General features: G+C 40.8%; 1 protein-coding gene and 1 pseudogene across 3 annotated transcripts; one reads left to right on the forward strand and one right to left on the reverse strand.

The window, feature by feature from the left end:
* Positions 1-3,970: 3,970 nt before the first annotated feature.
* On the forward strand, positions 3,971-234,515 carry STARD13 (StAR related lipid transfer domain containing 13). 3 transcript variants are annotated; one of them, XM_040979791.1, is made up of 14 exons: positions 3,971-4,192; positions 174,190-174,261; positions 176,167-176,248; positions 192,210-192,273; positions 203,326-204,689; positions 206,177-206,350; positions 207,499-207,658; positions 215,108-215,306; positions 222,677-222,887; positions 223,448-223,562; positions 224,430-224,651; positions 226,433-226,650; positions 230,193-230,369; positions 232,078-234,515. In XM_040979791.1, exons 1-14 carry the CDS (start codon positions 4,069-4,071, stop codon positions 232,193-232,195), a joined length of 3,300 nt encoding a protein of 1,099 aa, XP_040835725.1. In that variant the 5' UTR covers positions 3,971-4,068; the 3' UTR covers positions 232,196-234,515. The 3 variants fall into 3 exon arrangements, with proteins under 3 accessions (XP_040835725.1, XP_040835723.1, XP_040835724.1); XM_040979789.1 differs by lacking the exon at positions 3,971-4,192 and adding an exon at positions 60,826-61,372 and having other exon boundaries at positions 207,442-207,658; XM_040979790.1 differs by lacking the exon at positions 3,971-4,192 and adding an exon at positions 60,826-61,372.
* Positions 234,516-237,251: 2,736 nt separating this feature from the next.
* Positions 237,252-237,949, reverse strand: LOC121156267 (annotated as a pseudogene).
* Positions 237,950-259,671: the final 21,722 nt, after the last annotated feature.

Genomic DNA, 259,671 nt, shown 5'->3' on the forward strand with positions numbered 1-259,671 from the left:
GAGTTCTGCAGGGTATAGGTAATGACTCTAATATCTGGGCCCCTGACATCCACATGGGAGACTTGGACTGAGAAAGGAAAGAAGCAGGGTAGGAAGGAGAAATGAGAGAGAGGAAAGGATATTTCAGGAACTTAGAGGAAATTACCTAAAATCATGAAATTTTCTATGTAAAGTATGAATTGTCTATTGAATATGATTTTACATATTTATCAAAAATTGTACTTTAAATATAAGAATAAATTGAGAAGTTATTCATAATAGATTGCTAAGTGAAAAAAACAAATTTTTTTTATGAAAATGATTCCTTTCTCTAAAAATAGGCATAAAAGACATCACAAAGAAAGGTTTAAAATGTTACCAGCTCTCTTGTCCTGATGATATGTCACAGGCAATTTTGATGTTTTATGTATGTAAAAGTGTAGAAAGAGTAAATGAAGTGAACAGAAATGATAATTGCCCTGCTTTAACCCTCACGCAGTGCATACCTGTTTCAAATCACTATATTGGACTTTCAGGATCTATTCTAGATGCTGAGGATCCCCAAGTGAATATGACAGCTCTTACACGGAGTTCCAGATCTGCCTGGGAGACTCTCCACAGCAGGTCAGAGTGTCCAGAAGTGGTAAATGTTATAGAGACATTTAACCTGGGCGCCATGAGAGAAAGTGGTAGAGTTACTGAGGTTAGATGGTATGAGAGGCATCTCGGATGAATTCAGGAAAGATTTAGGCTGGGACAGTGATGTAACAATCACACTATTATTGAAGCTGGCAGCGATCAAATCCTTTCCAGGTTCCTGGGGAATTTTAATGTACAATTTGGTCCTCTAGGAGGAACTATTGAGGGACAGAAACATGCTCAGAATCAAAAGGGATCTTTCTCCAGCCACATCCTTATACATGTACATGTTTTGTCTGTACCAAGTTTGACCTTGGGGACAATCACACGCAAGCTTGAATGAAAAAGAGGAACTCAGGCTAGCTGTCCCCTGGTTGACCATGTCAAGAGGAAGAGAATGATCAGCAGTGTCCAGAAACAGAGGACAGAGAATAGACTGAGTTTGCCTTATTCTGTGCCAAACTGCCAGCAATGGCTTTTTGCAGCCAGAGCCCAGAACATATTCCAGGTCTCCATGTAGCTGACTGGAACCTGGATACCTGAGCTGTCAATGAATGCCTCCCAGGGGCTGCATTAGCAAGAAGCAGGAGGACATGCATGGTTGGCTCCGATAGTCAGAGAATCTGCAGAACCCAGAACCCACTGCTGGGAGCCAAATGAGGGTATCACTGTATGACACACTAGTATCTTAAACAGTACGTCGAATAGCCAGCCTAAGATATTTTCTGTTCCAGGTGAAGGTTTCAGAGGTGAGGGGAAAGGAGAGGTACTAACTACCTAAGGTTCAGCTTTGAGACAGATCATACAGAAAATACAACTAGATGCTAAGATACTTTGTGAAAAATTGCATGCTGTCCCGAGATTTCCATTTCATATAGAGCTCTTGCTTTTGTCACAGCTCCATGTGTACAGCTGTGAGCTGCCCTCCAAGAGGGCCAACAGCCAGGGCTGCAGATCGGGGCCAGCCTGCTTGGGTACCACCTGTTCAGGGCAGATCACTTCGGTCTTTCATCTGGCCTTCCTTGGACAGGCTTCAGTCCACAGGCCATTCAACAGCCAGAACGAAATACATTTGCAATGCCATTTTTTTTTTACTTGAGTCATTTAAGAAAAAAAAAAAAAACCTAATCCAGGGCATCTGAGTATAAAATATGTATCAGAATAGAAAGTATCAGTGATCAGGATTTTCAGAATTAAATGTCCCCTGAAGTAAGCTGAATGCTTCTAATTCTGTGTAGTGTTACAATTTCCATCTGATGCAATTAGAGATGGCTTTTAAAAGTCCAATACAAGGCTTCCCTGGGAATATACTTGTTAAACATGTGTTGTACTGTAGAGAAGCCACTCAAGATAACACGTCTTGCAGAGCAGCACTAACACCACTTGCATACAAAACAGAGGATGTAGTGGGTGGGGTGTCTGGCAGGAGTCCAGAAGCCAGTCTGCATTAGTCTCTAACCCAAAGCCATCATTTCAAGTTCCTTTCTGATCCAGGCCTTGTTGGCCGGGAGCTGATGATTTCTGAAAAGTCACTAGAATAGCACAGACAAAGCATATCATGGCTCTCTGCTCTCCCTTCAAACAAGAAATGCCATGCCTAAGGCAACAACATAAGGGAATAAAGACTATTTCTGTGATCAGATCTCCGCACCTCATTTTATTCCAATAATATGAAACTAAATAATCATAGACAGTGTAGGATTGTAAAAGGAATGCTGTAAATAACCATTAGTTTCCACTCCTTAAATCACTGGCAATTTATCATATCCAGGCAAGGAGGACTGAATAATTTTCTTTAAGTGCCAGATTTCCCATGGAGCAGCTGAAATTAAACAGTTGGCTACATCTTGCCTCTTCTTTGGCAATTTGGTAAACAGAGGTGTAAAAAGAAACAGGATTTAAGTAAGTCTACTATTTTCAAAAATTAGAAATTTCCTTTTGAAATATTTGTATTCCCTTCATCAAAGGTGGATGTGAATTAATTACATCATTGACTAATTACAATGGTGTCAACGTTGTCTCCACTACTTTCTCTAAGGTCCTCATTCATGCCCTTCAAAAATCAAACTTTGGGAAGCACTGTACTGACTGAGCAGTTGTGGGTATTGTCCTGTCCTTGCAAGGAAGGGTTGAGACCCAGGAAAATGATGGACACCACCCACTGCTACACCATTAGTCTTATTTTTAAACAAGATTTACTTATTTTTATTTGAAAGTTAGATTTACAGAGAGAAAGAGAGACAGAGAAAAAGATCTTCCACCTGCTAGTTCACTCCCAAAGTGGCCACAACAGACAGCTGAGTTTATCTGAAACCAGGAGCCAGGAGATTCTCTTAAGTCTCCCATGCAGGTGCAGGGTCCCAATGTTTATGGCCGTCCTCGACTGCTTTCCCAGGCCACAAGCAAGGAGCTGGATGGGAAGCGGGGCTGCCGGGATAAGAACCAGTGCTCATATGGGATCCTGATGCTTGCAAAGTGAGGACTTAAGCCACTAGGCTACTGGACTGGGCATGCCCTATTCTTAAAGAACAATATCAGAGTCAATTTGTAATTAAATAACCACTTTATGTTTTGCTAAAATATCTGAAATATCTGTTAATATCGGTTAATGCTTCCTTAGAGGACTTATGTGTGTTTTATATAAGGTTCCTCACACTTTGGCCTATTTATTTATTTATTTATTGACAATCTTGACATAATTAGGGTAAAAAGATTCAAGCACTACTGTGTTTTCCTCCTGTGCAGTGGCTAGGCAATGGCAGCCTGATTTAGATTGCAGCCAGATCATTATTCCACTGATGAAACCCGGCAGGATTACAATGAGAGGCAGCAGCAGCAGTGTCTGACTCTTCAAGAATGCTAGCCAAGTCGAGTAGCTTTTTTCAAGTTCCTTGGGTTCAGGAAAACGGATGATGGCACTAACCCTGTGGCATATTTAAAATGTTTTATCACAGCTGTGATAATGGCAGTGTCTGCGACTGGAAAATAGAAGGATTCGGGAAATTGGAGTGATATGGGACGGCCCCTAGTCTCCGGGTGAATCTGGGGAAGAGTTTGGCAGCTGTGGCGCCCAAGGGGACTGGGCTGCCAGGCTAGGCGCGCAAGGAGGGAGAGCGCGGGGCTCTGGGCAGTTCCTGTGACAGCAGAGAGGGAGGAGGGGAGGGAGGGAGGAGGAAGGGGTGGAAAGCTCGGAGCCCAGGACAGGGTTGCGCAGGGAAAGTGGGGACGGAGCAAGGAGTCCAGTGGAGCGCGGAGGGCAGCCTTGCACCCCGGAGCGCGTGCACGGTGCAGCCTGCCCGCACGGGACAGATCCATGTGGCGCCAGTGCTTGGTACCGGGACCCGGGCGGGAGCGCCGCGTGTGGCCTCTGCCATCACCAGCAGTGTGAACCTGGAGCCACGCGGGGGTGGCGGCGGCGAACCCGCTGGGTAGTTATGAGGACGATCTAAAATGACCAGCAAACGGAAACCTTTGCAAACGCAGCTCAGGAGATCCATCAGCGAGCAGTTACGCGACTCCACGGCCAGAGCCTGGGATCTGCTGTGGAAAAACGTCCGGGAGAGACGGCTGGCAGGTCTGTGACCCTGGGGATTCCTGAACCTGCGGGGGTTGGTGGAGGGGCCGACTGCGCCTCAGGCTTGAATCTTCCACCCAGTGTGGACCAGGGCTCGAGGACCCGGCAAGGGTTTCATACCCAGGGCTGGGCCAAGCAAGCTGCTTGCACAACGCCTGCTGGGCGGCCTGTTTGCCTCGCCCCCAGACCCCAGCAACCCTCCTCCGCCCCCCAGCGAGTATGGGCTCCTGGCTCAGAGGTGTGCTGACAGCCACGCCAGGCTCTCCACGCGGTAGCGAGCGTGGGCAAAGGGTAACCTGGAGTGTCTTTCTCCAAGTGGCCACTTGGCCACCGCACCTGGCCCGCCCCACCGCAGAGGTGCGGACATTCTCATCTGTATTAGTGCTCCATGAGAACTTTCCTGTCTCCCAGGGTCCCCTTTCCTCTTTTCTCAAGCCGGGCATGCCCACTGAGTGAGTGGGAGCGGTAGTTAGGGCAAGGCCAGGAAATTTGTGCAAAGCTCTGAGTGACCAGACGTTTTGGAGTAGAAGGGGAGAATTTGAAAATACGTGAGTGGACAATTGTTAGTGCCCACAATCCTGACTAGGTATTGATGAGGCTCCAAACTTCGTGGTTCCAAAGGAAGGGCATTTCTTTGGAAATCAGACAGAGAGAAGAGGTGATTATTCTGAGCCAAAGGCCCCTTAAGAATCTATGCTTAAGTCAGAAGGCCAGCTCTTTCCCCAGTACCTCCACTTTCTGTCACCCCACCTACCTCCTGCCACCTGCCTCCCTGCCAGTCTGTGGCTTCATTTCTGCAGGGTTCCTGGGGCAAGGAAAGGTAAACAGCTGTAGATCCCTTTAGTCATTGCATCATACCTGCTCCAACCAGGGAAAGTGGCTTAACTTCCAGCATAGTGTCCCCGCCCCGGGGTCTGGGGAGGAGGTGGCTAGGGCAGTGGGAGGCTAAGGGCTTCTTTTGCCCAAGGGTGAACTGCAGGAAGATGATTTGGGATTTGGAGCAGGTGTGTTCATGACCCACCCACGCTATCCCCGCACGGCCATGCATCAGGTCTCTGGATCTTCTCCCCCATTTCTGTCATGTCCCCCATAAGCTCCCAAGTTGAGAGGATGTTCCATAGGGGTGGAAGAAGAAAGTTTGAGAGAAAAAGGTGTGAAGCCTGGGCAGAAGGACAGAATGCCAATATCAGAAAGAAGTAGAAAATTTGACTTTTTCTTGGGTTTCTGTTCCTTCTCCTAATTCATCTTAGAAAAAGGTACAAAAGTTGGGGAAGTTGAGATGAAGGAAGCTCCTTTGGGTGCCAAGAATTTTGAAAGCTATACTTTTTTTTTTAAATATAGCATCAGTTTGCCACAGACTTCTTGCTTATTCCTTATATGATTTCAATTTTTTTTTTTTTTGCACCAGGCAATTTATCTTGTATATGCACTTTTCCATGAACTTTCTGAAGTATTCCTTTGTGAAACAAAGAATTTGCTGATATTCTCCCATTAACCTGTCCAGCCACATTTCCCTCTGGGAATGTTCTGGAGGTAGTGTGAGGGTGCCTATCACCCAGAGTAGCAGGTCTTTATCAAACTGAGTCAGAAGCAGGATTAAGAAGGAGTCCAACACTCAATGTTACAAGCAAAAAAATGTTCATGCCACGTTTTCCCTCCAACACAGTGATTCCATTTAGTAAGCACCCAAGAAATAAACAGACTTTTCAGTCTCCACCCAGAAATAAATTGTGGTCACCCAGTAGTTTTGACTGTTGATTTTTAAATACCTGTATGTACATTACAGTCCTCAGTTAAACAACAATTATTAGGTTTCTTTGTTATCATGCTGCTTGGTATATTCTACATGGTGGATAGGATTGGAGACATTTTTGTGGTCTAGTAAACGTTCAATGCTCCATAACTTCAGAAGGCTTATTGCACATGTCTCCTTCATAGTTTTTGTCAGTAAGTTTGTTAAGTTTGTAAAATCAGTGGATCCTCAGGAAACAAGAAATCTTTCCAGGAGGGCTGCCAAGGCTGTGCTGAGTGTTTAATAGAAGTTGGGACCAACGATGACTGCAGCCCTGTCTTTTTTTTCAAAAGGAGATCTAAGAAGGAAGAGAGTAAAATGTAAAGCCTTGGAACTATTAAGATTGTTGTGTATTTCCATGAATTTTATACACAGCAGGTAGGGCAACAGAGGGAAAAGTGTTTCAATTCTGTGAAATAAACTATAGGTAGATTAAGGCAGTTAACATACAGAAATGAAGGCTAAAAGTGGCTTCAGAATGGCAAGTGTGAGGGTTCTCTCAGAGTAATGCAATTGTTTTTAAAAATAGCGGTATGGGGTTTCAAAATGTTTAATCAGAATATTAATATCTGCTTTCCCATAATCTGCTTACCACTCTGCAAGCAGCAAATGCCAGCAGGTTATTCAGTTGGGACCAAACAGTCTTCTGCTCTGAGTGAGCTGGGATGCTTGCCACACAACCAAGCCAACTCCATGAAGGAGCTTTTAGATGCAAATTGATTTTCTTGGGTTTTCTTGCTAAGGTAGCTAAAATATGGAACTTTGGCCACAAGACACTGAAATGCTTAGGTTATTAGTGTTGGCTTCAGCTGGAGGTGAAAGTGTTCTTCATTTGTAAATGTGCTCTTTATATGGTTCATTTGAGAATATCAGAAGAGCCAACCGTATGAATGTATTTTCAGAGGGCATCTGCCCTGCTCAGGGAGCCAGTGAGGCCGCTGTCTTTTGTTTTTGTTATATCTTTTTCTATCAGATAAAAGTTTTGCACTGAAGTCTTCTTACTGGGCCCAAGTTTTCTTCTTACTACACTTGGTCCATGAAAGAGTATTTGGGGTGTTTTATAACAACAAACTCTTGCTTGTTCTTTAGAGAGTTCTGGAAGCATTGGATTCTCCCCTTGACTTTTTTTTTTTACATTCTCAGAAAGGAAATTTTTATTCCAACTCATTCTTACTTCTTTTTGTGAGAGAGAGTTGTAAAAGCCATAGTTTTGTGGGAGTGCAGTGGAGAAGGAGAGGATCATATACAAAGCAAAAAGCCTTTTTTTTTCAGCATAGGTCACAATGACATAAATAAGGAAGCCAATGAGAGGATAAAATGAAAATGGTATTCAGATGTATTCATGTCACTGATGAATTGCAAAATAGTTGTTGTTAAAGAAGGACTGAAAGTCAAGAAACCCTTCTTGAGCTTTCCAATTCCGTGGCAGCTGCTAACTTCCTACTAGATTGTCACAATTTTCCAATGCCTTCGTATTTTTCGGGATTCTAATCCCATAGGGTTGAATAGGAGTTTGCCTCATCTGTCATCTCAATTTTTCAATATTGTTTATTTCCAAAATGACTAAGTTGGTTAATATTCAAAATGGTATTTAAATTGAGATCATCAGAAGTCAAAGGCCATATGTGCTTGTATGCTATCATATCGCACTGCCTTCTTCCTAGTGCTTGGGATGACACATGGCCATGCAGATTCTTCCTGAGGCTCTCTTTCACTAGCATTTGGACAACAGAATAACAAGAATTGGAAACATTATTCTTTCTTCACCCCTGTAGCGACAAGGGTAATCCCCCTGTACCTAAAATAGTTTGTTCCCCTGACCTCTCACTGGGATGGTTAGTGCATGGGCCAACAGACTGGAAGCAGACATATCTAGCCTGTGGGGGATATATGTGGCTCACCTTGCCCACCACCATTGCTACAGCTTCAAGTCTGCAATGCTATTGTGAACTGTGAATGCACAATTTGAAGCAGTCGTAAATCCAGCTTGTCAGGGGACCTCTATCACTGACGTTGCTTACCACCATTGCCAGGGCTATAAGAACAGTGCTGTTGCACAGCAGGTTTCTTCATGAAGGATGAGTGACAGGTTGCTTTGTCTTGCATTCCCCAGCTCCCCAGTCAACCACTGATGAAGAAAACTCCCAACTCTTGTACCATCATCAACATTTCTAGGTACAGGCGTATGCTTTAGCTTTTAGTATTGGTAAACAACTCCAGGGATGCTGGCTCAGTTTACATGGGGACTGGGGACAGCACTGTCTTATCTAGATTAACTTCTACATGATAACCAAAATTCTGAGTCTAATGCAAGGCAAACAAGTTGAACATTCATAATCTGAAAATACAAGATGGTCCAAAATTTGAAACTTTTGGAGTGCTGATTGAAGCAACTGAAACATTTCACATCTGACGTCAAAAGACATGTCAAAGTAAGTGCAGGTGCACAACACACAATTTATTCAGCATCTGCAAGTGAAAAAAATTGCCTCCTCAGTTCGTTTCTGCACTGACAGGCAGTCTTTCTTTCATGTACAATAGGCACTTGGTCTATTAAGTTGCCAGTTAAGATGTCTTCATCCTATATTGGATCACCTGGGTTTGAGTCCCAGCTCCACTCTCTAAAAGAGACCCTGAGAGGCAACAGCAAGCAATGTTCAAGTAGTTGGGTCTCTGCCATTCATGTGGGAGACCTAGACTGGATTCCAACCATGGCCATTGAGGGTCATAGTTGTACCTGGATTCAGGAGAGGGTAGGGTTCTCTCCCCATCCATATCTTCTCTGCTTTTCTCTTGCCTTCCCAAATAAATAAACATACAATCTTTACAATTACCCTCAGGCTCTGTGTAATTAAAATGTCCAGAGTTCCTAGATGCAAAGGCTAGCTTCACTCGGATTCCAGCTTCGTTAATGTAGATCCTAGGAAGCAGCAGGTGACAGCCTCAGTGGTTGTGTCGCCGTCATTCATATGGGAGTCCTGCAGTGAGATCCAACTGCAGGTGCTGTGATCACTTGAGGAATGAACCAAAGGATGGGCTTACTATCCTCTGTCTTTTTACTTCTTCTGGACCTTCTGTCTCTCTGCCTGTGAAATACATACATACATAAAATATAATTTAAAAGAAGAGTCATGGGATCTGAATAAATTATTTCCTGCAGTGATTCAGGTCAGATGGGAGACACAGATCAGAATATTCATCATGGAGATGAAGAGAAAAGGACAGACTTAAAATATGTCTTGAAAGTGGAGACAATAACACTGGTAGATTTGTCATTGGTGGTGAGGGAAAGGAACTTCTAGGTTTGGAATATGAGAGGATATTTGGAGCATCATTCCGTTGGGTCCAACAGGAACAATGGATAGCTTTACAAAGGAGAGAGAAAGAACGAAGAGTTCTGTTTTGACCACTTTGGCTTTGTAATGCCAAAGTGAAATAGGTAATATAATACATATATACATATAATTATATCCCAAAAGAAGTATTGAAGAATTAATTTGCAAGTGGCAATTAGGAAGGAACATCAAAGCCAGAGATAAAAATTTGACTACTGTATGAAATTTTAGAGCTAGAAGAGGATGTGAAGAAAGAGAACATAGACAAAGGACAAGGAGAAGAGACCAAAGATGAAGTTGTGGAACATCTTTTGTTTAGAGCATAACATTTGTATGTAAATAGATACATATATTATACGTATGCTAAATTTCTGGGAATTAGAAGAGTGCAATACTGTAAGTTCAGCTTTGATACTAGTAATACTTTAAATAGTACTTCATGATAGATTCAGTCCTCTGGAGCCAGAACTATTGATGAAAATTTAAAAATCATAACTTATTTTTCACTAATAAAAATGTTTTTAATTTAAAACTTGTATGACAAAATTAAAGTAGAAAATTTTAAGTCACATTGGAAAGAAAGACTCCCAAAATTATTCCCTACATGCTTAAATATATTTTATATAAAATGCAAACATTGTTAATTAAATATATGTGTATTTTAATTTAAATATACCAGCATGAATACTCCAATTGCTATAACTTGTGAGGACCATGTATACTGGGGTAAGAACTATTTGTAAGACATGTGGCTTGCCAAGATAATCAGAAAAGTGTCACAAGGAAAACTTCACAGGACAGGATCTGTGCCTTGATTTACCCAACAGCGCATGTAATTACTGACCTTTATCTGTATGCTGTGCCTACGTTACAATTGATTGAGGTGAGATTTCTCAGGAAAGGGGCCTGTGTTGTAGTATAGTGGGTAAAGTAGCTATCCCATGAAGATGCCAGTTCATGCACTAGCTGCTCTGCTTAGATCCAGCTTACTGCTAACATGCCTGTGAAAGGGAGTGGAAGATGGCTCAAGTATTTGGGCCCCTGCTACCAATGTGGGAGACTCAGATGAGCTTACTGGCTCCTGCCTTTAGCCTGGTAGTTGGGACCATCTGGGGAGTGAACCAACAGATGGAAGACCTCTCTCTCTCAAGGTGACTTTAACAAAAAAGAAATTTCTCAGCCAGTGTTTTAAATGTTAGTGTTTTTAAGGACAAATAATATTTCTTAAAGGATTTATTTGTTTATGTGATAGGCAAAGTGACAGAGAGAAAGTGAAAGAAATAGAAATCTTCCATCTGCTAGTTCAGACCTGGACCAAATCTTCCATCTGCTAGTTCAAATCCTGGCCAGGAGCCAGGAACTCCCTCCAGTTGTCTCACACGGGTGGCAGGGGCCCGAATGCTTGGGTCACCATCTGCTGTGTTCTCAGTCCCATTAGCAGGAAGTTGGGTCAGATGTGAAGCGCTCTGTACTCCAACTGGAACTCTAAATCGGATGTGGGGTGCTGACACGGCAAGCCATGGCCCAGACTGCTATGCCACAATGCTGACCTCTGTAAGCAAAATAGTATAAACTAAGCATAACCTAATTGCGATATTTTGGGTAATTCTTAGGGTCAACATAGTTTCTCTTGGAATTGGAACAAAGAAAGATCATGGTCATTCATTTCTAGTGGTTGTTCTGAGTAACAAGTCTAACTAATTGGCTGAAATTTCTTGAGACCATTTGATTTGGTTTTCTGTGAATCACAAATCTTTTAGCCATGCATTGCACTTGTCATTAATGTCTACTTCTTTGTGCTTTCCAATTGTTACATTGAACAAAATGACTTATAAGGAAAATTCCTCTAAAGACCTTGTAGCTTTCTGGAGGTTTATCCAACAGCACATTTCCATCCTGTCATTATGCAAGTTTAGTGATATTGCAAAATGAAAACCAAAGTGTCTGAAAAGTATTACAACATTTTTTTTCAGAGCTCTTGAATGCTTAGTCCAAAATAGCCAATTTGAAGGACAAACATTTTTGTCATGTTTGTAGTTAGTCAATAAGTATTTATTGAACCATGAAATAGCATCCTTGTCAAAGCATGTTAAAACAGTAGTGCAGGATATTAATTTTGTACTGTGGCTATGTCCTGGCAAAGTACATAGATTTTATTACACTGCTAAAATCACTTAACTCATCTCTTTGACCAGAAATAGAGCAAGCTTCTAGATTGCGAAAGGACAGTGTGGAATGTGCCATGACTACACAATATTGTATTGGCAAACCTGCTGAGTCAAAGCATCTTAAATTCACAGGCACACTACTTCCTTTGTACCTTTTTTACTCAATTGGAAATTTCAGGATGTTATGGACCTGTTATATTTGAATAGTAGAGCATGCGTTATTTATATTTCATCATGGCATATTGTGTTTGTTGAATATCCTTTCACTTTTTCATACAGGAAATTAAATAAATAGAGATAACTACACAGTTCCATAAAGATTTATACATGTACTAGCGATGATCTTGAGTTGTGTGTGTGTGTTTGATGTGTGTGTGGGAGGGTCCTATAATGCCCTTCTTTTCCTCTGTCCATCTGGATAAAGTGGATGCATTTTATAATTCTATCAATAACTTTTGGGAGTTTTTCTACTGAAATTTAATAAGAAGGTACTTCACAAAGTTTGCAGGAAGTGGACTAAAAATTAGCTTGTTTTGGTGCAAAAATATTGAAATCCATGCATATGAAGAAGCTTCAGAAAGCTCATGGGAAATACATATTATGAAATAATCATACATTGATTCTAATATGTTTTTGCATGAAAATAAATTTACCTTTTCACTTCATTTTTCCATACATTTTTGAAAGACACCTATATTCATGATTACAACAACATGAAAAGTGCAAATGTTTGAATATCTGGAAGATATACCAAGAATAAGCTACACTGATCTGCCTCTTCATGATAATGTGTGGTTGGCACTATAATATCACCATGATGATGGGCTGGTGCTTCCCTCGCTTGCCTAACGTTGAGTTACATTCATCTAAAAACAATGATAGGTTTTACCTTTGTTAGCCACAACAATCTGTCCCCATAGTCTTGGAAATGAACTCCACCTTCCTTTCAGTGCTAAGAGATACTTCCTAAGCAGTAGACCCACAGGAAGAACAATTGTCAAAATGAAAGAGAGTTTTAAAGTTTGTCCAAACTGTGATCCTATAGTCTATTTTTATTCTTTCCAGAAACAGAGAAAAACTCTGCTCCGTGTTGGTTTCTAGCTCTTAAATACAGATTAAAGAAATAAAACCACATGAAAAGTATTCTCTTACCCCTTTATAATGACATCATTAAACTAAGAAAAGGATTGAAGTTTTTTGACATATCATACATATAACATTTTTACTGTATAAATAGTGATTGGCATCTGAGAATTAGTGTAAACTCAGACATAATGTGATCATGGCTCTGGCTGCAGTGCTGAGAGCACCAATTGCCTGGGGTCGTAACTGCATGAGGTTTGTCTTTCAATGCATGCAACTGTGTGGCAGAGGGTGGAGTTAGAGATGTTGTGATGTAATGAGAGATTACTGGCACAGGATCCTGTCACGCTGTAGTAGTTCAAAGCAGCCGCTGAAACCAAAACTACATGGGTTTGAATCTGGCCTCCAGTAAAGTGTGGCCTAGGGCAAGAAACTGGATTTCTATATTTTTAGTTTCGTAGTCTTTTAAAAGGAGGTTAGCATGGTACTTAATCGTAGGGTCATTATGTGAAATAAATGAATTCACATCCGCAAAGCACTTGGCATGCCCTACTTATAAAACTCTGAGTTGATTTAGGAAAAACATACAGCTCGCTTTCTATACCAATCAATCCTGCATGCTTGAGGTCTGCATTCATGGATTCTAACAGCCAAAGGCTGAAAATATTCTTTAAAAAGTATTGGTTGTGCTGAGCATGTGTAAGGTATTCCTTTTGTCACTATTTCCAACCAACGAATAGTAACATTTACATAGCATTTGCATCGTATTAGATACTCTAGGTTATCCAGAAATGATAATATAAAACAAAATATACATAGATTATATGCCAATACTACATCATTTTATAAAGGGAACATCTTATATATAAAATATCTGTACATTTTGTTATTTATGAGAGTCCTGGGACCAATGCTCCAGTTGTATCGAAGGACAGTTGTATATATAAACGGGGAAGAGAGAAGTAGTGACATGTTTAGAAGATCCTTATGATTTTAGGGATCCCAGTCTCTTTACTTCTGGGCTCATTTGCCTAACTTACGTATCTGTTCTAGATTCCATTTTGAGGATTTTCCAAGCTAAGACATTCACTTCACTCTTTTTCCCCTGCTGGGAATTTTGAAAAATACTTTCTGTATTGTTAGCATGGTTGGCAGCATCTAGTATGGATCTGTTAGTGTTATAGCATCATTATGCTAGCATTTTTTCTTAAAATCAGTTAAAGGATGTTCAGAATCACTATCAGCTTTAGATTTATTCAACCAAGAATTCATTCAGATGTTCTTGACCTAAGGAAACGTAATAGTTTTAATTAAAATGAGACAAGTTAGAGCAGGTAATCACTAAGATCCCATCTAATTGTAAATAGACGAAGCTGTAAAACAAGACTTTGTGTCTGAAAAATCCCTAAATGTCCTGAAACTTTAAGGCTTCTCTCTGTGTGGGTTTTGTGGGACTTTGGATGAAGGAGAGGGCAGGGATATGGAAATGTGACCTGGAACACCTACCAAGAGGGTGTCGGTTGCCTGGACTAGGTCAAAAGCAGCAGATTATTTCTGTACCTTCTGCTGTTGGTCCTTCATTTGCCATAAATGGAGAAGGGACAAGGAGAGGCCAAGTTGGAAGTCCAGGGTCTTCAAACACCTCTAAAATACCAACAGTTCCTGCACACCGGTTATAAAGGACTCCCCACAGGGACACGTGACCCAGGCAGTCACCAAGGCCCCATGCTTCATGCTCTGCAGTGACCTTTTTGAAATCCTTATTCTTTGTAAAGCAAAGGATCCACATTTTCACTTTGCAATAGGCCTGATGAATGATGCAGCTGGCCATGCGCCCTGAGGGAGCTAGCACCTTATGAAATGGTGTCTCGACACTCATGCCTTGTCTGAGAGTTCACCTTCACTGCTGATTGGGTGTTATCACAATGAGATAAAAGTCCCCAGGGGGAAGAAGATCACAGATTGCTAAGTCTGGAAGATCCTTTGAGAGCCAATCCTTGAACATTTTCAATCTACAATTTACGTCCTATGTGTCCCTTCTCCAGGAAGCTAAGCTGCCAGGAAGAAAGGGTGCTTTGTTTTACTGTTGATTGATTATGACAACATCACTATGAAGTAAAACACCAACATTACCTGCTTATGTTTGCTGAGTTCTAATGATTGTGTTTTAGTTATTAAATTTATTAAGGCAAATGTTTTAATTTTTTTTGAAGTATTGTGATATACTGAGGTGTAATAGGAAATTGGAACAGGATACAATTCTTGATATGGCTTTCAGGTCCTTGCCTTGCAAATTTCTTAATTAAGCTGTCCTACAGTTAAATATTTATTCATAATGCCTATAATGGATTAATTCATCAAGGAGCTTTTATTAAAATTGGTAAAGCTATTTCCTGAGCAGGTTTCACTTAGTGTACTTGTTCAGAAAAGGAAATTTTGAGAGGGAGGAATAAAACCCATCATTTGTCACCAGGGACTTACAGTATGTGTCTGCCAGCATTTTGTGTTGTCTTTATATCCATTTGTCCTTGAGGAGAATAGTAAAACTGAGTGGTCTAGTCTCATAAAGTCACAGGGGTTAAGCCTTCCTTTACTAACAAATTATGGACACACCTCTCAATTTTATGATATTTCCTTCATTTGAAAGTTCGTTGTTTAAAGCCAACAATTTCTGAGCAATGGATGATGGATGGAGTGTATGTGTTTTCATCTGCTCTTAGAGTTCTTCACCCAAGAATATGGAGCATGGCTTTACAAGTTGGCTCAAAAATGAACTAAGAGGTATGTTACATGATAGGCATTTTGTCCAGCTTAGTAATTGAATTGAACCACCAGCTTGGGGCCCTGTCTCATTCCTGCTTATGCAGATCCTTGGATATAACAGATAGTAGCCCTTCCTGCCTCACCTTCCTGCCACCTACGTGTGAAAACTGTATTGAGTTCCTAGCTCTTACTTCAGTCCTGACTCAGTCCTCCTTGCTGCATATGTTTTAAGAATGAGCTGTTTGCTGTATCTCCTAACCCCCCTCCAAGTAACTCAAGTAATTTTAGAATAGATAAGTTTATTTTGGTGCAAAAGTGAAATCCATGCATTTTTTATTATACATAATTTTCCTGTGAAGCTTTTGAAGACTTCTTCTAGGTGAGTGGCTCTAAGTGGTAACATAAATAAATAAATAAATAAATAAATAAATAAATAAATAAATAGCTAGTTTCTTTTTAGCTGATTCTGGACCATGTCCGGAATCAGGCCCCAGGGTCTTCAAAGAGAATCAAATGACAGTGGCTAGATAGATGTTTTATGTATTTAGTTTGGATGTAAGAGAGGTATGAGATGTGCAAGAAGAGTAACTGGGAAGCTGTGGCAAGTATTACTTTGCAGATAAGAAATGCTGAATTTGTAGGAGTACATTAAAGTTTCATATCACAATCTTGAATGTTCATTAATTCAAACTAATATCACTGTGGAAAAAGGCTCCTGTATTGATATTTAAATCTGATGCTTTACTCAAGTGTCCATATTTTCCCCTTGGCCACATGCTGCTCCAGGCAATAAGTGTCTTACTCATTGTGAACATGCCACCTGCCCTAGCGTACTACCAGGGCATGCATAGTGAATGCTTGTTGAGTGAAATAATTAGTAGTATGACATTTACATCTGAACGTGCTGTATGCCACACATTGTGTTTATGGCTTCACAGATTTTCTTATCGAATGTCTAGGCTTCTCTGCATGTACTACTAGAATCACTATCTGCACCCAACAGCAACTTGTTGTAATTTGGAAAAATTGTTTCCTGTGTGGGCTGAGGAAGTAGAGGAGGGGGCTTATGCTGGGAAAATCCAGCTTCATGGGCCTGTGGTTCTGGACTTAATTTCAATTTTCTTAGTCCCTCTTAGCTACTTGCTACTCAGTTGTACACAGTGATCCTGCCCAGAATGTGCTGTGCATTTGATGGCTGGGGCAGTCAAAGCTTAGAGAGGATAAGGGGCATGTTCAAGGTGCATACCTTGTAGCTGTGTGCTTTGTGACTTCAGAAATGCATCCTAATCACATTCTACTGCTCATGTCCCACATAAGTGCCATCCTGGCAATGATACCCCCACCTCAGAGGAAACTCTCATGTCACGCCTGACGATTTCATAGGGGCAGCAGAGATGACACGAGGCCCGGCTCCAGGGAGAGCCTGCTTTGTGACAGATCCCACACTCAGTGCTTTTCCAAATGGCATTCTGAAGTCATGGTCCCACTCCCGTTTTAATAAACAAGAGGCAAGTGAAGATTCTTGGCTGAGGTAACCATAGATGCTGAAGTAGGTTGTATCTTTTCTGGCATCAGGCTTTCTTCACTTGTCAGGATACAGGCTGCTCCATGCCTGGCCAGAAAAATTCCTTTTTAACCAGATCAGAGAAATTCTATCTGAACTGTTTTTAAAAGATTTATTGATTGATGTAAAAGTCAGAATGACAGACCAAAGACAAAGACCGAAAAAAAAAAAAAGTCAAACACACATGCCCAGGGAGGGAGAGAAGAAAGGAAGGAAATAGAGAGATAACTACATAGAGCATTAGCGAGGGTGGTCCAGGCTGAAACCAGGAGCACAAAGCTCGATCTGAGTCTCCCATGTGACTGACAGGAGCATGCTTTACTCGAGCTGTCTTCCACTGGTTTGCGAGCTGTGTTAGAAGGGAATTAGATCACAAGCAGAGCACTTGAGACTCAAACCCACAGTCCTATATCAGATAAACAAATGGCATCACAAAAGATGGCTTAATCCACTACATCACAATTTTTAAAAAAGATCTTCACCTCCCACTATATAATGCATACTATAAAACAACTAGTTTGTTTTTTTTTTAAGAAATAGAGTAATGAATATTTACTTCTTTTGTGAATCTTGCCTAGGAAACTTTCAGAGGGTGCACTGATATTGGTAAAGTTATTATATTACCTAGGTTCTTTCATATTTAAGGGAATTTCAGTCACCATTCCATCCTCTTTGTTTTCACTAAGAACTACCAGATGTGGGAGCAAACAGAAGAGTTGTGAATTATCTTATCATAACCATTTGTTTTACAGACAGTGATATAACCTGAGAGAGATGGAATTAACTTGTTCCAGGCCATTTATCTCCTTAGGGATAAATTTGAAATTAGAACCTAACTCCAAGTCACAGAAGGTTATTAGTTGATTACTGGTAAGCAGGTACTTGGCTATCCATTTGTAACTGACATTTCCATTTCTAAAATTTGCCCGCCACGTGGCAGACTTTCTGAAATGCCTGCTGGTACCTTCATTGCCATCCAGAGCAAAGCCTTTGCCACAAGATGGGTTTTATGCAGGTTTCTTGGCAGCCAGATGCTCTGACTCAGTGACTGATGAAAGGAGTGACTTTCTGACCAAAGGATGTTGAAGACATCTGTGCGTGCTTCGTCCTAGGTGTTATGTTCACCTACAGCAACCCCTAGTTCTGCCTGTACTACCATGACCCCACCCCAGGTGTCTGGTACACCTGTAAGCTCTGTGGGATTAAACACAATAATCCGTTTCCACTAACCAGCCTCCTTCTAGGGCACAATGGGAATTTTTCATTTTACAGCTAAAGGAAGTGAAGACTACTGTTGCAATACATGTTAGGGTGGGGAAAATGGATAAGCCTTAGTTGAAATTTAAACATTTACTTGCCATCTGTGTAAGATGAAAGTTCCCTTCTAACCATTCTTAAGAAATATTAGAAAGCTAGAGGAAAAATAATTCCCCAAATCTTATGACTGCTTTTATAGAGACTCCAAGGTCCTCACTCAATTTGTTCAAAAATTACTTATTAAGCATCTGTTATGAACATTGTCCCAGCTCCTGGAGTTCCCCCAACATCATGCCTGAATCACATCTTAAAATTCTCCAATCCTGTATCAGGGGTTAAGGTTTCAATGACTGAATTTTGGGAGTCATCCACATTCTACAGCAGAAGGTCTTTCTTTGGGGAAGTGGAATCGACATCATGAGAGGTCTGGAGATAAGTGTGTTGTGCACAAAAGGACCAGGAAGGACATCAGTGCTGACACAGGCACATGTGGATGTGTTTGAGGAAAGGAGGATGGAAGTCAGGAGAAATGGATACCACTACTGTTATTCCATGTTAATGTTGGGAAAATGGGCAAGGCATAGTTGAAATGTAAACTGGAGCAAATAGGTGAGAGCACTAGGGGATGGGATTCAGGTCCTTGATAACTTAATGTGTGGGCAAGAGTCTGGAAATGATCTTGGGTGTGATTTCCTGTGAGCCGGGAGCTAGTTTATGAGGTTAAGAGTAGGAACAAAAGATAATCGAGGCCATGAGTTCAGGCAAGGAGACCTTTCAGATGCCTACCTAAGATGTCAAATTCAATTCATTTTTTACTCAGTCATACAAAAAAGATTTAGTTGCTAGTCACCTAAGGACCCATCATTTAGTTAGGAAGAGGGAGGAGATAACCTTTAATACTCATGTCTTTACACAAATAGGAGAAATTGGTTTGGCTCAATCATGCACCCACCAGCATTTATGGAGTGAATATCATATGCCAGTTCCTCTGCTGTGCTCTGCACTGAGGGAAAGAAAGATGAATAAGAGGAAATAGAATCCTCAAGTGACTTGTAGAATAGTAGAAGGAAGAGCAATGTTGAGGAAGTTTTGCATAGGAGTTGGGCGTTAAAAGGGAGAGGTTACACTCTGAGGAGAGAGCAGAGCAGGGCACATGCGATGATGCAGAAGCTTGAGGCCAAGTAGAAACTTATCTGATATCATGAGGTCTTGGGGTGTAAGGGGAGCAGACCAAGAGTGGAGCAGAAGGCAGAGTGAAAAGATGAGCTTGCAGAAGTCTTCTTCTCTTCGTAGCCTGCAGGAGAGTCTGCCCATCTTCTATTTAGGCAAGGATTACAAATGGTTCCCAATTTAATGACTGTTCAGCTTTACAACTGTGCAAAAACCCATTCACCTTCAGTAGAAGCTGCACTTGGACTTTTGAATTTGAATCTTTCCCCAGGCTCTCAACATTCAGCCCTTCCTCTCTCCTGCTGCGCAGCATCAACAGCCACAGCTCCCAGTCAGCTCTGTGGCCATGAGGGGCCGTCACTGAAACCCTTGGTGCATTGTGCTACCAACAGGTTTTGGAGATTGTATTTTGTGTGTGCACATCACATCATGCCTGCACGACACTATCTCTTGTGTGTACATGAAGCATTCAACATTTTAGTGGAACACAGGCTTCGTGTTGGAGGATTGTGCCCAAGTGCAGTCAAGTGTAAGCATTCTGAGCAGACTTAGGGCAGCTATGGTGTCTGACAAGGCACATGTTAGCAGTGGATTTCTAAGTTACTATGGGCTTTTCTGGACATGGCCTCATCATAAGCAAGGAACATCTGCATGTAAATATGTGAATTCCTATTTCTTTTCTCTATTATAAGCTTCATAAGCCCCTGTTAATTTTCATGCCCCTGTTTTTAAAATTACTTGGCTCTACAATTTAGTAGAATATCCTTTTTTTTTGGTAAAGAACTTGAAACATTCCTCGGTTCTTAATGATGCTTTTGCTGAATTGGCAGAATCTATGGGACATGGTAGAAATTCCTTGTTTCCAACCTCTTGGGGACTTCTTCATTCTTCCCAGCCTGGGTTTGCAGTTGCCTGGGTTTGCAGATTTGAAGTGAATATCAGACTTGCATATGCTGTATTTCAGAAGCTTGGTAGTCTAATGTTTCCACAAATGAGTTGGTGTTTCAGGGAGCTTTTGGGTGACAGCTATTTTAAAAGGACCCTTTTGAAAGGAGAAAGGAAATTGCAATCAAATTTTGTATTTATTCATTCAGAAGCACTTACTGATCTTTATGTAAGATTGTGTAGTAAGTATTACAGACACAACAGTGTATCAGATAAAATGTTTTCTTCAAAGGATTTTATAGCAATGACTTCTTACAATTCTTATGAGGAAATGTAATTTTATGATTAGGATATTTGCAGAGTGATTTTTAAGCCAACTTTTTTTTAAAAAAAAGTTTATGAAAATGTATTAATTTTCAAAATGTCTTGGGATGTGCATAAATTTAGCCTGTCCTAGAAAGCTGAAGGTATTACCTGATCTGTTGACTGGGACCAGAAAGAGCATCCAGATGAAAGCACTAATTCATGCTGCCCAATTTGAGAAAATGCACTCAACAGCTGCATTGTAACACTTGGCCTTTTTTGTTCAAGTGAAGTTGCTCTCTGGAATCCTCAGATACCCATAGTCACCCTGAGGGCTCTTCAAATGTCACCAGTGCAACAACAAAGCCACACACATGAAGCGGGCCCTCTATGGCATTCTTTATGAAAAGCATTGAATTAAATTATTGCATCACAATTCATCTACATATGAAAGGCCATGAACTGCTAGAGAACCCAGCTGCAAACAATGCTAAGCTTGATTCCTCCCTCCACTGACACACTTGGAAATCTTGCTGTGACCCAAGTCCCTTATTGGAATGTGGGGAATATTAACTGTACTCATGACCTTAAGGGAATTATGAGCTAAATTAAGGAGACTGTTGAGAGGGTAAGAAAAAAAAACCCATCTGTCCGTTAACACCCATGCCTCTGATCTTTTCTTCATCAACCGTTCAAAAAGATGAATGAATTTCCCGACTCTAGTTGAAATCATTGCTCTCCGCCATGGACTCTCCAGCAAAACTGATAGTAGTTGGCATTGACTGAGTCCTTGCTTTGTGCCAAAGATGATGGCAAGCACTTTTAATACATATTTTCATATTCTCCTAGTGACATAAAGGGTCAATGCTGTCGATATTGCCATTTTATGAAGCCCCATAGACTCTAAAATATGAAGTGACTGCTGGCGTAGGTTCTCAGAGGGGAAAAAATACTCTGAGACAAAGGATAGAACCAAGTGATGTGTCTGGGAAGCCCTCAAACACCAGCCCAATGTTTTCAGGCAAACTACTTCATTTCACATCCTCTATCACCATTATTCCTAGGTCTTGCTTTATTTATGAACCATAGATAAAAATCTTTGCTGTAGGAAAAGAACTTCTACAGAGTTTCTTAAGTTTATGATTTCAATAATCTCATCAAACAATAATATATTATTGGTTTTGGTTATTAGCTTAGGTGATTCCCAAAGACCCATGTATTAAAGTGTTGGTCCCCTAAGTCTTAGGTTCATGGCTAATGAATTCACATTCATGGTGCTCCAAACGAGATCCGGGCTTCCCAGGCAGCATCTTAACCCCTGTGCCCAGTGCCCTCTCCCAAAAGCAAATCCATTCTTAAAATGTAGATATTTGGCAGCATGCCAAATATATATATTAAGGGCAGACTGTTCTTTCAAATTCTAATTATTCATTAATTTATAATAAGAAATAGTAGCATAAATAAAAACAATAAAAACCCTTATTGATTATAAAAATTGCCCCAACATGTTTACTATGTACTTCTAAAGCATAATCAAAGAGCATTCTGAAAAGAAAATTTCAATCAGAGCAGCATTTTGTAAAAAATAAATGTAATTTCCCCAGAGAATTCATTCAAAGAAGTCAGCAGATATGTAGCCATTAAATATATTTTTAGAATATGAGCTTTGAAGTATCATTTACACAGCACAGCATGGTGTTCCATTGTTGCAAACAATTACACAACTATTTCTTAGATGGCCCTTTAAAAAAAAAAGTAAGGAAAACCATCATAGTTACACCTTTCTGCATATTAAGCATGTACAGGCATACACCTTACTGAATTCCGTACTTAAAACAGCACTCCTTGATCAGCATTATACTCATTCTTCATATGTCACAACATTTACAAAGACTTAGGAATTTGGGTGAAGACATGTGACTAGAGCACTTATCTCTAAAAGGGTGTGTGAATCCCTCCCCCCCTTTTTTTTCTTAAAAAAAAAATCATTGTTTAGGAAAAAAGACAAGTGTTTGATGCAACAGTAAATATGCCACTTGGATTGCCTGAATCCCCTACCACAGTGCCTGAAGTCAAGTCTTGGCTCCTCTTCCCGTTCTAGCTTCTTGCTAATGCACACCCTAAGAGGCAGCAGAGGTTTGCTGAAGTTGTAGAATACCTGCTGTTTGCATGGGATGCCAGGTTGCAACTTCCAGCTCCTGGCTTCAGCCTGACGCACCCCTGGCTGTTGCAAGGCTTTTGATCATTGAACCTGTAGATCTTTCAGTTCTTCCCATCTCTCTTTCATTCTCACTGCCCTTCAAATAAGAAAAAATAAGTACATGAACATTTATGAATACTCATGTATTTAGCCAAGAAATAGTCAAGACAGAATAGCACAGTTACTTCTACCTGAAATGAGAATAAACATATACATTGTGATACAAATTATAATAGCACCACTTGCCTGTTAAGAAAGTATTTCAGGGCCCGGCGCGGTGGCGCAAGTGGTTAAGGTCCTCTCCTTGCACGCCCGGGATCCCATATGGGCGCCGGTTCTATCCCGGCAGCCCTGCTTCCCTTCCAGCTCCCTGCCTGTGGCCCAGGAAAGCAGTCTAGGACGGCCCAAAGCTTTGGGACCCTGCACCCGCGTGGGAGACCCGGAAAAGGCTCCTGGCTTCGGATCGGCATAGTATCGGCCGTTGGGCTCACTTGGGGAGTGAATCATCGGATGGAAGATCTTCCTCTCTGTCTCTCCTCTCTGTATATCTGCCTTTCCAATAAAAAAATAATAAAAATAAATCTTTAAAAAAAAAAAAAGTATTACAACTGAGGTGAGACATGCAGTCAGCTCTCCTGTCCTCAGCTGGGCAGACTTAACTCACCCAAGATCGAAACTGTTTGAGAAAAAAAAATTGCAGGAAATCTTAAAAACTAAATCTTGAAATTGCCACATGCAGAGCACTGTGCTGTGTGGCACACCTGTTGGAACCTCTGGCCACTCACACATCCTCTCTTTCTGCATCACTGCATGAACATTGCTTACTTCCCCGTCGCTGTGCCCAGGGTCAACTTGCAACATACTTTTTGGGGTCATCGTTTCCTAAACAATAGTGCCTAATAATTACAGTATTACATTGTATTAGAAGAATCAGTAATCTAGAGATGAGCTTAAATGTAAATGTACAACAGGATATATATACATTCTATGCAAACACTATGCCATTTTATACAGGGAGCTTGACATCCACTTGGTTTGGCATTTCAGGGCATCCTGAAAATGGTCTCCCACAGATACTGACGGATGAATGTGTTTTTAAGATAATAAATAAGATAACTTCCAAGAAAACTTTTGCAGTCATTTTAAAAATTCCCACATCTCAGAGTCATTTTTTGGTACTTTTGTTTATAAAACAAGAAACAAAAAGATAGAGATCTTCTATCCCCTAGTTCATTTCAAAAATAGCCACAGAGGTTGGGGCTAGCCCAGGCTAAAGCCAGGAGACAGGGACTCCAATTGGATCTCCTTCATGGGAGGCAGCGGCTAACTACTGCGGCCATCATTTGCTGCCTTCCCACACACATCGGTAGGGAGTAGGGTTGGAAGCAGAGCAGAAGGAACTCGAATGGGCCTTCTAGTATGGGATGCAGGCATAGCAAATCATGGCTTAACGTGCTGCACTGCAACACCAGCCCCTGGTGTTTTAAATGTCAGTAATCTGGGTTCTACCCATTAAAAAGTCTGATTGAATAGATAAAAGGCAAGGTGAATTTAAAAAATTATTTTACTTGAAAGAGCTAGAGAAAGGGAGAATGACACAGAGAGAGGCAGAGAGAAAAACTTTCCATGCACTGGCTCATTCCTCAAATGGTGTTCTGAAGCTGGGAACCAGGAGCTTCTGCTCCCATGTGAGTTCAAGCACCCAAGGACTGAGCCATCCTCAGCTGTTTTCCCAAGTCATAAGCAGGGAGGGAGCTGGATTGGAAGTGGAGCAGCTGGAACTCAAACTAACCCCCATATGAGATGCAGACACTACAGATGGAGGTTTAACTTAATACACCATGGCCCGGGCCCCACAAGCTGGGATTTTAGGACCCATACCTCAGAGCTATGAGCGCTGTGTTGGAAACACCACTGTGCCATGCCACAGACTCCTGCAGTGTGGTTTTCTTTCCTGTCCCTGAATGACTGAGTACAGAAGGAAAACCAGAGTTTAAACAAGCAAACTCAGTGGATTGTGTCTGGTTGACATTCTTTTACCAAAGTACCTCAAAATGAAATTTCATTTCAAATAGAGCTTCTAAGCATGGTGGCCTTAATGCAATAATGTGTTTTAACTAAGGGAATGAAGCTTCCACGAAAGGCTCCAGTAAATCAGTTTCTTTAGGGCTGAGTACAAGTAAAGTAATGCCAGGTTGTGATGAAGGGGATTTCCTGTTTATTTGTGTTACCCATTTAAATGATGTTCTACATCCTGTGAGTCTTACAATTGTTCTGAAAGGAAGCTGATATTTAACTCCACAGAAATGTGGTGCTTGTGTTTTGGGAGGAAGGGAAGATGGACATGAGACTCTCCTGCACGTTTTAAAAATCAGCTAATATAATAGTGAGTTTCCAGTTTTAAAGTTATCTGGCTGACAGTTTTCCCAGGACGCAGTGTATGTGTTTGCTTTTATTTTTTTTCTTTTCTTTTTTAAGTAAAATTTGGATAGCTTAATTTACTACATAAAAAAATCTAGGGAAGGGATTAAAATTTTCCATGTTTTAAGGATTATTTGAAAGACAGAGATTGAGAGAGAACAAGAATCTTCTGCCTACTGGTTGACGTCCTATATGGCCACAACAGTTGAGTATAAGTCAGGCCAAACTCAGAGGTCTAAAATTCCATCCAGGTCCCCCACTTGCTAAAGATGGTCCGAATTCCTGCACCATCTTCCACTTCTTTCCTAGGTAGATTAGCTGGGATTTGGATCAGAAGTGAAAGAAGCAAGACTTGAATCTGCACTCATAAGAGAAACTAGCAGCTCAGGTAGGAGCTTAAAAAATGCACCACAACACTAACCCCCAAAGAGATTTTTTTTTTAAATAGTTCAGATAAAAAGGTTTGTAAAGAAAGGGATTCAGAATCCTTGGATGTACCAGGTTCATATTTTAACAATTAATTTGCAGTTTATATTCTTTTTCTCTCTATTTAAAGATTAGTGGGCACTCTGAGCAGAACTATTGGCTGGTGACAACAGAAAGTCCAGTGTGTGGGAAAGGCCTTCTTGCTATTTTCATATGAAGCTACGAAGGCCCAATTTATCAGCAGTTTAGGTTTTGGTAAAGGATAGAGATAAGAGCTACCTTGAACCCTAACTTTCTCTGCATCAGTAGGAAGTAACACGATTGTGCTCATGAGATGTGAATTAAGAAAAACAAGCCTTATGATACTTGGGCAAACGGTGGTGAGTTGTTTAATGTATAATTACAGAATCCTTTCACTTTCCTTCTTCGGTATACATATTAGATAGATATAAACTTATATAAATATATATACTTCCATATGTGTGTGTACATATATATTTGTACGCATATATATAACATAAAACATTCGTTTTTGATGCACCAGAAAGAAATAAATAGCAAGAAACAGATTTGGGGCTCCGCAAACATAGGGCATGTAAGAATGATATTTATTCTGTAACTTGGAGAACTGGAACATATTTTTAAAAGGGAACATTCAAGGGAAAAATGTGAAGTGAATGTAGAAGATCAATATATTAACAACCAATGCAGGTATGTGTTGAAACTTTCATTATACTCAAAGGATGCATAACATCTTTTTATAGATGATGGAAGTAGAGCTTTTATTTTTGGGTACAGGTCACCCAAATATTTTAAGCCCTCAAGAAAATAGAAATTACAGAAATTGCATATAATGTCTCTTTATTAACACTGAGTAAAAAATAGAAAGCTGTGAGGCACATGCTGGGAATATGAAGGAGAAGAAACTCTAAACATCCCTTTCACTGAAGAATTTACACAAAGATTTTCAGGTTGTTTTTATGCATAATTTGTGGACTTTTTTTAAAGTAGAAAAGGACTCATGAGTTTGAAACTCAAAGTCTAATTTACTTTTTGAAATCATCTGTCCATTTAGAGTTCAGTACAGTTGAGTGATAAAAATATACATTTATAAAATCTGTGCAGAACCTTTAATCCTGGAGAAAATGACCCATTTTCTTAGTTAAGTATCAAACCTCACCCTAGGCATAAAGTGTTTTTGTGATGTCAACATGAGGAATGTCTTAGCTGGGGAAATGCCAGTTAACAGATTCAGACAGATGGATTTTGATGAGCATCTGCACAGTTCACACCCCTTTAGCAAATGTTTTCGAATATTCTCAAATCACACGCTTAACTTGAAAACAAATATGGTTGTGCTTACTTTACAGCCAATACTAATTATTAGCATTAAGAATATGTAAAAATAACTATTCTGGAGTTGTGTCTTTACAGTGCTACATTCTTATGTCACATTATATCTCTAGACCTTGTACCTAAAGAAAAAAATGCACTTTGAATTTGAAACCAGGCTTTGGCAGAAAATTATTTCAGCTGTTGTGAAATATGGCACTTTTTTTTTTCATTCATTGCTCTGCCCAGAATGATCATCAGCTGTGGAAATAGTCTTTTGAAATCCCCAAGAGAAATGCAGGGTCTGTGGTTTTTGTATTTATCCATTTCTTAGTGGAGTCAATGCAACCAGACTAAAGGGGACAAAGAGTAAGTTGGAAATAAGCCTAGCAGAGGAGATGGCTGTTTGATGGAGTCTGGGGAGGACTGGGCACTTCGTGAAGTTGTCACATGTCCCTGGACTGATGGATGCAACGAGAGAGAGAAGGAGAGAGAGAGGGAGAGAGAAACTAAAGTCCATGTATTTATAATACTAAGATAATTGAAGACCAAATAATCAAGTTGAAAACAGTGGAAACTGGAAGGCAAGAGATTGGAGTTAATGTTTTGAGGTGGTATAGTTAGAACCTAAGCTTATGTATCAATGTGTTGAAATTTGCTTTCGGCTAAGGCACTTCCATTTTGGGGCCGGAAATACAGCTGAAAATCAGGACTCTTCATCCAGCCCCTGGTCTTGGGGTTAGATTGCTCTTATGCAACAGATTGTACATTTATTTATTTAAACTTTTGTTTTAAGGTTTATTTATTTTCACTTGAAAGGCAGATTATACAGAGAGAAAAAGAGACAGAGATCTTCCATCCCCTAATTCACTCCCCCAATTGGCCACAATGGATGGAGCTGGGCCAGTTTGAAACCAGGAGCCAGGAGCTTCTTTCAGGTCTGTCATTTGGTTTCAGGGGACCAAGAATCTGGGCCATCCTCCATTGTTTCCCAAGCCATAGGCAGGGAGCTAGATCAGAAGTAGAGCAGCTGGGATTCAAACCAGAACCCATATGGGATGCCAAAGTCACAGGATTAGCTTGTTGTGCTGCCATGTCAGTCCCTATAGTTTGTTTGTTTGTTTGTTTTAATAACAATTGTAGCAGTGATGTTGAGGAGAAGTATGCAATGTAAGTTCAACAAAGATAGTGTCTCTGGACTTGGAGAACACAACCCGAGGAACACGCTTGAGCTAGGTTCAGGAGGCCAGCGTACATTCTTTAGGAGCAAAGCTTAGCACTTACAAGGAAATGGGAACCACGTGTGCAATGTCTCAGAGTCAGGAAAGCACTTGGTCCAGAGCAGTGACGGGAAGACGACATTGGGGCCGGAGCACAGAGAATCATCGGAGACAAGGTCAGTGGGCACCGGAAACATGGTGTTGCTCGTCTTTCGTGGGGGCCCCTTCCTGGTCTTTTCTGTGGTGCCCTAAATATGGCTGTAGATGAGTCACACATGTTAGGGCAAGAAGAAAAAATACCACGATTTCAAATTTCGTCTACTCTGTTAGCATCCTTATCTATGTAATGTGAAGCTTTTAATTTTTCTCCACCCCCATTCCCAGTGTTTGATGTTTTCTGTCCCTTAGAAGAACCAAACTACTGCTTGTTCACTCCAGTAAGGCAATTTTAACTGGTTCAGTATCTTCAGGGACCTAGTTTAGGGTGACATGTCTTTCAAAACTGGGTAACTCATTTCAAATTAATAGAAGCATATACTATCTTTTGTGACTAGCACACATTGATTTAGATTTTGAAAAAAGACAGTTCTTTTTAATTCTGAGAAGTCTGACTTACAAAGAAGACAATATACCAATTCTTGTCTGTTGAAACACAGGGCTTTCCAGCTCCCCTTCCTGAGTAGCTCATCAGTGTTGCTCTGGCATTTACGTCACATCTGTGTGTGCAGCAGCTGTTAGGTCATTCCTCTATCTGTACCACTTGTTCCTACTTTCAGATGTTTAGCATTTTTTTATGAGCAGATGTACATTTTTCAATTTTAGCTGAAGGCTGCATGCCTTCCCAAGTGGCAAAATGTGATTTCTACTTCATTTCTTGGGAAATGAGATATTAGATTTTCTGAAAGGTAGTTACGGTTGTTTAATGTCACAGCTGAACTATGTATGAAGAATAGCTTAAACATGGACAAGAACACAGGGCTCTCTCAGCCTGTGGGACAAGATTTTAGGGATTGCCCTGTTTTTAGGCTAGCGATACTAACACATTGGGCTGTTTATTTGTACTATGTGTGTATTATGAAGAAATGTAAACTTCTCTTGTTCCTTGTTGTCATTGAATCTGACAAGTTATATCAGTGAAGACATTAACTGCAGTGGGGAGAAGTTCTGCAACATTGGTAAATGAAGTGGATTATGAAATGAGATGCAATATTTCCTAGGTGGTTACTTGTATGCTAATCTCAACATCATGATTAATAAGTAGTGAATTGATAATGTTTGCTGAACCTACTTTTTAGAACATTTTTTTTTTTGCACACAAGTTGTAGCAGAAGAATTTTAAAAATAGACAGTCTTTCACTCGTGATTCAGTTAAAAGCACAACATAGGCATCCTTGATGACACTTAAGCATTAACAAAATTTACCAAAAATTCCAAAGAAGTGCTCTACAGAATAAGCCATAAAATCTCTTATCGGGATGATTTCCTATAGCATGACTCTCAGAAAGGCTGAATTGTTAGCATGGTTAGAGAGGAAAAACAATTCCCTAGGCTGATGCCTAGTCATAAGGTTTAGAGCAGGAAAGCGCAGCCCTATGATGCTACCATCTCTGTTGGAATCAGCCTTATCACCTGTAAATTGGGACTACAAGGTCGTTGGTTTTGATGGGTAAGATAATATGTATATAAATGAGACTAGGATTGACTCAAAATAAGTCTTGATGTGTCAGCTTTTATTATTTATCATTATTCATCGATTAAAAAGTAAGGGTTTCAGGAATAGAGAATGCAACACACAGAAAAAAGAAAGCAGCAACTTCAGAGACATTTAGTCTCAAAAATACTCCATGTAGGTGGCATTGCAGTGGCTCAATTGGCTAATCTTCAGCCTATAAGCACCAGGATCCCATTTGGGTGCTGGAACATGTCTCAGTTGCTCTATTTCCTATCCAGATCCCTGTTTGTGATCTGGGAAAGCAGCAGTGGAGGACACGCCCAAAACCAGGGGCTCCTACACTTGCGTGGGAGACCTAGAAGAAGCTCCTGGCTCCTGGTTTCCTATCCATTCAGCTCTGGACATTGCAGTCATTAAGTTTATTGTGTAATTTTTTCATGTCCCCAAAATGTAAAAATTATTCTATGTGCATAATTCTAACTAGTCCATAGTCAACTTTTACCAAATTTTTGTAATAAAAGAATTGGTGTGTGTACACTTGCATAAATGATGAAAGTATGGCAATTCCTTTTGAAAGTTTGCTAATTTAGTTTTCCACTTGGAGTAGCATCTGTGGGCAAGTGATTGAAGGTTTAAAAATGCCTGTCAGTAAAAATGTAATGTAGAGAAAAATAACATATGTTCAACCATTGATGAGCCATGTGTGTATAAAAAAAAACCTATACATGGATTCCAAAGGTTTTTTCAACAAATACATTTATATTTTATTTCCGTTTTCCCATGAACATTCTGAAGTACTCTCATATATAAAGCAGTTACTATAAATCTACTGGGGGAAATTTTAGGTCTGAGGCAGTCATGTGAATTGAAGTTACAGAGGACACCAGCATCACATCTTGTTCTGTTTTTTGGTAATGTTAAGGAACACCCAGGATAGAGTGATGGCTGAGAGAGCTACCCCATCCTGCAGATAAGCATTAATCCATTCATGTGTGTTCTTCTGGAACATGCCAATGTGGCTGGTCATGCTTGGCTCAATGTCAAACAGTTGTGTTCTGTGTCATTTTCTAAGACTAGTTCGCTAATTCCTACATACACTACTCCAGGAAATCTTGGAATACCCTGGAATCCTGGTACGGGGTCCTGGAGGAACAGCAAAGAGCACCAGGCTTGCAGCTGGGCGCCCTCAGCTCCTGGTACAAGTCCTTTGTTAGATCCAAGTTTGGCTCACTAAAAATGGATGCACATTGGCCACAAAGAAATCACACTTGCAAAATTCACTGCACACACCTTTGGCTGCAATCTAACCTTTAACAGTTACTCTTTCATTCTGGCTGCAACAAAAAATCTATAATTGCCTTATTTTGTTGGAAGCCTTTATTCATATGTTTTATGACTGGTGTTTTCCATATAAAAGTTATCTAATATTTATATTAGCAGGCACAGTTTTATCTTAACAGAAACAAAGGCCAACTGAGGTGAGGTGATTTGTCTCTGGTCAGGCATTTAGCGAGCAGCTGAACAAGCCTTTGAGAGAGCTTGGAGGTTCTGATTCTTCCCAAATTGTACTGTCTTTCTGCATATACGGAGCCTCAACTAGGTTAGACATAGAAAAAGGTGTTCACAAGCATGTACTTGATCCTGTGTGGTTATGGAAAAATACAAGGTTTGTACACACACATATATACATCATGAGTTATGAAATTGATTGGGCACGGTATGGTAGCCCAGCAGCTGAAGTCCTAACCTTGTACGCTCCAGGATCCTATGTGGGCACCGGTTTGTGTCACAGCTTTCCATCCAGCTCCCTGTTTGTGGCCTGGGAAAACAGTTGAGGACAGACCAAAGCCATGGGACCCTGCACCTACATGGGAAACCCGGAGTAAGCTACTGGTTTCTGGCTTCAGATCAGCGCATCTCCAGCCGTGGCGGCTGCTTGGGGAGTGAGTCAATGGACAGAAGCTCTTCCTCTCTGTCTCTCATCCTCTCTGTATATCTGACTTTTGAATTAAAAAAAAAAAGACTCCTACATCATGTGAGCTTAAAAGCAAACTGATAACCTTCGAGCATAACCCCTTGTTTTGCAAGTACTCCTTACTGACCAGAGAGGATAAATAACTGACCCCCTTCCCCAATAGCAGTAATTTGGGTACAAGGTTGTGGCAGTTACGTAGGTCTTCTGAGTCAGTACTCTTCCCATCCTACTGTGCTGTTTCTGCAGCTGTCTAAGAGATCATTTGCCCTGTTGCTGAAACCACATTGATGTCATTTTAAAAAATTGGAGTCAAAGACACACAGAGGAGCTCCTATATGCTGGTTCATTCCCCACATGTCTGCAGTGGCCATGGCTGGTCAGAGGCAAGGGCTACGAACTCGATGCTTGTTTGTGATGTGAGTGGCAGGGATCCAATTTTTGAGTCATCACTTGCTGCCACTCAGGGATTACATGGTTGGGATGCTTTGGCTGGAAGCTGGAGCTAGAAATCAAACACTGACACTGAGAGGTGAGGCTAGAGCATGGTCACTGGGTCTTATCTGCAAGGCAAAATGCTTACTCCTACGTTCAATTTTCAAAAACGTTGTTGACATAAAATTCACATAAAAAGCACCATTATAAATTATATACTTATATGAAGGTTATGTATGTTCACAGGGTGTGTAGTATGTTCACAAAGTTGTGAAACTATGGCAAAATGTTATTCCAGAATAGCTCATCACCTCAAAAAGAATACCCATGCCTTTTAACATTCTCATTGTGCTGTCTGCTCCCCCAGCTCTTGGCAAACGCATAGCTCATTCACGTCTTTGTGAATATGTCTACTCTCACCACTTCATATAATTGGAATCATACAGTAGGTGGTCTTTTGTCACCGACTTCTTTCACTTAGCATCATGATTTCAAAGTTGATTTATGTTTTCCCATATATCCAGTCCTTTGTTTCTTTTTATGATTGAGTAATATTTCACTGTGTGGCTATGCTACATCCTTCCTTATCCATTCATCAGTTGGTGGACGTTGAGGTTGCCTCCACGCTTGAGCTGTAACAAATAAGGCTGCTCTGAATCTTCCTATGAAGAATGTTTTTGTAAACATACAAAGGATTCTTGCAGAAATTCAAGGGAAACAAATACCATAGAAAAACATAGATATTTACACCAATAATACATTTTTTACACCAAAATATGCTTATTCTTAATTCAGTTTTTCATTGCACCTTTGAAAAACTCTCACATGACTTTACTTTTCTTGAGCATAGATCTATAAATGAAGTTTGTTAGGTTATGATTCTGTGTGGAATATCTTGGGGAACCGAGAGGAGTTACACCCATTTTACATACTGCCGTAATACATTAGTCACATTTCATTCTGACAGATAAAAATGTGGGGGGAAGGAGGGTTCAGTGTCTGTGGGTGGTGCCCGTATCATGTATGGGCACCTAGCTGCTTCACATTCAATCCAGTTACCAGTTGGATCTCCTTGAACCCACGTGGGAGAAACAGAAGAACCTGCTGGCTTCCAATTTTGGATTAGCCCAGCTCTGGCCATTGTGGACATTTGGAGGAGTGAACCAATGCACAGAATCAATCTCTCTCTGTCTCTCTCTCTTTCTCTGCCCCTCCTCCATCTGGAAGTTTCAAGTAAAAACAGTAAAAAGCTGTAAAGATTTATTTTTTCATTAGAATGTTATACATACAGAGATGAGGAGAAACAGAGAAGCCTTCCATCCAATGATTCACTCCCCAAGTGGCTGCAACAGCTGGAGCTGAGCCAATCTGAAGCCAGAAACCTGGAGCCTCTTTTGGGTCTCCCACGCAGGTGTAGGGTGCCAAGGCTTTGGGCCGTCCTCGACTGTTTTCTCAGGCCACAACAAGGAGCTGGATGGGAAGCGGGGGTAGGGGACTGGGATTAGAACTGGCACCCATATGGGATCCTGGTGTGTGCAAGCGAGGACTTTAGCTGCTAGGCTATGGGGCTGGGCCCAATAAATAAAGTTTTAAAAACTTTGGGAGAAGCTACTAACAAAGGAAGAAGATATATTTCAGTTCATGTGTTTGGAGGTTTGAAGTTCAAGATTGAAAGATTCTACTAGTCTGGTGTCTGGTAAAAGAGTGGATGGTGGAATATGTGCAGACGAAGAATTACAAAGTAAGCCAGAATCCTGCTTTTTGTACCATTCCAAATGATTGTGAAATGGTATGACATAATGATTTTTATTTGCATATTTTTAATGACTTATGATGTTGAGCATTCATTAAATCTTCAATTTCCTGTCTTCTTTAGAAAAGTAGGTTAATATTCTTTGGCAGTTTTAAAATTGGACTATTTTGCCACTTCATTGTGAGAAGTCTTCAGATTTCTGGATACTTAGTCTCTTTTCAGATTTATGAAAAGATTTATGCAAATATTTCCTTCCATCCCAAGGGTTATATTTTCATTTTCTTGGTTATATTCTGAAAATACAACTTTTTAAAATTGTAATGAAGTCAGATTCATCCAATTTTCTTCTATTGCTTATGCTGTAGCTATCTATTCAAGGTCATGAGATCGATGCATAGATTTTCTTCTAAATTTTTTTTTTGGTTTTGATTCTTATATATCATCCATTTTGTATTAATTTGTAAATATGCTGTGAACTCCAGCTTCAGTCTTTTGCACTTATATATACAGTTCTCACAGCAGGAGTCTTCAAAAAGACTGTTATTTCTCTATTCAGTTATCTCAGCATCCTGTTGATACATCAATTCTTATTTTAAAATAAATACCTGTTTTATATATGTCAGAATGTATCCATTGTTATTTGGCTGAGTTGCTTCCAAATTGATTGAGCCATAACAATATCTGTGTTGTTTCATCTATAAAATGAGAGTACTAATACTTCAGTGTCATGTTAAGAGTGTGGTATCTTGCTAAAGACCTAGGCCTAAATCATACAATTACCCAATAAATCACTAGTTTTGAACCTTTCATTGACATTGATGCTGTTGAAAATCCTTTCATTCTGATTCATGTAGGTTCAAAGAATTCCTCAATTACTTACTAATTGTGTGACCTTGGACAAGACAGTTCTTCCGAATTGAATAAAATCACATATTAAAATGTTTAATGAAATATCATACATATTCACTCATTTATTCATTCATTCATCCACTCAGCAAAAAAAAATTATCAATGCTATGATATTATAAAATAAATGTATTAAATAGACAAATTCTTTGCTTTTATTGAAGTTTGCACTCAAGGACAAGGACAATAGACATATCAACAAATGTAACCATGTCAAGTAGGGAGAAATACATCAGAAAAAGCTTTACAGTACAAGGAATGAGTATGTGTGAGTGTCAGTGTTTTTTCAGTACAGTAGTAAAATTTCTCAGGAAAGGTGATATTTGAGAACAGATTCAGGTAAGGTAGAGGAATGAACTTTTAGATTAGAAGGATGAATGTTCTAGACAAGGAGAGTAAGAAATGAAAATAGATTCAGGATCATTAGATAGTCAACAGGTAAATGTGTTCATGGCTTGGACCAGGAGTAAGGAGAGGAAGTATGATTGGAGAGTTCTTGGAAGATTGTGTTTAGTGTTTAAAGCCATATCTGAATGGGATTACCTGGTAAATGAGTGCCCATGGAGAAGAGAAGAGGGCAGGCAATTATCCCAGGGGCATTGCAACCTCAAAGGTCAACAAGGGAGAGCTCTCACAGTGCAAACTGGAAGAACAGGAAAATCAGAACATGAGGATATACCAGTAGACAGGTCAAGAAAGAATTTAAGATGGAGAGTCTGATCACAAGTTGCAGAAACCTCTGACTGGTGAAGAAAGATAAGACCCAAGAAGCTGCTGTTGGATTGGCGTGTTGGAGATCACTGGGGATTTGGACAAATGCAACTGTGCTAGTGTCATGGGAACAAATGCCTGACAGAGTCAATTTGGGCTAAAGAGAGGGGTGAAGAAATAAACACAGTAGATGTCAGTTTTATGCAAGTTCTGTAGCGTTGCTCCATAAATATCATTAAAACTTCTCATTTGAGAGCCAGTTCAGAGGCAGCACAGTAGAATAGAAAGAGTACAAGCTTTGCAATGAGAACGTTTGAATTCAGACTTAGGAATACCATCCATTTGCTGTATGAAATTAGGCAAATAAGATTTTGGGCTTTATTTTCCCTCATGTATAAAATAGATTTTATAATACTAATCATACAACTTTGCTGTGAAGATGGTAGATAATGAACAACTCGTACTGGGACAGCTTTCACATAACAGTCACAGTTGAAAGTGTAAATCTTGTGTTACTCATTTTATTAATTTTTGTTTTTTGCTGGATTACTGGAATTCTATGTTGTTTATTGTAGAGAAATCCATAGGCAGTGCAGCCAAATGACTGGGAAGATCTTACCAAAGAAAGGAAGAATCACTTTTGTGTTTTGATAGATTACTGGAAATACTGTTGGATAAGAAGATACAGGGAAATATTTCTGATGGAAATTTGTATGTGAAAGGTGGCAGGCAATTCTGGATGCTTGTCTGGGGGAATGAAGGAAGATGAGGCTGGAGAGGAAGGCAAATGGTAGAACGTGAAGATTGTTATAAACCATGCAAAAGCAAATAGAGTCTTTACATAACATTTGAAAAAGAAGTCGAATGCCATACTAATTATTTCCATTTTATTATTAGCTATCAGTGCTCCTATAGATATGAATTTCAACTTTTTGTTTACTTCCCTTTGACAGCCACTGAGAAAGGAATAGATCAACAGAATTCTATCTTGTGATTCAAAGCCCAAATATACACAAGAGTCAGGATGTGAACAGGTCAAAGACAGAAGCCTAGAACCCAACCTGGATCTCCCATGTGGGTAGAAAGAACCCAAGTACTTAATCCATCATCTACCACCTACCAGGGTGCACATTAGCAGGAACCTGGATCAGAAGCACAACCAATTGGCCTGGCAGGATGGCTCAATGGCTAAAACATCACTTTCCAAACATTGGATCCCATATGGACACTAGTTTGTGTCTTGGCTGCTCCACTTCCCATCCAGCTCCCTGCTAATGCGCCTTGGAAAACAATAGCAAATGGTCCTAAGCCTTGGAACCCTGAACCCCTTGGAAGACCTAGAGAAGCTCCTGGCTACTGGCTTTGAATCGGCTCAGCTCCAGCCGTTGCATCCACATAGGCAGTGAACCAGTTGTTGGAAGATGTTTCTCTGTCTCTCCTCTGTGCAAATCTGATCTGCCTTTCCAATCAAAATATATTTTAAAGAAAAAATAAGTAGAAGAAGTAGAGCCAAGACTTGAACCAAGGGATGCAGGTCTCCCAAAATCTCTCCTCATAGATCTGGATTTAAAGCAGCCACATGTACTAGCTCAAAGATCCAAGTGGCAAAGAGAATTCTGGACAATATAACCAATTTACAAACATTTGGAAACATCAACCATGGCCCCCAAAATTGTGGCTGCTGAATAGCAGTCTGATGAAACATGATTCCACAGGGTAGATGTTGCATAGGGTTTCACAATTGGTATCTTTTTCTTTATTGTGACATGTTCAAAACATTTTGCTCCACAACTTTCTTTCAAAATTGTTACCAGTCTACAAAAATCTCAAAGTCTTTGATCCTCTATCTTAGACTATCCCTGACATCTGTAAATGTTGACTCAATTTCGAAGGTACCACAAAAAGTTTCCAATGACTGATGCTTTATTAGATGATGATTCTACTTATGCCTTAGGCAGACAAAGTAAGTTTCTGCATACACACAAAATGTGAAGTGTGATTATACAAATAAATTTACAGCTGTGTTGTTTAATTTTTATTTCTAAGTGCTATTGAAAGAGGTTGACCAGATGCTCACGCCATAAGGTCAATTAAGCCCCTGAAGTTTTTCCTTTATATTTGTGCTATCAAAAAGGCATCCAAAGGGAAATGCATTTTAACTAGAATAAGCTCACTTTAATTTACAGCAATGAAGATGATTACATATCTGTTCATTGATAATAATATTTTTAATGCATTGCACATTATTTCTTTCCAAGAGTGTTGGAGAACACATATGTCATTCTGAACTACATAATCCTAGGTAACCGTCAGTGAAGAAGGGTTGATCCTCCTAAATTTAAAAACGTATACATCTTTTCTTTGACTTCTGTCTAGTTCTGTGATTTAAACAATTCTTAACCAATTATGTACATTCTACACAGAGCATATAAACAGGTACTATGATTTGAAAAAACTTTGAAAAACAAGAACTTGATGATTCTATAGTAATCATATATAATGTAGTAATAAATGACTAATACAAGGTTTTCCCAGAGAAGCGCAATGGTTTGGGTGTCCTGACGGATCTAGGTTTGAATTCTGACTCTACCACATAATTTTATGATCCTCTGTTTATATACAAGCAGAGAGATAATACCAATCTTAGAAGATCCTTGGCTGTATTATTAGTTATTATAAGAATTAAATGACATGTTGTCTTTCTTTTCTTGGCAAATCTTTATTAAATGTCCGCTATTTTCATAAGCAGAAGCATTCAGCAAAGAGCTTAGAATATACTCGGTACTTAACCATGGTTATTTCAGTGCTCATTCTATGCCTTGCTTAGGTAACTGGCCTGATGCCATAATCTCATATAACAGTTCCTGCCTTGGTAATCTGTCTCGTCATTTCACCCTGACCCGTGGTACCCCCACCAATCAAATCACTGCTGACTGTGCTCTGTTGGTTGCCTTGGTGTCTGCCCTCATGGGATTCTGCCAGTTGTGGAGTTTCCCTGGCTATGCTGGACTCACATGGATACTTTTCCAGTTTTTATTTTTCAGCTTAGACTTGGCCTAACATCTCTCACAATTAGATTTTCAATCATTTGATTCCCTGAAAATGGGTATCTGCCAGCTCCTGTTGGCATTCCTTCTACTATCAGAGTTGACTTTGTCATCACTAACCCTCTGGACTGATAAACTGATGGCAGTGCCAACTTACACAAGGCAGTTATGGCTAGCGTATAGCCACAGTCAGGAAGAAAAGATGAAGCGTACAAGGGAGATTAGCATACTGGAAAGTAAGTGATCTATATAGGATGTGTCTCTACTCCTGAATAAAAACAGGACTTCCAATGAAACTTTATATTTATATTTACATTACACTACTAGGTTTCCTGCCTTTTCCTATGTTTACCATGTTGTGGTACATTTAAATGTCACAAAGCGAAGCTTGTAACTAGCACTGAAAGACTATGCTATCATAATATGGGAACAAATGGTAAGATGGGGGAGATGTAGGACAAAGTAGGGGGTGGGATGGATGAACCACTGTGACCAAAATACTATGTTGTGGAAAATAATAAGTAAAAAGCACATAGCTGTCATATCAAAAATATAATTTTAGAAAAGACAAAGCTTTCTCCAAAGAAAGTTAAAAAGTATTCTAGTATAAACAAAGTGGTTTTTGTAAATACTTGGGAAAAGGGGATAATGGATTGTTTTGCTAGACAGAAGTGAAAAGATTCAATAGAGTTCAAATAGGTTATGAAGCCAGTCAATTAAGGAAAGTCTAATGATTTCTCTAGAGTAAAAAGACTAGGGTTAGAGTCCTGGCTATGCCTTTAATTGGAAGGATAGGCTCAGTCATTTATAATCCCTTAATGTCAGTTTCATTAATAACACAGCACGACATTATAGAATTGGACTCCATTATAGCTGAGAAAAAAAAAAATCAGCCTAAGGTTCTTTGGGATTCTTGGGGGAGCCAGTAAGTTTGAGAAAGATGGCATTTGGACAGGTAAATTGTGGTATGCTCTCTGGAACAGATGGTTTCCAGATCACTTTTGAAATAGAAATAGAAATTCACAGAGAATGGTGAAAAGAGACGATGCCCAGGCAAACATCAGAAGCATGTGCGAAGACACATGGACGTGAAAGGACAGCAAGCTGTAAGTGAAGGGTTTAGGGATCCTGTTCAGCCTAGGAATTAAGACGCTACCAAGCATCCAAGTGCCTGAATGATCCTTGGATCTGGCTCCTGTCTCCAGCTTCATGCTAATGCAGACCTTGGAAAGTAGCAATGACGGCTCAAGTCATCAGGTTTCTGCTCCCAATGTGGGAATCAGTTTCTGGGCAGCCCTACCCACCACCCCCACCGCCTTTAGTGACATTTGAGAAATAAACCAATGAATGGGAGGTCTCACTTTTTCTCCATCTCTGCCTTGGAAATAAATAGAAAATAATAAATGACCATTGGATTTTTAGAAAGGACAGCTTACTCCAACTTAGAGTGCCTGAAGGATGTGCATACTAGAAAAAGTCAATGAGGCTGGTGAATTCCTATGGAATTCACATGCATTTTTAATTAAGGAATCAAGCATTTATACGTGCTATGTTATAGTGAAATTTACCCCAGATGGTAACACATTCTTCAGTCCAGATGTCCTTTTTTATTTCCAAACACATATCCATGGGAATGTACATATGATAAATTGTTTTTAATCCCCAACAATAACGTTATAAATTTAACCTCTTTTTATGGTACACGTACACAGTTCCTCTTTATGAATGTTCCCAGATAATCTGCACTGTCTTGAAAATGTATACCAACAGAGTTGGACCTGTTATGAAGAGATTAAAAGCAAATTATGAGCATGGGTTCAGAACTGCAGTTCCGCTAACTAGGATCTAAACATTTTGGAACTTATGATGCTTGGCTTAAAATGGCTGCAACCTAGGAAGAATGTTATTCCTTAGGATAATGATTTGAAAAGAACAACAACAACCAAAAAAAAAAAAAAAAAAACTCCTGATGAAACTAGCTCCACAACTGGATCTTTCTTTCTTCCTGGGGTTTTATTTTTCTAGTTATTATTACAAAATTTGTTGTTGCTTTGATCTGAATGAAATGTTCCAAAATAAAAATTTGTCTCCAGGTCCAACAACAGATATTCAAATACGATTCCAGAGGAGTTTGTGTTTGTTTTGATTGGCAGAGGAAAGCCATGTTGCCACATGTCTGCTCCAACAAATTACCACCACCATCCAAAGTGATTCATTTGGAAGTCCACAGAGCCAAAAGAATAACATATACAGAAAGTATTCTTGCAAAAAAACATTGTGAAGTGACAGATTTCTCATTTGCTCCTTGTTTTGGTGAAGTCATCTCTTGACTTTACCTGCATCCTGAATCAAAATCAAAAGCTGAAAGAACCACGGAAAATGAGACAGTGAGGTAGGCTGGTGGAAGAGGCAGAAAGGGGGAAAGGAGCAGGAAAGACATGCTTTAGTGTCTCAAGATAGATATTCAGACACAAAGTAACCCTGGTGAGAGAGAACTTCAACTTGAAAGAATTCCTTCCCCAGCTAGGCACCATTGAGAAACTAGGATTGCTAATCAGTGAAAAGGAAAAAAAGGAAAATAGCATCTTATCCCTAAAAATGGGTTGTTTATGTTTTAGAACTGTAGGCATAAATATGGAGCCTTGGATTTGAAATTGTAAGACAAATAGTGAAGTGCAGTGTTGACTAAATGTTATTGCAGCTTGTATATGTGGATTTGTGCAGAAAAAAAACACACGGGTATTTTATACAATGCGTTTGAGCGTAAGTTTCAAGAAAAAAAAAAGCCATTTACTTTGATGGAACTGCGTAATAAGTAGTGGACAAACCCTGTGACTTTGTTTTTCATAGTAATAGCATTAAATGTTTCTCAGTATTTGAATGAATCATATCCTTTTCCCTTAGTATAAAACTTCACAAGATGATTTACATAAGATAGAATAGAAACAGCATCTCTCACCTACCAAATTGCTTCCAGTTCTATTGAGAACATAACATGGCCATACTCTTGGCCTCATCTCCTGTTGTGGGGCTGTCTGCTTTCTATAAGCCTTCCATGGCCTCTGGAATCTTAGAACTTTTCATTTCATTTGTGTGTCTCACAGCCTACAGGGAATCAATTTTTTTTTCACTGAGATGAGCAAACAAATGAATAACTTCAGACTAAAAATGATAGAGCATGTGAGAATATAATTCCAATTTATAGTTGAAAGAGCAACTCTTTTATCTGATTTAATACTTAAAACCATAGTATGAGTTACGTGTTTCCTATCTCCATTTTATAAAAAAAGGACACAGGAACCCAGGGCAGTTAAATTGGCTGTCCATGGGCCGGGAGGCTGGCATTGAGGTCTCCTCTTCTGGCACCGCCATCTCATACGGGTTTCAGTTGGAGTCCTGGCTACTCCACTTCCACTACAGCTCCCTGCAAATGACCTGGGAAAGCAGTGGAAGTTGGCTCAGGTCCTTGTGCTCTAAAATCCACAGAGAACCCTAGGAAACTCCTGGATTCTGGCTTTGTATTAACTTGGTCCTGGTTGTTGCTTTCACTTGGGACATAAGCCAGCAGATGTAAGACTTCTGTGTGTGTGTGTCCCTCCTTCTCGCTCTCTCTGTAACTCTACTTTTCAAATAACAAAATAATAAATCTTTAAGAAGTTGGCTATCCAAAAGCACAACTCATGAAATGAAGTCCCTGAGTTGGGATGGGATTTGAACCCATTTCTTTTCCAAATCCCTTATACTCTCCTACCTCTGAAAAGTTGTTATGAGATTGAAAAGACTTTATCTCATATGCTGACTTTTATTCAGGGTGATATAAAGCATTCTGTTCCCAAAAGTTCAGAATATTAATGACATTTCATGAATGGTCACATTCATTGGCTTCGTTATTTTTTATAAACCTGAAAGAAGAAGAACCAGCAATGCAAGTTTAATATCACAAGGGGCTTGGCAGTATTTTACTAACCTGCTCTGCTATGCTGCCTTCAGTGATGTAATAACTGCTGTTCATCAGTCTAAGCAGATATACTGAATTACAACCTCTAGATGTACAGCTTTCACCTTGAAGAAGGAGGCTGCAGGTAGCAAATATTCTATCACAAACCTAGGAAACTATTATTTAATGTATGTTCCTTGAAATATCATAATAATTTCCTTTGTTGCAATCTTACCTTTAACTGATTTATCCCTGGACAAATCACTGCATCTTTGTTAGCAAAGAGACAATTGTAGCCAGCAGTAGCTCTGGCAAAGTGTGGATCCCGTCTTCTAAGAACTGAGGGAGGCATGGCTGCCTGCTGCCACTTAGACTTGCAGTTGAAAAGAGCAACCACCAAGAGCTGTGCTCACTCTGGTCCTGAATGTCTAACTGTCCAAAAACTGAAATCCAGAGGCCTTTCCTGCCCTCGAGGGAGCATAAAGTCAGTAGACCCTACACAAAGGTTATAAAAAATGAGTCAGAAGCAGTCATGTAGAACACTTGCCAATCTCTAAAATTGTGATTCTCTATGCTGGAGAAACAAGAGCAGATTTCTCAGGGCTTAGGAACACTTATTGTTCACATCCCCAACCTTCCTTCAGGAGGTAAAAGAGACTCCTCCATTTCCAGTTTGGAAAATCAGTGTCTCATTTGTAGTCTAACATAGAAAATTGAAAATCATTAGGAAACTGTGACAAATGTCCTGAGCTGAAATATGAGATCCTAAAGCACAGGGTGGTTGTCACAGAGTAGCACAGGTTACGTGTTAGTGTTTTAGCATCTCTCTTCAGTGTGGAATTGACCATTCTTGTCTATTCTTTCTCTTCTTTTCCTCATTCTGTTTCCAAGGCTCACTTTGTGCTTCATAAATGGGAATGTTGCAGCAGCTCATCTCCTCAGCCTTCTCTTGGCCTTGATCTGTCTCCTGACACAGTGATCAGGTGTCTTGATAGGGAGCTGAGAGCCGGTGCACAACTCCAGACCACACTGTCACCCGTGTTGTGATGTTGCAGCCATACTGGTTTCCAATTCAGCAGCTTGCTTCGGGCCCCGAATACATCTCTTGAAGCCCCAAATCTCTAGCTGCACTTCAGATTCATGAAGGACCTAGGAAAAGAAGAGGGGAGAGAGTATGTCATCTGAGGTCTTGTACAAAAGGCAAGGCCTGAAGTCAGGCAGTGCTAGGTTTTCCTGTATCAGACGTGCCTAGCTAGAGCTTTTATATTTAGCAAATTTATTGAATTCTTGGAGTTCAGTATCATGCCTAATACACCTTCATTATATCAGAATTGCTCATCTAAGATCAGTGTTACACATTCAGAAAGCTGTGCTTATTGTAGAATCACAGAGTTAATACTTCATTAAAGAGCCCAGTAAGAGGCAAAGTGACCAACATGTCTGTCAGACTCTTGCTGACTTGTTGTAGATAGTGACCAGGTATCATATGGAAGGAACTGGGTCTTCCTGTGAAACAAGACATCAACATGCCAGGAAATTTGACTGAAAATTGGAAACCAAAAATAAGCAAGTCAATAGAAGGTTCATTTCCAGCACTACCAAGATATGCAGACATGTATTAACAAATGCTTTTCCAACACTTTAAAAATACAGACAGTGAACGCTAGTGTGTATTTCAGTCATGTTTGTTTTAGTACGGCCTCCTGCTCTAGCTTTTCCACACGTTGTCTGTATCATTTAAATATTAGTTAGAAGAAATAGTCAAAGGAAGCAATAAATAACAGCTAATTGGGAAATAGACTCATTCTAGAGCTATAATGAAGATCATTGTCAGAGAAGATGGCTTTGATTTAATTGTTCTGCCTCTGGAGACTGTCAGTAGTGTGGTTTTGCCAGGTCTCTTGAAGCAAATGCTACTTTAAAGCTCTGTGTTGAACAAGATTATTGTCCTTCCAAATGCAGCCTGTTTGTGTTGGGGTCCAAGAAATCTGACCAAAGAATGAAACAATGAAATTCTAACCAGAAACTTTTGTAAATAACTATCCTTTTGATAAAAACTGGGAAGAAAATACTACAATCAATTTTGTTACAAGTAAATGTTGAAAATATGTGATTAGAAACAAAATAATATGTGGCAGATGTGTGGCCAACAAGCTTCACATTTTGAGATATACTTTCCAAAAAACTAAATGGTGTAATATAATCGCAGAAAGGTTAGCATAAAACCTGAGCCTCTATTGCATGTCCCAAACTGCAGGAGGTACAGTGTCTGACTCCGGGATGCAGATGGGGAAGACGTGTCAGCCTTTAAACTGTATAGAAACATTCTCATGTGAGTGGACAAAATTTGCCCTGGTTTTTCCACAGACCCCTGGACTTTAAGAAATCATGACTCCTACACAAGAGTTATAACATTATGGCGAGGGTCTGTGCCCTTCATCTCTTTGCACTCAGCATTTAGCATAGTTCAAGGCACTGATTCGGTACTCACTAATAAATAAATAAAGAAATAAATGAATAGCTGTGAAATGAGTTGCTTAAGAGTATGTAATCTACATGATCAAGCTTACCGATGGGAGCATTGATTGCATGATTTGTATTTAATCCACAAGGTAAATTTTATCATTTTTCATTAAGTTCAATGTTTATTCTCTTTGAAATGTTCTGCTGCTCACCGTGGGACATACGGAGAGGTAAAAGATATGACACTGCACCCAACCGTAGTCCCATGTTTATACAGAGAACTTCTCTCTTGACAACTATTTGAGGGTTTAGTGGCTGAGAATAGCTAGAAATTTGCTAAATTACTAGTAAAGGCTAGACAAAGAAATTTCTCTGGCACTTCTGGTCAGTTTGACATCAAAGTACTAGAATAATAGCTGCTGTTACGAAGGAAACCCTTCAAGATCCCAGAGGCTATTACCCTCAGCGATTTGTGGTCAGAATTGTTAGTACTCAGCTTCAGTGTAGGACCCATGAGGACAGATACTAAACTTGTCCATTTTGCTCACCATTGTATTCTGACTCTCCAACGCATAGTAGTTGGAAAGCAAATGCTTGCGGGATGAATGAAGTTTTTGAGGTTTCCCTTTTAGTCTATGGATTCTAAAAGCAAAACAACAGTTGCGATGGAAAAATGTAGAGTCAGGGAGAAGAAAAGCAAAGCATTTTATGGGACTCACTTGTGGTCAAGATAGTGTTCTTTTGTGAGTGTGTGTTATTCCTAAAAATAAAACTTAACAATGTGAATAATGTCTTTGGTGGATCTTAAGCAGATACAGTTTCAACAGGTGTGTGTCTTAGGGAGGGCACTGACTCTTAATTTTTTCCTAAACTCGTATTTCAGAGTTACAGAATTCCTTCACTCAGAGATTTGGGGTTTAATAATTACATGGAATTTGTTCTGTATGTCTGCAGTAAAAATCAAACACAAGATGAATTTTGATTTAGTACATGAAATGTTGATGCATGCTTCCCTTTAGGATGAAAATGGAGGGGCATCAGAATTTGATAACAGGACATTAACGTGAAGCACCAAAACACAAATGTTCAAACATCTGAAGTATTTGGTCCATGATAATAAACCTTGCTTCTTTTCTGATCCAAAGGCTGTCTGAATCAATAACATGTTCAGGAAACATATTTATGTTAATTATGTTTTTAATGACATAAATAAAAACAGCCAAAACAATGCCTAAAACATTCACTTAATCACACACAAGATCTGTGACTCTGGATCAAGGACAAAATTCTCAAAATTAAGGGTCCTCAGCCTATACTGTGGAGTTAGCCAACTTTATAATCTGGGTAAAGCCTGTACAGTTATTTTCTCTGTTAACAATAAAAAGGAGTCTTACTTTAGAATATTAACTATTTTTTAAAAGATTTATTTATTGTTATTGCAAAGTCAGATATGCAGAGAGAAACAGAGACAGAGAGGAAGATCTTCTATCTGAAGATTCCCTCCCAAGTGTCTACACTGCCTGGAGCTGTGCCAATCCAAAGCCAGGAGACTCTTCTGGGTCTCCCACTTTGGTGCAGGGTCCCAAGGGTTTGGGCCGTCCTTGACTGCTTTCCCAGGCCACAGGCAGGGAGCTGGATGGGAAGCGGGGCTGCCAGAATTAGAACTGGTGCCCATCTGGGATCCCGATGTGTGCAAGACGAGCACTTTAGCCACTGGGCTACAGCGCCAAGCCCGAATATTAAACCTCTTAAACCTCTTTCTGCTCACCAATCACCTGCAAAGCCTAGTAAAGAGCAGGTTCTGATTGGCTAGGTTGAGGGCAGGGTCTGAGATTCTGTATTTCATAGCAAGCTCCTGGGTGATGCTGTAATGCTGATGGCTGACTCAATTTAGCTCAGTAGCTAAATCCCTGCCTTGCAAGCACCAGGATACCATCTGAGCATTGGTTCATGCCACAGGCATTCTGCTTCCCATTCAGCTCCCTGCTTGTGGCTTGGGAAAGCAGTAAAGCATGGCCCAAACTCTTGGGACCCTACACCTATGTGGGAAGCCTGGAAGAAGCTCCTGGCTCCTGGCTTTGGATCAACTCAGCTCTGGCTGTTGCAATCACTTGGGGGCATAAACAAGAGGATGAAAGATCTTTATCTTTGTCTATCCTCCTCTCTGTAAACCTACCTTTCCAATGAAAAAATAACGAATTTTTTAAGTCAAATCCAGAAGAGGAGAATAAATAGAGATGATACAGCCTAGAAGAGAAGGTATTAAGTACCACCAGCAGATTCAGTTTACAATTTCTCCTCACTGAGATGTCCTGTGAGAATCGCTGAATGAGTCATCTGAATTGGCAGATATTAATCAGTTTAGCTCCCACCTAGTAACACAATGCAGGTCGAAGACTGACACATATACCTTGCTGCTTAAGGAGACAGGGATAACTTCCTTGAGGATGGTCCATGAGGGTTGAAGGGGAGCTGGTTATGCCACTGTGGGGTTGCTCAATGCTACAGTCCAGCCAGAGAGAACTCCAAGTTCAAAGGCCTTGGAAGGAAAGGCCAATGTTCATGCAACCCAGATACCAATAAAGGGCATGAGATTTTGAGGTGCCAGAAAAAATAGGCACAAAACCAACCAGGGACATGTTGGCTCTTTTAATGGAATGTTGTGAAGGATCCTACAGTCAATGAAGCGAGAGGTTTATACTTATAATGTTTGAATCTTTGAAAACTATAAAATGCTGACCAAGTAGAAGGTGACAGTTACCATCTTGAGAGTTGGCTTTCTGAGTTATACTAAAAAATTCTGATATGATCATATAGCTTTAAAGTAAGCACTTTAAAGAAAATAAACATTTATTCCACCCAAGGAATCAAAGAACAAAGTTTGACTGTGTTCTGGAGTCATAAAACCCTCTCCAGAGGAAAAAATGTCAGCACTCACCTGTGGGATATCCTATAAAAATTGGTTATGTGGCAGAACTGTAAATGTGTAGTTTGGAAGGGCCTTCCCCAGTAGTCTGTGGCATTACTGATATGGCTGAAAGGCTCTGGGGGGAGGCGCCTCCTCTCCTGACCAAGGGCATCTGTTAGATCTCTGTACTTTGGAGCTGCTGCAGTGTGCTTGCTCCTTTCTCAGTCAGGACCTGCAGGACAGGAGCAGAATAGAGCACTAGTCTTCGAGTGTTGTAAGTGATCCACCAACAGAATCTGCTTGAAGCGTCACAAGAGATTTAGGAGGTCTGCACTAACTTTTTAGGTTTTTTTTTAATTGACTTATTGATTTTAAAGGCAAATAGAAAATCAGAGAACTCCCAATTACTGGGTCACTGGCCAAATAACCAGGAGCTTAGAAATCAATCCATGTCTCCCATGTGGCTAGCAGCGGACCAGCTTACCCGGCTGTTAACTTGCTACTTCTCTGAGTACATAATAGCATGCTGGTATCAGGAACAGAGCTGAGGTTCACACCTAGGGCATTCTGTTATGGCGTGCAGATGTCCCAAACGACATTTTGACCATGGTGCCAAATGCCTACACTATTTTAACTTTTATGGTGAAGAAAACTGCAGTGGAGAAAAATGAACTAATTTTACTTATCTAAGCATCTAATGTTAAAAAGTAGCACACTTTGGCTCTGAATACATCAATTTGAGTCCAAAGACATCATTCTAGAATTATAATTTAGAGATTTAGAAATTATTGCAAGCAGTATAACATCATTTCAAGATCTGAAGTAGTCCAAAGAGCCAGGCACCAGAGAGTGAATGCATTCATAGCCTTTTGCAGGCAGTTCAGGGGTTGCGAAAGGCAAGCAAGCGATCACAAGTTGAGAACTTAGATGAGTGAATGTTCATCAGTTGGAACATAAGCTTCATGAACACAGAGTGTGTCTTCTGTTTTATTTACTGATGCAGTTCAGTCACCCAACTTCCCCTATTCAATGATTGCTTGTTAAACGGCATGAAACAGGGTGCCCTGGATGTCAGTATGCTTGCATCCCATATGAGAATGCCTGAGTTTAAATCCACACTCCACTTCTGATTTCAGTTTCCCATGAATGCACATCCCATGAGATAGCTGGTGATGGCTCAAGTTGTTGGGTCTCTGCCATTGCATGGGAAATCTAACTTGCCAACTTCCAATGGCCCAGCCCCAGCCCCAGCCCCAGGCATTGCATACTTTTAATGAGCAAACCAGCACGTGGGATTTCTGTCGTCTGTCTGTCTCTATAAGAATGGGAAACTATCTCTGCTAATAAAGAATATGATTGCTAAGTGAGAGTAATCCCTAGATTCTTAGAATAGGATGTTGGAAGAATGGTATGGAGGGGTTACCTCTGTAGTATTTAGCAGGACCACAGAATGACTGTTTAACCCCGACTACAGAGAACTTCAAGTGATTGCTGAAGCCCAGGTTTCAGAAATTAAGTCCCATGCTTTTATTTTTCGTTGTTTTGAATACATTACTTTAAAATCAGTTTCTTCTATCCTTGGAAGACTAATGATTTTTGACATTTCCTTTTCAAATTAGAATTTGAAGTACACTAGAAATAGTGCTTATGAGTAGATTTTAGGAAGTGGTTATATAAACAGTGTTGAAAACACTTTGTCTAGATGGTTCCTAATGTCACCAGTGTTTTATTGGTTTAAACTGATTTTTTTTATCATTGTAAAACTAGAATATGCACGAGTGTGTGTGTGTGTGTGTGTGTGTGAGAGAGAGAGAGAGAGTGTGAGAGAGAGAGAGAGAGAGAGAGAGAGAGAGATTCTGGTGTAAATATCAGCTCCTAGGAAATGATTATGAGGACATTATATATTATCAATCCTAGGTCTTAAATCCTGGAATAGCTAAAAGGATGGTTTCCTGTCTAGAGATTTCCTATGACAGCTTTTGTCATATGCATTCAATATTTCTCCAGCTGCAAACGTTTAGGAAGTGATATAAAACCATCAGCTACTAACTTGCTTCTTGTTGGCTTAGATTCTGATCAGCCCTGAAAGAATAGAAGCAGAACCTGATAATCATTTGTACTAAATCTGCTTGTACATTTACATATACAAGGGAGGTATTTGTGTGTGCACATATACACATGAGGAAACCTCCAAAGTTCATGTAAAATGGAATAAAAAGCTGAGTGTTTTGGGTTAAAAAAGAAAAATAATAGGACCTACCACGGTAGCCTAATGGATAAATCCTCACCTTGCATCTGCCAGGATAACATATAGGTGCTGGTTCTTATCTCAGCTACTCCATTCCCATCCAGCTCACTGCTTGTGTCCTGAGAAGGCAGTAGAAGATGGCCCTTGTGACCCTGCATCCAAGTTGGAGACCCAAAAGAAGCTCCTGGCTCCTGAGTTTGGATTGGTTCAGCAATGATCATTGCTGCCTCTTGGGCAGTGAACCAGCAGATGAAAGATATTTCTCTCTGTCTCTCCATCTCTCTGTATATCTGCCTTTCCAATAAAAAATAAAATAAAATAAATCCTTAAAAATTAAAAAAATATATTTCTAAAGCCTACCTATACAAGTGATATTCAAAAAGTTCACAAAAATACAAATAAAAGGGGCTGCAGCCACTCCAAATCTGCTGTCCTGGATGCTCCACTTTCGAGCCAGCTCTCTGCCTGTGGCCAGGAGAAGTGACAGAGGATATCCAAGTCCCTGGACTCTGCACCCTTGTGGGAGACTCAAAAGAGGCTCCTGGCTTCTGGCTTCACATCAGCTGAGCTCTTGCTATTGTTGCTACTTGAGGAGTGAACCAGCAGATGGAAGACTTTCTTCTCTCTGTCTTTCCTTCTCTGTATATCTCCCTGTCAAATTAATTAATTAATTAATTAATTAATTCTTCTTAAAATGATGTAATGAAACCTTTGAAAGGATTACTATCAAAAAAGAGATTTTGAAAACATGTTTATGAAAAGCTATACATGGATGTGAGAAGGGATTGTGTGTGTATGCCAAAAGAAACTTACATTTCAATTTTCAAAATGTACCTTCATACATACAAACCATGGGTAGAGATGAAAGAGGAGCCCCTAAAGAAGCTAAGCAATTTGCACATCTGGTAAGTGGTAACGGCAGATTCGCTGGTGTTGGTAAACGGAGGAGCATCGTGTCTGGGCACATGAGAAGACAGGAGCAAATAAGACAAGAGACATGGACAGGACAGTCCTGAGTTCTTCAGGCAGGAGGCCAGACCTTGTGTGCTAGAAGCAGCAATTCAAGAAGGAATGAGTATGGAAGCATTTTGAAAGACAAATTGATAGGTCTTTGTTTTTCATTTTATCTTTCCTAGTTTTTACTCTTTTTAATACCAGGGTGTAATTTTATTACAATAGTGTAAGACAATAGCGGTCATCTTTGGGCAGACTTTCTCTATCTCTTGCATATGCCATTCACAGGGGCATCTGGAAATGAGCTGGGACAATGCTGCTTCTCCACTTCCCCTGATAAAAACTATTGCTTAGGCTCAACCTTCTCATCAGATAAGGAGTAATAATTAGTCATGCCACAGAATCTTCAGAAAATAGGAATTTAAGGAATGTCACCCATAATTCCACCATCCTGTTAATGGTCGTGATTATCTTTTGCATGTATTTCTTTTTTTTTTTCTTGCAACTTTTGGATTCTTTAAAAAATTCAACCCAAATATATACTATTTCATTTTGTGTTACTTGCTTACTCCCTTACAACACTATGTTGATTGATGAATGGAATGTCAAGAATTGATTTTAGAAGAAAATCATCTTGAAAACAATCCTAGGCCAAGAACAACCTTTGAAGCTCCCTCCCCCGATGCCCATCCTCGAATCTGAAAAGAATGAGAAGGGGTTTTGCTTGTTCGATGAAGATTGAGAGTAGCTTCTGATATGATCTGTCTTTCTGTGTAGCAAGTGCATTTTTTGGTGCCCAGGAAGAATTCTCCTGTGATTGATTGGTGTTGAGTCATCTTGGTGGGGCAGCGTCAGGAGAAGTAACCACGCCTGGCTATCTGCATTGTGCTTGTCTGTTGAAACAGGTCTGGGCTACAGATATGTGTGATTATGGTGGTGCTCTGGGAGGCTGGATGAAGGCCACTGCATGCTTTGATAAGCATCAAGCTCTGTTGATAAAGGGTAAGAAAGCCCAGGAGAGTCTCTACGTGTATTTATACACACACATATATTCTCTGAGAAAGGAGTCCCCACCCCCGAAAGACAACACAAAACAGGCACAAAGGTAGATGAAGCTGAAGGACAAATGCTATACAATGTAAACCAGAGAAAGGAAAAAAGGTACTACATGATCTCACTTATGTAAGAAATATTCATAGAATCAGAGAGTAGACTATGGCTTAAGAAGGGTATGTTAAATCCCTTGTATCATGAAGTTTTAAAATACAAATCTCCCTTATTAGCTGAAAAAAATGTCATAGGAAATTATTGATGTGCCTGCCTGGGGCTGTATAAGAGAAACCAGTGATGGAAAGGGCTGCACAAAAAAAGCATTCCAGACCCAAGGAATAGCAGGTGCAGAAATAAGATGGAGGCAGCAAAGCAGAGGAGAGCAGAAGACTAGGGCATGATAGAGGAGTAGTAAGCAAGTTCAGTGTGTAGCACCTGGTGGACTAGATAAGGAGTTAGGATTTTGTTCTAAGTACAGAAAACTCTTCAAATGATATATTCAGGAAAAGTTTAACATGTTCCAGAACATTCTAGAGAATAACACCTTTAAGCCATATTTTCAGAGGCCCTCATAGGACTACTTTTCCTAAATACTACTTTGTTATGTATGCTTTTGTTGATACTGAAGGATGTAGTTAAGAAGCCATGAACTAGGTTTACCAGCAAATGCAACATCTTTGAGGATGGTGATATTATATGAACTTGACATAATAGTGTGCAGCAATATTTGTGCATTGAGTCACTGTTTTGCTTTTCATCTTGATGATATGCTGGTTTTTGTAATCAATCATCTTTTTTAAAAGAAGATTTATTTATTGTTATTGCAAAGTCAGATATACAGAGAGGAATCTTCCATACGTTGATTCACTGCCTAAGCGGCCACAACAGCTGGAGCTGGAGCTGCACTGATCCAAAGCTAGGAGCCCAGAGACTCTTCTGGGTCTTTCATGTAGGTACAGGGTCTCTAGGCTTTGGGCCATCATCGACTGCTTTCCCAGGCCAGAAGAAGGGAGCAGGATGGGAAGTGGGGCTGCCAGGATTAGAACTGGTGCCCATATGGGATCCTGATGTGTGCAAGGCAAGGACTTTAGCACTCAGCTATCATGCTGGGGCCAATCATGCTTCCTTTTACTTTTATAAGAACACTTTTTTTTAAAAAAGATCTTATTTTTTTTTTTATTGGAAAGGCGGATATACAGAGAGAAGGAGAGACAGAGAGGAAGAACTTCTGTCCGATGGTTCACTCCCCAAGCTGCAATGACTGGAGCTGAGCTAATCTGAAGCCAGGAGCTTCTTCCGGGTCTCCCACGTGGGTGCAGGTTTCCAAGGCTTTCAGCCATCCTTGACTGCTTTTCCAGGCCACAATCAGGGACCTGGATGGGAAGGGGGGCCGCCAGGATTAGAACTGGAGCCTGTATGGGATCCTGGCACTTTCAAGGCGAGGACTTTAGCTGTATGCTACTGCGCTGGGCTCCTATAAGAACACTTTTTTTTTTTAAAGATTTATTTTTATTATTATTATTTTTTTCATTGGAAAGGCAGATATACAGAGAGGAGAGACAGAGAGGAAGATCTTCCATCCGATGTTTCACTCCCCAAGTGAGCGCAACGGTCGATGCTATGCCAATCCGAAGCCAGGAGACTCTTCCGGGTCTCCCACGCGGGTGCAGGGTCCCAAAGCTTTGGGCCGTCCTCGACTGCTTTCCCAGGCCACAAGCAGGGAGCTGGAAGGGAAGTGGGGCTGCTGGGATTAGAACCGGCACCCATATGGGATCCCGGGCATGCTAGGCGAGGACCTTAACCACTTGCGCCACTGCGCCGGGCCCAAGAACACTTTTAAGTCACATTTTTATCCAACTCCAGTAAAGGTACAAGCTTCTACAAATTTAAATTGCTTTCGCCTCTAGCTTTGTTACTTTCCTAGTGTTACTTTATCTTTCCCCCATCTTTCGTAGTGTTGTTTTTCACTTTCATAATACAAGTATTTTTGTTAGTCATCAGAAATAATAGGGCAAAAAGAAATAATTGGAGGACAAAGTTATGAATTGAAAATATTTCGATGATTTCAGTAAGTTTAGGGACCTATTTTTAAGTTCAAAAAGTCACATTTGTAGTGTGCAGAATAGAGATCACTTATCTAAGAGCAGATATTATGACTACACACAGAGATCATATAGCTTAAACATTTAATTTGACCATGGAAAGTAGGACAGAAAAGATAACTTCCTATGTGGTGTTAGGGTGAGTTTCTTTTCTGCCTTTCTTTGCAGATAATGCCTGGAGGACAGGGAGCACATGGTATTATATCTTTCTTACTTACTGTACAGCTTTTCAGGCATTCAGGCAATGCTGAATTCATAAATAAGCAAATGCAGATTAAAAATGGAACTTTACATATTGTCAGACTGGATAAACAGGAGCACACAGACCTTAAGGAGTGTGTACAGTGTACCCTCTCCCTTTACAGGTGGCTGTGTCTGGAACGCTGTGTAGGTGAGTTGCCATATTCTTAGAGAGGAGGTTACTGAGAGATGGACAAGATCCAAAGAAGAACCATCAGTTTAAATGAAGTTGTGTGATTTAATGAAGGAAATGTTTAACCCACAAAAGAAGATTCTTTTAAGGCATATGTTGGCTTTCTACCAACATCAGAAGTACAGTTTTGGCTTTTCCAGAGGACTAGATTTATTCTAACTCCAAATTGATATAATTAGAGCCAGTGAACGGAACTTGTAACAAAGAACATCCTCAAACACTTTGGGGTCCTCTCTAAGATTATACACTCTGTCTACACAAGTGAAGCAGTGAATGATCTCGCAGAAATACGGTAGTAGTTGATTAGCTGGATTACAAGATGCTTACTATCCTTTTCAAATTCAACATGTAAAAACTTTATACCCATAGTTTTTGTAATAATCGAATTCCATATGAACATGTAAGAGCTTAATCTAATTAATGTGCCACATAATGACTATTCACAGGTAATAACATGACTAGTGATATGAAAGGGTTTTGTATGAGTCACGAAATGCTTCAGAAGGCAGTAAGTTTTAATTGAGGTTCATGGGTGAAAAAGTAGAGGATAGCAGTGGCAGATCTGTGGAACACCCGGGCAAAAATGGTAGCATTTTGGTCTGGTTGGCACAGTTGGATATATGCAATGGTTCCAGTACAACCCAGGAAAGAATATCGGTAATAAGAGCTGGAACTCACTCTTGTGTCCCTGGAGTTGGGATGAGTGCAGTGTGCAATATCCAAGACATTCCCCAAAGGGAAATGAACCTAAAATGAAAGGATTGGCAAAGGGGAAAAATAAAGGGAATCTTTTACTACCACAGGTCCTTGCTGTAGTCTAGACTCCAGGTTGGGACCATAGCCTGGAATTGGGAAGCTGATCAGAAGAAAATCTGATCTGAACTCTCTGATAGAGGGTTTTAGTCATGCCTTCAAGTGTTAATGTCACTGGCTGGCCTGCCCTGGGCATCGAGCCTGTAGTACATATCTTTGGGGAAAGGCTATTGGCCAGAACTGAGCACACAGGGAAAATGAATTGGTGGAAATCCTCCAAAACCGAGCTCCAGAGACCACAGGAAGGCTTTGACATCAACCCACAACCTTTGGGTTCACATAATTTCAAAAGCAGCCCTCCAAATCAGTGCTGCATTCTTCTGCCCGCCACTTGTATCTGAAACATTTTCCTACTTGGCAGAACTACCTTGGCTCCCTCCAAAGAAACTGTTGAGGAGGCTGGAATGTGTGTGAAGGAGTAGAAGGAGCTGTACACAGATGAAAGCACGGTGAGGCAATCCTGGCTTCTGTAACAACAACTCCAGCTTTCTGCCATGTGTATACAGGATTCCATTGAACACTAATCTGAGATCATCTGTCAAAAGATCTGAACATTTTAAATGCTCAAAAGTTTTGTGGAGAGGTTGCACTTCAGGGTTTTGATTTTATCAGGGATGGCTACGTGGGGAATGAATGGCATGGGAAAGGCAAGGTGTATGCGGCTAACCTGGAGGATAAGCATAAAGCAGAAAAGCACAAGCCATCTGTGCTGCAAAGGGATCTTTCAAAAGAGGAATGAAGCTGTGCTTAGGCAGATTTGCTTCTTTCCTTCAGAACTGGGATCTTGGGTCAATCTCTGGTCCTCCTGAAAGGGCCAGTGGCTCTTTCTGATTCATGATGAACTCTGATTCTGTGCTTTTTATTTTAAGACACCCAGATCTCAATCGCTTTGGGATTCTAGTAATCCTATACCTCTGTTTCCATTAAGAGATTTCTGATATCACATGTAATCAAATGAGATTTAGATAATTTTCAGGCCATTCCTTCAAAATCCTCTCTCCTTATCCAGTTTCTCCAGCACTTGTTCAGTGACACCTTCCTCTTTCCTGTCTCTCATGTGATCTGCCTGTCTTTGGAAATAGAAACTATCAGCAGCTTTGGGATCACAGTGACTCTAAGCTGGCCACATGCACAGGGCCATTGTCTCACCTCTGAGCTGCCTCTCTTTTTGTGAAGTAGTAAACCTAAAGGAGGTGCGGTAAAAGTTCACAAAAAGCATGAAATAACAGTAGCATCTGCTTTGGCACACAGTAGGTGCTCAGCATTGCTAACTCATTTCTCTTCTTGCTTCTTCCTTTCATTTTTGTTCACTTTGGTTCCCAATATTTCTGTTTCTCTTGTCCCTGAAATAGTCTGAATGTTGCTCTTGATGAGCAAATTAGGAGAGAGGAAAAGTGAATGCCAATGAAGAAGCAGTGCCATCCATTTCTCTCATTAGAAAAGGAATCAGAAAGGAAAGAGGACAGCCGCTCTTGGGAGATGCACTGTGTCACTGGCACCGGGGCCCTACATTTAATTCTCTAGGCCTTACTTTCTCGCCCAAGGAAAACTACTGTTCTCTCAGTGGCATGCACAGACACAAGCCCAGGAAGATACTTAATGATTTTTGGCTTCCAGTAGAGCAGGAGTGCCCATTGCAAAGGCAATCCTCCTACCAATGGCATTACATGATAAAGTAATGCACTAAAATACTCAGGTCTTATGACAATAACAATCTATTTTCATAGAACAAGATATTAATGACATACTAATGATAAAATAGTGTTATCTATCTGCTTTAAATGTAGTGCTTTGAAAATACAAAATAGGGCCCAGTGTTATGGCTCAATGGTTAAATCCTCACCTTACAGGCACAGGGATCCCATACAGCCACTGGTTTAGGGTTCAGATGCCTACTGCTCCACTTCCCATCTAGCTCCCTGCTTGTGGCCTGGGTAAACAGTTGAGGATGGCCAAAAATAGCCTTGGGATCCTGCATCCACATGGAAGACTCGGAGGAAAATCCTAGCTCCAGGCTTCATATTGGCTTAGCTCAGGCCATTGAAGCCATTTGGGGGGTGGGCCAGTGGATGCAAGATCTTTCTGTGTCTCCTCTCTCCGTAAATCTCATCTGTCTTTCCAATAAAAATAAATAAAATCTTAAAAAAAAAGAAAAGAAAAAAGAAAATCAAACTGGTAAAAATATGGTGTTCAGGAACATGGCTTTATGGATGATAATTGGACCATAAAATGTAACTTTAGGGATCCTATGTTTGACATAGGAAAGGCTGAATTCTTTTTAGTTTTAAATTTTTTACTTTTCTATTTTTCAAGATGATTACATGGTTAATCGGGGTGGGAAGGATCGAGGGTTAGGGAAAAGTGGGTGTAATCATTGTTTCCAAATTTGCTATTTCTTCTTGTTTCTGAGAGAAGGGGAGAGAAAAAGGGGGAAAACTAACCTGGCCTCCCGAATGTCCCAGTACCCAGGGATGGGGAACCATCACCAGATGCCCGATGTGGTGCATGATCCAAGGGGTCTGAACAAGCAAGGGGTCTGATCCAAGGGTTCTGAAATGCTGTTCATTTCACTGATCCAAGGATGAGGCAGCCCTTCCAATATCCATTGGCTGACATAGTCGACCTTCAGTCTCCATTCACCCAAATTTTTGCTGTCATTATTTGACTGTTCTGCTTCTTCTGCTACAGTACCAAATGGGCTGCCATATTCTCCATTTGCATCAGGGTCTGTGTCCGTTGTTCCTTCTTCCAAGATCAGAAGAGATCGGGCACGTTCAGGATGGTATGGCCATAGACCATTGTTCCTTCTTTTTCACCAAGAAGGACATATTCTTGCAAGCAGGCCCAAAGACCTGGGTCAGGCAACTCGAGTCCCACCAAATCCCCCATCCCAGGTGCTCACAAACCCAGCACCCACCATGCAGATAGGCCAAGAGACCCAAGCCAGGCAACCTGAGCCCCACTGGGTCCCCCGTCCCCAGGGCTCATGAACCCAGCACCCACCTCACAGGTGGGCACAGAGATCTGGACCAGGCAACCTGAGCCCTACTAGACTCCAAGCCCTTGCAGCTCACAACCCCAGCACCTACCTCATGGGCTGGCCCAAGGACCTGATAGGCTGAATTCCTGATACATTACCTTTTCTGAATCCCCTTATTAAAACACTGAATTAGTGTTTCAAAAGTTTAAGCTTTATTCTAGTTGGTTGGTTTTTTAATTTTTTTTTTGGTCAGGAAATAAAAATGCTTTTTTATTTTCTTACTTTAAAATCAATTCTTGGTCTGCATTGTCGGTTGGCCATGAAATGTTTCATGTTGTTGTGACCATTTACTTGTTTAAGAACACAGGCCTATGATTTAGTGTTTTCAACAATGTACATTAGGATTCTCAACAAATTCATTATTATGAAAACAGGGAGGCAGTGTAATCTTTTTTTGTAACCTAGGCATAATAGACTGTGATATTTCCTGAGGGGGGGGGAATCATTGCATTTGGTTTTTAAATGCAGTCAAGAAATCAATGAATAACAAAATTGGCATTGGGAATGGCCAGTCCTTCCTTAAGTGTTATTCACAGTTAAATGACTGCACATTATTTTCTGCTTTTTCCTTGCCTCAATTTGGTTTTCCAGAATACATCCAATGTTCCCAGATTCCATGCTCTTCATTCTTTCTTTGTACTCTGTGGTGCTATCTTCCTGGAAGAGTCATAACTGCCAACTGTCTGACTTAAACAAAATGTTTATGATCGGAATCTCTTCCAAAATGATGTGCACAGGGACTGATAACAGCGTTCCAATCAGATGGCAACTTCTCCTGACAGTATGAGCTTGCTTAATGGCATTCACTAGTGCTGAATGCTCTGTTATCCATGTGTATACTTCTGGCATACCAGGCACTAGATCTTTGAGCTCTCTTACCTTCTATAAAGGGTGCCGGGAAACAGAAACCCTTCTAATTAAATCCTAAATAAAATAGGAAGTATGCAACATTGCTTAGTGAAATATTTCTCTCCTTTTCTCCTATGATGCCAATCTGCAAATGAGCACTGTCCAGTCTGGTGTCATCATTAGAAAGGACTCACAGTTGCTGTGAGGGATTGTATTCTGGTGCTTCACTAACATGTTCCTTTGTATAATGTATGGGACGACTACACACAGGAGCCATTTCTCAAAGCCAGACCACAGAACATTTCCCTAGGGAAAGGTGTAAAAGCTGACCACCAATAGAAACCAAAGTAGCAAGAACTGAGGCCCTAACTGAAGTCCCATTGAACATTTTATAAAATTTTAAGTTTATTTGTTTTTTTTTATATTGTTATTAACATTGTGTTATGTGATACAGTTATATAGGCACTGGGGATTCCCCCCACCCTTCCCCCCCCCATAGTGGATTCCTCCACCTTGCTGCCTGCAGATAAATGGCAGGAAAGGAGAAAGAGTGGATCAGAGATGTAGTGAGATCTTCTGCCTACTGCTACGTTCCTCAAACACTTGCAACAGCCCCAAGCCCAGAATTTGATCATGCATTCTCTTCATGTGAACAATATTAAAGAGGCAAAAATCCCAGTGACTCCCATATGTATACATTGCAATGGCCAAATTGAATTTTTACAGTTTCTTATGCTCAGCTTGGCTCCCAGTTGGCCTGCAAAGCTTCCCCGAGGTGCGACCTGTTAGAACCCTTCCTTTTTTTTTTTTCCAAAAAGAATTATCCCACTGTCTCTTCGATCTAGCTTGCTAGCTAGCACCAGCCCAAGCTAAAGTAACAGTGCTCGTCCAGCATTGCCTTTGTGTTTTGTTTTGTTTTCGAGGCACCTTTCACACATGTCCCCTTGTGTGACGTATTCGCCTTCACTTAGCTTCCTAATTGAACCTTGGTTGGTATGACATTCTCTTCACCTCTTCTGCAAGGATTCCTGGTAGTGTCCTCCATGCAACAGGCACTTGGTATGTGTTTTACTTCTCAGTGACTGAAAATTGGGGAAGCTGAAGAATTTCAAGGGAGTGGATGCTTAGTAAATAATACTGGTGCACTTTGCCTCCCAAGTCTTATCTGTAAGAGCCCTTCATTTCTCACTCTGTGAGGGTCAGGAATCTGTACTGTATGTATTCCTGGCCAAACGTCCGTTTCTCACTGGAAGAACTTCGGTTCGTTTCTCAGATACATATGCTGGCTTATTTGAATAGGTATTCTCCCTCCCCTCCCCCTCCTCCCCAACCTTTTATTTAAAGACTCTTAGCTCATATTTGTAGCTGGCGGCAGCTGTCTCAGGAAAAAACAAGCCTCCCCTAACTTCTATAGCCTGACAGATTTCCTGTGCCCAGGGCTGGTTTGGTCTCTTCTCACGGGTGCAGCCAGCGCCGGGTGCTCGCGCTCCCTCCCTCAGCTCCAGGCACTTGGAGCACTCGCACTTGCTCTCCGCGCCGTGTGGGGGATCCGCGCTACGGGAACGGCCTCTGTGGGACTCTGACTGGGAACGTTACCATTTTTTCTCCCGTCCGCGGATTGGCTCCCCGGGGTCACGTGGAATTGGAATCCTGAGTTGTGGCTTTTGGCACTCCTTTTTCTTTTTAAAAATCGCTTGGTCTGTTGAGTTCTCCTGGGCTTGGTTGCCTCTGGACTGAGACTGGAGACTGACGGCAACTGCCCCCGGGCAGGCTGAGGTGGCAGTAGACAATCTGCCGGGATGTTCACTCAGGTGCCCCGGACCCCAGCTTCAAGCTGCTACTATCTAAATTCCATGACACCTGAGGGCCAGGAGATGTACTTGCGATTTGATCAGACTGCAAGACGCTCTCCTTACAGGATGAGCCGGATTCTAGCACGTCAGCAGCTAGTGACTAAAATCCAACAAGGTGAGTTGCCGGCAGTGGAAGGGTGTTGGCGAATTCGGATTTCTCTTGGCTGGATTTCATGCTAACCTGGTTTTTGTCAATGATTGTTTTCATTTTACAGTTTCTGGATTTCGGTGCCTTACTGCACGTAACTTTTTTTTTTAAATGACATTAGACTGCCGATTGAGGCAGTGACAATGCTCAGCTGCCACACAGCTCAGCATGAAGTACACAGAGAACTTCCCGGGAGGCAGGGTCATAAATTCCTAAACTTACGTGTGCCTCCAGAAGGAGAAAAGTTTACGCAGTGTATATTTTAACAAGTAGTTTCCTCACCCTCTGTCCCATATGGAAGGAGAGCATTTGTTTGTTTAATGTGATAGAGGGTGGGGGACAGATGTCCACCCCACCCTGAGTATTTACAATGTCCTGACTGAGGAGGGGAGAGGCAGAATTCCAGTCTGAAGGCCACTGGGCTGACAACCTAGAAGCACATTCTCTTCCTGTTTGTATGTGTGTGTCACTAGTTGCCACTGATTTGTTGATGCTGTTTTTCTGGCACAGGATAAATATGTCTGAGCTCATCAACATAAACACCATTTGTGTGCACAGAAATTCTGGTTTCTTTGGGCAAGAGAATATTGATGGAGACTGGATGTTCTCTTTGGTCTTAAACCATATCATTTAAAAAAAAGACAGGGAGGAAGAAATCCAGCCTAGAATCCTGGAGATATTCCTAAAACTATGCTATAAATGTTTAAAAACACGCTTCTTATAGTGTAGGTCCATAGATAGAAAGATGAACATTCCTAAGAAGCCTGTGACTGATGCCCAGTTAACTAACACACACACACACACACACACACAGACACAGCTTCATACCCCTCCTGTACTAAAAAAAGAACTAAATTATTATCTTGGCAGTGCACAAGTTGACTAGGAATTTCTAGAGCCATTATAAAAGCGCAATTGCCACTTAAATCAAGGAATTGGAGGTTATAGTGAATTGCAGAGGGGAAGTTGAAGTTGGTAATCGCGAAAATCTTGTAATGTTTTAAAAAGGAACAATACGTATTCTAGTGAGCAGCGTTTGATGAGATTGTTTCCTTGGAAATTAGGATTTGTTTGTGAAGGTTCAGGAACTGGGCATGTGTGAAGGATACTGGTCCTACATACCGGCCTGATTTCAGGAAGGATGTTAGGTCATTCCATAAACTCTGTGCGCAGGTCTTGATTGAATAGAAACAAAAGTAATTATTTCCCTGTGAGTTGATTTAAAAATACATTAGGCAAAGACAAAAAAAAAAAAGCTCCATTTTGTTTTTAGAAATTTCTGACAATGGTGCTTTAGCAGTTGCCATCGTCTCTGTGGACACAGGGACTTGAAGATGTTGGGTAATCGCCTACAGCCTGTGGATGCTCCGCAGCATGTGCGTCAGGTACATGCTATGTGGGAAACACTGTGCAGATCCAGTCGGAATCACGTTACACATCTCCTCAGATGTATTTCCAAGCATTTGTTTCATTTAAAACTTTTTGTTTGGTAAGGGAGGTTATTTTCTGCAGATGATCTGAAGTAGTAAACGCATGTGCTAACATCAGAAGCCTCTGTCAGGTGCGAGAGTATTGTAAATCTGTGTATCGCTTTAGCTAATCAGACAGTTCGAGGACTCGTCATTGTGTACAGTGAAATGTTTGAGGCCAACGAATGCCTAACGATTAGAAGTGACAGTTGAGGTCTTAAGAAGCATGAATGAATGCCAGCAGTCCAACGATTCAGATCATTATTTGTGACTATCATCCAGTGATATAGTAAGACATTAGAAAAGCATATACGAAGCAATGTTACTGGGTTTATTGTCAGTGTACTGGTTCACTGTGTCGGTAGCATTTATGATAGTACCTTAGGCATGTCTCTGAGAGTACTCTAAAACTTATATTTACCCCCCCGCCCAAATTCTTAGTGCTAAGCTATATTATTATACCAACTTTAAAGATGAAGGCATGGAGGTATATAGAGTTCAAGTAGTTTACCCAGAGTCAAGTGGTAAGATCTGGCATTTGAATACAACTCTAGAACTGGTGCTCTATAATACACTAGACTGCATTTTAGTTTTTATGAGTACTAAGGACTGGAGCTATAACTCCAGTTAATTTATACAGCATGGCGAAAAGTTTTAAGCATGCTGTACCCTCTGGAGGAGGGTTTGGCTTGTATGGCTTCATCAAAACTGGTCACTCAATATGAAATTTCCCATCAGGTTGTATTTCTCTAGAGGAAGCAAAAGACTATGTATTTTGCTCCTTTTGAATAGTTAGGGCCCAATAGTGCAAGATGAAAGGATACCTTATTCACAGCCTTTAAGTATTAAATTTAAGTTTATCAAGTGCAAATTAAATTAATGGCTGTTATTTTTGTAGTTCATTCATTAGTATCTTGAAATGACAGCAGCATCAGTAAAATTGCTTGTATTACTCTGCTTTAGATCTTTCCAGGAAGATTTAGCATGGTATTAATATAATTTGGGGCATCATTATTTATAATCATAATTTCTCATGGCTGTTGGGAACAATGCAAATGAGTGAGTTGCTCCCCACTGACCTCATTATAGTGAGATAATCATTGAATGGCATGAACATGATTCAACAGCAGATACACTTGTGAGGAGAAAAACAAGGAGGAGAAATAAAGGAATCTTTGATGATGCATAGGATCAGAATTAGTTACTCAAACCCAGGATGAATCTAAACTTGCTCATCTTAGAGTGCACTCCAAAATATACATACATCATTTCTCCAGCCCTTTTTCTTTTTCAGTTCTGCAGTTGTAAGTCCAATTAAAAAGAGATGTTTCAAACAGAGGGTTATTTTGCAGAGTGAAAGTTGATCAGAAGTCATACTGCCCATAATCCCTACTCCACATTCTTGCTTGAATCAATAGGGAAATTGTTGTAGAGGAGGAGAAGAATGGAAATAATAATGGTCCTTTTTGCCCTCGCTGGTATGTACTTGAGAGTGAAAAGGAGAAGGCCTGGAGGATGAAGAGCATGGTAGGATGGGGAAAGGATGATGAGCTATCTTTCCCCATTTCTTATTGCACTAGAATACATGAAATCGGTTCTCTTTACGTTAATAAAAACAAATTTGCCATCTTACCCATTTTTCCGTGACCAGTTCAGTGCTATTAAATACACTTGTGATCTATAATATTGTGCAATCATCATCCATTCCCAGAATTCTTTCTTGCACAATTGAAATTCTGTAATCAGTACCTCTGCATTCTGTCCACATCCCAGCCATTGGAATTCACCCTTCTACTGTTTCTGTGATTTTGACTCCTCTATGTACCATATGTAGGTAGAATCTGTGTGTGTGTGGGTGTGTGTGTGTGTGTGTGTGTGTGTGTGTGTGTGTGTGTGTGTATGACTGGCATAATGTTCTCAAGATTAGACCATGTGGTAAAAAATGTCAAAATGTTCTTTTCCTGGGCTGAATAATATTCCACTGTGTGTTTATAATGTCTATACTGATAGTGTCTGCGTTTTGGAAAGCAGTCATCCTAATGGCTATGAGATGTGGAGAATTGAACTTCTTTGTCATTATTTGATGGCTGTGATTACTTTGGTACAGGTGCACCATATTTAAAGTCAACACACATGCACAGGCTATTTGGAAAATCCAAATCCAGGAGAACGTAGTTACTTGTTTTGTAAAATATTATTTAATTTTATTTTAAATGCTAAGAAAACAATATCATATAGCTAAGATTGCAGTGAAATCAAGTAAAATGGAGACAGAGATCCAGGCTTTGCTTAGATACCCCCTTTGTTACAGAACTTCACATGACCTCCTTTGCCTGATAGATGAATGCTATGGGTAGACAATGATTGTTTAGATTTATTATTGTTTTCCATTCTAGAATCCCCTCTGTACATAAGTCACTCAGTTACTCTTGAACAAAAGTGTCAAAAGCAGGGAAATGAAAACTCAACTTAATAGAATCTGAAAGGGAAATAGCAGTTTTGTTATGTGGATTAAGTAAATGGCTTATAATTTTTTTTCTGAAGTTTGTCATGGAAAAAAATGGTGAAGTAGAAATCTGGTTTTTGTTCTGTCTGTGCTATTAATTCATTATATGATCTGATCTGAAGTCACAACTTCTATGGACCTTCTTTATGTCTTGCTTGTGCTAAAGAATCTAGTTTAAATAATCTTTAAAATTTTCATCATCTCTAAAATTCCTAGAGTTTTCTAATGACAGCTATTGCATTGAGAGACAGTCCTTGTCTATATTGTCCTTACTATGCTATTCAGTGTTTATCCAGGCATCTGACACCTATGGGACACTCTCATTATCAATTTACTGGGAATGTTAGGGAGTCCAGCCTGGTGGACTATTTAAATATCAGCAAGACTATAATTATAAAGAAACTTTCTTGGGCCTCCAGGGCTCTTGGGACTCCTTCAAGTGGAGTTGTTAGGATGTCTGAACCATCACAATGGTCACAGAAATGTGCATATGCCCCATCCTCACCGCAAGACTTATTTGCTTGATAGAAAATATAAAATGTTGAAAATTTCACCACTGTAAAGGCAACACAAAGTTGGACTTTCACTGTCAATGCCTGTATGAGATTATCTTTAATTAGATAGAGCACCTGAGCTGAACCTCACTTGTGTGGAATCCGCTGGCTTTTGTTTTTAATGTCCCAGCAAATGGAAGTGGGCATGAGTGATGGGTTTTTCCTTCACGACTTCCTCATGTAATATCTTGGGAATTTGCCCAGCCTAAGTGGTGAACAGTGCCTATCAGGGTTGAATGATACCCTCACCAACTGGGTAACATCAGCCTAAATTAGCCAGTCATTTGTTCTTTTGAAACTGCCCTTTCTCTATGTTTAGAAATTTTTAACCAATTGCTTTCAAAACTGGCAGGAAAACAAATGGAACACAGAAAAGAGGCTGTGAATGTATTCGTCATATGTTACTCACATTCTTTTCTATTTTTTTTATAAAAAGGAAGACATGTCATGAATTCACATTTTATGAATCACAATTTCTTTCTGCTCAGAAATGTTAACTGAAAGGTCCAGTACAGAAGGAATACTGTTGAAACAAAGCTACAGGAAAATTAGTGAAGTGAATTCAGTCAACTAACTTTGAATAACATTTTTGAAAGTATTGCATAGTTAAAACTGTGATCTCTCAAGGAATGTATTCTAGAAGGAATATAGCAAAAGGGAAATTTCTTCGTAAAAGTGAAATTTGATTTCATTCTAACCAAATTGTTGATAAGATGGCTACCCATCCTTCCCTTTATTAACTCTGACTTTATAGACACTTTATTTTGGATGTGGGCATTTGCAAGTTTGAATTTTGTGACTTTAAGTGGATGGAGATTCATTTTTCCCTGTCTATTCTACTCCTGAAAAACGATCAACTCTTACAATGCGAGATTCCACGTTTCCTTAGCAGCTTAAGTATGGACAGAGATAGAAACATAAGTTAGGAAAAAATATTTATCAAAGTCACTATCAGAGAAGCCAGTAGAACCTGACCTTGAATTGCACACTAGACATTTGAATGAAATAAGAAGCATATAACGATCACTTGCTGTCTCCTCAGGGGCAATGAGGCAAAGACATTATACTTTAATTTATATTCTACCTCATTACCTAAATAACCTGAGATAGTTTATAGAATATGCGATTTAATAAAACAAAAATGATTAATCTGATTAGAAGAAAAATGCTGCCCAATTAAGATAAAATTAGGAAAAGCTATTACATACAAATATAAGGCTCCAAATAATTATTTTAAATGGGCTACAAATTTGATTGGAGCTTCTATAAGCTAAGCAAAGACGAACACACAATCAAGGGAAGGTAACACACCAGCAAAGCTTTCCCAAGAGTGAATATTTGGCAGTGTTTTCTCACAAGAATTTCATATATGAGAGCAATTTCTCAAACAAATCTTGTAAAAGTGACATTATAAACTACAATGGATGGTGTGTCCATCCATCGCTACAACAGATTTATAGCAAGTCTCACTTGAGTATTTCTTCTAACATTCTGCAGTGGAAGTGAGGGCATAACAGCAAATTAAAATCAGTGAAAATATCTTGGAGTGGGATGGCTAAAAATAGGAACATTCGGTTCTGCAATCCCCTGATTCGCTACCTTTATCTGATAAAAGCATGAGACAGCCAACAAGCAAATTTTCACTCTATTTCACAGAACATTAGCCCCATTACATAGACACTGAAGGAGAAAATACTTCTAAGCTTAAATAATTTTGAGAACTGTGTATTCTCTTTGCTTTGTTGGAGTTTCACATTTAAGAAAGTCTGCAAGAAGTCCTCAACAAAGACTCTAATGCTATTTAAACTGAAGTCTTTCACTACAGAATCACTTTTCATCAAAACCCCAGAAATGACATTTTGTAAAGCCATGTTTCCTTGAGAATACATTTTAGAAATATAGTCTGTGGCTTTTTAGATAATTCTGTTTAAATGTATTTGTTTCTTTTACTGAGCAGTACAAAGTGGGAAGTCGTTTGTTGGAAAGTAACATTGCAAATACTATATTTTCAAAGATCATCCCCATAGAGTTTAAAAGTCAACAAAGATGAACATCTTCAATAAAAACTAACTGGACGATGATTCCAGCCTGATTTGGTGTCCCATGTATATTTGGAGGCAGAAAACTGAAGGAATCAACATATGGATTGAGTTAATAATTATAACATCAACAATACAGCCAGCCCTCAAATAATCCTGCAAGGTGAATAACTATTGGACCCAAAGGAAGAAATGAAAAGTTTTTAGATCTGGATTTATCCAACCCACAATAGTTAAGTGCATGGTGATTTCTTAGGGGTCTAACATTAATGCTAGGAAGTGCACAGTCACCTCCCCATAGGAAAACAGCAAGAAACTTGTCAGGAGTCTCAGACGCCATTTCTGACCCCATGGTCTAAAAATATCACTGGTTGTACTATCTCAGTATGACAGCATCAAGTGATCTGGTGGAATAAAATCCTTTAAATTAGTAAAACCCATTGGGTTTCACATAAACAGCTTATCACATCCTCAGAAGGCCTACAGATATAATATTAGGATATTTTCTTCCTCTTGGAAAAGAGATACTACATTCACTATGCATTGTAAATAGTGCTGTTTGAGAGAACTCATAGACTAGCAAGAAGAAAGAATGAGGGGTTAGCCATTCTGTGTCATTCAGACCTCTGCGTTGTAAAGTCACACAAGACCACAGCATCACAAGAGATTGGGCCAGTCAATAGCAAGTCAGATAATCATCAAGACATGTATCAAAGTTTGGAAAAATGTGAATTCCCATTCTCTCTGTCTCTCTCTTGAAGTTTTATATGTCAGGGAATTTAAATGACAAACTTGGATAATACCTTTGAAAGTAGAGCATACTAACGCTGCTAGAACAAGGAAATGAATAGAAAATAAATTCAAAGTGTCTTGTCATATTGCTGGGTGATTTCCCTCTTATATCAGAAGAATCCTGACAGTTTTAAAGTACCAGCAGAAGCAGAGGTGACTAAATTATAGTTGAGTTATGTTTCTGCCTCTCTAACAATCTGATAGTAGACAGTGGTAAAACACTGCAGAAAAATAGCAAAAGGAACCCAATTACACATCAGTATTTTGAGCTGAAACAAGCCTTCTTTTCCAGCTTTCCAACTCTCTTCCTGGCATAATTTTGAAAATCATAAGCATGATGAAAGCCCTCAATCAGAATATAGTCATTGTAAGTGAATGATAGCATTTCACATATATTGATATTCACAAAATGGCACACTTGGGAAAAAAAAGTATATACAGTCTTGCAATACTTTTTACTGAGGCTATCTGTAATATGTAAAAGTTATACAAGAAATGAGTCATCCCTACCCAAAGACCAGAGTTTTTAACAGAGAAATTTAGGAATTTTGACCCTTTTGAGTCATGCATCTTGAATTTGAACTCTAACTCTACTTTTTAGCAGGGTAACCTTGTCCAAGTTACTTAACATTACCAAAATTTTTGTTTCCCCATGAGCAACACAGAGCCAATAATAGCAACCATTTCGAAGTTCTTACAAGGATTAAATACTTGCGTATGCTGAGTATTCAATATAAAAATAATATAAACATTTTCATAAACTTTATGGAAAATAAAATTAAAAATAAGTTTACTTAGGTGCCAAAAAAGTATTGAGATCCATACATAAATTTTCATAGCATACATTTTCCATGAAGTTTTTAAAGGTTCTTCAAATATATTAAGCAGCAAGTGTGTGTAACCCTTCAAAGTAATGCATCGTCAAAAGAAGTCATTTATATGCTTTGTTTCATAATTATTGTTATTTGAATGGAAGACTTACAGAGAGAAGTACAGATATAAAGAGAAGGTCTTCCATGCACTGGTTCCTTCCCCAAATGGCTTCAATGGCAGAGCTAAGCTTATCCAAAACTGGGAGTCAGGAGTTTCTCCAAGGTCTCCCACGTAGATTCAGGATCCCAGGGGTTTAGGCCATCCTCCACTGCTTTCCCAAACAATGAACAGAGAGCTGAATCAAAAGTAGAGCTGCCAGGACACAAACGGGTACCCATATGGAATGCTGGCACCACAGGGTAAAGGATTAGCTTGTTGTGCCATGGTGCCAGCCTTTATTTCATCTTTTTAATGCATACATACCTAATTGTACGTTTTTGGTTTATCTTCAAAAAGTACCTATCACGAGAATCCAAAAAAGATTCAACTGTTTCTTTCTTTCTTTCATCCTTCCTTCCTTCCTTCCCTCCTTCCAATCCTTCCTTCCCTCCTTTTATTCCTTCCTTCCTTCCTTCCTTCCTTCCCTCCTTCCAGTCCTTCCTTCCTTCCTTCCTTCCTTCCTTCCTTCCTTCCTTCCCTCCTTCCAGTCCTTCCTTCCTTCCTTCCTTCCCTCCTTTCCTCCTTTCTTCCTTCCCTCCCTCCTTCCAATCCTTCCTTCCTTCCTTCCCTCCTTCCAATCCTTCCCTCCTTCCCTCCTTTCTTCCTTCCTTCCTTCCAATCCATCCTGCCTTCCTTCCTTCCCTCCTTTCCTCCTTTCTTCCTTCCTTCCCTCCCTCCTTCCAATCCTTCCTTCCTTCCCTCCTTTCCTCCTTTCTTCCTTCCTTCCCTCCTTCCTTCCTTCCTTCCTTCCCTCCTTTCCTCCTTTCCTCCTTCCTTCCTTCCTTCCAATCCATCCTGCCTTCCTTCCCTCCTTTCCTCCTTTCTTCCTTCCTTCCCTCCCTCCTTCCAATCCTTCCTTCCTTCCCTCCTTTCCTCCTTTCTTCCTTCCTTCCCTCCTTCCTTCCTTCCTTCTTTCTTTCCTTCCTTCTTTCCTTCCTTCCTTCCTTCCTTCCTTCCTTCCCTCCTTTCCTCCTTTCTTCTTTCCTTCTTTTCTTCCTTCCCTCCCTTCTTCCTTGCCTGCCTCCCTCCATCCTTCCCACCCTCCCTTTCTGCTTCATTCCTTCCTTTCTCTTTCTTGCTTTCCTAATCTTTAATTCTAATGAAAGCCATTGCCTTTCCCAATTGTGGTTTCCTAATGATAGTAACTCTCTCAGTTGCCCTGAAATAGCCTTTAAATGGTGGACTTGGTACACATTTCAAAGGGATGATTGACCCTCCCTTTCCTGCTAACAGAGACAATCCTTAGCAGGAAATGATCTGGGTTCTTGGAAACATGAGGTGGTGGAGGCTAAAACAGTAGGGTGCTAGAAGCATCAGTTGTGCTCTTGCTGCCAGAGCAACAGACAAGGAAATACCAATAGGCTGCAGAACAGGTGTTGGGAATGGGATAAGAGGGAAGATGCCAGGTTAGAACCAAGGCTGAGACATGCATATTCAACCAGTAATAGGTGGAATTTGACTGATGGGACACTCACCTTCAAATTATAGTATTCCATAGAAGTTGAATAACTGCAGGGATCTCTTAGACGCAGTCCAATAACCATCTACCCCTTCCAATGATAGTAGCATATGCAGTAGGAAGATCGTCAGACTCAGATTTGGAGTGACCTTGAAGAAATCACCTGTGCCTTTTGGACCTAAACTTCCTTTTCATAATATGAGTTGTAAACAGATCAATCTAATACTGAAATTCTGGAAAGCCAGTTCCACAAGATTGGTGCTACACTAGTCATAGAAAATAACTTCAAAATTACAGAACATGCTAATGTTGAGTGGTCTGCAATGGTTTGTTAGGGCTGCCTAACAAAGTACAAGACTGGCTGTCTTCAGCAATTGAAATGTGTTAGTTCACGGGTCTGGCAGATGCCAATCTGACGGATGTGGTCCCTTCAGAGACCTCTCTCTTTGGCTTGCAGGTCAACATCTTCCTCCTCTGTACTCACATGGTCTCCCTTTTGTGTCTTGTCCTGATCTTGCCTCCTTCATCAGTCGTGTGGGAGAAGGACCCACCCATATAGCATTTTATCTTAATATCCTCTTTAGAGTCCCTAGCTCCAAATAAAGTCAACACTCTAAGATATTTGGACATTAAGACTTAAATATATATGCTCTAAGGAGACACAGTCCAACCTATTACATACAGCAAATACATAATTTGTTACATCAAAAAAGATGAAAGGAAAATCATTTACATGATGTGTTTATGCTTGCCATGTACTGTGTTGGTTGCCTCCATGTTTTAGCTCATTTATGTTATAGAATATGTGCACACTAACATTCCTCATCATTTAGGCACTCCACCACATAGAAACAACATATATGACATAGATAGTCATATATGTCGAAACTAGAATGTTAATCTTGAGCCTTGTGAATGGTTCAATAGGCTGACATATCTGATGTCTGCAAATAGTATATTTAAAATCCTGAAAAGCTACTGGAACATTAATTCTTTCACTAGTGCTGCAGATGATGGGTTGTGGGGAAAGTCCACATGTATTGTCTCTTTGTGTATGTTTGTGAGATGGTGTTGAAATCTCGGACCAGGCAGCTCCATTCCCTAAAACTCTGTTTTGTCTGATACCTGACAGATGTTTTGAAATGTTTGTGATCAGGATTTTGTGTTCCACACTCAATTCTATGCTAGCAGAATTTTGTCCTGTGGTAGGACGTGATTCTCTCAGTGGGCTCCAAGGGTAGGAGCAAACTCTGTGTGCCATAATAAGGAAACTTGGCAGCAAGCAGCTGTGATTGTAAAACATTAACTACAGGTGGAAGAGACATTGTTTCAGAGTTCAATATTTCCTCCCCCGCCCCCATTTGGAGTAATATGACTTCCTCACCCCCAGCTCACCAATGACACTTCTAATAAAGTTCCTCTATTTTTGGTTATTTCATAGGAGCTTTCTCCTGCCATTTTTGGTCTTCTTCATCTCTGGACACCTTGGCAAAGTAGTTCTCAACACTGCAAATTCTGTTTCATGAAGCTCATTGCTTTGTTCCATCATGTCAGCAATGATGTGTCATTGAGTCAAATGCTTTTCAGCTCATTAACTGTCAGTCATGCTTCCTTAGGGCTGTTTGGGTCTGTGTAGCCTCCCTGCGGTTGGGACAAGCTCTGCGTACTGGACCATGGGACAAGCAAGAGAAAAGTTTTAAAGTTTCTCTTGAAAAGACAGATTGTGAGTTGAGTTGATGAGCATTTAGATGCACTAAGATTGGATATTTAGGCCTGGGTTAGGCCATTTAACTTCGTATTTGACACAAATTTTAATTTTGGAACTTTGGCAACATGAGATAGTAACAGCAGGTGGATAGTTAGTCTTACTGAAGTCTCCCTGTGATGTGCCTGGAAGTGTTTTCAGAACTACATAGATTTCTCTTTCTTTTAATTTTCATGAAGCACTGTGAGTTGCATATTTTTTTTCATCTGAAAAACAAAGGTAGGCAAGCCCAAGGCACAGATCTTACTTACTATGTTCATTTTCCAAATGAGTAAACAAGGTCTCCGAGATTTAAATAAACTTCCCTGAAGTCACACAGCAAGTTAGGGGTGGAAGTGAGCCTTGAATTTGTGATGGGCAGATCTAGGAGCCCACGTTACTGTGAAATCTCACCAACCTCTAATTATGAGGCTGCTAACTTGGACCCAATTATGAACCTAGTCACTTGGGCCCAAAGAAGGTTTTGATTTTGTTTTTCCTCCTGATAGACTCCTTCCACCACCAGAATCTCCAGTTGTTTGAGGACCTCATTATGCCACCAAAACCAACAGCAGCAGCACCACTCACCAACTGTACTGACTAACCTCCCACTGCCCTTGTGAACGCCACCTGCTCTTTATCAAGAACACTATGTCCAAAGTCTATGTCAGGGCAGCAGAATTCCCTGCCAAGGGCAAGAATCCAGCCTGACTAGGCAGTACCAGGCATAACAGAGACAGAAAAGATCCTTGTGCCCCCAGCCTCCGTACTCTCCTGACCCTTTAGAATGCTGCTCTTCTCCTTCTTCCTCCTCCTCCTCCTCTTCTTCTCCTTTAACGACTTATTTATTTTTATTGGAAAGGTGGATATACAAAGAGGAGAGACGGAGAGGAAGATCTTCTGTCTGATGTTTCATTCCCCAAGCAGCCGCAATGGCTGCAGTTGAGCCAACCTGAAGCCAGGAGCCAGGAGCTTCCTCCAGGTCTCCCACATGGGTGCAGGGTCCCAAAGCTTTGGGCCGTCCTTGACTGCATTCCCAAGCCACAAGCAGGGAGCTGGATGGGAAGTAGGGCCTCCAGGATTAGAACCAGTAACCCTATGGGATCCCGGAGCATTCAAGGTGAGGACCTTAACCACTATGCTATCACACCGGGCTGATGCTGCTTTTCTTCTTAAAAAGTACAGGCAAGCCCTGCCCATCCTCTGCCAAGTTCTTCCAGAGCTCCAGGAATCCACAGTGCTCAGGGCCTCCACTGCTTCCACAGTAGGCCTTTTCAGAGAGCCGTGAGGATGAGACATGAGGTGGGAATTGAGTCATTGTTCTGTGCACTGTGGATCTTGAACTCACCAGCTTTATAGTTCGCAGAAAGCACTTCTTAAACAAAGGTCCTCATTTCCGGAGAGAAGGCCTGCATGGAGATTTCTCCCTCTCCTCCACTCCCCACAGCCTTGATTTTGCAATTCTGACCTCAGTCTTAGCTGAGGCCTACAGAGTCGTCACAGTTGTACTCCTCATTTGTAGCTAGAGAACAGTAGCCAGTCAGAAGAAACTATCAATGTTCTGCCAACTTCTGCTGTTTGTGAAATTTTGCCAGAAGCAAAACAGGATAAAAAATAATAAACAGACCTCCTCCCTTGCTGCATGACTGCTATTTACATAAAAAGACTGATGAACTGACTTGGCTGGTGGCTGTGCAGGGAAGGGAATTTTTCAGGAGGAAAGGTTAATTTGGGGGTGCTTACTTACATGTGCTTTTAAGTTTTCTCAAATAACTTAGCTTTCAAAGAAAGAACCGATGCTGTAGCTATTGCTGCTTCTCCAGTATAAGCAACCTGAATTGTAGACAAGACAACTTGACATGTGAATTACATGGGGCCTTAAAACTTCCGCAGGAGGGAACTGAATCTTGAAAACAAAGGAGTAATATGAGCTTTAAGTGCAATATCTATGTTTCCACTGGAAGGAGAGACCTAACCTGTACAGCAGGTTCAGGAAACGTTAAAGGCACCTTAGTCCTGACCTAGTGAACATGAATATTTTTAATCTCATGACACCTCAGGATTTTCACCTATAAAATGGGGATAGCATTATCCCATGCTATTAAGTAGTACTTCTCAAAAAATTTTGAGAAGCCTCAAAACTGAGAGAGGCTAAGCTATTGAAAGGAAGAACGCCCATCCACTGCACACCAAAGATCCATGGTGGCCAAAGCTGGGAGCCAGGAGCCCCGCTGAGATCTCCCAGTTGGATGGCAGGAACTGCCTTTCCTGAAACATCACCGCTGCCTCTTGCATTGCCAAAACACTGGATATGGATTAGCAGTGGAGTGAGGAGCCTGCGTCAGTTGTCAAACCCAGGTCCTCTGCAGTGGGATATAGGCATCTTAACTGGCAATCCAACCACTAGTCCCCAACAATATTATTGAAAATTAGCCTATGTGATATCAGTTCAGATAGAAGGAATGGGCTCAATTCTAGAGGCGCTTAGGGATTTCAGCACCTATAAGGGCTCTTGGGTCTCACCTGCATACCTCCGCTCTTCTGCATCCCCACACTTGCTTCCATTCCTTAGGTGGTAATTCATATCATTCCTCAAAGGCATGGACATCATGTGCCACTCTGGTTTGAGTTTCGCTTCAATCAGTTCCCAACTGAACAAAGTCTACTTATTTTAGGTTCATTTTAAATCTCCTTTTTATATATTTGATGTCCTATGAGTAAATCTATATAATTAATAATGGTCATTCCAATCATAGTTTTCTTTCTACTTTTTTCCATTCTAAGAGGTTTCAAGAATTTGTTTTGTGTTGTTTCATAAAACAACATAATGTTGTTTCAGTTTGAATGAAATATTTCCTGTAATTAAGGGCAAAATAAAACCTTTTAAAGTGAAAGATACCATGTCATAGCTTCAGGGGGTTGTGACGCACCCAAATGTCATAAGTCATAGACCTGACAGCTGTGGGCTGAGTGCCTAAGGCTGATATTTTGTAGGAACAGCGACTCCTTTAGGCAGGAAAAGCTGGTATGGCTGGCTGGCTACAGGCCTCCAAGAACTTCTTGTGCTCTCCGTGGGTTGTCTGGCTCCTGAAGATGGAAGGAATCTGAACTCAACATGCCTGGAAGGTCTGATGAGAGAATCAGGTTTATGTCTTAACCAGCCCAATGTATGCCAGAACATCTTAGGAAACTAAGGATAAAGTTATGAGGAACATGCATACTTTAGAAACATGCTCCTTAAAGTGCTTGGCTTTTGTTCGATGGACTTAGTATCAGTTTTATTTAGTTTATTTTGAATTTTGAGTGTGCCAATGATGCTAGATTTCAGGGTATGGGATGGTTCCTAAGCTGTAACTTGTATGGAATGTCTTCAAAAAATTGTTCCATGCCCTATACACATGGCTGTTATTTAGAAAGGCAGAGTAACTTGAATTAAGTTGGACATGAATGAAGAGGGAAGGAGCTAGTTGGGCGGAGGAGTAGCTATGCACATGGAATGGCTTGCCAAAACCTTCTCCTCTGGCAGACACTGAACCCTAGGACTTCCATGTGAGGGAGAGTCTGACTCCTCTCCACCCCCACACAGATATGGTGCCTCGAGCTTCCCTGCAGACTTTGAGTAAAACATTATTTTTGTTTATAATTGGCCTTGCTCAGTGAGTAGGCAGTTAAATTAATTACCATGATAGGTGATTGCTGATAATTCTTTGACATGGGAGTTCCGAAGCCTGCAGATCCTAAATTTATCAGAGAGAGAATCTTCCAGGCATTTTTTCTTTGTTTCCAGGAGATTGTATATTTTCTGAAACTTGTTTGTATAGGCAGCATGCAATTGCTTGAAAGAATGGACTTTGATGTTAAGTATATGGACCTCAGTTCAAACCCTAGGTCTAGCACTGATCCTGAGCCAACCCCAAAATTCCTGTAAGCCCACTCCTCAGCTAAAGAATGAATAGTAATAGTAATAATAATTCCAATGACAATAGTAATGATGATGATACTATCTGTTATCAGAGTTTGTGAATGCTAAATGTTTACCACAGAGCCTGACTCCTATGTCAGGTCCAGTGCGTTCCATTCTAAATGCAAGAAAGGCCAGCAAAATCAACAATCCTACCCATTCTGCCAGGGGCAAACTACATTTAGGCAAGATGATCACAACTCAAGCCTGGATAATTGTATAAATTTAAGTAAAGGCCAAAATCATGGACCTGAAATTAAAGTGTTTAAGCTCTCTGCAGAGGAGAAAAAGTGTAACGAGGGCAACTTAGAAACTATATAGTTTAAACAAGTCTTGTCCTAATCAAGTATATTTATCTGATGGCTGACAATCTCTGTATATAATAGATAATAGTTTTAGTCCTCAAGCTCCTGGAACTTCAGCATATGAACTTCAGCTTTGGCTTGAGGTTGGTAGGAACATGACTAACCTTTGAGAATGTCCACTTTTAACAAAGAGTCTGCAAAATCCATGGCAAATGCATGTCATGAAAAACTATGCATGGATTTCAGAAAAGTTTTTGCATCAGAATAAATTCATTCTCAATTCAATTTTCCATGAACCTTTTGAAATGCTTTCAATTTTAGGGCTAACAATAGATGCCAAATCTCTAAAGCATTTACTTTAGCAGTGTAGTTAATTAGGAAGTGATTATACCTACTCCTAACTCTGCATAAGAGGAGACAGAACAAGTTGAGAGGAGGCCTGTTTTAACTCCCCTCAACCTATCCTTAAGCTGGTAGCCTGTTCCAAAATGTCTAAGGAACAGGGACAACTTATCTTAAAAGCCTAGAATCCCCTTGGCTTGTTTTCAAAGAAGGCCCTTTAAATCTTATGGTTTTATTAAGTGTTGCTAAATCCAAAACATTGAATCTGGAATTTGTTGTAAGCAACTCCACTGTCTCACTGAAAAAATAAGTGCACTTATTATCTTTCCATTTTTATCTGTCGGACAAGTCATTCACTCATTCAAAAAAATAGTTATTCTGTGCCAAGTATTGGGAGATCCTTGGGACATAAACACATTAAAACACCATTCATACCACAAATGAACGGATATACTTTAAACAAGTGCCACAGGGTGTCACAGGTGCAAGTTGGACACCAAGGAAAGAATGCAGACATGTTAGAAGGGCACAATTTCTAATCACAGTTGTTGGCTTGTTGTTATTGTGTTTCACTGTTCCGTTGCTTCAGCTTTCATCTCTTGTTCAGAAAATATCTGACCCTGTTCTTACCAGGGATTGGGATGGGATAGCCCTACAAACCATTTGAAAAAATTAGGCTAATAATCTACAAACATGGAGCCCTCTCCTTTCCATAAAAAGCATAGGCCAGTGGTTTGTAGACACAACAGCTCTGTGCTCAGACTATTCTTTTAGCATTTACTTTTCCCTGAGAAGGATGAGGATAGTGTAGTTGAGAATAGCTCATGAAACCAACTTTGATAACACAGTTATCTCTGGAAAAACTGTCAGGAAGGGCTGCATTTTAGGGACAGAGATCGCTTTTTCTGTATCAGCGTTACTAACGTTATACCTATACTAATCAGGATTTTAACAAATATTTGTTCAAAACTGATTGTGTGCAAGATCTTTTCCAATATGTGTATGATGCAAAAATCACATGGCGTGTGATCACCGCACTCAGACTATCGTTAAGTGAGATGAGACATAAATAGCCACAGTTCAAGGAAGTACTTGGTTTGGTGACTAACAAGCTGTCCAAACAGGCACTAAAGGGTGCATTGTCAGCAAGACAGAAACTTGAACAATGGAGATCAGTGAACTTGGGCTATGAGAAACTTACATTTCCAGTGGACAAAACACACAGGGAGCTGCCTTAAACAGAACAACAGAATAAATTGAAAAGTATGATTTGAGAAAGTAAAAATGTAGTTCAAATCCAGTACAATGTCAGGGTTATAGGAAACCTTAGGGTAATTTAAAAGGTTAATGGTAAACGTATATTGCCAGAAGGCTACTCATGGGACTCAAAATTGTTTGCACAACAGTAAATTTAACTTTTCAATAGTTATTTCTTTATTTTTACCTATCTGATAGCCAGACAGATAGCCAGACAGAGTGAGCTATAATCTGCTGAGTAACTTCTCAGTGTCCTCAATATCCAGGATTGGTTCAATCCAAAGTCAAGAACCTCGAACTCAATCTGGGTCTTCCACATAGGTGGCATGTATGTGAGACATTTTGACATGAATGTAGACTAATCAAGAACTTGAACCCAGTCATTGTGATATGAAATGCACAGAGCCCAACTACTATGCCATATGCCAGCCCCAAACTTATTTTTAGTTCTATTTTTTTCAGAAACTTTGAAATACTGGAGTTTAGATAGTAAAGTTGGAAAAAAAAAATTGAAGCCAGATTGCAGTGAATTTGAAATCTATTTGATGAAAAGTAGTAGAGAACTACTCAGAGCTTTTGAGTAGAAAAAAGAATGGGATGAGACAGTAAAGAAAGACAAATACATGCATGTCAGTTTGAATTGCTCAGACTAAATATAAAGAGATAGTAGTAGTTATGGAGTATGTTTAAATATAAAACATAATTACCTTATTTAATCTAAAATGTAACAGGTGCCAGTTATTTATCCCCATTTGAAAGATTAAGAAACTAAAATCTAGAGAGTAATTTGTTGAAGTTAAACAGAAATTACTAGCACAATCAGGGGTTAAACCCAAGGATATCTGATGCTAAGTCTGTGTTCTCCCATGATTCAGGTCTTGTTAGAGTTGCCATTGTTTGTTGCCATGATTGTTAACTGTGACTGTCCCCAAAATATCATCAGGGAAGAACATTTCAGCTGTGATGATAAAAGAAAAAAAAATAAAGATAGGATACAGGAACTTAATTTTTCAGAAGGGTAAAATATTTACTACCATATAAAATTTTAGTTTCTCCAATCCCTGACTTATCTCCTCATGCTTTGTCCCCAGTCATTATGATAGGAATCCTTCAATGTGAATTTATTACTATGCCTTTCCATTGAAGCTTTAAATCTCTGCGGAAACACCTGTTCAGTAATTTGTGCTGTCAGTAATTCTTCCTCAGTGTGGTCTCAACAGCCACACGCCGAAAGCTTCATTGGAGTATGTGTGTTGGGAAGGATGGATGTTGGCATAGCCTCTAAGCTGTAGGCCGGGGACATGCACATTCCACATCAGCATGCCAAGATTTGCGTTTCGTGCTAGTATAGTTCCTAGAGACGGTAGGTGATGACTCAGGTATTCAAGATGACTGCCTACCATCCACATAGGAGCCCTGGATTTAAATTCCAGTCTCCTAGCATCAGCCTGGCCCTCACCCAGCTCTTATGCACGTTTGGGGAGTGACTCGGTGAATGAGAAACTCTTCTATCTCTCTGAATCTCAAACAGAATATATAAATTTTTAAAAAGCCAAGGAGTCTTACTGATTATAATTAAATTAAATTGAATTTATTCCTTACCGATAAATATATAAATGATTGAGGCATGAAATGAAATCAAACTAAAATATAATAAATTGAATGCATAGACATTTCAAAAAGTTCATGATAAATGGGAATTAAATGATGTGTATATTTTGGTGCAAAAAAAAATTTAAATCCATGCGTTTTTTTCCACAAAACACATTTTTCATGAATGTTTTAAAGAACCCTTATGTAGCTGGTAAGGAGACTGAGATTTTAAATCCTCTAACATTACAAATGAGCTGAAGCCACCATGCTTCAAAATTTTAAAAAAAGGTTTCTCTAAGAATAAAATGGAAACAAACATGATTTAATGCCTGGTCTCAAAAATTTGGATAAACCAGATATGAGTTAAATTGAGTCAACTTTGCTAACACAGCTGAAAAACCACAAGATAATTTTATTAAAAAAAAAAAAACTCTATAAACAAATGTCTCTATAGGCTGCCTGTTCACATTGTTTATATCAAATTCTTAAGCAACCAGTCAGCATGTTATCAAAGAAGGGAATTTGAAATGAGAACTCTTACAGAAGTAATTTAAATATGTTTAAATATTTAATGAAGTATGAAACCACACAGAGTTACCTCAGGCAGACACCTCAGTGATTTGGAATAAAAAATGTTGAAATAGGATTTCATAAGAACTATTAATATAAGGTTTTGCTTCTCTAACTGACTTAGAGCTCATATCTGAATCTAGCCGCAGGCTAAATCCAAAATTAAATGAGATGACTAAAGTACCTTTGAGGACTACTGCTTGTGTGCTTCCAGGAAGAAGAAACCATGTTGGAAACTGTGTGACTTAAACATGCATAAATGACACTGAATTATCCACTGTGCTCATCAGCCGCTGCCTCCACCCCCGCGGACATTCTTCTATTTGCTTCGAACACTCCGTTTCTTCACTTTTGTTTGAAAGCAACTTTTCAGCATTACTCTCTTCTTTTTTTTTTTGTAAGATGCATTTTTAAATTGGAAAAGCACACATGTGCGCGTGTGCGCACACACACATACACAGAGGGAGCCTTCCGAAAGAGAGAGGTCTTCCATCAACTGGTTCATTCACCAAGTAGCTGCAGTGGCCAGAGCTAAGCCAGGCCAGTGTCAGGAGCTGGGTGCTTCTTACAGACCTTCCACTTGGGTGCAGAGACCCAAGCTCTCAGACCGTATTTTACCCAGGAGCATTAGCAGGAAGCTGTGGCAGAAATGGAGCAGCTGGAATTCAAACCAGCACTCATATGGATGCCAGCACTATAGTCAGCAGCTTAACTGGCTATGCCAGAGCTCTAGTTCATTCCCTCTTCTTTTGAATTTTTTTTTTAATCTGCAATGCACATGTGCGTGCACATGAAAAAAAAAAAAAAGAGCTCCTATCCAGTGGTTCACTGACTCAGTGTCTGCCAAGGTTGGGCCTGGCCAGAGCCACAGACCAAGAACTCAGCCAGGGTTTCTCATGTTGGGGTCAGAAACCCAATTACTTGTGTCATCTCCACTGTGTCGCAGGATCTGTATTGACAGGAAACTGGAGTCAGGAGCCAGAGTTGAGCACAGCACTCCCATGTGGGATGTAGTTCTGACTGCTAAGATAAGTACCCACTTCTGCTTTCATATTTCCTTATCAGGACAGTTCAGTTTGCGGTTCAAGACACGCAAACCTTCTAGTGAGTCAGACATGGACTTTCTCCTTGTAGATCACAGTCACCATCCTTCCCGTGACCCTTCCAAAATGAGAGAGCTAGAAGTCACTGCCCAGCTTCTGGATCAATGCCAAGTTGTTCTCAGAACAGGCTGCCACTGATCCAATAACCATCTGCTGGAAAATAACAGCTTCCCCAGCTCTTGCAATATCTGTATGCAAATGAAGTTCCCTCGTTGCTGGTCACCCTGCTTTGTAGTAGCATGAGAGAAATCACAAACACTGTAATTCATATGCATCAAAAATCACCTCCAGACCCCCGAGTGAAATGCGTGGCCACATGCAGTGACAGACCCATCACTCCGGGACTGCTTCTGATATAACCTCCAGCCAAACGTATCCAACAGGACCCACATACTCCATGGAACAAATTGTTTGGACAGCAGTGTTGGGACTTCATGGAGGTGTGTCCCATTCTGGTGCTGTTGAGCAAGCAGCCTTAATTTCAGTGACATTAAACATTCATGTTATAATGCTGTGTGATTCTGCGAGCCAGAAATTTAGGGTAAACACAGGGCAAATGTTTTGTCTCTATGACGTAACCTGAAAAGACACATGTGGGAGATTATCCCTGGATCTCTGCCTGCTTGGTTTACGTAGGAAGTCATAGGGATGCGGTACACAGTGTGTCATGGGGAGACCTCTGACAATGGATTCAGCTAACCAAGACCTCATCCTGGTCTGACACTGGCCATACAGGCGAGGATGGTGGGCTATACCCTAATATTTCTTCTCTGTCCTTGGATGAGCTATGCTGATAGTTAGAAATCAGGTGTGGTCTACACTACCTGCCAGCCTACCTGGTATACATGAACCACAGCCTAACTGCCAGCCATGAGTGTTGTACGTGACCCATGATATAGTTGGAGGGTCTAGAGAGATAGACATGCCTTGTAGCCAACTGCAGTGCATTGTTGTCTGCGAGGACTGTCCGGAGATGCTCCCTGCCTCCCCCTTTCTTAGTCCATACAAGTTTGTGCTTGCATTACAGTAAATGGATATGCTTGATGAGACTGTCTCCAGTGGTTCTTGCTGCTGCTAAACACTGTCAGCCCCCCAGTGGTCATGGGGGCCTGATGGTCAGCCCCATTCACTCACGGGATGGACAGTTGTTCTTCCTGTCAGGCAGGCACTCATCCGAGGCTGCCACCTGACATATGCACATGTATGCCCTTTCTTTGTAGTGGCTTACATGCTTGCTCTGTCTTCTTTGACCTACCTTTCCACATTGCACAGTTTTACTTTTCCTGTGTTCTACTAGTCGCCAGAGTCACAAAGTTTTGCACAGTTCAGGGGAAGGGATATTAACCCACCACCCAATAGAAAGAGTTGCCCCAAAATTTGAATATATGCAGTATTCTCTTTGTTGCCTTACTTTCACTTTGCAGTTTTCATTACCTGTGGTCAACTGCAATCTGAAATTATTAAATGGAAAATTCCAGGGAAAAAACAGTCAATAAGTTTTCAACTGCATACTGATCTGGGTACTGTGACAAAAATCTCACACTTTTCTGCTCCATCTTGTCCAGAATATAACTTGTTAATTTCTCTGACATATCAACACTTTATATGCTACCCACCCATTTGTCACTTAGTAAGTACAGCATATTGACTGTAGTATTATGGTATTCCAGTGCCTGTGTTCAAGGAGCCTTTACTTTTCTTAATAACGGACCCATAACACGATATTGGCCTTTCAGATATGACCAAAAGAATCTTTACATGCAAAGATATTTCAAGAGTGAAAGCTACATCATATTCACATAGTTTTTATTATAGTATCTTTTTATGGTGTAATTACTGTTACTCTACCATTATGCCTGATATATAAGGATGCATATATAGGGGGAAAAATGATACATGTAGAGTCTGATACTACCGACACGATACTTTTAAGTACTCACTGGGGCTATTGAAATATATCCTCAGGAAATAAAAGGGCACCATGGAAGTTGGTAACAGATATAATGTGCATGTGGCACATAAAATAATTCTGAGGTTTTGTCACATATACTGACATATAGCTGGTATGGCTGATTCAGTTGACTGATTGCTACCACTAGCACCATCATGCCATGATTAACCTAACGCAGAAATTCCATGTGCCTTGGCTACATTGCACTCATTCTTTGGTTGTGGTTGCATGGATGGCTACAGACTCCTCTCTTTGCATTCTCATTTGCATTCTTTTTTTGAAGCCCTCCCAGCCCTAGGACATAGAAAAGGAAAGCTTACTCCTGTAAATGACCAAGATAAAACAAAGGGTCTCCAGGTTTAGAATTGGAGAGCTTCCTGCAGAGGAGGCTAAGTAGTTCTCAATTTTATCATAAACTGTGCTTCCATCCTGAGTTGTCCCAGCTCACTAAAAGCTATTATTTCCTCATGCTCCTCTGAATTCTTAGGAGATTTAAGATTTCTGGTGATTTAATGAAAAGGAGAGAGAGAGAGACAGCAAAAGACCAAGAGATAAAGAGAGACCAAGAGTTTCAATTCATTGGTTCATTCCCTAAATACCCATAGGGGCCAGGACTTGGCCCAGGGCCAGAGGTAGGAGCCAGAAATTCAATCCAGAGCTCTTCTGCAGGTGGCAGAACCCAATTGTTAATCTACTATCCTCTGCTTCCCAGGATCTTCAGGAGGAAGGCTGAGACTTGAATCCTGTACTCTAAAATACTATGTGGACAACGTTGTCTATGTCTTCATAGCTAGTCTGAATTCCCAGCCCCAGAGGTATTTTTGATGATCACAACTGGGAGAGGAGATAGTACTGACTTCTGGAGATAGAGCCCTGGGATCCTGCTCAACTTCCTACTCTGTACAGACCAGACCGGTCCACTGAAAACTATCCAGAATGAAATCTCAGTCGTGCCCCTGTTGAGCAACTATGCTTTACAGGGAGCTTGTAATGCTTAAAAAAGTAAGGAAATGGTGCTTAAAGAGGCTATGGCTTGTTCAGGATTCAACAGCCACCAAGTGATGGATCCCAAATTTCTACCTCATCTGAAGATCCATAATCTCACATCTTTATGTCATTGGGATATTGTTGCTAGCCTTCCCAGCTACCCATGATGGATAGACTCAGACAAGAAGCTGAGGTTTTTCTCCTTTTGTTTTGTGTTGGGTCCTAGTAGATGGGTAAGGTCCATCTAATCTCTAGAACAGACATTTTCTTTACTCTGTAGTAGGCAGGTGCATTGCCCATGTGGGTATAGTGACAGCTTACATTAGTGCTTACAATATGAGTGCCATATAATTTATTTTTCTAAATGGATGCTGCCTTTATTCTGGAACCTCTTAGGGAATTTTTGTGGATACTATATATGTAAGTCAAGGGTGGGAATTGGACTCCAACCTCCCAGATTGAGTATTATTTATAAATAAACAATGAAAAACTGCAGCAGAAGATGTGTGTGTGTGTGTGTGTGTGTGTGTGTGTGTGTGGTCTGCGTGATGTGGGAGGGCAGTATGATCTTATCCTGCAATAACAAGCCAACAGCTAATTACTTGTAATTTTGGAGATAATTGTCTTCTCATTCGGCAAACATGCGGAACAGGGAATTAATCTAAACTCCACAGTTTGTCTCATGTGCAAGTTGTCAGAAAAACTTTCATTCTTCTCTTAGAATCTCTATCACCTCTAATAGGCAAGGTGAAAACTATAGCATGGGGCACAGGCTTGAGTCCTGCCCCTGCTGTGGTAGAGCTTCCTACCCCATACACTTTGATCACTAAAGAGCAAAGGCTGTTTCACGATTGCCAATGCCAAGCTCCAGGCAGGTGAGGTCCAGTCCCCGGTCAGCCCTGATTAATGCCCACCCATTGGAAAGTGTCTCCCTGCATTTCATCCTTTTTGATGGGCCCATTCATCATTTTTGCATCCCAGGTCAGTACAAGAGCTGTTTTCCTTCATCTTTGTACAAATGAGTTTTCAGGTAATAGAAGACAGTTAAAATGTCAAGCAAATGTCATCCCCAGTGAAGACTTGGCTGTCCCTGCTCATCTTTCCTCCCAGTTTTAAGTCTCATTTCACTTGTGAAAGGGAGGTCCTCTGCTCTCCAGACTGTTCTCTTTTGATAAGACGTCTTCCGCTCCTGTCTTCTCACCGCTCATGGCCCTCCGTTCACCAGGGAAAGCCTCCTAGGCTTGGGCAACAGAACAAAAGGGAAGCCTGCCCCGCCCTCTGCACTGGGGCAGCCCGCACATACAGTGTTTTAACTGTTCTGGAAAGAATGAAGCATTCATGAGCCATTCCATTTTTCAAGAAAAAAATTTCCTGTGACATTTTAATCCCCTTTTGTACTGGAACATTTTTAGAGTTTTCTCCTGCCAGTCATCTCAAATGTTTTGTATCTTTCCCTTTTAGCTGAATTGCATATTATGAGCCACGACCCACAATAAATAACTATGACGCTGTGACTGAATGAAAGTCTCGTTCTTTGGGTTATTCTGGCCCATGGGTCAGGCTATAAATGCTGACCTCTGAAAGTCCAAAGATGTTATCTAGTTGAGACTTATGCTGCGAGAACAAAAATGAGCTATGCATTAAAAATGACCGCCTGGGATCTCTAATTTATGTTTCTGTGAATGAGTGCCTAGAATTTATTTTTCTAAATGAATGCTGTCTTAATTCTGGAACCTCTTTTCTGCTTATGGAATTTTTGTAGATACTGGATATGTAAATAAAGTATCTCAACCTTGTCATTGTTAATGTTTGGGGGCCAAAGCTATCTATATATCTATAGGTATTTAGATAAATATTTCCAAGCAGCAAGAAAAAAAATGGCTTTTTTTTTCTCATGAGAACTAGATCATGCCCAGTTGAAAACTGCTGGTCTAGAAAAAAGCAAACAAACAAAAATCAGCTTGATAAAAATGAATTCATTCCTTTGTTCAATTCTTTTTTGTTTGTTTTTTAAAGATTTATTTATTTTTATTGGAAAGGTGGATATATAGAGGGGAGGAGAGACAGAGAGGAAGATTTTCCATCAGATGGTTCACTCCCCAAGCAGCTGCAGTGGTGGAGCTGGGCCAATCCGAAGCCAGGAGCCAGGAGCTCTTCGGGGTCTCCCACGCGGGTGCAGGGTCCTAGGGTTTTGGGCCATCCTCGACTGCTTTCTGAGGCCACAAGCAGGGAGCTGGATGGGAAGCAGGGCTTCCAGGATTAGAACCGGCATCCATATGGCATCCCGGTGCATGCAAGTCAAGGACTTTAACCACTATGCTATCACACTGGGCCCCCTTTGTTCAATTCTTTAACATACATTTTTGGATGCCTATTGTGTGCCAGAATCTTGCTTGGAAATTTTAAGTTGAGAGATGAATAGTTCATCATTATTGCCCTACAGTGACTTTCAGGGAAGGCAGACATGAATATTAGTAATGATTCTAGCGATACCTTCCAATAAAGATGGGAAGGATTTGGCATAGAAGTTAAGCGAAAGAAGTCTCCAATTTGCCTCAATTAGCAGATATCCTGGAAATCCTGATTCTCTATTTACTCAAAAATACTTTTGTTTTCAGGCAAAAAAAAATATTGAGTTTACCAGAATAGCACATTAGAATTTCACAAATGAACTTGTAAACACTTCTAGTGTTTTGATGTGGTAAAATCTGATTCTTCAATGTGGATCCCAATCAAGGCACGAATACACGAAGACATCCATATAAACTGATTGGGCCTGATGCTTCAAAAGGCACCGTCAGTGCTGAGCCTTGGATGCTGTCCAACTTAGGTCTCAGGAAGATAGCTGCCATGCTTTGAAGTCAAGGCGTGTAACCTTTGTTCCACCGCAACAGACAAAAGTGGATGTTTACACTCCCCTGGGCCTCAGGTTTGATAACATCCCCATAAAAAGTGGAGGTCGATAAAAGGAAATTACAGTAAACCTGCCTCAACTGTTGAAGCAGCATTGATGATGGTGACCCACCACAAGCTGCAGCAAAAATCATAGTTTTCAGCCTATTCTTGCAGTGAAACTCTTCTCTTCCATTGCATGTAAGTGTGAAAGAAGATGCTGTTATACATGAGGGCTTTTAATCTATGCAAATTTATACTTATATGATTTGTATGTTTTAATAATGTGAAGGACAATGTGATTTTATCATGAAGAACCTGGATAGCTAGAGATACCAGGGATTAAAAATCTGGGTCTTACCAGGTCTGGCTGTCTGACCATGGACAAGTTATCTAAGTCCAGGTTTTCTATAGAAACTGGAGTGGTAGTAGGCTACCTCAAAAAGTTATTATGAAGATTATATGAAATGTTAACAAATTTCCTGGTCTAAGTGTTAGGCACTTGGGATAGCAGCAATATTGTCAGTAAAATATTATTTTGCCACATACCTGACATGGGTGTTCTCCTGATCCTGTGGCTGAAAACTGTTGTTTTCGATATAGAAGGAAACAAAATCAGGGAGCATTGTAGATCTGCAGAGCAATGGTGCTTCTAAAATTGAAGATCAAAATCTGTTGTATTTGCTTCTAATGTTAAGGAACTGGTAACCTTTCTTCAGCAGAGTAAGCCAAGATTGAGAAGGGTGAGCTGACATTCACTTAAGAGCTGTCACATTTAAGATGACCTGTGAGAAGAGAAGGGATTGCAGAAGAGGAGGTCTAAGTGTGTCAAAGCAGAGAAAAAGCGCTGTTCACATAGGCATAAATCAGATCTCTCACTTTTTTTCAGTTCAGATGTCATCTGAAATATGAAGAGTAAGTTTGACTTCAGCAAAAGTGCTAATTTGGGGTAAATAATTGAGCCTCACTTCACAAGAAATAGAATGATCCTTTGCCCTTGACATTTATAAGAATGCAACCATTTCGGTGCTCTCTTTGGGTGACTGTTGCAATGACTGCTATGGGGATGTCAGGTGACACATTATTCTCTAAGGTGGAGATTGTGTCAGATCATGGGAAATGGAACCAAACCAAGTATGAAATTTATAGTTAAGATGTTGATGAGAGTCTGATTTTTTCAATACACCATTTTTTGTGAGTATTCTTTCTGGATATCATCCTTATGAATATTTTTTTTAATTCCTGAAAGAGGACAGCCTCTGTGAACACGAGGCTCCTATAATTTGTTACGCCCTATTCACACTCCCATTTATTCATTCAATGTTTACCCTCATCAGGCTGTTTGGAGATGAGCAGCCCAAGATGGGTCTTTTATGAGCTTCCATTTCAGTGGAGACAGGGAGGAGGGGGCAGGTGTAAGAAGTAAAGGCAATGAAAGATGAGTACAGTTGTAGGTATAAATGCATAATGCAGTAGGTACCCAAAGCCCACACCAAATGGCTTGGGAAGATTGCCAAGTTAAGGGAATATTCTACGTGACTTATACCAAGTAAAGATGGGACGGAAGTTTTGTCTTTTTGCTTGTTTGTCTGTTTGTTTTTCAGTAGTATAGCATGACATTCAAAGAACAGAAAGATGCTTATAAGAGAAATTGCTCTTGTACTATAGTCAAGTGGCATGAGAAAGCAGTTTGTTCTAGAAAGCAAAAATTAAGAACTTTTCTTTATGGAAGGGGAGACCTAGTTAGGTCACTGCATCTCTGTGATAACCATGTGTATGTAATCCCTTCAGTCATACCACTTCAGCCCTGTCTACATCATGCTGACCATACAAGTATATGTGGCTCAATTTGGTTCTATATAAAAAACTATGAACAATGATTTAATTGAATGTCTTTAATTGAAATTTGTAAAAATCATATTCAGGATATTATGCCATTCTTCATTTAGAAACTGGTTGTGGTGTTTTGTCATCCATGAAGTAACTTCTAGGGTTTGCAATCTTTTTTTCTACCAAGGGTGATCTGGATGTGTACAACACCATTGACAAATCATGCAAAATTATCACCTTAAAAATTAGCCCGATGAAGTGGCAACATCAGGCTAAACCACCTGCAATACCAGCATCCCAAATGGTCAGTGGTTCCTGTCCAAACTGCTCCACTTCTGATCCAGCTTCCTGCTAATGTGCCTGAGAAGGCAGCTGAATATGGCCAAGTCCTTGGGCCCCTGGTACTCACATGGGAAACCTGAAGGAAACTCCTGGCTTCTGAATTTCACTTGATCGAGCCCCACCTGTAGTTGCCTTAGTAGATGATTTCTAGGGTTTGAAATTCCCTATCCCTGAAAAAATACAAAAGGAAAAAGCCATCATTCACTAATTTCCTTCATGTTCATTTTCCTCTTTTTTTTCCTTCTTAATCTCTAGAATGGATGATTATTTGGTCTCTAGGAATATTGTACACCTGTGCCACTGGTCATCATAGCCATTAAATAATCTCTGAGCATAATGAAAACAGGCAATGGAAACTTTGTTTTTCTTGCATGGGAAACAGAATAACTACTTCCTAGTACATCTCTTAGTTAGTTAGTTAGTTAGTTAGTTAGTTAGTTAGTTAGTTAGTTAGTTATTAGTAGGGAAACTACTGAAGAAGCATTCACTCCACTGTTGCAGAGAGAGTGGTTTATTTCTTTAAATCTGCCAGATAAAAGATGAAGCCAGTTCTACAGAGGAGTCATAACCATTGACACTAGAGTCAGAAAAAGACACTTGGAACAAGTTTGGTAGCTGGAGGATGACTTACAAATGAGGAACTCTTGCTCATTGACTTAACCCAATAAGCTGATAAAAGGAATCTGCCCATTTAAAACTAATCAGAGTCTTATCATATTCTTATAAAAAATGGCTAAATGAAATAGCTGAAAGATTCTCATGAATTTTAATTATCTCTTAATAGCCAAAGGGTTCTTTCCAGCACATGCTGTTAACCTGTCAGTTGTTATAAGCTTACAACTCCAGTTATGAGTCTCTCTTGATACAAATTGGGAACTGCATTTACAGAGATGAACTTTACATGTTAAATGCAAATTCCCAGAGATATTTAAACTGAAATTTGGCCTCACTGCTTTGTTTCTGTTGTCCTCTGTGTGTAATTGAAAAAGGCTTTCAATATCTTGTTCATAATGTATGACTCTTATGATAAGTTTAATACTCCTGTTCATCAATGAGGATAAAATCTTTTGGGGGGTTCACAGATTGTATTTCTATAAGCTACCTAAACATCATTTGTAATGGTAACCTGTATTTTTTTCCCTCAAATCAATCTGTCACCTTTTTCTTCTCTCCTTGGATTTATCCATTTCAAGTATTTTAAGGCTCCAAGGCAGCTGCTGTGATGTGTTACATTCCTTCCATGTCCCTTTGTGCTTTATATGCACACTTACATACAGATATGTATGGAGAAGACAACTACACTTGTATATACAACGCTCAGCAGTTGGCATCTGGTATATGGAATAAGACATAGACTTCTGAAGTGACTGACCTGTGCCTGTCTTCTTGCCTTGAATCACTGCGATCCCACTTTGCTGCTTCTCTTGACTTGTTAGTGATGTCTCTGCTAGGAATTCTTATATTTCCTGCCAGCTGGGTGTTTTTTTTTTCTAAGACTTAATTACTGTTTATGGATTTTTATCTCCAGTTTCAAGAGACTATCTCCTAAGACTACATCTGTAGGTCAGACCTCACACCTCTCTTCCATCTCCAGTTTTCAGTTACCTTAACTGAACATCTCTGATTGTGGGGTTATTATCTCTTGTAATCAGTAAGTTTAGCAACTTATTGTTATTGTATATTAATTCTCTGCCTGCAGCCTTTTCCCATTTGGAGTTATCTTCATTTCTTTTTACCATTCCCTTGATAAAAACCTAGGATGACTTTTTTACACTTCTAGATTTTATACATGTAGTCAGCTTCTGCGGATGACTGCTATTTTTCTTTTCAGGATCACTGCTATACACATAAAAATTGAATTAGTCTATTTCCTTCTACCACAAGCATTACAGTTGAAATTTCTGTGTACTGTAAAATTTTTTAATTTTATGTTTAAATACGCATTTAAATGTTTAAATTGAATATTTGATTACATTTTACTGCAATATTCTTCAAGCCTACTTACCACTTCTTGATGTGATTGGCAGCAATGAGCCAGCATCTTTCTTCTGCCAAAGGGTTTCAGGTTAATGCACTTGTCTCATTCAAGCTTGACCAGAATGGGTTTTCCTTTTTTTTTAAGGATTGATTTATTTTTATTGGAAAGTCAGATATACAGAAAGGAGAGATAGAGAGGAAAGATCTTCCATCCATTGATTTCAGTTCCCAAGTGCCTGTAACAGCTGGAGCTGAGCCAATTTAAAGCCTGGAACCCAAAGCTGCTTCTGGGTCTCCTATGTGGATGCAGGGTTCCAAGGCTTTGGGCCATCCTCGACTGCTTTCCCAGGCTGCAAGCAGGGAGCTGGATGGGAAGTGGAGCTGCTGGGATACAAATTAGTGTCCATGAGGGATCCCAGCGCGTGCCAGACAAGGACTTCAACCACTAGGCCACCGTGCCAGGTCCTGAAAGGGTTTTTGCAGTCGTTCTGGACAGCTTCCAATCTCCTCAATGTGAAATCTGTAACAACTCTAAAACCAAAAGGAGTTCAAGGTTTTGTGTAGAAATGTAAGTATGCATTGTTTAAAAATTAAAAGGGATGCAAAGATATCACAGGTGAGCTTGGGATGAATCATTTGTTAGTTGCTAAACTGTCAAAGTGCTACCAGGTGCTGAAGAAATGTGAGTACATTATATTACAGGGAAAGAGTGCAGAGCTGGGAATAATCTGCAGGCAGGGAGGAAGTAACATGAACAAAGTGGCAATCTTGGAATCCCTAGGGTGGCAATTTCCCCAAAAGGCTGAACCAGTGGAGGTGCATTTGGTGAAATGCACACTGTAGACCTAGGACAGTTTGGTGAATCCCACACATGTGCAAATCTGCATATCACCGTGGTGACAGCTCGTGCCTGACGACAGGCCCAAAGCACATTCAGAAGTCGGGGCTCCACAAAGCAAGTCTGAACACTCATTCTGAAAATGAATCTTTCTGTGTGGCTGTTGAGTATTTGCTCAGTTTCTTCAGTGTGTCAGCAGGCTTAGTTAGAAAATACGGTTGGGAAGGGAGCAGGTGAAGATCATCAAGCCTGTCTGTGTATTTTTAATTTAGATTTATTATAAATCTAGAGCTGAATATATATGTGTATATATGTGTGTATATATATGTGTGTGTATATATATATATCCTTTCTTTGTTGACAGTGAAATATCTTCCTGTACCAGTAGATCATGACAGTGAATGTTGGCTTTGGGGAACATGTGCAGAAGGACCAGTAGTTAGTGGTTTTTTTCACCTCTGGGGACTCTCGCTGACAAAGCTGCAAGTAAGCATTTGTGTAACTGCTATGAGCCAGCCACTCTGTGCACTGGAGGGAGTGTGATAAAGAGGAAGCATGAGAGTGGAGAACTGTTTGTGTCTGAAGCTTTGCTTGTGTGTGATAAGCAGGCAGTCTTGGGCTCACTGATTTTTTCTGTCTCTGCCAGTCTCAGTAGATGTGGATTTTGTAACTGGAGGTGGCGATCTGTGTCTAAAAAATAAACTGTCAGCAGGACACACCCCATTATAAAAGATTTCCCTCCCCATTCTTCTCCTTCTGTAGAATTGAGCGTGAGTAAGAGGTGTGGTTGTGGGCAAATGGGCCCCTATGTCTCGGTCACATGGCGGACAGAACTTGATTTCAGTTGTGATTGGTTTTCTCTTGTGTGTGTGTGTGTGTGTGTGTGTGTGCACCAAAATAAATTTTATATTTTAATTTCATTAGCCACTAACTCTTTTGAAATAGTCTCATATATAACATAAAACTGTGAAAGGTAGAGAGAAAGCAGAAAAATTAGGGGACTATGGGATTCAATAAAAGACTTGATGGTTAGTTTCCTGAGTTTTCTTTTTATTTTAAATTTTACTTCATTATTATTATTATTATTATCGTCATCGTCATCATCATCATCATTTTATGATACTGTTCCATAGGCCCTGGGATTTGCCTTACCTTCTTCCCTATCCCGTTTCCCCTCACTGAATTCCCCCATATTATTACTATAGTGTAGTTCTTCATATACAGTCATATGTCCATCACTGTGGGCATGGACAATGGACAATGGCAGAGAGTCCAGTATCTTATTGTCAAGATATAGTAAAGTTTCACTGGGAGTCCATCTTTGGTCTGGAAGTAGAGATGCATAGTGTATTGTTGCTTCACATCTGAATATGATAGTCTCCATTATAATTACTGTATAGTCCCTTAAATGAAAATCCAACAAAACAAAATCAGTAACAGGAAGAAAAAAGAAATTAACAACACCATGAAGTTAAATAAATGCTACTGAATGACTAATGTGTCACTGAAGAAATGAAAAAGAAAATCAAAAACCTTCTTGAAGAAAATGATGCTTCTGTATGATCTATGAGTCAATGAAGAATTTAATCAGAATAAAATATTTTGAAGAGATGAAACAAAAAAAAAATCAAAATCTGTGAGATATAGTTTCTGGTGATTGTTGTTGGTGAGATGTGTCTCCTGTAAGCAACAAATAGATGGGTTTGTTATTTTAATCCAGTCTACTAATCTATGATGCTTGGTTGATAAGTTTAAACCATCTACATTCAGGGTTAATATGACTGGGTGGTAATTCGGTCCTGTCATTTTAGCAATGGATTTTCAATGATTTAGTCTTCGGTTGTTATTTTATTGGTATTTGCTTTTTTTTTTTTTTTTTTTTTTTTGGTGGGAGCTATTCCTCTTTGTCAAGAGAACATGTTTAAGTATCATTTGTAGGGCATGTCTGGAAGAGGCATATTCTTTTAATTTTTCTATACTGTGGAAGAGATTTATTTAATTTTCAAAGATAAAGGAAAACTTTGCTGGGTAAGTTATCCTGGGCTGAGAATTTTTTGCTTTTAGAATCTGGAATATGTCGCTTTATTTTCTTCTGGCCTATAGAGTTTCCTGTGAGAGGTCTCATGTGAGTTTAATTGGCATTCCTTTATATGTCAATTGATTTTTTTTTTCAAGTGTACATTTAAGGATGTTTTCCTTATGTTTGATTGAAGAGAACTTAATTATGATGTGTCGTGGTGAAGTTCGCTTTTGGTCAACCCTGTTGAGAATTCTGTTCCTCTCCTGGATGTCGTTTCCTAATTCTTTCTTCAATGAATACTGTGTTATATCCTTGTGTGTGCAAGTCTCATTTAGTTTTCAACCTAAGTGCTGTGTGTTCTTTGGAATAATCACATTTTTCTGGCTGAAATATCTATTATATATGTTTCTCCCAGAGATGTCTATTCTGCCCATTGGCATAATAGATATTTTAAATAATGTGAGTGTTAAGACCTGTTCTTAATTGCTGAAAGTTGAACTCAAGAAGAGTACAAAACCATAAAACAAGTTGAAAGAAGTATAAAGCACCTCTGTTTCTATCAAAATGTAAGATGTCTTTCAGCAAGCCGAGTGGTCCAAAGCCATCATTGTAAGCTCACAAAGTCAGACTTTTGCCACTTCTGTGATGGTGGTGGGCCGAGACACAGACTATTCTGCAGCTATAAACACGAGGCTCTTTTAGTGTTCCAGGAAATATCATAGGCTACTGTGCTATAGATATCAATGGAAAAATTGGTTGGTTGTGGCATTTGTGTGTCCCTTAAGTAATTCAAAATGCAAAAGGACTGCCCAGATCATCTGTTCTACAGATGGAATGGGACAGGGGATTCACCAGTCTTTTGTAACCCAGAAGAATCTCTCCCAGGCAGAGAATACACATTTTTACCTCATGTCATCCTCATCATATTGCATACTGGCATGGCTATAAATCTGCGACTAGCACAGAATCCACTGTTACTGAAAAAAAAAATACTTTCTGATGAAAGCTTTGCTAAATGATCTCGTGTGGGAGTTAGAAAAATTGTCTGAACACATGCTCTGGATGCAATCTTCAATTGTGTGATTTCTAGCAATTTGCCCATAATTCAAGTGAAGCTCACACCTGCTGGGTTGTTATTCCCCTAGCAGCTCTATCATTGAGTTGGTAGCTTTGTGTATATAGCTCTGGAAGGCTAGACTTTATGAAACAAGAGCTGTTCATAGCTGAAACCAATTGCTTAGTGCATTGAAAAAGATGTAGAAAGGAGGGATCAGAATGTAGTCTGTAAAGACATTCTCAGTCACTCTTGAAAACAAATGACAGGGCTGTCGTGCAGCTATTTCAGGGCTCCTAGTGGAATGTCTCACACTCTGTTATCGCTGCTTCCAAAGCTGTCTCTTGAGGCCCTCCGGCCATCCCAGTAAGCCTCACCCTGTTCTCCTGGCCCCCTTGTCAAAAATAGGCAGTAGCTAGGGGTGTGGCAGCTGGGGAGTGAGTAAAGGCAGGGAATTCCAAATAAAAGGCAGTGTCTGAGACATCAAAGCTACTCAAAACCCCTTGGATAAATTATATATCGAACCAGAACAAATTGAATTAGAAAATGATCTTTTCCTTTTTAGTACCCAAAGGCCATCAATGTTGTGGGAAGTATTAAATGCAGTAGTGTTATGAATACCTAATTTATGATGCGAAAATGTTTACCTCTGTAACCTTTCAGTTTGGGTGAAGTTTATTGTTTTGATTTTTTTGTTTGTTTGTTTTATCAAGAGTCTGCTGAAGTTAAAGTTTAGCTAGTTTCTCTGTTTTGAAAAGGGACGTTTGAAATTGTCTTCAGGATGAGATGGTACTTGTTTAATGTAAGCAGCAGCATTACTTGACAAGCTAAGTAGCATGCTCAATCAGGATTGCAGAGAGCTGGCTGCTAAAATCCCTATCTAGGATTGAAAAAGAAAAAGTGTCTCAATATAGTTTACCATCAAGGGAGGGGATAACCCAGCCAACAGCCAGTAGCCAATTATGTGTGTATGCCTTCCTTTAAGACAAAATTTTTGGAGCATAGACATGTATATCTACTTAGTAAGTGCAGCTTCTTATTTGGGGCTGACATAATAATGTCTTGTGTATTTCCTCTTTTAAAAGGCAAAAATTATTGGCACTGAGACCAAAAACCCTGCGAATTAGTGGCTATTCAGCCTTTACAACTGTACTGAAGGCACTCGGTTTTGTGATGACAACCACAGCTGGGCTGGATGATTTATCCTAACCTGGCAAGCTGTTTTAGTAAATCTCCCGTTTTAGCGAAGTGATTCAAGTGGCAGGAAAGGCAATGCAGTTGAGCATTAAGTCCTACATATTCCAGCAGGCTGCAGTGGCTCAGAGCCACATGATCTTGACATGTGGTCATTTTGGAAGCAATGAAAGTGGGGTGAAGGAAACACAGGCAACCTCGTCTGCCATCAATAGGACCACTTTCTGTGTCCTAGATATTTAGGCATATATCTCCTCTTGTAATTATCACAACAACCCTCGATGTTATGATTCACAAACAAGCATTTGAAGCTCAGAGAAGTGAATTCATTGGTAATTCAATCACTTGAGGTTTCAGATCATGTACTTCACTGTTCCATTATCCTACCCTAGTCTCTTTTATTTCCTCTCCTCATAATGGTTTTCTTCTCTCACTTCAAATCATTTTCTTCCCCTGTTCTATCTCATTTTTCTTTTATCTTTTTGTTCTTTCATCTTTCATTTATTCATAGCATGTGAACTTCTCCACCCTTCAGATACTGTGTTAAATGCGAGGAACCAAGAAGCAACACAGACAAAGGCCCTGTCTGCATGTCACTTCCAGGCTGGTCGATGGGAACAGAAGTGTGTTCAGTAGAGACTAACAAGTATGGGGAGTAGGCAGCATTTGTAGAAGGGGAGGGGCCTAGCGCAGATAGTGAATGCATTAATTGAATGACGAAGACTTTTAAATTCTTTCAGTTGGATGGGAAAATGTACCCAAACCACTAGTTGAAATGAAACAGGAAATAAATATAGGGTCTTTCATTTGGGCTCATACTGATATAAATACAAAAGGGAAAACATAACTTCATAGGATTTCAGGCAAGGTTTATAATGGCTGGTCTGGCCCAATCTGAGAATACAGTGCAGGATTCTCTATCACAAAATGAGTGACAAGTGACTCTGTCACTTGGGTCACCAATACTCTGACCCATGAAGGATTGGTAGAATGTGGTGTCAGCAGCTAGAGCTGGGGACGGAGCCCAGGTACTACATGATATGGAATGTGGATATCCTAGTCAGCTCACCGCCAGGCCTAGCACCTCCGTCCCATCAAGTCCCACAAAGAGGAAGTAATGCCTTCAAAAAAGATTCAGTCTTAGATTATATTGATACCAGCATGAATCCAAAAAGGAAGACTGGCATAATCCCATGTCACATCCAAAACTCTATACAGGGCTTCTTTTGTTTTAGGGAAGACGTTGGTTACAAAATAGCACATATGTTTTGAAAAAATAAAATTTTCCACCATTTTATTTCCACAGCAGAAGATGAGAAACACGCATTTCATTCTTATTTATTCCTCTCCCATAATGAGCTTTCTTGTAGGGAAAATATGAACTCATGAAAGATCACTGGCATCCTAAAATATCTGATTTTTCTGGTCAATACCTAGCGATGTCCATTACTGCAAATGTTTAGAGTATAATATTCCAGAATTGTTTCTTTTTTTGCAATTTTAGTCTTGAAACAAAATAAGCATGTGTAAAGCTTCTATGAAAGCAACAGTATGCAGAAGTCGCAAGAACACTGACATTGGCGTGAAACATGTGCCTTTGAATATGAATTTTGCCTTTAGTATTTGTGATACAGAGAAAGTACTTAGCATTCCCAGAGCCTCCAGTTCCTCACTTGCTAAATGATGATGTGAATCTCTGAATCACAAGATTGTTGCAGAGATTAGAAGTAATATCAGTAAACTGCCAGCCCAAGTGCCCATCACAGTGTAAGTGGGTGGCTAAGGAAACTATGAGAAAAGAAATTTTGGAAAAGAAAGGAGGAAAATCAAGAGAAGAATTCTTGTAAGAAATGACTTTTAATGCCCAACCTTATGAAATCAAGGAATGGATATTCTGAGTATTAAGAGATCCATTATAGGTAGAAATAAATGATGATGTAAGGGGCAAACTTTCTATGGATGCTGTTATGTTTTCTCTTGGGGCATGCAAAGCATCATTTAACAGCATATTCCCTTGGAATTAAAATTCATTGGCTTCCTCGTGGATGATGATAATCTCAGGGTATATGTTGATTTCCTAGTTTATTAATTTTGTCACAATTTGGGGAATGGTTACATGTTATCAACTTATTTTTCTCATTTTAATTTATAAAACTAGCTGACATATAGACTGTCAAATATTTTTATGAGAATTCCCATGGAGTATATTTTTGATGGCTGTTTTTAAAATACAGTGCTCCTTGCTTTTCCTTGATAAGAAATATATGGCAAAGGAACAAAAGCCATGCCTTCCTTTCTTTATTAGAAACTACTTCCCAACTTATCAGTGAAAAACAGCCTATTTTAAGTTTTTTTTTTTATTACAAAGAGAACTGTGTAACATGTGCATTTACTACCCTACAAATTTCAGACTGTGGGCAATTAAACTCATGCAAGAAAAGCAACTAATAATTTTAAGTATTGTGTAATATGCGAAGAGCATTGGTGACAAAGAAATGAAGTGATTGGAGCGGTAGAAGAAGAAAAATAGAAGCTGTGGTGCAAAAGAGAGGAAAGACATGAAGAAATGGGAAGAATGCTGGGAGACAGACGGAAAAAGAGAGAAGAAAACACAAGAAACCAAGTCAGCAGAATGTTGGGCTTGTGACTGTTGCCTAAAGACTATCCCATTATAGTAATATGGGGAGAGTTGGTGAGGGTGAGGAGCTTGGGGAAGGAGGAAGGACAGGTGGATGGGGGGAATCCCTATGCCTACAAAACTGTATCATGAAAGATAATTATAGCAATTAAACAAATAGAAGGATTTTTTAAAAAAAGAAGAAACACAAGAAAAGACAGACATGGAAAAAATAGGGTAAAGGAATAGAGAAATGGATGGAGAGACCTACCTTACTACCAGTGACCCTGCTGTAGTAGCTAAACCTTATCTTCCACGCTCTCCTTCCAAATCTTGACCCGACAGATAACCAAATCTAGAAGTTCACATGTACGCATCTCTAACACATTCTCACATGCCAGATTCTTGCATGCACTGCCTACATTTCCCCTTCCATTCACAATATGCTCAGCTACATTCCCCTCTCCTTCCTTTGTTGATCTCTGACTTCTTCCTAGGATTGTCCTGACCCTGATTTGAAACTCAAGATCACAACAGGAAACAAGGTTTAAAATACTATATGTCCACCAGGAATGTTTTAAGCCTAGGTTGGGTCTAGAAATTTAGTGCTATAAGAACTCCTCAGAAGATCAGGGAAATTCCCTAATGAAAAATATTTTGTTTTTGCCATCTCAAGCCTTGTTACCACGTCAGCCATTAAAACCTAAATACCTTGGCCCACTGATTACGGTGGTCTGTGCTGTAGCAGTAGTATCTACTGTTTTACAAGCCGTTCAGGAGGTATGGGCTGACATACTGGCAGTGTTGAAATTGTGCTTTTTGGGCAATAGCAGCAATGTGTTAATCATAATTCTAGGACCTAAAAATAAGAAATACACATGTATGTTTCTGTGATGGATATGATTTTTTTATGCACACACACACACATATATACACAAACATACTACATTTAGCCAATTTCAAAACTACATTGTAGATACATAACACGTATAGTACATCTCTACTATACTTAGTAAATTATGAGACTATAAATTAGATATGACATATTATATTTAGTATAGATTTATATTAAAATGTTTGGACTCCCTTTGAAAAAAGACTCTAAAAGACTAGCTCCAAAAAAAAGAAAGGGGATGTTGTCTGTGGAGCAGTTGTCATGGCAATGGTATCGGACAAGGCTTCATGATGAGTGAATTTCTCTGGGTCTCTAATATCCAGGCAGAGGGCTCATCATGTTCCCCCACTCTCTACTAAATTATGCCCTAGCTCCTCGCTCAAAGTGCCCTTCATTCTAATTCTCTACCTCCTGGTAGTCTGTCTCAAACCAAATTCAACCACCACTTTCTATTCTGGGCTTTTTTCCAGCCGTTCCTCTAAATTGGACCAATCTATAACTTTCTATAACCACATCTCTGTCATTGTCTATTGGAATTTTATCAGACCTTCAAGGTCCTCTGCCATGAAGTACTCCTGTTTTTATTACCTACAGACGCTCATTCTTGTCTTGGAACTTCCACTGTGTGTGACTTTGTTGTCTGCCTATGTCTTCTCTTCTAAATTCATGTTATGGTCATAAGCTGAATGAAGTTTGAGAATATTTTCCCTATCTTTGGATCATCCTATAAATCTAACCTGGGACAACATGCTACACAGAAAGTACTCCACAAACATTTATCAAAATGAAATTAATTTTTGAAAAATGAAAATTGTGTTTTTACCGAGGTGAAAAACTAATTGAGATATGAAACTGAAGTCTACACAGGTGTGCTTGCTAAAATATATCAGCAATTTAAGCAGATGCTTTTCTGTTCCTAGATATGCAGGCTTGGGCAGTGGTGCCACCGTGAGAAGCTTCTGTCCCCCAGTGCTTTCCAACCAGCATTCTCTGTAGACTTGGGCACCTGTCTCAGGGTGCACTCAGAACATGCTAAGTGAATGACTGGATCTTGTTTGCTGCACACAGACTTCATGGCACTAACATTTCCCTCTTCTGTGAAACAGACACTTGTTCATCCTAAATCACTTCCCCTTACTTCCCTTTGACACCCATGCCTTACATTATAATCCTGGGATTTATTTTCTTTTGCCTCAGAAGACAGACGAATAGTAAATACAGCACATTTACCCCTCCTCCACATTAAGAAAGCAATTACAGTTTTTAAGAAATAGCAGAGCATGAGCTTGTTCTTTAGAATGTTCCTCTAGATGAGTGTCTCACCCCTCCCCTTCATACACACTGTAAACATCCCCACTTACACAGAGAGTAAAATGAAATTTTTTTTTGTCTTTTGTATGGTTCTTCTGCTGTACATAGTATGCATTTAAAAATAGAATCTGGCCTCTCCGGTTTAGTGGTTAATTTAATCAGCAGCCTTAAATTGCTTTCTTCTAAAAAAAAAAATGAAAGAATGAATGAAAATAAATTCTATTTTAGTAACAAAAATGAGTCTGGGTTGATTTCCTTGGAAGACAAGGAATCTCCAACACGAGGACAGAATGACAGTTCCACTTATCTTGGTGACTTGGAAATTAGATCAGTGACATATTTTCTTTTGAAGAAGAAACCTTATCTTAGTGGCTACATTTCAGAATCAATCATCTCTGTTTGTGTCCTGACCCTTCTCACAAGCAGGGAGCATTCTACAATTTGTACATTTCAATTAGGTTGCCATAAAAGAATGAGTTGCCCAAGGGCATTAGTTTATTACTGGTACCCAGACATGTTTTCTTTTGCTAAATGACATTCAAAAAGCCTCTACTCTATGCATAATCACCCCAGGGTCCTCCAGATGATTCAGTTATAGCTAAAAGTTGTTTTCTTCTCAGTGTAGAAGACTCTAGAAATCAACCTATGGTCTTTGGAACCTGTGGGATCATTTTTTTTTTTCTTTCATAAGCATTCCTGCAAGGATATGAGTGTAGATGAGCATTGTATTCCATCCACTCCCATTGTCTCTTTTCTGTCTGATCTCCTTTCATGATGTGTCATGTTGTGTCTTATGTCAAAGAATCCTCAGTTTACCCACAAGTGAATTTACAAATAAGATGACTCAATTGAGAAACATTTCCTCACAGAAAAAAAAAAAGCAGTACATGACTCTAAATCTTGCACTGACCAATAATACTTAAATTTCAGGGAAAATCAACCCTGCAGTATATACTGTTTTTTTTTTTTAACATCTAGGGAAGAGGAGTTAATGTTTCCAATTACTTGAGATATCTGTGGCAGGTACCTCCTTGCAGTCTGTGATAAGGAGACTTTCTTCGAAGACAGCTTATGGTGGTGTATTGGAGTGTAAGGATGGCTGTGTTACAAACCACCTCTAACTCAACTGAAAACAGCCATCACATGTGTTAGTATCTACACGGACACATTGAGCAGGGCTCAGCTGGGAGGTTCTATCTCTTACAGTGATGATCTGCTGATGGCGTGGCGGGGTTCAGGGTTCAGTCTTGCCTACCTAAAATACCTGTTCTCTGGTTTTGGCTGCCAGCGAAACCTATCTCTTGATAAATCCTCTCTGTCAGCCAGTCCTCATTCTTGCCTCGGAGTTCCAGGAGGGTGACCTGGGAAGCTGAAGGACCTCTTCAGCTCTAGGCTCTTAAGTTGCACAATGTCTCTTCTACTTCATTTGTTGTCAAAACAAGTCATATGACCAACTCCAGATTCAAGGGTTCTTGGTGAGAGGAATAGCAAAGTAAAATTGCACAAGGACAAAGAACAATGAGAGTCATTATAGCTATCTATGTCAAAGGAATTCATTATAAGGACTTTTTACTATACTTTACTTCCCAAAATTGAATTGTTCTACCTAATCAGAAAAATGGGGTCCTGTGATCATAAATCAAATTTCAATATTGCTAGTCTGTTCCTCACTGAATAAGAACAACAAAAAATAAGAACAACAAAAAATAAGAACAACAAAAAATGATCAATTCTTACAGGCATCCTGTTTTTCCAATGTAAAAAGGTTTGTGTTGTTTTTTAGCATTGACTTAATATTAGCATTCACTTAATATTCACTTTTTAGGTTTGATTTCTCCAAGCCTTTCATCATATTGACTCCATCCCTATTCTAGTCTCTTGGTAGCCTTGGACCACTATAGAAATTCAAGTTGGGCCCAGCACAATGGCTCTGTGGCTGAATCTTCACCTTGTACACACTGGGACCCCATCTGGGTACCAGTTCTCATCCTGGCTGCACCACTTATCTTCCAGCTTCCTGGCTTATGGCCTGAGCAAGCAATGGAAAATGACCAAAAGCTTTGGGATGATACACCTGTGTGGGAGACCCAGAAGAAGTTCCTGGCTCCTGCCTTCATATTGTCTCGGTTCCAGCTGTTGTAGCCACTTAGGAGTGAACCAGTGGACAGAAGACCTTTCTCTGTCTCTCCTTCTCTCTATAAATCTGACTTGCCAATAAAAATACATAATCTTAAAGCAAAGAAAAAAAAAAGAAATTCAGCTCAAGTGGGTTTTTTATTCTTTAAATCTTTACTCCTATCATCTGGCATTGCCATTGAAAGTAGCCAAGGAGTTGGACCAACAAAGGAAAGAATCCAAGGGAGAAAGAATTATGTCTGCACTGTTTATTGTTAAATTCTCAAGACTTTATGTGGTGTTGGATTTGTGTATGAATGAATGAGTAAACGGAAGGTATCTGCTATCTAAAACAGAATAATCTTAGACTATCCAAACTGGAATTAGTCTGAAGTTATTTGTAGTTATCTGCCATTTGCATCAGTACAGCTTGTAATGGGATTTTTCTTGGAAATTTTTGAGAAGTGTGATCAAATGCAGGTGAAGGGAGATTGGGAGTTTTTGATCAAGAGATCATATTAATGGGTGGTGTGATGCAAAAGTATTTTTTCAGTACAGAAGTACAGGATTACCTAAAGAAGCAAGATGCTGAAGGCAGAAAGATCAGAAAGAGTCCATTGAGTAGGAACTATAAGCATTGAGGCTGCTCCCTAAGGGATCAGTGGTGAAGGCAGAAAGGAGGAATACTACAGAGCAAGGATTATTTAGACAGAAGTTTTAGATCTCCAACACAAGCTTAGCGCCTTTCCCTGGCAGGTCCTCAATGTTTCATGAGCCTATCAACAAGGACTATGAAATAACTTCACATTTAAAATAATCTCCTTTTATTCATTGTGGATATATTCAAAGGTCCAAAGTAAATGTCAGAAATCTAGGATGGTTTTGAACAATATACATTTATTATAATTCTGCTTTGGAGCCATAATTAAAGTGAGAGCACTTTATAGTACTGACAATCAATCAGATAACTGCGATAAGTCGTTATCATTGGATAGGTAGTACATACAATATGGGTACACTGAATAAAGGGATGATTTCTATCTCTGGCCAACTGAAGCAAGAGATAAGATTTCACCATGCTATTTAGGATGATGCAAATTTTAAGACCTGTGTAATGTTTATTCCTGGGATTTCTCATTAAATATTGCAGGTCTCCATTGACTGAAATTGCAATATATAAACCCACACATAGGGCGATAGCATAGCTACTAAAGTCCTCGCTTTGAATGTGTCAGGCCACATGGGTGCCGATTCTAATCCCGGCAGCCCCGCTTCCCATCCAGCTCCCTGCCTGTGGCCTGGGAATGCAGTTGAGGACGGCCCAAAGCTTTGCGACCCTGCACCTGTGTGGGAAATCCAGAGGAGGCTCCTGGCTTCAGATTGGCTCAGCTCCAACCGTTGTGGACGCTTAGGGAGTGAACCATCAGACAGAAAATCTTCCTCTCTTTCTCTCCTCCTCTCTGTATATCTACCTTTCCAATAAAAATAAATAAAAATTTTTTATTAAAACACACACACACACACATAAGGGAGAAACTATATTTTGATTTTTTGCCTACTTAGCCAAGGGGGTGGTTATACTAAGAACATTGAGGAGCCAAAGAGAACAAATCTGACTCCTGAGAAAAACAGAGTTCAGGTTCAGTCAGAGTGGATTTGATAGCCTGATAAGAGTTTGAAATATGACACTAAGACTGGAATGAGGATAGGAGAGAGTTTGGGGAGCAGTATAGAATGAGGGAATGGATTAGGAGATTACCAGTAGGTGAAGAAAGCTGGGTATCTTGGCATGGGTGAAATTGTAGAGAGTTGGTGTAAGAAGAAAGAACAGGTTAATATGGGAAAGCATGTAAATTATAACAGAGGGAAAAATGAACAGAGACAATCAAAAGTAAATTAATAAGAATATTTCCAAGAGAGAAAGGAATGTAAGTATGAATCACCAGTCAAGACTGAAGCTTTGAAAAAGATACAGATGTTTTGAATAGGATATACTTGCACTGGCCTCAGAAAATAACCTCAATTTGTTTTGAGATCAATGCATTCTGTAACAAGGAAGTCTTGAGGAAAAACAGCTATTGGGTAGCTGATATGAGCCACTGTCATGGTGCCCCAGGCTTTGAGGACCAATTCATCATCCGTGGGTGTTGGTTTGTTGTCCTCTCAAAATTTAGTACTAAAGTTTTTCCAATATCAGAGAGTTCAAATTAAGAAATATTTCTCTTATCTAAATCACTGAAATTTGTCCATCTTTTTTTTTTTTTCCTGCCAGTTTTCTTATGATCCATGCTCAGTCAAGGAGTTGCTAGGGAAGCAGGTAGGACTCCCAAAGAAGATTGCTGGTGAAAGCTTCTGATTTAGTACGCAAAAGTTTGGAAACCTCTGCCCATGTACCAAGGCTAAAGAGGATAAGGAGGGATGAAGTGCTGAGCCTTCTCAGCACAAAGTCCCCTCAAAACTTAACACTCCCAGCCACATGTTTCTACTAGACACAATGGCCTCTTTGCGCCTTGTCTTCCATACTCCTATCCACACACACACATTAAAAAAAATGCTAAAATTATGGGCAAGGTGTGTCCTCCTTGTCATCAAGGTTGATGAGACTACAAAAGTGTGATGACTTTCCAAGATCCTGAGACCCACATATATATTTTTTTATTGTTATTAACATTGTATTATGTGATACAGTTTTATAGGCACTGGGGATTCCTCCCACCCATCCCACACCCCTCCCTCCATAGTGGATTCCTCCACCTTGCTGCATAACCTCAGTTCAAGTTCAGTTGAAATTCCTTCATTGCAAGCATATACCTAGCATAAAGTCCAGCATCTTATTGTCCAGATAAGTTCAGTGGCCTCTTGGGGAGACCTTCTCTGGTCTGAAGGTAGAGCTAACACATATTTAATGAGAAATTCTTGGGATAGACACCCCACAGGTTTTTAAATTTGTATCATTAAGCCAGCCATAAATTTTGTCCTGTGGGGGGAAAAAATAGATACAACTCATCCTCACAATCTGATTTAGTAATATAACCATTCAGTTTTTGGACGTCAAGACATGGCAGGCCCTCCAAAAATGCGAAAGATAGAGCATAAAACATTCACAATTTGTAACGAAAACTGTTCTAAAGATTATGATTTAAAAGTGACAAAAGTTTGCAGTTCTCATTACTGATTCTGAAAGTCTGGAGAGTGACACCGTATTTCACCTTTGCAGGGAGTTCCCGTGTTTGATTGTCAGTGCCCTAGATGTCTTGGGTAGCGTTATTTGGTATGGATAGTACCTACTCCAAAGCCAAAAGAAATACCATTGTATTTACTAAGTAGTTGTTTATAGTTCCTTAGTCTAAATTCTTAAATATTCTGAAATAGAAAAAAAATGAGAAAAGAGCATTTTATTTCATTGCTAATAGCCACATTTACTTACTGAGCAGGGTGCACTATTTCACCACTGAATAGTTTCTTAAACCTTGGAAGCAAATTGACTATACTCATCTCTGTTTTCTGTATTTTCAATTCCCCATTGATTCTCACACAGAAACTCCTTTTTTGCTATGGCAGCTACCAAAAGCTCCGCATTGCAAGACAAAGCCTCATGGGGGAGAGTAGTGTTGAGAGGAGCTCATGTCAGAAGTGTAGAGGACCTTGAATTCGCAGTTCGTCTGGTGTCTGACAAGTGTCCCGTGTCTCCATGAGTCTCTCCAAGTTTTTGAATATTTCCTGGCACTCTTGTAAATTCACTGAAGTGCCCCTGGTGTACCTCTTGGGAACTGAGCGATCAAGTGTTGCTCGTGCTGCTGGTGTGAGGATTCCATTTTGGGAACCATTGTACAAAAATCCCCAAAAAGTTCGTGGAAAATATATATTAAGAAAAAAAAAAGAATTAATGCATTCAAAATCAAGTTTTCACTAATATAATTTATCTTTGAATTGCATTGGTGCACAGACTTTCAAAGTAGTCTGGGACAAATGGCTCCTAAAGTCTAAGGAAGAAATGTTCTGAGTTTTTCCAGAATAATACTTAAGACCCTTAGAATGTTGAAAAAATGAGAAATGCAGCTAAATGCACGCAGATTGACTATTGATGCCTTCTGGCATCACTCTGCTCTCTACTGTCAGAGTGACCCAGCGTGGGGCTTTCCAGGATGAAGAGCTTTTGACTTTAAAACTGGGGCAAGGCCACAAGCAGTTAAGGTGCTTGCGTTTTACAGCAGAGAACTTGGGCTTGATTCCTAGCTCTGGCACCTGACTCTAGCTTTGTGCTAATGAAAGGAGATAGCGGGTGATGCCAAAGTAATTGACTTCCTGCCACTCACGTGGGAGGCTTTGAGTATGCTCTCACTCGGCGTTGGCCCCAGCACGGCTGCCAGCTATTGCAGGCATTTGCAGCATGAGCCAGTGAACGGGAGCTTTCTCTTCCTCTCTATCCGTATGCATGTGTCCCTGTGTGTGTGCCTTAGCCGCCTCCCAAACAAATACAATTTTAGAATAATGGGATACTAGGTCACCCTACAATTTGTTCCAGTTTAAGCTCAATATCTTTCAAAATTATTGCCCCAGATCTCCTCAGTGGAAACTAAGCTTTATTTTCTCTTTTAATCATATGCCTACAGCATGCTTGTCATGCCGCTGTCTTAGTCCTTGCATTGGGATTCCTGGGCCAATGCTCCAGCTTCCTGTAGCAGACTCCCTTAGCAGTGTGTTAGACTGTGCTGTGAGATGTGCCCTCCACTGCATCTTTCTACATGCTTTGCACATCAGGGGCACTTCACAGTACAATGTATGGACTAGAAAAATTAATCACCCAGATACAAAATGAGAAACACTGACGTTAGGCATCATAACCAACTAATTAAACAGTGTTCTAAGGGATAATATGATTCTCATATGAATCAATGAAAAGATAACAGAAAATCAGGGCCTGGCACAGTAGCCTAGCAGCTAAAGTCCTTACCTCGCACATATGAGGGTCCCATATGGGTGCTTGTTCTAGTCCTGGTGGCCCGGCTTCTCATCCAGGTCCCCTCTTACGACCTGGGAAAGCAGTCAAGGACAGCCCAAAGGCCTTGGAACCTTGCACCCGCATGGGAGACCCAGAAGAGGCTCTTGGCTCCTGGCTTTGGATCAACACAGCTCTGGCCATTGTGGCCACTTGCGGAGTGACTAATCAGGCGGAGTATTTTCCTTTCTGTCTCTCCTCCTCTCTGTATATCTGACTTAATAATAATAATGATAATAATAAAAATCAGGAAATCAACTGAGATTTCAGCAGAAGAGAATTCGCTGCATCAAGAAGCAGCCTTTGACCAGAAGGGTGATGACATCCCCAAATGTGGGCATAGATTGCAAAAGGAGATTTTGAAAGCTCTACCCTGAAAATTGTTAAACATCATCCCAGCATCCATGTCTCTTACTTTAAGATGAAGCTTTTCTGAAATGAGGGCCTTGAACAAAGTAGTGTTGGAGGCAGTGTTCAGGCCAGCTGCCTCCAGGAAGCACAGCTGGCCGGGATGAGTGCCCCCGATACTGCCAGCAGAGGGGCCACACCCACTTTGCTTTCTAACCAAAGTAAGACATGCACATTCTGGCTTTTTCCTGTCCAAGCTATGATTGTTCGGAAGTTAAGAGTAGGGCAGGGGAGCTAACTAGTGGCAGAGGGGACGATGTTGTTACACTGTGGCTGCCGAGTTCTCCCCTCCAGGATTTATCTGAGGACACACACACAGACTCAGTGAATTACCATTTGCCTGTTCTTCATTGAAGAATGACAGCTCCAGTGGCCTCCTTCAACCCCACGTGGACTGACCATCTGCTCACAATAATTGCAAATGCACTTCCAGGGCTCATAAAGTCCCCCTGTATTCTTGCACATCTTTGAAATGCCTCAGGCCACTGCTCTCCTCTCTAGTGGCGCAGCCAGGGCAGCCACAACAGCGGGGGGACTCACTGGGGTTTGTCTCTGCTCCGTTTCTGGCAGCAGGCACCAACCGCCCAACCACTCTCCAGAAAGCCTGCAAATTGTAAACCCATTAAGGCTTAACTCCTGGGGGACAACAAAGAGAACTGCCTTTGAATGTGAGCTCTGTGTGGCTCGCAGAGGCTTCTGGCACCCGGCTTGTCCTCAGGGCCAGGGTGAGCTGGAGGGAAAGTTACAAGCTTCAGAGGGGAACATTTTCACAGGTTTGCCAAACAAAGGGCTCTTTCTTCCAGCCCTTCCAACTCTTTTCTGATTGCTAATTAACCAAACCCAGTGGAAAACAGGCCATTTCTGTGAATACCCTGAAAGTGTGTGTGTGTGTATGTGTGTGTGTGTGTGTGTGTACACACGCACGTGTGCACCCAGGGTGCTACTGATGCGAGTTTTAATGGTTTTAATGTTTTTATTGGTTGATGATTGTAAGGGGACTGTCACAGAACTTGACTCTTACCACTTTCCCTGTGAATGTGCACACGTGCGCGCGCGCGCACACACACACACACACACACACACACAGTCTTACAGCTGTCTTTACATATCAAACATGCCACATGTTTTCTTGAAGTCCTGTGAGAATTGCTCCAATCTTCACCCCCCGCCCCCAGTCTGTTTTTGGCTGCCTCCTCTTAGGATTCAGGCCATATCTCATCTGGCTGCCCTTGTTTACAGCTGTTTAGGAAGTCCTTTCTCAGCCCATATGTCTTACATTACTCTGCTGTTTACTTTCCCACCCAGGAAAGTTGTTTGCATGCCTTTCTGTTCACTACGCACTGGAAGATCAGAAGCGCACGCAGGCTGCTGGCAGTTTTTATTCCTGCAGCTTCACCGCTGGGCGCATTCTTGCACCCAAACCCCCAGAGCCCCGTGGCCTTTTGAACTGTTTCTGAGGCCTTCCAAACTTCCTTTGGCTTTGCTTTGCAGTTATGGCGGAGTAAAAGTTTTACGATATGGTGTCTTGCACTTTTGAAGGAATATTGAATTTTGTTTATTTTATCCACATTAGTAACACTTATTGTGAAGTCACCTATTGATTTGATCTCTCCCCTACTGATGTTTCAATATTTGTTTGTTTTAGTTTCGGCCTTTCTAGTTGACTCCGATGGGGGAAAAAAAGCTCTTCACAGGCCTCTAGTGGACATGAAGCGGAACTGCAGAAGTTTTCTATTCAAGTGTACAAAATGGTAGTTGTCGCCAGTATAGAAATGAGGCAATCACGAAAGTATGTTTTACATTGGGTATTTAATTTGAATGTAAATAGTGTCTTGGAGGCAAGGAAAATAAGAGCAGTGGTGGAATCAAACTCTTATTTGATCTTATAAAGATCATTATCAGGTTATCAACTAATAATTCCTGGCAATTGAGCAGAATTGTTTAGAGTCCTTAACTCTTCACTCATTTTTCTTTTTAGAAAAAGGTTTATATATTTTATTGGAAAGGCAGATGCACAGAGAGGAGGAGAGACAGAGAGGAAGATCTTCTGTCCGATGATTCACTCCTCAAATGACCGCAAAGGCTGGTGAGCCTCAATCCCAAGCCAGGAGCCAGGAAATTCTTTGCGGGTCTCCCATGCCGGTTCAGGGTCCCAAGGCTTTGGCCCGTCCTCGACTGTTTCCCAGGCCACAAGCAGGGAGCTGGAAGGGAAGTGGAGCTGCTGGGAATAGAACGGGCACCTACATGGGATCCTCATGCGTTCAAGGCGGGGACCTTGACCATTACGCTATCGCACCGGGCTCTCTTCACTCATTTTTAATCAACAGTATTTATTAAGAACTCTGATTAGCTTCTATTCTAATAGATTCATCATTGCAAAAAGAAATCATCGATTTGCCTGTTTCATCTCAAATGAGTTGAAAGCAACATTTCTCTGAGAAGAACTGCACGGGGAAGGCACGTCCAGAGGCAGCCCCATGTGACTGTGGTTGGAGCCACACCAGAGTTCTCTCCCAGGCTGCAGTGCTTTTCCACGAGCACTACATGAACGCCCCATGCTTCCATGCCTGGCTTTTATGTTCCCTCTGCCTGAAAAGAATGCCTCCCTTCCACCACTTCCTCACCTGGTGTGATTCTTCATGTCCCAACAGATCTGAACAAATGCCCGTTTTCTATTTGTAACTCTACCACCTGTCATTTAAAAGCTGTTTTGCACTGTTCAGTTTTTCTGTCACATGTTCGTTGGATTATTATAAATTCACTGTGCTTGTTTCTGTGTGATAGGCCTTGTGTGTTTCACATCAGTGTGTGGGTTGCATGTTGCAGTTAGTCTTGTCGTTCTTTTTTTTTTTTTCTTGGTACCTACTACATTTAGGAAAAGTTTTGCTTTTTAAAAAAAAATTAAGTATTTTTATTGGGAAGGCACATTTACATCGATTGAGAGAAAGGTCTTTCATCTACTGGTTCATTCCCCAAATGACTGCAACAGCCGGAGCTGAGCCAGGACCCGAAGTCGGGAGCTTCTTCCAGGTCTCTCACATGGGGGCAAGGTTCTAAGACTTTGGGTCATCGTCCTCCACCACCTTCTCAAGGAGCTGGGAGCTGGAGGGAAGTGGAGCAGCCAGGGCATGAACCAACACCCACATGGGATTCCCAGTGTTTGCAAGGTGGAGGATCAGCCAGTTGAGCCAACACACCAGACCCTATTTGGTTTTTTGTTGTTGTTGTTGTTGTTGTTGTTGTTTTGTTTTGTTTTTTTAGTTGAGAGGCAAAGAAGCAGAGAAAACACAGAGAGAGAACTTCCGCCTATTGGTTCATTCTCTAAATGCTTCTAACAGCTGAGACTGAGCTAGGCCAAAACTAGGAACTAGTTCCCACACACAGGTGACAAAGACCGAAATATTCACACGAGCACCACTTACTCCCTATGGTGTTTATCAGCAGTAAACTGGAACCAGAAAGGGTTCTAGAATTCAAACGCAGGGCACTCTGACATGGGTGTGGCATGCCCAGTTGTGTCTTAGCCACTTCACCAGATGCCTGCCACAGTAAAGCGGGCTTTGTGCTTGCTTGCTTGTTTGTAAGTAGCTTGTAACATTGGGTCTGAGGGAGGAACGCTGCTTTCTGTGTTGGGGGTCTCAGTTTGTTCCCCGCACCGTGCTGCTCCTGTCTGTTCTCTCTCGATGGTCCTTTCAAGCTTGGTAACTTAAAGCTCCGAGCATTTGAAATGTAACCTTTATCTTGAATGTGAAATGAAATTGGTTTGTCCTAGTGTTCAATAAGAATAAACATTTCAAGGAATTCTCCTAGTGAGAATTGTTTGGGAAGATGGAACGCCTGGATCTAAGTGTCGTCATGACCGTCTTGCAGCCTCACTCATGTGTAGAAGAACTTCCTGTACTTTTTGGATTGATCTTGAAGAGAGTTTTCAAGATATTGCTATGGAAAGTAGCTACGAAACAAAGTAGCTCCTGTTCAGATCCATTCAGAGCTGAAGCATCTGGGATTCTCATTTGGCCTGGGTTTGAGCTCAGTCATATTTTCCTAGAATCTATTACAGCAAGACAGACCTTGAACTAGCATAGAAAGGACTCAAGATAAATTTTGGAGAGGAGGATTTTAGATTAGCTATCTGATGTTCCTTCACATCAAAGGACGTAGCAAAGTTTGAGGTTGTGGTTGAGACTGTTTCCAAGTGACAGGTGACAAAGCATTTTACAGTGACCCTTTAGCAGTTATTAAAGTAGAATACTGGAAGACACTAACTTGGTTTATGTTTGATTTTCACTGGAACAGACGTTTTTGATCTAGTGATCCCTTCTCTCAAATTTCAGAGATTAAAAGAAAAAGTAAATATGTATTTTTCATTTATGTACAGTACTTACTTTTCTCTTAATTTCTGAAGTTTTACAGAGAGTATCATTTGATTAAGAATATCTGCTCCAGTGAAAATTAATGTGTGCATTATGTATGCGTACACATGTCTAATGGGGAAAGCATTGGCAATCTTTACATAGTTAATCAGGGCATAAAGGATCAAGGGCTACAGGAAAGTTGGTAAGACTACTATTTCCACCATTTTTCTTATATCTGGGGTAAAGGGGGCGGTAAAGGGAGAAGCCCCACCCAGTCTCCCACCCATCCCAGGTCCCTGATGTGAGGCATGCTCCAAGGGTCTTTCTCAAATAGTTTTGATAATTCAGCAGTTGTGAATTGCTGCCAGTCTCATCATTCCAAGCACAATGAGGTCACTGAAGAATGCACTGATTAACATAGTCCATCTTTGAGTCTCTGTTTGCCCTGTTTTTCACTGCCAACATATGGCTAGAGTAGTTGATTGATTTGTTCTGTCCTCTGTCTTTTCATGGTTAGGGTTCTGAGTCCGGCGGTTCGATTGGGGGGATCCCTAAAGAAACTTTGTCTGAGGTGAACCCAGACTAGGTTCTTGTGTGTACTTGCAAGTACAGGGCCCAGTACAGACCATCGCCCCAATCAGCTGGTGGTTGCAAGTGCTGGGTCGGTTGGCAAAACTCTTAAAAATAAACCTAGAATGGTTAATAATTGCTACTTTAAGAGATAATTTTATTTTGTTGTATGGGCCCAATTAATAAATGTTTCCCTAAATTTTACTTGAATTAGGCTAACTAGTACATTTTAATGTTACCCAATTTTTGTTTACTCAACATCTTAAATGAATTATTTTAAGTTTAAAAACTATTGTTCATATATGCTAACATTTATATCAAGAGCCTAACAATAAAACTTCCTTTGCTTTTGTGAGGCCACAATGAAGGAACTAGAATCATGCATCAGATTTAGGGAGCAAATTATTTATAAGAAAACATACATAAATTTTTTCCTGTAAGAATAAATTGTTTAGGGAGCCCATGTTGTGAGGCAGTGGGCTAAGCCACCACCTGCAACACTAGCCTCCATCTGAGCACTGTGTCTAGTCCCGGCTACTCCACTTCTATCCAGCTCCCTGCTGATGGCGTGGGAAGAACAGTGGAAGATGATACTAAAGCATGGATCACTGCCACCCATGTGGGAGACCCAGATCAAGCCCCTGTCTCATGTCATGTTTGGTCAGTCCTGGCCATTGCAACCATGTTGAGGAGTTTGCTAGTGAATAGATCTCCCTCTCTCTCTCTCTCTCTCTCTCTCTCTCTCTGTCCATCTCTCTATAACTCTGCCTTTCAAGCAATAAGTAAATCCCAAGGAAAAAAGCTATAATCTGTTTTTGGGGCTTTGTATCTGTCTTTTTGGGCTGTCATAACAAAACACGATGGATTAGGGACTGGCATTGTAGAACAGCCAGCTAAACCTCTGCTTGGTACACCAACATCCCATATCATACTACTAGTTCAACTTCTTGGTGCTTCATTTCAAATCCATTTCCTTTTAATTGCCTAGGAAAGCAGCAGATGACCAAAAGGGGTTTCCAGACTTCTGGCTTCAGCCTGCTCCAGTCCAAACCATTGTAGTCATTTGAGATGAACTTATGGTTGCAACATCTCTTTGTCTCTCTGAGTCTTTCCCTCTCTGTCATTCTGCTTTTGAGTAAGTAAAATAAATCTTTACAATTATAGCTGTGAAATGACTTGAAGAGCAGAAATTTATTTTTATAGTTCTGGAGTCTAGAAATCAAATCTCAGGTTATGGGCATGGTTGGGTTCTGGTGAGAGCTCTCTTTCTGGCTGGCAAATAGCTGCTGTCTCACTATGTCCTCACATGATGGAGGGACGGCAAGTTCTCTGGTGTCTTTAAAGACACTAAACCATTGATCAGCCGCCCTGACATCCTGGCAATTTGGCTTCTTTATGCTTAACTTTGCAGACCATTCTAACAGGCTCTTTGGGGGTTGCATGCTAAAACTTAGAAAGAAGAAGGGGCTGCAGATGTAGGTGGACAACAGAAATGTGAGCTGACTTGTTGACAGCAACAGCGAGAAAGAAAATATCCAAAAAGCCAATCAGACTCAAAGGCCCTACACAGTAGTCAGAGCTCAGGGATGGTCTCATTCCCCTTGTATTCCCAGTATTTGGCATAGCATTTGATATGTGTCTGATCAGTAAATGAATATTTAGTTTGGCATTATAGCACTGCAGTATAGCATCTGCTCTTAATAATGTTGATATTTAGTGATTAAGAAGATACCAGATTACATGTGTGTGCTGTTTACAAAGAACAGACTACATCCATGTTTAAATATCACCATCCAAAAGTGTTACTTTTTTTAAGTTCAGATGTTCTAACATTAAATCCTAAAGTTCCCATATTAAACAAGCAATTGTTCTGAAATAGTCTTTTCTCTCATATTTGTTTGAAGAATGGCATGATGTCTTATTCTGTTTTCTGTTGCTACAACAAAATACCTGAGACTAGATAATTTGAAAGCAATAGAGTTTATTGGGTTCCTGGCTCTGGAGACTGGGGAGTCTGAGAGCATGATTTTGGCACCTGCTCAGCTCTGGCTGAAGGCCTCTAGCTACATCACAGCATGGCCAGAGGCAGCACCCAGTGAGACAAAGCAAGCATACCAAAGGAACTCAGTTTTCCAACAGAGCTACTCCCATGACAGTCCATCCGTGGATTACTCCATTTGTGAGGACAGGCCCCTCTTGGTGCAATCACCTGCCAAAGTCCCTATTGCCAACACTCCTGAACTGGGAACCATGTTTCCAACACATGACAGTTGAAGCATACGTTGAAACAATAACCTGTGGCTTAGGTAACTGGCTAAGAGAGTCAAAGGTCAAGTAACACCTCATTTCTACAAGGCACAGGGAAGGTTGGCTACACTCAGAAAACCAGTGTTGTGAGAAATCTATAGAGATGGTGATACTTCCTGTCACTTGTGTATTTCTGTCAGCATTGCCATTGCTGGTTTCTGAGAGAGCAGAGACCCAACCACAGAGTGGTCAATAGGGGACACTTACAAAATGTGCTCCTTGGCATGTTAGGGTATTTTTTTTTTAAGATTTATTTTTATTATTTTTTTCATTGGAAAGGCGGATATACAGAGAGGAGAGACAGAGAGGAAGATCTTCCATCCAATGATTCACTCCCCAAGTGAGCGCAACGGCTGGATACTATGCCGATCCGAAGCCAGGAGCCTCTTCCGGGTCTCCCACGAGGGCGCAGGGTCCCAAAGCTTTGGGCCGTCCTCGACTGCTTTCCCAGGCCACAGGCAGGGAGCTGGAAGGGAAGTGGGGCTACCAGGATTAGAACCAGCGCCCATATGGGAAACCTGGGCGTGCAAGGCGAGGACCTTAACCACTTGCGCCACCGCGCCGGGCCCGGCATGTTAGGGTATTGACTCTCCTGCTGGGTGCCATGTATCTTGGCCATGTGCACTATCTTGGGTGAAGATACGTGGCCTACAGTAACATCGGTCACTTTCAGGCAAACTCTTTAAGAGCCACCTCTGTGACTGCCATGATCCCTTCCTGGTGATGTGTCTGTTGAGACAAGGTGACCTACAGCCCGTGTCTCTGAGGAAATAACGTCACCCAAGCTTCGCAAAAAGGATGGGGAATCGATTCTTTTTCTGTTGCCCTGCTGTGATTCAGAGGCTATTCATTACTGAGGCATGGTTTTGTCGGTCCCAACTAGTACCATTTATTATAAAAGGAACTTCTCCAAATAGAAGACCAGAAAGAAGATTTAGCCTGATTTTGTGGGAACTGAGATTAAGACCATTAAAGATCATTTTCTGGAAAGATCATTTTCTCTATCCTAGGACTACATGGTATTTCAAGTGTCTGTGTCCCTCTATGCAAGTGGTAGGCTACTGTGAGTCAACTTAGTCAAACATTCCATTCTGGTTTCTTTCCTATGCATGATCAAGTGAGACTACAATCTTTTCTCCCTTCCCTAGACTGTGTGTTGGGTCACCACATTCCATAACCCCTGAGCAGGCATCTGATAGGCTCAGCCAAGCCTATCTCAGGGCCTCATGGATCACGTGTCCTCCCTTACTATAATTAAATGTAGCCATCCATTCAGCCATCTGAAGTCTAGAGGTTTCCTGTAGTCAGGAAACATAATGGCTAACACTTAGTGACTGCTTCATAGGTATTTGGTATTGCATTAGCTACTTATGTGTGTGAAGTCATTACTATCCCCACCATGACATGGTGTTGTTACTATTGTCCCTGTGTTACAACTGTATAAACTGAGGCACAAAGAAGCTGAGCAGATTTGTTCAGAGCACACTGGCAAAAGTGGTAGAGGCAGGATTTGAAGGCAGGCAGTTGTCTCTTGAGCACACATACTTATAACTTCATAATGCATTATTAACTTTTTAAAGTGCACTTGACAAACACAACCAGAAACATGTTGCATATGAACTTCTGAGACACGCGTAGGTGGTTTTGCGTGTTGTTTCATGACAGAGTGGGATCCATCAGTCTTGGGGAAGCAGAGCTGGGACTCTGTGTGCCAGGGCCTTGTCTTCAGTGCTGTCCTCAAACAGCTCTTCAGCGTCTTTCTGCAGACACTCAGCACTGGGTAATCTAGCACAAACTGGATGCCTTCCACCAAAGTTTTTGTATTTATGTTTGTGTGTGTTTCAGTTAACTATCAGATCTTCACTAAATTAATCTGTGGTCCGTTTTCAGAAATGAAATTCTGTACTAATCCCAAAGCCTTTGATCCCTTTGGAAGGTATTGTGTTTGCCACTCACTTGATTTATTAGTGCTTCACAAGCCAGTAGTCAGCACAAAATGAATGCAGTCTTGAGAAGAGGCAACCTGGGAAGAAGTAAGAATTACAGCAAAAAGAACTCAGAGCTGTGTTTCCACAAGCAGGAAACAAACTCTGTGACATTATTCATTCCAAAAGAATTTCAAGCACTTTACTGAAGCTTTCTGATGGATGGGCAATTTCAGGGTCTTACTATTTATGCATTGTGTAAATAGTGCATCTAACTGTTTTATGCTTTCCATATCATTACAATAGAGAACTGTGAAAAGAAGAAAATAAAGACCTGGCAGAAATAGACATGAAATATGTTATAGGAAAAGCAAGAGTGGGTTCTTCTGGAATTGCTCTGCATCTGTTAATATTCAGTTTTGGCCACATGTTTAGATATGCAACCATGGAACTACATGGGGCCTGGGGTTTAGATGGGGATTGTACTTGCCTTCATATTCTGCTATTGTCTCCTTGGAATTCTTAATCATTTTTAAGTTGTGGCAAAGTTCATACAACATCTTAACTGTTTTTAATGTACAATTCCATAGTATTAGCTTTATACCCATTCTTCAGCAACTGATCCCCAAAATGCTTTTCAACTTGGAAAACTTAAATTCTGTATCCATTAAATGATGACTGCCACTCCCTTCAGTTCCTGTCAGCCACCATTTTACATTATATCTCTGTGTGTTTGACCCCGTAAGAACCTCATCTAAGTGGAATCACATTGTGCTTATCTTTTGGTGACTGGCTGATTTCACTTAGCATCAGGTCTTTAGGGTTTGTCCATGTGATAGTATGGGTTAGAATATTGCAGCTTTCTAAGGCTGCATAATATTGTGGTGAGTGGGTAGACTACATTTTGTTTATCTGTTCAGCCATGGATGGATGCTGGTTTGCTTTGATCTTTAGTCTGCTATGAAAAAGACTGCTATGACCATTGGTGTGCTAATATCTATGAGATTAAAATTCTTCATAACCTTTGGGCCTTGTATTTGCAATTGTGTTGGAATCCACTAGTTTTGTAGTAATCCAGTGGTGGAGGTTGGATAACCATGAGCTGGAACTCCAAGGAAGGGTTGGATTGACCAAGCAAAAAAGAAAAAGAGGACACTACTCAGAGGGTCAACATGAACCCCCTCCAGGGGACAGAGGGAGACACACCTCAAGGGATCATTGCCTTTGCTCGTAACATTCAGTTTCAAGGTCTGATTACTTGCAAAAGTTGATGATGTATTCATCCTCAAAAAGCGGGGAGATTTTGACACATGGTACAACATAAGGAAGTGCTGAAGATGTCAAACTATATGATGTGACTTGTATAAAGTACCTCAAGTGGTCAGATTCAAAGAGCAAGTTGAATGGTAGTTACCAGAGGGCAACCTGGGGCTGCTGTTCAGTGAGTACAGTTTCCATTTTGGAAGATGGGAAGTTCTGGAGGCTGTTGCACAAAATATTCGTTTGTTTTTTTTTTTTAATTATGGAGAGAGGGGTGAATACTAAGATGCATTAGGTGAAGCCACAAGTTGGGGCACCCCTTTCCTATAGCAAAGTGACTTGTCTGTGTCCATCTACCAATACTCTGATCCAGCTTCCTGCTAATGTTTCTGGGAAGACAGAGAATGATAACCTGGGTACCTGGGCACCTCCCACTGACATGAGAGACCTGGAAGGAGTTTGTAGCTGATAGCTTCAGCTTGACTCAGTCCCAGCTGATGCTGAGCTAGTATTTGAAAAGTGAACCAACAGATGGAAGCTCTCTCTCCCTCTTTCGACCATTCTGCCTTTTAAATAAGTCTAGAAATCTTTTAAAATAAGTAAAAAAAATAAATAGCTTCTTAAAATAAAAATGATGGAGGGAACATGCTCTGTAGAGTTCCCCCTAAATGTCTGTTTTTAGATTCATCCCAGTTCTTAGGTTTACCATCAGGTTCTCTTTTTTGATCTTACAAGTTCTATCAGTGTGTTTTGAGCCATGTTACACAGCACAACCAAGCATGGAATGATGTGACCTAATGCATATTTATCACAAAATGTTCTTCTCGGTCCATTTAATATCGAAATCTCCAAGCTGAGTTTCAAGAATACATAAGCTGCTATCTACTCTCCACAGACAGTGAAATGAAAGATAAGAAGATAAGTGATGATAAAGCTGCTTCGAGTTGATCCAGCCCCTGCTGCAGGAAGGCATTGGCAGCATTTCTCATAATGTGTGGTTTAGCAGAGGTTAAACACGTTGCTCTAAGTGGCATGAGTGATGTGAGCAGGCATTATGGTGTAGGAACAGCATGGGCTTTGGCATGGAAGGAGATCTGGATTTGAATACAGTGTATCCTACTTTTGTGCAGCCTTTGACACCATTCAAATCTCTCTGCTTGCATCCTCTCCTCTGTAGAATAGTGTGCGTGGGGGGTGAGGATATGGGTGTGAGTGTGGGGATGTGCAGTCTGCTTTAGGTTTTACCTTTAGCCACTCGGAAGCTGTTTGTATCCCTCTGGAGGTGATTATTTCCCAGATTTACCTTTCCTGCGAGGCTGGGAGCTTCCCAACAGAAAGAGCTGCAGTTGGATTGTCAGCAGTTTCTGGGCTCATCATTTAGTAGTAAAGCTTAATTTAAAATATAATGCTTACTTTTAAAAATATCTTTAACAAGCATGTTTGTTATCTCCAGTTCAGTAGCATTCATTCCAAAAGGGACAACACTGTCCTAGATTTCTCCTTGCATCTTTCTGTTTGGGAATAGCCAGGTGATGCCAAGCCAATGACCCAGCACAACAGTGATGGGAGAAGCCCTGATGGCAGTGCTCTCCTTACATGCAAAGCCCTGTGACCTGTAGTCCCTGGAGATTGTCACTGTGCTTGGACCATGTGTCTAATCAGGGATATCACAGCAGCCATCTGGCTCCTATCCCAGAAGATAAATGATCTTCCCATTGCTTGGCGTGATAAGTGGCACATTCGACAGAATCAGGCTGGCCAGAGGTTCTGATGAGGCCAAGCAATGGAGGTGGGAGGTGGGAGATTCCTGCTCACATCCTGAAGCCATGAGAGTGGGAGCAATTCATCTGTTTGCTTTCCCCTCCCTTTTCCCAGTTGGCACAGAAGTTGCACATGTCCTCCAAAGCAGTGAGCAATGAAGATGAGAGATGTCTTTCCAAATTTCAAGTCCTCTGGCCCATCGTGGATAGTATAAATATCACCCACAACATTCTTTTTTTAAATTGTTTTTCATTGATCCTTGGTAACTATACATTTTGAGGATTTCAGTGTGCTGTTTTGGTGTACATTTGCAGTGTGTGAGGAACAAATCAGAGTAATTAAGATGTTCTTCACCTGAACCAACTCACCATATTCTTGATGCTAAAAGAAAATAAACAAACAACAACAACAACAACAACAAAACATAAAGAAACCAAAAAACATCTTGCCATTTTTGGTTTACTGGTCTACTGTCACATACATTAGGGAAATGATATTCAACATTCCTTTCAAGACACATGGAAAACGAGATTTCTCTACTTCCGAAGTTTTCCATTCTGGAGCTTTTAAATCCCGCCTACGCCATGGAGCAGCCAACTCTGTGGATAATGAAACTGGCCTGCAGTATGAGTGATGTGTAAGTTTCATGGCTCCAAACCCAGGCTGTGCCATTTTCAAAAGTGCTGTCAGGTCTGGAGTTTTTAAAATTAAAAAGCCATGATGTATTACAATGCAAAGAATGCTTCTTGATTTCCAGAGGTCACTGTTTAGGGACTTGGCTGGAAATTAAAGTAGAAGGTGGATTTTCAGTTTCATTTATTTCTGGTAGACAGAAAGCAAATATTAGCCTAATGACCTGGGAACAACAGGCCCCATGCTCCAAGCAGGAAAACTTGAGCATGGCTCCAGTAAACCAGAAATGTGTCTACTGATTAAAAAAAAAAAAAAAGTGATCCTTCTTTATGGAAGAAAAAGACAAGATTCCACCAACAAAGACTGGCAAGTTCAACTGTTAATGCTCCTTTTCTTACCCCAGACCCGCATAGTATTCCTGAATTCTCTGGCACATCCTCCCCTGAATTGAGTGAAGCATTTTCTTATTCTCAAAATATATAGCAACAGTATGTGTCTCAGGGTGAAAATGTTTCCAAAGGAATTAGACAAGGTTTTACTTCCCTGGAAACCAGGTTCTTTCTTACTAGATGCACACATTTCTCTGAAGATATCACTGACACCTGACCATCACAGCAGTGAAGACCACCTGGACATTCAAAACAAGGTGATGCTCAGAAGAGCATCCATGTTGGTTAAAGCACTCGCATACTGTGCAGCACTCTGAGTGCTTGGTCTTGGTTACCATTACAGAAGGGAATGTGTGTATGTGCAAGGAGATGGAAGAGAAAATCTGGGATTTATTAAAAAGCTACAGTTTTAATGAGTTCTGCAGTCCCTGAAAGGTTGCTGGAGCTAGCTGAGCAGTTATCACTCAGGGCTGATGTTCCTGCTTTTGGATTAAGGGGAACATTAATAGTAGAATAGCTAATCTTTTGTGGCCAGTGCTGCTTGCCTGTGTTGATAAGTGTGATTAACAACTTTAAAAGTCAAATACATTAGCAAATGCCTTCTAGCTGCCAGGAATGTTCATGGCCACCCACGCTCCACAGCAAAATGAAAAACACAACAAGACACAGGAGCCCAGGATTCCTAGACCCTTTAGATAAGCATGCCTCCAAGTTTGTTTTTTAAGTTAGTTTCCATCAACTCATGGAGAACCATTGTTAGAGCAAAGATTTAAAAAAAAAAACATTAAAATAAATGAGGAATGTGTTTTTTTTGCTTGGAAAGTTGTAAAAAGCTAGCATTTGTTGTAGTTTCAGGATCTTAAGTCTGTTTTTATTCTGAAATTTCAAACTGAACTTTGAGAAACTTTCTGGGGCTTTTACAAATTCCATTGCATAGTTGGGTTTTTGATGCTAGCTCTGAGCAGAAGTCAGCACACTAGGCTACCGTGGGATTGGGCAGGGCAACAGTAAGTGAAGTAACATTTCAAACAGTAGAAGAAGTGAAGCTCCGAAAGCAGTCAGCTCACCTTGCCATGTGAACAGGACCTTATTTTCTTTGTAAACTGCAGCTTCATTGCTGATGTCCCTTAGCAGCCTCATTGAAGCAGGCTCCTGAGCCAAGCATTGTGCTGAAGAAGTGTGTATTCTTCTGCCTGGGTAAAGAATCCCATCACTGAAAATTTAATGAAGTATATGATGTGCTACTTGCAGGTCAAAGGTTAGAAGGAAATAGGGATGAAAAGACAGGCCAAATATAGCATTAGGGTAGACTCCAAAGGACAAAAATGTAAGTTTCCATGAGACCAATGTGCCCTCACAGTATTGCCCTGAATACAGCGTGTGAAACTGGTTCATTCCAGCTGGTAATTCATGCTTGCTACCTCACTGTTGACTTTCTCTGGTTTGCAAATGGTGCACACCAGAACCTCACATAATTTTCTTGCCCTGAGAGAGCCAAAATGGGCCCAATTTCTTGTAATAGGAACCAAGATCCAGCCCCATAGTGCCCTGGATTTGTACGAGAGATGCTGATATGAACAGAGGATTGGCTTTTTTTTTTCTTTTTCATTGCTTCTATCCTACTGAGCTTCTATTGTAAACACGGGTTATTCTTGTATCTTGTAGTGCATGGTTTTTGTTTTCTCTTTCAGTATAACTCCCCAAAGCATGGTTGACTTTTTGTTGACAATACTCCCCCACTCATTTCTCTCCTTTTCTTTTAAGTAATGTAAATCCAGAAATATATAATTTTTGAAATCTTACCAATATTGAAATACAAAGCCCAAATGAACAGTGGAGCATCCCAGGAGAAAGCTAGACAGCCTTTTCAAACTACACCTGCTGTGGGATGAAGTTCTTATTGTTTGAATCCCATGTAGCACTGTCATTGGTCTCATAATTCATCTGCAGAGCCCTGATGCTCCAGATGTGCCGACATTTTTTTTAGATTTATTTATTTTTATTGCAAAGTCAGACATATATATATATACATATATATATATATAAAGGAAGAGAGAGAGAGGAAGATCGTCTGTTCTCTGATTCACTCCCCAGTGACTGTAACATCCAGAGCTGTCCGGATCCGGAACCAGGAGAGAGGAATTCTTTGTGGTCTCCCATGCCGGTTCAGGGTCCCAAGGCTTTGGCCCATCCTCGACTGCTTTCCCAGGCCACAAGCAGGGAGCTGGATGGGAAGTGGGGCTGCCAGGATTAGGACTGGTGCCCATATGGGATCCTGGTGCATTCAAGGTGAGGACTTTAGCCACTAGGCCACCGCACCTGACCCTGTGCTGACTCTTTTAAGGGAACCTTTTGGTATTTCTATTTAATTTGTGTTGATTTCTTTGAAAGAGACCAACCAACAGAAAGAAATATCCCAATACAGGTTCACTCTCCAAATGCCTGCAACAGCAAAGGCTGGGCAAGGCTAAAGCCAACAGCCATGAACAGGAAATTCTAACCAGCTCTGCCACATGAGTAGTACGGAGCTACTTGATTCATCGTCTGCTACTTCCCATGAGAGTATTAGCAGGAAACTGGAGTCATGAAGAGGGACCAAGACTCCAGCCCAAGCACTCTGATGTGGAATGAGAGCAAATGAGAACATCTTACCCCACTAAGCCAAACACCTGTTCCTGGAATCTTTTCACTTAATGGAAGTTCCAAAACTCAGGATCAGTAATCCAAATAACCAAGAATGTTGCCTTGATTTGCTTCAAAGCAAGAGAGGTAAGGAACAGATGGCCTTGATGTAGAAATATAATGTTCTCTGGTTTGGTGTTGTGGCTTAGTAGAAAGAGCATCCCGTATGTGTGCTATTTCATGTTCCAGCTACCCCACTTCTGATCCAGCTTCCTGCTCATCTACCTGGGAAGGTAACAAAAGATGGCCCAAATGCCTGGGATCATATACGCAGTTGAGAGACTAGGGAGAAGCTCCAGGCTCCTGGTTTCAGTCTGGCCAAGCTCTGGCCTTTGTGGCTGTGTCGGGAGTTAACAAGTGAATGGAAGATCTCTCTCTCTCTCTCTCTCTCTGTTGTCTCTCCCTCTCTCTTCTAACTTTATCTTTCGAAGAAATGAAAACAAATCTCTAAAAAAGAGTATGCCACAAAACTTCATTTTACTCAACACTTATGTCGATGTGAAAATTTGCGTTTTGCAAGGAAAAGTAACTGTTCGCCTCCCCTATTAGAAAAACACAGAGGATTTAGTAATAAATAATAAGTCATCATACCTGTTTAGGAATGCAAAATGTTCTAAAAGGGAGCATGGAGTGTTTGTTTTTAGAGAATACCATAAACAAGGTTCTGTTTGGTTCTTAACACTGCCTGGAATGCTTGCTACCAGAAGCAGGTTGGAGGTATACATGGTATCCTGGGTTTCAACAAGCTGCAGCTTGAAAGTGCTTTCCATGGCCATGGAGACTGGGAAGTCCCGAGTCCTTTTCATGCAGTCTGCATCTGCCTGTCCTGCCAGCAGGACTCCTGCAGAACGATGCATGCAAACACTTGTTCTATCCCAAGTGCACGTGTGTCCAAGCGGCCCAGGATTCATATCTGAAAGTTGGATATTCCTTCTGAGGAAAGAATAACAATACAGCAATGAAGGGTGGCATTTACATTGTCTGCTTAAAATGGGGTGGTAAAAAGATAAGCATATTCCATGTTCCTGTGCGCATTCCAGAGGGCTAGTCCATCCCATTAGGAGGTAGGAATTATAATCTACTCCATTTTTCTTTATTTATGAGTTTGTATGTTCATTCATCTAGTCTCCTTTTCTACCTTACTGCCCAGAAAGAAAATCTACTGGAGAGGAACAAAAGGGGCAGATCTGTCAGCTACAGGTGACCACAAGACCTCTGCAGAAAGGCATAGCAATGCTTCTGCCAGTATTTATGAGCAATGATCCTTTCTTGGGTCCTGCACCCCACCCCATGCAGGAACCCCCCTGAGATAAGCTAGTCACTTTGTTAGTTTGAAAATCTCTAATATGTATTATCACTTGATAAAGTAAGAATGATACATTGCATATAATATGATTCTGTTTTGGTGAAAAATTATGGATGTGCAGCGTAAGTGTGTATGCACACAGGCATTTCAGAAAGCTTGCAGATTTGAAGGTAAAGTTGATTTTGATGCAAATTCTTAAATCCATGCTGGTTTTTTTTTTTTTACAATATACATTTTCCAAGAGCTTTTTGACAGACTTCTGTATATGATCCTAAAAATATTTTGCAGCAAAATAAACTTTTAAATCAGTTTTCTTGAGCTTTTTAAATAAAAGATTTATTTGGTTTTATTGGAAAGACAGATACAGAAAGGAAGAGAGACAGAGAGGAGGATCTTCCTCCTGATGATTCACTCCCCAAGTGACCACAATGACTGGTGCCGAGCAGATTCAAAGCCAAGAGCCAGGAGCCTTTTCCTGGGTCTCCCACAGGGGTGCAGGGTCCCAAAGCTTTGGATCATCCTCTACCACTTTCCCAGGCCACAAGCAGGAAGCTGCATGGGCAGCGGGGCCACCAGGACATGAACCAGTGTCCATATGGAATCCTGATGTGTGCAAGGCTTTAGCCGCTAGGCTACCATGCCTGGGTCTTCGAGAGCGCCTTTTTTTTTTTTTTTAATTTATTTATTTAAAAGCCAAAGAGAGAAGATACAAAGGCAGACAGTTCTGTTCTGCTGGTTTACTCCCAAAACACCTTCAACAGCCAGGGCTGGGCTAGAGCCAAAGCCTGCAGCCAGGAATACAAACCATGTCTCCCACCTGGATGACAGGAACACAGTTAATTTGAGCCATTGCCACTGCCTCCCAGGGTCTTTGTTAGCAGAAAAGTAGAAAAAGTGGAACTTGGAATCTCTAATACGTGATGTGGCTGTCCTGATCACAGTGTGAAATGCTAGGCCAAATGCCTGTGGCTGCAGAAAGTCTTTGAATTACCATTGCACGTGTATATAGGGATATTTATGCATATTTCACATACATATAAAATGTGTAGAAGTAATACATGCATACAGAACACGTTAAGAAGTACACGTGGGGCAGGTTTGACATAGCACATTGCCACTTCAGATATTCTCATTTTGTATTGAGGTGCTCCATTTGAGGTCCCCTTACTCTGCTTCTCCTCCTGCTCGTTGCTAACGTTCGTGCTGGTGGACAGCCCGTATGGCTCAGGTGCTTGGGCTGCCGTCTGGTAGCTGGGAGACCCAGATTGAGTTCCAGATTCCCGACTACAGGGTAGACCAGCCCTGTCTGTTACAAGCGTTTAAAAACCAGCAGCTCCAAGATCTCTATCTGTTGTTTCACTTTTCAGAAAAAAAAAAAAAAAGAGTATTTTTTATTTGGGAAAATGAGCAAACATCACAAAATAGTTACTACCAGAAAACATTACGGTTATAAATATTACAATATACATGACAATATACAAAACACATTGCAATAATAGTTACTACTACCTAAGGAATAATACCTCAGCGACTACCTAAGGACCAAAGTGGAATGAGGAGTTGGGAATAAAAATGGAAGCTTTTGTATGTACTACTGCATTGTGAATTTTTTACAATGAGCATTACTTTGTGCCATTAAAATAGTTTCTTCTGAGAATGCTAAAGACCATTTTTAATACATTTAATGCATCTGTAATATTATTTTAGAATATTTGAAGAAAAATATTTCAAAGCTCATTTTTATAACTTAAAATGTGTTAGATATTCTTTGACTTTGTCTTCTGAAGGTTAACAAAATAGTCTGTCAAAAGTGGGTAGATCTATACTACAGGCTAAAAAGTAACTTCATATTTATAACTATATTCATAGAGTTAATGCTAATATTGTGTCATACATGTCTGGTGGGATTTTTGTTTCACTTCATTTTACCAAAACTCTGGTGGATTTCTTAGTATCTAAGATCTATACCAGATACAACCAATTTATATCAGATACAGTCTTAATTTACTGGGTTCTTAGTCAAGCAAGCTTTGGAATTTCTGCTGGTTTTCTTAAAGGTCTTTTGGGCTCTGTACTTCATACAGTAGCTACCTAAAATGGTCAGGTTTGCAGGCACATATCTGAGTTAATGGTAGCTAAAGAGTAACTTTTAAGGTAAAAGAGCATCAGCTATTCTTCTCCCAAACTGCAAAAGCAGGTCATACTGGTAACCAAACATAGGACCAAATTCTCTCTATTATTTTGCTATACAGACATTTGCATAAAAGCAAACACACCTTCCATGGGGTGCGGTGGGGAGGGGTGGAAAGGGGTGGGGAGAGGTGGGGAGTGTTTTTTCTGCCAAAGGCTATTTGGATATTTGTATTATTTATGTGGCACACAAAATAATCACATTAAAATTAGCCTTCTATTAGATTTATTGCTTTGGCAGGGCTGTGCTAAATGATTTCACAGGCCTTAAATAGCCCATAAGCCAGACATTCCCTACCTCACCCCTGCAACACACACACACACACACACACACACGCTTGTTCATATAAACTGTGTGCAGGCTTGAAAAAGGCATGGCTCTTCACACTTCCTTTTATATGCTTCAATCACAGCCTTACTTAAAAGGTTCGCATAGGGCTTAAGGCAAGAGCCCAAAGGCAGATTCTGTTACCTTTGTAGCTGGTATCAGGCAAGCAGAGCCCTGCAAAGCTCATTGCTGGATACTGGGTCATGGAGGTGTTTACAGTATTGTCACCAAAGAGGTAGAAAAGCTATAGGATTTTGACACTGAAATACACTTAGGCAGCCTGTATTTTGGGGATACCTTAATTCTACCAAACACAGTAATCAATCCATCAAAACCCATACTCGGCCCTCAGGTGCCAGCTGGAGATGCTTGATGAAGAGATGGCGGCAGCCAGTTCTGAAGAATGACTGTCTCGCAGACCTCAAATGCTTGATTAAATGCTTATCAACACCTGTGTTAGAGTTTACCCTACGTAAGGCACCACAACATTGTATCATAGTTGCTCAAATATCTTAAGTAAAATATATAAGTGGTTCAGAGTGCCTGGGTTCCAGTTTCATTTCCTGTCTCCAGCTTTCCTATAATGCAGACCCTGGGTAGCAATAGTGACAGTTCAGGGGTGCCCCCCTGAACTACAGGTATCCTCCCCCAAGAACAGGCCCTACACACTTCCTGTCACCATTCTCTTATCCTGTTTGGATTATACTGATTGAATATCCCTAAACTGAAAATCTAAAATCTGTAATGCTCCAAATTCCAAACCGTTTTGAGCACCGACATCACACTTGGAAACCTGCACATCGTGAAACTCTCTGATGCACAAAAATATTAAAGGCACGGTAAAATAGAGCCCTCATGTTCTGTGTATAAGGTTTGTAGAAGACATAATGAATTTTATGTTTAAGCCCTTGTCCCATATTCAAGGTTCCAATTTTGTTTTTGTGCATATTTGCTAATTTAACACATCTGTAACCCAAACAAAATATGTCAGGTCCCACGCGTTTCAATGAAGAGATATTCAATCGGAAGTTATGGGTGTCCTTATAAACTTATGAAGTGACAGCCAGGAACATTCATCCTCTGAGGCATCTGATACAAAGTACCTTGCATATTATTGGAGTGATAAGTGTTGTTTAGATCAGATATTCATAGTTGGCTGTTTTTCAACTCAAAATTGGTATAAACCTTTGTAAGGGAAGAAGTCACACAGCTGAAGTCATCGTGAAAGTAGATTAACCGTGTCATCTATTGAATAAAGAACACAGCTCGTTTGTCAGTGAGGTGCAGCACAGGACATGAGCAGGTGCGTAGCCCATCTTCTCCGCACTTGCTTAGTCCGGAGGTCTGGCGCTAACTCTTAACACAGCTCCTGTGGCAAAGAGTCTTACTGAATTTGCAAAACTGACTTCCTGCTACCCACAGAAAGCAAAGACTTGCAATGTCATGTTATCTCATTAAAGAGGTGGTTGCAGAGGTCCTGGTTTCCTACTCAAGTTCACAGGAAGACTTTCCCCTGGGAGAAACTGGAAAAGGCATTGAGGGGCAGTATAGAAAGCTGGATGAGGTCAGGGATCCTTGGGAAAAATCTCTCCCCTTACTTCTTGGTGACCCAAATGGTCTACCTCCCTTAAAATCCCAACCCTCAAGGAGCTTGCTAGACAACACAGAGACTGTCAACCTTGGTGTGCCTGAGTTTCCAGTTTTCAGGCTCAGCTTCCCATAATAATCTCTTCTACTCCTCTCAAGTGACACAACTCTAGTTCATGTGCCATTCCTGTGAGCAAAAATGTGAAAATGTGAAGGTATCAGCCATTTACTACCCAACCCCCCTCCAACTCATGCTCACCATATATTCCAGTTATTCGAAATCTGAATTACAGTAAACTCAGCATGCACTTTCTACTCCATGTGTTGTTCTCGGAATCCTTTTCTCTTTAGAGCCCCTTATCGTGGGCTGCAATATTTAGTTTGGTACCATCCTTTGCCAGATTAAATATTTATACTGATTTAATATTCTCTGTTGTTGAACAATACAAATGTTGAATAATGACAACAAAGTACTTTATCATCTTCATTTAAGCTTGCAGTCACCTCTGAGGTCTCCAGAGCTTACTCTTTGCCTTTCATGTTCAAGGACACCCCTGAGAAATTAAACAGACTCAAATCCAAATCTTCTGATTCAGTATTCAAATCATTAGCTGTAGTTTAATAACACTCCTGTATGCTATTTGCACTCAATGTGTGGCCCCCCACTCGCTGATAAGCTTAAATTACTGTTGACTGTGCAAAATATGCTAGTTTAAAGCACATTGTCTGGCCTCTGATTTGTAGAGGAAGGTGGTTATGTTGTCTCCTCTTCAACTCCATTTGTTAGCAGTTCACCCCACTCTGCAATCATCTCTCATCCAGACCTTTAAATACATTCTACATATTCTCTTGATGCCATGAATTCACTGGTAATATAAAGACTAAGAAACCCTGTTACATAGGGCACGTCACCATCTGAAGGTGAAGGATGACCTCAGTTTTAGGACAGAAAATTATATACACGCCAGTTTTGCAATGTCCTGTCTGAGCATTTTCTCCTTGGGATTGGTTTGCACAATCGTAAGGTGTTGCAAAGTAGTCAATCCAGCCTGGATCTGTGTGCATGTTTCAGGCGTGCACATCTCTTGAGTCTTTTTAGGCATGAAGCAACCTAGCCAGCCTTCTTGCGAAGTTTCAGCCTCACTTCCTGTGGGATTTATTATATAACGTACGTGCTTGCCACCAGTGGTGCGGGGACCTGTGAGAAGGAGCGCCTTCTTGGTGTGTCACAGACTGGCAGTGTTTTCCTCTGGTATGTGCCAGAACAGCAGAGCCAGTTTTAAAAGAGAGGATTTATAGGAAATCCAGCTGTGAGTTTTCATTTTTTCTCTTAGAGCTGGAGGCGGGGCCAAAACCAACCTCAAACCAGGCACACCATTGATGAGGCTAGAATGATGTGAGCCACTCTGAGGGACTACAGCCACGCACAGAGGAAATATTAGCTGGCAGAGATAACCAAGAGGAAACACTCAGGGACAGAGGCACCATCTGTCAGTTTCTGAGGAGCAGTGTTGACGAAAGCAGAAAATGAAATGAAGAAGAGAGTGGTTTTGTTTCAAAGGTACAGCACAGCCTAAGGACATTTTTCAACAAAGTAAGTTTGTGTTCATAGGAAAAAAGAGACGGTGGTGGTGGGCAAGACAGCAGTTACTTCCTAATTGGATTGTGAGTTTTGTAATTGATAAAGTTTTCTTTGTGGTGGATTTTATGTTCGGCAGAACATTCCTTTTACAAGAACTTGACTTAAAACTAAAAAGTAATGCTTTTCGTTTTGATTATTCACTTTAGAAGCACTTGTAAGATTTATTTAATTTTGTTTCATCTCAGAGAGGATTATTTAATGTCAGACTATAGATACACATAAGGACTTCCTTCATCCCTTTCCTTTGATTGCCTTTCTTTGTCTTCCTTTTTATGTTGTTTTGAACTCCAATGCAGTGTCGTGAGAAAGGGACCCACCTTTCAGACTTAAGAGGATGACAGCAAATACTATCCATGAGGGTGCTTAATTCCACTGGAAAAGATGACTTAGATAATCAGGAATATGTCCCGTACTGCCTATGGACTTTTTGGATACTAGCTTTGGCATGGACATGGGTTTTAAAGGAAGCTGTTTCTTCTTTAGTTTATCTTTCTCAAAAAGCTCATTGCCCTTTTCTGGAACACAGGCTACCCTATGAAAACTATCTTCCTATTTATGTTTAGTACTCTTGCCAACCTATTCATTTCCCAGCAAAGCTGGACTTGTACTGCCTGTAGCCATATGTTATATCTATGTGGTCTGCCTTCAGTGTCAAATATCATATGTTTTACTAGGCTAGGATTTCTCTAATGCTAGAGGAATGATTGAGATGATAATATTTTATAAGCAACAGAAAAAAGTTTCGAGGGACTCACAGGAACCCCTGTGTTGGAAAAAGGCGAATATTTTATGGTTTACGTAGACAAAATGGGGCATATTTTGGATCAGTCTTAGCAGCCTGTTTAGTCCAATTCAGAAGTGGAAGCTCTGGCTATAAACTCACAAAAGCAGAAACCACTCAGTGTTATGGCCCAATATGGATGTCAGAGCTCTGTAGCATGTGTGGGAAAATGGCCACAGTCCAACGTCTGGAATCATTTATCTTCTGTTAGAGGCTACAAGACAACTGTGTTATATATATTACAGAAATCCTCACTGACTGATTTCATTTACATAGAGTGGGTGTAAAGACTGATGGTGGGACAGTTGCAAGTGTGTGTGTGCGGGGGGGGTGGGTTGGGGTGGTGGTTACTGATGTAGTTTTGGTTTTCCTGACATCCTGGACTCATTAGCGTTCTTAGCACCTTTAAAAGAGATTGTGCCATTCCTGACGGGGTTTTTTTTTTCCTTGCATTTCGTAATAAATACCACACTTATGTCAGTTCTTATTGGGGAAATCAGAAACTGAAAGTTGAAAGTCTGATCTTAGTCTTTTTCAATAGCTCAATCTGTTTTTACAGCCTGGGTTTCAGAGATGAATGGAGAAAAATGATCAGTAGAGATACATGTAGAATCCATACAGTATTGGAAGTTAGAGACACACGTGTATGTGTTTGTGTGAGAAAGAGAGAGAGAGAGACTTCATAGTATTATATTGTTGTTGATGTCTAGACTGTGCCAGGAAGTCAGAACTGCCAGCCAGTATATGCTACATGAGCTGAAATCACATGTGCTGACATATGCTGACATGTGACAGAGTAGCATCCAGGCCTGTTTTCTAATGTGTCAAGGAAGATTTGCCGACTTCTGACAGGACTTGCGTCAGACCTTATGGAGACATTTTAGATTTATTGCAAGGACCGAGTTCACAGTCTCACAATCCTTGGATTTCAGCCACGCCCTTATTCTGCCTCGTTTTGTGACCTTGAGAAAGATAACTCACGCTTTAGTAAATCCATGTGCCTGCTGCTAAAAAAAAAAAAAAAAATGAGGAGAATTAATCTAGTCATCTCTGTCTACCAGGGGCAGTCCAGATGTCAGTAAGCTATGTATAAGCTATTTTACGCTTTTAGTACCTAAACAAGTTAGGAGATTGTCTTAGAACTTCTACAGGACACTGGAAAAGCTGAAAAGCTCTGAGCCACTACAAATAAAATTCTGTAATCTTAGATAATACTAGCGAACTTTATTGCAAACTAATCCTCAGGATAATTGCACCAATCCCTTCACATGGAAGTATTCTCTGATTTTTGCCTCACAATTCTCAGCATTGTGAGATATGTAGTTACCTCCTCAAACAAACTGACGTTGTAATAATCAGATTAGAATTGGTGCAATACTGCTTTAGTTTATTCTGGTGGAATATATATAATTTTTAAATTTTGTAATGTGAAGAAAATCAATAATGTGAATGAAAGTATCTAATATTTTTTCTTCCATTTTATGCATATTATTATGTGATAATAAATATATGCTTATGTTCATTTGTATATATTTCAGACATATTCCAATGAAAAAGGCAGCATATAAAATATGAAAGTTTAGAGTCATGAAGTGTTTTCATTTTAAACCAATTTAGTTTAAAATGTATGATGACAGCTTACCACACACCAAGAAGGACTATAGAAAGCAAACCTGGGCCCGGCATGGTGGCGCAAGTGGTTAAGGTCCTCGCCTTGCACGCCCGGGATCCCATATGGGCGCTGGTTCTATCCCGGCAGCTCCGCTTCCCTTCCAGCTCCCTGCCTGTGGCCCGGGAAAGCAGTCGAGGACTGCCCAAAGCTTTGGGACCCTGCACCCACGTGGGAGACCCGGAAGAGGCTCCTGGCTTCGGATGGGCATAGTGTCGGCCGTTGTGCTCACTTGGGGAGTGAATCATTGGATGGAAGATCTTCCTCTCTGTCTCTCCTCTCTGTATATCCGCCTTTCCAATAAAAAAAATAATAATAAAAAAAATAAATCTTTACAAAAAACAAAAAAGAAGGCAAACCTAGCAATGACTACTACCAGACACTGGGCTGTACACAGAACGAGACAGACACAGGGAGCACGGTGGCTCCGGCTGCTAGGAAGCATGGCAACCTTGGGAGCCATCCCTTTAAACTTCGATACCTTGGGCAGGTCCCGTAATACCACTGATCAGTTTTTCTGTAGCAATCTGAATTTTTAAAAAGTACATTTCTCGCCCCATGTGGTTAGTATGAGGGTCAGATGACATGATCTACATGAAGATGTTTGTAAAACATCTTCAGTTCACTAACTGAATTGAATCTTACTTCCTGTTATATTCAGTTCTTCCCTGATCTTTAAATCCCATCCATCATGCAAATGCATCTCTGAACTCTTTCCCGGTCTCCAGAAAGGTGCGTTTCCATATTGCAGGACACTGGGCAGCTTTGCTGTTTCTCACAGTTGACCCTCATCATCATGCCCCTTGTGCCACACCTCTGTGTTCTGCTCCCTGTGGTCCAGGAGGTCTGCTCAGGACTTCTCCAATGCCTTTTTAGCATTGTCCTCATCTTCCAAAGCTGCCCTATACGGCAGCATTCTTTGAAGTATCTCTCAACTCTTTCTCTGCAGAATGAAGGCCTTCACCAATGATGGTTCACTTAGTGTAAACTTCTGATCAAGTCCTTATCTTACTCTGTTTTCCTTATTTTCACATCTTTCTTCCTTCCTAAGCTCCTAAAATGGAAGAAATTGTGTCTTTGATCCTTGTTGCCTACACTAGTTTCTCAGACCCGCTTAGTGTTAGGGAATGAACACTAAATGAATGAAAAACTCAGTCTTTCCTTATGACTTCTTCACTATGTATACCTTAATATCCCTTTTTGCAACAGAATCCAGGTACACATGTGTGTGTGTGTGGAATGACTTCACCAGGTAACCATAACAGGTTAATGTAAAGGCCATTTTAAGCTGAGAACCCAAGTTTCCATCAACAGAAAGAGCGTATGCAATCACAGTAGATAAACTGTTAACTCTCTAAGTCCTAACCACACCCATATAAAAAATAACCATATACCTGTCTCTGTTCTGGAGAGCCTTGATAAGTCTGTGTCTAGATATGTTTCCAGAGGAAGTCTAACCATCTTTTTGAAAAATATTTCTGACAGTTTTTGTTAAAATCCTCTGAATCAGTAATTTCCTCTCTAGAAAATTATCACAAGGAAAATGGCTAACAAATGCACAGAATGTTCTGAACAAAGATGTTTATCATGTTACTCATGAATAGTAAGAAAGATGGCAGATATGCTAAGTGACCAGCATTATTCTTATAGTCAAAGTTCTTAATAATCCAAGGATTACTTGGTCAATCATATTTTAGTTGTATTGACTCAAGGGTTACCTTTCACAGAGCTTATACCTAGAACCAAGGCTATACTCAAAACCATTTTTTTAATTAATTTCCTATAAGGCTTTTATTTTTTTCTACTTTCCCTTTTTTAAATTTAGAAACTGTTAAATATAAAGTACACTTTGAGGTAGAAATTTGAAAACTCTTTGACAGGAAAATAATCTTAGCATCAGAAGGAACCTACCAGGCCTGTCTTAGCCATTCTCATTCAAAAATAAGACTGTCACTGGGAGAGGGAACTTTCCTTCTTGAACCAAGACTAAAAACAGTTAAAAAGGGAAAACTTGAGTCTACTTGTTAAATGAGTATGAAGAAAACTATGTAAATTGTGGAAGCTTTTAAAATCTCTCATTTAATCTCTTTTTACATGGAATAACTGGCAGAGGTAAGGACATTTTATCATAATTGTTTCTGCATGTTTTATCAGGATAGACCACAAGAACACTGGAAATAATCTCCTACCAAATCAGGCAGTCAGCGCAACTTCACGCTGTTCTCTTATGGGGCAGTGCCACAGGGACAGATGAGGACATCCCAAAATACTCAGGGGAAAAAAAGTGGCATCTAAAGAGAAGTCCATCCATGTATACCAGAAGCCTTGAGAAGTTCATTAAAAAAAAAAAAAAAGCAAAGCAAAACAAACAAGCAAAAAAAAACCCATGCGTGTATTTCAAGACTTTTGTATCAAAATAAACTTAATTTTGTCTGAAAGGCACAGAAACAGAGACAGTGACACATCTTCCTAGTTCACTCTCAAAAAGCCCACAACAGCTGGGATGGAACCAGATCAGAGGCAGGAAGTAAGGACATTTTATCATAATCGTTTCTGCATGTTTTATCAGGATAGACCACATATTAGCAGGAAGCAGCATTGGAAGTTAAGCTGGGACTTTACTCAGGCACTCTTGTATGTGATGGGGGCATCCCAAGCACTATATTAAAACGCTGTGCCAAGCAGCTCCCCCTAAATTTATTATTAATCCCTTTTTCCATGAACTTTCTTCATGCTGTCTTTACTTTTGCATTCAACAGAGCACATTTGCTGTTTCCACAACCCAGACTAATACTCAGAATATACTCCACACTGATAGCATCACTCCCCGAAGTTCCCAGGAGAGAGGCTAGAGCAAAGGATTGGTGAAGGCAGGCACATCCCTTTAATCCAGCTGCCCATCTGATCCCCTGGTTCTAAAAGTGCAAAGAAGCATATGCTTTCTGTGTGTGTGTGTTTTAATGGCTTTATTTATTTATTTATTTGAAAGGTAGAGTGACAGAGAGGGTGATAGCTGTAGAAAGAAAGTGGTGCCAGAAAGAGAAACAGAATCTTCCATCCACTGGTTTACTCCCGAAAAAGCTGCAGTGGCCACGACCAGGATCCCGGAGCTCCAACCGGCTTCCCATGTGGGTGGCAGTGGTCCAAGTACTCACTGTCTTCCTACATACGCAAGCAGTAAGATGGGATGAAAGCAAAACAGCCTGCGTTCTTATACGGGAGGCAAGCATTGCAAGCAGTGGCTCACCTCGTTGCCTGTAAACATGGCTAGGTGGTTCATTTCAGATGTGTGTCAAGTGTGTTGCAAACTATGAGTGTGTGATGCAGATCTTCGCTGCTTAAATGGTGAAAAAACTGTCAGGTTCAGAACTGAACACAAGCACAGCAACAAAGTGTGCAGATTAAGTTTCCAAATGGGCTTACAGCTAATGCCGTAGATTGGGAGTGAAAAGAGCAGGGAAAACAGAGTCCTAAAAGTTTTAACCATCAGTAAACCTTAGTCTAAATCACGAAGAAGGCTCCTTCCACTGGTCTCCTTCACCATGAAGTTCTGGAAGGTTGCAAAAAAATGCTTCCATGAGATAGCATAATAATAGGCTTCCACAGATACACACAATGTGAAGCTCCAGGGGAAGAGAGTCACTTCTCTGAGCTTGGCCTGGACTGAGGTAGTCTTAGGTGTCAGAATGAAGGAGTGAGAGAGCAAGCTACCTGCTGAGGAAGGACCAGGCATCCTGCAGCCAGGGAAGGAGAGTTCCAAGTACTAACACAAACCAAGGGAAAGTAGTGTGAAGTTGAGTTCACAATAAACTTTAACCCCCTGCAGAGCAGCCTCCAAGGAACCCTCTTTATTCTGCATTCAGCACTGAAGAGGACCCTGTCTGAATCTGTTGCTTGTGAGTCTAGAATTCAAACTCACTGTACTGCCTCAGTAAAGATTGTGCTATAAAAACTCCTTCAATTATTGGTTCTCTGCTCTTCCCAAGAAAACAATGATTTAGAACAATCTCCTGAGAACTGTTGTTCTTTCTATATGTGCTTATTATCCTGCAATCTGAACACTTTGTGCGGGGCCCAGCCAGTGACTGGCTGTATACATTATAGAGGGGACAAGCGCAGGGAGGAGAAACCCTGCAAGCAGATGAGGTACAATTTCCTAAATTAACCATAAATTACTCCATGAAAAGAACCCTTACGTAACTTTGGGACTGGAGTTCCTTGGGTCTTGCAAGTACTTGAAGAAAACCACAAAATAGTTAAACAGCAACAGTGGAGCTCGGTTTAAATAAAAGCCATTTATTTTTAGCTACAGATCTAGCTCCAAATTAAGTGACCTCTCTATGCTAGGCATTACAGCAAAGAGAAATGAACTACACAAATCTTTAGGGTTTACTATTAAATCTCTGGCTTCATGGTGATTTAAACTATACTTTTACTTTTTTTCAGTTATTCTGACATTTACTGATTTGGTGTTGATGGTATTTTGCAAATGTGTATCTTGTGACAATTGCTTTGTCTCAAAGTCCACAGCTAGTGACACAGTGTATTTCATGTCAATAGGCATTTGAGTATCCACTATGTATAAGAAACTGCAAAACAACAGCAACAACAACAAAAACCTCAGGCCTCTAATATTCCCAGGGATGTTATAGTCCCATCTTGGGGACCAATATGGACATGATTTAAAGAATGACTTTTATGCTAAGTTGAGGCTTCTGACAATGGAGCACATGTTTGAATTTGCTGGGAAGAGTGGAAAAGCTTCATGGATGATGAAGCTTGACCTGAAAACATCAACTGGTGCTGGAAGAAGGAAAAGTAGAGAAAGTCATATGTCTAAACCCCAAAGGAGTTTATAACTGCTGCGTACTAAAGAATAGCTGAGTGAGCCCTGTTGTGACTCCACTCTAAGATGTCTAGAAAGCTAGCTTTATTGGGAAGCAGAAGTGGAAAGAGATTGGAAGAAGATTTTTTAAAAACGTTTAGCTTTTATTTCATAAATCATATGTAACTATTAAGAACTTAGGTCAGGGGTACTTCTTTTTAACTAATATTCCACTAGAAGATTGGATTAGGGGGCCCTGGCACAGTGGTACAGCAGGCTAATCCTACATCTGCAAGAACTAGTATCACATTTGGGTGCTGGCTTGTGTCCTGGCTGCTCCACTTCTGCCTGGGAAAGCAGCAGAGGATTGCTCAAATCCTTGGGTTCTTGCACCCATGTGGAAGTCTGGAAGAAGCTCCTGACTCCTGGCTTTGAATGGGCCCAACTCTGACTATGACAGACATTTAGGAACTGAACCAGTGGATGGAAGACCTCTTTGTCTCTCATTCTCTCTATGTGAAATCTGTCTTTCCAGTAAAAATAAATATTTTTTTAAATGAAGGCTGGATTAGAGAGGAATCCATGATATTATTTGTGGGTGCATTGCAATAGCTCATTTAGCATTTCACAGATATTAATTGGATATCTACTTTGTGCCTAGCTCAATTTTTGGCAATAATCATAAAGAAATAAGCAAAATAGGAAAATGAAGTTTTTAGTGATCATAAAATTCACATTCTGATGCAGTATCAACCAATAAATTTTGTTCATCTTAGCGGCAATTGATAGACAAGGAATAAATTGAGGAATGGTGATATATATGTAAAGAAAAAGGGTTAGCTTTTTACAAAAGTCTCCCCTGAGCTGCAGCTTCATTTTTCACTGTCTCAGTTACCTACAGTTGGCCTTACACTGAAAAAATTAAATGAAGAATTACAAAAAGAAGCAACTCATAAATTTTAAATTACATATTATTCTGTGTAACATGACAGAATTGTGTGCTGATCTGCTCTGTTCCACCTGGGAAATGAATCATTTTTTTGTTCAGCATATCCATGCTGTATGTGCTACCATCCTGTTAATCGCTCATTAGCTGCCTGAGTTAACAGGTGGATTATTAATACTGTGTCCAACACAGTATCTGAAGCCCCTGAGTACTTGATACGAGTCCTGGCTACTCTACTTCTTCTTCAGCTTCCTGCTATTTGGCATCCTTGGAAATAAAAGATGGCAACTCAAGTGCTTGTATCTCTTCTACCCTTTTGGGAAACATGGAGAGCGATCTATGCTTCAGACTTCAGCCTGGCCCAGTACTGGCTGATCCAGGCATTTAGAGAGCAAACCAGTTGATGGAAGATCTCCCTCTGTCTCTCTTCCATTCAAATAAAATAATTGCATAAAAAAAGATAGATTGCTTGCATTCTAGTAATCCTGAATTGTACTTCATACTGGTCCAATGTCTAAGAGTAATGATCCTGACCATTTACTAGTCTATTGTTTTAATTGTATTTGATTATTAGGCACTGCTGTTAATCACTTAATTCATAAATTAAACTGTGTCGTAGGCATTTATGTGTAGGAAAAAGCGTCATTTATATAGGATTCAGTTCTCTCTTTGGTTCCAGGTATACTCTGGGGGGTTTCAGATGTAACCCTCAAATAAAGGGCCAGCCACACAGCCTGAACAAATGCAACCTAGTCAGGGAAGGCTTCCTGGAGAAGAGAATTGAGCTAAGATTTTGGGGGGAGGAGAGGTTATCAGGGTATCTGTAAGTTTCCAGGGAAAAAGTATGCTAAGCCGCGGTCACAGAATGGGCCAAGGCCATGTGTATTGGAGAGCCTGGGCTGCTCTGCTCAAAGGGGACTGGCCAGATGAGACATGCTGTGCAGAAAGAGAAAACGGAGAGAGAGGAACGGCTAAAACAAGTGACTGATGTGTTCAGATCATAAGGAATAAGTCAAAGATGACGTGGGGTCTTAACTCAGACAGTTTAAGGTGACGTTTTTTGGTGTGGAAACATTCTTTGAGAATGACCGTGATGAACTCAATCAATGGAGTAGTGAAAATCACCCAGTGAGCAAGTGATTAAGGCTGGGAATCAGAGGCAAAGTTTGAGAGAAGATGCTGGGAGGGACAGTAGACAGTCATGGTTGATCATAAAGACTGAAGCAGAGTGTGTTTAGCTCCGTGGTAGCTGGCATCAAGAATGCGTAAGCACCCATGTGTGGGTGATACTGTGCAGGAAGCAACATACACAGGTGAACAATGATTGCTGACCGAGGGGAAGGAGAATACTCACAAATGTATCAAATTTTCACTCTGATTTTCAGAGAATGGGATGACGTGATTAACTGTGACAATAAGCCTATTTGAGATAGGAACAGGTTTTATTGGGTTGATTTCTAAAAGGCTAACTTTCTACATTTGTCCTCTCTCCTTGTGTATAGCTAAGTCAATTAACAAAACAGCTATATTCTTTAATATTCAGCCCTGCCCATATCTGTCAGTAGGACTGAATTTTCCTATGCATGTAGTCTGAGCATGTCTCAGGTAGGGTATGGATATGCTTTGACACATGTGTGAAAAGTACAGTTCCATCAGCCTCAGGCTGACTCTGGGGTAGCCCAAGTCTTTGTCTGATAACCTTGGACAGGCAGCATGCTCTCAGAGATGGCCTATAATGAGCCTACTCCATACTCATGCTCCTTACCACAGTGCCCCATCTTTTTTTGCACAAAATGACTCCCTCAGTATCCATGAGAATTGAATCCATAGTCCCCATGGATGCCAAATCCCAGGAATGCTCAACTCCCATCAAAAATGATGCTGCAATTACGTATAATCCCACACAATCCTCCGTACACTTTAAATCATCTCTTGATGATTTATTATACCTAATGTAACGTAAGTGTGATGTAAATGGTTGGCCTGAATTGTTTAGGGGATAAAGATAAGAAAAAATGTCTACATGTGTTTATACAGATGCAATCTCCATGAAAAACACTTTCTATCCAAGATTGTTTGAATCCTCAGATATAGAAGCTGTAGATATGAGAAGCCAAATATACACTCTATCAATAAAAAAATTTTCCACAGGGTTTGCAATGTCCCATCTTCTATATATAAGTTGTATATGTGTTCCACTATTGTTAACTAACATCTCAAGTCATAAATGCTGAAGTTCATCCACAATTCTGTAAGTCTCTATTTCACACAGTCTTTGAGACAGTTCTAAATAAGCTCGGCTGGCTTCCAGTCTGGTCTAAATTGATCATCCTGCTTGCCTTCCAGATGTGGCTGTTCACAGGGGAGAGAGGAGTAGGAAAATTCAACTCTGTTGACTACTCATTGCCAGTGATTCATGCTTTCTCTTTGTGGGTTCTCTGCCAAAACTTCTGAAGGCATGTCTCCATCATGTAAGGGTTCACTGGGTTAAAAGTAAGCAGTATAAGCCGTGTCTCCTCTCAGGTAGCTGGATGGGGACAGTCAGGCAGCATGTGGATAGGCAGAACTGGAAGCAAGCCTGTCCAGGAGGCTGCTGGTGCCAGCCTTCTGGTGTTACCATACCGACTCGCTCAGAGACCACAAGGAGGATGCCTTGGGTCAAATCCTGACAGTCAGCATTGGTATGATGTTTGATTTCTTTGAGTAAAATATTTCAAATAAATATAAATGACATTTTTTAAAAATATATTTATTTCAAAGTCAGAGTTACAGAAAGGGGGAAGAGACAGAGAGGAAGAGGCAAAGGTCTGTTTGCTGTTTCACTTCCCAAAAGGCTGCAGTGGTCAGGGCTGGGCCAGGCTGATACTGGAAACCGGGAGCATCAGCATCCAGGTAACTCAAGTGGATGATGGGGGCCCAAAGACTTGGGCCATCTTCTGCTGCTTTTTACAGACCGTTAGCAGGGAGCTTGAGTCAGGAGCCAAGACACGAACCAGCACCTACATGCAGTGCTGGTATCACAAGCAATCAGTGGCTTTACTTGCTATGACACAATATTATTCACATAAATTACATTTCTGGTTTACTCATTTGTACCTTGTGTTGAGGATAACTATATATCTGTCCTGTGTGTCTCTCCTTAGTGATAAAACAAATACATAAATAAAACTTTGGGGGGCCCAGCACTGTAGTCTAGTGGCTGAAGTCCTCGCCTTACATTCACCAGGATCCCATATGGGTGCATGTAAGTTCATGTCCTGGCTGCTCCACTTAGCATCCAGCTCCTTGCTTGTGGCCTGGGAAAGCAGTTCAGGATGGCCCAAAGCCTTGGGATCCTGCACCCACTTAAGAGACCCAGAAGAAGCTCCTGGCTCTTGGCTTCTGGTTTTGGATCCACTCAGCTCTGGCCAATGCAGCTGTTTGGGGAGTGAACCAGCGGACAAAAGAGCTTTCTGTCTCTTTCTCCTTCTCTCTCTAAATCTGACTTTCCAATAAAAATAAATAAATAAATAAATAAATAAACTTTTGGTTCTTCTGTATTTATTGGCCAATCAGCCATCCTTTGAAGGAAGATTATTGTCCCTGGTTTGCAGATGAGAAAACTGAGTCTCAGAGAGGTTTGTTAACTCTTCCAACAAGAGATTGGAAACCAAAGACCTTCCAATCTTAACTATTACCTTTCTCTTCAGGGGTCTGTGGTAATTTGCATTCTTTATTTGAAGAAGTAAGATGTGAAAAATGATGAGTTTTGAGTTTTCAGAATCCTCTGAGGATAATAATGTTGTGGGTGGTATGTGTCAACTTCCTGGCTCAGACTGTAGCACCGTCATGACTGGTTTGTATCCTTTCCACAAATCTGGTTGCTATGGAATCTTTCACATGGGAAAACATCGGGCAGTTCCAGGTGGTTGGAACATCAGACTGCCTTACTATTCGTTCGGGGACTATCAGCAGTGATTTAGTGGGTGCTAGGGAAAGATCTGGGAGAAAATAACAAGGTAGATCTAAAGAAATTTGCATTGCATTTTAGCTAGCTGCATTACAGTAATAGAGATGTCTACAAAGATGAAACTGAAGGCAATGTTCCTTCATTTGAGGGTGTATATTATATTACAATAATGAGTGCATGGACCCAGTGAAGTGAAAAGACTATCTCCAAAGTGATGGCAAGATTGGGCATTTTAACGGTTGGCAATTGATTTAAATCGTCTCCTTAGCCTGGATTTCTTCTCACTGAATATGATTGCAGCCAGATAATGTTCTCTTCCAGTAAGAAGGGAAGAACAAAAGAAAGTAAATAAAGCAAGGTTTACTAGAATCTCATAAAAGTTCTTGCACAAGAAATGAAGAAGCATGGGAAAAGATGAGTTCCCTTATAAAAACAAGCATTTCCTTGAAGTCCCTGCAAGATTGCAGTTCACATAACATAGTGGTATGTGTGTGTGTTTACACAAGACGAGGCTGTACACCAGAAAAAATGTAAATCAAAGCCTCTGGTAGCTATGGGCAGTCTTTGAAATGACTAACATTGTATATAATTTTCTGTGTAACAATCAATTTATCATTCACTTCTGACTTCTTAGAAATCCGTTTCTAGTTTTCAAAAGCAGCCTGTATCTGGGAGCTGTGCGCTCTCTGTTTTCATCTTAATTTTTCACTGTTTTGAATTTGTCCTGTATTCTGCCCAGTATAAACAAAAAATACCACATTGAAAAGTTGTGTACAATGAAATTATATCTATTCTGTGTTGAAGCAATTGTATTCTGAGCTAGAAACCTTAAAATGTGATGTTCAAGTATAAATCCACTTTCAAAGCTAAAATCAATACTGCTTAATTTACTTCATGCAATGTGATTGTACAAGAATCTGCTTTTACAAAATATGCCAAAGGTATGTTTTTTAATATTAGTGAAAGTACTTTTTTTCAACCAAAAAGCAATAATCTTCTTGATAAACTGAATGTTGCAGAAGAATATTTCCAAAATGAAATATTAACCATCCACTTATGAAGGTTCATTTGAAGAAATTCATTTGACAGAATTTTAAGGAAATGCCCATTTCTAAAAGGGAAGTATACTTATCGCTCAAACACCATCAAATAAAAATGTGTTTATTAGCCCTAGGCCGTGTTGCCTGCCCCATTCCTGTGGCTTCCCTGCTGAGCTGAGTGCACTGAGTCCAATCCAGGTTGAGGCAGGAGAAGAGAAGAGGCCTCTGTGTATCTGCTTCTACCTGACAAGAATTTTTGCTGTTTCCCTGTTTAAGTGAAAAGCAGCTTGCCCCATCCTGGGGGTCTCTGGAATCCTTCTGGATGAGGTGCTTGTACAGGAAGCACAATGTGAACACTTCAGTTTCAGAACACTCTGTTGCTTCGGCTCTGAAGGAAAAAATGCATCATCCTGTGACTCTCACGTATCAGTGTCATATGAAATGCTGACTGCCTTGATAATCACCATGGAGCCGCACAGCACTTAGCTGGTAGATAGCTAAACTTAATTAATAGTGCAGATGACGGGATAAGCCTCCTAATTTATTTAACTGATCTGTGTACTTTCTCTCCACATCCCTAAAGTTCAGCTCTTTCATTCCCTCTCTCCCCATTGTCTATTTTCCTGCCACCAGGGCTGTGTGGTAGCCAACACAAACACTGCAGCGAGGCAACACGGAGCAGCGTGGCTTAGTGGGGAATCGGGAGGCACGAGCTCAGGCAGATCTGGGTTTGCGGCCTGACACTGTCCGGATGGTGTGCTTTGCCTTCCTTCTGCTGTCAGTTCCCGATTGCTCACCTCCAAATTGATGAGAGTCAAGTTTGTCACGAAGTGGCTGGAGGACGACAGGTCACACAAGAAGCCACGGGCTGTGCCTCTTCTGAGAGGGTGACAACCTGTTACAGTTCCCCTCTTTAAAAACTCCTAGACTGTTCCAACTTTTTCACCATTGCCCTTCTGCAAGGAGTCAAGACTTTTAGAAAGATTCCACTTGTCCTCTATCTGTCATCAGAATTTAGCCACCACCTCTCTTTTTCATTCCCTTCCACCTCATACAATGCAGGACTTACAAGGGGACTTCAGAAAGTGTGGAAAATGGAGTGAAAAAAGCTATGTCAGTGTTAGGAACATTGAAATCCATGTGTACTTTTCTACAGTGCATATTTTCTGTAATGCACATTTTCTTATACACTTTTAGTGACCGATTGAGGTATATGAATAGATACATGGGACATTATGTGGGAAAGTTTCTTTTCCTTTTTTTTTTTTTTAATTGCACTCTTATTTATAATCTATGCTTTCTCTTGAAAGGATTTGGAAAGCTTTTGATGTTTTCCTGTCTTCTTGTTCCCACTTAGGAACAGAGTCACAACCAAAGCTGTCGGTTCAAATTGTGGTATCCCCATGTATAACCATACGTGCTTTGTTTAACTTCCTTCCGATCTGAACTCTTCCACCATAAGACCTTTCTAAAAGTTCTTGTAAGAATGAAGTGAGCCATTGTACGTGAGGCAACTAACATCATGTCTGGCACTCAGTATGAACAATAACAATAGCAATATCTCTTAGCTAAATATTTGAATGGTGTATGAAGAAATTTAGAAAACAAATTGATTATTTTTGAGGACTTATAATTCTTCCTTGTACAGTTTATATCAGGGAGAATATGTGCAACATTCTAGTAAATTCTAAGTTTTCAACAAATACAGTTAACAAATATGGGTGAGGAATAAGATATTGAGAAGTAATGGAAACCAAGTTACCAACATGCTGTTGGTATAAATAGTATATTCCCTGTTTAGGAAATACTGCAGTTATAGGAAATATTTATCTCCAAAGGGTGAGATACCTAAAGCTCTCACATGTTTTGTTTCTTTTGTTTGTTTGTTTTTTGCCTTCTCAATAGTAGCTAGTGAATTGCCAACGAGATTCACCATGCTGCTAGGTGCCCCACACTGTGTCAAGTGCTAGGTGTCAAGTGCTGCAAAACACTCAAGTTCACAGACTCCTTAACTTGATTTTAGAGAAAGCAGTCTAGGGCCATACACACTGTGGGCCAGACCGCCTGATTTGCAGGCTGAATGCAGTCTGAGGTCATTTATCCAGACATTTGAATAATTGTCTTAGAATAGCTGATTGCTTTTAAGGCAGCTTTATTCATCTCCTTATGGTCAGAATCCTCTCTTGTCTTCTCAGTTTCATTAGAAACTGTTTGTAAAAAAAGGAGCAATCAGCAATGCTGTCTTTAAGAATAAATTTGTGAAAGAAGAACCAGGGATAGATGTTGGAGACAAAGGCACAGCAGCAGAGGCTGTGGCTTCTGTGACTGTTTAGCTGGCTAGGTCAGAGACCACAGAATGAAGTCACGTCAACCTTTTGGATCGGGGCTTGCCAACTGTGCTTTCCCAGCAGCCAAGTGTGTTAGAACTGAACATTCCTGCAGTAGTCATATGGTCTCCTTGGATTCAGCTAGCATGGGTGTGGCCATGACCTACGACCACATAGCCAGAACTTTCACGCATGTTTTATCTGCTCCAGAGTCCTCTGATACTGTTGTTCTAGCTTAACCTTGCTTCACAGATCTCAGTGCGGTTTGCATTTCATCTTAAAAGTCATAGGATTTTGTAGCCCTCAAGAATGCTAAGGAGATCTTTTTTTTTTTCCTTTCCTTTCCTTTTCTTTTCTTTTTTCTTTTTCTTTCTGGTATGAGGATCAAGATGAGGATTGGTAAAATTTTGTGGTCAGGGTTACACAAGCACCTTGTCAGGACATTTCATGGCATCTCCTAACTATCTGAAGCAGCAATTTGCTCTCTTTGTTTTTCAGGGGTTTTGTTATTGTTGTTTATTTTTGAAACACTAGAAAGAGAAAGAGACAGAGAGAAAGACAGAGAGAGAAAGAGAGTTGTCATCTGCAGATTCACTTTCCAGGTACCCCAACAACTGAACAACCGAGGGCGGGTCTGGCCAAAGCAAGAAAACGTAAATTCAATTTAGGTTTCTATTGTGAATGGCAGAGACACAATTACTTTCACATTCACCACTGCCTGCCAGTGCACACATTAGCAGGAAGCTGGAAGGACAATCCAGCAACAACTTGAACATGGGAGTGTCTCAAGTGGTATCTGAACTGCCTGATCAAGTGCTTGCTCCAGTGCCTTGTTCCGTAAAGGTACTTAGCTTCTGCAAGTACTTTTCCCTCTCATTTCATGAAGATACACACTTTTAAAAGTCCAAAGGGAATTTTTGTCAATCTTTTGATAACAACAATAAATGGACCAAGTGGTTTATAAAAGTTAAAAGCATCTGGAAATTACCTGTGCTTTCTACCTAATAATCTGTAGTGAGCTACTTGGCCAAAGCTTCTCAAAGAAAAACACACGTGAAAAATCATGTTTGTATGTAGCTTTTGACATGACAACTTTAGTAGCTGTTTAGGTCATAACTTACTAAAATAGTCTTACCTTGTAAACTTTTTAGAAAATTGGAAAGTCTTTTTGGAAACTTCAATATGATAATCACGCATTGGAATAGCTGTAGACCTGTTGTTTGTGTGTGTGTGTGTTTGGATGCCTGCATGATTTTAAGATTATGTCATTTATTGGGCACAGTGAGAAATGAGTGTGGTGCTCCCACAGTGCATACTTTATTTCTGGTCTGCTGCAGCGTTGGCACTAAGGGCCATATGTTTGAGTACATTTGGAGTTTTATTTTTCATGCTCATCTTAGTATATCTTTAGTCAGCATGTGCTTGGGCTCAGAGTAGCAGTATTCAGTGCCCATGATGAAACTTCAGCACTTCACCCACTAGGTATACTTAGGGTTGAAACCGTCATCTTTTACAGCAGCATTCACGAGTGTCTAGCACAGGTTGAGCTGCAGGGAAGGTGAGCTTTAAGGTGGTAAATTTCAATGAAGGATGTTTATGCAACTCCTGGTAGAAACCCCGAACACAGAAACTAGGACACAAACAGGGAGTCCCGGTGACAAGAACCGTCTTGTGATTAGAGGACTGGCTGAGCTAAACAAAGAATTGTACTTAGAAAGGTGTTGAAGATTCTCTTTTGAAAAATAACTGCCAACTAGATATTGTCCATAAATAAGGGATCCAGGACAGAGCAATAAAGGCAAACAAGTTTGTTCTTGTTGGAGGGGGGTTTGTATACAGCCGCAAGATGACCCAATAGGCATCCCAGAGTACTTACGCTCTGTTAGCGTAGTGCTAGTGGGAAGATGAGAGTTGTTTAGGTAATTCGATAGGATGACACACTGTGCAATCTCTTTTTACTTTCTTGTTTCCTATTCCTTCCTTCCTTCCTTCTTTTCTTCCTCATTTCCACCTTTCTTTCCTTCTTATATATCTAGTTGTTAAATACTAACTTCCAAAAGATACAGCCATCCTGGAGATTCTAACCAAATTATGAATTCACTCTTAAAAATATACTAAGGGAATTGGATAAAGTCCTAATTTTGAACTCTAGTCTATTACTTTATGCGACATCAGGTTATGTGTGATGTACTTTTAGTAAAAGTCAAGGAAAGGCAACATTTTTAAATGACAAAAGCGAAACCTAAACGCAGAATATGGGACTCAGTGACTTTTATCTTATAGATGGGTACATTGCCTGTCCCAATAATCAGTGAATTAGAAAAGGGAGTACCTAATATTATGTTGTAGTTCTGTGCTGAGGCCTAAAAGTTTAGCCTCAAAACAAACAATCAAACAAACAAATAGAAAACCAGGGGCCTGGCACGGTGGCGCAGTGGTTAAGGTCCTCGCCTTGCACGCCCGGGATCCCATATGGACACCGGTTCTATCCTGGTGGCCCCACTTCCCTTCCAGCTCCCTGCCTGTGGCCCGGGAAAGCAGTCGAGGACGGCCCAAAGCTTTGGGACCCTGCACCCATGTGGGAGACCCGGAAGAGGCTCCTGGCTTCGGACGGGCATAGTGTCGGCCGTTGCGCTCACTTGGGGAGTGTATCATCGGACGGAAGATCTTCCTCTCTTTCTCTCCTCTCTGTATATCTGCCTTTCCAAAAAAAAAAAAATAATAATAAAAATAAATCTTTAAAAAAAAAAAAGAAAAAAAGAAAACCAGGAATTTGGGATTGTTGTTTGGGTAAAGTGTCTGCCCATGTCACTTTCATGTGTGAGTCTGACAGGCTCGAGAGTTTTATGGAGATAACAGGAAGCAAGGAAACCTCCCAAAACCAGTGGTCATCATTTTGGAGGACAAAATAACTTAAAAGTCTGGTGTTACCAAGGCATTTATGGCAAGCCTGTGGAAGGGATACTGATTACTCCTACTGTCCCAATATTCCAATGACCCATTTGACACTCATTATTCATTATTTCTATACCTGTTAATCATATACATATTCTTTTCCAACTGTATCATACTGTTTCGATTTAATATTCGAAAGAGGTAGGGGCCTCTGGCCTTAAGATGTTCATAAGTTTAACCAACCAAAAGCTGATTTTCCACTCACACTGAGAAACACATGCAGTCTGATGGGGCTCCACCACTTCCACTTGAAGCTTCTCAGATAGGCCGGGTGCTGCGTCCCTGGGCTCTGGGCACATCTGCTGTTAGAGAGAGAAGTGGGGTGGACAGATTGACTGTGTGTCTCTGGCTGTAACCTAACTACAAGGGCAGTTGGGAATCACAGTCTACCCACGTGATTGTTAAATCTCTGCTACTGTATTACTCTATGATTCGTATTGTAAAAAGAAACTGTACCATAATAAAATATCCCGTTCTTCAAAATTGTTCTGGAAGCTGAAACAAGGTCTCGGTGACATTACGGTTAGGGACCTTAGTAAAACTATAGCCATCCAACCACGTTCCCTTGGTCAGGTCTCAGATTTGTCCCAATCTGACTTCTCCAAAGTGAAATTGATGGATTTACTTTTATTTTCATCTCTCCTACATTTCTCCCTACTTGCAATTAAGCAGTGGGAGGGTAAAGAGTGGAGCCAGGATCTTGGCAGTAAACCAAGCATTGAATAATGCACAGCTCCATGTCTTTATTGTGATTTCTATAGTTATCTCCTTAAAAATCAACATCCCCAGCAACTCCTCTCTCTCATCAGCCTATAGCGAGAAGGAAGTGGGGCGCTTCTCTCTTTACTCTCTCTGCCTGACTTCCAGGCTACTCTCTCCTTCTGGTCATGGTCATTCCCATCACATCCCCCCAGGTCAAGGCTCTCATAGAAGGGGAAGTTTAAAGGACAGGAAGTGACTCAGTGGTTCCTCCAGGGGTCAGGTGTGTGGGTAGTGAGAGACAGTGGGAAGAAAGAATTGCAGATTAGAAAAACACCCAGATGGAAGAGTGACCAGGGCTGGAATTTTAGAAATGACAATGACATCAGCATAAGTGATAGATGCTCTTCTACTTTCCCAGGCAAGCATCTCAAAGCACCGTTGTTAGTCACTTCTCATCTGTTTTTACAGCATGGCCAGACACAAAGAAATATCAACAGGAAGTCTACAGAAAGGAGTTGTAAATAATCGATGTAGAAATTTGTAGTAGGCCTCTGGTGAAGTTTGCTAGTGGTTTGGTGATACCTGTGGTTTAATAATAGAAGCCATTACATCAAAGGGAATTAAAAAAAAAATTAAAGGATGTATTTGTTGTAAAGACAGAGTTAAAAATGGAGAGAAACCGAGAGAGATTCTCCATCCTCTGGTTCACTGTAACTGTGACCTGTAGTGAACTGTAGTGACCTGAGCTGAACACACCAAAGCCAAGAGCCAGGAACTGCAACTCTATCTGGCTCTTTCAGATGGGTGACGGGAACCCCAGCTCCTGGGCTGTTCTCTGATGATTCCTTTTTGGGGTGCCAATCTCACAGGTGAAAGTTCAACTCCTTAGCCAAAACACTGGTCCTAAAGGAATTTTTTTTTTTTTTCAGTTCACTGTGAAATGTTCTTATACTGTATTTGTGGTTATAAAGGGCATGTAAGAGAAAAAAACTTAGAAATTTCAAATACAAGATTAACCATTGGGCCCGGCGTGATAGCGTAGTGGTTAAAGTCCTCACCTTGAAAGTAAAGGGATCCCATATGGGTGCCAGTTCTAATACCGGTGGCCCTGTTTCGGAAAGCAGTCAAGGACAGCCCAATGCCTTGGGACCCTGCACCTGCATGAGAGACCTGGAGGAGCTCCTGGCTCCTGGCTTCAGATTGGCTGAGCTCTATCCATTGTGGCCACTTAGGGAGTGTACCAGAGATTGGAAGATCTTCCTGTCTGTCTCTCCTCCTCTGTTATCCGCCTTTCCAATAAAAATAAATAAATCTTAAAAAAAAAGAGAGATTAAACATTGAAACAATAACATAACTCTTGAGCTGTCTGGTTTTTTTTAGATGATGTTAACATGGTTGATCAGGACGGGATGGATCAAGGATTAGGGAAAATGGATGTGATCATTGTTTCCAAATGCTCGATTTCTTTGTCCTGTTTCTGTTCTGGTGGGTGGAGGAGGAAGGAGGAGCTATGTGTTTTTGAGTTGAGCTTCTTTTCTATTAAAGACTCTTGTTGATAATGTGAGTGAATTAAACATACTCCACCTTAATCACTTGGTCCAGTTGAAGACTTAAGTTCATTGGAAAGTATTCTGTTCCAAATGGAATCCTTTCTCTCTGGTGCTTGACTTTGAGGCTGTGATGCAAATCCTTGGTGTGCCTTTGCAATGCCAGTGAAAACAATGAAGAAAGGAAGTGTGGAGGCTTGGAATCTGAGCTAAGGCTCGCAGGTCACTGGGGAGCAATGAGGTTCCTCTTCACTGTTAGCAGCCGGAAGCAGGAGAGGGGTGGCTCATCTGCTCTACATTTCTTTGAGCCTCTGTGCTGGAATCATCCTCTGGGTTCTCCTAACCAACATTAATCAACTCCCTTTGGGGTGCTGGGCATCATGCTGGAGCAGGGGATGCAAAGACGGTGTCTGAGGAGGGAAGCAGAAGAGCAGAGTGCACTGAAAATCCCAGTGCCAGGGTAAGTGCTGGCTCAGGACACAGATGGTGCAAAGCAGAGAAGGGGAACAGTTTTAGCTGCCGTGGCCAGAATGGTGATGTTGCGCCTGTGACTGGGGAGGACTTCATGGAAAAGACAGAGCTGTGAATGAAGGAGGTAGGCGGGGGGTGATGAGGGAGGACTACAGAATAGAAATTGGCAGAGCTGAGAAGCAGGAGCAGATCATTCTAGAAAAATGCCTGCCGGAAGCAGACCATGATTGTGGAAGTAGGAGGGTGGTGGCAGTTTTAGAGAACCCTAAAATGGGTAATAGCACAGGGTCCAGGTCATGTGGGCAGTTGCGGTACAGAGGGACACACCAGAAACTTGTGATAAGTAAGACATGCCAGGAGCCCATGCTAAGCTCAAGAGTACAGGATGAACTCAGAAGTGTGGATTTTGCTTTGGAGAGACTTGGGAGTCTTCAAGGACCCTAAGCAGGGGAGTGGAAGATCAGAAATAAAATTCTGTCTTTGAGGTTACTTTAGCACAATGTTGGTTACATTTCTGAATAAAATGCAAAATAAAATGCACAAATCGCTTTGAGAACATAAGACCTCCTGTCACTTTATGGAAATATCTTCAAGGACATTCTGTTTTCAAGCCAGTTTGGTGTATGGCTGAACAAAGATTGTGCCTTCATTCCCCGATCTTTAGCTTAACCAACATTAGATTTTGGTAGCTTGTGTGTCTCGGTCCTGTAAGTCAGACTCTGGGCACACCATCATGTCACTTGTCTAGAATGGAGTCAGGATTTACCTGGACCTCACTGTTTCTAGTACTCAGAGAGGCTATTGTTTAAAATAAGTAAATATTAGGGTATTTCCAAAAGTTCATAGAGAAGTAGATTTTAAATAGAAGATTAATAAAGTGTAAATTTTTTAAGAACTCTGTGTCCAAGATGTTCTGAAAATTATTTAAATTACCTTTCATCCATGCTTCCATAGACTTTTTGAAATGCTCTTGTGGAGCTCATCTCTCTAAAAGAAGGGTGTTTCTTTGACTTTTGCATCTTCAATGAAGCAAAATGCACACAAATGTTTACAAGCTACAGGATAGTTCATCTTCCTGAATCTTTGTGTTTCCTCATACTGGAAGGAAAGTTTCTTGCTTTAAAACAAGCATGGACACATTATCTCCCAATTTTACATAGGAAGACGTGCTGGATAGTTTCATTGGAAACGTCCTTACTGTCTTCTGCTGTTAAGGTATGCCATTGGTAGTCAGTTCTAGTTATAAAGAGTCATTCCATTTTTAAGTGCCTCCTCCATGGCAGGAAACATAATTCACTCTGTTCAGAAAGTGTAAACACCTTGTCAGGTCCAAAACTCTGTGCTTGAGCCCAGGACTGCAGCAGTAAACTACATGCCCTTCCTTGTTCTGGAGTTTCTCATATCGTTACAGCCCAAAAGCGTAGGTAACATCGTGTGCATTTTGCAAATGATGAAACTGAGGCTTTGAGATGTAACTCGATTTGCTCAGAGACCCCATGGCAAGCCTACGGTTCAAGTTGTCCTGCTGATCCTTACTACTGTCTTTCTCTCTGATTGTTTTTATGTTGTTGTTGCCACTGTTTTTTATTTCAACTCACTAGCTCCCTTCCTTTTATCAGGTTCTGGCTTTCCTCTATGCATTAATTCATTTCCTCCCCCATGTCTGTCCCGCTATTCTCTCTAAAAACCAACAAGGGTTATTCAGTCATCATCATCATCACCAGTCACTATCAGTCATGCCCACATACAGGCTGATTATTATCCCATTTAATGGAGATAGACACAATCAGCACAAGTCTACATAATGTCCGTACATTTTGCCAATTTGCTATGATCAGACTTTTCTTCTACAAAGAGATGGAAGTCAGGGTCACATCAAATAGACCAAATAATATTTTTTGAGGGTCAGAAAATGAGGATGGCCCTAAGTAACACAGAGCTTAGGGAAGGCTTTTTGGAGGGGATGTTAAGTGAGCTAAAATTGCAAGGGAGAAACTTCATCTAAGCAGAGAATATTCTAGGCAGTTCTAACTAGTTCATTGCCCAGAGAACTCCTACCCCATTGCATCACATGTTTCACTCTGTTCTCAAGATACGAAACAGTCATGGCTGGATGTAGTTGCATTGCTAAGGAAGGGAGGCATTTTCTGCTCTAATTAAAAGCATCCCTATATCTCCGCCTCCCCAGGGTTGCCACCATGGACCTGAGGCTGCATGACTCCATTGCAGGTATGAAGGGGGCAGCCTAGTGGAGTTGGGTTTCCCCTAGGGCAAATACTGTGAGATTTGGGTGGTCCCATCTGGCCTAGGCCTTAGATCTTCCCATGGGGAGACCTAATCCTTTGTTCATCACTCTGGACCAAATCTGACTTCCCAGCACCATTCCAAAACCACATCTGGAATGCCTCCAAGCTGCATGAGATTTCCTGTCATTGATTTGTTATTGATTAAGCCAGGGGTCTGGCACTTAGCCCAGGCTTAGCCTCAACAACAGTAGCAGCAGCCTTCTCAAACAGGGTGGAACAGAACTCTTTGAAAACCCAGCCATGTCCATAAGGCTCCGTAAGTCAAACCAGGAGAGAGAAAGCAGACCTTTTGCATAAGGTGGAAAGTCGCTTTACCAAAGACCTTTAACCAAAGCCATCCCAGGGGTCCATTGTTGGGAATACCTCAAGGGCTGCTGCCTGTTCTGACTTGAGATTAGTGCAAATCAAGAGAAACATTTCTCAGCTCCTTCTCATTTGGCCTTCATGGATAACTCCCTGGATGCCAGGTACCCTGCCAGGCTCTAGTGGTACCAATCTGAGTAAGACAGCTTCTGTCCTTCAAGGGCTTGTGATCTTGTAGAGGAGAGAGCTGCTCAACAAAGATTCAAAGAGATGTACAAAACATCCAACCTGAGATGCAGGAGCTGATGCCTTTGCTGAATATTGAAGACAAATGAGAGTATGCTGGGGGTGGGGGAGGTATGGAAACAGTAGGAGGATTGTGACAAATGATGAGGCAGTAGCCAGAGCACAAATGTGGGACCTGAGACAATGTCCTAGGTTGGGGTTTTCCAAGCAATGTCTAGCTGAACATGAACACCTAAAGCAAATTGTGGGCCAGGTGGTTTGGCACCATGAAGATGGGCATGCACAAGCAGGTACATTGTCCTGCAGGTGGCAGGCTGGCATGGAGAAACTGTGAAGAGAATGCTCATGGCTGCATTTGAGAGATGTGAGGAAAGAGAGAGAGGAAGCAGGGAGATCTGTTGGAATTGTGTTGCAGGAAGCCCTGGTCTTACGATGAGAACTGAGGTAGCACGAATAGAGCTGGAAAAGAGAATGTGAAATTAACAAATATGTTTATGAGACAAGTGTAACAGCTCCTGGAGTTGTGTGCTGAGACTATAGAGCATGGAGGGAGGGATGGAGGGGACAAATGTTCAGCTTAGTAGTTTAGATGTCTGTGTCCCACATCTGACTGAGTACGTGAGTTCCATTCTCAGCTCCAATTCCTGACTTTGACTTCCTGCTAATGCAGACCCAGAGAGACAATGGTGTTAACTCAAGTAATTGAGTCCCTTTCCACTCATGTCAAAAACTCAGATTGAGTTTGCAGCTCCTGGCCCAGCCCTGACTAACAAGGACATTTGGAGAGTGAACCAATAGGTGAGAATTCTGTCCTTCTTTAGCTCTCTCTCAAAAAAAAGTTTTTTTTTAATTAAACAGAAATGAGAAAAACAAAGAAAAACATTTAGATGTCAAGCTCATGGAACTGTGCTTAATTTATTCATGAATTTATTTGGTTTGTCACATAACTGTAGTGTGTGTGTTATCTAAATCTTTGACTTAGGGAAAAAAAACCTGGGAAGTTCTTTAAAAAAGAAACAAAAAGAAGACTTATTTATCTATTTGGAAGGCAGAGTGGCAGCAGGGAGGGATAGGGAGACACAGACAGCAATGTCTTCCAGCCCCTGTAGTTCACTCCTCAAATGCCTGCAGTAACAAGAGCTGGGCCAGGTCAAAACCAGGAGCCGGTGTCGCACATGAACACAGGGGCCCAAGCCCTGTGCCATATTCCTCTGCTTTCCCAGGTGTGTTAGCAGGGAGTCGACTCAGAAGTGAAACAGCCAAGCAATAGATGGGCATCTATATGAAATGCCAGCATCACAGGCAGTGGCTTAGCTTTTTGTGCCCATGATACCACCCCAACTAAGTTCTTTAAACTGGGCTCTCATGGAGTCAGTTAGTATATATAAATGAAATTTTGCAAGGGATAGAACCAAAAATACATAAGGTGTAATTTTTGTATGAACTTTGTTTTAGTTTATGTACATGTATGTGCACACATTCACAACTGCATGAATGATACAGGGTACTTTCCTGAAGTTCAAGAAAGAAGCAACACAACCTATCTATAGTTTTTTTCATATTTATTTTTCATGAATTTTGTTAAAACCCATCAAATATTTGGATTTCAAAGACTTTTTTGCTCCAATATAAATGTATCTTTTAATTCTGCCTACTATGAACTTGGAGCAGTACCCTCATAATTTCCATTGGTGATTGTGGGTAAACCATTCAAAAGTCCCATGATATCCTTTTTCCATAATTGTGATTGATTATTATCAACTATGAATATGCCCCAGTCAAGGTTTGTCAAGCTTACAAAAGGAGACATCTTCTTTTGTGGGCAACTGGAAACTTTGCTGGTTAGCATTTGCTCAAGGCAAAATCTTGCAGTACTCTGCATACTTGCAGCTTCTAAGGATTTGATAAGAGGGAATGAGGACGAGGGCTAGAGGGCTAGCAGAGAGGACTCTGCCCTGTCAGAGCTGGGACAATGCCCAGTGTCCTACTCTGCAGGAAATGGAGTGTGAACATATGCAAAAACACTACTACCAAAATGTCATAGGCAGTTCTCCCGGAAGTGGAATCACAACTAGAACAATGTTACCTTCGTTTCCTTTAGGAGTTTTTGATTTGCAGCCTATAATTTTCCTACATTTTTAAGAACCCCGTAAGTATGGAGGGACCAAAATATCTGAAAGGTGTTTTAGATTTTTGGCCTCCAGCTCTATAAATATTTTCTTCTTAGTGTAGTCATCCACAGATCCAGTCAACAATCACTAAGAAAAAAGCAATTGCAAGCATCTAAGCTAAGATCTGTGGTGAGAAAGATGCAATCTGTTTAATAATCTGTCATTGTATACCTGCAATGTCATTATTTAAGAGTGTACAAAACCCACATATTTACAAAATGCATGTACATGAATGCACATGTGTGTTTGTGTGTGTGTGTGTGTGTGTGTTGGAGAGAGAGAGAGAGAAGAGAGTTTATCTCTCTGAGTTCCAGATTTTAAAATTGGTTGCCAACAGGAAACAGAAAACAATATTTTGCATCTTCAGGGTACATGAAGTTTTCTTTCTCTTGGGCTAAATTTGAGTGACTTAGGGGTAGGATAGCATACACGCCTGATGAAATCTATGCAGCCTAACCAAAAAGCCAAGTACCAGCACAATAACACTGGCATACAAAGGGCTTCTCAGACCTCTGCGTTCCACCAGAAACCCCAGATAAAACTGCCAGATCTTGCCTTCCCCTAAGCATGGCTGCTTCGAACTCTTTAAAATTTGCATGCTAATGATTATTTGCTGGATTTCAATTATATTTGGGCAAAATGTTCAAGGAGGACTGCTTTCTAAATTTTCTGTCCAGCTTTTGGTAGAACTTGGTCAGGAGGAACATGACATAATCATTTTGGACATAGGAGCAAAACATTGCTTTGCTTCTTAATGGAAATGGCTTGACGAGATGAAGAGTCTGTGAATGCCTTCCCTGGTTGGTCCCCCACACAGCATTTCCCTGGATGGACTCTTAGGGTGCTTTCAGTGCTAACAATGCTGACAGGGTAGGTTTGGCAAGAAGCCTACTTAGGAGAATCAGGCTCTGTTGGCATCAACCCTGAGTGCCACATGAATCCTCAACTTTTCTCATTCATTAATACTCAGACAACCCATATCCCTTCCCTACACTTGACTTGCTTGTTCAATTCTTTCTTATCACATAGAAAAATAATCCTATGAAAGCACCTCTTTGAAGCCTACATGTGTGACACAGATTTCTTTCCCAAGATTCTGCTGTGTTTGTTTATATTTTAACACAGCTTTGCCCTTGAGATGCCATGTATCAGGCATGTGACAGCTAATATCTTACTTATTAACTGCTAAGTGCATTGTGAACTCTAATTGCAGGATTGTGGTCCCCAGCTCAGTATTCGTATCCCAAAATTAGCAGCCTCCTAGTGTAAGGCCTTGCCTACCATTTTCAAAGTGTCACATTTCGTTTATGACTCTCACTACATGTTGTTAAGCAGCACTGCATGGTTTTTGCAACACAGCCTCATTTAACAAAAAGCATTTGATGAGATATTCTGTGGAATATAGAAATGGATTGTCTATTTCATTCTTGTCATAAGAAGAATTTGAATGCAGGTTTGTGGATAGCATGGGACTGAGGGTCTTCCTGAAAGCACAGATGGAGCCACTGCGGAGGCCCTGAGTTAATTCATAAGAATCCCAACTCCAATATCAACCAATGGATAGAAGAGAATACGTGGATGGCAGAACCACTCAGCTGACCTTTGGCTCATATCTTACCACATCTTCCAGGCTTTGTCTTGCCACTCTGAGCCTTGGACAACTTTGTTCCACTCTAGAGAGCTCCTGCATTCTTGGTTGGTAGGAATATCTCAAAGGGGTCTTGTTTTTTCTCGGCTTGGATTGGAGATCTGCAGGACAGAACCATCCTGCCTACAGCTGTGCACTCTCCCAGAGGACCCAGCAGCAACCTTTCCTCTCAGGGGAATCCAACAGATGTCTCTGAATAAATAAATATGACAGATGTTGTCCACTCCTGAAAGCCAAATGAAGAGGAGCTGAATGGGCAGAATCAGAGAACATAAGAACTACTATTCTCTATTTTTGGGGGGGAAATCACCTTTGCCTTAGTCATTCTAGCAGATACTGTGCTCCAAGGATGTATCTATTCACAGCACAGCGATTTACTCATTTAATCTTTATGACAGTCCTCTAAGATGTGGCTCCCATTGCACAGATGAAGCGACTGAAGCATGCTAAAGTTAACCTACCCATAATATCAGAAGTGTTCAGAGACCCCTATATGTCCCTCAAATGAGGGAATATTTTCTAGACAAGGCAGCAAGCTGTTTTTGTTCATCTGTGAAACTATATCTGTGCAATGAGAGAAGAAACTTGGATTTTAGTTAAGTGATAAAGATATCATTGGTTGAGAACAACCTGAAAGCAGAATGGATATTCATGTTGAACTCCCTTTAAAACAGTAACATGCATCATGCACAAAAGTGAAATCGTCCTTGTCATAAAGAGTTATGCTTTTGGTGAATTTGCTAGTTTCATAAACTTGGGGTCACTTTTTACTTTTGATTATTTAATGATTTGAGGAGTCATGTAGACTCCAAATATTCATGCAGTCACTACAACAAGATGTAGAGTTTTTTTTTTTTTTAATTTGGTCTGGTTTGTTTATTTCCCTCTGTGTGTGTGTGTGTGTGTGTGTGTGTGTGTTTTAAGTGCAGCCTTGTAACTTTGGCAACCAGGAAATACCAATTTGTAACATAAAGTGAAATGCACCTATGAAGTTATCTGAAGCAAGTACAACAGCTGTTACATAAAAACCTCCATTTCCCAAATACCTAATGCTTCCAAGAAGGAAAGGTGGGAACAGGGTCCAGGATCTAACCTTCACCTTGAACTTCCTGACTCGTATTAGTTTAAGACATCCCCGTAGCATCATTTAAACATACTTCTGGTGTATGAATAAACTTCCACTTGGAATTTCCTTTGTGAAGTCTGTTGAGAATATAAATCAAAACCATATGAGATATGTCTTCATCCAGAATGTAAAATAGCATGAGAAATGTCAGCTCAACAGTAATCTCTGAAATGCATTCACCAGGAAGCATATTCTGACAAAATTCTTTATTTAGATGAGACTCTCCAGAGAACTGGGTCTATTATTTTTAACCCATGATCATGGAAGCCGGAGCTGACAAAAGAAAATGGTTTTTCATGTAATGGCGGTAGGGATATTATTCAGCCATCTAAAATGGTTGAAATGACATGTGGTGGCATTGTCAAGTGGAAATTTTTATGTAAAGTTTGGGTGAAATGGATAGTATACTTAGCCTAGAAACACATACACATCTTCATCATAGAAGAATGAGAGACTGCATAGCAGACTAATTATAGCAATTTTCCTCTCTTCCCTTCTTCCATTTTTACTCCCTCCATTTTTTCTGGTTACTTGCTAACAGAAAATCAAAACCACAGCATTTATGATATTGCATCTGGACAAGATTTATTCCAGGAACCCTAAGAATACCCAAATCTGCAGATGTCCAAGTCCCTTGTATGAAATGCTGTAGTATTTGCCTAGACCATGCACACCTTTTCCTGCATGCTTTAAATCATCTCAAGATTACTTGTTCTACCTAGAATGATGTAAATACTGAGTACACAGTGATTATATGAGTCCTGTGTTAGAATGGAAATAAGGAAAAGGGGAAAAGAAAAATCCTGTCCATGTTCTATCCAGATGTCATTGTTCTTTTTTGTACGTTCAGTCCATACTTGGCTGACCCCTGAGAGGCAGATTCCTCAGATATGGAGGTCACTGGTGTTTTTATTTGATATTTGAAAGCAAATATATTTGTCATGCTGCGTTACCGGAAGACAACTAAAGCTTGGGATTTTGCCCTTGCTTATTAGGTCCTTGGATTGGTTCTGACAGATTTGCCAGCCTGTGCAAAATCTAGAATTCCATGTTGAAGGATTCGTGTCCCTAAAATCTTGGGGCAGTACCACCTTGCTGGCCTTTAGTAGCAACAGCATTCTTGGCAGTCCTTTTTAAAAGATGTACTCATTTGTTTGAAAGGTGCTGTGGCAGAGAGTGAGAAAGAGGTTGATTTCCCATCCACTAGTTCTCCCGAAATGCGCGCAAGAGCTGCAGCTAAGGAGAGGCCAAAGCAGGCAGCCCAGACTTCTATTTGGGTCTCCCATATAGGTGGTAGGAGTCTAAGGGCAAGGATCATCATCCAGTGCCTTCCAGGCTCATTTAGCAGAAGCCAAACCAGAAGCAGAGTAGCCAAGACTTGAACTAGGAACTCTCATACAGTAATGAAAGCATCCCAAACTGTGGCTCAATTTGCTGTGCCACACCGTTTCCTCCTTTTATAGCACTTTTAAGTTACTCACCTGGTTTGTTTTCTTTCTGATTTTGAGCATAATTTAGCTTTGATTTGAATGTATATGTGAGAAGGTTTTGAATATATGATTCTTCCATTAGAATTTGTTTAAGGAGAATGTTTTTAAAATACTTTTTCGAAAAGCAGAGATGGGGCATGGAACCAAACTAGCAGACAGAGTTCCCATCTTCTGGTTCACACTGCCCAGTGCCTATAACATACAGGACTGGGCCAGGTCAAAGCCAGGAGCCAGAAACTTCATCCTGGTCTCCCACATGGGTCACAAGAGCTCAAGTACTTGAGGTGTCACCTGCCGTTTCCCAGGGTAGACGTACGTGAGGAGCTGTAATCAAGAGGGAACCCAGGACTAGGATCTTGATCCTCTGAGGTAGGATGCCCGTGTCCCAAGTGGGCATCTTACCATCTACACCAAATATTGACACATAAGGAGGAATTTTAAGTCACATCATCTATTCAAACCTGCTGATGGAGAAAGTGATCCTTTTATATCTAATTCAGTGAATATTTGGGCAACATTATTAGCTTAGATCATCATATTGGCTACATTAATAAAGATCATTGTCCCCCAAAGCTAGTCAGGAAATTAAATTTATTCATACTATACAAGGTACTTCCATTGAGAAGTGATTGTTTCTTTACACAGCATGTACTTCTAACATTCCCTACTGTGTCCTTTAATTTAAAACTTGAAGAGGTTCAGTTAAGGTTTAATTTATTTTTATTGGAAAAGCATATTAACAGAAAGAAAGATGTTCCATCTACTGGTTCACTGTTCAAGTGGCTGCAACAGCCAGAGCTGAGGCAGTCTTAAATTTGGAGCCAGGAACTTCCTCTGGGGCTCCCACACAGGTGCAGGATCCTAAGGCCTTGGGCCATCCTCCACTGTTTCCCCAGGCCACAGGCAGAGAGCTGGATGGTAAGTGGAACAGCTGAGACACTAACCAGTACCCATATCAGATCCCAGTGAATGCAAGATGAGATGGCTTAGCCACTGAGCCATTGCGTTGAACCCTTGGTTAAGATTTTGTGACATTGCTTTTGGAAGAACAAGTGAAGATTTCGTGCCAATGATTATTAAGGCCTAAAGAATTTCTATTAGAATTCAAAGTTATCTGCCATTCTGTGTGAACTAAGGGTTTTCAAATTGTTAATCTGTCTTAAGTTTTAAAAATATATTTTATAAGTCCTGTAGCTTTCTTTACCTCTTAAGCTTGTTTCATTTGTGGCATGTTGATGAGGAGGTTCAGTTGGCTTTAAAATTAGTATGCCCTGGTGACATGGATGGGTCTGATGGACAAAAGGGTTCCAGTGTCCAGACACTCTTCCCACTCTTCATTTGGGAATTTCATCCCTTCTACTCCCAATCAAGTAAAGCTGAACTCATTTTACATTTTCTTTTACAAGAAGTATATAATGTCAGTACCTAGTAATGAATTGCAAAATAAAAACCCCAGCACTTACACTGCAAACCTCTGAGCTCAGTGGGCCCTTTGGTCTTGAAGGAAATGGGGGAAAATGAATCTGCAACTGAAAACTGAATAGTAACTCCATTTCTTGAATTTGACTCTTACTTGCTTAGATAAGTGGAGCCAATGCCATCACTTGCATTCAGCAGACAACTATAAAGCCTTCCAGAAAACTGACAAAGAGATGTTGAAAAATCTCCAGTAAATATTTTATTTACAATCTGATCCAGTGCCAAGGAATTAAAAAAGAATGCATGCCATATTAAGATTTTATGTGTAGTCATGTAATGAAAATACATTTGAGTTGTGCAAATGTTTCCTTGGGATTAAGTCAGGCAAAACTGAATCTTGGTAGATCCAGGCATTTGACAAGCTAAGTGCAAAAAGTCTTGAAAAGAGACCAGTGCTCTGCTGAGTTGTAGCTTGCCATGGCTAACCCTCCAGAAGTGAAAGAATTGAGAGGGGCACAAGGGATTCTTGGCAGTACTTTATCATAACAGCGTCTGTGCTCTCTCTTTTGCCTATGCAGCAAAGTTTTCTCCAATGCCATAAAAGTTTCTATTGTAGCTCGAGAGCCCAGAGCAATAGAGTAATTTAGCTTGGGGCTGGTGTTGTGTTCAGCTTTCTGTTCATGCTCCTGCAAAGGCAACAGAAGATGGCTTAAGCGCTTGGATCCCTGTGACTCATATACAAGAACCCTACCCAGGGTTCCTGGCTCCTGACTTCAGCCTGGAGCAACTCTGGCCATTGCAGCCGATCGAGTAGTGAACCAGTGGATGGAAGATCATCCTCACCACTAGTCTTTCAAATAAATAAGAGACTCATACAAAATCAGGAAAAGAAAACACTAGTTAAGGCAAACAGCAGTAACCTTTTGCCCTGTGGATCATTAAACATTCAGCTCTGCCTGGTATAATCCAGGAGAGGTAAAAATGTGTCAGGACACGTGGTAATTGTTTTAACGTTTAGGAAGTAAAGCAGAGTACTTCTCATGAGGCAAGAACTCTTGACTGTAGTGAAGGTGTACCTTGCCCAAAGCCCTGCCCTTTGCCTGGCAGGAAATCTTGAGCATGATAGAGAATGCTCAAGGGCCATTCTGATAATAGCAGTTTGGAACCTACAGAAGTCAAAGCATCTGCTCCAGAGAGGCTGTAACAAGTCGGCTGATGTGGATTCTCATTTATCACATTTCCCAGGACAGCGGAGTCAGACGAGACTGTCTCCAGAACCTCATGCTCTTATTCTGAGACCACTCGCCAGATGCATGTTGTTGTCAGGGCAGGCTGTCAGCACAGCCGTTAACATGCTGTTTGTAATGCCTGCATCCACACATCCAAGTGCCTGGGATCAAGTTCTTACTCTGCTTCAGACTCCAACTTCCCACTAATGTGCACCCTACTAAATACGTGGGACCCTACCACTCGTGTAGGAGACCTGGATTGAGTCACAGGACTTTGCTGGAACAGTCAACTACTGTGGGTACATGGAGGGGAACCAGTTATGGGATCTCTCTCTCTCGCGCCTTCAAATAAAATGAAAATATTAAAAATTTTTTTTTAAAGATATGCTCATCTTTCTTCAAAAGGCAGACTAATTTAGCAATAGAGAAAGATCTCTTCCATCTACTGGTTCCCTTCCCAAATGTCCACAGTAGCCAGGAACTTCATTTTGGTTTCCCACCTGGCTGGAAAGAACCCAGCTACTTGGACCATCATCCACTGCCCTCCCAGGTGCCTGATCAGGAAGCTGGATCAAAAATAGAGGAGCCAGGACTCAAACTGACACTCTGATTTGGGACATGGGCATCCCAAGCAGCAGCTTCACTCACTAGGCCACAGTAACTCTCCATAATTTCTGTTTTTCAAGGACTGTTGTCTTAGGTCAACGCGGAGGCCAATGCCTGAAGATTCTGACGCTGCTTCTAATTGTCTGAATCAACTCTGCCCACCTTCAGTTCATTTGCTTAACTGACTCCATCTTGAAGAATTTCTTGGGATTTAGTGGCAGGCAGTGGCTCCACAACTTCAAAAAGCTGGGGATATTTGTGCGCCTGCATGCAACCTCCCTGACAAATACCACAAGCGCCTGATGGGAACAATCTGTACCAAATGAGAGAGGAGAATAAAGAACTGCTCTGCATCATGGAAAACTTGAGTCAAAACAATCTGGTCCGGAACTGTTTGGCTGGGAGAGCATATATTTTCTTTCTGAGATTGATTGGAGTGGAGGTATTCTAAAGGTTTTTTGTTTTGTTTTGTTTATCCCTTTTAAATACAATTAGTGAAATGGCATGGAGGAGAGCTTCTTCATGCAGTAACAACCAAACTTTCCATTTTTTTTTTGTGATACAGGTGTACACACATGTGGATATATGTACAAGATGAGTGTGAAAGGACTGCTTACATTGTTTTTTTTAATTCATATAAGTCCTTCATTGTAGGCTTGGAAGCATAATTTCTAGCACCTATGATGACTGGAGCCACACCAGTAGACATCCAGAAAGTTTCATATGCTTCACACCATATGGAATGAATAGCTGGCCTCCGTGTGAAGTTAGCTGGTGTTGGATTATTCCCACCGTAACATGTTGTTCCCAGGTTTATTTCTTTTTCACATTGCATATTAGCTCTGGTGTCATAATTCCAGAACCTTGTCTGACAGAATAGTCTCTCTCAATGCAATCTCACGGTAAAGGAGAAAAGGACAGGAAAGCTGCCAGAGTAAGGTGCTGACCCTTGACATGTTTTGCTTGAAACTGGCATGTGTTACTTCTGTTTCCGTTTCATGTGGCTAAGCTGACATCTGTGGGGTGGGAAGCCTATACGTCCCATCTGGAGGAAAACTAAAAATCACGTGGCAAAAGCAAAGGGTGGGGAACCATAGGGAATATATAAGGGCAGGAAAAATTTTGTGTGTAGATTGTGTATATGTATATTTTAACTACAAATATAATAGCTTATGTAGATAATAATGTGTAATTTATTTGCTTTAAATATGTGACATATATGTTACATGATATTTATTATGTACATACACATGTCTGATTTCCTCAACCAGGCTGTTAAAAGCAACTGTTGAGAGGCAGACATTTGGTCTAGTGGTTAAGACTCCAGTCAAGGTACCCATTTCCCATTTGGGGATGCCTCAGTTTGAGTCCCAATTTGAGGCCCTGATTTCAATTTCTTGCAAATGTAGAGCTTGGGCGATAACAGGTAGCTGGGTCCCTCACACCTATGTGGGTGACCACACTGAGGTCCTAGCTATCAGCTGTCAAGGCCCTTACAAGTATTTAGGGAGTGAATCAACATTTCGGAATTTTCTCTTGCTCCTCCTTCCCTCTTTAATAACAGCGAAAGAAACAAACAAAAAAAGTAACTAAACAACTCTTGAGTGACTGGGACAAACCTACTGGTGATTCAGATTGCTTGTTCTTTTACTCGAATGGAACTATCTTTAGTAACTGGATTTGCTATGGATCCACCTGACAGAAGTTATCTTAAGAACTGGAGAATGAGGCTAACATTAAGAAGTAGCAATGGAGTATTATGTCCCAGTGAATCTATGACTCTTGCCCTTGTGGAAGAATTATAAACATGGTCTGTCATCTTTATCCCAACTGATTACACTTGGGTATCACAACAGGGAGTGCGTGTTCCAGATTCTTTCTCTGCAGGTTATCCACTTGCTGAAAACAAAATATTTTGTTCCACATGAAGGAAAAAGAGATTTCAAATCATAAGGAGGCAAAATGGGTGCTTATATATTTTGAATATTTACAGATCAGTAATCTCAAAGTTATCCTAAGTAATCTGTTTTTAAATCCCCTTAGTAACTTAGAATATTTACACGTTAATAAGGTGTATATATATATATATATATATAGAGAGAGAGAGAGAGAGTGCACATTTAATGTCTTTTACACTTCAAAATGAACTTCAGAAAATACAAAAAGAAATGACACCATGGGAGCTAAATCAAACTACTACAACAAATCCAAGTTTCTATCATACACCTGTGTGATTAAGGTCATAAAGCCTTTCTGGAAAGATTGTAGTAGTAGTGTGTAGTTCTACATACTATTTATGATTGTATCACTCATATCCATATCCAGATAAGATGACTGTGCTGGCATTGATTTTAACAAAACTGACTTCATCTACTGCAAAGGGAAGTCACCTTCAATAATCAGAGACCTGACTGGGGAAATTCTTTCCCAAAGGCAAAACGTGTCATTTGTCTTAAGTAGTGAGATAATAGGGAAGCCAGCTCAGTTGTGTAGATTATCCTAAGCTAGCATTCATGAGCCTGTTCCAATTTTAATACCTTTGTTATACTTTAATAGTTGTAATTGCACACTCTGCAGACACTTTGTGGTATTGAGTCAGCCTCTGTGCTGGAATTGGTAATCTTTGAGAAACATGATGCTCACCAACGTGCCAGTTTAAATGAACAAAATAAGACTAAATTAAATCCCTGTCCTCAGGCACACTTTTCTTCATCACAAGAAGGGTGTGTTGTCTTTTTCCCTCGATTTTCCTCCATTTCCCCTGAGTCCTCCTAATGAATATATGTATATATATATTTAAATAGGTCTTATATATATATAATAAGATATATATATTTAAATAGGTCTTATATTATATATTTAAATAGGTCTTATATATATATATATATATATAAGACCTATTTAAATTGGAGTCAGGTTGTCCATGGAAATTTTAGGAGATTTGCTCTCATTTGAATTTTTGATCATTTAAAAGATACCTGATACTTTTGGGTTAGCTATGAGAAAAGGCTGTGTTCTTCAGAAAATAATCTACACCAAAAGGTACTTAAAATGATGAGCTGGGCGAACACTCCCTGTTCAAGCATACTGAACGCTCTGGTGTAGTTTTGTGGCTTGACACTAGGTCTGCATCCGGGCTCAGAAATTCTTGTGCCTAGTGTCAGTTCCTGCCTGATTACCTCCCAGCCATGTTTACCTATTTGTTGCACCGAACATGATTTCTTTGAAGAATTCATGTATAAATCACTGCTCATTCACGAAGACTTCCCGTCTCCTGCCGCAAGCTGCCTGCATTTGGGCAATTTCTTCTGAACTCTTTTCTCTTGGTCACCTTGATGTTATTATATCCTCCCAACAGTAAAATATAGTTTGCAATTCTTCAAATTGTAAAGTATCTAGAAAATAACCATCATTGCTGAATAATGTGAAGACAAAAAGTAAAGCTGATAGCTTTTTTTTTTTTTTCTTAAGTGATACATTTTTAGTTGAGCAAGAAACGGAGCGAGTGTGCTTCTATGCACTGGATTCCTCCTCGAATGCTTGCTCTTAATTGCTGGAGATGGGCAAGGCAAGAAACTCAATCCATACCTCCCTCATAGGTGGTTGAGACCTAACTGGTGGAGCTATCACCTGCCATGTCCCAGGGTCTGCCTTATCAGGATGCTGAGGTTAGCATTTAGATCAGAGAATCAAACCAGACAGTGCAGTATGGAACCCCTATGCCAAACGCCTGCCCCTAAAGATAGCTCATTTTTCTCAGTAATATGACTGCATGGGAAAATATCCGCAATGTATTACTACATGAAAAGCCCTATCTACCAACCCAAGGCATCATCATATTACCCTTTTTACAAATAACAAACATCAAATTTTGTCTCAGTAATGGAATAGTAGTTGACTTTTTTCTTTCATTAAAACTTTCTGACTTTTCTTCAGCTTCCCACTACTAGGCATGTGTAATTCAGAAACATGATAATATTTTATAGAAAACACTTCATGTCCCAAGCTTTGTTCATGCAGGACTTTTATTCTCACACTCATGGTAATGTGCACGATCCCTGGCACCAGCGAGGCTGTCTCCCTCTACCAGATCTGTTTGTGAATAGAAATTACACATACTAAGCCTATAGTAAAAATGGTTGAGATTAATTTAGTGACTTTCCATCAAGAGGAATTTCAGCTGTGTGGCCGAAGAACATGCCTAGAATCAAGCTACCTACTGAACATTTTGTAAACAAACAGAAATGTTTGCTTGAATTTTATACAAAGTGTAACACCCATGGAAAACAAGATATCTCTTTTTTTAACCGGTTAGTTTCCATTCCCAAGTGACAGTTTTGAGTTTAAGTCTAAACTTCTTAGTACCCTCAAACTAAGAAGGAGGAGGTGATATGAGCTTTGGTGATCTAGCCAGCAAATATGGTTGGAGACAAGCCTTGCCCCATCATGCAGAAAATGTTCCTCAAGTAGAAAGGTCCTGTTAGCAAAAGAAGCAAGCAAGAATGCTGGGCAGTGGGCCCAGTGCTATTGCTCAGTGGCTAATCCTCACCTTGCATGTGCCGGAATCCCGTGTAGGCATTGATTTGTGTCCTGGCTGCTCTACTTCCCATCCAGCTCCCTGCTTGTGGCCCGGGAAAGCAGTCAAGGTTAGTCCAAAGCCTTGGGATCGTGCATGCACATGGGAAACCCGGAGGAAACTCCTGGATCCTGGATTCGGGTCAGCTCAGCTCTGGCCATTGGAACCACTTGGAGAGTGAACCAGCAGATGGAAGATCTTTCTCTCTGTCTCTCCTTCTCTCCATAAATCTACCTTTTTTCCCCAATAAAAATAAAATAAAGCTTTATAAAAGAATATTGGGTGGGCAAAAGTATATATCTGCTATGCAGTAAAACAAAATAACTGCTCCACAGACTAATTATGAAAATGCAAATGCTATTATCAATAGAAAATTCTAGAAGCAACTAGTTCACAAAGTTTAAATTGTGCAGCATGCTAAGTAGAATAAAGGAATTAATCATACACCATCCATCTTTCTTTCGATGTGAACGCAGTTGTCCAGTGTATCCTTGCTGCATATGCTACCTGCTTGTGAGCGCTTAGCTATCATTGTCATCACACCTCCAAAGCATGCTCTAAGTTTGATACCATCCATAAGGTTTTGGAGCATATCTGCTGCTGATGCAGGCATGGGAAAGACTACTGTAGCACAGTGTGGGGATCTTGCGCCCTTCTGTCTGTGGGCATTCTGTGGCTGCACCCACACTCAGGTTTTCAACAAGAAAGTTGCTGTGAGCTGATGCTCTTACTTGTAGCTCTGGAGCTGATACAGGGGCAAGGAATTGTTGAAAATGGAGAACAAATGCCACTGTCAAAATGTGTTTTCCACGGCTCTTAATGCTTTTCAGAGTAGGATACTGGATGGCAAGAGCACAATGAAAAAGAGCTTTTCACACTTTTCTCATCAAATGATATTGAATTCTCATCAGGTAGATCTTTGTGTAATGATGGCACTGGCAGAAATCATCCGTTTCGAATTCTCCTGTTTTTGGTCATTGTCCTTGTTTGTGCTTTCCATGGAGCACAACTGCCTATCTTGCAGATCTGCTGGCCTTCTAGGACTCTTGCTTACCATTACATTTTGATCAAATAAAAATAAATAGACAAGACATGGCAACGATGTCATTTGAATAAAAAATACAGAACTCTGTGCTGCTCCTTCAGGCCTGTGGGCTCATGCCTACCATCACCACTATCTATGTTACACTGAAGTAGAAAGGCAATCAGAATTTTGAAAATGTACAAGGTGACACTATCTAGGCCTCTGGCAGCTCACCACATTTTCTGTGTGCTACAAATAGATTGAAGATGCCATTCTTACTTCCGACGCAGTACGTGCTTGGCTATTAAAGCAGAAGCCGTCACAGAAGGACTCTCTCATGCTGACTAATAGAACTCGCAGCAATGCAGTTATGGCTCTTTGTCCTTCTGAAGGGAAGCCCAAATTAGCCAGTGCAACATAATTCATCTGATGTTCCATTTTGAATGGCACCTGTGGATCTCAGAGACTCTCCTCCTGTTGGAAATGCCTTCCAAAGATTTATTTCCAACTGTGTACCCCAGGGATTGTTGAGTCACATGTCCATAGCAAGCATGGGCACACATTAGTTCCTTGCTGGTTGAAATTAACTGGAAAACCTTCACGTCAGACACAAAAGTAAAGAACTCGAAATTGTTGCTTTCTGGAGTCTAAGCAAGTGAGAAGATTCAAAAAGAGAAGGGGCTCTGGAAGAGGAGCCACCTCCCAGAAGTTGCTTCCTTGAAGTTAGTGACACATTTCAGTCTACAACCAACCATCTCACTGGGACAGGGTTGTCATTTTTGTTATTCCTGTCGGGCTTGAGTAAGATCTAACCTTTGTCTCTTTTGCTAGCATACACTAGGAAAATTTCTGCATTGACTATGAGCTCTCGCTGTGAAGGCACATTCTCAAATCTATGGCTAATATTAGTGTTGACCATTAAAAAATTGATTCATATACTTATTTATTTTACATTTATTTGAAAGGCAGAGGTTATAAAGATGGAAAGATAATGAGGGAAAGAGCAAGAGAGATTTTCCATCTGTTAGATGATTCACCAAAAAGCCCCCAAATTCTTTTCTGAGCCAGAAGAAATCCTAGAACTCCAAATGGATCTCCCACGTGGGTGCAAGGGCTAAAGTACGTGAACCATCTTCTGCTGCCTTCCCATGTACATCAGCAGGGAGCTTGGTTTGAAGCAGAAGTAGAGTAGAATAGCCAGGACAGAAACACCCATTGTAGAACACCAACCTGATAACAATGGCCCCAGATAGATGTTTTTTTGTTCAGTGGTCCTATACATACCTGTTACTCTCTGGATTTGAAAGAGGAGGAAAATGAACTCCAGAGTAAATGCAGTGACCTGAGAAGGACCCTTCCGAACAGCTCAGGGAATAGACTGTTTAACTTTGTTTGGAGAAACTGGACTTTTGACAGATGAACTTCTTTTCCCTTGGATTCATATTTATCTAACAGAGTTGTGGTTGGGAAGTGATCCAGGATTCACAAGGTCATACAGTGACCTGGTTCACAAAATGTAGACTTCTCCCATCTCACTCTGTGGCTTCTCTTTGTGAGTGGTTGGGTGAGATGCTGGTATCCCCACCTCAAATTGGTCACTCAAAAGTCATATTAACCTCTTAGGCTCAACTCTTGGGGTCATGGCAGTTCCACCAAACCTAGACCTTAATTCCAGATAATAAGATTTGGTGTTTTACATTGCACTTCGTAGCTTAAAAACCATTCCAGAAAAAAAAAAAAAACCCATTCCATATGTGCTTGATTAATGAACATCTTATAATAATGCATTGGAAATGAAGGTCATTCATGAAATCAAAGAAATAACGACACCCTGAATTTTTTAAATACCTTTCTTCACTTTTACAGACTCCCCCATTGTAGTCCTTTGTTCATTACTCCAAGAGTGAAAGGAAAAGGGAATGTTAAATAAATATTCTAAGCCTTATCTTTAGAGCTAAAAAAGATTTTTAAGGATTATCAAGAAATATTTCCTCCTTCTCCCTGGTCCCCTTATTCCCTGGTATATAAATAGTGAAAATGAGACTTTTTTTTCCTTCCTGAAATTCAGCCTTTGTGTTCTGGCATCTGTGGTTTTGTGATTATCCGTGTCATTGTGAATCCACCCTGGAGATTATCTCAACCGACTCTGAACAAGGGCCTTTGTATTGCCTACTCCCTTCACGCTCATTTCTGGGTAGGCCTACTTATCCAGACTTACCTGGGAGCAATTTTGCCCTATAACTCACACAAAGCTCACCCATGTCTCCTTGTTGAAAAAGGCTGAGTGCAAGTGTGTAGCTGTGAGACTCACGATTTTCCCTGTCTTGTGTCTTCCAGAAATTGAGGCAAAGGAGGCATGTGACTGGCTCCGGGCGGCTGGTTTCCCACAGTATGCTCAGCTCTATGAGGGTATGTATGTGCACGCTTCCATTTGCTCTTTGCAAAGAGAACAAGTACAGATGAGCCGCATGCATCCTGCGGTGTGCTTTGATTTCCAGTCTTTGCTCTGCCCTTTGAGTGGCTTGCTTTCTCTCTCGGCCTTTGCAGCATTTACCCTGACATGGATTTAGAAACGAGCGTTACCTCCCAAGCCCATTTCACTTTCTGCTTCCCACCACTAACTTCTCATTTCTCGCTGTTCTTCTTGAAATTACAGTAAATTAGTGCTGTTTCTAGAAGTTATAAGACTAATTGTTTTTGAGATTTATCTTTGGTTTCATTTACTTTATATGAATGATAAAGCACACTGTAGCTCAAATGTTGTTCTTTTGAGTAAAGTGCTTTCATTGCCAGCATTGAACATCCATTTGCGTTGATTCTTTGGCAGTTAAGCTTCAGACATAAATTGTATGGTATCTAAAGTTATAATGAAAGTTTTGAACTGCCTTTTGGATGGTCTTTTATGAAGAATGAATTAGGATCCCAAAAGTCAGGAAAGGGCACTTGGAGAGCCCCTGTAGGGTGTGTATTTCTAACAGTATTCATTACAAAGTTGTGTGCAGAACACAGGAACCCATGAGCGACCGTGCACAGGGAAGGAAATCAGAGCTTGAGAAACAGCAGAGCTGTCACCATCCTGAGCTCCAAGGGACAAGTTGGGGCAGAGGCTGCCATGACCTGGAGGAAAGAAGAGCCTTAAAGCAGGTCCCCGGAGGAAGCACACAGCTGGACAGGTTCTCTCATGCAGAGAACCCAGGCAAAAACTCTTTGACCCTCAATTCTCTGCTGCATCTCCAGCCAGGGCCGCCACACCAGCCAAGCATAACAAGGAGGTCAGAGGCTGTGGGTCCTTAGCATGCCATTCATCCTCACAGATTACAAAGCAAAGTGTAGCTGCAAGGGTAATAAAGACATCAAACCCAGGTAGTGGTTCTTATTTCCACCGTAATATAGAATGAATCAAGCAAGTTAACCAAGCAAGCTCTCCCAGTTCTATAGCTAAGCAGTAAGAGCCGAAGGTCAGGGTAGCTGGGCTTTGGTGTCTGTTTATTGCTATGGCTCCCACCACCTCACTAGCAGAATGAAAGTCTTTTTTCTGGCACCATCAGGAATACTCACATCACTCTTCCAACAGAAGTGGAAAAGTTATGTATCCAACTCACACTAATATTTTAATACCTGCAAATGGCAAGGTGTAGGCAGAATGAAATGCGTCATGATCCAAAGAAAGAATGGCAGGAGAATGATAATGATAAAGATTCAACATTTTACCTCTGACCATTCGTCTATTACAGCAGTCTCCAGATTTTTACCCACATGAATGAAAGATTTAAAATTAACATCAAGTCCTTAGTATTACCAGTGACACACATAGCTGGCAAGGAGGGTTTGTTCACAGTCAGTCATGATGTTGCATGTTTCTTTTGGGAATAGAATCAGTTGAGTACTCTGCTGACACTCCAAAGTGACTCACATTATTGCTACACAAGAAGATATTTGAACTTTTGGCATTTTTGGAAACATCTTTTTCAAGAAGACAAAAACAAAAACATTACCCTGCCAAACAAAGTAACCACTTTAGATAAAACGTAAAGATGTGAAATCTCTTACCGAGGTCTGCATCAGCCTATGCCTGGGACATGGATGAAAAGGATAAGCTACAAAGACACAGAAACTTAAGTTCTACCCAACCTAAGATCAGCCTCGTGGCTAGTCTCACATTTGAGATTGTACTCTCAAAAGTAGTTATTGTGTGATAAAAATAAAACTGCTGTCTCAAACTTTACCAACCGTGGCAACTGCTGTTAAGATCAGATACTTCTGCATATGTCAAGTTGCTACCAACACGAGCCTTTATCTTTCTCTCTCTTTCAGACTCACAGTTTCCCATCAACATTGTGGCTGTCAAGAATGATCATGATTTTCTTGAAAAGGACCTTGTAGAAACCCTTTGCAGGTAAATCATGTGGTATGTTGTTATTTCTTCCCTTGCTAAATCCCCAGTAGGTATCAATGAATTCAACAATTCAATGTGTATTATTGAATATCTACTGTGTACCAAACTAAGTCATATTCTATGCATGCAACAGTGGGCATAATTAATCCATGTTTTCCTGGGGCTTACCCTGTAGTAGGGAGCTGCAGAAAACAGATTAGGAGAAGATGGAAGGAAGAGATAGAGTACGAGTGAGAGAAAGAAAAAGGGAGAGCAAGTTGTTTCAGTAAATATGAAATGATACATAAAAATAAAACAGGAAAAGACTATTTATTGAATAATCAGGCAACCACTATAGCAGCAGTCAAAAAGAACTCTGAAAAACACATATCACATTTGGTTGTAGTTTTTGCAAAGCCATATGATTATGTCCACAAACTGGAATATATAAAGTCAAGTAATTATGTCAGCAACTGCTATGTGATGGTGTTACAAGGGGAAAATATAAATTTATGAATAGTGCTCTTCCCTTAAAATATGTATAACCTGGACTGGGGAGCCTCATTGAAGAAATGAGACATGAATGCATGACCAGAGAGGTAGCAATTGTTATTTCATTAATGATAAAATATTCAGTGGAATCTATCCCGAAATAATTAATTCAGTTCTCCATGGGATGAGATATATGTCTATAGGAATTCAAAGTTTCCTACTAAATGAGTGATGCCAGGGCTAGATATAAAAATTGATTTTGAAATATGAGTTATCTTACCAAAACCATGCAACTAATTATGGGCTAAAATGCCCTGAAAATCCAGCACTCAGGAGCAGCCTTTGTGGTGCAGTACCTGGGGTCCCCATGTTCCCTCTCAAAGTGCTCAATAGAGTGCTGGCTTCTCCACTTGGGATCCTGCTCCCTGCTCATGCGCATGGGAAGCTATGGATAATGGCTCAAGTGCTTGGGCTACTGACACCCTCATATGATACCAGGATGCAGGCAGGTCATGGCTCCTAGCACCTAGATTCAGCCCATTCCAACCTGGTCTGATGCAGCCATCTGGGGAGCATGCCAGCAGATGGAAGATTTCTCTATCTCTCTCACACACACACAATTTATTTAAAACACCAGTACTTATAACTTTCAGTCCAATGATCTCCTACCACTCTATGCATTTAACATGGGAGAAGTCAAAAGATGGTAGTTTTAAGGAAAAGAGATAAGGACAGCACATGCATAAACATAGGGGAGAGCGATGCATGTTTGAATCATGTCTAAATAATCCTGCCCTCAGCTTGCTGAATCTTCAAGCATGTATATTTTTATGTTCACAAATCACTTGCTGTACTATTCCTGCATCAAAACAAAATAGGCTGGTCCTGAGATATAATTCCTGAATGTTCAAAAAAAATGATAGTGTGAGTTTTTGTCAGTGGGTAGAAGAGCAAAGAATTCGTAAATTCCTCAGTTATAGGAATGGCTTATTTGGAATTCCCTGTAGTGCTGAGTCCAGTCAGAATCATTCAACCAAAAGTCATACTGAATTTTCCATCCTAACTTCAACTAAGTATATTTTTCTTAGTTAGCACTTTTGAAAGAAATAATTTTAATTACTTAATACAGCATATTATGTATCCATTTAATTTCTTATATATAGGAATATATATATGAATTTCCTGTATATTATAGGAATAAATAGGCCAAGCTTAATATATATGTTACATTTATATATAATATATATAATAAAATCCACTGTATTGTGTATTTTCAGTGTAGAACTATTTCAACTGTGAAAAACAGTGATATCAAGATATAGAGTTATCAAGACATCCATTAAGACGTCTGTCTCACATTAGAATACTTGGGTCCAATACCTTGCTCCAGCCCCTGATTCCAACTTCCTGGAGGTAGCAGGTGATAGCTCATGTGGCTTCATCCTGTACTCCCCTCCAGCCATATATAGGTGTTCTGATTTCCCCATGTCTTTATTACTATTTGATATTTTCAGTTCATGTTTTGTTTTTACATGCACTGATACCTGTCTCGTGTTGCTTAATCACAGTTCTTATTTGTATTTTAATGAACATCACTTGGTGTACTTATCCTGCAATCCATCTATCCTCATTTGTAAGGTACTTGTTTGAGAGTTTTTATATGACCAAATATAGGTCCTCCGCCACACATCTGCTTTACAAATATTATCTGCCAGCCTACGATTTGTCTTTTCAGATTTTGAACAGTACCTTTTACAGAACAAAAATGTTAACACTTAAAGCTAGGTTTGTCTAGAAATGCAATAGTAAGAGTTCTCCAACTTTGTTTCTCACCAGAAGTGTTTCAGTTGTTTTAGTTCTTGTGCTTTCCATACACATTTTAAAAACAGTTTATTCATATTTAATTTTTAAATTCTGCTCCCATTTTGACTTGCAGTGTGTTGAAACTATGTAGCCAACTGGGGACAACCAATGTCTCAACGAGTTTCCTCTTCTGATTCACAAACTCAGTATACAAAAGCATCCTGAAAAGCTTGTGGAAATGGAATTAAAAATAAATTTTTGTTGGTACAAATGATTTTTGAAATCCATGCACAGTTTTAAAGTTTAAAACTATGGGAAGTGATAGATTCCCATGGTCTTTTAGAAGTTGCATCTCATGCACAGATTTCAAACTTTGGGGATAACGAAACACAATTCTTTAATTCCATTTTTAACCTCATTTATTTAGGCTTTCTTTGATTTTTTAAAAGATTTCTTAATTTCAAATGGAAAGATAGATTTACAGAGCGAAGGAGAGATAGAGACAAAGATCTTCTGTATACTAGTTCACTCCTCAAGTGGCCACAATGGCCACAGCTGAGCTGATCTGAAGCCAGAAGTCAAGGGCTTCCTCCAGGTCTTCCAGATGGGTGCAGGATCCCAAGGCTTTGGGCCATCCTTGACTGCTTCCCCAGGCCACAGACAGGGAGCTGGATGGGAAGTAAAGCAGCTTGGGAATGAACTGGTGTCCATACAGGATCCTGGCGCATACAAAGCAAAGATTTAGTAACTGAGCCATCGTGGCGGATTCCAAATTGAGGCATGCAAGACAAGGATGAAGCCACTAAGCTTCCATGTCAGACCCACCTTTGACTTTTTTCAACAGTGACTTGTGGTTTTCACTTCAAGGATGGTATATATTTGGTAGTGCTTTGGAATCCATATTTGTGGCACTATTATGAATGTTACTGTGATTTATTTTTAAAGCTTATAAAAACATTTTAACATTTTCCAGTTGTTCATTAATAGTATATAATTTTTGTCTATTTTTCTTTATATCTTGCAATTTTCATTAAATCACTCATTCGTGCTAATGGCTCCATGCACACTTCCCCATCCATATAGGCATTCCCACACCCCGCATGGGGAAGGGCAGCCAAGCTGGACACTACAGTACTCTTGACAAGGGTCCAGATTCTGTAAAAATGGTTAGAGTGGCAGGAGGTTGTTATAATTGGAATAATTCTCAGAGAAGCTATGTCTCTAAAAATATTATGAAGCAAGAAAAACATCTGGCTGGAGGTGTGTGAACTTCAGTTTCTCAGGGTGGAGGAGCCACGGGTAGAACAGGAGCCAGAGGTGTTGCACACCCAGGGTGAAGGAAAGCTCCCGACAGAGGAGGTGGGCAGATGGAGAGGTAGCTCGCCTGAAAAGAAGCAGCAGAGTTTTCCTCCTGTCATTGTGATTCCCACCAGCACACAGATTTTCTGCTCTGCAAATCGTGAAAGGTAGGTAGAAGAGAAATCTCCAGGCTGAAGGGGAATGAAGGAGCTTTAAAAACTCTAAGATTGATGCATGCTTTGGGGGACTCCACCACACTCAGATGATAAGCCACGATTCATTCCAAGAGAGAAGTTAGGGATTGTAATTGTGTTCTTTTCCTTGCCTAAGCCCTGTGCACACAGAGGTGGAGGTGGTCTTCTGTTTTATTTGTAAAGTTTTGTGGCCTTACACACTTCTCATATGTGTTGGACCAGCTGAACTGAAGCAGAATCCTAAATGCAGTCTTAGTCCAAGGGTAGATATCTCCTGCCAGGCAAGTGAAGGAAGACGGGAGTACTGAATTTCACCCACTTTGGGTTTTCTACAAGTGTCTCTCTCTAGTTAGTGTCCTAGATAACTACTCATTCTTGAAGACTGAGCGGTGGTACCTGGTGCAATTGGCTTGGAAATCTGTGTTGCACTAAGGAGGTAGCTGGCAGGAAGGACCCAGATCTGACCCACATATGTAAATGTGTAGCTCTTTTTTTTTTTTGTTTTAATTTTTGTAATTCTCATTTTTGGGCCCCAGAAATGAGACAAATTTACCTGTTAGCTGAAGGTATAAACCTCCAAAAGGACAAAAAAAATTCACTGTAATGCCAGCAATGTTGCCCTGCCTGGTGCAGTCGGCAGTGTAATAAACAGAAAGAACTGTTTCAATCACTTAGCACCATAGTTACAATGATCGTGACTGCGTTCTTAATTGAGAAATATTTTCTCCCCTAAGGCATGAAAAGCTCCTTTGCAAATATGAGTACCTCAGTGAACTCATTGAAATGGTAGCCTGTCAGAAGTTCGTCACCTTTAAAGCAAACTGCAGCAAACCAAAGCTGAGACTCCTTTAAAGGAAAAGCAGTGTGTCTTATTAGCACTTGGATTTGCAGTATTCATTTAGGTTGCTGGTGTCTAGGCTGTGATACGCAAGAAAATCTCTGGCTTTTTAATTTCATATCAAGCTGGTATAGCAGTCACATAGCTTGTGTTGTTAATAAATACTAGCTAATTACAGCACATGTAAGTAAGGACATTCACCGTGCTCGGTATTATTTGGTGGAGCTGTGGAACTGGTTGTAGTTGTATGAGAGTTACTTAAATTTATTTTGGTACAAAACAGTTTTGAAACCTATGCACAGGTTTTTCATAATATTTATTTACCATGAACTTTTTGAAGGCTTCTCCTTATAATATTTCACTGACCTTTGTATTTAAAAGAGCAATAAATGACAGTGATTTTCATATGGAGTGGAGAGAACTACTAATGATGTTTACAATGTATCTCTCCACATAAAGGGCTATATTTCATGAGTTCAAATAGCATAAATTATAATAAATATCAATTACCAATAAATATTGATACAATATTTTAATTGCTCCCCTATTAGAATATGTTTATCACAGGTCCTTCCTCTTCCTCTCTGGTCTCTGTCTCTCTGCCTTTCAAATAAAATTAATGAATGAATGAATTAAATGATTTGCTTTTCAATGGTAGGTAACATTGCCCTGTTTCCCACAGGCATCTGGTCCTGGACAATATACATGCATAAACTGAACCCTCCTTGTACTGCTGTGTCATGGGCTACTTCTCCACCTTTCTCCCACTCCCCAACCAAAGGTGTGGTGGGGGTTGCTTACGGGCTGGAGCTGGGGGTCAGTATTCCTGCTGCCACCTGGCCACTTGCTGGGCCAGCCAGAGGGACAGGCTCATTAAAGTAGAGGCGTGGCCTCCACTGGCTCTGTAGTACCTCCTGATAGCCTCTTGCTGACTCCTGGCTGAGCTGTTTTTGTTTTGTTTGTTTATTTGGTGTTTGCTTTTTTTTTTTTTCTTTTCTTTTCTTTTTAACCTGGAGTTGTCCTACAGCTCTCTTGCCTAAGGTCTGTGATTTTTTTGAAAGGCCCGCCCTGGGGAGTTACATGCCAAAGCTATGTGTTTAGCATAGTTTATCCACCCTGCTCTTTGCAATCTGTGTTTTCCTAAACAAAGCCCTCCTAGTGACCTTTCCCAGGCCCTGTGGCCATGCTCCCTGCTGGCTGGAAAGGAGGAGCTGGCCTTTGATCCCCTGGACTTGGTGACCCTAGGGCCCCACCCAAACACTCCTCAGCAGACACCTGCTGCAGACCCCAGGCGGGGTGAGAAGTTCAGGCTTGAATCAGTAGGGGGATGAACTCCTACTCCTGGTTTCTCTAATGCTTTTGGCAGGAATATTAGGAATCACACAGGAAACTGGCCATGAATTTAGCATGGGAGACTTCATAACCAGTCTAACCAAGGCTGTTGATGTAACACATGATTCTAAAATAGGAAGGTAAGAGTTCTGTTGTTTTCCTACCCATCTGCCAGGAGGGCTGCTGCACGTCTCCCCAGACCCATAGGGTGTGAACCTGGGCCCCACCAGTCCGCATCCAAAGTATTTTTTGTGGCCTCCAACTTCTTGCCTTGTGTGGCTCACAATTCCCGGCCCCTTTCATAGCCACCTTCCTTCTTGACGTTTTCTACCAGTTTCTAAGGGCTCTGTGGCTAACTCTGTATGTTACTCAAGTGTTTATCATAGGTGCTTAGTGTTTTATGATGTTTGTGAAATTAAATTGGAATCTGGAAGAAAATCAACTGTCCATTTACCAATTGTGCTATTGCTTCTTCATATTAGAAGATATTATGATGAGATAGACTACTCATTTTCTCTCCTTTTAATACCTTACATCAGCTTCTGCTGCTGACTTCTGTGGGAAAACATACTGGGCCCACTCAGATCCCACTCACTTCTCAGTCTTCATCTCCTTGATTGTGACTTCTCTGAGTCTACTGAGTCAAAGGCATCATTCACTCTTGTATATGATACAACTGACCTACAACTCCTTCATGTTTTGAGTACTGTTTCGTGGCCTTCAAAGACACCACGTTCAGCTAATAGTTGTCAACCTTTGTCCCTCACCTTATCTTCCCCAAGCCTAGCTCCCTTCTTTAGCCCCTGCCTTAAACATCAGGGTTCTCCAGGCTTCCATAGTTCCTCTGAGTGGTTGGTTTTTTATTAAAATGTGCCCTTGCGTTCCATAGGTTCCCGTTGTGAACTCAACCAACCATGAATCAAAAATATCATGGAAAAAAAAAAAAGTTGCATTTGCACTGAACATGTTTTTGCTGTCATTATTCCCCAAACAATGCCCTATAACTGCTATTTACATGACGTTCACATTGTGTTATACACTGTCAGCAACCTAGAGATGACTTAAAGTGGATGAAAGGGTATGCATATGTTGAATGCAAAGGCTCTTGAGCATCCTCAAATCTGGGGGCCCTGAAATCAGTGCCTCTCAGATACCAAGGCACAAGTCTTTGGTGTGTCTTCCATGTGTATCATTGATGCTGATCATTCCCAAGAGGGGCAAGGTGTCACAAGGACTCCTAAAATTTAACATATCCAAACATAACCTCACCATCTCACCCTTGTCAACTTCCCTATGTTACTGTATTCTCTATTTAACACACAATCACAAAAAGCCTGAAATTTGGGAGCCATCCTTTATTTCTTCCTCTCTGCAGCTTTCACATCAACTAATGGTCAATTCTGCACCCTCACCTAGATGCTGCCACCCTTATTCCCCACAAGACCACCCTGGCCAACTCTTTCCCAGACACTTGGAATTATCTGCATCTTCTGTTCCTCTTCCTTTCATTATTTTTCCTGCCCTCAGTTACATTTCTGATAAACCAATCCGATTATTTAGCTCTCCTGTCTCACATCCGTCAGTGGCTTCCCACTGCCCACAGATAGCACCAGGCATCTGCATTTTGGCCCTTTGTGATCTACCCCCTGCCCACCTCTGCAGACCTGCTCCCCAGGCACACATCTATAATTTCCTGGAGTACAGCATGGAGTAAATATCTGTTTCTTTTACCAAACATTGTTCAAATGGAGCCAGAAGTTTCTCAAATGTTAATTCCTCTGGGAAGTAAAGTGGTTTCTTTTTATGCTTTCTGGAGGTGAGTTGTTTCTTCTCTTTATGATCATATTTCCATCCATTGGGACTTTGAGATCCTAAGGGGCTGAGACCAAGCCTTGCTCACCTCTGCTTTCCCAGCACCTGGCCTGTTCCCAGAAGAGAACAAACACCATGGGTGAATAAATCCTGGCTGCTTCTTATTGACTTTCCCATTAGCACCTCAAGGTCCACAGTTAAAATGAGACTACTATTTCCCCATAACTAATGTAATAGCCCTTCTGAAAGATCTTAAATTGACAGGTTCTGACAATAGTATCATTGTTGGTATTTCTTCTGAAAAGGCCAGACGGCTTTGCTTTTGTTAACACACACATTTAATTTTCTTCAAAGCACAAAGAAGATAGGCTTCATAGTGGATCATGCATTTCTGTTTCCATGGAATAATCAAAAAGAAGAAGGAAACACTGTTGATTGGGTATCCTGTGCTAGGTACATGACATACGCTCCCATTTCCCAGGCTCTTCTAAAATCCTTGCATAGTGAGAGAAAGACAAATCACTGGACAAGAGGATACCCAAGCTCAGCTGCTAATTAACAAGAGGTTCTCTTGAGAAAGAGCTCTTCTTGGAACCTCAGTCAGCCAAAGATAAATAGGCCAGTCCAAGTGACCCTGGAGTTGGCCAAGCTTTGATATTTCTTTGGCAAACATTTACTGAGTGGAAGTTACTGAACTGGCACCTGTGCTGGGCCCAATAGGTGCAATTAAGATGCAGCTCAAAGTCTATCATGTTCTGTGTCAGAGAATAATTTTGTTATTCTGATTCCACAAGGTCTACTGCAGTTACGCAAAGTCAATCACAATTAAATAAGCAAAGTATGTTCAATTAAAAAACAGAAACCCTTAGGACTCACTATGTATAGAACTTCCTTCCAGACTCTGTCTGGATTGGAAATTAAGAACATTATGTTCTGTTTTTTTTTTTTTTTTTTTTTCTAAGACTCTACTCCAATGGAGGACATGTTACTCATGTAGGACAAAGATTTATAATCAAAATTACTTTTTATGCAGATGCAATTTTCAAAGCTTTCAAATCAGAGCTAAACCAACTTAGATTATCTGTAGGATCTTATGTAATTTGCTATTAAATTAGAAAGAAACAAATGCCGGTGTTAAGAATTCATCCTAAATGCAGGTTGACTTCACTTACATCAAAATTTCACAGTGGCTCTCATAAAATGCAATGAATACTTGTGCTGTGTGACAGATTCTATTACCTGAGGCAGCCAGATCTTGAAGAGGCATTTAAAACTGTCTAGAGCATATGTTTTATCCAGATTGTTTTCTTACAGATTCTAGCCATTGTTTATTTCACTTGTGTGAGATAAATCTTAGGCCAGTTACACTATAATCTAGGAATCTTACTTAATCTGAGGCCACATTCAATAATCTTTTTCCTGTGGCATACGACAAGATTCATATCATTAGCACCTAAAGCCCAGCTTGCCTAAGACTCATGATGGATATTGTTTATTCTGTGGATTTTGAAAAACCAATGAAGGTATCGTGACCACATCATCTTACGGAATAGTTTAACTTCCCAAAATGTCCCTGTGGCCTGCCTCTAAATCCTTTACTACCCCCTTTCCAACTTCTAGCAACCAGTGACCTTTTTAATGTCTCCATAATTTTGCCTCTTCCATAGAGTTGCGTAGTTGGAATCATATTGCATGTAATCTTTACTTACTTCTGCTACTGAGTAGTATAAATCTAAATTTCCTTCCTTTTTTCTCCCAGAATTATTGTTGAAATAATATCCCATTGTCTGCCTGCAGCACAGTTTGTTTATCCATCCAACTGATATCTTAGCTGCTTTTAAGTTTTGTCAGTTATGAATAAAGCTACTATAAACACACATGTTCAGGATTTTTCTGTGTGTGGACATAGTATTTGACTCATTTGTGTAAATACTAAGGAGCGTGAATGTTTAATCATATAGTAATGGTATGTTTGGCAGTAAGAAACCATCCAACTGCATTCCTACCTGCAATACGTGAGAGTTTCTGTTGCCACATTGTCATCAGCATTTAGTGTGGTTGGGGTTTTAGATCTTTGCCAGAGCTACGTAGTGGCAAATTGCAGTTGCTTCAAAGTATACTTCCCTAATGTCTATGATGTTGAATGCTCTTTAAGGTCTTCATTCTCCCTGCCTATCTTTCTTCTGTCTTTCTTTTTGGTGAAGTATGTGTTCTGATCTTTTGCCTATTTTTAAATTGGACTGTTTGTCTCTTTACTATTGATTTCTAGGGGTTTTCACGTGTATTTTAGACAACAGTCATCAGATATGTCTGTGCAAATATGTTTCAACACCCTGTTGCTTCCCTTAATAGTGTGACTCTCAGCAGAAGCTTTGAATTTTTATGAAGTACAATTTGTTAATGTTTTTCTTATACAAAATATGCCTTTTGTTTTGACTCTAAAAAGTCATCACCACAACCAAGGTCATTTAGATTATCTCCTGTATTGTATTTTAGGAGTCATACAGTTTGGGGGGGGGTGTTGATTTTTTTTTTGTTTTTGGGGGGGAGGTGGTTGCAGTGGGGAAAGCTGGTGAAATGAGTCCAGGTTCATGTCATATTATGGGGCCAGACACACAATGAAAGTAGAAGCAAGTTTTGTTCAAATTAAAAAAGAGAGAAATTCCGAACAGTGTGATCAGAGGGACTTATGGAAAGAAAGACCAAACCACTGAGGCCTTGCAGTCTGGAGGCATCTACGTCTTTACCACGTTATCTCCAAAGAACAAAGGTAGTGCTTACAGCTCAGTTACTGGGAAGACGAGCAGCACCTCACAGGAGCCCTTTTTAGTTTGTTTTTGTCAAAACCCAGATCTTGTCTGGGAAACATAGATCCTGTCGTGGAAGCCTAGTATTTGTTACAGCGAGCTTCTGTCTTGTTCAGTATTTACATGTGGAGAAGGTGTGGTAGTGTACGTGCTGGCAAGAAACTGTAGGATGGCATTACGGTGGCCTGCAGTTAGTCCCAGGCTCTCTCAAAAAACTTCGTTTTTGCATGGGGATGCTCAGTTCCAATACCATATGTTGAAAGACTATCTTTTCAACACAGTATTGCCTTTGTTCCTTGGTGAAGGTCAGTTAACTATATTTGTATGAGTCTATTTTGGGCTCTCAATTGTGTTCCACTGATGAGTTTGTCTGTTTTCTGCCAGTAGTGTACTGACTTGATCACCGGCTTTATAGATGGTCTTGTCGGTCTTCCTATTTTTTTTCTTCCAAAATTGTGCTGAGCACTCTAAATCTTTGCCCTCTTCATATAAACTTTAGCATCATTTTGTCAATACCCACTGACTTTTAATTTTTTTGTTGAAGTGGACATTTTTAATGTTACAGTGTGTCTACTCTCAAAATCAAATCTTTGTTGTTATTTCATGATTTTCCTCAACCCTTTCCCCAAAGTCATATATTATCACTGAAGTCTCTATTCAATTAATTTAGTGCTCATAAAATGATTGGGCAGATCGTTTTTTAGACATGTTGAACCAGTATGTCACCTAGCCTTGGCTGAGGAGCTCTTTGTGCAAGTCACATAAGGGTTTCAACACTTCAGTGGGAAATTGACAACTTTGCCTTAGCCTTTGTAGATGATCAAAATCAGTCAAGGCTTGGCAATTAAGGCTTTCTCTGGGATTTCCTCGGGATGCACAGAGTGCACGTATGTGCTTGGCCCTCTCAATTCCTGCAAATATGTTGGAACTTTTCTAAGTGTTCAAGGAAATCTCACTTCTCCAGCTATTTCCTTTAAGCTTCTTGGTCTGTGTCTTGTTTGGTTAGACCCTCATCACTAATTCAAGTGGCTGTGGTGTTAAATGAATGCCACTAATTTTTTTTTGACATGCACCTTGAACAAAAACACTTAGAGTCAGATCAAATTAAATGATTCCTGTGAATGGGGTCTTTCAAGGAACTCCCAGGCCACTCAGAAAATGAAAATCCTTGGGAATGGAGAAATTCTGGGTAAACCTAAATTCATTCCATGTCTCCAGTGGCAGACAGGCTGCTGGTTCCTACAGCTACTCTGATTGCAGCGATACTGGATTTAAAGCTTCCTGATGAGCTGGGTAAAGAAGCAATGAAATAGGGCACATTCATATGCCACATTCAAGCATTTATCTTTAATAAATCTTAGTTTGTTGTCACCCTATATCAATTTTCAGCTTTTAAAAAGTTGATTTTGAGAATATTTGCCAGCACAATAATTCCTGTTATTTTTATGAAGGTCATTTTTCATTTTCTAAGCTCAATTTTCTTAATATATAATTTGCATTTTAAATCACCAATTTGAAATATGTGGTCTCATGAATTTTTTATATATGTAACTATTACAATCATAATATTAAACATTTTGTTCTAAAGAGCATATTATAGTACATTATATAGTATATAGTATATTCTCTTTATATGTGATTTGCTTCATTTGGGATAATTGCTTAGAGATTCATCCATTTTGCTGATTGTGTTAGTAGTCAGTGCCTTGAATTGCAGAGTGTTCCTTTGTATAAATACTTGGTTTTATTTCCATCTACCAGTCAGTAGACATTTAGGTTCATTATAATTTTTACTGTTTTATTAATATGTATACCATGCACAATCAAGTACAAACCTTTTTATGACTATATGATTTTTCTGTATCTTGACTACATAACTAGGAGTGGAATTGGTGGATCAGATGTTAAAAATAAGTCACATTTTATAGAAGAAAAAAAGTGCCAAGCTGATTGCCAAAAAGACTGCACTTATTTGAACGTGTAGATTGTTCTGCATTTTTGCCAACACTTTGTTGTTTTGCTTTAGGCATTCTGCTATGTTTATACTGGTATGTTGTTATTCCAATTTGCATTTTCCCATGATTAATGATATTGGATATATTTTCCCTTGCTTATTTTTATTTATATATATCTTCTCTTGAAAGTGTCTGTTCAAATGTTTTATTCATTTTAAATGTCAGGGATTTTTTACTTATTATTGAAAAATGATCTTTATATATTCCTGCATGTCATAGATACTGTGTGTGCTTTGCAACTATTTTCCCAAAGTAGAAAAACAATTGGTACAAATACCTGAGAATATGGGTAAGTGGAGGTCCCAACATTGCAAAGCCAAATCTAGTCAGTCTCTAGCTTTGGAGAACAAGGAGCAAGTATGTGATCTAATGGTTAAGATGCTTGTTATGATGCCTGTATCCCGTATCAGCATGCCTGAGTCTGAGTCCCTGCTCCAGTTTCCAATTTCAGCTTCCTGGCAGAGCCGACCTTAGTGGGCAGCAGTGATAACTCAAGTAAATAAACTCTCCTGCCACCAACATGTGGGTCTGGATGGAGGTCCCAGTTCCTGGCTTTTTCCCAGCCCCAACCCCAGACATTGTGGGCATTTGAGGGGGAAAAAACAGTGAATGGGAGTTCTGTTTCTTTCTCTTACTTTCTCTGCCTCTTAAAATAATAATGATAGTGGCAATGATGATACTAATGGGAGTAAACGACTTGCATATATCAGAAAGTTTAAAGTATACTCAAATATGTGGTATATAAAGGTTGAGTGAACCCTTTCATGTCTTGTGTATACGGTAGATCAGAAACTTTTTCATAGAATTATTTGTTTCTGTTTCCAAACCATAATGAAGGCATCAATTTGTTAGATAAGTAAATTTTATAAATATCAGACAATCTTTCCCTAAACAAGCCTGTTACAGATTTGCCAAATGAGCAGCATCCAGATTTGTTTTGTTTTGAACTTCACATGCCACTCTGTGGTAAAGATGTTGACACATGTGGAACTGGCCAAGAAGCAGACTGTCAGTTGTGGTAGCAAAGGCCAAGAACCCACCAAAAAGAACTTCAAGTGGAGGACCAGCTTCCAATCCAAAATCGCTCATTATTTTTGATTTTGTCATGAATGTGTACACCAAATATTTCTAAGTCAGTGACTAACATGATATAAAAAAAAAGTTGGGAAATAGAATAGGTTTCAGTGTGAACCAGTAGATGTGGTAGTCAATTATGGGTCTGTTATCTGACTCTTACTGAAAGATGAGAAAAGATTGAATTAGGACAGAAGAAAAGGAAAGACTCCAAAGACCTAAAAGAGAGTAGTTTATGGGACTTAGTGCTCAGAAGAATCTTGGTCTTGAAGAAAGGGAATCTCAAGACAACTGATTTTTCTAGGTTGATTGGCTGATTGATGATGCTGTTTATTAGTCAAGCAAAGACAATAACTAGGAAAAACAACTTTGGAAAAGAATGCCATGAGTTCAGTTTTTATATTTAAGTCTGAAGAGCTAGTAGCACCTACATTTAGGTTTGAATTTAAAGATGATATTATTTTTAAAAACTAAGGAAGTAAATTAACAAGATGTTTCTTAATCCCACAGGCAACAGAAAGATGAGAATGAAAAGTAATCAAAGTATGATATTTATGTGAATAGCATTTCCATGCTCATAATAAATACTGAATATTCACTTACCAAAAATTATCAATTATAGCATAGCTTTTTAATTGTCCAAGGGTGAGTATGAGTGTGTGTGTGTGCACATGTGTACGTGCAATGATGAGAGACTGGGAATGGATAATAATCAAAGTTTCATCTTTCATAGAACAAAGTCAATAATTACATGACTGAAAGATCAAGAAGAAATAGCATAAGCATGGTACTAGAAATAACCACTGAAAGAGAGGGCTAAGAGTGTTGCCTCCAAAGTGCAGTGAACAGAAAAGGATAGGCAGAGTCCTGTTTGGCTCTTTGCACCATAAAACGTTCCTAATTGTGATCTTCACAAAGAAATCAAGTAAAATAACAAGTGTGTTTACAACAGAAGAAAAGAGTTTCCTGGAAATTAGATTGTGAAAGAATGAAAATTCAATAAAATTTGATATTCTCAGCAAGTTGAGTAGTGAAGAGAAGGCAAGTGATGGAGTAGTTATAGACGCTTGATGAAAAGATAAGTTTGAAAGAAGATTGAGAGTTGGCTTGATTATGATTCCTTAGGTAGCTGAGTAATGGTAATTATATTTATCTAGGAAAGGAGTTATCTCAAAGGGAGGGAAGCAGTAAGGAGAGCCTGCTGAGGGGAGAGGGAATAAATGAGGTACCCAAAGCTCAGATGACGTAGTAGACATTGAAATCAAAAGCAGGATTAAAGGGTCAGCTTTAAAAAAAGAACAGGGCTGGTATTTTTCTTATAATGTGGAAGTGAAGCATGGCAGAATTAGCATATAGATGCTCATGATGAAAGAAAGGATTCGTAGCAGGATTCATGACTAATCATTTATATTTTCTCACTGGCACTGGTACCTACAAATGAGGTGCAAGGCTGACATTTTTGATGGCCTGAGTTTGGGATTACCTACTGAAAACTCAAAATATATGTATGAGTCAGTATGGACCGTCATGACAGCCCTGCCAAGGGGAGGCCTAAACAACAGAAATTAGCCTTCCTATAGTTCTGGAGCCTAGAATCTCCCATCAAGATGCTGGCAGGGTTTTGTTCCTACTAAAGTTCTCTTCCACCACAGACGGCCACCTTCTGCCTACATACTCACACGGGGAGAGGGGGAAAGAGACACAAGAGCAATAAAGCTAACTCTTCTGTCTCTTCTGATAAGGACACTAATCCTGTCTGATAAGGACTCTTCCTTTATGACCCTATTTGTCTTTCATTGCCCTCTTACTCCACATACAGTCACATTGGGCATTAGGACATCAATATTAAGTTTTTCAGGGACACAGTTTAGTCTACAGTATGTACAGTTCAATACTGTAGTGTGAGTTCTCTTTCCATACCAGAAAGCAGGAGAGATTGTTTAATTGATTCTTTGGTGGGGAGTGGGGAGGGAGATTAGCAGGACAGACTTAAATGGTGTGTTAAGGTGATAATACATTGAAAAGCTACTGAAAATATGATTAGAATGGCTGATATTGTGTTTCAAGAATGGGATAAAGGGAAGATAGGGTGGAGAGTAGAAGACTTAGTTGCAAATTCTCCTTGAGGTCAGAGGCCAGAGCACAGATGGCAGCTGTTTTCTAATATGCCATCTGGAGGCATCGTCCTGACACCTGGGGACATAGCTGTGTGCTTCTAGAATTGCAATTCTAATATTGTAAATGAATGATTATGAAATCACACGAAGGATTTAGGTTCAACAGTGATAACCATCATTCTTTTTTTTTTGCTTTTAGACGACTGAACACGTTGAACAAGTGTGCCTCCATGAAACTTGATGTGAACATCCAAAGGAAGAAGGTAAGTGCTCACATGTCATGGAGATTAGGACAATACTCGCAGAAGTGGCTTGGCACACACAGGTTAAAGTGACAGTAACCCAAGCCAAAATTAGGAAATGTACCCTCCGTCCCTGTTTGTTGTTCAACATTATCATCACTCCATTACATTCTTCAACATTAACATTACTATGGCTGTTATAAGTAAGCCCACAGTAAATTCAAGCTGTTTATTTTACTTGTTCATTTGCTTTAAAATTTTTTTAATCAGAGGGTTTGCATTGAGATATAAAATATGTCAACTGTTTGTGACAGCCCTTGAGAAGTGGGTTTAGTCATAAATATCAACCCCATCTGAAACTCAAATCCTCCACAGGGATTAGTGGATTAAGACAGTTCAGAAAAAGATCTAAGGGCCCATGCCAAGTGTCTTCTGGTTCATTCTTTCCAGCAGCATTTTATTTCAAGCACAGATCAAACGTGCATTCCTTCTCAGACAGATTACTTTAATATGGTATTTGAGGGACAGTATAATCGCAAAACACTGAGCCAGCCTCATCCTTCCCCATTATCTTCCCTCACGAGGAATTTGGTGCATCTTTAAAGGCCTTCGCGTCTTTTCCCTTTTGGATTTTGCAGCTGCTGTCCCCTCTGTATGAAAAAGACTGGAAAACTCAGTTTTCAAATAAGCTTTGCAGGTTGATCACTGCCAAAGTGAAATGTGAAATGCTCCAAATCCAAAACTTTTTGAGAGTCTTCAGCACTCAGAAAGGGTAGAATTTCAGATCTCTGTGATTCTCAGTTTCACATTTGAGTTGCTCACCCATTTTAGTCTATGCAAATATTCCAAGACCTGAAAAACTCCAAAAGTCTCAAACACATCTGGCCCCAGGGATTTTTGAATAAGGATGACTCAGCCTGTACTTTGCGTACCTGTTTCTTACGTGAGCAAAGGAAACCTTGAACAGGCTAAGTCTCTTGCCTATACTCTTTTAGCTGACAGTGGAGCAGGCTTTTAACTTCAGGTAGATCTAATTCCAAAACCAAGGTGCCTGACCACTGTGCTGTGCTGACGCCCTTTCTCACTGAACAGATCGTTTTGTAGAAAACTTTGAATTAAGATCATGAACTTCTCGCTCTCTCTCTCTTTTTCATTTAACTTCTCCACTATGTGACAAGTCTCAATATTTTTGAAGAGGCAAGAGAAAGCATGTCTGAGTCAAAGAAAGTGTTCTTTATTCTGATTCACACAGAGAAATCATTAAATCCAATGGATTTTGAGTCATTCCTGAGTAACCTAATCTTTAAAAATAACTGTAACCTGAATTTCTGTTCTGAAATAGCAGCTCTCTTCTCCTCAAAAAAAAAAAAAAAATTGAATGGATTTTGTTTGACCTCACCTTAAAAACAATTTAGTGTGTGAACTGTGAACCAAAGATTTAAGTTAAGGAGGTAAAAGGTGAAAAACAATATCCAGAGAAGTATTAAAACATGAGAAATTTGTCCAGGCCAAAGACAAATTGAAAATGGGGGAATCAACATCCCAACAGCTGTCTAGCTGAATAGCCCTCTTGAGAAGCATACATTACTATTTGAAGCATGAAGGTCAGATGTTGTTTTGATTGTAACACATGGTTCTTATTAAGCTCAATGCAGTCATGCTTGTGTGACCCAAGTGAAGTCCTCAGATGGCTGATGCATACAGCTGCCTGCCTAGATATGTAGCTGTAGTGTACCACAGGAGAAAATGGCACAGCTGGGAAGTCTCTGCTTGGACGCCCATGTCACCCATCACAGTGCCTGGACTGAAGGCTGTGCTCCACTTCTGCTTCCAGCTTCCTGCTGATGTGAACCCTGGCAGCAGCAGCTGATGGCAACAGGACTACTACCCACATAGCAGGTGCAGATTCAGTTCAGGACTCCTAGCTTTGGTCTGGCTCAGCTGCTGGCTATTGTGGGCATTTTGGGAAATAAATCAACAAATAGAAGTTTCTCTCTCTCTCTCTCTCTCTCTCTCTCTCTCTCTCTCTGTCTGTCTGCACGTGTTGTGTGTGTCCCTGCCTTTAAAATAAACACAAGTTAAAAAAAAAAATCTACCTAATGCTTTTTCCTCCATGGAGTACAGTGACTGCCTATTTTTTTCTCTGGCAGCTGCGTTTCAAAACCCCAAGCCAGATATCCATGAATAATAGTTGTTAGGTTCTTCATGTGTTGTCTTTTCAAAGATCCCATGGAAACTGGTCATGAGGGAATTCTGGCATTCCTAATGTATTCCTCAGATTGGATATGATAGCACAAACCTTCATAGCTGCTCCTTAGCTATAGACCTCACAAATGCATGCCCTTGAGTGAAATATTGATTTCACATTTGTACGTTGGAGAGTCATGGCCCAGCTTTTTAAATAAATGGTTCCAGCGTGTCCCATTTGTGCAGCTCCATCATGACAGGCTGGGACCAGCCTGGATGTGGGAAGCTTCGCTAAGCAATGAGACCCATTCTTGTGTTCCAGTCTTGCATGAGCCTAGGCTGGTGCTTTAGTTTTATTTTTCCTGCAAGGAAAAGGGGAAGAAAAGCTGAGTAGAAGTGAGGATGAGGTCAAATGATCAAAAATAGAAAGTGAGACGTGAGAACTGAGCATCCTGAGAAGCTTCAGCCAACTATGGAATTCATTTATTTAGAGTGAAAATAAGCAGCATTTCCTCTCAGTTTGTCCCCATTTTAAGTGATTTGAGAAACAGAAATAGATTCCCGATCTCCAGTCTGTAGAGCCCCAAATGTGTTTAATGCTGCAAGTAGGCTCCAAATGCCTTGGCTGCCTGGGGGCCATGATGTTTCCTCTGCCTTTGTGACTTATGCTTGTGACATGGGCTTGCTTAGCAGTGTGTGTGTGTGTGGTTGGCAAAGGCTGGCGGGGGCTCCTGTCTTGCAGATAGGAGAAGGCTCCTGTCTTCTCATCTTTGATGCCACATCACAGATACAGACATCAAAGGGCCCATGCCACACAGAAAGAACAGAGGCAGGATGATACCGTGGCCCCATGTAACTCCACTTCACCTTCCAAAAATATTCTGAAGTTTGTTGAAGTTCAAGTATAATTTTGGCCGTTGGTGTAAGACCTGGAAAACTCTCATATCTCTTTAGCAAGGCATGCTGTTAGCTTTTTTGCTGGTTTTAGAGAGGAGTGCTTCTTGCCACCTACAAGAATACTGCAAAAAGCTCATGAAAATGAAATTAAAGAATGTCTATTTTGGTGCAAAAACTTTCTGGGAGTCACGAATAGATTTTGTTCATATTCTGCATTTCTCATAAGCTTTTTGAAAGTTCTGTGTATACGAAAATCCACGGTATGTTTGTTATCTTAATGGCAATTTTTACTGAATTCTGAACATTTGGGTGGGCTGACCGAATGATAAAAAGGAAAATTTCCCCAACATGTGAGTCAGTAAGTGAAGCCTTCTCACTCCTGGGTTAGGCGTGTAAAGCACCCAAGGAAATGTTGCATTGACACCTGCCCCCACTCAAAGTAATATCTCACTGTCTTGAAGAAATCCTCTGAAAACAAATAAACTTATCTTTATTATTTGTTTATTTGAGAGACAGAGAACTTCCAGCCACTGATGCCTCCCAAAATGTCCCAAACCGCTGGAGGTCCAATAGTGAGATGAAGAGACTCAATCCAAGTCCCCCAGATGTATGCCAGGAACCCCATCACTTCACCCGTCCTCACCATCTCCCAGGGCGTGCGTTAGGATGCCGCAACCAGAAGAAGGAGCAGAGCCTGCATTCGTGAGACACATCCCAATTGGAGTCTTACCCTAAACCAAACTAAAAACCCCAAGAAAGTGATCATTTAAGGTTCTCAGACCATCTTGTTTGTTAGGGGAATCGTGTTTTCCATCACACTGAAGGACTTAGTGAAAGTCAGCCCCCAGGCATTTCAGCAGAGCCTGAGGGCACCCGCAGCTGGGCGGCCTGTGGCTGCAGGCTGTTCAGTCCCCACAGCTTGCCAAGTGGCACATTCCTGCCTCAGCCCCCCGGCTGACTCAGCCACTGTGCTCCACTTTACTTGATGGGAAGATATGCTTCCAAATTTTTGTACAACTGCGGATTAGCTGACTCGCAGCTGTGGATTCATGTGGGCTCCTATTGTCCATGTAAAGATTTGGTCAAATTCTTTTTTTGTTTTTTAAAGCGAAAGGAAAAAAAAAAAAAAAAACCCTCTCCTGAGGCTCTGGTTGGCATCTGTTTCTGAGGACTATATAGTTTCAATGAAGAATGAAAGAATGTTCTCACATTTAGAAAAAGCCCAACATCAGAGGTTCATCCGAATTAAAAAACTGTGAGGCACAAGCAAGCTGTTAATCCTAAGAAAAAAAAGTTTCCTCTTCATTATTACCTATAAAATCCTGCCCTGATGATGCCCTGTGATGCCGCTGATGCTCCCCCGTCGGAGGGTCCCCCGCGTGATGGGGAAGATTAGAGTTTAGGTGATGTGGTTGTTATGTAAAGAAGAAGTCAAGCCTGTGGACTCAGTCAAGTTTTCTGTGATATGAGGAAACAGAAAGACACATATGGGGCCCTTTCCTATCTATCCTCTTTCTACAGCATTAAGAGAAGGTTTTGGTTAAAAAAAAAAAAAAAGTTATGGTTTTTAGAAGGTGAAGAGCAACAAAGAATCAATGGCTACCCTCACCTTGCAGCCAGCACCTCCCCTTTGGCATGTCAGAGGAGCTGCAGCTGTTGACAAGGTCTCCCCAAGATCCCTACCACCTCTCTCACTAAGACACCTCTTATTAGATGTCTTGGCAGCTGCAAACAGCAAAGTACAGTGAGAGAAAGCCCAGATGTGTAGCCATTATAGTACTCTCACTTGGCTGGGAGTATTAACAGTCTTGGATTGCAACTAATTATCCTTGAATTTTAGTAGAAGTTTTGAGTTGTGAGGACTCCACCAGCCGGCTTTCCAGTCTCCCATTACCTCACTGCAAGACTTACTTCTCAGAACATCCTTCACAATTCCCTTCGCTTCTTCCTGTAAGCTTTACCATGTGATGAGCTCTTTATACATCAAGGCAATATGCTATAACTACTAGAAAAATCTTCCATAGAATAAGCTCAAACAAGTCTAGTGCTTTCCTCTGCAAAAGCTCAGAATGTGGATTTTCTCTTTCACACAGCCACCCTCTGACTCCAGCAGGAACTGGCCAGATACTGCTCCTATTTTTATTAAAGTTTTGTGGGAACACAGACACATCCATCCTTTTCATGGTAACAGTGGAGTTGAGTACGCATAGGAGAGAATGACCTCATGGCCCATAAACATGAACTATTTATGATCTGATCATTTCAAGACAAAGTGTTTTGATCCCTATCAGTGTAGAATAGTTTCCTAGACTATGTATAGCGAATGTCAGTTGTTTTTATCTTCATTTCCTGTGTGCCACAGACACTTTTGTGAAATTTAATACAAATGAAGTATTAGAAACATGAATGTTCTCTAAATAATGTAAAATTTGAGACTACAGTTTTTGTCATTAGACCCAACAGAGAAAATTGCTTTCTAATAAATAGTCAAAACAAAATGGAAGAGTGATAGATTAAAACAAAACTATTCACATTTTTATTGAAAGTGTACATAACTTGAAGAATTGTGATTGGATTGTGCACATAGTATGTTCAGCTGCATAACTAAGTTTACTCAAATAGAAATGGCACATTTTAAACACTTATATGCATACTTTAACATTGTGATCGACGGCATATAATATTTTAATGTGCTAATGAATTTCTTTGTTGTCTAATTTAGGCTAAATTTATATTACTGCTATTTACAGGGAACAATGTACACCTAAAGTGTTTCATTAATATCGGTCACCATAGATCAGTCTTACACAGTATGTTGACCGGAGCTATGAAACAAGTGATTTTGAAGTAGTTTAAAAGCTTAGAATATTCCCACTAACTTTTTACCTGAAATGAAGTGCATGATATCACATTTTCAAAATTCATCTTCTGCTCCTCATAATCAGTTATGTAATACAGTTATAAATTTACAAGTTTAAAGTTCCTTGTGTGAAGCAAAACACTCTTTGCATTATATACTTTGGGTTTGGGTAGATAAGTTAATCCCCCAGTTCAATAAGATGAGTCCATCGATCTCTAACCTAAGTAACATAAGCCTTGTCAGTGATGCCAAATCATTCTAACACTCTCTTAATTTCTGCACCTATCCCATAAATACTGATGGTTTAGAGACCTCTAGCCCTGGTGCATGTCACTGGCTCACATGATCTACAGTTCCTCATCTCTAACCCAGACTTAGGTCTTTCAATCAGCATTCTGAGGAGATTCTGGCTTCTAACTCCTCAGCCATCCTGATTATTCTTTAGAAATGCATCACTTAAAACATGGTACTTACAAAGAGGTTTGTAATCATCAGGTCATTGACTTCCCAGTCTTGTGATCCAAGCTCTGGTCATGCAGCCTGAGATTGGCATCCCTTTTCAGTAGCCATACATGGTTCATTTACACTAAACTTAAATCTGCAGCACTCTCAAGGCTGTTGAACAAGTTCTATCCCATCCTGCAGATCTTATAATACTTGAAATGCAAAGTTAAAGTCACTATATTTTGCTTCCTCAGATTTCATCTTATTGATAAGTCATCCATCAACTTTGTTAAGATCTTATATTGTTGTGCTCTGGCAGTTTTGGCAATCACTTTAAGCTTCATAAGATATTTGTACTAATAGTGTTATTTGTTTCCAGTGACAAACCATGCAAGGTGTAGAGTGTTGTCATTTTCATTTTCAGTTGAGTTTGTTGAGTCACAAATAGAAGGCCTTGCTCAAGATCCCTTAGTAAATAACCTGGAAAAATTCTTACACTTCAACAAGACAAGTTCTTCTGGCTCGTTCGAGTTGCTCTGATAACCTTGAAGCAAGCCTCTACGGTTACTTCCCTCAGTTGACTTCGATCTTTTGATCTCTCTCAAGTGCAGTTATTCAACTAGATATTAACAAAACTTTATGCAGCATCCACAGTAGGTAGCTGCCTTGGCCACCAAATTGTGGAGAGCCTTTTATCAGGTGCCTGGCTGAAACTTTGGCATACTATGGTCTACCTAAGCCATTGAGATAGGAGAATCAATTTAGCTGGGCCATCATTTTCTTTATAAATACATCAGAATCCTATTCAAATGGTCTCTCATGATGTATTTATAAATAACCACAAATTATTTTTTAACCTTCCACTACCCTCAAAATGACTAAAGAGATGAAACTGATAACCTCTTAATAATTATACTTCCATAAATACTATTGAGGGATGCACCATAGTCCTCAGGGGCCCTGAGTGTAGTAAAAAACAACCGAAAATCTAGCACAATATATCCAGACAATGCATTTTGGTGAGTTGTCAGATGAATGAGTCACAAATAGTATAACAGGAAAATGACACAGACTAAATTACAGACTATTCCAGTACAAGCAAGAATAATTATTATAGTCAGATTTTTTTCTGCCTTAGTATAATGTGTACACATCCATTGAGACATAACGGAAAATACAGCCTTTGTTGTGTCTCACTGTCATTAATTTGAAAGATCCTCCAATCAGGCAAGAAACAGACATAAAAGTGTGCTCATCCTGTTGGGACATACCATGATAAGTGTGCACAGAAGATGCTACTAGAGAAATACTGTTTTGTCATTTTTGTTTTGCTTTTGTTTTTGTTTGCTTGCTCTGGCTCAAATAACCACGATGCTGCAAAATTTCCACAAAGTCATTTTTTTCCCGAGACTTCTGAACTTTTTCACATGCCTTGGTTGGGTTGTAAATATCTTTCTGTTGGCCAAAGCTAGCATAATACATTCTTAGAGCCTAGCAGACTAGGGAAGCATTCCATTCCCCAATCCATGGTGCCCAGCTTGTCAGCTTTTCTTAACCTAAATAAAGGAGTCCTTATCCAACTAGTATGTGGTTTGCTAACATAAGTAACCAGGTTTAAGAGAGTCATTGGAGCCACAACTAAATATTGTAGTTTCCATTTTTAAATATCTCTCTTTTCTTTAAAAGTCTATCCTTTTACAATAACAAATGCCTTCTCAAAAACTGCTTGCTGAAATGGCTTTTTCGCAGTGCCTTCTCAATATCAGCTTCTTTTCACTGACTTCCTGAAATGTGATATGAAAAACCACTAAGCTCAACCTTCATCTGTCATAATGCCACATATATAAATAGCTGTCGATTGTAGATTATTTCAGTATCCATCACAGGGCGTGAGCAAGTAGAAAGTACCACAAAGGAAGTCTCCTTGGAGTGATCAGTGTGGAATCTTGCCTATTTTTCCAAGTATAATTATAGTTTTTCCAAGTCTCTCATCAAAGCTTTGTACAGTATTTTTAAAGATCAAAGCTAAATTTCCAAATGTGATGTCAAAGCTATGAAATTCTTATTAGTACCTTGGATTTTTACATTCTTCAAGTTTGTCACTTATTACAATCTGTAAAAAAAAAAATCTAGATTTTTGAAGGAATATGCAAAATGGGAATATGCTAATGGTTTGTCTACCTGTTTGCTTTTTTATGGAAAAAGAATATATTACAAGATTTAGGAGTGTTAGGATTGATGAGCAACTGAACAAACTTTGACAAATAACAAACAATGAAGGACCATTAAGTGCATTTCAGAATTTAATCACCTCAGTTAACCTGTGAGGCAGGGCCTTTGTTATTGATTGGTTGCTTGGTTGATTGAGTTAAAAGGTAGACAGAGAGACAGACTGGTAGAGAAATCTTCCATCTGCTGGTTTACTCGCTAAACAGCCACACAAACAGGACTGCTCCAGACCAAATCCTGAAGCCCAGAGCTCAACCCAGCTCTTCTTCCTAAGTGCCAGGGACTTGAGCGTTTGAGCCATCACTTGCATTCTCCCAGGGTGTATGTTAGCTGCAAGTTTGATCAAAAGTGGAGGCCGGACTCAGGCCAAGCACTTGGATATGGATGCAGGCATGCCACACTGTATCTTAATGGCTGCATCAAACTCCTGCCCTAGGTAGGGCCAATTTTTAATCTCATTTTTTAAAGATTTATTTTATATTTTTATTTTAAAGGCAGAGTTACAGAGAGAAAAAAGTCAGAGCCAATTCACTCTCTAAATGACTCCAACAGCCAGAGCTGAACCAGTCTAAAGCTGGGAATCAGGAGCTTCTTCCAGGTTTCCCACATGGGTGTTGGGGCCTAATGACATGAACTGACTTCCCAAGGAATAGGCAGGGACCTGGCTCAGAAATGGAACATGCAGGATATGAACCAGGGTGCATATGGGATGCCAATACCGTAGGCAGAGGATTAATCTACTATGCCGTGGTGTGTCCCTTTAATCTCAGTTTATAAGTTAGAGAAACTCATAACTTTTGTCTAATCACATAACTCTTAATTTGTACCGCTAGCACTCAGACCAGGTCTTAGAACCAGTTGCTAAAGTAAAATAAAATAAATTCACTTAACAAAAAAATATTAAGCAAATAGAACAGACTTGGCACTAAGGAGATATAAATAATATCAACAGAGATAAGAGCTCTGCTTGAGATGAGTTTCCTTGTAATAGCTTGGAAGTTCTATGCAACCTGCATTGTGGTTCAGCAAGTTAAGCTACTGCTTGCAACACCATTATTCCATTTCAGAACAGCAGTTCAGGAAATATAGGTTGTCCCTAGCTTCTCCATTTCCAGTACAGCTTCCTGCAAATATCCCTGTGAAGGCAACGGAACAGACCCAAATATTGGTCCACTACCACATAAGGGGGAGATTAGTAAGCAGTTCTTGGCTCCCAGTTTCTTAGTGGCCCATACTTGGCTGTTGTAGCCATTTGGAAAATGAACCAGTGGAGGAAAAAATCTCTTCTTACTTCACTCCACCCCGTCCCATTCCTTCCTCTGTCTCCCAATATTTCTGTTGCTCTTTCAAATAAATAAGTGAATAAACAAATTTTAGAATTGAGCCTCTCTAGCAAAGGTTTCCAATATGGGACTACTGACATACCCACAGTTCATATCCAACATTTGGAATGTTCTGCGAAAAGCTGTCTAGACTGGGGATATGCTAGAGTAAAGAATTATAGCCAGATTTTGCTGTAAAGGATCCAGAAAGAGGTGGCCAGGGCTTAGGCTAACAACACTACAGTAAAGGAAACAGATTTGAAAAGCATTTTACAGTTGCGTCTTGGTGACATGGATGGTATGAATGTGGAAGAATCCAGCAGTTCAATCCAAAGGGAAATCATTGATCCTAGGTTGGAGTCTGGACTGGGTCCAAGAATGTGGGGAGATAATTGAGGCCATCTCTGTCAGGGATTGCAAACACCAACACAAGTGAAGTCCATGGAGGAGGTACAGAGTACATAATCTTAAAGCCATGGTGAGTGACCCCAGTGAGCTTGGAGGAGTCCATTTGACACAACAGGCTGGTCCAGCAGAGTAGCTGGTTGGCATGGCCTTCAAATTAGATCTGTAGATTGGCTTTTAAGTCTCTACTTCAAGGCATTCTACAATTTGCTGCTAATTAATACAATGCGAGATGAGGATGAGGGGGTTCAGCTGTGAGAGCTCTTGATGTTGAGATTCGGAAGAGGAGAGTTGTATATAATGGTCCCAGGGCACTGCAAAGAATTTTGCTGGAAAAGAATCAAGTGCTCTTTATTGCTGAGTTGCATTTCTTTGTATTAAGGAGGGCTGCAGGTGTTTTATTTGGAGACTATCTGACCAAATTGAAATTTCTCACTGCTTGTAATTGGTTAGGGAAATCTTCTTGGGGAGGAAAAAAAAAGTGGACTCACAGATCTTACAAAAATGGAAAGGAAGGACACTGGGCGAGTTGACAAGAGAGCCTCCCAGCATCCAAGGAGGACACAAATATGCAGGAGAGAGAGTGGTAGTCTCAGGTGCGAAGAAACCCAGGGGTCCTCTAGGAAGTGGGGAACAGACAGACAGGAAGAGCTCGCCTGTCCTCAGCTCTTCTAAAGTCCCATGGCCCCCACACCACCTGTCACGAGCATCCACCTTGATGTTTTACAGGGTGAAGACTCAGATGAGGAAGATCTCTGCATCAGCAACAAATGGACTTTCCAAAGAACCAGCCGCAGGTGGTCTCGCGTGGACGACCTCCACACCCTGTTCCCCGGAGGGGACAGAAATGGGTCACTGGGAGGCCAGAGGATGAGAAACACCACCAGCAGTGAGAGTGTCCTCACCGACCTGAGTGAGCCTGAAGTTTGCTCCATCCACAGCGAGAGCAGCGGAGGCAGCGAGGGCCGCAGCCAGTCAGGCCAGTGTGGGGCTGACAGCCCGGTCATGCTGGAAGCCACACTGGTCAGCAGCAACCTCCAACAGTTGCCCCAAGAGGTCCTCAGCCACCCTTTCCATGTCAGGAATGAGAAACCTAGCAGGGCCAGAGCCAAGTCATTCTTGAAACGCATGGAAACACTGCGCTCGAAGGGATCGCACGCAAGGCTTAAGGGGCCAGGACGGACAGGTGGCCTGGTCATCAGCGGGCCTGTACTACAACAGGAACCAGAGTCCTTTAAAGCCATGCAGTGCATCCAGATCCCAAATGGACATCTCCAAACTTCCCCCTCCACTGCCTGCCAAAGAGGACTTCCATGCTCTGCTAAATCAAGCGGCGACAGCAGCCCCTCAGAAAACAGCAGCAGTGGGGTGAGCACTCCCTGCCTGAAGGAGCGGAAATGCCACCATGAGGCCACCAAGCGTGGGGGCATGTACCTGGAGGACTTGGATGTGCTGGCGGGAACAGCACTGCAGGAGGCAGAGGACCAAAACCACAGCCATGGCTTTCACTCCCAAGAGAATTTGCTGGTGCATATCCCCAAGGATCACAAACCAGGAACGTTCCCCAAGGCACTGTCCATAGAGAGCCTCTCACCCACAGACAATAGCAATGGGGTTAACTGGAGGACTGGAAGCATCTCCCTGGGCAGGCAGCAGGACTCAGGGGCCAGAGAGCAGAGGCTCATGGCACCCTGCCACAGAGCAAGCCGAGTCAGTATTTATGACAATGTCCCTGGCTCCCATTTGTATGCAAGCACAGGGGACCTGCTGGACTTAGAGAAAGATGAACTCTTCCCTCACTTAGATGACATCCTGCAGCATGTCAGTGGGCTCCAGGAGGTGGTAGATGATTGGTCCAAGAATGTCTTGCCTGAACTGCAAACTCAGGATGCACTGGCTGGGGAGTCTGGCCTATTGCCCTTCCCCTCTCCTAATCAGATCACTTTGGACTTTGAAGGCAACTCAGTCTCAGAGGGCCGGACAACACCCAGTGATGTAGAGAGAGATGGTGCATCTCTGAATGACACTGAGGTCCCTGGGGTCAGAGAAAGGAGGGACTCTGGTGTGGGAGCCTCTCTGACCAGACCAAACAGGTGGGTTAGCATGCTTTTATGAAGTGCATGGTCAGCCGTTTCATAGCAATCATGTTTTGTTTTATTCCTCTACTAGGCATTGATAAAGTCTGGGCTATAGGTTTAATGCTGCTCTAAGTGGTTTGTGTGTTTAAGAATTATTTAACAGAAATATGCATTTTGTACTGGTATCATGTTAATTGAACCCTTGTGAATTTACATTCATCTCCTTAATGTTTATTTTTATGTTACCTTTTTAAAAAAGATGTATTTATTTGTGCTTGAAAGAGTCGCAGAACAAAAGAGAGGAAGAGACAGAGAATCTTCCATCTACTGGTTCACTCCTCAAAAGATCACAAAAACCAGAGTTGGGAACCAGGAGCTTCCAGGTCTCCCACATGGGTGCAGGGGCTCAAGAACTTGAGCCATCCTCCTCTGCTTTTCTAAGCCACAAGGAGGGAGTTGTATCAGAAGTGGGGCAGTCAGGACTCAAACCAGAACCCAGATGAAATGCTAGCACTGCAAGAGGACAGTTAGCCTGGTCAGCCACCATGCTGGGCAACCTTAGTTTAATTTAAAAAAAAGTTTGAGCCTCTTAACATATAAAGCACAACATGAGACACAGTATCTCTGGAGAACCTTGCATAGTGGAAGCCCAGTTCGTGCACTCATGGCTCTCTGTACATCCTTGCAACAGTATGAATTTCATTGTCTTATCCCCACTGTTAAGCTTTTTCTCATCCCATGAAAAAGTCCTGAGATCTAAAGTGTGTACTTTGTAGGTTTGGTTTTGCTTTAGAATGTCAGTAGAAAAAGACATAAATTATCTGTGAGAAGGCCTCACTGGTAGAGGCAGCACCACTCTTGTGGGCTGCTGGGGTCTGGGTGAGGCAGTGATGTTTGCTGGGGCTCACTGATGGGTCAGTGCCTTCTGGCTGCCTACATTGCACCTGTCATCATCATCATAACCCATCTCCGTAATAACAAGGCTTGGAGCTGGGAGGCATGGAAGTCAATGTGAAAAACATCTGGGTCCCCAAACATGCAAGAGCTCTCCATCTCTCTCTCTCTCTCTCTCTCTCTTTCTCTCTCTCTTTCTCTCTCTCTCACACACACACACTTTCTCTCTGTCTTGCCCCCTCTGTCCCTCTTTCACTTTGTGTTTTGCCGCCACTATTACCACCCACTTATTCCCTCACACACGTAACTCTCGACAGTTTGGAAATTAATTTGGAAATAAACAAATAAGAAGAATTTATTATCTCCCTTATTTAAACCTCTTAATGAAACAAGCAGAAAATACGACCTTTTCTATATTTCTTCAGCTTGGAAAAAAAATCCCTTCCTCTGTTTATTCTGCACTTTTGTGTCTGCAGTTCCTTTTGCTTTATGATTTTCTTGGCTCAGAAATGATCTTGATTAACTACTTATATACGGGTGAGATCTTGTGCTTTTCAAATAACAAGTCCACATGGTGACCAGCTTATCTGATGGTCTCTCTGGTCAAGGCGACTCCGATGGAACAGCTTCCAGCTCTCACACCAGCCCCAGCCCTCACCGGCATCGCCCCACATAAGCAACCAGACGGCTGGCCAGCTGAACCTGCTCCAGCGCTTCTCCCTGCTTCGCCTCACGGCCATCATGGAGAAGCACTCCATGTCCAACAAGCACGGCTGGACATGGTGCGTAGCACGTTCCAGAGAGGGGATCGTTTATCCTAGAGCTAAGTATGTGATGGCAAAAGCTTCAGTATTTCCTTTCTGCTTTCTGAAGAATCCATGCACTGCCTGCACTGACTAACTCCTGGGAATAAGGCGCCAAGCTCTGCCTTTCTGGGCAGCTGCAGCCTGGATGTGATACAGCCCACAGGAAGCCTTGCGTTATTTGTAGCTCTCAGTTGGTTTCCAGGGAAGGCAGTCAGTTTCTGGGAAAAGACAAAAAGACAAGTAAAGGATGATAAATTGTGAAGAGAGGAATTAAAAGCAAACTTGCCGTAAAATAATTCTGGCTGTTTGCAAAGAAACACGTTAGCACGTGTCACTTATGTTTTCTGGCTTGATGTGGAGTTCACCCCTTAAAGCACTGATTCCTTCAAAGGGTAATTAATTCCTCGCATGCATTTCTGCCTATATTTCATTAGCAGAAAAAGAAAAGAAGAATGTTTTATTACTAACAATCAGCAAAGACATGTTGGAACTGGAATGTAGCTCTATTACAAATGATTTGGTGGATTTGAAAATATAAAATGTTTCAATAAGTTTTGGTGTTATATATCATGTGTATAGAACAACTGATATAGTTACATAAGAGTATTTCATAAGTTTCAACGTTGCATGATCAAATCAATATATGCTGTGTATTAAAATTCCCTTTTAAAAATATAAATGAGACTAAGAAACCAAAAACATAGACAAGGAATGTGGTTCCTCTTCCATTTCTCCTTTTAATCTCCTAACTCCAATGAGATTCCTTGCTTCTCTTTCAATTTTAAGTTGTGTTTTGGTTGTTTTGTTGGGATTTTGAAGTATTCAACTCTTGAGAGGTCAGTCACAGTTAAATTGAAACGTTGTCCACAGGTCTTGAAAGCAGAGCTACAAAGCTACAAATGCAACCTGCTAACATGACTGTACTGGTTAGTAGAAATAACTTGTACTCAAAGGTCCCATGTAGTACTGCCGTGTCTGGTGATGAGCTTACAGAGAATGCTGAATTCCTCCTGTGCCTGTTGGACATTCCAACAATTGCTTGGCTTCCTTCTCACTTACTTCCACAACCTCTTCCCACAGTGCACCCCAGGGGGCTTGCATGACCTGCTTTCTGTGAATTCTAGGTCAGTTCCAAAGTTCATGAAGAGGATGAAAGTTCCTGATTACAAAGACAGGGCTGTTTTTGGCGTTCCTCTCATAGTCCACGTCCAGAGGACAGGACAGCCCCTGCCCCAGAGTATCCAGCAAGCACTAAGATACCTGCGCAGCAACTGCCTGGACCAGGTAGGCTTTAACCCCCAGACAGGGGTTAGAACTAATGGCATTAGATTGGACTGGGCGATGCATGCCTCACCAAAGGTGAAAAGCACTGTGATCTTCTGATGTCCAATTTAATTTGACCAGGCTGCAACCTCCTGGAATGATTTAAGCTCTTTTCCTCTCTGGCAACCTGATTGCCCACCTGGAGTGACCAACAGAAAGTTAATGTTCATGATTTGTCCCTGTGATGTCTAATTTGCATACCCTAAAACCCGGAAGTGAAGTTATGGATCACATTTCCTGTTTATTATTGTCTCAAATGCAGCCATTGATTTCAAAACAATCTTTTATGCTTGTTATATTACTTTTGTGAAAAAAAAAAGATTTGAATTTTATGTCTCCCTGTATGAATTAATGTTTTAAAGTAGTCTAATGACCATGAAAACTTAAGGCAAAATTTCTTTTTAAAATGTGTAAATACAATAGCAAAACTGTATCATCTAAAGAAAGTATCCCCTGGTCTTTAGAGCTGACTAAAAAGCTTATTAAACAAAACATTCAGAGATTATTTTCTGCCTCCAGGACTGTGTGGGGTTCAATATACTCATAGGCTATGATGAGTCTGGAGTACGACCCATCCTAAAATTTACCAAGCAAAGCCATTGTCTCTCAGATATTCTATACCAAAGAAAAGCAGTGTTGTTGTTTGATAAATTGCACCTGTGAAGTGGAGTAGAGAGGTTTTACACTGTGTTTTTTCAATCACCCTCCTCGATGTCATATGGAAAATCTATATCAATCAAAGATTATTTTTACTTTCTACCATTGGTCTTAACTCAGCAAATAGAATTGAGCTAAACCACATGAATTAGAAAATCTTGGCCACTGTTGCCTATGGAGATGCCAACATTGAGGCTTCCCTAAAAATCAAGGCAATCTCTTGATAATGCAGATATCAACATTCAGTGATATCCAAGTTAGTTAATGTAAGATAGGATGTTTCCATATGCAAGTGTCATAGTGAAGTGGCTACCATTATTATTGTTGTAAGGGTGACTGTTTCAGCTGAGAAATGATTCTTATAGCTCATTTCCTATTTCTCAAAAACAAGGGAAACCCATACTGCTTTAAAACTAGCTGCTCATCTTTTTCTGATACCCCATGTTGATGGACTTGGGAATGACACCCCATTGGAACAAATCAGTGAATCTGGTTACTTAACCACACATTTTCCATTCTTTCTCTCTCTTTCTTTACTTTTTGGAGGATTTTCCAAGAACTCAAATTAATCAAACTTAATGTTCTATGAGTGTTTAGTTGAGGAAAAAATCAGATAGACTACGTGAATATGTGGAAATACCTACTGTAATCTCTTTTCCAGTGCTACAAGTATAGCAATCAGGTCCCCTGACATAAGACTTCATGGCCACAACTATGCTATTGCTGGTTTGTTAGTACAGAATGAACAGTGTGTTTTGTGGAAAGCAGCCTTGATTCAAACACATTTTTTCCCAGGCATCTTCATTTTCGTAGGAGTATGTATGTATCAGAGTCTTTGGCTCTAGCCAACCAAGCACAGGAAATATTTTATTCCAAAAGCACGGCCAACTAATGCTTATCAGCAAAAGCTCCATTAAGAGAAAACAGTGTTTGTTCAGGAATGCTTAAGGGAAATGCAGTCAACTGTGCCATTAATTTAGTAACAATAATGTTCCTTGAGTGCTCAGTATTTTTTAGGCAGTTGTACTAAGCGTTTTACGTTCATTGCCTCATTTAATCCCAAATCCACCCTGGGCGATGTCATCCCCAGGTCTCAATCCTGGAGCTAATGCTTGCTTATGTATCTGTATAATTTCTTGGCCCATATTTGTAACCGTGCATTCCAGTATCACTTGGTAGAACTGCTTGTCCCCAGTAAACTTTGAAGTCAGGCCCTCTCTACCACAGAGACACGTTAAGAAGTGCCTCTACACAAACCACTAATGTCCACTGTCGGGATCTTGTCGATGGTGTTGTTCAATATGTCACATAGTATGTTTTCCATGAGAAAGGAAAAGACTCACTTTTTACTCTAACTAGCTCTAGTACCTGAAAACATTGTTTCTTCTGGACATCACTGTGTTTTGGATTTGTTTTTGCTTTATATTATAGAGAGCAGACCCAATCAGCTGAGTGTGTTTTACTCTTGTATTGGCCACTATAAAGCTTGGAGCTTGGAGTTTTCGGTATATTGTATCGTAGTTAACTTATTAAAAAGTTCATGGAATTAAGAAATGCTTACTTTGATGCAAAAAGAAAAAAAAATGAGATCCATGCATTCAAGGCATCACCAAAAAGTTCATGAGAAATATGTGTTTTTAAAAGGTTATGTATGGATTTTAAATTTTTCTGTGCCAAAATAAACTTTTTATTTCATTTCCATGAACTTTTTGAAGTATTTTCTCATGTAATTTTTCAGTGTGTGTCTTCCACATAAACCTCAGCCCTAGTTTCAGCTCACCTTTTATATTGTCTTCTTTTTGCTGTAATTTTCATAGGAATCATTCCTGACTTAATTGTATTTTGCAGTTCATTGTTAAGATACTTTAGATCCTTTCTTGAATAAAATTGGGTATTAAAAACAAATTGCCATTCCTCTAGCTCACTCACTCCCAAGTCTCTAGAGTGGAAAGGAAAGCACACCTGCCTTCTGTAGATTCTGAATGAGATGCTTTTACTGCAATCCTTGGATCTAGAAGCAAAAGTCATAGATGTAATTAGAATAGAGTTAGCATCTTAACCTTCTCAATTCTTGCTCACAGAAATATTCCCAGTATCCACTTCTCCTCCCCCGGTTTCTATTTCCTGCAATCTAGTAGACTATCATCATGAAAAGGCAATGTGTTGCCCCAGCTTTGTAGAATAAAAGATTTATTTCAAGGATATCAATACTGATTCTAAATGCCACCAAAGTGAATGAGGAACACTTGTGTGAGAGATGTATGAGGACGTGGGGTTCACAGGGGAAAGCTAGGCGCACAGAAAGAAGAATCTCAGAGCGTGTGGCTCACCAAGACTCTCTGAGAGGTTTGTAGGACTCAAAACAAATGAGTCAGGAAAGAAGTGAATGCATGACTGAAAGGATTGAGAAAAAACACAGGATAGATGCCTTTTCTTCACTGACTGCAGCTCCATGGGGATGACAAAGATTCATGTCTACACAGGGCCTTACGATCTCAGCCCTAAGTCCTAGAGAACCTCATTCTCTGCGGCTAGCTTTCCTGTAAGCCATTCTTGACTGGGAACCACCATCAAGACGTCGGCCTTGATCTCTGGAAAGAGGACATCTACAATGGGCTGTATCCCTTCTGCTGCTGAGTGCTCATCTCAAAGCCATCACCATGCACAGTTGAGCCCAGCTACACCAGGTCTGGAGCCATAGTCTGCATCTCACCTGCTGGGCTCCCTGCTGCTGAGCAGCTTCCATACAGTGAGACACATTACATTCATTTCCACCCTTGCAGCTGGCTGTTGATGAAATGAGGACGTTTAGCCTTCAATTGTGAACCATTTGTATTCAGACTTAGTAGTGTGTGAGAAGAGCCCCACTTTGTCATCTAAGCTTTTTATTTTTGCCCTGAATCAACTGTGCGAAGAAGGATGGGTTAAGCCAGGCTCCTGATGACTATGAGAGTCACTGCAGAGAGAGGCGAAACCTGCAGCACTCCAAAGCAGAATCCACTGCACACTCTGCTTATGAATCTTTCTCAGTACAACCAACCTTTCTTCATTAGCTGTGCACATCTCTAAAGAAGAGGAAATGGAAATCCTGATAAACATCATTAAGCCCTGAAAGGATTAGCATAAACAGGATGCCACTGAGGAGATTTAATATTATTTAGATGAAATTTGAATTCTAATGCAGCACTCATGCCCAAACGCTCCTTCTAATGGAGCAGTAAGTTTTAAAAGCCTGATTAGGCTGGGAAGATACTTCATACTCAGTACCCAAGATCCTGTACCCTATTCCCTGCTAACCACTGTGTCCAGAACCTACCCCAGATTAAATGAGAGGCGCCTTGGCCCCGATGTTTCAAATTCTATCTGGAGTCTTCACTTTCCCCTAGCTGGATTTTCAGGGAAAATGCAAAAGAGACAGGAAAGGAAAAGTAGGTCAGAAGAGTCTTCTCCTGTCTTAGTTTTGTCTTTATAAGGAGAAAGAGAGATCACACACAAGAGAAATGCTTGCAAAACAAATGCTGCAGAGCATGTCCCAGCGTCCCCTTTTAGAGAGGGCATTTGAGCTCCGGTTTCAAGGAAGCTGAAAGAGACTAGTTACACAGTGTGTAGGTCACCCAAAGAAAATGCATTAATACAGAGTGGGGTTGCTTGTTCATGAATTATTGGAATTGGCCAAAATAGTGAACAAGTGTAGGTCACTGACTATGTGACTGCCCAGGTTGCCCACAACTAGTGACAAACACAGAGGAAAATAAATAACATTCGCCTTCCGTTAGTCTTCCTCACAACAAAGCTAGATTCACTCTCTATCAACAGCTGTGAGCAGGATGTCCTCGGAAGCCATGTTTGACTTGGAAAGAACTTTCATTGGAAATGCAAATTTTACCCTTTCTTTGAAAGTTGTTTTGAAGAAGAAATAATCTTTGCAAGTCACTTGGGCCATTACCTACCTACACATTCTCCTCTGGTCACAGTACTTTGCACCATAGAAAGGTTCTGTTTACTGAGTCCGGGTGCTGCCCACCACATGTAACAGACCCTCTGTCTGCAGTGGCTCATAAATGGGAAGTTCATGATCTGATGCAACACAAACAAAATCGTCAGGAAAGAGGTTGGTTCTGGAGTAGTTCATTTAACAACTCATCCAAGAAGAAAGGCTTCCTGCATGGTTGCTTCCTTGTCTCGGCAGCTGCTCCATCTGCACAAGACAATCTTTCTTTTATTTGCTTTTGAAAAGAAATGTTCTTCAGTGCTTCCAACAAAAATCCACAGAACCCAGCGATGTTTCCTTTCCCAACTCTTCTGGAAGACCAGGGCAGGGCAGGAAGGTTATTGTCAGACATGGAGGAGGAGCAAATCAATCCCTGGAGACCCTGTGGACATCCTGGGAGCACAAAGTCAGAAAAAGTTGCCCAGAGGCGCATCTGGAGCACTCCAGACATGTGTAAAATAATTTAAATAACAATATTCACTGAAAGGAAAGAGAAACTTGAAAACTGAAAATATCCAGAAAACATGACCTGAATGTGTCTGACACAGAGACAGACCCTGGGAGTGCAGATGACAAAAGAAGGATGTATGCCACAATTTAAACACAAACACTCATCTGCTTTCTTCTTTTAATAGATTCCAATCAATATTTCTCTGCAGTTAAAAAACAATAGGAGTTCTTCTCAAGTGGAATAATACCGACTCACATGAGGATAAGTGTTTGTGAGTCATGTTGAAGAATTCACCTTCGGGGCAATTAGATTCTGGCCTATGATGTGTGCAAACCTGGGCCTCCTTCCAAAATTGAAAAGGGGATACAAGCAAATTGAAGATGCATTCTCTTCAGTAATCGCCCATTGACAGCTTGAATATTTCTTTGGCAATGCATGCTTTCTTCTCACTCACTGTAAAGAAATTTGGAGGACTTGCAAAATGAAAGAAGATAAATGTTAGATTCTTCATGTGTAGTCATCTAAGTATAGGAAGTGCTCATAACTTTAAGAACGCCAAAGGAAGCAATTGGTGTTCGAGGGGATATGTGCCTTCATACCCTGATCTGCAGGGATAGGGTGATAAGCCCTAGAATACGAACACGTAGTACTAAGGTTTCTCGTTTTATGGCCACAAAACAAAAGTAACAGCACCTAATTTCCCCTCTGATGCATTCAGCAGACATACACAAAAACTGAGTCTTCTCTGATGGCTTGGAATTCTTCCCTTGCTGTTCTTGCAGTTTAAAAGGGCTAGGACTGCTTTCCATTCTACAGCAACAGAAATCAAGAGAGCCTTTGTCAGACACCTGAACTTGGGTCAAGGTCTGTCTGGCACACTGAGCAGGTAGGGAAATGACCTACACTGGTGCCCATCTGCAAACACTGAGTGTCATTGCCTACCTGTCCAACCACTCAGGAATGTTCTCACCTTGCTGTCTCCACCCAAGTGTCCTAACCTATGAGCCACTGTGGCGTGAGGTGGATCCACTGCTAAGCAACACAGTACCCCTCAGGCATTTTAAAAGAGCAAGCATGTTATTTATTTCACCCTAAACCAGAATTCCCAGGAAAGCTGAGTTGTTTTTTTTCCTAATGGAGTCAGAGCTCACACCTTAGCCTACCCTAACCATTACAGTTTCCTAGTTCTCACCATGAGACCTCTGCTAACATCACTCATGCCTTGTAGAGCCGTAATCTCCTTAGCATCTTCTTGCTCTATGTATCTGTCAGAGAAGGAGTTTAAGTCCCTGAGATGAAAAACTCATGCTACAACATTGTCTTGAAGCCTGGAAAAGAAAAAGTCATCCAAGAATCATTTTCACTAGAGCAAAAGACACATAATAACTATCCAGAGTAGTGTCAGTTGTAATGAGAAAGGTAGGAATAGACAGAGGCAGAAAATCTAGCATCATATTCTTGATGCCTCTTTAACTTATTTTCTGCCATTGTCTATTATCTGCAATGCCACGGTGCACACAAGTAGCAGAACATTGGACTTGTAAGTATTGCTGGAGGATTATACTGCTTTAATAATATGGAGGGAAGGAGGGGAGAAGAAATGGTAGGAGGGCAAGGGAGGGAGGGAGTGGAAAAAGGGGGGAATACCCGGACCTACAGAACTGTATCAGCATTAGTGTGCAGAAGAGGTACTAAAGATTCTGAAGAAGGAAAAGCAAATAAGACCTTTAAAATCAAAATACATGTCTGTTATGATTTTGTTTCATGAGCATGTTCTCCATAGAATCTTCCCCAAGGAGACATTGGAAATAGTTGCTTTCCTAGGATCTTCCCATCTCCCATCACAATATTTTGACCCAACCTTCCATTAGCTCCAAGAAATAGTGAACACTACAGGGTACAAAATTTTGTCTGACTGTTCACTGGCACTCCCAGGAACTCAGTGTTCTTGATCCGTAGTGAATATTTTATCACTATTTCTTAAAGGCATTGCATCATAAGATCTGTAATAGTGTAGACTCTACAAGCTACAAAGCACATCCTCACATATTTCTTTTCTCATTTAGTCCCCATAGCAGCCCTGTGAAGTGGAACATTATTCTTATCTTTAATTTATAGAAGAGGAAGTGGGTGTTCTGTTATGATTTAAAATAACGACACCAGTAATTCAGAATGTACTAGTTGTTATGCAATTCTGGCCCCGTTAGTGCTGACCTCAGGTCTTCTCACACCCATCCGGGTGTTGCCCTGAGGAATAAAGTGTCGTTGGGGAAGGGTATCCTGACTAACATGCCCCTGTGGCTTGTTTTAGGTGGGTCTTTTTCGCAAATCCGGAGTAAAGTCTCGAATCCATGCCCTGCGACAAATGAACGAGAATTTCCCTGGACACGTCAACTATGAAGACCAGTCTGCGTATGATGTGGCGGATATGGTGAAACAGTTCTTCCGGGACCTCCCAGAGCCCCTTTTCACCAACAAGCTCAGTGAGACCTTCCTCCACATTTACCAATGTAAGTGGAAGTAACACGGATCAGCATTCCCAGGAGAGTTCACGGGTTAAACAAGTGCCTTGCTAAGTAATTCCTGAATTCATTACAAAGTCTACTTAACTTACAATCTTATTCTCCAGATGTAATCTCTTGTCACAGTTTAGTATGAGAATCTTCGGGCCAATAGATTTGCCTTTGAAAATGATCTTTTTAGCATCCACATATTGCAGTAGGATTTTGTGTAAGATTTCAACCTAACTTGCAATATGCTTTCAATAAATTTAAAATGTAAAGGACATATAATAAAATTTACTTTTACACACAAGTATTTGTTAAAAATTCCTGTGATTTTTTTTAAAAAGTATGCATTTCTTTAAGGTATAGGAAAATCAAAACCAAGCATTAAAAAAGATTAGAGATAAAGAGCAAATATATGGGAGTCTGACAAAATGTTTTGGAAAAAAATGAAATGAAAAGATAAGTTTATTTTGGTACGAAGAAATTTGAGCCACAAAATTTTTGTAATAATCTACATTTTGCATGAACTTGTTGCAGATTCACATATTCCTTTAATTTTGTTTTATTTGAAAAGCACAGGGCCAAGAGCGGTAGCCCAGTGGCTCTTGTTCATGTCTTGGCTGCTCCAGTTTCCTTCCAGCTCCCTACTTGTGACCTGGGAAAACAGTGGAGGACAGCCCATGGCCTTGGGACCCTGCACCTGCATGAGAGACCCGGAAGAAGCTCCTGGTTCCTAGCTTCGGGTCAGCTCAGTTACAGCTGTTGTGGCCACTTAGGGAGTTAGCTAGTGGACAGAATCTTTTTCTCGTTGTCTCTCCTTCTCTATGTAAATCTGCCTTTCCAACAGAAATAAACAGATCTGTATATTTTTAAAAAGTGTAGTCACAGAGAGAGATATTTTCCACATGCTGGTTCACTCCCTGTGTGCCCACAATAGCATGAGTAGGGCCGGCGAAATCCAGGAGCACATAATCCAGATCTCACACATAGGGGCAGGGCCCCAAATAGTATGTCATCGTTTACTGTCTCTCAGGATGTGCAGAAGCAGGAAGTTGGATCAGAAGCAGAACCAGGACTGAAACCCAGGGACTCAGAGATAATCTCTGTGGATATCCCAAGCAGGTTCATAAGCAATGTGCCAACTGGATCCCTTCTTTTTTAATTTGGTGAAAATTAAGCAAGCCAAATTAACAATTAAGGTTAATTCAACTGATTTATATTTCACGTACAAATTTTAAGTGATGTTACATCAATAGTTCTCAACAAACCCACATAACTAAAATAGCCCTTGAAAATAACAGTCTTTGATTTAAAGTCCAATCTTGATAAAGGCAGTTCCAATTGGAAATATTGGAAGTGAGCAAGCAACTCTTCCTTAGGTATGATTAAGATGATTAATTATTTTTGATGACCGAATCTCAAGTTTTCAGAGCAATGCAGTTTGCACATGGACTTTGAATCTGTGGTAAAACAAATGGGCCCTGACATGAAATAAATCCAACCCGGAGATCCCTGCCATGCAGCATTCTGCACTAAATGTGTTTGAGGACTGTATAATGTGGCAAGGTCGAAAAGGTTTATAATCAATACCACTTGTAAAAACAGAATAAAGTGGTGACCCTCTAAATAAATATTATTTTGTCGAAGCAATCAGGTTAAGTTAAATTAATGGTACTCATTGCTGGAACCGAAACACAAGCAGCTCGTGACGTGGTTGGTGTGAGAGGGAACTCTGTTTTTCAATTAAGCCTCCCTGTGGTTTGGAATGATCAAATTCTAGTCTTTACATCTAATCTATTCTTGAATAAAGGTTGACACTAGTCTTAGGCTAAAACCAGATTACTCCCAAGAGATAAATGCTGTTGCCGTTTCTGAGTCTCACAAGCAAAAAGCCAGATGAAAGTACGGCTTCGTTTTAGTTGAATAAACATTTATGAAATGTGACTTATGTGCTGGGCAACATGCTGAGCTGCAGAGCGTGGATGGCCGAGGTGGAGGGAGATGAGACGTGGGCACAGTGATGCATCCTGAACAAAAGGGACACATTGTGAGAAATGCTTTGTTTGGCGGTTTCAGTGCTAAGGGACCAAGTAGGAATGGATTTACACTAACCTAGATGGTGGAAGTCAGTCACTCATGGACTCTTCATGTAATAAACATGAGATATGTGAGACTTCTGTGGTGCATTGGGGCACTCTGTTTTACAGTCAATAAGTAATAGCACCCTCTAAACTACTCTATAAACCAATAACATAGCCATTTATAGTAATTCCATATAATGTACTATTCATAATTATGTTGCTACACTTTTGTCTTTGTAGATTTCTTTCCTGAGATTTTTATTTTATATATTTGAAATGCAGATTAACACACAGAGAGAGGGGAAGGCAGAGAGAAAGAGTGTGTGTGTGACCTTCTATTTGCTAGTTCATTCCCAAAGTGGCCACAGGGCTGAAGCAAACTGAAGCCAGGAGCTAGGAACTCCATCTGAGTATCTCGCATGGGTCACAGGAGTCCGAACGCTCAGGCCATCTTCTATTGCCTTCCCAAGTACATTAACAAGCGCTGAGTCAGAAGCAGAGCAACCAGGACTGCACTTTAATATGGAATCTGATCAGGCCACCAGTGGTGTCACACCGTGCCACAGCCCTTCCAGTGTACATTTGTACACTGGCAGCACAGTAGGTGTGTCTGAAAACCAGTATTGCCACAAACATGTGAGTTGTGTATTGCACTGTAGTGTCAAGACAGCTATAGCATCAGTGGGGGATAGGAAGTTCTCAATTCCATCACGGTATTGTGAGATCACTGTTATATCTGTGATCCACATTGACTGAAACCTTGTCATGCAGTGCATGGTGGTAAATGCATACAGATTGGAACAGTTCCATTGCAAAATTACAAAATACAAGAGTTTAAGATGAGGAAACACAGCATGGAGGAAAACATGAGCGACCCCTGAGAATTGAGATGTGTGAGGGCCACATTGTGGGTGAAACATGTGATCAGAGCATGTGACAGCAGAGTATGGTAATTTTTTTCTGGCTTCCGTGTGCGGTAAATGGCTTCCAGTGTGATACCAGTTGACATGGAAAACTTTGTCTAAAGCCTTATAAGTTGAACGTTATGTAAAGGAATTTATCCCTGATTCATTAAGGAGTTGGAGAACCTGTAGATATGGAGGGACTGGCCAGTCAGGATGCTCTCAGATATAAAGATAGAACCCCAAATCCATCAATTAACCATTTATAGAATGAAGACATTTTATTATCCCAGAAGGCAAGAAATATGAAGTTAAATAATTTCAGAATTGAATAATTCTACAGTTGAGTGATGCCAGAGCTAAAGCCAGCTTTCTCCCCTGGCTTTCTCCTGGAGGTCACAGTATTAGTACCACCACTTATAATTAGCACAAAAGTACCTTCAAAGGCAGGAAGGAAGAGAAAGGGCTTCTCCTTGGGCACATGTATGTTTTTATCAGCAAGATAAAACTTGCAGAAGCTTCCCCTAACAATTATCTTAGTCTTATCTGCCAGATGATTTGTATCCTTTCCCCAAAAGGACATTTGCCAAGAGGAATAGGATTGCTATTTTTGGTTTAGGCCATAGGGCTCACCATCAAGTTGACAGGAGGTTCTCATTCCCGGAGTATGTTGCAGTGCACACCTTAACAAGATGCTGTGTTTTCTTAGTAAGGAAGGAAGAGAGAATGGGAAGTGAGTATGAGAACAAACTTAGGCCTGCCACAATGATGCAAGCCCATTGGACTGTAATCTGTAAATGGTATACGAGAGTAAGGAACTTGAAGACCATGGCAAGTTAGGGAACCAGCATAGTAATGGAGATCTGGGTTGCCTACAGTGACTTCCAGCAGTTAGAGTGAAGAGTAAGACATTCCATGGGTAAATATAGCACCAAAGTTCCCAAATCACTGGAGAGAGGGGAGCATTTCCTTCTCAGGGCCAAGAGCAACTCTGATTTCAGCTGCCGTGTCTTGAACTTCTATCAAATGACTAATGAGCATGGAATGTTGAAGGAGTTATTAAATTATTTGGGAATCCTGCTGATCTACATGAAGGAGAAAGCCAACCCTGAAGGCTTAGGGACTGAAAGAACATAGAAAGAGAACAGGAAAAAGTGGTTAGGAGGCCAGGAGGCAGGAAGAAGGATTCAGAATCGGCAGAATGACAAATGTGAGGTATCCACATGGTCCTGATTGTCAGCACTTGGAAATGCAGACCTAGATGCTGTTCGTGGGAACCTCATAAAGAGGAGGAACTCAGGAGTGTCAGCTGTAAGGTTGAAGAAAATTGGATTGAAACTGAATGTTGAATGCTTGACCTCAAATAGCACTATAAGAAAATAATGGGCAAAAGTACTTTCTGAGGAATATGGGAACACGAGTAGGAAAGAAATGGTTACAATGAATATAGATGATAGATGACCCTTCAAAGGAGAAGTGTTGGCATGGAAGAGAAGTTTAGCAATCTAAAATGGAACAGTGTAACAGAGTACTTCAAAACACACACGGAAGATTCAATTAAAAGGTAAATTTGTTTTGGTGTAAAAAGTGTGGAAATCTAGGCCTAATTGTTTCATATCATGCATTTCGCGTAAACATTTTCATGCACCTTTGTATTCACTCTGGGCATCTTGGCTATAACAGAATATCTAGAAGCAGTTAAATATCTCAAGCTGAAGTTGCAACATGGCTTACAAGCTTGAACTCATCAGTAGTAGCTGTTAATAGTTCAGCACAAGCTAGCAAAAAAAAAAAAAATGGTTTTCTATAACTGCAACAAAATGACTCTTTTCCATTAACCCCAGGTATATCTTGTGCTGGTGTGCAATGGACACGCAGAGATGAGATGGGTTTCAGGTCGCAGAGGGAATAGACAGAAACATTTTCAGAAATTCAGATGTTCTGGCTGGCCAGGAGTGTGGCCAGCCCAGGCCACTCCTGCAGGGTGCTTAGAAGCAACAGAGGAGCCCAGCATTGAAACCCAAAACCTTTGCCTCTTCAGAACCTGGGCAAGAGATCATACTAAAGACTCAAGGTAGCAAGATCCATATATTTTTTTAAAGATTTGCTTATGAATCTGAAGCTGTGTGAGAGCAAGATCTTCCATCTGCTGATTTATTCCCCAAAACACAAATGTAGGGTTCAGCCAGGCTAAAGTCAGGAGCCTAGAGCTCCATTCAGATCTTCCACTTTGATATCATAGACCCAAGTACCCTGGGTCATCTTCAGCTGCATTCCCAGATACATTAGAAGACAACCAGGTCAGAAGTACAGCAGCCAGGACTTGAAACAGTGTCCATATTGGATGAAAAATGATGACTTCACCCTCTATGCCACAATGCCAGCTCTTCCATATTTTTCAAAACATTTACCTATCTATTTACCTACCTACCTACCTATCTATTTGAAAAATAGAGTGTCATGGAGTTGTGGGGTGTGGGAAATAGGGAAACGTTTTCCATCTGCTGATTCTCTCCAAAATGGCCACAGCAGCCAGGGCAGGGCCAGGCTAAAGTCAGGAGCCCAGAATGCCATCCAAGTCCCTCATGTGGGTGACAGTGTCCCAAGTTCTTTAGCCACTTTCAACTTCCTTCCCAGGCACATTAGCAGGAAGCTGGGTCAAAAGTAGAGCAGCCCTGGGATGCCGGTATCTGAAGCAGCAGCTTAACCTGATGTCCTATAACACCAGGCCCATACCCCACATCTTTTATCATATATCCCTATGAGTAGTAATGATGTAAATGTGTGCATTTATGTGTGAATAATGTAAATATACTGTGATGCACTGTGATATACCATACGTATTATAACGCATGCCCAACCAGTATATTTAATGATGAGACAAAAATGTGCACAATTAGAGATCCTGTCTTCTTCCCAGACCTTAAGGGATTGTCATGAGCATACTCCCCCATCCCTTGGCAGTGCAGACAACCTCAGCAGAGACCCTGCTTTAGAGTGTGTTAACAGAAGGATGCTCTTGATTGTGTCTTATGAGGATAAGGGCACTGAATCAGATCTGAAAGCACTAAAGAAACACAGCCAGGGGGCAGCAAAATGCAGCACCTAAACACCCATTGTCTGAGGTTTTCGCTTGAATTGTTAGGACCAGTTCCCTTTTAAGCCTGCATAAGCAGAGCCCCTCATTGCCACCTCAAGGACAACCATCAAAAGGAATAGACTGCAAAGGGCAAAGTGGTAGTATGAGCAATCCCTTTTTACTAAGAATCCAGTTATGATTGTGGCCACAAATATGTTAAAGAGTAAGTGAATGCAACTTGCAGTATTAGGGAGCGTGAGTCCTCTTTGCCAACCACAACCTGTTTCCATAAACCCCACAGTTGCAAAAGGACTGACGTTGTTTCCTCACACAATGCCCTTGAGTGCATCCTCTTATCTAAGCCCCCAGAAACTTTGTAGGAAAGAATTACTAGGCTTATTTTCGAGGCAATGTGCTCTAGAAGTCCAGAGGCCAGCTAATTTGACTCCACCAGTGATGGTTAATTGTGCCAAGGTGGCCTGCTGTTCCAGTGGGAGTGGGTAAAGGCCACACTGTTGTCCGACTACTCAGGGGCTTTCAAATCATGCCGCACAAATTTCCTAGCATCATGAGAGGTGTTTCCCAACCAAGTTTTTTGTAGGAAGAGTGTGTAGGAGGAAAACCCAGTTCACCTAGCCTCAGCCTCTCACCAGTTTCAATAGAACAGAAAAAAAAAAATCTGAAAACAGATGATTGGATTGATTACTCAGAGTATGAAAAAGCAGATGGTGACATCACTTTCTTAGCATCACCAGGACATTAAGACAGTGGATTCTGGGCTTAAGTCAGGCCTGCCTCCTGCTGTGAGGCCTAAACATATTCCTAAGTTCTGTGTCTATGGATCTCACATCTGCATATTGCACTAACCACAGATCGAAACTATTTAAAAATTTTTTACATGGGCACTAGCATTATAGGAATTTTATTTTTGTGTCATTGTTTCTTAAACAATTCTGTTTAATGGCCATTGCATTGTGTTTATGTTGTATTGGGCATTATAAGTCATCCAGTCATGATTTAAAATGTATGCGTGGATATACATAGGTTCTCTACAAAGACTATACCATTTTACCTCTGGGACCTGTGCACTGAGTCTCAGAACTAAGAGTCCTAGAACCAAGCTCTCACCAGACCGAGGACTGACTTGCACAGGCCGTGAGCTTCTGTGGTTACTGATTATGATGGTGGCAGCACCCACATGTGTAAGTGTGCCTTTGTACCAGGCAGGTGGAGCTCACACACTCTTGCCCTGTGCCCCAGAAGGCTTTCTGCCTATATTTCTCTCATGACCTGGTACCCACTTTCTCTCAGATGTCCCCAAAGAGCAGCGGCTGCAGGCGGTGCAAGCCGCCATCCTGCTCCTGGCCGACGAGAACAGGGAAGTGCTGCAGACGCTCCTGTGTTTCCTGAATGATGTCGTCAACTTGGTGGAAGAGAACCAGATGACGCCCATGAACCTGGCTGTGTGCCTAGCCCCCTCGCTCTTTCATCTTAACCTACTGAAGAAAGAAAGCTCTCCCAGGTGGGTTCCTCAGCCTCAGCCATCATCCCAAACCAGGGCCTCCCCAAAGCTTGCTAAAACAAAACAAAACAAAACAAAACAAAAGGTTTCTGGCACTGGACTGTAAGGGAGGGCTTGTTGGTTCTTTGTAATCAGAACCCCTTCCCAGATCACATTGTTCATGGGGCTTGGATTCATGAAGTGGTGTTGGAAAGGGTCAGTGGTGACCCAGAAAGCCTGAGAAGTTTTGCTTTATTTTGTTTTGTTTGTGAGTGGGAAGGAGGAGAGCACACAAACTAGTGTTTTCCAGTCTTTGAAAGAATGCTCTATTTAAGACCCAAACTCAGGGGTTTGCAATCAAATCGTTTCAAATTTTGGAAAAAATAGATTCATTTCTCCTCCCACACTGCTTCCTGTTCCCAGTGCGAGCTGGCCTCAGAGTATCTAAGAGGCTTGGTGGTTTTTGTTTGGACGTGGGTTCTGCATCACATCTGGTCTGAAAGAAAACACAAGGGGGTGGACTGGGCTGTGCGAGGCTCTCTGCCTTGGGATCTGCTCAGCACACTCACGTTCAATTACAGAGTCATCCAGAAGAAATATGCCACCGGGAAGCCAGATCAAAAGGACCTCAATGAGAACCTGGCTGCCGCACAGGGCCTGGCCCACATGATCATGGAATGTGACAGACTTTTTGAGGTGAGCAAAAAGGTTCTAAAGCGCCTTCCTTGTAGCTCTTGGAACTAAATAAGACACATAGAATGTCGGTTCCATTTATGGTTAGATCTTTTGGTTCTTGATTTTAAAATGGCAATGTCATGTAAATTCTGGTCTTTGCCTCCAAGAAATATGAGAAGCTCTGGCTATGGACAATCAAAGTTTTAATAGCTAAGGAAACTTAGGGTTACCATGATGCTAGTTTTCATGCAAGCAGTAACCTTTGATTAGTTTCAATTCCTCTTTGTGTGTGGTGTGTGCGTGCATGTGCGTGTGTGTGTGTGTGTGTGTGTGTGAGAGAGAGAGAGACTGAGAAAACTCTATTTTACTAAGAATCAATGACAGTTTGTGAATAGAGCCACAGACATGTTAAAGAGTAAGAGGATGTAACTGCTGGCATACATTTTTTGTAGTAAAATTGACATTTGCCAATTGGAAAAGTGTGATAAAAAAATGTGGTTTTTTTTTTTTTTAAATCATTTTTTATGTTTCCCTTAGCAAGTCTAGCTGCTACAAGTCTATGGGGGATAAAATTGCTTGAACCCACACTTTGCCAAACTGAACAGAAATACATTAAAAAGAAAACAAGGGGAAAATGGAAAGAATGAATGGGAAGTTATTATAATGTTTTTGAATAGTGAAAATAGACTTAAAAATATGTTTGTATTGCCTGACATTAGGAAGGCCTCTCTTGACCTTGGCATTACCTTGCAAAACCAGCTCCAGCCCTATAGCCCTTGGCACACTGCTCAGACTTTGGTTGTCGGTGCAATGCTCTTGCTTTCTCAAACTGTTGCTCTTAGCATTTCTTTAGTTCTATGTTATTCTTTTTTGCATTTGTTGGTTCAGGTGCCACATGAGATGGTGGCCCAGTCTCGTAAATCCTATATGGAGGCAGAGATCAATGCACCAACCCTGGAAGACTTGGGCACGCAACTGGAGGAAAGTGGAGCAACGTTCCACACTTACCTGGAACACCTCGTCCATGGCCTCCAGAAAGAAGCCAAGGAGAAGTTCAAAGGCTGGGTCGCGTGCTCCAGCACTGATAACACAGATCTTGCCTTCAAGAAGGTGATCACCCTGTCTGCTTCTTTTGTTAAAGATTTATTTATTTTACTTGAAAGGGAGAATTGCTGGGAGAGACAGAGCGACCCCCCTCTGCAGGTTCACTCCCCAGATGACTGCTGTAACCAACGTTGGACCAGTCCAAAGCTGGAAACCAGGGAAGTTATTATAATGTTAGATCTCCAGGTTCTCCCATCCTCTGATGCTTTCTCAGGCCATTAGCAGAGAAGCCATTAGCCAGGACACAAACTGCTGCTTATATAGGATGTCAGTGCCCTGGGTGGAGGAGTAGCTTGCTATGCCATTGAACTGGCCCATTAAATAATTTTTTATGTTTATTTATTTTTATTGGAAAGGCAGGTTTACAGAGAGAAGGAGAGACAAAGATCTTCCATCTGCTGGTTCATTCTCAAAATGGCCACAATAGCTGGAACTGAGCCAATCCAAAACCAGGATCCAGGAGCTTCTTCCAGATCTCCCATATGGATGTAGGGTCCCAAGGCTTTGGGCCATCCTCCGCCTCTTTCACACGCCACTGGCAAAGAATTATATGGGAAGCAGAACAGCTGGGACACAAACCAGTGCCCATATGGTATCCTGGAATTTGCAAGGGGGGATTAACCAACTGAGACATTGCATGAGTCCCATAAACAAAATATTTTTATAACAGAGGGTTGAACATTTGTCTTAGTAGTTAAGATTTTCACATCCCATATTACAGTGCTTAGGTTCAACTCCATGCTCTGGCCACAGATTCTGGCTTTCTGTTAATATACAACTTAGGCTGCAGTAGATGATGGCTCAACTAATTAGGTTCCTGCCACTCTCCTGGAAGACCCAACTGAATTCTCACCTTCTCACCCAGTCCCAATACCAGCCAACCAATGTTTGGTTGTTTGAGAAGCAAACCAATGAATGGGAGCTTTCTCTTCCTGTCAATTAAACAGAAATCAACATTTTTTTTTTTTAACAAAAAAGGCGATTCTCCAAAGGCCATATCTGACAGAGATTTGTTTTTGCTTCCCAAATAACTGCTCCATGCAAATGTACCATTCAAAGGCCCCAGCCAAAGACTCATCCACAGGTCTTTTACATAAAATCAGAAACAGATCATGTAGCCCAACTTCTGATCCTCTTCCTGTTTCTTCCGTTCGCTGTGTTCCGTAAGCCTCGCCCCTCTCCTTGTGCCATTTTGTCATTTGCAAAATGGACACTCTAGGAGCATCTCTTTCACGGGGAACTACCTAAAAATCAAATGGATTAGGACAGTCTCTGGCACATGATGTATTATGTCTGTGTTGGTATGTTATTTTTTTTACTTTTATTGTCATCTAAGCTTAAGGATTTAATGGGCTGATGTGACATCTCAATTGGCTAATCCTCCCCTTGCAAGTGCTGGCATCCCATGTGGATGCCAGTTCTTGTCCCATCGGCACCACTTATCCAGCTCCCTGCTTGTGGCATGGGAAAGTGGTGGAGGATGGCCCAAAGCCTTGAGATGCTGCACCTTCATGGGAGACCTGGAAGAAGCTCCTGGCTCCTGGTTTTGGATTGGCTCAGCTCTAGGAAATGAAGCAGGAGATGGAAGATTTCTCTGTATGTCTCTCTATATATAAATTTGTCTCTCAAATAAAAATAAATCTTTAAAAAAAGCTTAAATTGAAGTATGCAGCATCACTCTTTGAATTTGCATAATCGGTGTTGTGTCTGAACACCTTGGGAGTAGGATGGAATTTAGGTGGGTTCAGGTGACCTCCCGTGTGAGCATGTGGTGTGTCTTTCCCCAGGTCGGGGATGGCAACCCGCTGAGGTTATGGAAGGCCGCAGTGGAGGTGGAGGCGCCACCCTCGGTGGTGTTGCATCGTGTGCTAAGAGAACGACATCTGTGGGATGAGGACTTTGTGCAGTGGAAGGTGGTGGAGACCCTGGATAGGCAAACAGAGATCTATCAGTATGTGGTGAACAGCATGCCTCCCCACCCTTCCAGAGACTTCGTGGTTCTCAGGTAAGGCTGTCTCCAGGGTCTGCGACATTCTGTCCCAAAGGCAGGATGAATGCTACAGATTTAAGCCCTATCTGAAGTTCTCCACTACCTACATCCAGCTGCCACAGGGAACACTAAGCTAGCTCTCCCAACACTGCTCACATCCTGACTTTACTATATCTGTGTCTGACTTTCTGCTTGTTCCACCCAATTTACAGCCCTGCCTGGCTTCTCTTATGGCCCCTCTCCTTGTGGAGCACACAGTTTATTAGGCCATAAATATCATTCATTTCCTTCAGAACACAGACCCGACACTAGCTGCTGTTGATCCTAATGCACTTTCTGCCAAAATATGCAAATTAGAGCTGATTAGTTTTTCTCCTGATTTTTTTTTTCCTTTCTTCCCCTGGAAGGCAAGTCTTCAGTGCATGGAACTCTTAAGACTGAGCATAAGTAACTTCAGACCTATCTGTATAATTCTGCATGTCTGTAAGTCATTGTCATACAAAGAGTCTTGACACAGCCCTTTCCACAGTGCTACCAAGAGGCTGGTTGCACAGTCACATTTGAGGACTTGATGTGACCTGCTGCTCAGAGTTGGGTCTGCCTTTGAAATATTGCTTCTGCTTGATGTATGGGTTGAGTTCCAGATCTTTGCTCTCTGGGTTTAGAATGGAACACTCAACCAACAACAGGAAATTTGCACAAAAGAAAGGCAACATTGTATCAGAATAAAAAAAGAGTGAGGATATTAAAGAAACTAAATAAACTGTAATTAGATCAATATATCCTTTTTTATTGAAAAGCTAGGCAAACCTTATCTGTTTTCACAGATCAGCTGTATGAAAGAAATCACTAGTTCAATTCCCAAATGTGTATTTTAGAAGAGTGTCTTTATGAAACCTGTTTTGATGGCAAACTAAAGGTTACTTTTCACATGGACTTTATGCCTTTGATATTATTCCTTGGGACCTTGACTTTGAATGGTCCATTTTCCCAAAATATATATGTTTATCTCAGAAACCTTGAGAGAATATGGGCAGTTATAAGAGTGGCTCCTTACTATGGTTATTGGGACATCAGTCATCTGATGGGGGTTAAACTTCACTCCCTCACCCTCACAGGCAGGAAACTGAGTAGCTGTTCCAGCCTTGGCAGCTAGGTCATTTGTGCTTCCTCTTTCCTTCCTTCTGCCCACACAGCAGCCCCACAGCATGCTCATTAGTGCAGTCATCTTTCTGAATCCACAGGGCTTGGTTTCAGAACTTGCTGCTGGATACCAAATCTTTGCAGCTCAAGTCCCTTGCAACAAATGGAGCAGTATTTGTATAGAATCTATGCACATCCTCCTGTAGACTCTACATCACTTCTAATACATAATGGTATAGAAATTGTTGCTATGCTGTCTTGTTTAGGAAACAGTGAACGAAAAAAATATGTACAGATATTCAGTGCCACTGCAGGGTTTTGTTTTGTTTTGTTTTATGAATATTGTCAATACACAGTTGGTTGCATCTTCAGATGTGGAACCTGCAGGTACAGAGGACCAGATGGATACTAGTCCATCATTCCTGGGCCAGGCATCATTGCAGGCTCTGCAGTAGCCCCAGTGAACATTGAAAACCAATACCCTGCTCTCTTACAGGTTTATGTTTTCCTGGGGAGAGAGAAAGAATCAATAAATACTAAGAAATAAAGATAGGCTCACTTGTCCTTGGGGAAATAAATTAAGGAGATATTAAGGATGGAATTTTAAATATAAAGGTCTGAGCAAAGTCTCACTATTCTGATACTTAATCTAACACCTGAGGGGAAAGGTGAGTGAGCTGTGAGGTTCAGGAGAATCCAGCATTTACAACAACTCAACAGCATCGTTTCTGCCCACAAGAATCCTGTATGTCGGTAACACAGGAAGGAGGAAAGTGGCAGTATGGTGAGGCAGTCGCAGAGTGAAATGTGTCCTGACCCCAGGGCATCTCTTCATTCGAACACACACAGCCTTGGCTGATCCCTTTGGAAGTACCCTGTTCCCCTCTCATTTGACACCCAACTCTAGCCCCTCATGAGTTTCCAGTGAGAGATACAGCTTTCCCCATTTTTTTTTTTTGTTTTTAATTTCTGTTGATCTTTGCAATCATCAGTCTTAATTATTTAGTCACATAATCATGCAAAACGCAGAGTAGTCACAGCTGTGGGGAAGTGCAGAGCATCTAGGTCAGCCTTCATTATCTCAGGTTCTTGTCGAGTGTTGTAGCCATTTTCTCTGTTATAATAAAACACCTGTAACCAGGTGATTTAGGAAGATTAGAGGGCGCTTGACCTCTTGGAACCAGAAATTAGGAAGTTCAAAAACAATGGTACCAGCATCTGCTCAACTTCTGGTGAGTGACTTCTGGCTGGGTCATGACACCACAGAGGGAATCACATGGCAAGACAGCAAACCTTCCAGAGAGATCTCACTGTTACAGTAAAGCCCTTCTACGGAGAGCCCACACACCATCAAGTCTCACCTTCTTCTACACAGTTAAACCATAAGCTAAGAGCATATTTAACAGTTTCTCATCCTGGTATGGTTATGACAGTATAAAGTTCTAAATGAAGTGAATAAATCAAGAAATAGAATCTAGAAGGTGAACAAGGGAGGATTATAATGACACAGTTGATTATGATGCATGCCTGTGCTGGCAAGGGACATTAGGGCTGGTTCTGCAAAAGCTCTCCTGACTCTGAAGTCCATCTGCAAGCTTTTCCCAGTTGGTCAACTCCTCTGTGCTTCAGCAGCTACCATGTCAAGGAACTCACTCTTTCTCAAGAGTGTGCATTTTGTCTGTGGATCACTTGCACTGTTACACAGCTCTTTTTGCCACTGAATTGAAGTTTGCCTTCCCTCCTCTGAATTTTGGAGTCAAACAAGCCATATCTTAAGAGCCACTCATGCATTTGAAGAATCAGCAGATTCACATGTGTTTCATTCTCTCCAAACGAGACATCAACAGTAAGACTTGAACTGAGCATCACCTCCTCCAAGCAGACTGCCCATATCTCTCAATGTGGTTCTAGACTCCTCCATGCATGGCTACGTGACTGCAATACTGTGGCATTCTGAGGTCTCTTGAGGGTTGCCGGTTTCTCCCGGGCTGTGGATTTCTTTGTGCCCCAGGGTGCCTTCACAGGGCCTGTCACAGTGATGTATTCAGCAGCAGCTGAATGAATTGAATTGAATATGAGACTTTTAGTTCCTAAATTAGAAAAATCTTCTCCGTAATGGGTGGGAGCATTCACCGAAGAGCAAGCTTGGGCCTTCATTTGGGGTTCCATACATAAAACTGAAAGCTGCAAGATCATGGCTGGCCTCTGAGGGTGAGAGTGGAGATGCCTGCTCTGAGCTGCACTGTGGAAACTTGACACTAACTTATGGAAACCATTGGCTTCATCCAAGTAACTGGCATTGAAGTTGCAGCCTGGGTTTTGGCAGGAAAGTTGACATGTAAACCTTAGTTCTGGTGTCAGGTGCCACTTTATCCCTTAGCTGTATGTTTAATGTATGGGTTGTTTTGCTTCAGGACCTGGAAGACTGATTTGCCCAAAGGGATGTGCACCCTGGTGTCCCTGTCTGTGGAGCATGAAGAAGCCCAGCTCATGGGCGGAGTGCGGGCTGTGGTGATGGAGTCTCAGTACTTGATAGAACCCTGTGGCTCTGGCAAGTCGCGGCTGACCCACATCTGCAGGATAGACCTGAAGTAAGTGTGAGCTCTCAAGGATGCCAGTTTGGGGCTGGAAGGTCTTGGCTCTCATTCAGCACTTCCAGCGCCCCGTTTGTCACCTGACATCCTGTTTCACTATACTTTGATCCTCGCTGCCATAAACACACTTTCAAGGATGATTCTATGTGCCTCTCTTCTTCTTTCCTTACATTCTATTCCTTCTCTTGCAGCCCTCTTCTTGCCTTTACTCTCCATTTTCCTTGTGTATATTTCATTGACAACTAAACTTTGGGCGTAAGTATACTGGACTGCTAGTATGATGTTTTAAAACATAAGCATTGTAGACTGGCCAAAGCAAGCTAATGGGCATATCCATGACCTCACATATTTTGTGGTGGGTACATTTAAAATCTACATTCTGTTAGCATTCAAGAATACAATGCATTTTTTTAATTAGCAAGTCAGATATACAGAGAGGAGGAAAGATGATCTTCCATCTGCTGACTCACTACACAAGTGGCTGCAATGGCCGGAGCTGAGCCAATCCAAAGCCAGGAGTCAGGAGCTTCTTCCGGGTCTTCCACAAGAGTGCAGGGTCCCATGGCTTTAGGCCATTCTTGACTGATTTCCAAAGCAGAGGGCTGGGTGGGAAGTGGGGCTGCCAGGAGACAAACCACCACCCATATGGGATCCTGCTGCATGTAAGGCAAGGACTTTAGCCACTAGGCTACCATGTGAGGGCTGAACATAATGCATTTTTGTTAACTCTAATCACTGTAGTTTGCAGTAGGTCTGTCTATTTAATTATTCTCTCTATTGGAAATTTTATGATCCTTGACCATTATGTCCCCAGCCTCTAGTATCATCATCCCCTAGTATTCATTCTCCTCTCCGCTTCCAATAATTGCACAATTGCAGATTCTGCCTGTGTGTGATATCCTGTGGCATCTGTCCTTTAGTGCCTGACTTATTTCACGTAGTATAACATCCTAGGCTCACTCATGTTGTCATAAATGAGAGAATTCCTTGCATAAGGTCAGAATAATATTCCATTGTAGATAAACAGCATATTGTCTTTATCCGTTCATCTTCTGATGCACACATAGGTTGCTTCCACATCCTGGCTATTCTGAATAGTGCACAAGGAGCACAGGAGTGCAGATGTCTTTCCCATGCACTGATTTTATTGGCTATATGCCAGGAGTGGAATTATAGAGTAGTTTATTGTCCCTTCTATTTCTGTGCTTCTCACCTGGAGCACACACAGGCACATATATAGTAGATCTTCACAAATCCGTGTTCTGTTCTCTTGTGTCTTTGTAACCTGACTCCTCTTGCTGTCCCTTCTTCACCGCAGTTACCTTCCTTTGAGAAGAAAGTGACTTACATCCAACTCCCTTCAAGGTTTTCATGATACCGAGCTAAGTTCTTCACTTTGGTAGACAGAAAGTGAGTTTTCTCAGTGAAGTCTAGCTTTAGTCTAATTCTTGCCATTTTACTTGTAAGAGTTGGTGTTATGTTAAGGCACCTGATGAATACTGAAGAGACAGAGTGACTATTGGTGGTCCAGACATTTTCCAAGCACCCAATGACAGAATGAGGTTCTCAGATCCACAAGGTGGCCGTCCCAGGTTGTAGCGGGTGCACTGTTGGCCAGGGCTTCAGGATGGCTCTGTCTTCCATGGAAAAATGCTGAGTGAGACAAACAGACCTTCCCACTTGCTTTCTGATTTCTTTCCCACAGAGGTCACTCCCCGGAATGGTACAGCAAAGGCTTCGGACACTTGTGTGCAGCGGAAGTAGCCAGAATCAGGAACTCTTTTCAGCCCCTCATTGCTGAGGGTCCAGAAACGAAAATCTGAGTTTTCCCAGCGTGACATCAAACTCAGGGAAGAGGAAGAGAAAGCAAATGGTAATGACAGAGAGTGTGCGCATGAGAAAGCCAGAGAGAGCAAGTGGCTGACCGACATAGTATTGCTTAAGAATGGATGCAGTGAAAAGCAGTCGGCATGATGAGGACACAAGAATTTCAAAAGGAACTTTTCTGGCCTTCCTGGAGATGGCTACATCCATACTAATAGAATATTTTTAAATATTAGAGCATTTATCTATATTACTTAAAATTCAGTGGACTATTCCTTGTGCATTGCCTAATTTTGTATTTAAAGGCTTCTAAGAAGCATATACTGCATTGTAAATAAATGTATGTGTAACATTTGTATATATACATGTGTATATCTCCATCTTTGCTGTAAATATGTAAGATACTCATTTTATATATGTCTGTTTTGAAACAGAATGTCTGACTCGGTGAGTCCTTTCCTCACATAGCTCTTCCCAAGTTCCTCTGGGTCCCATCTCCCTGTTGTCCTAGAAGCTGAGCAGAACCTGCTGCTAACACCAAAGTGTGAGAATGTGTCGTCCAACAGGCTGCCATGATGTCTAACCAAAGATCAGCTAACCAAAGGAAAATACCATTTAAAAGGTTCTGACGCCTTGTCGATTTGCTCCTGCCAACCAAGTACTGAGGGTGGAGTGCTGGGATGGAGTGAGGGGAAGAACTTACTTCTTTAATACAAAGCAATGGTGAAAAGTCATTACCAAATTGAAGTGGCGTTGGCCAACTGGCACTGGGCCCCCCAGATGTGATTTCAGTGAGATGTCAGACACTGAGGGACCACTGTGTCATGCCAGTGACTGAGACACTACCGTGCCCCAACTAGAAGTGAGCAGACCACCCTTCACATCTTCATGGCAATGATGATCTCTGCATGGTCTCAGGTTTCCATAGAGACAAGGGTACTTCAAAAAGTTCAAGAGAAACGAGAGTTGAAAGATGATGCACATTTCCACAAGGGTTTTGAAGTAGCCTCCTATATTTCATAATGATGTTAAATGTTATTCTCTTTGACCAGTGGCCTTCATGGGCACAGTTCATTGGCATTTTCTTACCAGTTTTGTATTGCACTGAATTTAACTCTGGACACCAAAGGGAGGTGATGATTGTTCAAGAGTCCTAGATCATCATAGCTTCAGGGAACTCGTATTTTTTCTGTATGATGCTCTTAAAATATAACTCAGTACTGTTCTGCAATCCAAAAGATAAGATATTTAATTAGTATAAGACCAAAGCTATGTTCTTTAGTTTTAGAAAATATAAACATGTTTATTAGTTTCATATTTCTTTATTAGCCTGCTCAAACTACCTATGCATCTGACCCAATCTTATTTATTAATATAAAGGATGGGCAAATTGACTCTCCTGAACCAGTTGTGAATGGATTTGTTTTTATTGTAGTTCAACAACTGTAAAAGAAAGATAACTTATTGTGTTTGGTTTCAGGGAGAGAGATATTCTTTGGTTGTCTGTGACAGAAATGAATATCTCTGATGTTAGAAAACAAAAAGAAACAGTTTAAATGAATGGCTCCAGTTTTTTCTGTATTATTTCATTTATGTAATGTTTTCTCTTATCAGCAATTATTTTATTGAAATAATGTGCAATTATTTTATTGAAAGGAATAAAAATGCTACATATGAGTTTGGTATGGTGCAAGGTAAATCATACTGTTTGAATTATGACCTAGGAATTTTCCATCCCCATGTGTGTATCTAAAAAAGGTGGCAACAACCCCGTAATTTACCTTTTGGACATTGCTTTGTGAACAAAACAAATCCATCCAAAACCTCTTGAACGTAACTCTATATGCTGGGTTACTGTTTATACATCAACAACATCATTAATGTAGGTTAGCTAAACACTGGCACTGTCCCGAGAACAGGACCCTGCGTGTTTGGGAAACACAGAATAAGCATTTTTCCCAAACACAAGTATCCTCTACTCCTAATGCGCACACACTTCCCCCTGGGTGCTTGTGACATGCAGACTCCTCTGCAGGCGGTCTGGAGTGGGCGTGAAATGCTGCATCGCTCGTGGGCCTCAGGGACACCCACGCTCTGGCCCAAAGACCTCGCTCTGAGAAGCCAGCATCTAGAGGACACTTAAACACAGTAAAACCAAGTGTGTTTGTATTTCCGACTCTCCTCTCTTCAAATAACCTGGCTTGTTTTTTGTTGTGCACATACTCATCACATCACTACAGCGTACGAAATCAGTGCATCCTTCTAGAAAAGGAAAGGGGAAAGTGGGGAGTGGAGAGGATGCATCTCACGTATTTGTCGAACACCACAATGTTTTATTTGTGGTTATCTTGCCATTGGAAATAAAATATAATATTACATTTAAATATTATATTTATACCTCATGTATATTTTTACCTCAATTGCTGGTATCAATCATTAATTGTAAATTGCTAAGGCAAATAAATTTATATATATTAAATATTTCCTATTTTCTATAAACACATGTTGATTTTCATGCCTCATCATATAAAGTGGAAAACTTGCTCCATGAAGGAGAGTTCTTTCTATGGTTGTTTGCTGTGAGCTTGACTTCTTAGTGCTGTCGATAATCAATATTTTCTCCCATGTGCAACGATGCTGGTATTAGCAAACACTAATAATCTTAAGTTCCTTCACCTGGGCCTCGGGCATTAAACTGATGGGGAAGGATTTTGTGTGTCTGTTCAAATTCATTAATTATCAATCTGGATTTTTTGAAAATGCATTCATGATTTTTTTTTCTTTATCTAAGATGCAGTGAACCCTTTGCTGAATTATGTTGTTGGTACATGGACAAGGAATCAGGACTTGACAGAATGAGTTATAACACTACTCGATTGTAAAGAGGAGCCACGAATGACCGATCCTTGGCCCTTGTAGTCATTCGTGTGCCTTGTCTTCCAAGGCTTTACTTCTATGAAATAATGAAGCTAGCCCTTAGCCAAGTAGGCAGGAGCTCCCACACTCAGCTCTAGGCTTCCAAAGCCACAGCAGCCAAACCACCATATGCCACATCAAAGATGTGCCAGCTCCCCTCTGCTCACCTCACACACGACTTCCTCCGTGATGTGAAAGTTTTACTTCTGTAGGCAAAGCAGGAATCTCCATGCTAGGTTTTCCTCTTTTATGTAAAGAGGTGATTTTTTTTGCAGCTATAGGTTATAGTTCAAATGTTGCTCTGGAAGTGTGGATCATATGAACTCAACTTGAAATTCTTAGATTTGAAAGCATCATATTGCCGCTTTCTGATATTTGATACAAAAAAAAAAAACACCCAGTCATGTGACCTCTCATAAGATAATATACAAAGGACAGGAATAAAATATACCCCAGCCAAATAGTGGATAGCACTCTGACATAAAAGTGAAGTCAGTGTGTGCTGACTGTCTGGAAGTGAAGACAGCTCCTGTGCCTCAGCATTCACAGTGTTGCACAGCTGTGAAGACCCAGTGCCTGACAGTGTGCTCTGTGTGGCATTCCTCAGGCAACTCCATCCTGTGTAGATGTTCTTAAAGAAAATCTTCACTTCCACTGTAACAAGATGCATCAGGCAACCTGCATGACTCCTTGTGTACGACTGGAGCCCCCAGTTGCTAGCAATTCTATGTCTTTGAGGTCAGATCCCCTTTGTTAAACATTTATGCATTCAGCACACATCTGCTAGGAATATGACACTGGCAGGCAGAGATGCTAATAGGAAGAAGATGCCTTGCACAGAAATGGCAACTAGCAGTCCATTAGCATCCTTTGTAGTTCTATTCTGCAATGTCTCAGCAAACCTAAATCCACCAGTGTTGACCTATTGCTCCAAGGGAAATTCAGCCTCTGGTCATGTTTGTGAACCCATCAACATCTAACACTGGGATATTCTTTCTATACTTGACATACATCTCCTACAAATTAATTTCTGTAATATTGTTTGGCAATATAACCCTAATGGAGAAGGATTTAATGTTGTCCTAGCCCTGGGGACATGACTACAATTTTCTTGGGGCTTAGACCTCCCAACATTAGCCATATCCGTTTTTCTTAAATCACTCTATCATCTTCCACGTCCACAAATTCAGTTGCTTTTCAGTCCAACTTTTCCACAGCTGCACCACACACTACAGATGGCCCATTAGTACTTTTCTGGAACAGCCTCACAGCCACATCAGCAAGCTCCCTCACCATTCTGCCAACAGCACTGTAACTGAGGCGTGTGCAAAGCTCATGCAACACATTCTCTTTCTTCCTGTACCGTATCCTAGCATCCTTGTGTCCAACAACACTAGACAGCACATCGGCACTACACCTGAGGGACATTTTTAGCAGTAAAATCACCACCAACAAAGCACAAACATGGGGGAAACATGGCACTCAACAGACCATAAAGGGACACATGCCTATACTAAGAAAACATCTGCTCCAGCGGGGGATGTGCACATCAGTGACACCAACTGTTCCATCTGCACGCGATCATAGAGGCACTTCCAATATTGAATGATTTGGTGGCTACACATCAGTGTTAGCAAGCAGGTGAATTTGTAAATACAAAAAATACAGAATCCACAAGTATGGAGGATGGGCTATAGATATAATTCTGTGGATTTTTAGGGTTGCCTGCACTAAGACAAGGAGCTGGAAGTTCAGTTGAGATCTCTTATTTGGGTGGCAGGAGCCCAATTGCTTGAGCCATAATTTGGTGCTGCTTAGGCTCTGCAATGGCAGGAAACTGGTATCAGCAGACAGAATGAGGACTTAAACCCAGGTACTCCAACAGAGAGCATAAGTATCTGAACTGCCAGGCCAAATGCTTGCTGTAGTTTTTCATAATACAGGCTTTCCATGAAACTTTTTTTTGTTAGAAATGGATCATTTTAATGCTTTTTAAAGCTTAGTTAATAAACAGTTTTCTTGCCAACTACAGATATGTAAGGCTATTGTTAGTTTCCAGAAATGTCACAGTAATGACAATTTTCTCAATTAATGTGTAGTCTTCTATAATGATTACATGTTATGTATATGAAACTGCTGTCAAACAGGATTGTTGGTAACTTGGACATATTTCTCCCATATAACTTGCTTCCTTGTATTACAAAGCCCAGCTCACTCACATTCACTCTAATAGCAGTACCTTTGGTAGTTACACCCAGAGTTATATATAATGGGGACGATGGACTCTGTTTTACACCTAAATTCGGCAGGCAGAAGGTGTCTTCCAGTTCTGGATGTGTTCCATGGGCTTTTTTGAAACGTAATCGCCTTGGTCTAATGCATCTTTCCTATTTGGGTGGTTTTCTTGTAAAGCCATCTCCAACAAAGCAGGCTTTGGTGACCATCCTCTTCCCTGCCTTCTTTTTTCGTTTTCCTGTTCAAACAACTTGTCACACTTCTGTTTTTCCCTTTAGGCAGAAGGACTTCCCATGTTCCATCTTTCTCTTTTCTTTCTTGTTTAATCATATTGAAAAGTACTTTAGCTTGGGACTGTCCCTCTCTGTCCAGCTGACAGGTTGGTACTGCTCTCTGGGAGTCTTTTCATTTTTCTTTTGTTTGCTGTTTCTCTTTTCCTGCATGTTGATTGTCTTTTTCCTCTGTATTTTCCCAGCATGGCACTGCTTGTGGTAAAGTTTAACCTTCAGACCAATCTTTTTTTTTTTTTTTTTTTGCCTTCTTTGAGCATTCATGAGCTTTTCCTTTCCTTTCCTTTTTTTCTCTTGGGCCCTTGGGCCCATGTCCTTGGACTTGCACTTACATGTTTGATCTGAACAAAGCTCTTGGCCCTGTCTGTAGTAATAGCAGCTATTTGAAGAGTGAAGCAGCAAAATCTCTCTCTCTCTCTCTCCCTGTCTCTCTCTCTCTCTCTCTCTCTCTCTCTCTCTTGCTCCAATCCTCTATATATCCTCTGTATATCCTCTCTGTATCCTGTCCTCACAGTTTACCATTTAGTGAGCAAACCTCCAGGTAAGCCCTCCAGAGATAATAAATGCAGAAGAAGGATGGTGCATTGGGAAATGTGGTAGGCTTAGGTAACATGGTCAGAAAAGATTCTTCTGTGGGCCTGGGATAGAGAACTCTTCCAAAGGTTGTACTAAGTAGCTGTCTTTGTCCATAGTCCCACTAAAATTGCTTAGTACATGGTTGGGGGTGTTGTAGATAACCAATTTACTGAACACCTATTCATTGTGAAAAAAGAGAAGTGCAGCAACCCAGACAAATTGTGCCTCTGAGAACTGCACTAGTTTCTGCAAGATGGCTACTTCTTCCCTGTGCAGGTGTTGGAAGCCCATGTATCTCAAACTACAACATTCAATTCCAGAAGCAGAGAAGCAGTTGTCAAAGAGACAGAAAGCTCCCATCCATGGATTGACTACCAAAATGCCTCCAATAGTTGAGTCTAGCCTGGAGCCAGAATTAGAAGCCAAGAGTGCTGTCCAGGCTACAGAGAAGGGCAGGTGGGTGGTAAGGACCCAGCTACTTGCATCCTCATCATTGCTTCCCAGAATCTGCATTGGCAGGTAGCTCTACTAAGGAGCCAGAGTTCTCTCATGTGGGATATAACATCCTAACTGCTACCTAAGCCATCAAACAAAATGCTCACACATACGACACTGGAGTACCTAAATGATAACAGAGCAATGTCCCAGGTGCTCTGATTTCGAGAAGCTAATGTGCCTCACTAGTCTCCAGAGATATTTAGGATTTCTCAAGAAAAGTTCCACCCTGTGCATAAGAGCAGGCCCAGAGCACTCAAAATTGATGTCCTCGGCACCACTGCAGGACGCTCTACTGCCAGTGGATGATGCTGTCAGCTCCCTGCCTGGCTCCATACCTCTTCCACCTGCTCTCATCACACTGACATGGATCAGGTCTCCCCTTAACACCTTCTGATGGAACTGATACAGGATCCTCCTGAAATCCTCACAGTCCACCTGACAGTAGATTGTCACCAAAAATAAAAGCTCATGCAACACCCTGATCTGGGGAGAAGAAAAATACAAGAAGAACATAACATAAAGCTATTCATTTAAGTGGCTTCTCTTTGAGCACATGGATCCAAACCTGACCTTTGAGATGCTTATCTGTCCAGCTTACCCCGCCATCTCATCCTCCACTGCCCTTCTCAGCTGCAGGCAAGGACTTGAGGGACCCCCAAGCCCATCTCGCTCTCGTGATGGATGTATGACAGAATGGCAAAAGGAATATCAATCCACATGGGAGAAGACCTATTTCACCTACCTATCTAGAGGGTGTGTCTTTACCAAACCTTTGAACCCAGAAGACAGCACACAATGGACTTGCATTAATTCATTTCCTTACATCTGTGTTATCTCAATGGAAACACCACCCCATTGTTTCCTACAGGCAAAACTGCAGAGCCAGCCTCCCTCCTGCCAGCCTTGGGAAGTGTCTCACAGCCTTCTCTATCTGAGTCCTTGTGCTTGCAGTGAGGTTCAAGAGGGTGACTCTCCAGGTCCTTTCCTATTCCAGTACATATTTCCCATCTACTAGTGTACAAGTCATCCCACCTGTAGAAAAGCTGAGTGATAACATTTTATTATGAATGGGTTTTAGACAGTGTTACCCCACTGCAGATTTGCATAATTAAGCCTTTTATCTCTTTATTGGGAATCAGAGGCTTTTTTTCTCCTGTTACATGGATTTCAGGCATCAGCAGGTAAATGGGAGCTATTTTTGGAACAAGGATGAGTCTGCAATTATACTACAAAAAAAATTAAAAAATAAAAAATAAAGTCTAATCCTGAAAGACAACAGCCTTATCAAATGATAGGAATGGGAAGATTGCTTCTGCCCCAACATGGGCTCTGCTTCCCTGCGGGATCATCTCAAGGCCAGAGAGCTTTGCCTTAGACAAAGGTGGAGGCTATTCCTGGCAGCCTCCTGCGACCAGACCTCCCCCTCTCTTTTCGGTACTGACGCTAGCCACGTTTCATCTTCCGGCAGATCTTCCCAGTATATCAAGCAATTAGGTATGTGGCATCCATTTCACCTCCATCCTGTGAGACATGGCTTTAGCAGGTGCTTTCTGCCAGAGGAAGACTAAGCGAGCATTCACTTTGCGCCCCACTGGCTGTGGCTCAGGGGTCTTGGGGGGTGGGGGAAGGAGCAAGAGACAGAATATGCCCATTCTTCTAACGGACAACAATGTAAGATATATGTGAGGAAGCACCAAGCTGGGGAAACAGACGACAAAAATATAAGATATATTTGTCATTAGTTTCCCTTGTAGTCGTTCATTTTCTCTGTTGTCCTTTGCCAACAAGGGACATTAAAAGGAGCCAAGCACAGCTGCCAATCCTACTTGTGCCACAGTAGAGAGTATAGCAATCCTCCCTTGTCCACTGGCCTGCCTTCTGTAGTCTCAGCTACACATGGCAAACCTTGGTCTGACAATACTAAATGGAAAATTCCAGAAACAGATAATTCATAAATTTTGAGATTCTGAGTAGCATGATGAAATCTTGCACCCTCCTGCTGCCTCCTGCCAGGAGTGTGAAATATCCCTTTGTCCAAAGAATCCATGCTGTATGTATTATGCACCCATTAGTTACCTAATTAAGCATTTTAGACATCAGATCAACTGTCACTGTATTGTTAACGTCTGGCTGTGCTTAAAGTTACAAGTTAAACTTCAAAGATGTTGATGTAAAAAAAAGCATAGTATGTGTGAGGCTCGGTTTTGCCCTCCATTTTCGTCATCCACAGGTGATCTTAAAATGTATTCCACACAATCAGAGAGATCTCCTGGACTAACTCCCCATGACGAAGGGCAACTCCGAAGAGTTTTTGGGCAAATAAGCTAATGGGTCTCCTGAAATGGAGTGTGCCGTCCACAGAGCAGTGGCTGGTACGAAGACACCACCACTGTGAGGTTTTGCTGGCACTGCCATCCAGGAGGTCAAGCCTGGGACAGCCCACAATCAGAACACACTCTTCAGAGCCATGTGTCTCAGTTCAAAAACAAAAACTCGGATATAGCAAAGGAATTCATTCTTAGTTTTCTGTCAGTTTTCAGGGGTCCTTTTAGGAACTCACTGGTGGATACAGGCAATAAACACTCCGGCAGCTCAGTCAGCAAGCAGCTACACAGCACTTGGTACCAAAATGCAGTGGTCCTGGCACAGCATGGCTGCCTTCTCAGGCGGAGATGGGGCTGTCATCATCCTCCCCACAGATCTCAGAGTCCACATTTATAATAATGCAAGCCCCGGAGAGTCCTGATGACTTGAGCCCAGGGCTCAGGATATAACAAACTAGGCATCAAGTGGGAAAACTCAGTGTGAAGTGATGAGATTTTAAACAATGGTTCCCACAGCAACAGCTGCTGCTAGTGGAACTGAAGAGAAATGGGAGGGGGCTGTCTTTGTCTGAGAAGAGAGAACACTTTGTAATTGCTGCTCAAAGATTCAGGAGGATAAAACAAACAGCTCCTCATGTTCCCACATTCCAGGCTCAAGATGTTGTGCAGAGATTGGAAGTAGATTGCTCTAGGTGACATCATGAGCCATGCAAATCAGGAAGATAGAATTTCCAGAGCTCCAGTTCCCAGGACAGGGTTAAGGCCATGGCACCGTGACAAGGAAATCAAGGACAGAAGATGGATCCAGGCCTGATAAATACTGGTGTACTACAGGACAGTCAGAAAATCTCACCAAGCAGAAAACAGGCGTGGAAATTTTCCAGAGCATTCGCCAAGAGGCAATTTGGACCTTAATGAGTGGGAACCACAAGTGAACCTGAACTTCAGATCTAAGAGCTTAAGCAGTAAAATCAAGAGAATGCTTCTAATGCCCTGCGTGCTGTGTGTGCTTTGTGTATCTGCCTCTGATTATTACCATCCGTATATGGACAACTTTCTAAATTGAGCCAAAGATGAGAAACAGCAGGAATTGCATTGTTTAGACCAAGGGATTAATATACACACATGGATACACACACACATATAAACATACACACACACATACACATACAAATGACCATAAGCATAGCAAGTCTCTAAAGGGTTTGTGGAAAATGGAATTAAAAAATAAACTTATTTTAATGCAAAAAAATTTAAATTTATGCATATGGAAAATCTTCAAAAACTTTGTGAAGCGTGTATGAAGAATTATACATGGATTTCATGCATATGTCATGCATACTTATCTTATAATCCCATCTTCCTGCGAACTCTTTGAAGTATCCTGGTATATGCACAGATTACATATTAGTACATATGTGGATATGAATTCAATTATATATGCATGTCGTTTCTTAAGTATGTATAATTTTTGCAACAATCCTCCCAAATGCCCAATCCTATCTGTATGTTTTGAGCGGCACCAGAAGGGCAAATGGCTTCCCCGAAATCAGTCCACAGTCCTGAAGCCCAAGCACTGCAATCTTTGTCCTACCTTTGCCCTTAATCAGACTAATGAGCAGGCTCACCTCTGATAGGGTGCTGAAATAAATCATCAAGAATAGGAGGCAGGAAGCTTGGCTTGCTGTGAGAAACCAAGGGTGAAATTTTGCAGAATGACTTTTCCTGAAGAGTGAAATGTTGCATTTAATTGCAAACAATCTCCACAATGCAGAAACCACTAAATTAGGGAAGCTGCACAGCCAGCTCTCTATGAGCCCAGATTTTCCAAGGGTGCTGGACTCTTCAGGGAGAGACAACTTCCTCTTCTCTGCCCAGGCAGCTTCTATTCAACCCTTTCTGGTGCTCTACCTGGGGAGCAAAGATGGTTGATGTGATGCCAGGTGACCCTGGCATTGCTTGGAACTGATCAGAGCTCTGCTAGGTGGCCTGAATGCTGCACATTCACTTCCATGAACATACAGCTGGCTGGTAAGCAAAGTAAATACACACAGCCCCCCTCCTCCCATCCCTTCTGGCCCATGGCTGGTCCAGGCACGTCAGTTACAAGACTTACACTTAGCATAAAGTCCTTATTCTTACTGCGATTCTCAGGCCTTTGTACAGCTATTAATAAAGATGTCTTTTGACTCCCTTCTGCTATTGTGCCTGTACATAATACTCTCCGGAGCCTGGTTGGATCAATAAGAGGTAAGTTAAAAACTTCAGTATATCTGAGTTCCTAGCACTATCTAATGGCATTAGAATTATGCTTGCTTCTTGGAAACAGGGCAAAATGCAGAGAACAAATTCCAAAAAATGGAAAATAACCTTTAAGACCAATGTGAAGATGCCTGAAGCACAGACGTATTGTTCAGAATGTACAGACTGCAGCAAAAAAAAAAAAAAAAAATATATATATATATATATATGATAAAATAGGACTTCAAAGAGGCACACTTAGGGCAAGAATAAAGAGAAGGAAAGGGAAGGCATCTTTTGACACGGATGGTTTTGTGTCATGGGTGAAAATAGCTGAGAAGCATGATGAGAACTGGTTTTCTTATGCATAAATGCCCAAAGAGTGGAGTTGTTGAACTATGTTGTAAAGTTTGGTTTAACTTTCTAAGATTCTAACTTTCAAACTATTTATTCTGCACTATTTTACCCTCTCATCAGCACATCTTCATCGGCATGTGGTTTTATTCATTTTATGAATTACAACTAGCCTTGTGAGTGTGCAAATCACCTCAGTGTTGTTCATACTTCTCAAAGTTCAGCCACAGTGATGTAGGCAAAGAGGTAGCTCCCATGGAGGAACTGAAGTCACCAGCTCCTCTCTGTAGTCCTCGTGGCTGCAGCCTCACCTGCTCTGCCCAAGCTACTGCCCTGCCATTTATCCAGTGTAAGATTGCAGACTCGGGGAAACTGACACCCCAAAATAGCACTGGGCAAAAATCACCACCATAGCTGTTGGCTGCCTGCCTGTCTGTGATGGCTTTTAGGACATTATAGTAATATTGTGATAAAATTACCATCGCTGATGCTGCCTCTCCCATCGTGTACCTGATGCCATGGCATTTTTGAGATTTCCAAAAAGAGATGAGGAAATGGATAGCACTCATATCCCATCCCAACCTGACTCCTATGAATATTCAACCAAAACACACCCAGCCCCATTCCACTTGCCCTTTGTACCTCCAGATGATGTAAAAGATGGCCCAGAAACCTGTTGAGGGTAACTAGGTATGTCCACCAGTACTTCTTGAATGAGTACTTTTGTTTTGTCCACAAATCAGTCTTGCTTCTTCTTACTGGCTTCCACTTGTGTCTCATCTGCCGATTCCCTCTTGGATCAGAGACAAGGAATCCAAATCCAGCCATCCCATGACAAATGCAAGCTCCAAGTGACTGCATGTATGGGTAGAGTTCAATTAATTCAATTTCTCATTGTTTCTCGATGCAGTAATTGTTTACTTCAAATTTGTAGCTTAAACACACACACACACACACACACACACACACACACACACACACAGATTGAAGACTGGGATTGAATTTGGCCCAGAGCAAACCTAACTTTGTCTTGACATAAACCCAGGTAGCTCTAAGTATGTGGATGTCAGGAACTGACTATAACAAGGAGATCTCTGGATTAACGTCGTAGTAGGTTCAAATGCTGTGAAAGACTAAATAATATAATATGAACTGAGAAGTAACTGTCACACTTGGTTAGAAATTTGAACAGCCATTATCTTTTTAGGGAGGAATTATGTAGTAATTTCTTTTTCAGAATTTTTTTAGGCTTTAGAATAACCTTAACAAAAGCAAAGCAGCATAGATTTTATACTTGTTCTTATTTTTTAATTATTTATTTATTTCAACAGTAGAGCAAGCACAAGAGTAACAATTAAGGGTAAATAAAGAGATACATTTGGGGGCCAAAGCTGAAGATGGAAAGCTTCAGCTGCATCTCCCGTATGGGTGACAGGAACCCCTGAGCCATCACCTGCTACGTCCAAGGGTGTACATTATCATGAAGCTGACACTCAGACAGCATCAGGACCAGAACGCAGGCACTCTGAGGGTAGATGCTGGCATCCCAACTGGTCTCTAGCTACTAGACCAAATGCTACCCCTGTTCTTACATTTCTAAGTTTACTAAGGTTATACACTAATGAGCTCTTCTTGCTTATGCTCATGTCAGTGGCTCCCATCTCCCCTTCATATCAGCTTTTGCTGAGGAGAAAGGGGGTGGACAAATTCAAGGTATGTGTCTTCTTATTGACTGATTGGGATTTTTTTTTTAACCCAGAAGGTGGAGTCTAAGTAATTAAGTTACTAACTTTGCATTCTAGCCATTTGATTGGTGGTTTTTGACAAAAGGATGGCTTGGTGAGGCAGCACTTTTCATTCCTGTTTTCTCCACTGTCACCTGAAATCCACCTGAGCTTACTTGTACTCCATCTTTCTTATTTAGAACTCTTCCATCATGTACTAAATGAGCACTCCCACAATGTGACGCAATCCTCCACGTACATAACATGAATAGGAGAGAAAAAATTCAAATGCACTTCTTCCCAGTCAGAGACAATTGTGAGCACAGTGGTGGTGCTGGGGACATTACGGGGATCCCTCAAGCTGGGCAGTCCAGGATGGCAAACCTCCCAGAGGCACATAGAGAGCTGGAAGAGTGTGGTCACCTTAAGACAACAGGAGGGCTCTCAGCATGGAATGACCAGAAGCTGTGGCCCTAAAGCCCTAAGAAATGTCCCGTCAGCTGGGCAGCCTTGGAACTACAGGAAAGGACATTCCCAAGGCAAATGCTGGAAATTCCCACCGGAGACATGACGGGAAAATGAAACCAGGCCGAGAGCTTCCAAGGTCTACTTCCTCTGTCCGGACTACGCTTTAAGGAAACAGAAGCCACAGCCCTCCCCGCCCTCCTCTGCCATCAAGATCCCCAAGCCCACTTAATTTTGCTCTGTTCCCATTGAGCAAAACCTTACATGTATCATCTCACAGCCAAGCAGGGAGACTCAGAGAGAGCACAGCATTAGAAACTGTTTCAAGATATCAAAAAGAACACCAGATACAGAGCTGGAGGGAGGACATTATGAAAAGATGGAATAAGGGGAAAGGAGCCTTCTAGAAGGGATTTCCAGGTCAGTGGGACTCTGTGTTCCCTTCCCAGCATTCCTTGAGGCACTGAGCAAACACCTTCCACTTCATCACCAGGTCACAAGTCATGTTAAAGCATGACTATTTCCAACCATAGTGAACATATGCATGGTTGGGCAATCTCAAATATGGGAGCTGAGACACTTTCCTGCTGAAGGACTTAGCATCCAGCTATAGCAGAGGCACTCCGAATCCATGAGCCCCCTCTGACTCCACAACCTCAAGGCGCAGCTATTCACTGAGGCCTTAAGCTCAGAGCACCTTTATGAGAATGAAAATCCTCACACCCATTCTTCTTACTGATACAGTAAAATCTCTAAAATTTAGATGAAGAAAGGGAGGGGTGCGGTCATGTAAAATGACAAAACCTATGTGGTTTTGTTACCGTTATGTATGTGCCCATTCTCCCAGAAATGGCTTTCTCATCCTCACTTATCCCAGTAGGAGCACTGTAGCTCTCAGCAGTATGCAAGATATGATTTCCCAGAAGCCCGAAACTTCACAAAGCCTGCTTCTTTAAAAGGCAAGATATAAAACATTGGTGTCAACCCTCCCACATTCATGAAATTTCAAAATACAAATACTACCTCACTTAACCTTAAACATATGATTATAAGGTATGCCTATCTTTACAAACCAACTGCAAACCCCAAAATACCATTACAAACTCATTGTAAATGATGAGACCATAGATATGCCCTAAGTTGAAATGTATTTAATACATATAACATGCTGAACCTCCTGTCACCCTGGAGCATGCTGGCAGTGTCTCCTTGTGACTTCAGGTCTTCCTGGGAGCTGTGGCAGAATCCAAAATAAGACAGGCCACGCAAGGCAAAACCAGGACAAAAAAAATTAAATATCAAAATTGCGAGTGTGATTTCCAGCTCTTTGCAACTATGTAACATCTATAAATGGTAAGTTGTAGAACCTCTTACATGAGAAACCATCTGGAATTCTGTAAGTCATGTCTGTTTCTAATCACTCTACAAAGCTCATCTCAGGGCACTCAGGTGCCACACTGAGACAAAACCGGAAGAGTGTGATGGGACTTAGATGTGGGGTGGCCAGGCAAAATAACAGGAATGAAGCCCAAGATCTCTCCTTTCTATCAAGCGTGAAGATATTTTCAGTCTAAAGTATAATGAAGGGTCAAGGTGAGTAAATGCAACAACAAATTTAAATGACCCATGTGACTTACAAGGTCGGAGGGGTGGTTTCATAGACCCACAACATCTGTCAAGGGAGATCAAAGCACTGCTGGGGCAGGGGGATAAGGAATAACTCAAAGAAGGGGAAAATTTGGAAGAGCAAGGTTCTAAGGTTGCATTTGCTTTAATAAATATTTTTAAAATTTTCATTTGCTTTTTTGTCTACTTGAAAACTAGAAGCAGACCAAGAGCGAGCTTCCATCCACTGGTTTGCTTTCCTGAAGTTTCACACAGCTAGGTGTGGGCCAGGCCAAAGCCAGGAGCTGGCAGCCCAGTCCTGGTCTCTTACCTAGGGAAGGGAGCTAAGTCCTTGAGTCCTCCCCTTTGCTTCCCCGGAAGTGTAGCAACAGGAAGCTAGAACCCACAGCAGAGCTGGAACCTGCACACAGGCGCTCCAATGTAATGTCTTTGTTTTTCCTCCTTAGAAAATTGTATTTTTATTTCTTGGTTATTTTGAAAACAGAGATGTCACATGATGTGAGATGCCTGATAAGAACAACCAAGTGAAGAATAAAAATATAATTCAGTGAAGACAACATTTATACATTCTATTACCAAAGAATATAGCACACACACATATATACATATTATATGTATATACATGTGTATGTATGTATTTCTGTTTGTGTGAGAATTCTCACACAAACAAAGCAGCTATGATAAGAAACAGTATGAAAATCCATCAAAAAACTAAAACTTCTGGAACTACCACCAAAGGAAATAAAGCCAGCATATTACAGATTCCTGCACTCCCATATTTATTTCAACATTATTTATAATAGCAATGAAATCAGCTCAGATGTCCATTAAGGGATGGTTGGACAAAGGAAATGTGGTATATATGCACAATGGATTATCATTCAATGATACAAAAAGAATGGAATCCTAACATTTGCAACAAAATGCATAAAATTACAGATCATCACACTAAATGAAATAAGCCAGACACAGGGAAAATACCAAATGATGTCTTAACCAACCGGCTGCACCAAACATCACCCCACAGAAGGCTGCGTTTGCGGTGTCTGCAGAAGTCAATACCTCCAGCCACAGCCTGCAGCTTCTTTCTACAACTTATTTTCCCCCATTTATCCACCCTCCACTAAAATTACATAATAAAACAATACAACCATATACCCTAAAACCATTCACACCATCATTCCCCCCTTCAACCATAACACACAACCATATTCCCCCATCATTCTCAACCTCCCATTCTCATAAATTCCAAACCCAATACATCACACATACAAAAATAAACCATACCCACATTCTCATCTCCTACCCATCCTTATCAAACCTCATCCCCTCCAATTACCCTTCAATCCTTATAACCCAAACCAAAATATCACCCCACTCCCCATCCCCCATTCTCCTACCTTCCTCCATTATCCCCTATTAAATAAACTTTTTCATCCCATATCACCCTCCACACCCCCTATCCCCCCATCCCCACCTATTCATCCCTTTCTCCCACACCCCACTCTACCTCATTCCTACCTATCAACATTCCCCCATCCCACCCCTCAATCCATCACTCCTCCCAACCAACAAAACAAAAACACTCACCCACCTTAACTACAAATTATTTACCCATACTCATTTTCCCTCCATTAAAAAACAAACCACATTTAACCACACACCCATTCAATCCAAACACACAAAAAAACACACACACACTCACACACACACACACACACACACACACACATCACCACCCACCAACCCAACAATCACACATTTCATCCCTTCCACCCTCCCTCCATCTACAATCCCTACCTAATCATTCATAACTTCCTACTTCCCTAACATATTACCATATTACACCAACAATTAATTAAAACCAAAATACTATTTCACAAACAAAATAAACAAACCATTTAAATTTCCCCTATTTCTCACCCATCAACAAACACCCCCTTCCCTATCCATACAACCCCAAATTTCCATAAACACACCCCAATCACCAAAAATCACCATCAACATCTAATTTCCATGATCAAACATCAAAATATTCCACCCTATCATGTTTACCTTACACCCATTTTTTCTCCCCATCTTAACACACATGGCTCCTGTCTTTGGAGACTCAGCTCCAGCCAATGCTGCCATTCAGGTGTGAACCAATAGATGCATGAACTCTCTCTATACGTCTCTTCTGCTCTCTGTAAATCTGCCTTTTATTATTTTTTTTAAAGATTTATTTTTATCATTTTTTATTGGAAAGGCGGATATACAGAGAGGAGAGACAGAGAGGAAGATCTTCCGTCCGATGATTCACTCCCCAAGTGAGCGCAACGCGCCGATGCTATGCCGATCCGAAGCCAGGGGCCTCTTCCGGGTCTCCCACGCGGGTGCAGGGTCCCAAAGCTTTGGGCCGTCCTCGACTGCTTTCCCGGGCCACAGGCAGGGAGCTGGAAGGGAAGCGGGGCTGCCGGGATTAGAACCGGCGCCCATATGGGATCCCAGGGGTGCTAGGCGAGGACCTTAACCACTTGCGCCACCGCGCCGGGCCCTAAATCTGCCTTTTAAATAAAAATAAATTAACCTTCAAAAATACTTGAAAACAGTTGATAGAAAATTGAATTAAAAGATAAGTTTATGGACCCAGTGCAATAGCCTAGCCGCTAAAGCCCTTATCTTGAATGCGCCAGGATCTCATATGGGCGCCAGTTCTAATCCCAGCCCTCCTCACCCCAACTTCCCATCCAGCTCCCTGCTTGTGGTCTGGGAAAGTAGTTGAGGACAGCCCAAAGCCTTGGGACCCTGCACCTGCATGGGAGACCTGGAAGAGCTCCTGGCTCCTGGCTTCAGATCGGTGCAGCTCCTACTGTTGCAGCCACATGGGGAGTGAACCATCAGATGGAAGATCTTCCTCTCTGTCTCTCCTCCTCTTTGTATATCTGATTATCCAATAAAAGAAAACATAAATCTTTAAGAAAAATAAGCTTACTTTATTTTACAATTTTTAAAATTCATACAAAATTATTTTATCATCTGTGCTTTCCATGAACTCTTTTATTGAAAGTTTAATTTTTTGCAACTTAAGAGGCAGAATCACAGAGAAAGAGGGACAGACAGAAAGAGAGGGATCATCTATCCACTGGTTCACTCCTAACATGGCTTCAGTGCCTGGGATGGGCCAGGCTGAAGTCCGGAGCCTGAGGCTGCAGCTGGGTCTCCCATGTGGGGAGCAGAGGCCCAAGTACTTGGGCAGCATATTGTTGCTTTTCCAGGAGCCTTATGAGGGACGTGGGAGTGGCAGTGGCAGGAACTTGAGCCAGTGCTCATGCGGGATGTTGACATCTCAAGTGGTAACTTAATCCACTATGAAAGGCTGTCTCATCCACAAACTTTTTAAAGCTACCTGGTATGCATGTGTTCTTAAGATAAACTATACTCAGCCTTAGTCTAATTTTTAGACTGCTAATATAATGTAAGATTGTTCCAACAAATATTAAATTTGGAGCATTTTACATCTAATAAGTAATATTGATCTTTTGTGGTACGTTTATCAGGTCTTAGTAATAAGATTGATTTCACAAATACAATAAGAACTTGTTCATTTCCTTTTGTAGTCTTAAGTAGTTTAGATCACATCAGAATTGCTCATTCTTTAAGGCTCAATAATGTTCAACTATGAAGTTATAAAATCCTGCTAAGTTTTTCAATAATGCATTTTTAATCAGTTTTCTAATCTCACCTAGGGTACTTGGCCTATTGAAGCTTCCTAATTGTTCTTCATTCAATTCTAACAATTTGTATTTTCGGAGGAAATCAGTAATGTTTTCTAAGTTTTGAAGCTACTTTTTGAGATTGAAATCTGTGGTCAAAAACATAATCAACTAATTTTGGAAATACCAGTTTAAAAAACTACATGATTCTTGAAAGCTATAAAATAAGTTTGCATTAAATAAGAAAATCTGTTGACTAAACCTCATCATTGACATTTGTGACAGACTCAGAGTATATAGGGCTGCTTTCCACCTGTTTCTCTTGCCCCACACCAAAGTTTTCTAAAATGGTGTTCACCACATCTGTTTTCAATGACTTGTAACAACTTTTATGCTTAGGCCTCAGATTGCAATCTGTGCCCGAGAAGTCATCCTTGATACCTTAGACTAGCTTAGGGGAACATCTGACAACATAGAGCTATTTTTTTGCGTCACTTGTCTCATTTATAACGATATAGTTATTTACACTGAGCGTTATTTACACTAATCATGCATTTTCTCTCGCTACCTAGTGAGCTCTTTGAAAGTGGGATAACGTCTGCTTTGTCTTATCGGCAAAACAGACGTGGTAGAGTCATGAGCACCTGCAAGGGCACTTCACCAAGTTCATGGAAAGACAGAATTTAAAAATAAAATTTCTGTGCAAAAAAGTTGAAATCCATGCATAGTTTTCTCATAGCACACATTTTTGTAAACTTTCTAAAAAGCTCTCATATGAGTAGACTCAAACAAATTTGTACCAAAATAAACTTTCCACTTCATTCCATTCCCCAAAAAGTTTGTGGAGAACAGACAGGCAATAAATATGTTATAAATGAGTGAATGACCATATGGGATGTTAATCAGAGAAGATACACATTCAATAACTGTAACTGGAAATTTTCCACCACGAGGTAGGGAAGCCAGAATACCACATCAAAGATTGTTGAAACTGAAGCAGACATCCAAGGGAAAAAAGTTAGAATTGAGAGATGAAGGAAAACACATTTTTCCTGGCTCAGGAGACTATATCAGACACCATTTCAAGTTTGAATCCAAGTTTCAGTTGCATCCCATTCCTTGGATTTTGTGCAACTTGCCATAGCCTTTTAATTCTGCTTTCTGTTGAAGTTAAAGACAAAAGCAGCTTTCCTTAGTTTTCCTGATTTTCTGTCCCGAGCCCATCCAGGTTGCCCGCGAGCTTCTCCTAGCTCCGCTATTCCCAGACAGCCCTTTGTTTTTGACATCTTTCTTGTTCTATTTGTTTCATATCATGTGTTACTGCTGCTAATTTCATGTTTATTTTATGCTCACTTTGGTTGATTCTGCTGTCTTCTCTTTTCTCCTCTGCTAGTCCTGATGATGTTCATATCTTATTTTCATTAGCTTTTTACTTTTACTAATATTATTTTTCTACTGTAATTTTCTGTTTCATAACTACTGCCTTCCCCTCTCTATGGCCTCATAACAAAACATAATTCTACGATGTTTAAAGAATAAATGTGACGTAATTTATTTCCTTCACCAGGATAGCTTAGCCCAACAAGAAGTCCTTTGGAATATTTCTACTTCTCTGTTCTCAACTGTGCCGTTATTCAGAACAAGATAAAAACATTTGAAATGCTCTGTTTCTTTTGCTATTCTTTTTTACCCGCAACTTTTAGATTTTCTTGGGGTAGCTTAGTAGTTTTAGTTCCTGATTATCTTTAGTGTTGCCCCTGTATTTTCAGAATTCTCATGAGGAGTGCCTACTACACATCCATTCCTGTTCTAGTACCATCCATTGGATCTGACTACATGCAAATACTTAAGACTGATCGTGGAAAAGTAGAACTAAAAGATAAGTGTATCATGGAACAAAAAAAAAACCATTTTGAAATCCATGTATGATATTGTCGCAAGATACATCTCCCATGAACACTTATCATATGTGCACTGGCGACCTCTGCCTGCTTTCTTCTTCACACACTCTTCCCTTTGGCATTGACCCCAACTGGTGACGTGTGGGTATGATGCTGTTTCCTCAGAGGCAAGCCCGGTGGTTTCCTCTGGATCACACTGGACTCTGCATCACAGCCCAGTGACACCCTGACTGGGTCAGAGCATCTCAAGTCACAGCTCTTTTCTTTCATTACTCATAGGCCATCCCACAGTCTTCTGTTGAAGTTTTGCACAGGAAACGCTGAATCACTCTGATTTCTTAAGTGACAAGTTACTTCTGTGAAGTTCTAGTGATTTTCTCATCATTCCCAGAATTTAATAATTCCCAGGCTTCTATGATTGTATATTTTTCTCATCCCCTCTGCTTAGAACTTGATGAATAATTTGACCATGCAGTTTGCTCTTCTAATTTTTTTTCCATTAGCTTGATAATTTTGTTTTCCATATTTCTTTTGGATCATCTTTTCTATACATATTCATTTTTCCAAGATACATTCTTCAAAACCTACTATTTTTCTCACGATAGTCTTCCTGCATTTTTTGCTATCCATTTTGAGATACAACTATACAAATGAACTTCAAAAAGTTTGGGGAAATGAAATTAAAACTCTGAGCTTATCTTGGTGCAAAAAAAAAAAGTGCGAAAATTCTTTCTTGAATAACAGATATTATGAAAAAGCTATGCATGTTTTTCAAAGTTTTCACACTAAAAAGAACATCACTTTAATTCTGAGCTTTTTGAAGTATCCTTATATAATTTTCAATTGAATTTCTGAGTCATTGATGGGACTGACAACATTAACTGCCCTCAATTCATTGACTAGGATTTTCACTTCAAACATCATGCAAAGACTCTTTTAAAAATGTGATTGACACCCCTGCATGTTCTGCAGTTTTCTTCTGCAGGCCCAGCTGCTGAAGTTCTTTAAACAATATCCCCGAAAAGTGCCTCTCCAATGTGGGCCACGAGAGCAGTCAGTGCCTGAAACTCCTTCTGAGGGTCTACAAGGTCATGGCTAATTTTCATCATAACACCAATATGTCATTTGCAATTTTTAGCGTGTTGACATTTGCCCTAATGACACAAAAACCGTGGTATATAAGGTTGCTTGTCCCTTAGTGGGAACCAAAGCAATGTCACCAAAATTAAAGGATTGAGTGGTTTGGAAAGGTCACTGCAATAAAAGGCAAAACTGGGCTTACCTCATCACAGCAGACACGGAGCTGTTCTATAATCTCCCTCTCCCTAAGAAACCAGCTGTAATTCTGGAGCTAGAAATGAGGATGAGAAAAAAAAAAAAAAAAAAAACACTGGAAAAGCCAGTGGTTTTGACAAGAGCAGTAACTGACCAAAAAAAAAAAAAAAAAAACAACAACAAAAAAAAACTTCTTTCTTCAGGTTTTCTTCATCTTTGATGTTGTCTAACTCCTAATGAGTTGCTTTGAACCTGGGAAAAAAGCACAGGCTGCTTCTAAGCCGAGGCTTGACCTGGTGAGACACCAGGAAGCTGCACTTGATCCCTCCAGTCCACAACGTGCTCTATGCTAAGCCCTGAGCTCATGGTTTCTTTAGCTGTATGTCTGTGTATTTCATCCAGGGAAAAGGCAGTCTGGGCACCAAAAGAGAACCATTTCCTCCTTTTCCTTCTAGAATTTTCTTCTCCTAGGAACAGAGATGAGCACATAATATAAAGGGCATTATGTAAAATGAAAATGCGGCATCTGACTTAAAAAGCAGGGAAAAAATGCTATAACAAGTATTCATAAATGTTATTTTGTTAAAAATTCTTTGCTGCTTACCATAAAAGTACATAATAATAAGGTAAATGTACAGATTTCCAAAATAATGCTTGGTATTGTAATTTTCTATTAGCTCGATAAATTACAATATTTTCCCAGTTCTAGAAATTTATTATATCATCAATACTTATACATTTAGCAGCTTTATTTTTTTTTTACAAGTTTACTCATTTTTATTGGAAAGTCAGATTTATGGAGAGGATTGAAAGAGAGAAAGATCTTTTATCTGCTGGTTAACTCCCCAAGTGGGCACAATGGCTGGAACTGAGTCAATCTATCCGAAGCCAGGAACTTCTTCTGGGTCTCCTCCAAAATGGGTGCAGGGTCCTAAGGCTTTGGACTGTCCTTGACTGCTTTCCCAGGCCACAAGAAGGGAGCTGGAAAGGAAGTAAAGCAGCCGGGGTATAAACCAGTGCCCACATGGGATCCTGGAGCACTCAAGATAAGGACTTTAGCCACTACGCCACTGTGTCAGGCCCCAGTAGCTTTATTTTTAACATATACAATTGAAAGCAGTGCCCGTTGCTTTTCTAAAAGGAAGATTGAAATTAATCTTTGATGATTTTTAACTCTGAGAAGAATCTTTTTGCATATGCAGATTATTGCATATGGAGTCATTGAGAGTATTTTATAGGCTATGAGAACATAGATGGTATTATTTGGGGATAGATATTGGAGTAAATTTCTGATAAGTTATGTAAAAATTAAACACTTTAAGGGTCTTGATGATTCTTTAATAAAGACAAATAGTGAGATGTTTCATCTGCTGATTTATTGTCCAAATGCTGGCAACAGTTGGGGCTGGGCAGACCGATGTCAGTTATCCAGAATCCAGGTTGGATCTCCCATGTGGTGGCAGCAGACCCAACCAGCAGAGCCGTCAGCTGATGCTTCCCAGCGTATTCATTAGCAGCAAGGTGGAGCCCACAATAGAGCCAAGACTTGAAGCCAGGCACTCCGAAATGAGGTTCATGTGTTCCCAGGTGGTTTCTTAACCCTTGTGTCAAATCCCCAACATAAATTTCACCAATGTAGAAATGGTAACTCTCACAAAATTTTTTCTAAAAGATGTAGCCCTATAAAAATCAGTTTCATGTAAGTCTGAAATTAACTTTGATTATGCACTATTTTATATAAAGGTATTTTTCCTATATAATGTTATTTCATTGCTGCCTCTAGGATTTCCTGCAATTTGTGTGCTTTGCTTCCTCTCACTTTTACTGATCTTCACTAACAGTCTGGACCCAGGTCCTGGTCTGGCCATTCCCTCAGAATCTGTAGGACCCTGTCTGCCTTGGCATGCACTTGAGATCTGGGCCAATGAATGTGTGTGTTCATTTACCACCATGCCCTGAGCTGCTGAGGGACCACAGCCATCCATGTGCATACTGCTGCCTGGCACAAGATGCATGCTGCATTGATCCATCAGGCGTCATTGCAAAACATAATTAAAAGGAAAAAATAAGTAACAAATTTTAGGATAGTCATAGAACCACAGTAAAACAAGCACAACCTCCTATGCATGCAGTCACAGGGCTGACACTGTCAAAAAGCCAGCCTTGCTTGTGAGTCCCACACATAGCACTAGCAACTTCTGGTTTCCCAGGGGTGGTTTGGATTGGAATAGTTAATGCAGTTTTTATTGACAACCTAGCAAGAAATGTCTATCAGATTTATCATTACAATTTTTCCTCTTTGATATACCTCTCTAAATCAGAAGTTTTGCCTCTTTTCCTTATAAATTAGGGGGCTACCTTTTCCAGGAAATCTATGTGAATGGATGCATTTGTAGTCATAATTCAGTTTGAATAATCACCAAGTTCTTAAATTAGCCCTGGAACCTTCTGGGCTGTTAGTTTTCTGCAGGTTTTGTTAGCTTAGGCATCGAGAAACAATGGACTCATCCAACCATTGAGGACATCATGACCATTAAGGCAGGCTGCATCATAATTCAGAGTGTAGGATCTGAAACACCTCTATTGAAGTCCCAATTTTACCTTTGCTTTCCTGTTGTGAACCTTTGGCAGGTTACAGACCTCTGTAAAACTCAGTTTTCCCTTCTGTAAAATGGAACCTACAGCATAACGATCGACTCCCTGTGCTTCCTTGAGAGCAGGTCCTAAGCTTCCATGTGCACAATAATATGCATTTCACTGCTGTGATGGCTTCCTCTTTTGTACTTGACAACTATCAGCAGCGCCCCAAGAAGGCAACACAGCAAAGTAACATGGAATGCATTGCCTTCCTTCCTCATGCAAGATAAAGAATAATTTTTTTTTCCAACTGGATGAAGTTTTTCAAAATGACCTTACACATAATCTAACAGCAGGAGCCTATGGCAAGACATTCAGAATCTAAAAAGAAACTCACATTTAAGTTTTATCCACTTTGCCAGTACAAATGAAAAAGTTAATTAGAGCTGGTTAATCAATTCTGTATGCCAAGAGATAAGCATGTTAAAAATTAATTTTTTCCTTGACATACTTCATGAAATGTAAGTGCAAGGTACTTTATAAATTATAAATGTGAAATTAAATCATCAAAAAAGATGGAACTATAACATTTCATTACCTAGATGGTTACAGGACTTCTGAAGGGGTTGCTTCAGTTACTACCTGAGGGGCCTCTGGAAATGGTTGCCACACCTGCAGCCTTCTAAACTTCCTGGAGCCTGTTTTGCCTGTTCCGCCAGGATCAGCACTGCTGACTCGCAGTCAACTGTATTAGGGTTGGATCTAAGACAAGTAGGAGACATTTTTACAGCAGAAGAGATGTGTTACACCAGGGATTGACTGAAAGGGATCATGGGAACGTTGAGAAGCCCAGCGGGGGATGAGGAGAAAACTTGAGAACAGCAACAGTAAGAAGCAGTGACCTCTCCTGGAGAGCAGGGTAGAGGAGCAGGTGTTACTGAGCCCCTGCAGTAATGTTTACCTGACAGAGGCTTACAGTCCTCGCCCAGGACACCAAGAGCATGAATGAAATGCACAGCAACATCCAGACCAATTAAACTGGAATCCCTGGCAATAGTACTAAGCATTGGTGGTTTTGAAGATACTCTCAGAGATGTCAAGGGGTAGCCACTAACTTGTCTTCAGAGTCAAAATGTGCATTCCTGGGACAGCTGTGAAAAGAAGAGCTGTTGAGATGTCATCCTCCAAGTTCTAGAAACCAACACCAAAGGGAGCAGTAGACTAAGCAGTCAAAACTCTATTAGGTATATCAAAAGGAAAATCCAAGATCTGATTTGATTTATAGAACTTTTTCTTTGTACAGAACATTTTACTAATTATCCTATAACAGATACTATTTTTTTAAGAGTTATTTGTTTATTTGAAAGGCAGAGTCACACAGAGAGAAAAGGAAAGATGAGAGAAAGGCAAGAGAAAGTTTATCTTTCATCTGCAAGTTCATTCCACAAATAGCTGCAATGGTCATAACTGCAGCAGGCCAAAGCCAAGGACCTAACATTGCATCCTGGTCTTCCATGTGAGTTGCAGTGACATGAACCGGGGCCTTCTTCTGCTACTCTCCTAGGTACACAAGCAGTCAGCTGAATTAGAAGTGGAGTGGCTAGGATTCAAGCTTGTGCTCTTACGGGATGCTTACATTGTAGGAGGCTGCTTAACCCACGATGCCACAACCACGACATACTATTTTTATAGAAAACCATATTTTGTTTAATATAGCCACAAAGAAGTGACTAAGCATCACAGTATATAGCAATTACAGTGAACCACTACTTAACATAATTGACAAATAAGGCATTTCAATTATGCATTCATTGATTGTGGTAGGATATCCTGCTTAATATCTCTATTAACTTGCACAAATGAAATGCATGTTAATTACTTGTTGAATGACCTAATCATCAAAGGAAGATTAACATTCAGTATGATATTATTGTCCTTTTACTGTTTCTTAATTCTTTAAAATTGATCATCTGTGATGATACATATGATAAATCTGTTAACTAGAAACAAATATCTTACCATGATCTTTCTTGAATAACTGAAAAGGCAACTCCAGATTGTGAACAGCCCCCCAGGTAATCACCACAACCACAAATCATCACCATGAATATTAGTAAGCAGAAATCATAGGAGCAAAAGTTCAGATAATAGAGTTCAACTGCGCCTCAGGTTACTGCAGAAGCCATGTACTCCTTTTAAGAAACCATCTAGAATTATTTCCTGTGTCATTTCTCCAAATCATTTATTCATACAAGAAATGTTTATGAAGCCATTCACATGCATCCTGAAAAACTGCAAGACAAATAAGAGGAGGCTTTCACCTTAGAGCATTATAGATGCTAATGGAGAGAGCAAACCATCACACAAGAACCCAGGCAACAGGTGCTGATTCTAACATTCAGCAAGGTGTAAGGATGACCAGGTCAGAGCACATAAAGAAGGGAAATTTGAGAGTAAATGCCAGCTGATGGTAGGACACCTCTTAAAGTAATTGAAAAGGAAAGATACTTTTTCTAGAAGGGTTAAAACACCAATTAAGTCACCTATGTGTGTACCTGGGGTGTATCCCATGCTCTGATTCTAATACCAGCTTCTGGCTAATGAAGACCCTGTGAGGCAGCAGTGAAGTAATTTGGGCTCCTGACATTCACATGGGACACTGGATCAAATTTTCAGCTCCTGGCTGAGTACTACTTTCTGTAAGCATTGGAAAAGTGAACCAGCAGATGCAAAGTCTGTTTCTTTCACTCTCTCTCTCTCTCTCTCTCTCCCTCCTTC

The sequence above is a fragment of the Ochotona curzoniae genome, unplaced genomic scaffold (genome assembly GCF_017591425.1).
Source record: "Ochotona curzoniae isolate NIBS_2020 unplaced genomic scaffold, NIBS_Ocur_1.0 contig_3332, whole genome shotgun sequence".
Lineage (NCBI taxonomy): Eukaryota > Metazoa > Chordata > Mammalia > Lagomorpha > Ochotonidae > Ochotona > Ochotona curzoniae.

Bases quoted from the DNA above. Each gene is read 5' to 3' on its own strand.
- STARD13 (XM_040979789.1), top strand. From the start codon at position 61,204: ATGTTCACTCAGGTGCCCCGGACCCCAGCTTCAAGCTGCTACTATCTA. The intron at 176,249-192,209 runs GTAAATCATGTG...TTTTGCTTTTAG, and splicing joins CTTGTAGAAACCCTTTGCAG to ACGACTGAACACGTTGAACA. The intron at 226,651-230,192 runs GTAAGGCTGTCT...GTTTTGCTTCAG, and splicing joins AGAGACTTCGTGGTTCTCAG to GACCTGGAAGACTGATTTGC.